At 47.5% G+C, this 271,581-nt stretch overlaps 7 protein-coding genes, 3 long non-coding RNA genes, 1 other non-coding gene and 1 pseudogene across 44 annotated transcripts; 3 read left to right on the top strand and 9 right to left on the bottom strand.

Annotated features, from left to right (window-relative positions):
• Positions 1 to 32,898: 32,898 nt before the first annotated feature.
• Positions 32,899 to 38,936, bottom strand: LOC139081932 (uncharacterized). Its single transcript, XR_011537443.1, has 3 exons — positions 38,862 to 38,936; positions 34,009 to 34,788; positions 32,899 to 33,093 (listed from the first exon to the last, which is right to left on the bottom strand). It is a non-coding gene; the product is annotated as an uncharacterized lncRNA (long non-coding RNA).
• LOC103564335 (polyadenylate-binding protein 4) lies at positions 34,103 to 34,991 on the top strand. Its single transcript, XM_008539998.2, has 3 exons — positions 34,103 to 34,226; positions 34,341 to 34,471; positions 34,704 to 34,991. The coding sequence occupies exons 1-3, from the start codon at positions 34,184 to 34,186 to the stop codon at positions 34,860 to 34,862; spliced, it is 333 nt and encodes a 110-aa protein (XP_008538220.1). The 5' UTR covers positions 34,103 to 34,183; the 3' UTR covers positions 34,863 to 34,991.
• Positions 38,897 to 54,460, top strand: PPIE (peptidylprolyl isomerase E). 2 transcript variants are annotated; one of them, XM_070610208.1, is made up of 10 exons: positions 38,897 to 39,008; positions 40,289 to 40,387; positions 41,499 to 41,542; positions 42,011 to 42,037; positions 43,481 to 43,562; positions 44,064 to 44,164; positions 46,710 to 46,833; positions 51,727 to 51,912; positions 53,223 to 53,365; positions 53,557 to 54,460. In XM_070610208.1, exons 1-10 carry the CDS (start codon positions 38,978 to 38,980, stop codon positions 53,623 to 53,625), a joined length of 906 nt encoding a protein of 301 aa, XP_070466309.1. In that variant the 5' UTR covers positions 38,897 to 38,977; the 3' UTR covers positions 53,626 to 54,460. The 2 variants fall into 2 exon arrangements, with proteins under 2 accessions (XP_070466309.1, XP_070466310.1); XM_070610209.1 differs by having other exon boundaries at positions 38,947 to 39,358.
• Positions 54,461 to 56,519: 2,059 nt separating this feature from the next.
• Positions 56,520 to 89,687, bottom strand: BMP8B (bone morphogenetic protein 8b). 4 transcript variants are annotated; one of them, XR_011537434.1, is made up of 8 exons: positions 88,972 to 89,686; positions 74,634 to 74,823; positions 74,066 to 74,214; positions 65,865 to 66,059; positions 64,932 to 65,011; positions 64,279 to 64,389; positions 63,498 to 63,624; positions 56,733 to 60,169 (listed from the first exon to the last, which is right to left on the bottom strand). XR_011537434.1 is itself a non-coding variant. In XM_070610174.1 (7 exons), the coding sequence occupies exons 1-7, from the start codon at positions 89,303 to 89,305 to the stop codon at positions 60,020 to 60,022; spliced, it is 1,209 nt and encodes a 402-aa protein (XP_070466275.1). In that variant the 5' UTR covers positions 89,306 to 89,676; the 3' UTR covers positions 56,520 to 60,019. The 4 variants fall into 4 exon arrangements, 3 of the variants coding, with proteins under 3 accessions (XP_070466275.1, XP_070466276.1, XP_070466277.1); XM_070610174.1 differs by lacking the exon at positions 63,498 to 63,624 and having other exon boundaries at positions 56,520 to 60,169; positions 88,972 to 89,676; XM_070610175.1 differs by lacking the exons at positions 63,498 to 63,624; positions 64,279 to 64,389 and having other exon boundaries at positions 56,520 to 60,169.
• OXCT2 (3-oxoacid CoA-transferase 2) lies at positions 70,175 to 72,021 on the bottom strand. Its single transcript, XM_070610110.1, has one exon. It carries the CDS (start codon positions 71,909 to 71,911, stop codon positions 70,358 to 70,360), a length of 1,554 nt encoding a protein of 517 aa, XP_070466211.1. The 5' UTR covers positions 71,912 to 72,021; the 3' UTR covers positions 70,175 to 70,357.
• Positions 89,688 to 93,569: 3,882 nt separating the features above from the next.
• LOC139079366 (uncharacterized) lies at positions 93,570 to 110,834 on the bottom strand. 3 transcript variants are annotated; one of them, XR_011532952.1, is made up of 5 exons: positions 110,817 to 110,834; positions 106,556 to 106,656; positions 99,157 to 99,364; positions 95,828 to 95,957; positions 93,570 to 95,040 (listed from the first exon to the last, which is right to left on the bottom strand). It is a non-coding gene; the product is annotated as an uncharacterized lncRNA (long non-coding RNA). The 3 variants fall into 3 exon arrangements; XR_011532951.1 differs by lacking the exon at positions 110,817 to 110,834 and adding an exon at positions 109,658 to 109,914 and having other exon boundaries at positions 106,556 to 106,674; XR_011532950.1 differs by lacking the exon at positions 110,817 to 110,834 and having other exon boundaries at positions 106,556 to 107,992.
• Positions 110,835 to 118,831: 7,997 nt separating this feature from the next.
• Positions 118,832 to 118,978, bottom strand: LOC139082099 (U2 spliceosomal RNA; annotated as a pseudogene).
• A 136-nt stretch (positions 118,979 to 119,114) lies between these two features.
• TRIT1 (tRNA isopentenyltransferase 1) lies at positions 119,115 to 198,769 on the bottom strand. Of its 22 annotated transcripts, none has more exons than XM_070610155.1 (12): positions 198,540 to 198,739; positions 172,841 to 172,981; positions 168,665 to 168,763; positions 167,800 to 167,945; positions 165,432 to 165,574; positions 163,526 to 163,637; positions 163,035 to 163,147; positions 162,706 to 162,783; positions 159,750 to 159,874; positions 159,328 to 159,445; positions 146,580 to 146,690; positions 142,892 to 143,626 (listed from the first exon to the last, which is right to left on the bottom strand). In XM_070610155.1, the coding sequence occupies exons 1-12, from the start codon at positions 198,711 to 198,713 to the stop codon at positions 143,619 to 143,621; spliced, it is 1,368 nt and encodes a 455-aa protein (XP_070466256.1). In that variant the 5' UTR covers positions 198,714 to 198,739; the 3' UTR covers positions 142,892 to 143,618. The 22 variants fall into 22 exon arrangements, with proteins under 22 accessions (XP_070466255.1, XP_070466266.1, XP_070466253.1 ...); XM_070610157.1 differs by having other exon boundaries at positions 159,765 to 159,874; XM_070610143.1 differs by lacking the exons at positions 142,892 to 143,626; positions 146,580 to 146,690 and adding exons at positions 156,042 to 156,891; positions 158,753 to 158,818.
• A 5,833-nt stretch (positions 198,770 to 204,602) lies between these two features.
• On the bottom strand, positions 204,603 to 204,737 carry LOC139082137 (small nucleolar RNA SNORA70). The gene has a single exon (XR_011537865.1). It is a non-coding gene; the product is annotated as a small nucleolar RNA SNORA70 (small nucleolar RNA).
• Positions 204,738 to 208,233: 3,496 nt separating this feature from the next.
• Positions 208,234 to 214,854, bottom strand: MYCL (MYCL proto-oncogene, bHLH transcription factor). The gene is made up of 3 exons (XM_070593949.1): positions 214,601 to 214,854; positions 213,740 to 214,244; positions 208,234 to 210,757 (listed from the first exon to the last, which is right to left on the bottom strand). The coding sequence occupies exons 1-3, from the start codon at positions 214,832 to 214,834 to the stop codon at positions 210,159 to 210,161; spliced, it is 1,338 nt and encodes a 445-aa protein (XP_070450050.1). The 5' UTR covers positions 214,835 to 214,854; the 3' UTR covers positions 208,234 to 210,158.
• Positions 214,855 to 244,490: 29,636 nt separating this feature from the next.
• On the top strand, positions 244,491 to 256,823 carry MFSD2A (MFSD2 lysolipid transporter A, lysophospholipid). Of its 7 annotated transcripts, none has more exons than XM_070593886.1 (14): positions 244,491 to 244,905; positions 246,378 to 246,509; positions 247,957 to 248,081; positions 251,897 to 252,020; positions 252,154 to 252,232; positions 252,587 to 252,744; positions 253,205 to 253,295; positions 253,414 to 253,535; positions 253,746 to 253,829; positions 254,407 to 254,490; positions 254,584 to 254,696; positions 255,125 to 255,268; positions 255,358 to 255,534; positions 256,361 to 256,823. In XM_070593886.1, exons 1-14 carry the CDS (start codon positions 244,813 to 244,815, stop codon positions 256,422 to 256,424), a joined length of 1,590 nt encoding a protein of 529 aa, XP_070449987.1. In that variant the 5' UTR covers positions 244,491 to 244,812; the 3' UTR covers positions 256,425 to 256,823. The 7 variants fall into 7 exon arrangements, with proteins under 7 accessions (XP_070449987.1, XP_008522380.2, XP_008522379.2 ...); XM_008524158.2 differs by having other exon boundaries at positions 244,612 to 244,899; XM_008524157.2 differs by having other exon boundaries at positions 244,616 to 244,905; positions 246,381 to 246,509.
• LOC139079364 (uncharacterized) lies at positions 245,560 to 248,168 on the bottom strand. Its single transcript, XR_011532949.1, has 2 exons — positions 247,896 to 248,168; positions 245,560 to 246,908 (listed from the first exon to the last, which is right to left on the bottom strand). It is a non-coding gene; the product is annotated as an uncharacterized lncRNA (long non-coding RNA).
• Positions 256,824 to 271,581: the final 14,758 nt, after the last annotated feature.

Raw genomic sequence — 271,581 nt, 5'->3', positions numbered from 1 at the left:
GCTTCTCTTCCCCAGTGCAGCCAGTCAGCATCCTGGCTGGTTCTCATTGGCCTGGTTTGGGACCCCTGCTAAGCTCGGAATCAGTCGCTGAAGACAGGGGGACACAGTGCTCTGACTGGCTAAGGCTGAGTCACTTGCCTACCCCCAGAACTGGAAGGTAAGGTCAACTCCTGCCAAAGCCTGTGTGCCAGAGGAGGGAAGATGGGTATTCCTACCATGGACAACAGAATTCCGAAATTATAAAAACACATACAAGCTATACTATCAGGGTGCTGACAGGAAACAGATGGCACTCAAAGAGATAACTGACTATAAATCAATGAGGGAGCTATTTACATAGATAGAGGCAGGGTTGAAAGAAATCAACAAGGTATTGCCAAGCATCCTGGGGCTAGCAATCTGCGGAGAGCCATTACTACTGCAGGCCTCAGGGGCAAGGCTGGGAGCAGAGCTGCTGTTGCAGGAGACAGTCTTTTCCAGTGGGAGCCGCGGCCTTTGGTAGAGGAACACGGCCACAGCTCAACACGCGGCCTGGTAGAGTGAGACTGAGGGTGGATAGAATAAATACCTTGACCTCCCTTGTTCTATTCGCATGTGCCATTCTTCTACTTGTGACTCCCATTCGCCAAACACAACTGGAAGCCAGAGGGCAAAGAAGCCCAGTTGATGCAATTCACAAGTCAGCCTCCTGGGGTGGCACAGAGAGGGCAGAGAGTGGAGGCAAGCAGAAAACAAACCTAATGGGGAAAAATAGATATGTAGATATAGATGTAGCTATAGACATAGATATATAGATACACACACACATATATATATATAAAATATCTGTCTACACATGTTATCTGTCCAAGTGCACAGACTTTCAAGTTAGAAAGTCCTTGGACAAATTACTTAACCTCTCTGCAATTCAGTTTCCTAGACTGTAAACAGGGATAATAAGAAGAACTACTTGTGTGAGGATTGAACAAGGATAAAGGGCTTAGCAGATGCGTGGCACAAGTAAGCACTATGTTCACGTAAACGTATAAATGACGGTTAAGGTGCTATGTTAGTTGGGGCAAAGGCTAAGCATCTGTAACAACTAGACCCAAACAATGACTCAGATGCAACAGAAGTTCATTTCTTGTTTGTGTACAGTCTGGAGTCGGAGGCGGGTTGATGGGCAGCTCTCCTTCTCAGAGGGGTTTGGGACTGAGGCTCGTTCTACCTTGTGGGTCTTCTCCCTTGGGTCTCCAGCCAGAAAAAAAGGAGAGAGTGGAGGAAGCATACTGGCTTCCGATGGTTTTGCTCTGGAAATGGCTCACATCACTTCCTCTCACATTCCAGGGAAAACAAAAACCATTCTAGTAGTCCAAACAGGGAGTTTAATATGAGAGATTGGATACAAAGTGTTAGAAGGGCTGGAGGAACAAAATGCAGACACTGAGGCTCCGATTTCTAATTGTGGGAGCAACTACCACCCCTAGGCTGGAGAGGCAAGAGGGAAAATGATGCTACCCAGAGCCTGTGTTCATTGCATTGCTAAGTCCGTAGGAGCAGCTGCTGCCGCCACCACTAGAACCACCACCACTGCTGCTCTGCAGGAAGCCAGGAGCTCACACTCTTGCCGATGCTGCAGTCTGGAAGTCTGAAGTCCCTTGCTGTTGTTGTTGTCACCGCCAGAGCTAGAGTTCATGAACATCACGCTGCTGAGGCTCCTGGAGTGCCTGCTGCCGCCACCACCTCTGGAAGAGGACAGCTTGAGCTGGAACCCAGGAGCCTGCACCCACCCGTTGTTTTTACTGCTGTGGCAGCTGCTGCTCCTACCACTGCTGGTGACTGCCTTCCAAACTCCCACCAGTGCCAATCATTAGCAAAAGCTAATGGGAAGCCAGTTGATAAAGGAATGTGAGAAATGCAGCTTATAGGCTTCCAGCCCCTTGCTGTACACAGCAGAGGATGAGAATGGAGCTCACCGCAAGCAGGTAAGCGAGTGGGACTGTCAATTCACAGTACTGATGTGTACTCTGCGGTGTTTGCTGAGAGATGCCCAAGTCCAGAACTAGCCCAGGGATCTCTCTACCCCTAGATTTCTATAAAGAGCAGTGAGACTGGAGGGATACTGTGATTGTACAGGGAGGCGGACCATCCTCTCGCCTCATTCCTTGTGGGTGTATTCACATGGTTCCTATCCTCAAAGATCTGGGAGAGGCACTGCAAAGAATTAGCTCATGAAGTTGTGGGGTATTCTCAGGAAGAGGATTCTGACTCTTATTTCCGTATCTCAGCTGACCCATAAAGTGTGTTGTCTGCCTCAATGCTGCAGTGGGGCAGGACAATGTGGGGAAAAGCGTTGGGGAGAAAAGAAGTGGTGGCGATGCCAATTGGAGAGAAGGTAAGGATCATGCCCTTGAGTAGTTAATTCCTAAGAGTTATAGAAGATGGATCCTGTCATCCAATGCTGACCAACAGAACTTTTTGTGATGATGGGGATGTTTTATGTCCACGCTATCCAACATGGCATCTACTAGTCACTTGTGGCTATTGAGTGCTTGAAATGTGACTAGTGTGAATGAGGAGCTGAATTTAAAATTTTTATTTAATTTTAATTGAAATAATCACATGTAGGTTGTGCTTATTAGATTGGGCAGCAAGGCTGTAAACCCTGAAGTGGGGCATGACGAGAATGGATGAAATTGGCTTGCTGGGGCCACAGCACAGGAATGCAGCATGCTGCCAACTGGGGGTCAGAAGAAAAATGTGATTGTTCCAAGACACCATTCATATCCAAGAGAATGACTTGGGATCAAGTCTGTCACCAGCAGAGCCTGTAGGGACCTCACTCCTGGTTCTGAGTTTACAGACAACGAATTGGATTAGTGGTGGCAAGGCTGAAATTCACTGAGAACAACCACATCAATTGTTAAAATACTGAAACATTTCCATATAGGTTGGTAAATAGCCACTTCCCTGAGTGCCTCCTGCCACCCCAGCCACCCTACCCACACCCCAGGACTCCTCATCCCCAGGACCCCCAGGACTCCTTGCACTTTTGAACCACCAAGTGGAGCCACCACTGCCCCCTATCTCTGGCCTGGCACAGCAGGGGGCTTTCAGGACCCTGCTCCAGGGACTGGCTGGCGACTGTTCCGATGGGTTGGTGCCTGTGCCATTGTGGTTGTTAAATATTTGGAACATCACCCTGGTGTTGGACCCTGAAAGCGCAGCAATGCTATGTGGTCACTCATGCAGGGGAATAGCCATTATGACCCACAGGAAGAGGCCTGCTCCAACTCACCATGGGCAGTCACATGGGAAACCCATTTTTCCTTTCTCCCTCCTCCCTGAAACCCAGGCCAGAGAAGGGGTCACAAAGGAAGAGGGGAGTGTGTAAGAGCTCTCTCCCTGCCCCCAGCCCCTGGAGGCTTAAGTCCGTCCTTCAGGAGGTCGGGGCTGGGAACGAGGTTTGAGTCACATGTGAAACTGAAAATTCAGCTAATTGAATTTCAATAACCAAATGTGATTGAAATGATGGGCTCAGGATGGGGGTCGGGATGGGTGAAGGGGGAAAGGAATAAACTCCCTTGGTCCAGGGGCTGATCTTCTTATCGACCACCTTCTCTTGTCTGCCATTGCCAATCCTTAGCATGGCTCCTCTTTCACCCACCCTGGGATGCTCAGCCACTGAGCCCAGGGCATGCCCCGTCCTTTGGACACACTCACACACACACACACGCACACCTGGCCAGCCCTTAGGATTTCCAGGGGCCTTTGGGAATACAGGAGCAGACTAAGGCATATAGGGGTCAGCCTGGCCTTTAGAGGAGGGGCGCCACCATGGATGCCCCACAGCCTCAGTACTTGTGGGAAATGCCTAGCTCAAGTTGGACCAATCAGATGTTGTCTCCTGGGAATTTGGAATTTTGAGTGGAGAAGCACAGAAATCTCAGCATCGTTAGAGCAGAAGGAGGTCGATGGCAGTGCTCTAGAAAGAAAGTCCTGTGATGTCCTGCTGTGGGGGCCTCTACGCTTGCCCATCTGTGATAATTCTTGGCTATCCAACCTTGTCTTGAACTACCCCATGACCCTTCTTACGTTCATACCCTGCTTTCCCCACTCACCCCCATTCTTTTTTCCCTCAAGTTGGCCAGAGCTGGTTTCTAAGGCTTGCAGCCAAATATCTCAACTAATAAAGGCCATTTAAATCCGAGACAGGAGGTGCAGTGAGAGGCAAGTGCCAGCAGAGGGCGTTGTGGGCTCATTTTGAAGGGGCCTTTGTGTGGCCCCAAAGGTTCTGGAGGCCTTTGAAGGGAAGATGGGCGCAGCAGCCAGGCGTGGGGAGAGGCTCTTCTTTTCAGTATTTTATCCCAGCAAGGGGGGCGAGGGGGCAGCACACAAGATGGTGAGATGGAAAGTCGGGGCCTTTGTTCCAATCATAGCTACATCATTCATTTCTTTCACTGTGTGACCTTGGTCAAGTCACCTAACCTCTCATTTGTAAAACTAGGATAAGACTAGAACCTACCTTACAAGATTGTTGTGAGGACTAAGAGGCGCACAATGCCTCTTAAGTGCTTAGAACATTCTCTGGCACCTACACTGTTAATACATTTTGGCTATTATTATTGCTCTCATTTCAGTAAGCACATGATCGAAGGGCCAGAGATAGAGCCAGAAAATGTGAAGTGACAACAAAAGAGGGCCCCTGGAAAGTGGTCACAGATTTCAGATGTTTCCAGAGAACAGAGATGTTATCAGAGGGCCCTTGATGAGGAAGAGGAGGAGGGGAAGAAGTGGAAGGAAGATTCTGAGAGCAAAGGTTGGTGGAACAATCTGGAAAAGGGAAATGGAGGCACCTTCTCCTTTGAGATGATGGGAAAAGAAATTAGAACAAACACCAGAAAAATTGGGGGCAGATGTGGCAGTCGAGAGACACCCTCCCCTCACACAGGCCTCAAGTCTTTGCAAAAAGGGCGTCTGCTCACTGACGGGATGGATGGGGAGGGCTCAGCTCTCTCCACCCTCATAAACCTGGGCACCCTTTTTCATGTGAGTCTTACGTCTGTCTTATTTTAACTTTCGTCATTCAATTAATATATATTTATTGGATGCCTGCTAAGTACTAGGCTCTGTTCACAAAAAATACTGAGTTCTCAAATGTGAACAAGACTGTATTAATCTGAGTTCTTGAAAGAAAAAGAACCAAAAGGAGCTACATATACATCCATATGAATATGATTTATTATAAGGAATGGCTCATGAAATTACGGAGGCTGAGAAATCCCAGGATCTGCGTCAGCAAGCTGGGGACCAGGAGAGCCAATGGTGTAAGTTGCAGTCCTGGTCCAGCTCGGAGATAGTCAAGCAGAGAGAGCGAATTCTCCCCTAGCTTTTTGCTCTGTTCAGGCCTTAATAGACTGGGTCAGGCCTACCCGCATTGGGGAGGGTAATTTGCTTCTCTGAGTCCACTGATTCAAATGCTAATCTCATCTGGAAACACTCTCACAGATGCACCCAGAAAATGCTCTGGACACCCCATGGCCAGTCAAGTTGATGCGTGAAATTAACCACCATGAAGACCAACATGGTGACTCCTCGTGCAGTTTATGGTCAAACAGGAGCAACAGACACAGAAAGTAAACCAACAACTATGCAATCACACAGTTATTGCAACATGCCGTGAGGGAAAAGAACAGGGTGCTGCGATGAAATAAGGGGGCACTGAATTTGATGCCAGATTGGAGGTGTGTGGGAACGCCTCCAAGAAGACGACGTCTGAAAGATTGGAAGTGGCCAGCCAGGTGAAGGAAGAGGACCAGTGTCTAGGCCAAGGGACTGCATGGGCAGAGATCCCGAGGTGAGAAGAGTGGCTCATCACACGAGCTCAGGAAGACCGTGGCTGGAGGGATGTGAGTTCGCTGAGAGAAGACTGTGGCTAGGAGTTCAGATTTTATCCTAAGTGCCAACAGACTGTTTTGTGGCTGGGGGTGAGTAGCACGAACAGCCTGAATCACATGTCAACGATTACTCAGGCTTCTGAGTGCAGAGTGGGGTGGAGGGGTCTGCTAGTGGAGAGGGGAGAGCCGGAGTGTTTGGGCAGCCAGACGGAGATGGATGAGCAGATACAGTTTCGGGGAGGAGAGTCTGCAGATCTGCTCCTGCTGCTTCTCGCATCTATAACGTGGAAGGTGCCTCAGAGCCTGACCCCCATTCCAGATGTCAGGGGCGCTGGGGTGCTGGGTGGGAAGGTGCCTGTGCATTAGGATGCTGGTGGGGGGAGACCCTGACGGTAGCCAACCGTGGAGAGGGAAGCGCTGAGTTTATCCCCTTCTCCTGGTAGACAGCGGTAACTAGACCGAGTTCTGGGGTCAGTTATGGATCCGAGTTCCAGCTCCTGCTCTTGGGCCTGTGTGTAGGAGGGGAAAGAGCGGGGCTCAGCTCGGGTCTGAATGGAGTCCCAAATCTGCCCTACGCCCCCTGCTGGGACTTCAGTTCCCTGATGCTTGGTGTCCTCCTCTCGGAAGCAGGATTAGTAATGGTCCTGGGCTCATGAATTTGTTGTCAAGATTAAATGAGGTAATGCACGAAAAAACACATAGCTCAGTGTTGGGCTCATGGCAGGGGCTCCACAAATGGAAGCTGCTTCCCAGTGCCTCGAGAGAGCTCTAGTTTCTGCTGAGACGGGAGGGCCATCTGGAGCCTGGCCATGTGGTCTGGGCTGGGTCTGCAGCCTCGCTCTCCGCTTGTTTGCAGACAGAGTCTGGGTGCTTTGGGCGATCCACCCACTGAGGGGGCTGGAGATTATGGCTCAGTTCTGGAAGGCGGAGAGGTAGCCTGGGGCCAGAGAAGGGCGGGGCTCCAAGTGACCTGGAGAACATCACACTGTCTCAAAAGGGGAAACTCTGGGGGACTCCTGGGAATCTGTATTTTGTGTACACTATATTTTGAGAACTACTGACTAGTCCACCTTATTTATCTTAAGTTCAGGGAAACTGGAGGCCAAAGGACGAGAATTAAAAGCAGGGTCGTTGATGAGCTTGGGTGAGGAGAATTGGAGGGGAGAGAAAGGGCCCCCGGCATAAACCAGATGTGCAAAGGGGGAGGACACAGGGCTTGCCTGCATGAGGGAAATGTTTTCCCTGTTTAAAAAGAACAAACAAAACGCTTCTATAATTTGAATTCTGAAAGGAGAATTTGTAGGCGGGGAGAGACCTCCAACTAAAGTCACCCAATTCGGCCCCACCCTCCACCCCCACGGTGGCAGGCACTGTGCTTGACGGGGCCACTAAGCAGGTGGGCCCCCTTAAGATTGGGACAGTTGATGAAATATTGAAATACTAACACAGTGGTTGGCAAATGACAAATAGTAACTGCAATAAATGTAAAATTAATTATTTATAAATATGTTATAATATAAACTCATTAGTGCATTGGATACCATCATGAACATTGATAAATGGGCCTCCTAAAATAGCCATTTCTGAGAAACACTGACAGCACTCTCTGTGACTTCGCCCACATCTCTGCAGACAGCACACGCGGCATTGCTCATTCTTTGTGAAGCACTGTGCTTTAGAGGAATCATCAGTTTATCCTTATCCTCAAATTACTCACTCAGTGCTTCTAAATAGCCTGCCCTTTAGTTTGGTTTTATTACTGGTGCTTTGTAACACTTGTATAAGTAGTAAGTGGGCAGGGTTCTTAGAAGGTCCAGAACTTACAGAAAAATGTTAAAGATGAACACCCAGAATAGAGAGACCGTGGTGTTTGAGAGTTTCTTTTAAATATCAGAAATAGAAGTCTTCTGAATCTAGGGAAGAAAATTTTTAAAAGATATTAATAATTGCTACTGAAGTAAATGTGGGATCAAAAACTACTCAATGTTTATTAAAATTTGAAGGTGCTCAACTTGTGTAGCACTTGTACCATTCGGAATGGCAATTATGTTCCATTAAAGTTCATGGGTGGTGTCAGTCAGGGTTGGAGCAGATAAGCCGAAACACTGTGAACAATATAGAAAAAGGAGTTTATTAAGGGATTAGAATTTATGCAATTGTAGGGGTGCATTCAGTGCATAGTGGGGGCAGCTAATCGCTATTCCTCAATATCTGGGGCCTCCAGTGGGAAAATTTGACAGCTGAGGGCTCAAGTCATCTGGAGACATTGTCACACCCATGTTGGGTGCTTGAGGCCAGTGTTGGTGGGGACCTCCACTGGGGCTGCTGGGGTGTGGACACGTGACTGAGGTCTGGCCAATGGAATGTGAGTGGAATTGATATGTATCTCTTACAGGCCTGGCCCATACAAACCCCCCAGGCATGATCCTTTCCCTCTCCGTCTATCAGCTGGATGGGAAGGACTTCAAGGACCTAGAAGAAGGCAAAACCCAAAGGTGGAAGAAGTCCAGGTCTCTGAATGACTGTGTAGGGCAAAACCCTCACCAACCTGCATTGAACTGTGACACAAATGAGAAATAACATTCTATGAAGTTAAGCCGTTTACATCTTAGAGTTGTTTGTTACAGCAGCTAATGTTAATTAATAACCATCTCTGGTCATTTCTTGAAGTTGCAAGTGACTGGAGATTTTCTCCTGGTGGGATCTGGAGTTGCGAACACCCACAGTGGTTGTTCTCAGCGTCACAACTGGTACACAAGCCTTTTTATAGTCACAATGTCAAGGGGTGGTCGTGTAGCTCCAATTACCTAAAATGTGTTTGATGGAATTTTGATGACCTCATATGCCTTTTTTGACTAATGGTCACAACTCATGAGGTCATTTTATTGACATTTTGTTAGAAAAAAAGAGGAACTCTGGGGCCGGCCCTGTGGCCGAGTGGTTAAGTTTGCGCACTCTGCTTCAGCGGCCCAGGGTTTGGCCAATTCAGATCCTGGGCGCAGACTTCGCACCACTCATCAGGCCACACTGAGGCGGCGTCCCATATAGCTCAACTGGAAAGACCTACAACTAGAAAATGGAACTATGTACTAGGGGGCTATTTTAGCTCAGTGCCAATGTTAGCTCAGTGCCAATCTTTAAAAAAAAGAGGAACTCCATTGTCTTTCCATCACCAAGTTTGCATACCACTCATGTCTGGATCCATCTTTCCTGCCCCTGTGAAAATGGAGAAGTGTTCATCTCCTATTCAAAGGCAGTCCAGGGTACAAAAGTCCTCCACTTTACCAATTTTATATTCTTGTCCCTCTTAATCTCAACAGCTTTTGATGCAGTTGAACAAACTCCTCCTTGAAACCCTTTCTTCATTTGGCTTCTGTGACCTAATGCCTTTCCTGTCACTCACTGGCCTCACCTTGAGCCCTTTTGCAGGCTCTTCAGTTAGATATCTGATAGGTATCTCAAATCAAACAAGTCTAAGTTAGAGTTCTTGATTGACCCCGCCAAGTCTGTGCCTCGCCCGGGCATCAACATATCAATCCTCGGCACCACTACTCACCTGGTGGCTCAGGCTAGTCACCTGGGAATCATTCCTTTCACTTCCCTCTCACACCCCCAAACCCGAATCAATCAACAAATCCTATCAAGTCTAGCTTCAAATGATCTATGTAAGAATCAATCAATTTATCTCCATCTCTACTTTTACCACTCTAGTCCCAACCACCATCATCTTTTGCCTGGATGACTGCAACAGCCTTGGCATTGCTTTGCCTTCCTCCACTCTCATTCCTATATAGTCTATTATCCACATAGAAATCAGAGTGATCTTTTACAAGCAAAAACTGTACTTTCAGTTCCCCAAAGAGACGAAGTTCTCTCCTGCCTCAGGGCCTTTGCACTTGTGGGTGTCTTCTCCTGGACCATCCTTCTGCCTGCTCGTGGAGTGGCTGACTATTTCTTATCCTTCGGGTCCAAACCTAAATGTCACGTCCTTGGAGAGTGCTTATCACCCTGTATGAATTGGATTCCCCCTCTCTGCTATTCTTTATCACAGCACCCTGTTGATTTTTTAATAGGACTTGTAATTATATTTTTGTTTACTTTTTATATTGTTAAATTGTCAATCTACATGAGACTATAATCTCCATAAGGGCAGGTGCTGTGGACTGAATTGTCTCCCCCCAAATTCCTAAATTGAAGCCTAACCCCCAGTGTCATTGTCGTTGGAGATAGGGTCTGTAGGAGGTGATTAAGATTAAATGAAGTCATAGGTGGGGCCCTAATCCTTTGTTAGGTCTGGTGGCCTCAGAAGAGGAAGAGAGAGATCACTTTGTCTCTCTCTTTCTGCCCCCAACCCCACCCCACAAATGTACACACAGAAGAAAGGCCACGTAAGGACACATGAGAAGGCAGCTGTCTGAAAGCCAGGGAGAGAGAGTTCACCAGGAACCAAATTGGCCGGCACCTTGAACTTGGACTCGCAGCCTCCAGAAAATAGATTTCTGCTTAAGCCACCCGGTCTGTGGTGTGTTGTTAGGGCAGCCTGAGCAGACTAATACAGCAGGTTTATAGAATCTGCTTGTTCTCCCTTTTTCATCCCTTGCACTCAGCATGGTGACTGGCACGTAGTAAGCATATAAAAATCGCTTGCTGAAGCAATGAATGGACTCCACACAAGCTCTTCCCTACTTGCATTATGGCTTCAGCTGTCTCTACCGCCCCCAGGCCAATCCTCAGATCCCCTACCTGGGCTGCTCTGAAGGAAGGATGGAGCTAAATCTTAGGCGCATGTCACAGGTATTGGAAGAGCAGTTTCTCCTTTTTCCTGCTCCTGTTGGAGACATTACTAATAGAGAACCACCCCCCCATCCCCCTTGTTAAGACAGCACTACCCAGAGCCAAACCCAATTAATTGAGGTTGGCACACGAGACGAAACCCGTTTGCCTTCCCTGGACTGACTGTAACCAGCTCTGGTGAGAAAATGAGGCCTGTCCGCCTGGCCCTCACTCAGGGCTGGTTAATGGGTAACTGGGTTTGGGGTTTGTTCCTGCTTTCTGTGAATAACTGTGGCCTGAGGCATGATGACCCAGCTCAATGAACCGTGGGGAGGAAGCATGGGTGTTACCCACCCTGCCTCGGGCATGAGGTCAGTGCTTCTGTCGGGAGACCCCATGTAGGGAGGTGCAGGGGGCTGCAGCAGGCTCCCTCGGACACAGCCATGGTAGGGTGTTGGGGAAGAGCACAGGCCAAGTCCTGGGCAGAGCTCGCCAGACGCCCTGTGTGGTCATGAGCAGGGCCGGCTCAAAGCTGCCAAATTTGCATCTCCAGCCCAGGCCCCAGCATCTAGGCTTGGATTTCCAAAGGCCAAATCTCTAAGAGGCTTCAATCTACTTCTCACCATCTGCACTGCAGCCCCTACTATCCCCTTAAAGCCCCTGAGTCCTCACCATGGGTGCATCCCTGCAGTGGCCTCCCCCCTGGGCTGCCGGCCTCCACCCCTGCCCCGCATTCCTTCTCCTCAGGGCAGCCAGAGGGAACACTGAACTCACAAGTCAGATGAGGTCACCCTTTTGCTCAGAATCTTCCAACGACTTCCCAGCCCACGTAAAGGCCAAAGCCGCCCCCATGGCTACAAGGCCCCACACCATCAGCTCCCCCCCTCCAATGCCTCACCTCTGGCCCCGTCTCACAGTACTCACCCCGCCCCCCCCCCCCCATTCTGCTGTCCTGGCCTCTTTGCCCTTCCCTAAAGGCAGCATCATCCTGTCTCAGGGCCTCTACTCTTACTCTTCTCTCTGCCCAAATTCTCAACCCCCAGTCATCCACATGGCTCCTGGAAAACCGGAAGTTTGCTCCCTCACCTCCCCGGGGTTTCCTTGGGTGTCACTTCAGCGAAGCCTTCTCTGACAGCCCCATTTACATTGCAAGCCCTCCTCCACCCCGGCCCCCATCCCCTTCTGCTGGGCTTCAGGTGAGCCTTGTCTCGAAGGTGCAGTTTTCTACTCTTACAGTCCAGTTGTGAAGAGTTTTGTCCTGGACTAGGAGCTCCTTAATAAAAGGACCTTCTCTAACGTGTACGCTGGCCAGTGCTTCAGCTGCTCTCTCCCTGCTGCATTCTCCTTGGTGAGGCTGGGGCTGGGACTCTGAAGCCCACATTTCCGCTTTGCTAGCCAGCTCCATGTCAGGCTCTGTCGGTAGGGCATATTACGGGATGCTTGAAGGGTACCTGGGATTTGTTTCAGCGGATGCAGTAGGACATACAGACATGGAATTGGCTGTCACGCAGTAAGAAGTTTACTCACAGTTCCCTGGAAACAGGAGGCATGGCGCGCCATGCAGGGCCATGTGGGGCGGCACCAGAGTGGGTCAGGAGGCAGAGGAGGGAGGGGAAGATGTGGGCAAGAGTCTTTGCTGTGGTTTTCACTGGAAGGAATGGGCAAGGCAGGGTAAGCAGGCTTAGGATTGGCTAGTTTGAATAATTTCAGTGGGCTCTGGGGTACAGGGTAGGTATAGTTGTCTGGCACCTGGCCCTGAGGTGATTAGGGCAGATGGAGTGTGAGAGCCCAATCCAGGAGGTGGTTGGGTCATATGCTCTGGGTCGATTGGTTTGCATTTGAAAGGCGTTCTAGAACAAGTGGTTTGTTATCTCTAAAGGGGATGACAGCTAGCCCTGGGGCGGGGGGGCGGGGGGGGGGTGGGTTTGGGCAGTCCCTCCAGGTCTGTAAGACCCCAAGATGCCAAAGCATCAAACAACAGAAAATAAAATGGCATGATTAATACACGGGGAGAGAGAGCATGCAAGGATGGGGGTGGAAGAAGAAATTCACCTCTTCTGTTTGTTCCCTGTGAACTTCCTTGGGCCCTCTGATGGCTTACGTCTTCTGTGAGCATCACCCCAGGAGTGCTTCTGCTCCCTGATGACAGCAGCGCCTTCCTGCAGCAGCAGCTGTGTCCAGTTTACAGTTTCCCATCCCTTGCAGAGCCAGCCCCATTGTGCTTTTCTGAGAGATACCAGCCCCAGCCAGCCAGTGAGTGCCCTGTCCCCAAAAGGTCTGGGTCTCAGCCCCGTGGGACCCTCTTCCAGGTTCAGACACACCAGGATCATCCAAGCAGTGACCCACCCTTAGGGGTCTGTGTTTCAGCTCTGCAATGCCCCTCCTCTAAACTTACCTGTTTTGATAATTCACACCTCTTCTCTTAGCTCCTTCAGCTCTGGGGGTGGCAGCTGCTTCCTGCAATTGCTACCTCTGTGATGAGTTGGTGGTTTTTTAATTGCCCTTTTAGTTACTTCATTAACAACTTTATACTTAGTTAGCAGTCATTTATATTCGGTTCCCCTTGTTCAAATAACTGGTAAGGCTCTGTCTCCTGACTGGACTCTGGCTGATCGAGAAATTGGTACCAGGAGGGGAATCTTTTGAAATTGCTTTGGCTGCGTTCTTCGAGTTGAGCTCAGTGCTGATAGACAATGGGATGCTAGCAATCCATGGCATGCAGAGACATCATGATTAATCAAATTGTAACCTGTAGTTGACTGTGATGAAGTGCCTATTGAAAGTGCCATGGGACAAAGTGGCTGTTTCACTTGGTCAGTATGGCAGTAATGAGCACCAGAAGGACTATAGTGTGAGACGGATTCATTTGCATGCAACTAGAATCCTCATAGAAAGAAAACAACAAGCACAAGTGAATATTCAGTTGGGATTATGACTGAATTTGATGAGTAATTAACATATCTTAGAAATGGCTGGTATGAATGTCTCTCAAAGGTGGATACAAAGATTATCGCAACTTTGCATCTTGTCATTTGGGGGAGAAGATTAGGTGTATGAAGGACAGTTGTATAGAAAGAAAGATTGAATTGTTTTTATTGTCTTAAGGAAGTTAAAATATGTGAAGAAGGGTGCCTGGGGATGCTGAAGGGTGCATAGCCAAAGGGGTGGATTGTGCCATTAATTAAACTACTGCCTATTAGCTCCAACCCTCCCTTCTGTACTCTGCATTGTGATGCTGGGGCAGGAACTCTGCAAACCACATTCTGCTTTGCCAAAAGCAGGCTGCCTGTTAGGCTTGGTCAATAGGTGGTACGAGAGGGAGACTGCAAGACTGGAGGAGGAAGAAGGAACTGCTTTCTTCCCTCGGGCTTCCTGAACTTGTGAGCATCACCCAGCAATGCCTCCTTCCCCTGGCCACAGCAGTTCCTTCCTGTGGAGGTTGCTGCATCCAATTTGCAGTTTTCCCAACACTTGCACGCCAACCTTATTGTGCTTCCCTCAGAGACTGCAGCAACAGCTGAGTGGTACCCCTCCTCAGAGATCTGAGTTTCAGCTTAGCAGGGCCCCTCAGCTAAGCTTGAGTTTTAATAATTTAAATACCTTCCCCTTGTTCTCTCAGCCCAAGGACCGGCAGCTGCTTCCTGTAATTGCTGCCTCCAAGATACCTTACTGTTCTTTTCTTGTCTTGTCAGTAACCAGCTAATAACTTTATAGCTAGGTAACAATTTCCTAGATTAAATTCTCTCTGCTCAAATAACTAGTGTGGTTTCTATCTCCTGATCAGACCTTTCCTGGTACACACAGATGTTCAAAGTGTCCTTTGAACAGAGAATGGTGCCTGACATTGTAGACACTCAAAAGAATATTTGTTGACTAATAGCAATAACACTTATTGAGTTCTTACCACCTCAGGCTTTGTTCTACATGCCCTACGTGTATCATCTTGTTTCATCATCAAAACAATCTCACGAGATAGTAACTCTTATCCCCAATAAAAGGAAAATAAATACTGACACATAGTGAGTGTTAAACTGAACGTACCACCCAGTAAGGCAGGGAAACTAGATCCAATGCAGAAGTTAGGCCATGTGGGATCGGGTCTTCAGATGAAATGTTAGCAAACGACTCAGGACGGTTAACAAAGCACGGAAGGCCTGCTTTCAGGTAGGTAATATACAAGGGAGAACAGGCCCCATGAAGACGGCCTCCCAGTCCAGAAACAAGGGTGGGATTCTAAGGGCAAAAGCCACAGTTTCATAAGGAGAAGTGGTTGGCTGGTTTGAACAAGTCTTTAGCTTGTCAGTTCAAGATTGTTTGGTTTGTGATGGAGCCGAGCCCCAATTCCATCTGTGGACTTGTGGAACTTTATTGACTCAATATGTCCATTAGGTCAAATCCAAATAGTACAGTTGAGGCACAGATCACAAATACAAGAAGTTCATCATCAGGCTGGGGTGTTTTTTTTCTTTTCTTTTCTTTGTTTTTAGCTGATTCTGATTAGTTCCCCTGGTTCCAGTACAAGCTCAGAGTCATGCAGTAGGTAAGTCCATCTGCATAATCTCAAGATCAAGACTCAGCAAAAACTGCCTTTATCATCTCATTTTTATCAATGAGGAAACTGAGCCACTGAGCAATTAAGTAACCTTCCTTTGGTCACACAGCTGGTAAGTGATAGAGCCAGACTTTGGTAGGTATGGTCAATCACTTTTCGTAGGGGTGAATTTCCTTCTGCCTGCAGGTGCTCGTATTGGCCAAGCCTTCTTGGTCAAGTAGGTTGACTTTAGAATCATTACATTTAACCACTTTGCTGTAGTGCTTTTATGAGAAAGAAAAAGAGAGAGAGAGAGACTGAGAATATAATGGTGTTAAGAGCATGGACTTTAGTGGTAAATAGATCTAAGTTAAAATCCCAGATCTGCCTTATGCTACTTATAGCTTCTATGAACTAAGCGAGTTAGCTTCTCTAAGGCTCAGTTTCCTCATCTGCAAAGTGGGAAGAATAACACATACCTAAAAGGGTCCTCAGTTTAATCTTTTTTAGGTACTGGTTTTTAAAATAGCATACCAATTTATGATCCGAGACTGCCCCCTAGAGGTAAAATTAAAACACAGACTCCATAACTATGCTAAATACGATCCTTGAAAGCCTTTTTCTTCCCAAACTGTCCAACCAAAAACCTAGTAGTTTCTGCAAATCAGATGCTGCAATAACGACTGGTCCTTAGTGTCTCCAATCTCTCTAAGTTGCAAGATTGGGCTTCCACCAAAGGAACCAGGAAGCCTTGGCCCACTTGGGTAGTGCAAGCCAGAATGGCCCCAAAGAATTGATTCTTACGAAAAATTAAGTTACGCATCACTAACAGTAACAACACACGCACACACGAAGCCCAGATAGCTTTACAAACAAGTGGCCCACGTTTCAAATCAACAAATCTGCTATCTTACATAAAATACTTCCAGTAGCCAAAAAAGAAAAAAAAATAGAAGAAGAAAAGCTGATCAATTCATCTTCGTAGGATAAAATACGCCCACAGTTGTTTTTCTTGAATCATGATTGATTGAGGTAACATTGGTTTATAACACTGTATAAATTTCAGGTGTACATCATTATATTTCGACTTCTGTATGGATGACATTGTGCTCACCACCGGAAGTCTAGTTATCATCCATCACTGTACACATGTGCTCCTTTGTCCCTTTTGCTCCCCCCACCCCCGCCACTCTCCTTCTTCTCTGGTAACCACCAATCTGTTCTCTGTATCTATGTGACTGTTTGCTTATCTTCCACATATGAGTGAAATCATATAGTATTTGTCTTTCTCTGAACAACTTATTTTGATAGTGTAATACCCTCAAGGTCCATCCAAGTGGTCACAAATGGTAAGATTTCACCTTTTTGTGGCTGAGTAGTATTCCGTTGTGTATATATACACCACATCTTCTTTATCCATTTACCTGTTGACAGGCACTTAGGTTGTTTCCAAGTCTCAGCTATTGCGAATAATGCTGAAATGAACATAGGGGTGCATATATCTTTTCAAATTAATGTTTTTATGTTCTTTGGATAAATACCCAGAAGTGGAATAGCTGGATCATATGGTAGTTTTATTTTTAATTTTTTGAGGACTCTCCGTACTGTTTTCCATAGTGGCTCACCAATTTTCATTCCCACCAGTAGTATACAAGGGTTCCCTTTTCTCCACATTCTCTCCAACACTTGCTATTTCTTGGCTTTTTAATAATAGCCACTCTGATGGGTGGTATCTCATAGTAGTTTTGATTTGCATTTCCCTAATAATTAGTGATGTTGAACACCTTTTAATGTGCCTATTGGCTACCTGTATATTTTCTTTGGGAAAATATCTGTTCAGATCCTCTGCCCATTTTTCAGTTAGGTGGTTTGTTTTCTTTGTTGTTGAGTTGTGTGAGTTCTTTATATAGTTTGGATATTAATCTCTTATTGGGTATATAATTTCCAAATATCTTCTCCCAATTGATAGGTTGTCTTTTCGTTTTGTTGGTGGGTTCCTTTGCTGTGCAGAAGCTTTTCAGCTTGATGCAGTCCCATTTGTTTATTTTTTCTTTTATTTCCCCTGCCTGAGGAGACATTCGAAAAGATACTGCTAAGACCAATGTCAGAGTATACTGCCTATGTTTTCTTCTAGGAGTTTTGTGGTTCCAGGTCTTACATTCAAGTCTTTAATCCATTTTGAGTTAATTTTTGTGTATGGTGTAAGATAGTGGTCTACTTTTTTTTCTTTTGCATGTGGTTGTCCAATTTTCCCTACACTGTTTATTGAAGAGACTTTCCCTTCTCCGTTGTATGTTCTTGGCTCCTTTGTCAAAACTTAGCTGTCCATAGATGTGTGGGTTTGTTTCAGGGCTTTTAATTCTGTTTCACAAATCTGGGTGTCTGTTTTTCTGCCAATACCATGCTGTTTTGATTACTGTAGCTTTGTAGTAAACTCTGAATCATGGAGTACGATGCCTCTAGCACAACCTTTTATCTTACACTTTTTTGGGGTTTAGGAGTTTAGAAAGATAAAGCAATGTGTCAGTTGTGTGTAACACCCCCAGCACAGTCTGGACCAGCTTCCCACAATCAAATATGTTAGTATTTCTGCAGCAAAACACACTAAGTGGGATAAATACAAACTGTAAATAGCCTCATATCAGTTTAGATCATGTCTTCTGAAACCAAATAAGTTTGCTGAAAATGTACCTCTCCCTGCCTAAAAAAAAAACCCTAAAAAACCCTTATTGCTAGTTTTCAGAACTTTTTGAATTTTGGAATTGCAGATAAGGATCGTAGACTTGTTAGCTAATGCCAAACCAATCCAGGATGCTAGTATAAGTGAAGAAAATTTAGCCCAAACTCATGAATATATTTGCAAAAGTCCTAAAATAAAATGCTAGCAAATAGAATCCAGCTGTGTACAAAAACATCATATATCATGACCACTGGAATGGAAGGCACAGTACCACAGTTGTGATTATGGGTTCAAGCTGGCAGTTATTCCCGTGGGATACAAATAGATTTAAATCCAGGATACAAAGCAGAAGATATGGCAGATGCTGTATTTTCATCTCTCTGGGAGGCCCAACAGCTACACAAGTACACGGTTTTTTGGTCACTCACCCACAGAACATGTACAGCTACCATGAGAGAGCCAAAGTGTGTGAGGCTCACCTTAATTCATAGAAGCTGCAGCCTCTATTTCCCACCAATATTTCATACCTTTCTTGTTGTGTAAGTGCCTCACCTGTGTGCCCACTGACAACTCCTCCAAACCTATGCACACAACAAAGGAGGCATACATAATACCCCCATTCATCTTAACTCTGCAGTTTCCAAGGAAACAGTATTGTGGAAGATGAAGATCATCAGGCAGGTGTGCGTCACCCAGGGCTGATATTTAGTTTCCCTTTACTCACAGAAGGGTAATTTAATGTTAGGAACTCTATCTCTGTGATTTGCCAATTAACTGGTAAAGGAGAAAATCATGATTCTTTCAAAAATGCAGAAATATCATTTAACAAAACTAAACGTGAGTTCATAATAAAAACGCTTAGCAAATTAGGAATAGAAGGGAAATTTTTCAATCTGTTAAAGGGTGTCTACCCCAAACCTAAACTTCATAATTAAGATGAAAGTTTGAAAACATTTCCATTAAAGCAGGAACAAGGTAAGATTGCTCTCTATCACCACTACTATTCACCATATTTCTGGAGCTCCTAGCCAAAGTAATAAAAGAAATAAATAGGAGGCCTAAGAAATAGAAAGAGACAACATTGTATTTGCAGCTTATATTACTGTCAATTTAGAAAATCCAGAAAAAAAATTATTTAAACTAATAAAGGAGTTTGGCAGGGCTGCTAGATACAAGATCAACATACACAAATCAATAGATTACTATATATAGGAATGAGAAACTAGAAGATATAATAGGCCAAAAGATAGTATTCACAACGTCAATAAAAACTATAAGGTATCTAGGAACATATCTTATAGAAGATTGTTAGACCTTAACAGAGGAAAGTATGAAATGTTTTAAAATAGATACAAAGAATACAAAAGAATAAATGGTGAGATATACCATGTTTATGGATAGGAATGCTCACTATCATAAAGACGTCTCTTCTCTCTCAAAATAAACCTACAAATTCAATTCATTCCAATAAAAACTTATCAATACTTTTTGTGTAACTAGATAAGTAGATTCTAAAATTCGTATGAAAATGTAAACACCCAAGAATATTCAAGATAATTCTGAAAAAAAAACCAAGATACCAGATACAAAGATTTATTATTAAACTATAGAAATTAAATAGGGTAGGATTAATTCAGATCAATCTAAAGGGTAGAGAGCTCAGATATAGACCAAAGATATTGGAGACTTGATTCATGGCAGAAAGGGCACAATCAATCCCATGGGATGAGGGAGTAGGGGGGTTGGACTACACTAATAATAAATAGTGTAGGAACTGTAGGATAGGAACAATTAACTCTCCATTTGGAAAATCTCTATAAATCAACAAGAGAAAAAACAACCCAAGGAGGGAAAAAAGCCTAATGATAAGCAAATTTCAGCATAGGAATGTTTTCCTATGGCCATGCTCAATATCATCAGTATTAAAGTAAATACAAATCGAATCCACAATGAGATACCACTTCACACCAGCTAGGATGGCTATAATAAAAAAGACATATGATTACAAGCGTTGGTGAGGATATGAGAAGTTGGACCCCTCATACATTGCTGGTGGGGATGTCAAATAGTGTAAATTGCTTTGGAAATCAGCAAAAATGTCCATTATTGTCCCATTTTTACAGATGAGGAACCTGAGCCATAGAGCAATGAAATAATCTGTTCTTGGTCACACAGCTGGGAAGTGATAGAGCCAGACTTAGAGGCAGTTCCTCAAAAAAGTTGAACACAGGATTACCACGTGACCCAACAATTCTACTCCTAAGTATATACCGAGAGAATTGAAAACATGTGTCCACACAAATATTTGTGTATGAATGTTCATAAAAGTATCATTCATAATAGCTAATGATGAATAGATAAGTAAAATCTGGTATATTATGCAGCAATAAAAAGAAATAAAGTTCTGATCCATGCTACAACATGGAGGATCCTTGAAAGAACGGTGTTAAGTAAAAGAAGCCAATTATAAAAACCCACATATCATGTGATTCCATTTATACAAAATGTCCCAAATAGGCAAATCTGTAGAGACAGAAAGTAGATTAGTGGTTGCCAGGGGCTGAGGGGAGAGGGTAACAGGGAGTGACTGCCAACAGGCATGGGGCTTCTTTTGGGGGTGATGAAAATATTCTAGAACTAGCAGTGACGATTGCACAACTTTGTGAATATACTAGAAGCCTCTGAATTGTACACTTTAAAATGGTGAATTTTATGGTATGTGAATTATATCCCAGTAAAGAACGTGTTAAGCACTTTTCAAACAAAATGAAACAAAAATGAAAAGCAGAATTGAGAAACTAACTAAAGATGTCTATGGGAAAATCCTGCACAAGCATCTTGTCTGCCACCTCTACCCCAAGCCCCCCACCTCTCTGGATGGCCCCCTTCAGGCTCCTTTTCTTGCTCCCCTACCTCTGCTTGCCCATTAAATGCTGGCATCCCAGGGCTCCATCCTGCACCTTCTCCTCTTTCACTCTGCTTACCCCCACCCAGGTGGGGTGGTCCACTTCCATGATTTCATCTCCATAGACTCTCGAATTTCTGTCTCCATCTCACACTCAGCACACCCAAAGCAGAACCCATACCTTCCTCCTACACACCCACTCCTTTACCATGGTAAATGGCATTGCCAGCCACCTAGTCATCAAAGCAGAAGATGGGAGTTGTCCTAGTGACCTCACAGCCCCTTCTGTCCCACTCCTGGCTCATTCCTCTCCATCTCTGCAGCCATCAGCTTTGTTCAGGCCTCATTGTCTCTTGTCTGCAAACAGACAGGAGGCAGAAACTAGAACTCATACACATCATTGCCCAAGCCCCATCTCACCAGTCCATTCTCTACTCTGCAACCAGGGTGATTTTCTGAAGCACAAATCTAACCATGTTTCCTCCCAGTTTAGAACACAGGCTGTCCTTGACCCATAACAGCCAACAATGATTGAGTATTCACTTTATGCCATTTATAAGCATTTTGTATGAATTATCTCATTTAATGCTCCAACAACCTGATGAGGTAGAAATTATTCTTATTCCCCAGTTATGGATAAGAAAAACAAGGCTCAGAGAGGTTACATAAATTGAGCAAAGTCACCCAACTAGTAAGTTACCAAAGCCAGAATTTGAGCCCAGACATCTGACTTCAGAGTGTCTGTGTTCTTTAACCACTACACCACGCTGTCTACAGATGACATGCCTGGCACAGAATCTAGAGCCCCCAATAGATAACTGTTGAATGATGAATGAATGACATTCAAGGCTCTCCATGACTCCTGCACACATTTCTCTTCTCTGTCTTTGCCTGCAGAACTCATCCAGCTCAATGCTTTTTTTCTCCACACCCTTCAACCCAACTGGGCTAGAGTTGGGTATATGGCCTCTCTGCTTCTCATTGCTGCCCCCAGACTAACCACTATCCTTTTCTCTTCCCTAAAAAGACTCTTTTTTGAATCTCATAGTATCAGATTATATCACCATTGCCTCTCCTTTTTGCAGTTGTCATCAATTCCTGAGTTATTATGACATTTCTTGAATATTTGAGCTCCCAGCTCATTCTACACAACTTCTATCATAATTCTTGGTGACTTCAATATCCCCTTTCAATTTCTAGCCTCTTCTCTTCCATGAATCTTTCCCTCTACATTCCTCAAGCCACTCATTCCTATTCTCCCTTCTATCTTATGAACTCTTTTCTTCTGGTTGTTCAGGCCCCAAACTTCCCAGGCATCCTTGACTCCTCTCTTTCGCTCACATTCTTTTACCTCTACTTTCAACATATATCCAGATCCACTTTTCACCAACTCCACTATTATCCCCCATGGCCCAGATCAACATCTCTCCCCGGGGTTTTTGCAATAGCCTCCGAACTGACTCTCTCCACCAAAGCCAAAGTAATTCTCTTACAGCATAGGTCAAGTCAGGTCACTCCTCCAGACACACCTCCAGTGTCTTCCCATTTTATTCAGAATAAAAACCAAAGTTCTTACAATTACCTACAAAGTTTTACGTGCTCTGATCTCCCAATGGTCTCTGCGACCTCATCTTCTACTGCTCTCCCCTTGGCTTGCTCCACTTCAGCCACACTGGCCTTGCTGTTCCTTGAACATGCCAGGCCACTCCAGTTTAGGGATTTGGCACTGACTGTTCCTTCTGTCAGGAATACTTTTCATGCAGATAATTCCCTTACCTCCTTCTGGTCTTTGTTCAAATATAACCTTCTCAATGAGACCTACCCTGACCACTCCATTTAGAATCTTGACCCATGCCCTGAACTCAGATCCTCCTTGATCTCTATTTTTTATTTATTTTTCCCCCATAGAACTTATCACTTTCTAATGTCCTAGATAATTTACTTATTGTTTTTATTATTTTTAAAATCTATCAGCCCCTTCTAGAACATAAGCCCCACTAGGGTAGAGATCTTTGTCTTGTTATATTCCAAGCACCTATAACAGTTCATATAGTAAGCGTACAGTAGGAACTCAATAAATACGAGTGGAATAAGTCAATAGAATAAGGTGATTTCCAGTAGTAATAAATGCTATGAAGCAAATAACACAGGGTGATATGACTGAGAATAACTAGCACGGGCTTCAGTAGATTGAATGGTCTATATATGGGTGACTTGTAGTGGTGTGCTGGTAAGTATTTGGCAACAGACTTTCTAAAATCAAAAGCCCTGAGTTGTAGCTTTTGCCTATTTCCATAGTGTAAATATTCCCACCGTGGCCGATCTTAAGTTACCACCACACCATCACTGAATAGGGGGGAGGAAAGAGATGAACCCAACCGGCTCTCACAGCTCTAACACACCTCTGCACTTGTATAGAATAGGAGTGTTCATATATGCTTCTTGAAGGAATCACTAGAATGTAAACTCCGTGAGGATAGGGATTTCCTCTGTATCTCCAGCACCTAGGACAGTTCCCGGCAAAGCACAGTTACTTAGCAAATATTTCTTGAGTGAATGAATACACACGTAAGTACAGGAATTTCTTCACTCACTTTTACCCAGAAGGATACCAGGCATATTTGTCACCTGCGATAGATGATGTTTTGCTACCCCTCCCCTCCATATTACAAAATTATTCTTAGTAAAGTCATGAAGTGAAATGAATAGTAATAAAAAGGTCCAGAAAAGAAAAGCAGATAGTAAGAACTTTGTCTATATAATCACGACAATAAAAATAAATAAATATTACAATACAAAAAAGGAAAAAAGCAATTGATTCATACATTTTAATTACATTGACGTATTTTTGGAAAGAAGAAAAACTATACTCACATATTGTTCTGTCACAGTAATCAATATTGTAACCATGATTTTTGAGCCTTCTGCAAATTTGTCAGTGACTTCATGAAAATTGATCTTCTTTGCATATTTATGTTCAGTAGGCAATATAGACAGATTTTTCCATCTAGTGTCACTCATAGTTAATTGAAAAATACTTTATTAATTTCAAATTTGAAAACCCTCTTTTTAAAAAATTTTTCTTTCTTTCTTTCTTTTTAATGATTGGCACCTGAGCTAACATCTGTTGTCAATATTTTTTTTCTTGTTCTTCTTCTTCTTCTTCTTCTCCCCAAATCCTACCAGTACATAGTTGTATATTCTAGTTGTGGGTCCTTCTAGTCGTGCCATGTGGGACGCCGCCTCAGGATGGCGCCTCACGGAGGAGCGGCGCTATGTCCACGCCCAGGATCCGAACGCGCGAAACCCTGGGCCGCCAAGGCAGAGCAGGTGAGCTTAACCACTGGGCCACCAGGCCAGCCTGGGAAAGACTCTTTCATTAAATGAGTTAATGCATGTAAACAGATTAGAACAGTGTTTGATACATAGTAGGCCTTCAAAAGATGTTACTTTTCTTATCACTTCTTTTAATCATTTTATAGCTGGCTTTTTAAAGTTCCCATTGTTATTATAGAAGATAGACATATATATTCCATTTATTATCCAATTGATGAACATTTAGATTGTTTTTAGTGTTTTGCTCCAAATGTGGCTGCAATAAACATCCATATACATGTAAAAAAAAGGGGCGGGGGGTGCCAGCCTGGTGGCGCAGCAGTTCATTCTCACATTCTGCTTCGGCAGCCCAGGTTTGCCAGTTCGGATCCTGGGTGCAGACCTACACACCGCTTGGCAAACCATGCTGTGGTAAGCGTCCCACATATAAAGTAGAGGAAGACAGGCACGGATGTTAGCTCAGGGCCAGCCTTCCTCAGCAAAAAAAAGAGGAGGATTGGCAGCGGATGTTAGCTCAGGGCTAATCTTCCTCAAAAAAAAAAAAAGTAAAAGAAAGGTTCTTTCATATGAAGCAACATATATGCAAATACTTACGAAAAATCATAAGCATAGGATAAATTTGGCAACAATTCAAACAAATCCTATCTCACAATAAATTCTAGAAATTAAAATACTGTCTGTGATGGTTAGTTTTATGTGTCAACTTGAATGAGCTAAGGGATGCCCAGATAGCTAATAAAACATTATTTCTGGATGTGTCTGTGAGGGAGTTTCCAGAAGAGATTAGCATTTGAATCCAGAGATTGAGTAAAGATTGCCATCACCAGTGCAGGCAGGCATCACCCAGGTTTTTGTGGGCCCCATTAGAACAACAAGGTGGAGAAAGGACGAATTTGCTCTTTGCTTGAGCTGGGACATCCTGTCTCTGCCTCCCTTGGACAATGGTGCTCCTGGTTCTTCAGCCTTTGGACTCAGACTGAATTATATACCACCTGCTTTCTTGGTTCTCCAGCTTGCAGACAGCAGATCATGGGACTTTTTGACCTCCATAATTACATGAACCAATTCCTGTAGTTTATATACATATGATAAATGTATGTTATGGGTTCTGTTTCTCTGGAAACATATTTATTCTTTGGAATTTACTCTAGTAGCTTTCAAATGTCTCCATAGTAAAAAAATTTTTTCATTAAAATATATTTACCAGGGGCCAGCCCCATGGCATAGTGGTTAGTTCATGTGCTCCACTTTGGTGGCCCAGGGTTTGGGGTTTCAGATCCCCGGCATGGACCTACACACTGCTCATCAAGCCATGCTGTGGCAGTGTCCCACATTTGAAATAGAGGAAGATTGGCCCAGATGTTAGCTCAGGGCCAATCTTCCTCACCAAAAAAATATATATATTTACCAGAAAATTTGTCAAATATTTCTAATATATTTGGTTTCAGAAAAAGGTTTTTCTTCTGCAAAAATCAGAGAAATTTTCTGAATACTAAACATTAACACTGTTTAATCCATTGGTTTAGATGAGTGTCTAGTTCTTGGTGAAAACAATTTAGTTATTCAAACATTATCTTTTTTATTTCTTCCAGGAGTGTAAGACTGGCATCTTTTCTTATTCCCCCCAGCATTGTTCTTCAAAATTAAATTCTTTTTTCTAGATTTAGAACATGATCCCAAAAAGTTTACTTGTGCTCATTTTCAGTCAATCCTTGCTCCCAACCCTAGACCCAGGTAACCACTGATGTGCTTTCAGTGTCTACAGATTTGCCTTTTATGGAAATTTCATTAAAATGAGTTCATACAGGGGCTGGCCCCGTGGCTGAGTGGTTAACTTCACGCACTCCGCTGCAGGCGGCCCAGTGTTTCGTTGGTTCGAATCCTGGGCGCAGACAAGGCACTGCTCATGGAACCACGCTGAGGCAGTGTCCCACATGCCACAACTAGAAGGAGCCACAACTAAGAATATACAACTATGTACCGGGGGGCTTTGGGGAGAAAAAGGAAAAAAATAAAATCTTAAAAAAAAAAATGAGTTCATACAATATGTGGTCTTTAGTGACTGGCTTCTTTCACTTAGCATTGTGTTCTTGAAGTTCACCCACGTCGTAGCATGTGTCAGTTTTATCCTTTTTTGTTGCTAAATAGCATTCCATTGTACGGCTATACTAGACTCTGTTTATCCATTCCCCAGTTGATGTTCATTGGGTTGATTCCACTTTTTAGCTATTTATGAAAAATGGTGCTATGAACATTTCATGTACAAGTCTTTGTGTGGACATATGTTTTTATTTCTCTTGGATAGATACCTGGGAGGGAAATTGCTGATTCATAGTTAAAGTTTAGATATCAGTTGTTGCCAAACTCTTTTCAAAGTGGTTGCACCATTTTACTTTGCACCATTTTACTTTCCCATCAGCAGTGCTGGAGCACTCCAGTTTCTCCACATCCTCACCAACGTTTATTATCTTTTGGTTTATAGCCATTCCACTGTAAATTGTTTTAATTTACATATCCCAAATGATTAATGATGTCAAGCATCTTTTCTTGTGCTTATTAGCTCTTTGTATCTTCATATCTTCTTTGGTGAAATATCTATTCAAATGTTTTGCCTGTTTTTAAATTGGATAATTTATTTTTTTGTTATCAAGTTTTGGAGTATTTTTTATATTCCGGACATACATCTTTTACCAATTATTGAGAGTGAGGTATTGAAGTGCCCAACCATAATTGTTTATCTATTTCTCCTTTCACTTCTATCAGTTTTTGTTTCATGTATTTTGGGACTTTGTTGTTAGGTGTGTATATGTTTATAGTTGTTACATCTTCCTGATGTGTTGACTCTTTTATCATTATGAAATTTCCCTCTCATCTCCAGTAATTTTTCTTATCTTAAAGCCTATTTCGTCTGATATTAATACAGTCACTTCAGCTCACTTTCTATCTTTTTACTTTCAACCTGCCTGTGTCTTTGAATCTGATTTGTGTCTCTGATAGACAGCATATAATTGAATCTTGCTTTAAAAAAAATCTAATCTGACAATCTGCCTTTTGATTAAATTGTTTAGTCTATTCACATTTAATGTCATTACTGTTATGGCTGGACTTATGCCTACCATTTTGCTATTTATTTTCTGTATTTCTCATGTCTTCTTGTGTTCTTCTGTCCCTGTTTGTGTTCTTTTGTGTTAAAAAATATTTTTTAGTGTACCATTTTAATTTATTGATTTTTTAAACTATATTTTATTGAGTTATTTTCACTCATCCAAACTCGGTGAAAAATTTCACTCATTTCACTCACTCGAACTATATTTATACGAAAAATTTCACTCATTTCACTCACTCAAACTATATTTATACGTAGAGGGGTTTCTCTAGGGATTATAGTATTCAACTTGACTTATCACAAACTTCTTTAGGTTAATACTGCCTTAAATCTTGTTAGATATAGCAACTTTGCTCCAATATAGCTCCATTTCTTACCCCCTCCTTTGTGTTATTACTGTTACCTATATATTACATCAATACATGTTATAAACCCACCAATAGTGTTATAATGGTTGATTTATATAATCATATATATTTTAAAGAAATTAGAAGAAAAGAGAATATATATATTTGTATAGTTCTTTATATTTACCCACAAATATAACTTTCCTGGTGCTCTCCCCTTCTCTCTGTGGATTCAAGTTGTTTCTGATTAGAAGTAAGGCTCATCAGAACTGTACTTTATGAGTTCTGACAACTTGTTTTTCTCTTGCTGTTTTCAAAATTTTCTGTGCTTTGGCTTTCAGCAGTTTGATGATAATGTGTCTATATGTGAATTTGTTTACTCTACTTGGAATTCTTTGGATCTGTAGATGAATGTTTTCCCAGTAAGTTAGGAAGTTTTTGACCATTATATCTTCAAGTATTTTTTCTTTCCTTTTCTCTCTCTTTTTTCTTTCTGGGACTCTTATTACACATATGTTGGTATGATTGATGTCGTACCACAGGTCTGAGGCTCTGTTCCTATTTCTTCCATCTTTTTTATTTCTGTTCTTCAGCTTAGATCATTTCTACTCAGCTATGTTCAAGTTCAGTGATTCTTTCTTCTGCCATCTCAGATCTGCTGTTGAGTCCTTCTAGTGAATTTTTGATTTGTTATTGTAGTTTGACTCTAGAATTTCCACTTGATTCTTTTTTGTAGTTTCTAGTTCTTTATTGAAATTCCTTATTTGTTGATTTATCATCATAATGTTTTCTTCTGATTCTCTAAACATAGTTTCTTTTAATTATTTGAACATATTTATAATAGCTGATTTGATGTCTTTGTTTGCTAAATATAGCAACTGGGCCATTCAGGGACAGTTTTCTATTGACAGCTTTTCTTCCCGTTTCTTTACATGTTTCATATAGTTTGTTGAGAACTGGGCATTTCAAATAATATATTGTGGTAACTCTGGATTCTGATTTTTTTCCCCCTGAGAGTTATTTCTGTTGTGGTTTGTTTTTTGTTTGTTTGTTATTTTATTGTATTTTAGTGACTCGCCTGGGTTAAGTCTGCAGAATCTGTCTCTCTAGCAGTATTCTAGAGTTGTGCGTCTCGGGGTTTTTTTCAATCCTTATTTTTATTTTTTAGCTTGGTTTCCTGGGGGTCTGAATATCTTATGGTAACCAATGATTCGTCAGAGGTTTTGCTCAAAAACCTTGTGCCTATAAGGCTTCCACTCTTTGCCTATGAATCTGTGTGTGGGTTGAGGAGCACATTCAAAGCTCAGGCACTTTTCAAGTCTTCCTCAGGTTTTCCTTTCCAATGGGCCGATCCTGGTACTTCCTCGCGTATTTATAGCCTCCAAGTCAGCTAGAGATGTGTACAGAGCTTGGCTGCTCTCGGTCTCCCTGTACACGTGTGCAGCCTTCCAGCCAGGCAGGGATGTGTAGAGAGATCATCTAGTCCCTCTGCAGCTTTCTCATTTCCAGGACCTCCCTAGTGAATTTCTGATGACTTCTAAGTGGGGCTGCAACCTCAGGCTAGCAGACATATGGGCTTTCCCCGTGCATCTCCTACTGAGCTTGATATCTTTGCCAACAATACACCTTGACATTTGTTTTTTGCCCTCCATTTTAAATCGAGTCAGCCCTTTCCAGCAGCAAAGCTGCTGGTTTTCACAACCAGCCCTGCCCTGGGAGCGATACTGGGCCGTCCGTGTGGGAGGGGGAAGAGGGAGAGATGAGAGCAGCCCCAGGCCAGAACACCACAGAGTCCCACTGTTCTTACCTGAAGTTCAGCGATTTTTCATAAATAAACACTTCTTAATTTGTGTGTCTTTAGTCAACTTCCAGAGGCCTGAAATGGTTGTTTTGACAATTTTGTCCAGTTTTATATTTGTTTTTTGGTGAGAGAGTTTGTGAACTCTTCATTCTACCATCACCAGAAGTCCTGTCCAAGGGACCATATTTTTATTGTGGTGAAATACACACAACATAAAATTTGCCATTCTAGCCATTTGAAAGCATACAGTTCAGTGGCATTTGGTACATTCACAATGTTGTGCAACCATCATCACTGACTAGTTCTAGAACTTTCTCCTCACCCCAAAAAGAAACTCTGTACCCATTAAACAGTCACTCTTCACTCTCCCCTACCTTGAGTCCCAGCAACCACTAAACTGCTTTCTGTCTCTATAGATTTGTCTATTCTGGATATTTTATATAAATGGAATCATACAATACGTGCTCTTTTGTGTCTGACTTCTTTCACTTACTTGCTGTAGCATGTATCACGGCTTCATTTCTCTTTATGGCTGAATAATATTTCATTTTGTATATACATATTATACATCTAATATGCCATAATAATATTCCATTATACATATATATATTATATGCCACACTTTGTTAATCCATTCGTTTGTTGATAAACATTTAAGCATCGTTTGGCTACTATGAATGATGCTGCCATGAACATTTGTGTACGTTGTTGTTTGAACACTTGTTTTCAGTTATTTTGGGTAAACACTTAGGAGCAGAATTTCCGGGTCACAGGGTAATGCTATGTTTAACTTTTTGAGGAAGTGCAAAGCCATTTTCCACAGCTGCTGTGCCATTTTACATTCCTGCCAGCAATGTATGAGGGTTCCAATTTCTCCACATCTTTGCCAACACTTCTTACTTTTTATTTTATTTTTTTATCATAGCCATCCTAGCGGGTGTGAAGTGGTATCTCATTGTGGTTTTAATTTGCATTTCCCTAGTGACTAATGACATTGATCATTTTTGTGTGTGCATTTTTTTCAGCTTTATCGAGATATGGTTGACATATAACATTGTGTAAGTTTAAAGTCTACAGTGTGTTGACTTGATGCGCTTACATAGTGCAAAATGATTACCACCATAATGTTAGCTCACACCTCCCTCAAACTATATGATTACTATTTCTTTTTTCTGGTGAGAACATTTAAGATCTACTCTCTTAGCAACTTTCAAGTATCTAATGCAGTATTATTAACTATAGTCACCATGCTGCACATTGTATCCCCAGAATTTATTCATCTTATAAGGGGAAGTTTGTATCCTTTGACCAATATCTCACGATTTCCCCCACACAGCCCCTGGTAACCACCATTCCATCCTCTGTTTCTATGAGTTTGGTTTTTTAGATTCCACATATAGGTGATGTAATGACATTGATACTGTCGTACACTTGTTGACCATTTGTATATCTTCTTTGGAGAAATATCTATTCAGGTCCTTTGCTGATTTATTAATAGAGTTCTTTGTCTTTTTGTTGTTGAGTTTTAAGAGTTCTTACACGTTCTAAATCCTAGACTCTTATCACGTATATTATTTGCAAATATCTTCTCCCATTTTGTGTGTTATTGTCTCACTCACTTGATAGTGTCCTTTGACGCACAACAGTTTTCAATTTTGATGAAGTCTAACTTACCTACTTTTTCTTTTGTTGCTCACACTTTTGGTGTCTATGAAACCATTGCCAAGTCCGAGGGACAATTTTAAAACTTAGTATTTTACTGTACATTGTTCAAGACTGAGTCCCACTGTTTGCAAATATTTTTGTCTTACTAACCTCATCTAAAACTTCACTCCAGAAAAAAAGATAACTCAGAAAAGAAAAATTACACACAACTATATCCTTTTTAAATTTTGAATCTGCTGTTTAAATGCAGAAATCTGTAGTAACACATGGGTTAGAGACACCAACTGTGCCCAAAGTGAGCTTGATGGAGCTCAAAGCATCCTGAACCGCTAAGAGCTTACTCTCCAAATAAGCACTTGTATCTGACTCCAGGTGCCTTGGGGACCAACTGTATAACTAGATTCCCAAAGTAGCTTTTATATAGAATACAATATTTATTAAGGATAAGTAATAAAAATGTGCTAATTTGAAGCCTATTCAAGAGTAACCACAGTAATTGTTTCACTTTAGACCAGTGGAAGTTTTTTTTTTCAGGAGGAGTATTTTGTGACTGATACCATTCAGAGTTGCCTGAGCATGATGATAATAACAAATGACTGACTTCCTAGCTGTTTTATTATTGTTTGAAAATTCTGTACAGACAATATACCCCTTTATTGTTTGCACCCAGAATGGACAGCTTGTACTGCCCTGCTCTTGATATGTCCCTACTTTTCTCAGAAAAAAATGGTTCTCACAGTGTGCCTCCCAGGCCAGCAGCTTCCACACCACCTGGGAACTTGTTCGAAATGAACATTCTCAGCTCCACGTTGGACCTACTAAACCAGCAAGTCTGGGAGTGCAGGCCAGCAATGCATGCTTTAACAAGCCCTCCAGGTGATTCTGATGCATGCTCAAGTTTGGAACCACCGTCTGAGAATACGGAACCTGCCACACCTAAGACTGGAGTTTAGAGCATTGGTCAGAACAGTGCTGAGATGGTGTGTAAGGCAGGAAGAGAGGTCACCCCCTCTAGGTTCTGGCAGACCTGGCCATCTGCCCCTTCTGCTGCCAGTGAAGAAAAAGGTCCCTGGCTAGCAGAGAGAACGTTTTAGATTCTAATCCTTCAAACAGTCTCCATGGTACTGTAGGGGAGGAAGACTTTTCCTCTACCTAATATGGGTTCGTCTGGCCAGAGAATGAATTAAATTCACATGAGACAGAATAGCAAGAGAAAATTAAACAAAGCTTTATGAGGACCACGGCCCAGGGCCTTTCTTCCCGGAGGAAGAAAGGGCACCAAAGAAGTGGGGCGCACAGAGTGGTTATATACCCCCAAACAGGGTGTTTCACACATGAGTGAAATGTCCCTCCCACAATAGTCACAAGATTGCCCTGTCACAGTGCTTGATGGACACAGCAGGTAGTGGGTCTGCTATCTTGGTGGGCGCGTAGCAGGAGGCAATTCTAATGTCTCAAGCTGGGTGGTCACAGGTGAGTGCAGCAATCAGTTCCTAGCCTAAGGAAAGATGCTTAATCCTTAAAGAAATGCCAACGTTGGGAGGGGGAGGGAAATCAGTTACAGGAGGTTACCAGACAAGCACAATAAACAAATGCAGATTTAAGTCCTTGCCTTCCCCATTGATTAAGAGTTTCTAGAGACAAGGTCATCTCCCCTTCCTGGTACAGAGAGGGAGATATCTTTACAGATGGAGAGTTCCCTTACAATGTAAATATCTCCTAGAAAGGGTAAGTAAATTCTATTTTTCAGTTGCTTTCCTGTCTGCAAAGTAACTAGCCTCAATAATCATCATGCCAAAGAGACATATCTTGGGGTGGCCATTTCCAGGTCCCCACAGTACAAACGCTGAATCGAAGGAGGACTCCTGGGGACTGTGGTTGCCAAGTGATGGGCTTTAATTTGGCTTCTTCTTTTCTTAGGGGTTCCTGTTGCCGTGTGACACTTAGCATCTGAGCCGCCACTCACGCGCATGCTCCTCCCTTGGCTGTTGCCCCACGTAAATGCACCTCCAACGTCGGCAGCCCACGTCCTGTGATTCAGCCTCTGCAGAGGAGGCCCAGGCTCCCAATGTGCTAAGAATAGAATTTTCCATTTCAACATTATTTGAAAGAAGCTTTTCTCTGCTTCATTCATCAAATATTAAAACTCCACTAAATGCCAAGGAATTGTGCAGTGGGCTGGGGTTACAGTGATAAACAGACTGACAACGCTCCCTGCTCTCAAAATGCTCTTTCTCTAGAAGAAGAGGATTTTAAAATGCAGATACAAATTGTGCCAAGTGTGATCATGATGTCCAACTGTTCCCTTCAGAAACCTGGGAGAGAAATGGATGCGTCCCACCCTTCCACTCATTTCACTACCTTACGATCTCCAAAGATGGGATTTCCAAAAGCCACGTGAAAAGATATGAATCCTTCCTAAAACCTTCAGAGAACTGCTTTCAGACTTGAGATCATCACTGACCTCATAGAAGCATCTAGACGTTGACATCTAGAAACATCTGGTGTTTCTGGAACATTTTACGAGAGAGGTAGTATGGTACATAATAATTGTAACTGCTTTGATATGTATGCCCTTTGGCCCAGTCACTTCTGGGAATCCCTCCAAAGGGGATAACGTAGTCTTTAGAAAAAAAGCTGTGCTGCTAAAGATAGTTACGGTAGCTTTGTATATTCAATAAACAAATATGGTACTCAGCTATTATTTGGCTAATGTGAGCAAATTACTTGAGCTCATTGGTTGTCACGGATAAAATGAGGTGATATCATATCACCTGAAATATCTACCTGAAAAAGTTTGTGAGGACTAATTGCGTGTGGGACAGCTGCCTAGCGCTAGAGCTGACACAGAGCAGGTGCGTTCTGTATGGGTTCATTTCACCTTCCTTTTCCAATCCTTTGAACTTTTAAATATATATGAGTCTACATAGTTTTTTATATTGCCACCACTTGCCTCTCAGTGGATCAAGTTTGCTCAGGGACTGTTACCTGTCTTCCCCTCCCTTGGCATTTTGAATGGTGGCATTCAGGTGTTGAATGGTTGGACTGTCCTAATCTCGACCACCGTCAAGTGTCCTTTCCTTGGTGCTGACCCGCTGCTTCTGGTTCCCAGGCACCCCAGCCTGCGGTCCACGTGCAGGGGCAGGAGCCCCTGACCGCCTCCATGCTGGCTGCAGCACCCCCCCAGGAACAGAAGCAGATGCTGGGTGAGTGACCCACGTGCTTTCAGAAGAGGGGGCCAGAGCCTGGTACTGACCTGGACACCAGGTCCACTCTTTACTGGGATTTCACCTGCTTTTTAATGAAATCTCTTCCCACAGGAGAACGTTTGTTCCCGCTCATACAGACCATGCATTCAAACCTGGCTGGAAAGATTACAGGGATGCTGCTGGAGATCGACAACTCTGAGCTGCTGCACATGCTGGAGTCCCCTGAGTCGCTCCGCTCCAAGGTGAGCTGCTTCTCTGACCCTGGGGCTTCGCTCACTCAGCTCGGGAGGACGAGGGGCGGCCTCGCACACCAGGGAGCAGCAGAGAGAAGGGTCTGCTGCCCCATGACCTTCTTGGGCCTCGCCTGTGATTTGAGGGCTGCTGGGGTGTGGTATTTGGGAAAGTGGTCGGCACCAGAGAGGAGTGGGAGGGGCTCTCCTCAGATGTCACTGAGCCCCTGGAGATTTCTCACAGGTGGATGAAGCTGTGGCGGTTCTGCAGGCTCATCACGCCAAGAAGGAAGCTGCCCAGAAGGTGGTGCTGTCGCTGCTGGTACCTCCTAGACAAGGAAAAACCATGTGTTTGGCTGTTCTTGTTTTCTGCAATGGTTTTGACTTGCAAATATCTTCCTAAAAGATTAGGGGCGGTGTACAGAACCATGTTTCTGCCACTTAACCTGGTAACTTGGGCAGGCTGGCACCTGGATTTTTTTCCTGTCATCTAGGTGAGTTAATATGGAGAAGAGAGGAGTACAGGTTGTAAATTATAAGGAGCAAACGACAAGAGCACCTGGTTGGATCTTTCTCAGGAATCACCTTGTTGGTCTGGAATAATGACGGATATAAGGCGTTGTCATAATCACATCCCACAGCCTTATTTCTATGAGCATCTCCCTGGTTTGGCTTGAGGTTGGTGAGGTTAGCTGTGTGTGCAGCTACTGCTTAGCTCTGGGAACACAGCAGGCCACAGGCCTTGGTGTCAAAGGGGGAGAGACAGTCACACCTGACTACAGTCAATTCTGACACTAACTACTGTAGGGGAGGAAGACTTTTCCTCTACCTAATATGGGTTCGTCTGGCCGGAGAACGAACTAAATTCACATGAGACAGAATAGCAAGAGAAAATTAAACAAAGCTTTATGAGGACCATGGCCCGGGGCCTTTCTTCCCAAAGGAAGAAAGGACACCGAAGAAGTGGGGTGCACAGAGTGGTTATATACCCCCAAACCGGGTGTTTCACACATGATTGAAATGTCCCTCCCACAATAGTCAAAAGATTGCCCTGTTGGCACAGCACTTGATGGACACAGCAGGAGGCAAGTCTTGAGCTGGGTGGTCACAGGTGAGTGAAGCAATCAGTTCCTAGCCTAAGGAAAGATGCTTAATCCTTAAAAAAATGCCAACTTTGGGAGGGGGAAGGAAGTCAGTTACAGGAGGTTACCAGAAACAGGAATAAGATTATTATGCAGATTTAAGTCCTTGACTTTGGTATTGATTAAGAGTTTCTAGAGAGAAGGTCATCCCCTTTCTTCTTCCTGGTACAGAGAGGGAGGCACCTTTACAGATAGAGATTTCCTTTACAATGTAAATGTCTCCTAACAAAGGGCAAGCAAGTTCTACCCCTCAGAGCCTCCTTCCCTGTCCCAGTTTATCAAAAGCAATCAGCCTCAAATAATCCTCATGCCAAAGAGACATATCTTGGCGTGGCCAAGACCTGTCCCCCACACTACCCAGAGTTAGCACAGAGCTCACCGATTAAGGGCTCAGTCCCACAAGACTGCCCCCACTCAGACACCAGCCACAAATGGGGTCCCCATGCTACCTGCACTTCTGCTTAGTCAAGTACAAATTTGGAGGTTCCCACAACCCCCCTCCCTCAGGTTCGATAATTTGCTAGAACAACTCCTAGAACTCAGGAAAGAGGTATACTTATGATTACAGTTTATTATAAAAGCTACAACCCAGGAAGAGCCAAATGAAAGAGATGCATAGGGCAAGGTTGGGGAGGGAAGGGAGTGGAGCATCCATGCCCTCTCCAGGGATGCCACCCTCCCAGCACATCGATGTGTTCACCAACCAGAAGCTCCCCAAACAAACCACATTTAGAGCTTTTATGTGAAGTTTCATTACCTAGGTATGATTGATTGAATCATTGAGCATTGCTGACTGAACTCAATTTCCATTCCTTCTCCCCTCCCTGAAGATCAAGGGGTGGGGCTGAAAGTTCCAACCCTCTAGTCGTGTGGTTGGTTCCTCTGGTGACCAGCCCCCATCTTGAAGCTATCTAGGGGCCTGTGACAGTTAATTTTATATGTCTACTTGACTGGGTCACAAGGTGCCCAGATATTTGGCCAAGTGTTACTTCTGGGCGTGTCTGTGAGGGTGTTTCTGGATGAGATCAGCATCTGCATCAGTAGACTGAGTAAAGCAGATGGCCCTCCACAGTGGGGGTGGGCCTCATCCAATCCACTGAGGGCCTGAATAGAAGAAAAGGTGGACGAAGGGAGAATGAGCCCCTTCTCCCGCCTGGCTACTTGAGCTGGGTCATCTCATCTCGTCTCTTCCTGCCCTGCACTGTGATTTACACCATTGGTTTTCCTGGGTCTCCGCTTGCAGGTGACAGATCGTGGGACTCCTCCGCTTCCATAACTGCATGGGCCAATTCCTCATAATAAATCTCTGCCTATAGATATGTATCTTATTGGTTCTGTTTCTCTGCAGAATCCTGACACATACAGGACCTCGCCAAGAGTCACCTCCTTGGTGTAAACTCAGGTACGGTCAAGAGTGGTTCATCATGAATAACAAAAGGCACTCATCACTCAGGAGGGTTTTAGGAGCGCTATGCCAGGTACTAGGGACAAAGACCAAATATATTTTTTATTATACCACACCCACATAAAGGATATATGTCAGATTCTTCTTAAGAGTGACCTTATTGGTCTGGAATAGTGATGTGTACACAAGGAGATCTCATAATCAGATCCCTCAGCCTCATTTCTTTTTTTTTTTTTTTTTTGAGGAAGATTAGCCCTGAGCTAACATCTGCTGCCAATCCCCCTCTTTTTGATGAGGAAGACTGGCCTTGAGATAACATTAGTGCCCATCTTCCTCTGCTATATAGGTGGGACACCTACCACAGCATGGCTTGTCAAGCAGTGCCATATCTGCACCCGGGATCTGAACTGGCGAACCCCAGGCCGCCGAAGCAGAACATGTGAACTTAACCGCTGCACCACTGGGCCGGCCCCCCTCAGCCTCATTTCTATGAGCAGCATCCCCCTTGTTTGGCCTGAGGTTGGTGAGGTGGGCTATGTGTGCAGCCACTGCTTAGCTCTGAGAACACAGTGGGCCATAGGCCTTGGTGTCAAAGTAGGAGAGACAGACACACCTGACTACAGTTACAGTGTGAATGTTCCAGTTGACTTCTAGACCTGGGGGCCATGGCCTCTGTCTACAGGGGCTTGGATGAGTGAAGCTTAACTAGGGCCTCCGATGAGGACTGCTGGGTGCTTCCAGATGGAGAAAGGAGAGAAAGGAGCAGAGGCAGAGGCAAGGAAAAAGGGCACGAGGTAAGGGCCAGAGCTGGTGTGTAGGTTGGGGTTGACTTGACCTAGCCATGACCCCTTGTCAAGGGCTCTAGGAGCCTTGTTATCAACAGCAGTGAATTAAGAAGGGAACTCTAGAGAATTTAAGTTTCTTCTGAAGAAAGATCACCCTGCGAACCAGCTGGAGGGTGGGCTGGAGGGAGAGACCCACCATCAACTATCCCCTAGGCTACTGCATTAGCTTCCTGGTCTCCACGGTTCCACCCAATCCATTCTGGGCATAGTGGTCAGAGAACTATTTTGAAACATAAATGTGACCATGGAACTCCCCATTACAACCTTCAACAGCTTCTCAGAGCCCCCAGATCCTCCACACGGTTTACAGGGCCCTGCATGGTGTGGCCCCTGCCCACCTTTCCTGCCTGATTTCATGCCCTCTCCCCACCCCCCTCTCCCTCCACACTGCCCTTTCAGTTCCTTGAGTGTGCAGAAGCTATCTCCTCTCCCTATAATCCTTTTTCCTGCTTCCTCCTTTCCCTGGCTCCTCCTCCTCCAGGTTTCAGCTTAAATGTGACCTCAGACAACCATTGTTGTCTACCACGTATGTCAATCTGCGATTTATGTATTTGTTGGTTTATTCCAAAAGTCGGCAAACTTTTGTCCTAAAGAGCCAAGTGGTAAGTATTTTAGGCCTTGCGGGCTATAGGTCTCCCGCCGTTGGAGTGTGAAAGCGGCCATACAATACTCAAAAGATTGATCGTGGCTATGTTCCGATAAAACCTTATGTACATTGAAAACCAAATTTCTTATAATTTTAACGTGTCTCGAAATATTATTCTTGTTTTGATTTTTTCTTTCCAACTATTTAAAACTGTAAAATCCATTCGCAGCTCCCGGGTTGCCCAGAAACAGGCAGGTGTGGGTGGCGCGCGGACCCTGGTTTACCGGTAGATTATTATTTGCCGACCTGGGCTGATTCGGCCGAGTATTGTCTCCTGCAGCACTGAGCACCTGGAACATCGAAAGCATCAGGACCACATCACTTTGTTCCCCACGGTGCACCTGACACAGCGCCCGACACTTACCAGGGCCAGAGGCGCGTTTGGCCTGCGCTGGAGTGGGCGGGGTCTGCGAGCGCGGGGCGGGGCCGGGGAAGGGGCGGGCCGAGCTGCGGCTTCCGGCACGGGCGCGCCGAAGTAAGATGGCCACCACCAAGCGCGTGCTGTATGTGGGTGAGCAGTCGCGGGCGCTAGGCAGATTGCCGGCGAACCGGCCCCGAGTGGGTCCGGGTTTGGGGTGGGACACGTCTCCGGACGCAGAGGGCGACGAACAGCTGTCTAGGCCGGATCTCTGGCAGTATTGCCTTGCTTCAGAGTGTTAGCCCGAACATCACGATTTTTCCGGATCTCTTTCAAGTCCGCTAAACTCTAACCGGAACTCTTCACCTCCTGGACTCGGAGCATTGATAGAGGGGTATTATGGGCCTCCAGATCCTCGCGCCCATTCATTTTGCAAACATTCACTGTCGCGATGGCTCAGCCCCGGTCCTTACCCTAAAGGAAGGAGTTCCCAGATTAGCCAGGTAGAAATGAGAATAACCCCAGTAGCACAGTTTGATGAGCGCTTTAGTGGGGATGGACAAAGATGACGTGGGCTTGGGTGCGGGGAGAAATGACCCCTCCATCTAGAGAGGTGAGAGCAAACTTTTCAGGATGCGGTGACGCCGGAGCTGATGAGCCTGAGTTATCCAGGTAGCCAAAGTAGGGGCAAGTGCGAAAGGGAACAGCAAGAGCAAAAGCCCAAAGGTGTGCAAGAGTCTTACTCTTGGGGGCAAGTGTGTCATCTTGCGGGATACCCAGGGAATTGGGGAAGCAAAGGGAAAGAGGCTGAAGAGGTGGGCGGGGCTCCGGTTATGAAGAGCCTTGTATATACTGCGGAGGAGTTTGTACTTTATCCTGAGGACGGTGGGAAACCTTTGAAGGAGTTGAAGCAGGGAAGTGATGGGTTAAAATCTGCGCGTTCCCAGGATCGTTGTAGTTGGCTGTGTGGAGGAGAGGGAGGTCGGTTAAGAAGCTATTGCAGGACCAGCCCGGTGGCGGTGGCGTAGCGGTTAAGTTCCTGAGCTCCGCTTTGGTGTCCCCGGATTCCCAGGCCCGGGATCCTGGGCACGGACCTACACGCCACTCATCAAGCCATGCTGTGGGGGGGCATCCAGTATACAAAATAGACGAATATTTACACAGATGTCAACTCAGGGCCAATCTTCCTCACACACAAAAAAGGAAGAAGCTATTGCAGTAATCCTGGGGCTAGATGAAGGGGTCTGAAAGAAGGGTGAAGAGAGAAGTGTGCTTCATAGTAAGGGTGAGGGAGCAGATGAGAGGGGTGCTTATGTACCCATAAGACTAAATGGAAAGACACTTCCCCTGTGGCTATAGCATGCTAACTGGGCTGCAGGGACTTCTCAAGAGAATGGAGGACAGTGGTTCAGAGGCTCTTGGCTTCTTTTTAGGTGGACTGGCAGAGGAAGTGGACGACAAAGTTCTTCATGCTGCTTTCATACCTTTTGGAGACATCACAGATATTCAGATTCCTCTGGATTATGAAACAGGTGAGTCCTTTTAGTGTCTCCCGTGTTCAGAATTCTCCTACTCGGAAAAGAACTTAAAATTTTTTTAAAGGCATATCACAGAGCATTCTAAATATGGTTGGTATGTAGGAAAGTTTGGGAGGAGGGTGCCTCAGTAGGGCAGCATGACGGTGATCTTGATGCAGAAGGAATGTTCTGAGGCTTGCAGTTGTGAGCTATAACATAACTTTGCAGAGAGTCCTGTATGTTGGGTTTGAGATAACAAAATTTTCGGTAGCCCAGAAGGAAGATAGGTTTTGACCTACATGGACATCTGACTGTTGTTTCAAAGTGCCTGCCGGGTACCCTACCATACCTGCCCCCTTCTTGGCAGCTGTGCTATTAAACAGGGCAGCAGGAAAACCCAGCTCCAACAGTGGGGCCTTGGCCTCTGTGCAGCTGGGTAAGTTTTCCTTCAATTGGTATCACAGTTACAGTTCAGTTTTCTATTTTACCTTTGTTGTCATTTTTAAGATTGGAGCTTTAGGCCCAGCTCCATGATCGATCCTGCATATGTATTGTTAGCAAGGTCTTTAAACTCTCTGGGCCTGGGACCTTTGTAAAAAATGATAAGGTTATATTCGTTCTCTAAGGTTACTTGGGAAATTAAATTAACATTGTTGTGGTTGGCCCTTTGTAGTTAGATCAGCATTTTCCTGAAGATAAAGGCTGAGTGAGCATCCTTATCCAGGTTTTAGGATTCATGCTTTATGCACAGTTGATGCTCAGAGTATATATTTGGAATAAATAATTGATAGGTTAAATGACTTCATTTTTCTAGCTGCCTTGCATGCAAAGGTTAAGGTTTTAATTTGGCTTTGGTAGAAGAATCAAATGCTTGTTTTTAAAGATTAGAAGTATAGCTCATTAGCTGTCTTCACTAAAAAAGTAGCTATGTTCATTAGCTGTATTGCTTGAAATGTCATTTAGACTAAGAAGAATCAAAGAGTGAGATTCCTTCTTCCCACATAGTGATTGGGTGGAATTTCTAGTGTCTGGATAAGGCACGTGACTGACTTCACTTCCATTGTGACCATCTGTTTCTTCCCCTTGCCCCAAAACAATTACTTGTTTTTGTTTCCTCTTTTTTCAGAAAAGCACCGAGGATTTGCTTTTGTTGAATTTGAGTTGGCAGAGGTGAGAAGATTCTCTGTTAGCTATGTTTAGTCTTTGGCTTGTGTCAGTGTTGCCACCGATGACAAAGGGAGCTGTTCTCCATTCGGCTAGGTTTCTCGGCCCCATGCTCATGCTTCCAGAAAGACAAGAAGTGCTGTTTGAAGGAAAGTTCCCTCTCTTAATCAAACTGTAGACCATGGTTGGCATCACAGACCTGCCAGGTCCTGCCCTTCTTGCTCTGCAGAGCTCCTTCAGCCCTGCCCATTGGCATTCTTGCCTGGCAGCGCTGGTGATTAGTTCTCATGCCTCCCACTCGATGGCAGATGGCTGTACCACCAGCTCCTCAGTCAGCCAGGAGGTGCTCTCTGTGAGACACACACAGCCCCTTGGCAGGAAGGATAGAGGTGACTTTGTCTTGTTTTTATTGCTACTGAGTATGTTTTTAGACACCACAAAAAGCTAAACTCCTACCTTGTCTTTTCTTGGCAGGATGCTGCAGCAGCTATCGACAACATGGTACGGCTGGGAATCTTCATTCTTACTAAAGCTTTTTGGTGGTACAGAGGGTCCTTGTTCATATATTGGTTTGCTGAACCTCCAAAGTTACAAGGGTGAACCTACAGAGTTACATGGGGAAGTAAATATTGTCATCCCGTGAAAATATTCACTGTGAATTGATGACTTAGAAGATTAGCCCTTACTCAAACATCCTTCCCCAAATAATATAAATCTGAATCATCCTTATTGGCCAGTCTCTCACTGGCTGCCCCATGTCTAGGATAATAAATTGCAAATACTATGTAAACTGCTTGTACAGTGAATTGCGTATTTTGCCAACGAGGTAGGATTTCACGAAGTGTTAGAGGAATTAACAGCTGAGAAGAGGAATTCGATAAGGATAATGACAGGGTGTGCTACATTGCAAATGATTTGAATCACTTGGAGAGGTCCTTGGGGAAAATGCTGAAGCTCTTGAGTCCTTCTTTGAGATCCTTGTGATTTTCACATCAGATACGAAGTGCAAAGATGTCATACCGTACTGTTGCTAGACTTTTGTTGGAAAAAATACTGCAAATTAATTGGCACCTTCTTTGTTCTACAAATTAGTGTGTAGTTAAACCTGAATTTTAACTATAATAAATTGATTTTCATTATTTTTAGTTTCATCACAACGAAGTCCCAGTCAAATAGTTTTTTTCCTTTACTTTTTACCATGAAATTTTCTTCACTGCTCTCTAAATGGATTCACATTAAGTAACCTTTGGGGCTGGCCGTGTGGCACAGCGGTTAAGTTTGCATGTTCCGCTTCAGCAGCTTGGGGTTCACCAGTCCGGATCCCGGGTGCGGACCTATGCACCGATTATCAAACCATGTTGTGGTAGGTGTCCGCTATATAAAGTGGAGGAAGATGGGCCCGGATGTTAGCTCAGGGCCAGTCTTCCTCAGCACAAAGAGGAGGATTGGCGGCAGATGTTAGCTCAGGGCTAATCTTCCTCAAAAAGAAAAAAACCACATTAAGTGACCTTTCATGGTACCAGTTATCTTTGGATAATAAGATTCTCCTTTATTCCTGTTCTGTTACCCATTCACCAAATATATTCCTCAGCTCTGAGAGAGAGAGCACTTCTCACCATTTCAAAGCTGATCTTGGCTTTGGAAGGTGACCTCAGGGACTTGGAAACTACAGTTATCCTTGTAGTTAGAGCACCCTGAACCTGGAGTTGCTGTTGGTAACACAGGTCTTTGCTGGTGGTGGAAGACGGGAGGTGTGTGAGGGCTCCAGGAAGGAACTTCCCTGTACCCCACTCTGCCCTGTGGCGGTGCAGAGCTCGCTGGTAGGGGCTCAGGGGTTAAGGGAGAACAAATGAGCAAGTCTCAGATGTATCAGAAGCAGGTGGAAAGCTGTCTGACTCTCTTTCAACCTAACAGTTTAAGCAGCTGGATTTTTAATCTTTTCAGAATGAATCTGAGCTCTTTGGACGGACAATTCGTGTCAATTTGGCCAAACCAATGAGGATTAAGGAAGGCTCTTCCAGACCAGGTGAGTGGGGGCAACCACGCATTCCCCATCACATCCTCCACTGTGGCCTTGGTTGCAATTTTATCCGTATTTACTTGGAATGAGTGCCACTCCTGGTGGACAGGAGTAGAGGATGTCCACGTTGGTGAAGGCCATGCGCCTCCTTTGTGGGGGAATAAAGAGTTTGCGTTTCTCAGGGTAATCGTTCCCCTTACGAGACAAACCCTGCCTGATCTCCTCTCTCCCAGTTTTCTTGGCACTCCCTTCCTGGCGTGCTCCCGGGTTAGAACCAGCAAGAGCTCCGCCTTTCCCTTTAGCATACCTTTTCACTTAGCCCTGCTGAGAGCTGGCCTTCAGGGCTGACACTCCCCACGAACTTTCCTTACCCTTGGGAGTTCCCAAAGCGGAATCCTCCAGCCCAGAGGGCCACGTAGTGTGTTCTCCTTTGCTCACCAAAGCAGCTAATTAGCAGTTGGCTGATAGCTTGAGTTTCTTCACGTTTGTTTGATTCTTTCCCTGCAGTTTGGTCAGATGATGACTGGTTGAGGAAGTTTTCTGGGAAGACTCTTGAAGAGAATAAAGAGGAAGAAGGGTCAGAGCCTCCCAAAGTGGAAACCCAGGAGGTGAGGTTGAAGGCTGGGCTGCCAGAGGGGAGGCTGGTGCTTTCCGCAGGAGACTTTTTTTTTTTAAGTTTTTACGGGAATTTGCAAGTGTGCGTACAAAAGCAGAGAGAGTAAAGAATGAACTCTTAGTCCTTTGGTGAAGGCAGTATTAAGTGAACTAGAAAGAGAGGCGTTGGTTCTCTCATCCTCGTGCTCTGCGTCCTGAGCTTCTCTGCTCCCCTCAGGTCCCGCAGGCCTGAGTGAGGAATGTCATGAGTGCTCCCCTTCACCCTCCTGCTCAGTCCCCTCCTTCACCGAGGCGACACAGGCCTCCTGCTCCTGCCCTGACGCAGGGGAGGCAGGATAGGGTCGTGGTACCTTCCTGTCAGTCTGTGCATAGGTTCAGGGTTCTCCCTGCCTAAGAGAGCCTGCCTTGGCGTTTGCTCCTGACTCAGCATACTTCTCTGAGCACAATCCCCTGCCTCCGCTCCCCTCCTTGTGACTGTTGTTCTTCTGGATTTCTTTCTTGGCTCATGGATCTCTCTTCTCGGCCAGAACAGTAGCAGTCGCTCTGATTTTTCACAGCTTCTCCTGTGCTATTGACTTTCCTGGTCTCTGTTCCAAGTCCTGAGCTTTAGATGTTTCTGCTTTAAGTCTCACAGGCAGCTTAAAGTTCCCTAAAATGGATGCCCTCCCTTCTCTAAGCCTGTTCTTCCTGTGTTCTCTAGCTTGTCAATTTGCTGCCATCCATCCACACATTGACCCAAGCCAGAAACTTGGACACAAAGCAGAGCACCATAAATGGCCCTCACAGTGGAGTAACGCTAGGGCATCCTAGACCCCTCTTTAAAATAGAGGTAATCCTTGGGGCTGGCCTGGTGGCACAGGGGTTAAGTGCACACGTTCTGCTTCGGCACCCCGGGGTTCGCTGGTTCGGATCCCGGGTGCAGACATGACCCCGCTTGGCAAACCATGTTGTGGCAGGCGTCCCACATAGAAAGTAGAGGAAGATGGGCACGGATGTTAGCTCAGGGCCAGTCTTCCTCAGCAAAAAGAGGAGGAGTGACAGCAGATGTTAGCTCTGGGCTAATCTTCCTCAAAAAAAAAAAAAAATTAGCGCCAATCCGTTATTATATTCTGCTAACTTTTCCTCTTAAATCTTCCTTGAATCCCACCTCCCCTGGTTATTCCGTCATCCTAGTGGAGCCTCTCATCTCATCTGGATAGTTGCACTAGCTTCCTAACTAGTCTTCTGGCTGCAGTCTTGCTCTCCTCCAGCTTCCACAAAGACCTCTAAAATGATCTTTTTAAAGGATAAGACTAATCGTCTGACCCTCCTGCTGAGAGCTTTGCAGTGGCTCCCCATCCCTGGCCTGCAGGATAGTCTGGGAGGGCCTCTCCGAGCTCTTGACCCTGCCCGCCCGTCCACGCTGCAGGCCACCATACACTCTTGGTGGAGCCAGTCTTTGTGTTTGCCTGTATGTCTTTGTTTGTGTACAGGCTACTCAAGAGCTCATTGCCTTTCCCTTTCTAGGCAGTAAATTCTGTGAGGGTAGGGGCCTTGTATTAGGCTTGTTAATAAAAATGTAGGTTAATGTGATTATGAGCGTGGACTTGGGTGGGGGGCGGGGAGCATTTAGATTTGAATTCCAGCTTCCCCACTTGCCATCTCTGTGACCTTGGGCAAGTTATTGAACTTTACCGCACCTCAGTTTTCCCATCTATAAAATGGGGAAGATAGTGGTACTGATAAGGGTGGTTGTGAGGATTGAATGAGGTAATATACATAAAGCGTTTAGAATCGTACCCGGTACGTGGCAAGTGCTATGTGAGTATTTGCTGCTGCTGCTATGTCACTGGTGTTGTTAGTGGCAAATAATAGTCATAGTATCCTCAGTGCCCAGCATGATACCTCAACACGTGCTTGTTAAACCAAACCATAAACAGGTTAAGAACATTTGACTTTTCTCTTTGGAACAAGTGCGACAGCTGTATTAAATGTCTCTGCTTAGCCTCACGTCTACTTGGGGTATAAACGAGGTCCCAGTCTCCTCCATTGGCTTCTGAGCGCTTAGACCCAGGCCAGAGGGCTGCCCTCCTTGCTTCCATTGTAGCCAGCCTATGGGTATCCAGGGCTACACATAGAAGGAGGGGATGGTGTTACATAAATGGGTCCACTTAACTGGAGTGAGGTGAGTGGGCTTGCACTGGGGTTTGAAGTTGTTGAGAGTTGGGTATTGTGGGCCAGAAAAGTGTTCTGTGAGTGCAGGGCAGGGTGAAGCAAGCTGATGTGTATGAGGGCCAGTGTGACGAGATAACATGTGCCTGTGGGGTGGGGCTCGAGTAGATAGTGCTGATATCTCCTGTCACTAGACATCCAGCTGCGTGCTGTGGCTGTCGCCCCCACCTTCTGTGACCCCATGGAGTCCCAAGGCCTTCCCTGTGAGCACCTTGCTCCAGCTTGCTCGCTGCAGCTGGGTTCTGGGCGTGTGTTCAGAAGAATACTCGCTCCCTGCTTGGGGAGTTGGGGAGTTCTCTCTAACCTGGCGATTTCTTCTGTGCGTAGGGAGAGCCCACTGCAAAAAAGGCCCGGTCAAACCCTCAGGTGTACATGGACATCAAGATTGGGAACAAGCCAGCCGGCCGCATCCAGATGCTCCTGCGTTCAGACGTCGTTCCCATGACAGTAGGTGAGCAGGGCTCCGGTCAGGACGGCCAGGAAGCTGGTGGCTGAGCTGTGAGCCTTCCCAGGGTCCTCGATGCCTCAGTTCTTCTGTCCTTGACATTGTTTCTGACCTGAGTTGATTTGCATCTCGTATCCTGAGACCTAGTAACAGCTGAGTCAACTGGCATCTTCGAAGTTTTATAAGTGCTGGTTTACAATTTTTTAATAATAGTTTTTTGGCTTTTGTTTTTAATACAAGTAAACAAGTATTCATGCTTAAAAAAAAAAGAGGACTGGCCTAGTGGTGTAGTGGTTAAGTTCGCACACCCTGCTTTGGCGGCCTGGGATTCGCGGGTTTGGATCCTGAGTGCAGATCTACACACCGCTCATCAGCCATGCTGTGGCAGTGTCCCACATATAAAATAGAGGAAGATTGGCACAGATGTTAGCTCAGGGGCAGTCTTCCTCAAGCAAAAAGAAGAAGATTGGCAACAATGTTAGCTCAGGACAATCTTCCTCACCAAAAAAAAGAATACCACACATAAATTCCAACTGTATTGAAGTAATAAACTGAAAGCTTAAGTCTTCTTCCTCTCTCTACATTCAGCCTTACTCTCTAGAAGTGACTACTGTTGGGCCAGTCACATGGCATAGTAGTTGGTTTTGCACGCTCCACTTCTGCAGCCCAGGGTTCACCCAATTCGGATCCTAGGTGCAGACCTACCCACCACTCATCAAGCTATGCTGTGGCGGCATCCCACATAGAAGAACTAGAAGGACTTACACCCAGGATATACGACTATGTACTGGGGCTTTGGGGAGGCAAAAAAAAAAACAAGGAAGATTGGCAACAGATGTTAGCTCAGGACCAATCTTCCTCACCAAAGAAAAGCATACTTAAAAAAAAATCTTTAAAAGAAAAAAGAAGTAACTACTGCTAACAGTTTCTTGAGTATTCTTTCCAGGTTTAAATATTGACCTCTATTTATTCTTTTTTTAATCTAAAATTTATTATATAGTTTAAAAAGTCAATTTCAAAAAGCTTGTTTTGAAAAACAGCAGTCCCCTGGTGCTGTGCCCCCGCCCTGCCCCACCACCGACAGCATTTGCTTCTCCTCAGATGCAGCCAATTTCAACTCTTAGTTGATTCTCTTGGTTTTTACCTCCTTGTTGGTAGGTAACAGATTTATGTTGCTACTTCCTGGTTTTTCATTTTAAGCATTATTTATTAGCTTCCCACCTCAGAAGAGAAGGAATTGTTAGCTTTTTAAGTCACCTTTGCTGCCCCTTCATCTTTCTCACGTCGTTTCCATAATTTCGGTTGGGTCCCAGGTCACTTTAACTATATAAGCATTATCCTGTGATAACTTCCTTTCCGCATAGCATTTTGTTTTCCCCGGAATTTGTAATTGTCTTGTTTTCACATTTGCTTAGTCTTCTATGCGTTTATTCCTGATTCTCTCCCAAATCCTCCTGCCAGTGTAAATGTCTCATCATGTTCAAACCCACCAGATGTTCTGTCAGTTTCACTTTCTTGTGGACGTTCCTCCGGGGAGAACCTCTGACCTCCTCCAGCCTGGGCGGGTTGCCCTCCAGGCCCACTGCACAGCCGTTGTCGTGGGATCTCCTATTTTTGCCTCTTATGTTGGAACCTCTGTTGCTTTTTTGGTTTATTCCCTTATTTCAGTAGAGGACGTACTTCTGTAGCTTCTGGAGAAAAGAACTTGGGAGGTAAGTATTTTGAGACTAATGTATGCAACTATCTACCCTCCCACTTGATTGATAGTTTGGGTGTAGAATTCTAGAGAAGTCTAATGTCGTTCTGATCTTTGGTCCTTTGTACAGAATCTCTTTTTTTTTCTGTCTAGAGCTGGGCTGTTCAATACGGTGGCAACTAGCCACATGTGACTATTTAAATTTAAATTAAAATTTAGTTCCTCAGTTACACTATCCAAGTGCTTAAAAGCTGTTAGAGAACGCTGGTCTCCAGGCTGGAGGGTCCTGTGTTCTGAAACTGTGTGCCTTGGGAGTAGATGTCTTTCCATCCATCAAGCTGGATATTTGGGAGGCCCTATTGTATTAGTTTTCTCTTGCTGCTCTAACAAATTACCACAAACTTCGCAGCTTATGAGAACACAAATTCATTATCTTACCGTTCTGTAAGCCAGAGTCCAACACGGGGCTCACCAGGCTAAAATGAAGATTGTGGCCAGGTTGCCACATTCCTTACTGGGAACACTAGGGCATCCGTTTCCAGGGTCAGTCAGGCTGTCGGCAGAATTCAGTTTCCTGCATCTGGAGACTGAGGTACCCATTTCCTTGCTGGCTGTCAGCTGAGGATTGTTGCTTCTAGAGGCTTGTGGCCCCTTTCCTCTATCTTCAAAGCCAGCAATGGTGGATCCAGCCCCTCTCACGTTATGAATCTCTCCTGCCTCCTCTTCTGTCGCTCCTCTCTAACGCTCCCTTTCTGACTTCAGCTGGGAAAGATTCTCTGCTTATAGGCTTGTGATTGTGTTAGGCCACCGGGATATTCCAGGCTGCTTTCCCCATCTCAACGTCCAGAACCTTAATCACATCTGCAGATACCTTCTGCCATGTGCGGCATAACGTGTTCTCAGGCCCCAGGGACTGGGGCAGGGACATCTTTGGAGAGCCATTAGTCTGCGTACCATGCCCATCAGTCAGGACAGTCTTAGCTTTTGGTTTGGGAAAATTTCCTTGAATTATTTCCTTGCTTCTGTCCCTTCTGATTCTCTCTTCTCTCTGGAACTTTTCTAAGTGTTCTTTTTGGTAGTGCTCTGTGCTTGTTTCATGGATGTAATACAATCTCATCTTGGGATATTACTAAAGTTTCTTCTTCTGATACAGTTTATGTTTCAGGTTGCTTTTTCCTGGGATTTTTTGCTTTGTTGGTTTTGGGTCTGTTTGTTTGTTTTGGTCTTTGCTTTTCACATCAGATGTCTTCCTCATATTTAAGAATGGGGCCCGAAAAGTCTGCTTGGAAACTCCCTGGACGTTGGTAGGGGTGCGACTGAGGCTTCCACTGTAGGGTGATTCTCTCTGTCGGATCCCGGATGTGGGTATCCCTGGGTTATGTTCTCTTGGAGAGAGCAGAGTCCCCAGAGAAGACTCAAGTCTCCTGCTGGAGGCCCTGTGTCCAGCTGTTTGCCTTGTTGGTGCAGGGAGACGGTATATAAACTTCCGCTTAGCCTCCATTTGCCATTACGGTACCTCCACCCTCAGCTGTGCGTGGCGCGTCCCAGTGCAGAGACCTCAGCTCGAACCTACCAGAGAGGAGACTTCCAGCTGGGACGGGGGAGGGGAGAGGCTCGGATCTGGGGTTAGCTACTTTCTTAAATAGGCTTTCAACTAGACTTACTGTTTTTAGATCTACTTTTACCCTTGTATCTGAGGTTTTGGTGTATCTGCAACATACATGGAGTTGCTTCTCTGCTTTACCAGCATAAGATTCCGCTTTCTTAGGTCTGCTGTATCAGTTATGACTCATCTATTTGTTTTCTAGCTTTCAAAAATTTTTTGTTGCTGTTGTCTCTTCTCTCTTTCTCTCCTTTTTTTTTTCTTTTGTCATTTTATCCATTTTTAAGTGTACAATTCAATGGCATTAATTGCATTCACAATATTGGACAACCATCACCACTATTTTCAAAATTTTTTCATCACCCCAAACAGAAACTCTACCCATTAAACAATAACCCCCCATTCTCCTCTCCCCCTAGGCCCCTAGTAACCTCTAATCTACTTTCTGTCTCTCTGGATTTGCATATTCTAGACATTTCATACAAATGGAATTATATGATAGTTGTCCTTTTGTGTCTGGCTTGTTTCACTTATCATAATGTTTTCAAGGATCGTCCATGTTGTAGCACGTGTGAATGCTTCATTCATTTTATGGCTGAATAATATTCCATTGTATGGATAGTCCACATTCTGTTTATCCATTCATTTGTTGGTGGACACGAATATTATTTCCACTTGCTATTGTGAATAATGCTGCTATGAACATTCATGTACATGTCTGTGTCTGAATCCTTGTTTTCAGTTCTTTTGGGTATGTACCTGAGAAATGCTGGGTCATGCGGTAATTCTCCGTTTAACTTTTTGAGGAACTGCCCAGCTCTTCTGCAACAGCTGCACCATTTCACATTCCCACCAGAAGTGTATAAGGGTTCCGATTTCTCCATATCCTCACCGACACTAATTGTCTGTTTATTATAGCCATCCTAGTAGATGTGAAGTGGGATCTCGTTGTAGTTTTGATTTTCATTTCCCTAATTACTAATGATGTTGAGCATCTTTTCATGTGCTTATGGGCCATTTGTATATTTTCTTTGGAGAAATGTCTATTCAAGTCTTTTGCCCATTTATTGACTGGGTTTTTTGTGTTTTTGTTTGTTGAGTTGTAGGAATTCATATTCTGGACACTAAACCTTTATCAGATATGTGATTTGCAAATATTTTCTCCCGCTCTGTGGGTTGCCTTTTCACTATGAAACAGTGTCCTTTCATGCACAGAAGTTTTTAATTTTGGTGGTCTCATATACCTGTTTTTTCTTTTGTTACCCATGCCTTTGGTGTTGTATTTAAGAAACCATTGCCAAATCCAAGGTCACAAAGATTTGCCCCTGTGTTTTCTTCTCAGATCTTGTTTGGTTTTTCTTTTAAAAAATCGCTTTTCCACCAGTTTAGCTGTGGCGCAGAGCTGGAATGCATGTATTCACTCCTCCTTCTTCAGCCAGAATCCCCTTTAGTCCTTTCAAGATGTCAGTATCAGAGGTTTAGAATGAAAAGATAAGCATTAAACAAATGGAGTGTTCAGAGTCTAGTTAGAGGGAGGTTTTGTTTGTTTCTTTGTTTGTTTTGTTTTTTAACCTCAGCGTGTTTTCCTTGTGGACCGCAGAGAACTTCCGGTGCCTGTGCACCCACGAGAAGGGCTTTGGCTTCAAGGGCAGCAGCTTCCACCGCATCATCCCCCAGTTCATGTGCCAGGGCGGCGACTTCACGAACCACAACGGCACCGGTGGCAAGTCCATCTACGGGAAGAAGTTTGATGACGAAAACTTCATCCTCAAACACACGGGGCCAGGTGGGACCGGGGGCGGGTGGTGGCGTGTGGGGCCGGGCTGGGGCAGGATGGTGTGCAGGGCAGAGTGACGGCTGCGGCTCTGGCTGAGGGCTCGGGGTCTGGGGGAGACTCGGGGCAGAGGAGAGGCGCTCCGCCTGGCTGGAGGGCATGAGCTCGCATCCGCATATGCTGTCCGTGCCCCCATCGTGTCTACGCTCCCTATTAGCGCAGCTTAGATTCTGGCTGCCACTGTAAGCTCTCTCTTAGTCCCTCTGTCCCACTGCCCCCTCTCTGTCACTTACCCAGTAAAAAGTCTCAGTGGTCTGTCTTCCAGCATCTGGAGAAAAACACACAACTGTACTGGTTGGTCCAGTTGAAAGCTGGCACGGTTCTTCAGGGGCCCCTGGCAGCCTCCCTTGATCTCCCTGCTTGGTGCTCAGTCCCAGGCAGAGATGACGGCTTTGCACCTGCCTGCATTCCTGAAGTGCCCCCTCCCCCTCCGCCTCAGCTGATGCTCAACTTGCTGCATCTACCCACACGTGCCTGCTCTGACTTCCCTCCAAGCACAGGGGATGAGCTGTCTCCCCTGAGGCCAGCGATCACGCTCGTGGCCTGGACCCCATCCTCTCTCCCCTCCTTAGGAGCTTGGCTTACTGCAGTTGTCCCCTCACTGCCTTGTGTAATCTGTTTCCCCTGCTCTGCTAGATGAGCCCATCAGCATAAAAGTATGCAGAATCAGTCTTTAAAAAGAAAGTCATCCTCAGGGCCAGCCTGGTGGCATAGTGGTTAAGTTCGCACGCTCTGCTTCGGCAGCTTGGGGTTCGCAGGTTTGGATCCTGGGCGTGGACCTAGGACCGCTCATCAAGCCACATTATGGAGGCATCCTATATACAAAATAGAGGAAGGCTGGCACAGATGTTAGCTCAGCAACAATCTTTCTCCAGCAAAAAGAGGAAGATTGGCAATAGATGTTAACTTAGGGCCACTCTTCCTCACCAAAAAAATTAATAAATAAAATAAATCATCCTTTGACTCATGTCCCTCTCTGTCTGTCATCTATGCTTCTCATCCCCTTTTTAAGCAACACTTCTTGGAAAAGTTGTGTAGACTCCCGGCCTTTTATTCTCTCTCTCCCCTTCTAGCCCCACCGCTCCACTGAAACCACTTGTCAAAGAGGCCGACAGCCTCCGTCTTGCCAATAGTCAGTTCTCAGCCCTCATCTTATTCCACCTCCTGGCAGCATTTACACCACTGCATCTTCTAGGCAGGTGTCCTCTGAGGGCTGAAGGAGCCAGGGTGGAGGGAGCCAACACGCTCGTTCTCTCCCGCAGGCCTGCTCTCCATGGCCAACTCCGGCCCGAACACCAACGGCTCCCAGTTCTTCCTGACGTGTGACAAGACGGATTGGCTGGATGGCAAGCACGTGGTGTTTGGGGAGGTCACGGAAGGCCTGGACGTCTTGCGGCAGATTGAGGTGGGTGGCCGCCCTGGCCCTTGGTGTGCAGCCCTGCGGAGAGCTGGCGAGGGCACTCTGTGGCCTGGGAGAGGGCCCCCGCTGCTTCTGCTAAGGCTGGGGGCGGGGGGCGGGTGGGTGTCCTCGAGCTGCTCCTTCCTCTCCACCTTCCATCCCCTGATTTCTCTTCTTCTTCTGTTCCGACCGCAAAGGCCCAGGGCAGCAAGGACGGGAAGCCCAAGCAGAAGGTGATCATCGCCGACTGTGGGGAGTACGTGTGATGGGCGCTGTCTCTGTGCTGCCCCTGCGTATCCAGGAGCGTCAGCCCCAGGGAGCCAGCACCTGAGGGTGTCCCGTTTGCAGCAAGCAGGGCTTTGTGCCAGGGCCCTTCCTCGAGCCAGCGTGGGCAGCTCTGCTGCGGGCACGGCCTGGGCTCACTCTGGGCTCTTGCCCAAGCGTGGCTGTGGCCCCACAGCCAACACTGGTGCCGCCCTCCCCACTGTGGACGGCCGTGCATGGCCTTTCTGTGGCCTCTGTGCCAGGGCCTCTCCTGGGCCCTTGAGTGTGGCTCCTGGACGCTCCTTCTGGTGAAATAAATCCTAGTTCTTGTTCTGCTGCCTACAGCGAATTCCTGGGAGCTGTCAGAGATGGCACGGAAGGCCGCGCTGTCCCGCTGAGACAGGTTGGCGAAGGGATGGGGCACAGCGTCTTCCCCACAGCTTTTCTTTCCTCCCTTGGGCAGATTCCCTGAAATGCCAGGGGATCTATCTCTGAGCCAGATACCCTTGTCAGACCATTGTCGAGACAGTGGGATCGAAGATAGTGGGGAAGTTCCCGTCTCGTGCTGCCTCTCCTCCTGACCCCCTGCCGGCCCATCATAGAGGCAGCAAGTGGACTCTCCAGTCCCAGCGGTCACTGGTTTATTTGTTCACTTTCATTCTACACAGTTTTTAAATGATATTTTATAACTCAAAGTGCCTCCTGCGTGCCAGGTACTGTACTTATTCGTCAGGAGACAGGAACTCAGCAAACCCCGTGGGCCTAAGCCAGCCTACAGCCAGCTTGTTTTTGTGAAGAAAGTAAAATAAATAAAATGCAGCCACATCTGTTTCTTTACGTATTGTCTATGGCTCCTCCCTCACTGCAGCGGCAGGGTAGAGTGCTCGCAACAGACACTGTATGGTCCCTGTGTTAGAACTCTCCAGAGAAACAGAACCAATAGGATGTGTGTACATAGAGAGAAATTTACTTTATAGAATTGGCTCTGTGATTGTGGGGGCTGGCAGGGCTGATATCTGCAAAGCAAGCTGGCAGGCTGGAGACCCAGGGAACAGTTGATGTTACAGTTTGGGTCTAAAGGCCATCTGGAAGCAGAATTTCTGCTCCCTCAGGTGACCTTACTCTTTTCTCTCATAAGGCCTTCAACTGATTGTATAAGGCCCACCCTCATTGTGGAGGGTAATCTGCTTTATTCCAGGTTTATTGATTTAAATGTTAATCACATCTGAAAAATACCATCACAGCAACAGCTCGACTGGTATTTGACTAAAAAGTGGATACCGTGGCCTAGCCAAGTTGACACATAAAATTAACCAACACAGTCTCAAAGCCTAACATATTTACTGTCTGAGCCTTTACAGGAAGTTTGCCGACCACTGAATGAGCCAGATGGTGCCCCTGATGCTGAGCTCACAGTCCGGTGCTCCTTTGTGCAGCTGCTGCTTGGAGCTCAAGTTGGGCTGCCTTCTCCCCACTCCCCCTCCCGCCTGGTCAGCTGGGTGGCTGGAAAGAATCCCTCCCTGGCTAAAGGCTCTGAGCAGCGACTGAGCCTGAGGCCACTAGCCACCTCCCTGTGGGTTGGGTTACTCAGACCATTGGGGTCCATGGGCGGGCCTTCTTCGTCTTGAGGAGAGATCTGGACAAGGTAGGAGGCTGGAGAGGCAGGTGACCCCAGGATAGCTCCTGTGAGGGGTGTGGCACTCTGACCCTGCCTTTGGCTCCCATGTGTCAAATGGACTCCCAGGCCTCACTGAGCTCCCTCTGCTGCAGTTGGCCGGGTTTCTGTCTCATGGCAGGCATGTATGATAGAGGTACCCCTGATCCTGATGGAGCTCCTAAAAGAGACCCTCCCTCAAAGATGGGCCCCCACTCTCAGTGCAAGCTGTGCCCATCACAGAGCAGTCGATGGGGCAGGCTTTAGTGAAGTGGGGATGGAAGCAGCGTCTTCAGGGCTTTTACAGGAACCAAGAAAGGGTGTGTATGAAGAGCTTAGCACAGCCACCCTCGCAAGAGAGGACTGACTCCTGTGACGTGACCTGTCACTTTCTGCTCTTCCCTCAGAGCCTAGGGCAGTTGAGATCAGTGAGCAGGTTGGAAAGCTCAGCAGGTTTGGAGTTCACTGGGTGCCAGTGCCCCTCCAGGTGGCCACGGTGTCATCTCACTATATCCACACCAGAACTCTGTGCGGAGGTAAACCAGGGCTCGGGACATAAGAGCAGAGCTGGGATCGGGAGCTTGGCCGTCTCCCTCTAGTCATAATGGAGTCTTAGGAGGTTTACTGGGCTCTAGGGTCAGTCTGTGGCAGGGCAGCCCAGTGCCTTCAGGGGGAGAGACAGTCATGGTCCCCAGGAGTGGTCTGGGCCCTTGTTGGGAGACACGAGGAAACAGGGCCCCACTCTGCTAGGCAGGAGGGGGCCCCAGATCCTGGGGCGCAGCAGCCTGGCCGCCTAGTTCAGCTACACACAGCACAACGCCCACGCCCTGTTGCTCCAGAGGGCTCTGGCCTATGGGAAGTGGACCTCAGGGTGCAGCCTTCCTGGGACTGCCTGGCTCCTGGCCGGTGGCCTCCCTGTCCACGTTCCCGTTGCTCTGTTGCTCCAGCACCACGACTGAGAACACAGGGCTCGGTTTTGCCAATGCAGACCTGCACTTGTCGGGCCCCATTTCAGTGCTGGCCCGAGGAAGAGACGCAGGGTTGTGGCCCCGGATCAGTCCTGTGACAGCTGGAGTTTCCTCTCTAATAGCATATCTGCCTCCAGATGCCCCCGGCACAGTGAATTCGTCAGTTGTGGCAGCCTTGCAGCAACCCTCCAAGGAAGAGACTGTGGAACCTACTTTTTAGTGATGAAAACTGAGTCTCGTAAGATTTCAGGTGATAGAAAACTAGAGAACCATGTTTTCGAAAAATATTTATTAACAGGGAAATTTTCACCATATAACAAAGCAGGAAAAGCATATCTCAAAGCAATTAATAAAGTATGATCCCAATTTTTTAAAATACCTATCTATAATATGTGAACATATATGTTTATATGTATATCCTAAGAAAAAATCCTAGGAATAAATTCATCAAAATATTGATAGTGTGTTTATCAGAGGACTATGGTGATTTGAACTGTATTTTTTTTTTTTTCCAAACTTCCTCCATAACTACATTACTTTTGTGGTAAATGAAAAACACTTTTTCTAAAAAAGTGGGTCAAGTATTTGCAAAAGGCCTTCCCGTAAGTAGTAAAAGCAGAATGGACAGTCCCCCGTTCAAATTGCCAAAAGAGGCACCTGGAGTGCTGAGCGCCGGCAGGCCTCTGGGGTCCCCAAGTCTCCGGGAACACAGGGTAAAGTGTCCCAGCCCTAGCCAGGGCTGGCATAACCAGGCTCTTGCTTAGACCTTTAAAGCAGGTCCTACCCGCAACGGATTGTGGCGTGTAGATTTTTTAGGAAAAAGCACAGCTCTGAACACGTTCTGGGAGGAAGGTTAGTGGACAAGCACAGAAGGGGCTCAAAATTAGCAAATTCATTTGCGATAATACCAAGTACCAGTTGTTAAGCATTTATGTGCCAGATGTCCTAAGTGTGTCCACATCTCATCTTTATGATGGCTCAGAAGGAAAGAACCGGTCTGCTGCTCCGCAGAGGAAGAAGAACCAGAATGCAAATCCACGTGCCTCCAAAAATCTGTACTCTTGCTATGCTGCCTCTCTTCCTATTTCTGAGGGTTTTTTCGAGAACGTGTGAATTCCCTGCCTTAGTTAGAAGATGGTGAACACTGGCATTATGATGACTTGGTCATGAGGCCAGTATTGCACTGCAAATACCAAGTCTGCTGTGCATTTCTCCTTAGCCCCTTTTCCATGCGTCTTCCCTTCCTGTCAGCTGTCATTGATTTTGCATTGCTGTCACCGGGTCTGAGCTGACTACCTGTATTTATCCTTCAAGTCTGGTGCCACCAGATAAACAAGCCATGCCCTGAGCAAGAGAAGGAAACAGTGGTATCTGTGCTGCGCATCTGCCAGCCTGGGCCGCCCACTGCAGCGGCCGTGTGTGGCTCGGCAACCAGATAACTCACGGAACAAAATGCATGGGTTTTGTGACCACTCAGAATTGTTTCACTGCTCAGGGCTCTTTCTATTTGATTTCATTTGGTGACTGTCTGGCGGCAAAAGTTGCTAGAAGTCTGACAGGCAGGTAGGTGATGACTTACTGTTTTTGACTTGTTCTGCATTAAAAAGGACTGCAAGTCCTATTCCTTCCTGCTGTGCACTGCTGGATTGACAGGGAAGGTGTATTCCACATCTACGGAACTTTGGGTAATTTATAGACATTTCTAGTTCACCCCCAACTTTGCTGGGCACTAAAGATACCAGGTGAAGTAAAAAATTAGTTCTCAAAATAATTGGAATTTAAAATTTACAATCACCTAGAAGACGCTCCCTGCTGTTGGGAAGAGAAGATTGTGAGATAAGTACTAGAATGGCCAGTAGGTTCTGGGTTATGTGCCAGTTTGGATTCGTAATGGCCACCTGAGCTCGGCATCCAGGGGGAAGAGGTTGCATCTGGACTCAGTGTGAGAAAGGGTCGGCAGACACAGATTCCCTGGCTGAAGGCCCTTTGGAGATCAAAAAGTCCCAGGCCTTCATGTTACAGATGGGAAATAAGGCCCAGAGGAGGAAGCTACCCACAAGTTAGGTCTCCTAGCATCTAGGCCAGAGCACAGAGCCATACACTGATGGGGACCTTAATGCCTTCCAGACAGGCTGGGCTGCCCTTTGTGCACATGGGCAGGATCTCTTCCTCCGCACTTGCTCCCAGGTCCGGGTGGAGGGGCTGCTGTCCCGCAGCATGGCCCCAGCCTCCACCCCTGCTGCCCGATCTGCTCCCCGGAGCCCCTCCTCAGGGTGTGGAGTGAATTCCAGAGCTGCACATCCTCGGACACTCCAGTTTTTGGCCTCAGCTGGGCTGTGCCTGTGTCTGGGGTGGGCCCAGGATCTGCTTTTAATGACACAGTATTTCAGGGTTCGGGCAGCTGGACTCTGTCTGCGCCAGCAGGTAAATTACAGGCTTAGCGAGTCAGAAATCAAATAAACACTCCAGCTGCTGCGGCTGTTCCAAGGAGAACAGTGGTTTCCGGGAACCTCCCCACCCAGCTCAGCCTAATTACCACCTGTCACTCCCCGGGGACAGCAGCCTTTTCTTTGGCTCACAGGTCCCAAGAAACAGGACAGGGCTCCTGGGCATACAAGGTGACAAAAACTTTGGTCACCAGCCTGTTTGTGACAACTTCTGGACAAGCTCCCACCCTCGCCCCACACCTTGTCACAGGCTGCCCAGTGTCAAAGATGCATTGCTCTGGGTGGAATGGATTGCTCCTTAGCAGGAGATGGCAAACAATTCTCACTTCATATGCCAACTCTAGTCTGTTGGCAGTGGCTGCCTGGAGTTCTGTGCTGATCATTTTGAAATTCTATCCAGATTTGGAAGGAAAAATATCGGGGTTGATTATTGATGTCTGCCATGCAGAAAGGCAAGGGAAATTATGTCATCTGTGCTGGGCATTGTCATCTTGGGCCACACAATGTATCCACCGTACTTGTCTCAGTGAAAAGATAGCTTTTCCACAGAGCTGAACTCCTGATGGTTCCATGCTGACAGATAGATGGGTCATCGAAGGCCCCAAGATCTTTTGTTTCTCCAAAGGCAAAATGTCCATGCGCTGCATGTCTGCCCCAGGCAGAAGAGGCGTATCAAGGCAGAAAGACAGGGGAAGGTAAACTCCATTGGCCTTAGCCCTAACTCTTGTGTTCATTCAGCTCTTTCTTGAGTTGACCCACATGCGTACCCTGTGGTCAGCAGTTTGGTAATTCAGATGCAAATATGGAACACTGAGGGCAACGCCACGCTCTCTAACAGAAATGCCTAGAAATGCCCAGTTTTGCACCTGGGAAGGGCAGGCAACCAGAGGTGGACCAGATCCTGTCTACACACCGGCAAACCCTGGAATGGATAGTGAAGAGCCTGAGGGGCCCATCTTGGGTTCCAGGTGCTCTCGGTTCATCCCACATCTGCCCACAGCCTGGGCCACAGACAGGACTTTTGTGCCAGCCCCAAAGAGCTGGTCACCACATGCCTCTGGAGGGGTGAGGGGGCTGGGGTAGAAGCTTGCTTGATGACTCAGAACACGAGGACTGGAAGCCAGAAGTCTGTGACAACCTCAGACAGGGCAGAGAGGAGGAGGGGCCTGGAGAGGACCCAGCCTGGCAGGAGGGAGGCAGGGACACAGACATGTTGATCTCGGAGGGCCCTCTGTGCCAACCCCGCCTGGGGCTGGCTGGGTTTGAGGGGCTCCCGCCTCTGCAGAGGGGCCTGAGCTGGGGGAGGCGCCGAGTGGACGGGGTGCCCTCAGTGGCAGCCGCAGGCGCGGACCACCATGTTGCGGTGCTTGCGCAGGATGACATTGTTGCTGCTGTCGTAGTAGAGCACGGAGGTGGCGCTCAGCTTGGTGGGCGCGCAGCACGCCTTGGGGACAGCGTCTGGCTTCATCAGGTGCACCTGGCCAGGGAGGGGGCAGCAGGCAGAGGCGTGAGAACTGTGGGCTTCTCCCAGGGCCCCCCAGCCCCGGCCCCCAGCTCCTGCCTGCCCGGGCTCCCCAGCCGCTCGCCCCTGCCCGCTCCATTCTCCAACTGCAGCCAGGACGGGTGCTACCAGGCAGCTGTGGCCGCCCCTGCCCTCCTTGACCCCTTCCCTGCCCTGCTGCCCTCAGGGCACAGCCTGGGCACCTGCCCACTCCCTGCCACACCCACTCCCTCAGACGTGACCCCAGCACACGGCGTGCCTGGTGCCCAGTCCTGCGCCTGACGCCCCTGCAGCATCCCCCTCTAAGGACCCCACCCCCCCGCCCGCTCCTGTTCTCTCTGAGCTTCTGTAACGTCCCTGACCGTGTCCTGTCCGCGTTAGCTGCTCATGGTCTGTCTGCCCCCAAGACTGTGAGCCAGTGAAGGTGAGGGAACAGCTGGATGAGCCGAGAAGTCCAAGTTCACCCTGGGGCGGTCGGCACGATTATTTCCCAAAGCTCACTTCGGCCCTCACAACAACTCCTTAGACAAGCATCATTCCGGGCAGACGGAGACTGAGGGCACAGAGGCCCCGTGACTGCCTGGAGTCGCGGCTCTGACGGTGCAGCAGGATGTGGCCCCGGGGCAGCTCCCACCACCCTCCTCCAGCAGCTTCAGCACCAGAGACCAGCCTGAGGGAGGGGGCTGTTTTGGCTCCAGGAAAATATTTATCCTGAGACTCGGCAGGACAGGCTGCAGGTGGTACTGGACACCCTGTCGGGGCCCCACTCAGAAGGGCCCTGAAGGCAGTGGGCAGCCGTCAGGGGAGGAGAAAAAGAAGCCACCCGTCCAGGGGTGTTGTGGCCGCTGGGCCGGCCCTGGACCTCCTGGCCCCACGGAAGCTGCTGAGCAGGACCTGGACGAAGATGTCTGGTGGAACCTGCCTGGCAGCCGGGCCCCCAGTGCCCAGTGCAGAGCCTTGTCCCGGAAGCTCCAGCTCCGAGCCAGCCTGCTGGGAGGACCGTGCACCGGACACTGGGCTGGACTGGGGCCAGAGCCTCTCTGAGGCCCGTGGGGGAAAACAAGGCCTCTGTGGGGATGTCAAGCCAGACTGGAACATGCTCCCCAACTTCCCACCGTCCGCATGCGGTGGCTGCGCTTGGCACTCGTAGACCCACGTGAAAGAAAGTAGGCGACACTGCCCATCTGGACCAGCCATGGGGCCCTGAGTGTCTGGAAACCGAGGACTGAAAGGGCCCGAGTTGGGACTCTGGAGAGAGGTCAGCACCACAGGGGTGCTGCCATCCTTCGCCTCCACCCTAGACCAGAGCTTTATTAGATAGACAGAAAGAGAAACGGCCTTTTATTCCGCGTGGCACCAAATAGACTGATTCGCCTTAGACGACATGGGAGACCAAAGCAGAGGTTCTGGTCCTTATTGGGTCGGGTACAAATAGTGCATTGTGCGCCTCAGGTTTCTCCTCTGCCAAACGGGCACAACTGTACTTGTCTCATTTCCAGCACAAAGGTATCTTGGACATGTGCTTTCTGCCAGCCCTACCAGGGCTGGGAGCACAGGAACGTCCCAGACAAGGTCCCATCTCTCAGCCTCAGTGGGGAGGGGAGGGGAACCGGGAAACATTCCAACAGACAACCAGGACCCACGGGAGCGGCACAGCAATCACAGCAGGCGCTCAGCGCTCCGGGAGCATGAGCCGTGACCACCCCTGGCTGAGAAGGACACAGAGGTGAGGCGGGCAGGGCAGGGAGGAGGCCCTCCTGGCGGAGGGAGCGGCCACTGCAAAGGGGGGAGGTGGGAACACACGGTGGTCCTGGCACGGAGCCAGCATGTGCAGGGAGATAAGGGCCCTGGGCCGTGTGCGGGGACATTGGTGAGGCAGGCATGGCAGCTAAAGAGGGGCCCTGCGTCCCAGCCAAGGGCTCGGATTCCTCCTGGGGACAATGGGACACGACAGGAAGCTTCTCGGCTGAGAAGGAGGTGGTCAGATTTGTGCTGTAGTGAGACTCCCCGGCTGCTGCGTGTAGAGCGACGCCGAGGCTGAGCCTGGAGGGACAAGTGTCCTCCTGGCCCCAGCCTCCCCAAGGACCCCTCCCACATCACTGCCCCGCCTCCCACGGCTCCTCGTCCTTCCCAGGCCTCTCCGCGGGGAGGCCCGTCCTCCCCGCCTCCTCCCGCTGTCTCCCAGAGCCTCATCTGCTCTGAGGACTCAAACGCTGGCCCCGTGCGACATCTCTCACATTCAGACCTTCAGCTGGGCCCTCCTCTGTACCCCAGACTCGTGGACCCAACTACCCACCCAAATTCACCATGTGGGGTATTAGGGCCTCAGACACACGGGGTCGGAAGCAGAACTTCTGGTTTCCCCCAATCCCTCCTCCGACCCCACAGCAGCTCTGCCCTCGCCAAGCCGCCGTCCTCCCCTTGTCCTCAGAAGGGCCCTCAGCCAGCACGTCGCTGAGCCCTCGCTGGAGGCCCTGCACCCCCTGCCGCCTCCACCCACTGCCCAGAGTGGGCCCGCCTCCACCATCCAGCTGCCGCAGCCCACGCCCACCACCCACCAAGACACCCTGGGCCTCTTGTAGGTGACCGCAGCAGCCTCCTCACCTGGCCCCCGGCCTCCTCCACCCTCCACCCCACAGTCCATCTCCCACAGCAGGCAGAGAGAAACTTCTAGAGTGAGTCAGATCATGACACTGCTTCGCTAAAACCCTGCAACGGCCTCTTGGTTCACTTGGGATTAAATCCCCCCACCTGTCACCTTATGAGGGACCCCAAGGCCACGTGAACGGCCCCTGCCCACCCCAACGTCACTTCCCTCCACCCTCACCCCCGCTTTGCTCCAGCCAGTCCCCGCCTCCCTGCCGGCCCTGAGCCCACCCAGCTTGCTCCTGTCCGGGGCCTTTGCACTTGCTCCTTCTGCCGGGAACATTCTTGCTCCGTGCAGAGGCTCAGCCCCCCTCCGATGAACAGCCATCTTCCTTCCTCACAGACCCAGCCTCTTGGCTGCCCCTCTGCTCGAGTGTCCGCAGACAGCCTCCCCGAGCGGTCAGCCACTGTCCTGTCTGCGCCCAGCACAGCGGGAGTGCTCACTCTGGTGACCGACAGCTGGGACACGGAGGGTGGGGGCTGGGGCGGAGCGGGGCAGAGCCGGGAGGGGCCACGCAGGAGGAGCCCTGCACGAAGGCAGGGAGGCCGGGGCGCCCGCCATCACACCAGCTCCTCGGCTGAGGTGGCACCCGGGCACCCAGTAGACCCCACTCGTCCTCGGGGGTCCAAGCCGCCGTCGCAATTCAGTTACTCTCACCCTAAGGCGTCACCTTGACACAATCTCCTCCCAGAGAAACATCAGCGTCGGGGCACAGGGGACTGGAGTCCAGGTCAAGGTTCTAGAGAAAAGGCTCAAGCCCAGGATCAGCAAACACGAGCGAACACTGAGCAACGAGCAGCAGCAAGGACACTTCTCAGGGAATGACTGTTGGCATTTAGACCCCCGGACACCGGGCATCAGAGCCACACAGTCTGGGGGACACAGAGCTGAGAAGGACCGTTTACGGACACGGAAGGGAAGGGGGAGCCACAGCCCAGATGTGCCTGGGGCACCCCCGACCCCAACATGCCACGAAGAGGGCGGGCGGCACACACGCATGTCATCACCCCACGGCACGTGTATCCAGGAGGGGAACACGCCAGGCACGCGGGTGTGTGTGTGTTCCGAGCTCACAGGGCTCCATGGGCAATGCACGTCTGTCACGGATGTGCTGTGCATGTGATAACAGGCACACCTGTCAGTGCGGGCGCCCCTCACACGAAAGCGACAGTCCCGCATGTGCATGTGTGCTGCATGGATGTGCGTGTGCGCACTGGCCAGTGTAAGCGGGGTGCAGGCAGGTCCCGGTGTGGGGAGTCTGCGCACAGAGGCCACAGGGACCGGCCTCTGCACAGGGCGGTGACCACATGGGTGCAGGACAGACTCCATGCAGAGGACACCCCCTGGCTCAAGCGGCACCCACCCAACTCCCGGCTTCAGAGGCCCCTCTGCTCTGGGGACCCCGCCCGGGCGTCGGGGGTCCGGACGCAGGACTGACCAGGGACTGCAGAATGGCGTGGTTGGTGGCGTTCATGCAGGAGTCCAGCGGGAAGGAGCACTCCCCCTCACAGTAATAGGCCGAGTAACCTTGGGGGGCGATGACCCAGTCCTGGGGGGAGAATGGGAGGAGGTGAGTCCCTCCACGGGCCCTCCGAGCCCCTACGTCCAGCGCCTGTCACGGGACACTCAGGGCTGCCCTGCCCCTCCCCTGGCCTCAGGGCCCGTCACCCACCCTCAGCCCTCAGCTGCTCGGCAGTCTCCCCAGAGGCCCGGCGTCCCCCCGGGGACCCCAGCAGACAGGGCTGGAGCCCGCTGTGCCCCTCCCCGCACCACCAGCGTCCTGCGGGGCCAGCAGAGGCCCCCCAGCACGGCCCACCGAGCCTGGCTTCCCTGTCACAGTTCCTACAATCGCAGCTGAGCGTTCAGATAGTCTCCTTTCTCACAGTTTTACAAAAAAAGCACTTTTCACTATAAAAGCAACACATTCTCCCCTTAGAAAACTTAGAAAAGAAAGAAAAAAGCAATAGCTAAGAAAGTTGAAATCCCCCATAATTCCACCTCCTCCTGGAGAAACACTTTGGCTCTGGGGGGGATGGGGGAGGGGACGCGGGACGGACTGTCAGTTAAGAAAGAGGAGGAGTCAGAAATTACCAGCCAGCCGAGGTCCTGGAAGCTGACATAGAGCTCGTGCCGACGACAAACCTGCCGGCCGTCGGAGCCGTGGACGTCATCTGCAGGGGACAGACAGCGCGAAGTCTTTTTGGGGGTTCCTGCTCTACGCAGCTACCACAGGGAGCTCCCAGGGTGGGGGACACCCCGATGGGCACATTTGTTGACTAAATGAATGACGGGAAACTAAACCTTTTGGTCCCGTAAAGCCCATCCTTGCAGCTCTGCTGGTGCCATGGCCCAGCTCAAGAACCTTCAGTGGCTCCTGATGGCTCCAGAGTAACCGTACGCTCAGCCCAGCCTCCCCTGACTTTCAGCCTGTGGGCCTCCTGATGCTCCAATAAACAGCCCAGGGGACCCTCGGCCACCTAGGGGCTCGTCCTCCTTTCCTCTGGAGACACCTCCTGACCTCATTCCACCTCTCCTGCCAACCCGTTCCACAGAGTCTCGTGGCTCCCCCTGAGGCCAGCCAAAGGCTGACTCCCCGTGAGGAAAGGAGGGCATGTGGTCGGGTCAGGCCCGTCCCTGATCCTGAGGGGCTCGAACTCCGGGGGAGACCTTCGCATAAGGAACTGTGCATCCTGCAGGGTGCCCGGGGAGAACCGAGGGCACCCGGGGCCGTGCTGCCCAGAGGAAGGGGCGCCCCATTCTGACAGAGACTTCTGGGAAAGGCCAGAGAGCCAGGGGAGGGCAGAGAAGGGACTTCTGGGCAGCAGGAATGGCGAGCGCAGATGCTCAGAGGCCTGAGAGGGCAGTGGCCAGTCCCCAGGCTGTAGGGGCAGAGGAGGACAGTCAGGAGAGGTGGCTGGAGCGTGACCACCAGCTGGAAGCCCACCAAGAGCCTGGAGGGTTCATCACCACCACCTGGCTCGTGGCCCAAAGCCTGCGGGCCTCAGGCCCATCCTGGGCCCTCACCAAAGATCCCCGGGAGCTTGTTTGGGTGCGGCAGCTCGTTGGTTTTCTTCGGGGGCCTCCTCTTCAGCGGCCTCACGGCCCGAGGGGCTCGGACAGGACGGGGGCTCGCCCTGAAAAAAGTGACCATGAAGGGCTGTTTGGAGTGCGGTGCCCGTTGCCCCAGCAGACCGGCCAGGCCAGGATCCACGCTGAGCCCTGAGACAGAGAGAGGAGAGAGGGCGGTCACTCGAGGGTGGTGGCCCTGCACGTGGACACAGCAGGGACCCCTCTGCCGGGGCCTGGGTGGGCCCAGGAGCATGGAGGCTGAGGACTTGAGGGGACGCACTGTGCCTCAGTTTCCTCATCTGAAGTCCAGAGTCCCAAGTCCAGCCCCAGCCCCCTGCAGGCAGGTCTGAAGCAGCTGGGGGCAGGGGCCTCGCGGGCTGCAGGGTCAGTATTAGCCATAATCGTGAACGCTGCCATTTGGGCAGCATGTTACGGGTTCAAAGTTATTTTACACTGACGATCTCACTCATCTTTCCAGTGATCCCGGACCTCATACTTCACTGAGAAACTTCAGAGTCGCTCGTGATGGCCCAGAGCCACCCTGCCAGGGACTCTCAGAACCAGGGTCCCACCTTGGTCTGAGGCTCTGAGGCCCAAGTTCTACCTCCCACCCCGGACTTGCTGGGATTTCGACGTAGGATTTCTAACCTCAGCTGACTGGGGCTGCTGCCAGGACTGGGCGGGCACCTGCCCGCTGAGCACCCCCCAAGAGCCGGGCACTAACTGTGCCCTGAGGCCCACAAACGGGACACCAGGCTCAGGGGCAGGGACGTTGGCCCAAAGTCCCAGAGCCAGGTTCACCCCACGTCGGTCTAATTCCAGAGCCAAGTTCTTACCCAGTTAAGTCCTTAACCACCGGGTTTGTGGTTTAAAAAGGGAAGCAGGAGAGAAGAGGATGAGCAGGGACAGATCGGGGCCTCAGCTTAGGGACAGCGAGGCCTATAAAAGTGGCATTTTACTCCACAGCCGCTTAAAGACTGAGGATGCCATGAAAAACATATAATTAGCCCTCGAAACGGTCACTCGACCAGTCAGCTGTCTTCTTGTAGCTCTGTGTATTTCCACATGACCTCTTGATGTTTTAATTGTAAAGCAATGAAATAATAACTGTAAAGAAACTTCTGAGAAAGAATACCACTCCTTGCCCCTCCCCCACTCCAACACATCATTTTCACTTTTCTGGGTTATTTTCATGTCAGTTTAAGTTTTACACAATTGTCCGCACAGCAATGAAGTTTGTCTTCTCATTTTTTTCCACATAAACATTTTCCTGGTTAAAATAAGTCTCAACTATAAACATTTCAAATGTATAAAATTCCTTTGCGAAGATACGCCATAATATTTAGAGATTAGCTTATCTTTAGACATTCAGGTTATTTCCTGGCTTCCACTGTAAAGACGAGAATGTGAGAGGATCTCCTCACTCTCTCTTCCGGTGGAATTTTCTTACACTGGACCACAGCAGCATGACGGCCAACTCATGTTTACGTTTCTGAAGACTCAGTGCAAGTGTTCCTCTTCCGTGTACATTTCCCCTCAATGTTGCAACACCGATACACACACACGGACACGTCTGTGTACACACACACATGCATGCATTTATATACAGGGTCTACACATGTGCACATACATAAACATCTATACTGTTCCCTCAGCGGGTCTAAGATGATTCTACCTTACACACCACAGGTCAAGGACACCGCCCGCCACACCCTGTCCTGCTCAAAGGTCAGCCCTGAAACAGCTGTGCTTCAGCCCCGTGTCCATGGGCCATAGACTGAACAACTAATCAATCCAGAGATTGATTTGACCTATGACATCACCTGCCACAAACCAATGTGCTCGGCCCATTGGAGCCTCACTCAGGAAGGACATACGGAGACAGGAGGTCTTCAGCCGCAGGAGGTGATGCTGGAAGGAGCCGTGAGAGAAGCCATTCAGGAGAGTCTGGGTCACAGCAAGTCGCAGTCATGAGGAAGCAGCAGGACCACGAGGACGCAGAGACACAGAAAAGCCTGGCGAGCAGAGGGGACGGGCCAGGGAGGCCACGAGGAGGCTGCAATGGGGCAGATGGGAGCGGGGGGCTGAGTGTGGTCCATGTGGCCCTGGAGTGCAGCTCCACAGCCTGGCTGGCACATGGGCATGGCCTTGGGCTCGGGCAGCCCTCCAGGCCTGTGTGTGCCACTGCCTGTCACTAATCCTAGGTCCCCACTTGACAGAAGCAAAAACTAAGGCCCAGAGAGTAGCAACGGTTCAAGGTCCCAGAGCAAGCTGCAACAGAGCCAGGATTCTCCTACCCTCCTATCTTCCCCCAGCAAACCGTGCAGAGGCCTGGCTGGGGGTGTGGGGGCAAGGGACTGACACCTGGTCTTCTTTCAGAGGTCCTATCTGGCTGACCTGGGAAAGGACCCCCTGACCCTCCTTCCAGGGCCCAGAGCTCCCCCTTCCCCACCAGCTTTGCTTTTTGCCCAACCCAACCTCGGGCTGGGCTCCCTGCCTCCAGCTGGCTGCAGGGAAGGCCTGGGCTGTCTGGGTGGTGGGCTCCTGGGCTGGCAGGCATGCTGTCCCCTTTGCAGCTGAGGGAGTACTTGCGGCCAGGCCTTGAGATGGGGGCCACAGGGGTCTCCCTGCTTAGACCCCAATGGAAGATGCTGCTCTTCTGGGCCACGTGGGCCCCATGAGACCTCTAGCCTCGCTCCACTTTGTGTCAGCCTATCAGGGCCCAGGTGTCTTGGCAGCTCACCTGCCCTATCCCGACCCTGGACAGGCGGTCAAGTCCTAATTCACACCCCTCCTCAGCTGTGCCAGGCCAAGACTGCTCCCATCTCTCCTTGAGGCTTCTTCCTGCTCTGGGTGCCGCTTGGCCCTTCCCTGCAGTCCCTGCCCCACCGCAGCCTGCAGTCATGGGCGTGACCCTGAGGCCATGCTGAAGGACAATCAGGACCCAGGTTGAAACCCTTGCAGGGAATCCCAGCTGTGGACAAGGTCTGCTTTGGCCCGAGGTTACTTCCTCATCCCAGGAGAACGGGGAACGCAATCCTTTCCTTTCTTTGTACTCTCTTAACAGCCCTCCAACTTGTCTGCTTCTGGAAACCTCTGCCTGCTCCATGCTGCTGCTGGAAAACTTCTCCTGACACCCAGGGCAGATCAGGCCCCTCCCCAGAAGCCCCAAAGGTGAAGGTGGCCCACTGTCCCCTCGATGACATTCCATCCTACCCCGCACGTGGCCATGGTCCCTGGCCACTCCCCCCACCCCAGGCTGTCCCCTTGGAGCACTGTCTCCCTGTCCAGCTCCCCATTCCAGGATCTGGCCCTTCCTCCGGGCTGAGGCCCCAGGGAGACCTCTCTGAGAGGCCTTCCCTGAGCAGCGAGAACTTCCTGCTCTTCCCAAAGTGCTCCCGTCGGTTGTGTGCATCCCAGAGCTACACTGAGAAAGTGCCAGCTCCTCGTCAGGCTTGGTTTTTAACACTTTACACACACACACACACACACACACTCATTGTTTTCTCTTTAGTCTTTGCGACTATGGGTTCGGGATGAAACACCTCACAGCCCCTCTTGGGTCACAAGGGAGTATCGACAGGAGGCCAGATTGGGCTCCAGCACAGAGAGGAAGGAGCTAAGTGTCTCTTCTGGACGACACAAGAACACCATGATTCAGGATGAGAAAACCCATCCAGGTTCTAGAACTCCTAGCATAAGCCGCAGCCTTTGGCGACCCCCAGACGGACGTTTACTCACAGAGGACACTTCCCACTGGAAGGGCAGCACCAGCAGGCCCCCCATTCAGTCGCTCCTGTTACCAGTCACTGTCCCTCCGAGACCGTTTTTCTTTCCTTCTAGAGACGTCTATTTAGCTACGGGGAGGAGACATGTTGGGGGAGCAGGATGGGAGGTTACAGGGAAACAAAATGTAGCAACAAAATGAACGGCCCCAGAAGGAAAGTCAGAGGGGCCAAAGGAAAACCCTTTCCTTCCAACAGCATTTCTTCCGATCACAGAGGCACACCTGTCCTTGTATACTTGCCACGTTACTAGGAAAACGGCGCCTCAGGTGAACCCCGGGGGTCTTACCCTCCCTCGTCATTCGCTCCCTAAATTTAAGCACTCCTTCACCAGGGAAGGCACCTCAAGGAAACCCTGCCTGTGGCATCATCTCCAGCTGCACAGAATTTAACGCAAAGGCAGCCAGGGAAGGGGGCGTCCAACGTTTAGTCACGTGGCAGAGCTTTCTCAGCCCTCACAGAACAGACTCGATAAACTTCTACATTTTCCTTCTGTTTTTAATTAGAGTCAAATCCTCCTGAGAGAACAAAGTGCGTCTCCAGGGGCAGCAAGTCTGAGATGCCAGGAGAAATCTGGTCAGACCGCTTGTGTGTACACACGTGGTTCCTGACTACCTGTGGACCAACACCCGCGAGCTTCAAACGACGGACCCCCCTCCCGGGTTAGGGTGCCACCTGCTGCATGGGTCTGAGATCGGGGGAGACGGCGAAGGTGCTCCCCGTGCTCTTCCTGATGTCCTCCACCGTCAGGCCTTCCCAGAGCTCGGTCAGCGTCAGCCCTCTCTTCTTGTCCACGTCAAACACGGCCCTCTCCGTGATGATTCGGTCCACGCACCGCTTCCCGGTCAGGGGCATCGTGCATTTCTCCAAGATTTTGGGTTCGTTGACCTTGGTGGAGTGCTCCATGGTGACCACCACCCTGGTCTTGGCACTGGACACCAAATCCATCGCACCCCCCATGCCCTTCACCCTCTTTCCGGGGATCATCCAGTTGGCCAGGTCGCCGTATTTGGACACCTGCATGGCTCCCAGCATGGTGAGGTGGATGTGTCCCCCTCGGATCATGGCAAACGAGTCATCGCTGGAGAAGAAACAGCCCCCGGGGAAAATGGTGACGGTTTGCTTGCCGGCATTGATGAGGTCTGCATCCACCTGGTCTTTCCGTGGGAACGGACCCAAGCCCAGGATGCCGTTCTCGCTGTGAAGGTGGACGGTTATATTCGGGCTGATGTAGTTGCTGGCCAGAAGAGGGATGCCTATGCCCAGATTGGCATACATGCCATCCTCAAATTCGAGAGCCGCCCGCTTGATGATCCGTGTTCTTATATCCTCGGCAGCCTTGGCTTTTCCACTTTCCTCCTTCCGGATTGTTAAACGCTCAATTCTTTTCTCATATTTCTCCCCCTGGATGACGCGATCTACATAAATGTTAGGAACATGGATGTCTTCTGGGGCAAACGACCCCACATCCACAATTTCTTCAACTTCGACCACCGAGGTGTTCGCAGCTTTGCACATGGGCACGTTGAAATTCCTGGCGCTTCGCCTGAAGATGACGTTTCCTGCGCGGTCGGCCTTCCACCCTTTGACCAAAGCGAAATCCGCCGTGATGGCGTGCTCCAGGAGGTAGTGGTGCCCGTGGAACTCCCGCACCTCTCTCGGCTGACTCAGGATGGCGATGTGGCCGTCCTGGAAGTACCTGATGGGGGCGCCGCCTTCCTGCACCAGGGTCCCGTAGGCCGTGGGCGTGTAGAAGGCGGGCACTCCGGCCCCGCCGGCGCGGATGCGCTCGGCCAGGGTGCCCTGGGGCGTCAGCTCCAGCTCCAGCTCGCCCGCCAGGTACTGCTGCTCGCACAGCGCGTTCTCTCCCACGTAAGAGCAGATGATGCGGGTGACCTGCTTGGTCCCCAGCAGCAGGCCCAGCCCGAAGTCGTCCACCCCCACGTTGCTGCTGACCACGGTCAAGTCTCTCACGCGGGTCTTGAGCAGCGCCCGGATCAGGTTCTCCGGAATCCCACAGAGCCCGAAGCCCCCGACCATGATCTTCGCCCCGTCGGCGATGTCTCTCACCGCCTCCACGGGATCCGTGTAGAACCGGGCGCGGGCGCGAGCGCTGCTGGCGAAGCCGCACACCCCGCCCTCGGCCAGCGCGCGCCCCGAGCGGCCGGTGGAGACGCGGCGCCCGAGCGCCGCCGCGAGGAGCCGCAGGGCCGCCATCGTCCGCTCCCGGCTCCGGGCCGCGGGGACAGGCCGGCGACCGCGTGCGCCCCGGGCCGCCGCCGCCGCCGCGTCACAGAGCAGGCAGGGCGCCCGCGGGCTGACGCGCCGGCCCGGCTGGCCCCCCCGCACCCCGGCGCGTCCGTCTCCGAGGGCTCCCGAGGCGCCCCGCCTCCCGGCCGCGGAAGGCGAAGACGGGGCTCCCCGGCCGCGGACGGTCCGGCCCCCGGGACCAGGAGCAGGACGGCGGCGCACGGAGGCCCCGCGGCGGCGACACTCAGGGAAGACGCGGCCGCCGGTCTCCTCCCTTCTCCGTGGCTCCCTCCTTCCCCGGGTGACCGGTCCAGCCCCAGGGCTCTAACCCGCTGGTGTGTCAGTGGTCCCCGCCCCTGCGTCTCCCGCACTCACCTGTCCTGGAAATGACATTTCCACGTGGACGTCCACCAGGGCTCTCAATAATGTCACCGCCAGAGACAACCTTGTTTCCTACCTCAAACCTGCACCTCCTCTATTTTTCCCCAACTCAGGCAAAAAAAAAATCTATTAAAAAAATCCCGTGGCTCAATCCTGGTCATCCAGGATTCCTCGCTCAGCCTTTCTCCATTTCCCTAACAAGGGCGCACAGCTGTTACCTGCGCCCCGTGTGCCTCCGGGCCCTCTGACTTCGCTCCTGTCCCACAGGCTGCTCTCCCCGCTGACGTCAGGGGGCGTTTGGTTTACACACATGATAAAGTCTTTTTGTTCTGTTTGTTTTATAATAGTTGAGATTTATAAAAAAAATGGCAAGATAATACAGAGAGTTCCCATATATGCAGACCCAGCTTCCCCTGGGAAATGTTAACATTTAAATCCCTCTGGCACAGATGCCACAACCAGCAAACCATTACTGGTCTCTTCTTCTCAGTGAAACTCTACGATTTACGAGGATTTCATTTTCCCCAGTGCCCTTTTTCTCTTCCAGGATTCCAGACATTTAGTCATGACAACTCCCTAGGCCTCTCTGGGCTTTCTCAGACCGTCCTTGTTTTCGATGACCCGGACAGTTTTGAGAAGTACTTCCAGGTATCCTGCAGAATATCCTTCAGTTTGGGTTTGTCTGACGTTTTCTCACGGTTAGACTGGGGTTGGGGGATTTTGGGGTGAAGCGCCCTCTTGTCCCAGCGCATCAGGGCTGCGTGGATCTACGTGACTTATTCACGTGACCTGGGTCACCTGGCGCAGGTCGTGCTGCTCAAGTTTCTCCACTGTCAAGGTGCCTCCCCCAGCCGTGGCCGTCCGGGACTTTGGGAAGCAGGTCACCAAGCACCGCCCACACTGAAGGGATGGGAGGGACGCTGCACCTCCTGGCGGGCGGGGGTCTCCGAGGGCTCTTTTATAAAATCCTGACTCAGACCCTGTCGCCCTCCACTGCTGTTAAATAAAATAAGCTGCCCTAGAAACTCCACCCCTGGCTGGGTTTCCCCGAACTCCTCACGCCCCCTGCGCACCTCTCCCAATCTCATGCCGCCTAATCTCTGCCTGGCCCGCTCTGCCCCAGCATGCCGGCCCCCTGCTGTGGCTCAAACACGCCAGTCTTGTGCCTACCATCAGCCCTTCTGTCCCCACTGCCTGGCATGAAGCAGCACCCCCCTCAGGTGCCTGCTAACGAATGACTGTGTGAATCCGCATTCTACACACGCGAGAACTGAGGCTTGGAAAGGTCAGCGACCTGCCAAGGTCACCGAGGTAGAAAGCTGCAGAGCCGGGCTTCAAAGCCAGGCCTCTCTGCCCAGAGCCTGAGGGTGGAAGCACCCGTGCTCTGCCCAGTATGGAGCCCCCGGAGGAGCTCCTGCAGGCCGCTCCGGAGAGGAGTAGAAAGAATCACTCATTTCCTGGGGAGGGAAACATGGACTCGCTCCCTCACCAGCTCCAGGGTTGGCTCTGCCCAAGGAGAGGAGGAAACGCCCGCTGGCAGGGGCCTCCTGCTGTCCCGCACTGTGGGAACCTCACCTCGTTACCCCACGGAGCCCCGCGGTGGGGAGGGCATTGTCACCCTGCGGCCCGCGGAGAAAGGGGCGGCCTCCAGGGCCAGAGGAGGCGGCTCCAGCTGCGTCTGCCGCCAGCGGCCTTGGAGGAGCCCTCAGGAGAAGGTTCGCTGCCCGACCTGAGTCTTACCATCCTCCGTTTCCACATAGAGCCGGAGTCCCAGGTCCTTGTTACGGTTCAACAACCAGCGGTCGCTGGCTGCTGTCACGTCCAACACCAGCCAGCCCTCGTCCCCAGCTCGGAGCGTCTGAAGATCCAAAAAGAACAAGTCAGACTCCCTGTGGACACGAAAGAACAATTAACCGAGGGCCAGCACAGCCGTCTCTGTGTTTCCAGTGCCCGCCTGGGGACCACTAGTGGGGCATCTACCGCCTGGCTCTGGGCTGGGCGCCTGACGTGTCTTATCTCACTGTATCTACTCTTCAAACGTGTTACTGCGCCCGTGTACAGATGGGGAAACGGAGGCTCGGGAGCTCAGTGACCCGTCCAAGGTCCCACAGGCAGGGCGGAGATTTGAAGCCAGGACTGATGCTGGGCCCTTCTCCACGGTGCAGGGGGCCTCGGGCCAAGCATCTTCCCGTCTCTGAGGGTGTGCTCCCCAGGAAGCTCCCCTTCTGTGCTCTGGTTAATGTACCCCCAGGGCTGGGCCGACATGCGGACAGAGGCCTGACCGGGAGGCAGGGCGCGGGGCTGGCACCTGTTGGCCCGCTCCCTGACCACCTCGAACATGCTGACATGGAGGGTCCTGTTGAGCGGGTGGGTGCTGGGCAGCTTGTAAATCCGGAACTCAGCAGCTGTGACCGCCTCCCCCGCTGGGATCTGGGTCAAGTCAAAGCGGAACTCCTTCCAGTGGGGCTCCTGGTGGCCCAGGGTGCGGTCGAGCTCCACTGCAAGACAAAGCCGGGCTGGCAGTCACACGTGGCTCTGTGCTCAGGCTCCAGGGTGGGCAGAGCTGGGTGGGAGCCAGGGGCCTGGGCAGCTTGGGTGGGGCTGGCTCCTGGGCTCTGCCTCCTGGGTGCTGAGCGGGCTCCACGAGCCGTATGGTGAGGGCCCCAGCACAGAGCCTGGCACATGGTGGCTGCCAACAAGGGGTCCATTTCTGGCCCCCAAACCCAGCCTGTCCTGCAAAGTCTCCTGCTGGCTCTGGGACCCACAGATGGGGCAGAGGTCAGGTCCCTCCTCTGGGGAGATGGACATCAGACCTGAGGCAGCAAAGGACCACGGTGGTGGGCAGGGACATAACTGAGCACATTTCAGGGGGACCGGGTCTCCCCGAGTCTGCCGATGTGCATTGGTGGGAATTGGGGGAGGAGGGTGCTTGCCGCTAATGCTGGAGCTGGGGCTTGAGGGGTGACAGTGAATTTGCCACGACGTCAAGGGAGAAGGACCCTGCGGAGGAGGGCACAGCATGAACAAAGGCCCAGAGCTGAGGAGCGGATGGCACCGGCAGGGACACGGACAGCCATGAAACACAGCAAAGGGCGAAAGGAGGCAGGTCCCTTTGTAGAACGAGGTGAAGGAGGAAGGAGGGAGGCATGGAAAGGAATGAGAAGCAGAGAGGAAGGAGTGACAGCTCCTGGAGAGGCCTCGTCAAGCACTGGGGAAGTCGGAGGGTCCCATGACATGATGGGATCTGAGCAGCCTTTCTGGAGGAGGTGACATGTGAACTGGCCTTGAAGGATCGCATATGGAGAAGGTGGTAGGGAGGGCATTCTAGGCAGAGGGCACCTCATACACACAGGTGCGGGGGTGTTGAGGCCACCCACAGATCAGCGGTGCGGGGCACAGGGCGTGAGTCTGGCTGTGGCCTGACTGTGGAGGGCTGGAAATCCAGCCTAGGGGTGTGGGCCTCGCCTGTGGCCTGTGGGGCCAGGGTTCCGGGCCGCAGGGAAGCGGCGTGGTTTGGGGTGGAGGGGAAGATATGCGTGGAGGCGGGGGTGAAGCACAGGCTGGAGGGGCCCGAGGCGGCCCAGTGGGGGTGTCTGAGTCCGGGCAAGAGACCGCGGGTGGGACCGAGTCCCGCATTTCCCCAGCTGCCCGGAAATGCCCAGGACAGTATATTTAGGGCCGTCTCACTTTAGCCTCCTGTCGCTTTCAAACACTAAAAATCTGTGTTTCCGCAAAGCAGGGGCGGGAGCCGCCCAGCGCCTCCCCCAAAACCCAACACTGAGATTTTAATGACATGTCTGTGAGTCTTTTTAAAAATTCTCTCTCTGGCTACTGGGCTCAGTGACCACAAGTCACCAGGCTGGTGGCGGAGGCGGATGTGGGGAGCACTTCCTGTCCTCGCGGTGGGGACCTGGTCCAGGGATGGATGGGCAAACAGCTGCACTGGGCGGGGCCGGTGGACACACATTTGGGCAGGAGACGGGCTTTTCATCCCCAGACCGTGGAGGAGAATGGAACCTCCATCATCTGACAGGGTGCCAGACACGCAGCTCATGCCCACCCTCTAGCCAGGCTGCTCCAGAGGCAGGTGACACAGGTGCCACCTGTCCTCCCACAGACAGAGGATGGAGGGCAGGGTTCTGGACCTCTGCCAAGTGATGCTTGCCATGAATATCCACACACAAGTCCCCTCCTCCTACAGACACACTCACACACACACAGCTTTGGTGACAATTCCTGTAGATTCAAGGACCGCACAGAACACTTCTGTCACGTAGCTGTGTAAGAATCCCTCATCTGCAGGATGACACAGGCCCAGGCTGCTGGCTGTCACAGTGTGTGGCACAGACAGTGAAGGAGGGTTGCTCAGTCACATACTGCACCTGACCCCTCTCAAAGCATCATTAAGGGGATCTGTCCCCAAGGCACAGTGGGCGCGGACGGCTGGGACCTGGGGGCCCACTGGGAGTTCTGTCTGCAGGCCTGATGCTGATTTCTCTTGGATCCGGCGACCGAGGGAACAACCCATGAGTCCGCCAGCTCCGTGCGCGCGTGGTGCTTGCTCTGCGGCCTCCCTCCCTTGCTGACCTGGGGGGCCCAGGTGCTCTGGGTCAAGAGAGCCTGGTTCACCTGAACTCAGCCCAGGTCCAAACTTCCATCCTGTGGGTTTGTGAAATTGACAAACCAGCCCGTAGTTCCAGCTCGGGAAACTGCCCGCCCTGCTGTTCCAGGCACGCGCTGGAAGGTGGTACATTTAGGAAAATAAGACTTTCATCAAAAATTGGTGAAACTTCCTGAAGTGTGGAACTGGGTAAAGAGAGTAACTCCTTTATCTGACAGTCAGTGGGGAGAGGCCACCTGTGGAACTGCAGCTTTTTCAGTGGCTGTTGCTTTGAGTTAGAAGATATATTTTCCAAAAGCTGGTGTTCTGGGGAAGCATTTTCTGGCCCCCCTACCCTCCTTGTTAACTGTGCAGACCATGCCTACTTTAGCCAAAGAGGCAGATTCGGGCAACATGGAGAGCTCTGGCCCGTGGTCAGGACCCTCACTGCAGGCCTGACCCTGCACCAACCAGGCTCGTACTCCTCCTCTTGCCCTCATCTCCTCTGTGAACCGGGCATAAGGATACTGCCCAGTTTTCCTCACGGGGCCGAGAGACGGCTCTGTAAACAATCAGACAATGAATGCGGAGGGGTGGCCATTCAAAAGGAGTTTTGGAGGAGCCTAACTTGTACTCTCCCAACTTTGTGCTAAGATGTGACACTCTCAGGAGGCCATGCCAGAAATTCCAAGGCCATGGGCTAGAGGAAAAGGGGAGATTCTGAATGACCTTTTTCTAAGTAAATGTACTCATTCGCTCATTTATTTATTTGTTAATTTATGAAGTTAAATTTATAAACAAATTTGTCAAGTTCTTATTGTATGTAAGACTCTGTTCAGGGCACTGGGAACATGGTAGTGAACAAGCCAGATTAGCAGGGGTCTCCGCACTCGTGGAGTTTACAGTCCAGTGGGGGAGGGAAAATATAAACAAACAAACAAAATAGGAGATATTTCTACCGTAAGTGAAATATAGAGAGTCATGGGCTCAAGAGTAACGGGGGTGCTTTCCATAGGGTGCTCAGTACGGACTCTGAGACAGAAATAGATAGAGCAGACGTGAGCATTCACACACGTTGCTGGTAGAGTGCTTTGGAGAGGAATTTGGCAATATCCTTTGTCGGTACCCTGGCAAAATTATATATGAATTTACCCTTTGACACAACAATCCCTAAGATGCACTCGCAAAAATATGAAAAGATATGTGCACAAGGCTATTCACTGGGCATGGGGAACAGACAAAGCTGTACCTGGCTCAATAGAGACCTTTAAATGTTTATTTTCCACAAATTATAAAAGCTGCCCCAAATGTCCAAACACTGAACCAGCTTCTGTCTGGGGAAGCAGCAGCAAATGAATACTTTCTGAATCACCTTAATGTGGCTTCCAGAACAATCAACGATCATGATTCACCAACGTGTGCTAATGGGACCCTCCGCCTTCTCCTCCAGCCCCTGATAAAACCTCCTCGGGATCCCACGTTTTCGGGAAGGGCCTGCTGTGGGCAGGAGCTGGCCTCCCCCGCCACGGCCGCAGTCCACATTCTGCCTTTCCACGTCTGAGGCCCTGTGCCTGCCACTCACAGGCCAGGTCTCCAGATGCCACACCCTGTGTCCACCAGACTGACACCAGCAAAGGCTTCGGCTATTTTTGTGCTCTGGACAAAATTTAGAGTCACCCAGATGACCTAAATCGGTCTTGTTTCAGACCAAAACGTAAGACTTCAAAAGACACCCTCTTCCTCTAGCCCACAATGGCTAAGAAAACAGAATCTTCTGACCTGTCCATCAATCCTTCTTGCCCTCAAACCCGTCCACAGCCCCACAGGGCCCCTGGGAGGAGCCTGAGCTCCGCTCTGCGTCCCAGGCCCCCTGAGCCGGGCCAGCCCATCCGACGGCCTCCTGGGCCTCCTGGCTGCCCACGCCCTCCCCGGAGTCCCTCTCGCCTGGGTTGACCCCATCCCGCCACGTCTACAGGCTACTTTCCTCTGGGTCCAGCTGTAAAGCCCCCTCGTCCTCTTCTGCCCCAACACAGATCAGCCCGCTAGGCTCGCCCTTCCCCATCCCAGGGATCCCCGTCCCTGGCTCGTCTGCCCCTCTGGACGGCCAGCAATTTGAGGGCAGGGACCGAACAACGGGGGGTGGAAATGGGGGGCGCTCAGCAGTCGGCTCCTCCAGCCCCTTGTGTTCTGAGGCCCGGAGGGGATGTCCCCCTCTGTCCTTCCCGAGGGCTCCTGGTCCCCAGGACAGCGGCTCAGTGTCCAGCCTCCTCAGCCCCTTGGGAGTGGCTCCCACATCACAGCACGCCTCCAGCAGAAGCCACCCATGTTCTCACTCTGCTGTGGGACGTGTCTCCTTTCACGGCCCGGCCCCCGAGGGGAGAGCAGGCTCCCCGGGGCCCCAGGGGCAGACGGGCAGCAACAAGGCCGAGGGCCCCACTTCCGACCTAAAGCAAGACCTGGGCCCCCGGCCTCTGCAGGCGCACGGGGTCCGCAGAGCCGATCGCTATCAAACCTGCACCCTGAGGGCCTCCTCCCACCCAGAAATCTCAGCGCTGCCGAGAGGAGGCCAGGCCTCACGTCGGAGGCATTTTTAGTCAGTTCTCATTACTGACTTTTCTCAAGAGCTGTTTCCATAAACGGCTCTGCACTCATAATTACCGGTGCAGGCCTCAGACGTGCCTGACCCCAAATGAGAAGGGAACAGCCACACGCTCCACCACATCAAGCCCGCCGAGGCCAGAAATAGATCCAAGGAGATGTGAGCAAGAGGGATGCGATTCCCCCAGTTCAAACCGGGGAAAGAACCGACTGTGGGAGTTTTCCAGGAAGATGTGGTCACGGTGACACATCCCCTCTCTCCCCTGGGGAATGGGATCCTGTGAGGAGGTGGGCTGGGTGTTCCTCCCCACCCTGTGCCTCCCGCCTGGAGGAGCCCCACCAGCGGGCAGGAGGTGGGCCCATTCTTTGGTCAGAGCTGGAAAGGCCTCCAGGGCAACCTCATAAGTGGGGAAACTGAGGCCCAGAAGGGGCAGAGACTTGCCAGGGGTCACATGTCAGGTTGGGGTCCTTTGTGTGGGCTTTCAGACATGGAGCCCATATACAATGAGTGGCCCTAGAGTTCCCCCAGGTGGCAATATTGGTGGGGGGGGTCACCTGCTAACAAGGTTCTTCTGTCAACAGGTGCCCCGAGAATGCCTGCTGAAGACACCTTCCTCCAGGCAGGGCCCTGCGGGGACTCAGGGTCCCAGGAGAGGGCCCAGGGAGATGCTGCACCCATTGTCGGCTTCCGTAAAGACAGGGAGGGCTGGCCCGGCTTCTGCCCCACCTGACCGGGCCCAGACTCTTTCACCCAGCTCTCAGCACTCCCTGCCTCCTGCTGCATTCCTCCGTCCTATGACTTTGCCAGTCTACCCTGAGCATCTGCCACGCTGGGGCTGGGGTGCACGGTGGGTGGCAGTGCCATGAGGGTCAGATTTGGTGCCATTCTCAGGTTGCTCATGGTCTCCTGGGAAGCAGGAGAAAGGAGCCAGGCACGCCCCTGAATCTACAGGCGGAAAGCCACCAGCATCCTAAGAGAAACACACACGACGAAGGCGAGGGCTCTGATCATGGAGGGTGCCGTGGGAAGGAGGGGTCAGAGAACATTTTTCTAGAAAATGTATTTGAGAGTAGTGGAGGGAGAATTGTACGCAGAGGGGAGAGTATGAGGCAAAGACATAGAGGTGGAAAATAATGTGTCAGCTCCCATTTTTTAAGCACTAAACCACGTCAGGCACCATGCTGGACACGTTACACATCTTTCTCTTAATGCTTACCTAACTGTGTGACAGTCAAACTGTTGGCTGAGGCTCCAGTCTCTGAGAACTTGATGGGATGAACAGATCCACTTCTAAGCTCACTCACATGGCCGTTGTTGACAGAAGGCTTCAGTTCCTCACCACGTGGGCCTCTTCAGAGAGCTGTTCCTGACATGACTTCCCTCAGAATGAGTAATCTGGTGGGGGGGGGGGGTGCCAAGAGGGAAGCTGCAGTCTTTTATAACCTAATCTTGGAAGTGACATATCATCACTATTGGTCACACAAACCAGCAGTGGCACAGGGTGGGAGGGGTCTACACAAGCAGGAGGCAGGGATCATTGAGAGCCAGACTGGAGTCTGGTGACCACATCAACCCTGTAAAAGATACGTTATTCACCCCAATTTATAGATGAGAAAACTGAAGATCAGAGAAGTTCACTCATTTGCCCAGGGCTACAGTGAGAAGGACCCAAGGTGTGATTAGGTCTAGGTGCAGTCGTCTCCAAAGTCTGCATTCTTTCCCCTCATGGAGAGAGACCTTGTCTCTCTTCTGTTGCAGCACTTTACAGAGATTATTAGGTCATTTAATACTCATAGCCATCCCGTGAGGCAGGAACTACTAGCTCTCCCCTTTTATGGATGAGGAAGCTGAGGCACAGGCCATTAAATAACTCACACAAAAATCAAATAAATAGTATCTTAGGTCAGGCTTCCCGGGGAACAGACTCCGAGTCAGCACGTTTACTGGAGAGTGTGTTTCTTTGTAGGGAATGCAGGGAGCAGGACTGGACACAGCTGAGCAGTGACGCAACCACAACAAAGGCCTCAGCCCATTCCATCTGTACAGAGAGCTCAGGGTTGGTGGCCCTTCCGAGTTGTCCCTCCTTGAGGCAAGAGGGCTGGACATTTATACTCCCACAAACCAGTCACTGAATGTGGGGTGCCTAACCATGGGGTGCCTAACTGTGGGCAAGAAGCTCCTGTGGGCCTAGCTGATGGATGCCTGGAGAAGAACTCAACTCTCAAGAGCCCGCCCAGGCAGCTGCGGCAATGAGTGACTCAATCCTGAAAGGCAGGTCGGGGGGGGGGTGGCACCACAGAATCCACTATAAACAGTAAGTGGTGGAATGGGGATCTGAACCCACGCGGCCTGATCCTGGAACTGTGCTCTTTAACACTCAGCAATAGGTCCCTAAGTAAATGACGGGCTGGGGGGGGAGGTGTAGATAAGCACAGCAGGTCCTTCCTCAGCATACTGACTGCCATTTATTGAGCAGTGCCAAGCATTTGCTAAGTTTTTAAATGCCGTAAGCTATCTAACCATCGTACTATGATATAGGTATTATTATTCCAATTTTAAAGGTAAAGAAACTGAGATGCAGAGACTTTAAGTAACCTGTTCAACATCTCACAGCTCTCGAGGGGCAGACCCAGGATTGAAACTCGGTGTGCGCTACTCCGGAGTAATTAACCACCGTGCTCCGCCACCTCGAGGGCCCACCCTCCTCACTGCTCTGATCCAGTTTGCGCATCTGCTCCTATGCATCTGGGTACCCAGGAACTGAGTCAGTCACTTATACTCTTTGAGACTCAACTTCCTTCCCTGAGATCTGGAGGCAATAGTAGTCATTTACCCAGAAGGATGAGAAAACACTGAGGAGACAGGGATTGGGGGAGAAAGAGTCAGCCATCAGGATCCACAGGGCACACTGTCCTGGTGGCCAGATAGAGTTTTAGAGAAAAGGGACCCACCTTCAACTCTTGAAAGAGAAACCACCTTTGGAAACCATCAACAAAATGAAAAGCAACCTACAGAATGGGAGAAAATATTTGCAAACCACATACAGTCATGCACTGCCTAACGATATTTCAGTCAACGATGGACCGCATAGTCAACAATGGTCCCATAAAATTAGTACCGTAAGCTTAGGTGTGTCATAGGCTACACCACCTAGGTTATGTGAGTACACTCTGTGATGTTCACACAACGACAAAACTGCCTGATGAAGCATTTCTCAGAAACTATCCTCATTGTTAAATGATACATGACTGTATCTGATAAGGGGTTGATATTCAAAATATATAAATAACCCATATGACTCAATGGCAAAAAACCAAATAACCTGATTTTAAAATGGGCAGAGGAACTAAATAGACATTTTTCCAAAGAAGACATACAAATGGCCAAAAGGTACACGACGAGGTGCTCAACATCACTAATCATGAGGACAATGGAAACCAAAACCACAATGAGCTATCATGTCACACCTCTTAGAAGGGCAATCACCAACAAGACAAGAGAATAAGTGTTGGTGAGGATGTGGAGAAAAGCGCACTATCGGGGAGAATGTAAACTGGTGCAGCTACTATGGAAAACGCTATGGAGGCTCCTCAAAAAATTAAAAATAGAACTGGCATGTGATCTAAGCAGCCCACTTCTGGGGATGTCCCCAAAGGAAAGGGAAACAGGATCTCAAAGAGATAGCTGCACCCCATGTTCACGGCAGCATTATCACAATAACCAAGATATGGAAACAACCTAAGTTCCATCTATGAATGAATGGATAAAGAAGAGGTGGTATATATATATATATATATATATATATATATACACAAAGGAATATTATTAAGCCATGAGAAAGAAGGAAATTGTCCCATTTGCGACAACGTGGATGGCCTTGAGGGTACTATGCTAAGTGAAATAAGACAAATACTGCATGGTATCTTAAATGTGGAATCTAAAAAAAAAAGTCAAAGTCAAAAAAATAGAGAGTAGAGGGGCCGGCCTGGTGGCATAGCGGTTAAGTTCACACGTTCCATTTCAGCGGCCTGGGGTTCACTGGTTCGGATCCTGGGTACAGATATGGCACCGCTCATCAAGCCATGCTGTGGCAGGCATCCCACATATAAAGTAGAGGAAGATGGGCGCGGATGTTACCTCAGGGCCAGTCTTCCTCAGCAAAAAAGAGGAGGATTGGTGGCAGATGTTAGCTCAGGGCTAGACTTCAAAAAAAAAAATAGAGCAGAAAAGTGGTTGCTAGGGGCTACAGGTGGAGGAAATAGGGAGAGGTTGGTAGGTGCAAACTTTCAGTTATAAAATGAACAAGGTCTGAAGATCTACTGTAAAACATGGTGACTACAGTTGACAACACCATATTGTATAACTGAAATTTGCTAAGACAGTAGAACTTAAATGTTCTTACCAAAAAATAAACAAATGAATAAGCGAGGTGATGGATGTGTTAATTAACGCAATGAGAGGGGAATCCTTTCACAATGCATACATATATCAAATCACTACAATGTATACTTTGAATATCTTACAAGTTTATATGTCAATTATACTTCAATAAAGCTGAATTAATGAATTAATTTTTAAAAAGAGAAATATCTTTGGGCATTTGGTCACTCTAATAGTTCTTAAGATAGAGAAAGGATTTACTGTTAAATGAAAGACAAAGTAGCAAAACAGCGGGCATTTCTGTCCCACCTTGTGAAAAGTATTAATAAAGTATTAGTATCTGTATCGACAAAATATCAGGGCTGGTTGGGGGGCTATGTTATATGTTTCTGAACATACGGTCTGAATTTTCTGTAACAAAATTCTATAATAAATCTACATGGTATTAATTTGCTACAATTAACATGCGTTCGTTCTATAAATCCCAAAATAAAGATGTTTTTCGTTTTTTGTTTTGTTTTGATTTTTGAGGAAGATTAGCCCTGAGCTAACATCTGCTGCCAATCCTCCTCTTTTCGCTGAGGAAGACTGGTCCTGAGCTAACATCTGTGCCCATCTTCCTCTACTTGATATGTGGGACGCCTACCACAGCATGGCTTGACAGGCGGTGCCATGTCTGCACCTGGGATCCGAACCGGTGAACCCCAGGCTGCTGAAACGGAACGTGCACACTTAACTGCTGCGCCACCAGGCCGGCCCCTAGAAACACAGATATTGTGTAAGTGAGATTCTCAGTTTACAACATACATTCAACACAGTCCAATTCAGCAGCACTTACTGCACCTAATGATGGGCCAGGCCCCAGGCTGGGTGGAGAAACAGCTTCTGTATAGCAGAAGAGCAGAAGATGTGCAGGCAGGGAGACGACCTGCTATGTGGCCTTGGGAAAATCACCTAACTTCTCTGAGCCTCACTCTCCTCTTTTTAAAACAAAGACGTGACAGTAACTGTGACATGCAAATGAAGGAACATGAAGGTTCTGGGCAGTGGTCGTCACTGGGTACCATCTCACACAATCCCTGAACAGCCCCATAGCGTGGGCGCCGTGAGCATCTCCATTTTACAGAGGAGGAAACTGAGGCTCCAAGATGGACTGGCAAGTCCAGGTCACACTGAGAGCACATGGTGGAGCAAAGATGCAAACCCTGCCGTCGGAGTCCAGGTCAGAAGTCCCCACCCCAGTCCTGCCTGCCCTCTGGTGTCCAGATGGGGGTGTCACTGTCCAGACCACCTGACACTCATCTTCGTGGCTTATGTATCTGTCACTTGTCTCTCCCACTAGAAGGTCAGCCCCATGCGGGCAGGGACTTTGTTTCACTCACTGTCATATCCCAGGAACGAGAACTATGCCCGGCACCGAGCAGGTACCTCATGATCCTTGAGTGACTCGGTGAAAAAAGGGAAGAATTCCCTAGTAAAGATCCAAAGAAAGTGGCCCGGGGCTCGTGGAGGTAAAGCATCACCCCTTCAAGGTCACAGAGTCGAGCAGGCCCCGGGCAAGTCCCTCGTTCCCACTCAGCCCTGCCTCTCCCAAACCCAACACCCCTGTCCCCGGCCGCCGGAGACCACGGGAATAGCTCAGTCTGGTGCAGGGAAGGGTCGGGACAAAAGTGAAGGTGGCTCCATCTGTTCCTGGCTAGCCTTCTGCCCACAGTGCTGCCTGTGCCTCAGTTTCTCAGTCTGGAACGTGGGCACCTGCCGCTGGGCTGACACGAGGTGACAGGATTCAGGAGGAACACGTGGAGCTGGTCCTTCATGTCCTCCTCCCTCAGGGGCCGGGGCCGGCCTGAGGCGCCCCAGGTGCACCAGTCACACGTACACTCGGGTCGAGGGGACCAGGCGGGGTTGTGAGGAAGTGCCTCCCACACAGAGCCACAGGGCCAGGGCTGGAGGCCGCTTGTCCTCTGACACCATCACCGTAGGCTGGACGAGAATCAGAGGCCCTGAGCAGGGAAGGGACACGACTTGGGACGTACAGGAATCAGTGGTGGGCCCAGGCGGTACAAGAACCTGCGTGTGGCCTCCCAGCTCAGGACTCTCCTCTCCCTGAGCACAGGCGACACCAGGAACAGGCTCCGTCTGCTACTCGTGGGTCTCGGCCCCCATTCCAGCGTCCTGGCCAAGGGGAACCAAGAGTCCACAAGGCTGAGATTGACAGACAGGCCAGGCAGGGCCACCGGCGGCCCTGGCCACAGCCGTGACCTCCCAGCACAGGCACTGCCAGTCAGGAGCCGGGCAACTAAAGCATCTGCTCGGACACAGATGTCTGACCACGGGCGGGAGGCCTGCGAGAGGCCCACGGCCTCTGGGTCCTACTGGCTGCCACTGACGGTCGGCAGCCCGGCAGGCACCAGCTCTGGCTTCCCAGGAGCCAGATGTGGCTGCCAGGAGAGCTGGAGCTGGAGGCAACGGGTGTGGGAGCCTGGGCGTGGGCGCTGGTGCCACAGCGACTCTGCTATTAGACTCCATGGAGGCTCAGGGGCCGCTGACCCACAGAGGCCTGGGGCCCGGGCCTCCAAACCAGGTCAGAATCCTGGCAGGTGTCTAACCCCCACATCAGCCCAGGTAATTACCAGTTAAAACCAGTGTAACCGACAGAGCTCTGCGAGGGCAATGAGGCCATCAGAATGAAGCAGGCCCTCTGACAGCCGGCTGGGCCGCCCGCAGCCCGGGCTTCCACGAACAGAGATCTGCTCGTGACTCTCACAGCGTCACAGGCCTCAGCTCTTAATGAAACGCGCAGAGATGGCGCGGGAAGAAGCTGGGGTTTGGCATCCACAGCCTGGATGATGCCAGGGAGGTGCTCTGTGGCCCTGGGGTGAACATTTAACCTCTCTGAGCCCATGAAATGAGCCTGGTGAAACTGCTTCACCCGTCGTTGCATGGATGAAATGGGGAATTATAAAGCTATGGACCTTCAAATGCTAACGTTTAGTCTAAAATAGGTAGACACACCTTTGGTTGACTTTTAAAATTTCTTCCTGGGTTTCTCGTATGTATGAGATACATGGGGACATTCCTGTCACATCCACACCTAGGCTGGGCGGCAGCTGGGAGGGACGGGGTCAGCAGTGACCAGGGCCCAGTTCACCCTACGAGAGGGGTTGATTTCTGCTCCTCCCCCTCTATCAACCAAACGCACAACAACCCCGAGGATGCATCGATCACTAGGATCCCCATTTTACAAGGAGGGACCTGAGGCTCAGAGAGGGGGAGGGACTTGCCTAAGATCACACAGCAGAGGCAGGAAAGGGACCAGGTCCACCTGAGCAAAGGGCACTGCTTGATTCCAGCAGCAGCTCCCACCGAGGCTGTGCACGCCCTGACCCAGGAGACGCTGAGGGAAGCAGGACACGGGCTGGGCGGTGACTCACTCTAATGGATGGCTCCCCTGGGGACATTCCCGGGGTGACTGCATCTACAGCTCTTCTTGGTCCTGAGCCCAGGTCAGCTTGTCCCGAGGACAGAGCTCCAGCCTCAGGTCCACATATGGTCTTCTCTGTCCCGAGTCCCCACCCTGCCTCTAGCCAGGAAGGTGGCATCCAGAACCCACCGGCCCAATTGCTGTGCCGGGCACTGGGCTCTCAGCAGAGGTTGACAGTGGCCTCCTGCTGCTCATTCCCCCAGCTCAGCCCACCACCAGCTCTGGAGTGGGGGACAGAGGCCTCCATGGCTGTCCCCTCTTCCCGCAATAGTGTACGAAGCAAAAGGCTGAGATCCCACAGAACCCGGTGCTGCTTGGTCCCTAGGTTCCTCCACCCGAACCCCTCTGAAATCTCTCTCTGCTCCGAGAGCCACCCACTGACAGCAGAAACGTCGCCACCTTGAGCACTGGATGGCGGGCCAAACAGTCTGAGCCTGTTCTGGCCACAGAAAGGCTATGCTATCCTGGGCATGTCACTGCCTCTCTGAGCCTCACTGTCCTCATCTGAGAGAGGGGCAAATATCATGGCTGGTAACAGGGTTCTTGGGAGGATTAAGGGCGATGCTGTAGGTGAAGGGGGCTGGTGGCCTTGCAAGGGTCCTCTCCCTCCTCTCGGGCCCACAGCTCTTCCCACCGCAGGCTGAGCTGTAGTCCTTGGGTCCCCAGGTCCAGGCTGGTGTCTGCCCCAGCCCAGCCTCCCTGCCCCTCCCTAGCCACAGGGAGCAGGCAAAGCAGATAGGGGACAAACATTCATGACAGTAGATTAAAGAGAGTTTGGTGATAGAAAAGGTTTCTTTGAGAACTTTAAGGGCAAATGGCTCCTTAATTTGGCGTAAAATTTCTGCAGAGGAAAAGCTGGGCTTTGCCTGGGAGAATGAAGAGGGTCCAGGCTGCCCAGTGGGTCATTCCACAGGCCAAGCCATGTCCCAAGCACGGGCCCAGGGTGACAGATCACAGAGCCTGCCCCACTGAGCTCAGAGTCACCTCCTTGCCCACTGGCTCCCTGACAGCCACACCCCCACCCACGGCTCTGGGGCCCTGGCCCGGGGAGGAGGCTGCTGTGGACCCAGGACACCGGTTCTCATCTCAGCTCTGGTCACTCTGATGATGTGACCAGGCTCTTCCACACTGAACTTTGCCCCTGTCTTCAGCGCTGCCCTTATCACAGGGGCAGCATCACAGCCTCTGTTTACTCATCTGTCTGCCCAGCACCAGCCCGTCCTCCTGGACTGCCCAGGGCCACCCGACACGACATGGTTCCTACGCTTGGGTGTGTTGGGAGGCGGGTGGAGGTTCACGGCCCTGACTCACATTCCCGCGTCTGCCCCTGCCCTTCCCGCAGCGCCCCAACCTCCACACCCCTTAGCCTGCCCCGCCCTGACCCTGCGGGGCCCTGTCCACGACACGGTCACGCCCGGCTCACGGCCCGGGCGCGCCCTGCCCAGGTCATCCACACTCCCCTGCAGCCCGCGTCCCTCCCCCGGGGCCCGATGGGCGCAGACACAGCCCGCCGTCCCGCACGCGCGCTAGGCGGAGGTCGGGCGTCACCGCCGGGCCCCGCCGCCCCCCGGGCCCGCGCTCACCCATGTTCACGAAGCTCATGACCAGGTCGGCGTGGCCCAGGCGCCGCTCGGGGGGCCCGCCGTCCTCGGCGTCGTCGCCGGCCATGGCGTGGTAGAGGTCCAGCATGAAGAGCGGCGCGGACGCGGGCGGCCGGGCGGCGGCGGGCGGCGTGCGGGGCCGGGGCCGCCCGGGCAGCCCGAGCACCTCCAGGATCTCGCGCTGCAGGTCGCGGCGCTCGCGCGGGCCCAGGCGGCGCGGCGGGCAGCCGGGCGGGGGGCGCGGGCCGGGGCCGCCGCCGCCCAGCGCGCACAGCGCCAGGCCCAGGAGCCAGAGCGGGCTGGGGCGCGCGGCCATGGCGGGCCGGACGGCGGCAATCACCGGGCGCGCATCCGCCCCGCGGCCGCCCGGCCGGGCCCCGACGGCGAGCGCCGCCCTAGAGCGCCCCCCGCGCCGCACCTGGCGCGCTCCAGCCGAGGGGACCCGGGACTGTCGGCGAGTCCGGCGTCGCCGAGGCCGGCTCAGCGCAGGGGCGGCGGGCGAGCTGCCGTCGGGCTCGCGGAGCGCGGACGCCCCAGCACCTCCCGGGCGGCCCCGCCGTCTGGGCCGCCGCCCCTGTGCTCCAGCGCGGCCGCCGGGTGCCGCCCCCTCCGGGCCGACCAATGGGGCGCAGGGGCGGGGCCAAGGCCGCGGAACCCACGCCCCGGGAAGGGGCTCTGGGGTGCGGTTGGTGTGGCAGGAGGTGGCTACCTCGAGATGCGACCCGCTAGTGGGCGATGCGCCCGTCGGGCGAGGGGTCCGCAGCCCGGCCGTCAGGGGCCTCAGGGTCGTCCTGGGCTCCGCTCCCTGCCGCTGGCCGCGACGTCCTGCAGGCTGGGGGCCTCGGCCTAGGGACCCCAGGGCAGCAGCGCTGTCCGGGGAAATCAGGAACCTGGCTCCCGCGGGGCGGGTCCGGGCGCCCTCGCCTGGGCGGGGATCCCGAGTTTCGGCCCGGCCAGCGGGGGGACCCGACAGCCCAGCCTTGGTGCGCAGACTGTCGCCCCAGAACCCGAAACGCCTCAGCCGGGTCTATAGGTAGAGGGGCCCCGCGGGTGCTGGCCATGTCCCGAGAGTGGGGCGCGTTCCTCTGCCAGCAGCAGCCGGGCCCGCGTTCCCCGCCACCGCAGCTCCTCGCGGCCTCTCGGCGCCTTCCCCGCTGTCCCCTTGAGCCGTTGTTGGGGGCTTCTCCTTTCCGGACACCTGCTCGGTCGCTGCTCCCGGCGCGCCCACCCACCTGGCTCCCGCGTGCTCCCGGGCTGCGCCCACGCGGGCCGCCCCAGCTGTTCCTGCGGCTGCGCGGTCCCCGCCAGCTCTCGCTGTGCGCCCCGGGGAACCCGGTGCCGATTCAGCCCGGCGCGGAAGACGCGCACCCGCCTCCGGCCGTCCCAGGAGCTCTGGGGCCCTCGCCAGCGTCCAGGAAGCGCCTTTGAGCGTCTAAGTTGTCACAGCCCTCAGCGGCCTACAGAGAGACGGCTCCTCAGGGAAACTCCTCGGTGGACCAGCCCTTCCGCACAGCCTGCACTTCCCGAGGCGCGCTCTCACTGCGTCTATTCGCTTACGGTTAAGGCGCTGCGCTGGGAGGCGGTGACACCTAGACCGAGCTGGGAAGACTAGAAGGAATTGGCCTGGGAGGACAGGGAAGGTCAGTGGGAGGAAAGTGTTCCAGGTAGAGGAAACAGCTTGTGTCAAGGCCCTGAGATTCGAGGGAGCATAACAACGGCAGGTAACAAATAACGCTTACGGTGTGCCAGGCACGTTCTGCATCAAAACCCATTTAGAGTGCTTAGAATTGTGCTTGCCACATAGTGGCAAGGCTTTCATGCACATACATTGTATAGAGTGGATGCCATTTAAATCCCCTCTGTTAACAGATGAGGAGACTGAGGCACACAGAGGCTTACCGGAGGTCACACAACAGTGGAGCTGGGGTGGGGCAGGTGGCCACGTGCAGGTGAGCTGTTCAGTGGAACCTGGAGAGCCTGGAGTGGGGAGAAGGGCAGGACAAAAGGGGAGGGTGAGGCTGAGGCTGGAGGGGCTGGCAAGGGACAGACCACAAGGGGCCTTGCAGGGAGGCTGGATGAGGGCTCTGGACTCCAGGCAGTTATGGGCCCCTAGGTAGATTCAAGGCTAAACTTCAAAATGAATGTATGATGTCCAATAAAATTCGCACTTTTCCTTGATGACTTCAATTCTAAAAAATACCAAAATTCAAATCTAAACAATCATTTGCTGCTGCCTTAAGCCCATGCCTAGTCTGTCTTACCCAAAAGGTTAATTTCCACACCGCTGGTAAGGCCCAATAAGGATGCTGAACTTTATCATAAGGATAATGCAGCTTAGCCTTGAATGTGCCCAGGGCGAGACCAGAGCCTGGATGCAGAGGGGACCATGGACTGGAGAGAGACTCGACTCAGGGCCACAGTTGGACACAGTCGCAGTAACGAGAGGGCAGAGAGGGAGACAGTGGCCATGGGTGGAGGGCAGAGGAGAAGGCTGTTATGAGGCTGAATCCACAGGGCTTGGTGACTGCATGTGGAGGCAGGGAGCAGAGTCAAGGGGGTGTCCTTGACTGTTAGGCTTGGTCTGGGTCTCTGAATCTCCTGCGCCCTTCACTGTCCTTCTCTGTGCCGCTGGGCATTCCTCTGCACTCCCCTTTGAGTCCACACTATCATTTGGGGCCTCAGATCTAGCCTGTAATTCTCAGGGTGTGCGTCGTGCAACACCGGGCTCCCAGCTAGACTGCAAGCAGCCCAGTGCTGGGCTGATTCTTGTAACAGCAGAAATCATTTCACTCAGTTTAGGGCAAGTGGAGATAGCTGTGTTCTTTAAACAATGGGCCTCACATTCCCATAAACCTAAACATTGGGTTTTAGCCATTCCAAAGGGCGTCACCCCACGATTCGATTCAGCAACAACCCCTGGGCTGCTCTGTGCTGTGGCCTGAGTCAGAGATGAAGCCAGCCAGCTCCCTGCCCCGAGCGGCCCCCACTCTAACAGGGGTGACAGTCAGGTGAACCTGAGTCATTCCCGAAGGCAGAGTGAAGGCTGTTCTTTGACAGAGGGGCGGGCAAAGTGCCTGGAAGGGAAGAGGGAGCAGAGGCGGCGATGTGTGCGTAGAATCCTAGAACTCCACAGCTGCAAGGGAACTGAGGTGGGGAAGCTTTCTTGCAGAAAGTGGTGTCAAACAAGGGCTTTCCCCAGCCACCTGGCAACACTGTGACCTTGGGCAAGTCACTTAACCTCTCTCAGGCGCGGTTTCTCATCTGTAAATGGGGCTCACAATTGTAGGACAGTGATGGGGATTAAAGGAGCAAGCATCTAGAGCACTTAGCATGGTGACTGGCATACACTAAGCTCTCATTAATGCTAGCGATTTGTCCTTCAAGGCCTCAGGAACTCGCATTCATGCTCTATCCCAGCAGACACTAAATCTGCATTGCTTGTTCAGCACTTGTATCACAGAACTGTAATTTTATTTTAACCCTTTTCCTGCCATCCCTTTATTTCCCACATGGTTTTGCATACAGGTGTTTGTTGAATGCAAATATACTGTCTGCAGATTCCACCACTAGCTGAGCTTTGTTGCAAAGACTGAAGGAAAATTTGAATGACTTGTAAGAAAAACAAGTGACCATGGTCCAGACTCTGAAAAGATGGCTGTCAAGCTGTTTTCAGCATGCTTCTGCAGCCAGGAGAATTTCTAAAGGGAGAAGCAATTTGGGCAAAAACCACTATACTACACAAAATTCTGGCATCTTAAAGTTCCTCAGTTCCACGGAGAATAAACACTTCCTTCAGGATCTATCAGCCTGCACATTTCTTTTAATCTGGATATTTGGCCTCAAACAGCTTTGGCAAACATGTGTCCGTCTTACCAACCTCCCATATCACAAGAGTATTGCCTCTGATCAAGAATACAGGCGGCTGAGCTTGAACCCTCTTCCCTCTCAAGTTCTCTAGTTATTTCCCAGTCTAATGCCTGTTGTTGGAATTAGTTGATTTTTGGCTGTTCTAATTATTATAAAGCCAACTAAGGAGCTGGGGCAAACAAAACTGCCAGACTTCAATCAGGAGCTCAAGGATGAGATTTGAGGTCCACTTTGCCATTTATTCGTTCTGTGATCCAAGCAAATCACTTTCTCCTCCTTTTTCCCATTCCAGTTTCTCCATCTGTAGAATAAAGGAGCTAGATTTGATGACCAGATTTTGCTTCTACCTCTGAAATTCTATTCTGTCATTTAACCAGAAATTTCAGTGCACTGTGGGAAATTGGCCCCATTCTCTCAAACCCCAGGATCTCTGTGATTTTCTAATCTTTTTACATATTGGTATTTGCTTAATCACATAAGTGGGGCAGATACCCTACAGATTTATGTTAACGATAGCCTGATTATTTCTTTGTTCCCTTGTTAAATAAAATTAATGAGGATAAAACAAACAAGAAAAAAATCTATTAATGAGCTCCATAATTTATCCATCAAGATATTCTCGTTTGAATAATGCATCAAAAGAATCATACCCCAGAGTAACATGTTATATATAAGGTAAATGGTTGAGAATAAAAATCAGGAAATACAAAATGTTTGTTACTGCAAGCAATTTTAATACAAAAGTGTGTCTTGTTTTTAAACAGTTCATTGGTAGAGCTTTAGTTTCTGCCTCAATTAAAACCAATTGAGATAATCACACAGCAACATGGTCGGAGCTGAAGAGGAAGAGCAGCTAAAAAACAGGAGCCCCAGACAGCCCCTCTTCATGGTCACTTGGTCAGTTAATTTTATTACGCACAAAAAAAGACGGAAGCAAACGGGACTTGTTAACAAGTGTGCTGGTGAACTCCTTTAAAGGATGAGTAAGTGTTTATGTCCACATTTTCAGAATAGGCTCGTGGAATCGCTCAGTTTGTGGGAAGTTGATCGACCATTTAAATAAATAGCAAAGAATGCAGATAAACAAATCTATAACTCACAATGCCACCAAGGAGTCTCCCTCTGCCAAGGGCCTGGGTCCTGGTGAGCACAGGAGTTATTGGCTGGGCTGGATAGGAAGTTATAAACCAGGACTCTTAAAACTCCAATGTTCTGACGTTTTCTGAACAGTTACATTTACCCCTGAATTCTAGCAGCTATTTGTCCTTTAAACACCCAGTACTGAAACAGTATTCAAAGATAGTATTGCAATAAACTCCTTTTGCTGTATCATGTGCAAACGTTACCTAGATGAGGTTCCCTCCCCTCAGCTAAAACCACACAACATTAAAAACAATGGACAAAGCAACTAGAACAGCCCTCCCCTCAGTTCTTGCTAATTGAGGTGTCTGTGATTTACAAAAAAGAGTTCCTTAAACACTGCAGGATTCTTATTTTTTGTTTAATATAATTTCTCTTGCTGAGACAGCAAGTCAAGTTTATAAAGAAGATGCATTTAGGAATAATCCTAAAAGATAAAGCAGGTTTACAACCCTGCACCGCGCAGAAACCCTATTTAGAGGCTTGTCTTTTCTTTCTTCTTTTTGTTTTTTAAATACACATTTGCATCTTGACCTTTTCACTTGTTTTTCTCAAATATTTCATTTCTGGGCCCCATCCATTACAGGGTTACCAGGAGGCAAATTTTATCTACATAAATATTCACATGAAAATAGTAACTTACAAAAAGAAAAAAAATAAGGCAGCTTCATAACACAATTATTCTTTTACACTTTTAACAATATAACTTCTCCCGTTCAGAATAAATATACACCCAACGTATGGAGCAGGATTCAAGGTGGACAGAGGCTTGGGGTGCTTGTACAGTGTTATCGCTTGGGACCCGGAGTCCTGGGGGAGGCAGTGGTGGTCTTCTTAGACATGGTTGGGATTTTGGAAGCTTTGTTAGCCCTCTCCTGGAGTTGCCCTGGCCCCCTGCGGCGCTGCTTTCTGAAGTGTCTGAACAAGCAGACTGTGTCTCTAAAAGGTCAAAGTCAGAGGCGTCGCTTCCTCGTCGGCTGCTGGCTCGACTCCCAGCCCGACTCCCGGCCCGACTCCCAGGGCGACTGGCTGACTTTTTAGGGTCTGGAATTCAAGAATAAAGCAGCAGACTTAATAGAGACAGCATGGATGGGGAGGGAGAACAAGTGACTAGAGGCCAGGGTTCTAATCCTAATACCACCTGATATGCTGTGTGACGTTGGGCAAATCAGAGCCTTTCTGAACCCTGGTCGTCCCATCTACCCAGAAGTTGCTGAAACCTTTTATGGCTTTGTGATTCTGCTTGAGAAGCTTGGCTCTGAGGATCAGAAACTAGCTTTTATCCACAGCACGTTACCTCATATGCCCCCACAGCAGAGCCGTGCGAGGCTGTTCGATCACCTTGGCACAAATGAGAGCCTGCCAGCTGGGGTAATGTGTGAGCAGACTGAGAATGGGGGCGAAGTGATAGGAAACAGGGAGCCAGGAAATGAAGCCAAATCCCTAGGTCCCCACAAGGAACATCAACAGGTGAACAGATGCCATCCTCCTCTGACTTTCTCGGCTCACCAGCAGCAATAATAAATATGGGGCGTTGGAAAAATTACTAGCAAAGGGCCAGTTCCCAACACTGGGCTTCTGAGGAAGGTCCTGCTTCAGAAGGCCCTTTCTGAAGCACCTGCTCTCAGGAGGCAAGATTAGAGCTGGCTGTAGTGACAGAGAAAAGTAAAGCAGGTCTGTCATTCTGGGCACCACACCTAAGGCTACTCTCCTGACATGTCCCTGGGAGGGGGCCGTGAACCGTTGCTAAGAGGCTGCTGCTTCCAAATTCCTAGCCTGGTCACCCGTCCTCACCCTGTCCCAGCGCACAGGCACGAGGGCAGACACTCACCTGCTCGATTTGTTTTGGCGCCTGTGGAGGCGGGGGAGGAGCTGTTGCTAGTATCACCAGCAAGCGATGTCCGACTAGAATGAAAAGTTGGTGTCGGTCGCTTCAACTTGCTGCCTGTTGATGGAATAACCTTAAAAGGATAAAAAGGTCATATTTACTTGGTGAAATCTTGGATGGAAGTTCAATTTTAAAATTTGATTTTAAAATTTAAAGTTCAATTTTGAGCCTCCTTATGTCTAATTGATCGAAAAGCAAATTAAAAGTCCAGGAAAGCAAAGATTTAATTTGAAAGTGTCCTAGGTCATGTATTTGGATGATTTCCAAAATAAAGGTTTCATGTTCATTTAAAATTTCAAAATATCTTCCAATACCTTCTATCTTAATGACAAATTTCCACTAGAATGGGAAAAAACTCCTCAAATAGTAAGATTATAATAGTTTAACAAACAGAAATATGATGAATGAGTAAAGGAAAAAAATTTCAAATAACCCCAAGTATCCAAGTTTTGAGGCTAGACGTTTGAAATATGAGTTCTAGCCACAAATATTTAATATGGAAATACAAATGTTACTCCAACCTCTATTACTAGGTAGGTGCAGTAACTTCAGTAGAAGTTAAGATCTCCACTCTACTTCCTCATTGGCAAATGCAGATACAATTACTCGACTTGTGGATCAAATAAATGGTTAGTAGAAGTACACAAGAGTGGGACTGTGGGATCAGGAATGAGGCTCTGAATGGGGAGCCAAAAGACCCTGGCTGGGGTCGGGGCTCTGTGACTTATCTAAATTAACACCTGTGTCATTATTTCTCCCTGAGGAAAGCAGGGACAGACCCTGCCTCTCCAACTTCATTTCTACCGCACTCCCTCTCTTTCATCCATCCAGCCAGGCTGGCCTCCTTGCTGCCCCGCCGTCAGCCCCGGGAGGCTCCCTGTTTGTTGTCTGTCCTCCTGCATTCAAGGGTAAACTCCATAAAAGCAGGGCTTTGTTTTGTTCACTGTCACATCCTCAGCACCTAAAGCAGTGTCTGGTACAGAAAAGGGGCTCAATAAAAACTTGTTGAATGAATAAATCATGAGCAGGAAGCACTTCCTAGACTGGAAAAGAGCTGGGTGGATGTGATTATCACTGCTACTGGTAGGAGCCACATCTCCTATTTGAGTGGTTTTTTGAAGATAGTGGTACACTTAATTTGGAGAAAGAATATTTTAGATCTGTTTTAGACATCACTCATGCCACAGCAGGTGCTTCTAATTTTTCTGTGAAATCAACTGTGTAAATTGTTTTCCAGGACCTTTAAGATGTTTATACAGATAGAAGAATAAAGCAACCGATTTCATTGTGTTTCTTGTGCTTCTTTAACTTATAAAGAAAAAGCAAAAGCGACAGGAAGTGATTAACATTCAAGCACAAACCCTCCTGGCCCACACAGGAGGAAGAGCACCAGTTTCAGACGCTGTTGTGAGCACTGCTGCTGGGGAGCCCACAGCCCCAGGGACCCTGGGCTGGAGTCCACGTCAGGACACGGCCTGTAGAACACCAACAGGTAAGGAAAGATGAAACCTCAAAATGAAATGAAACGAAAGGTAAAACCCTAAGACAAAACAAAGGCTGATCTAGCAGAATCCTATGAGAATTTGCACTTCATAATTAAAACATTGAAAATTTTAGAACTTTTGAGACTTTCATGAAACTGGAGCCATCAAGGAAGAGGAAATCAAGACAAGCAGGTTGAGTCTTGGGGTCTTAGTGGCAGTAGGTCCCCAGATCACGTTCAAATCAGACAGATTCCTGAACTGGTTTTAGTGTGGAGCGGGACGAACCCCAAAGCAGCAGCCCATTCACAGGCATTGGCTTCTTGTCCCCGCTGCTTCCTCTGGCTGAGGCTTTACAGGATTGAAGACAACGCTCTCTTTTGAGGCATAAGAATCCAATGGCTCCCAGAAGGAGCTGGAATGCAAATTGTACTGCTACTGACAAGCCGCTAAGCCCATGTTTTGTTTCTGAAACACTGCTCTTCCAAAAGTGCTTGGGCATTATAATGACTGCACTTGAACATGCTTAATTGCTAGCATGTGTATTCAAATCAAGGCTGTACACACCCAAGTGCCTAGGCCAAGAGATTCAGAAGCTAAAATCTGAGCCTCAGAGCAGTGTTCACTGATTCTGTGCTTGGCTGGAATAAATAGCACCCACACCTCAGACCAGTGTGGAGATACCAACCGCCGCTGGGATGTGGCTCAGGGCGGGGAGCACCAACCACTCTTCTGTACAGCAAAGAGGGACTGTTGAACATGCACCATAGTCGAATTTCAAGTGTTCGTAACTCGTCTGCGTATCTGACATTTGGAGACTCCAAGAGGCCTGATTATAAGCAATATCAATAAACAAATCACCAAGAATAACCATTGTTTATCATCCTGAACAAATATCATTCTAAAGACTGTTAGAAAGTTGTTAAAGAATCCAGTTTAGGCATCTCTTATTTATCTCCAATTTTGGTGAATCCGAGTTAGAAACTCCTGAAAAACACTTGACTAGATGAATCAGCTGTGAGAGCAAGCACCACAAAGACGGATAAGAGCATGGATTCGTGTCAGGAAGAATAGCTGGTCAAGTTCTTGGCATTAGCGAGGGCCTCGCCTTGATTGTGTCCTTAGTCAGCAAAGCCATACTCTACCTCAGGGCTGAGCAGCTGGAGGTCAGGTCATGGTTGTCCCTGACAGGGGCGCCAGCTTTACTGTTTACCAACCAGGGTTTGTCATAACAGCGAGAGAACTGAAGTGGAGTCTGTGAAACGGAAATCCAAAGGGAAGGACGGGAACAATTGAAAATGGAACAGAAAGGGAGCAAATTTGGAACAAAAAAATAAATAGAAGACACTAAATTTTAAAGAAACAGAAAACAAAATAAAATGCATATCAGTCCAACGGGATGAAAGGGACCAGGCTGAAAGGCAACAGCATTCTTTGTACATCACCCATCATAACAGCAAATTTCTCTGTTAGCTCCAGCTGCACAGATAGTGCCCGGATTTTCAAAATTAGTAACTCTGAATGGGCTCACACTCAAACTGGGAACATGTGGAAAGAAGCGTTTCTGACTTAATGACCTGAGTTCACATTTTAACAAATGTCCTCTGTAGTCATCTGAAAGGTTCTGTATCTGTGTACCACTAGGGCCTGGTCAGCCTCGCCTAGGTAGAGCTTGGTCTGTATGTCTTCACATTGCTCTCCTCACTGGAGTCTTTCAGAGGCTACACTGAACAATGATTATCTGCAAAGATGGGAACAGGGAAGAAGGGCATAATGGAGATCAGTACGTACCTTGGTGCCACTGGCTGGGGTGGCTGGAGAAGATGGCATGGACGTACAGCTGTGGTTACTCTGACTAGCACTAGAGCTGGAGCGAGTAGGGGAGGCTGCCAGAGATGGTTTCAACCTCAACACCGTGATCGGAAAGGGGTCATCCCCTGGGATGCCCCTTCAGGTAGGATGAATTTCTCTCTAAGTTCGATGTTAGTTCTACCTCGTGCTAAAAAGGGAATAACCACACATATATACAATGTCAGTTAATCTTAAAAAATATTACCTTTGATGGTCATACAGCTGCTTGACCCCATGATAACAGTTATATAAGTTATAGGTTTAGTACCATATATCGAATTATTTTTAAAATAGAGATAAATTCATGATCTATCAGCCTTGTCAAGATTCTTACCTATTGCAAACACATTTAATAAGCCCCTAGGTTTGCTAGAATAAAGAAATGTTTGTATACAAAGTACCATCCCGCTCTATCGTCATGATCTTGCCTTGCCACTGTCCCCTGGGGTAAGCACACTGTAGCTGGTCAAACAAAAGCAGATGCAGCAATTCAAAAACCTCTGAGGTTAAATAAAAACCCTTCTTTTTCTCTCTCATAGTACATGTGTACTGTTGCTCAACTTTTGCAGGATACGTGGTAATGAAATAGTAAAGAAGACGATCCCTGAAATTGACATTGTCTAGACTCTTCTATGTAAAATTAGTCAATAACAATCCTAAAGAAAGGGGTCCAGGAACTCAGTATGTAAAAAGATCAGGATAGAATCACTAAGAAGTAAACATGTGGGAGGAGAGAGAGAAAGATCAAGATCATGCACAAAACTTGCCAGTGAGAAACTGTTAAGTCAAAAACTGGAAGCGATGAGAAGCTGAAGGGAAGATGGCAAGTGGGAAAGGAATGGTAAGGGGGAAAGAATCTGGAAATAGCACTGAAGGCCAACAGTGCTGTCCCATGGCCTTCTGGAACTGTCAGACCAGAACTTAAAATTTGGATTCGGTCAGAAGATACCAAGTACAGCCAAAACAAATGTTAAATGTGAAAGATACTACTAAATAATTCCTCTGGAATATGTTCTTAAGAACTTTTTCTCACTGAAAGGTGTTATCCTGCAACAACCTTCTACCACCTCATTCATCCTAAACTGTTCACTTTTTAGAATGTACTAGATAAATCTAGACAAATGGGACTGCTGGCGAAGCCTGGGAGAAGGGAACCATTATAAACAAAATATTTGTCGTTCTTTTCTATTTTAGATTTTTTATTTTAGCCAGAAACTACAAGTGTAGAGGATTTCAGGTAATTGTGCTACTCTCTGTTCTGCTTAACCCCACACATCCTCAAGGAATTTGAGGAATCTTGGTAGAAACAGATTTTAAATCAGGTTGTTATGAGTGTCCAAGCAGTGTGGTTCCAAATTCCTAATCAAATCCAAATTCTTCTCAATTTATTATGTTGACACAACAAAGTATCAGGTTAAAGGACTAACTTGGATATCAAAGGCTCTGACTCACAGTGGTCAGACTGCCCCAACCAGGTCTTCCTGCTCTGGGCCTGTTTCTTCAGGCTCACTAGAGGTGACCAGACTGACAGATCTCTCAGAGTCCTCCTTGTCCAGATGGTCTACGATTTAATGCTCCCTGGAATGCTAAGCTGTTTCCTTCCTCCTCGGGCCCCAGAGAACTTGCCCCTTAAGGGTCATTCCTTGGCCTCTACTTATCCGTTTTCTGGACTTAAGCACTTCCCTCGTGTCTACTAAATGATTCTTAGAGAGTTTCCTTCAGCACTAACTTGGGTATTTCAGTAAGACTTCGCATCATAAAAAACTATGGAATCAGAACTTAGCTATCTTGTGTTTGTTAAAGTACCCAGCACAATGGTGGACATACAGTAAGTACCAAGATAACACTGATCAGTGAAAAATCATTACTCAGCTGAGGATTCAGACACCAGAATTGTTTAAAGAACTTTAGATGTGTGGTTTAAACCTAGTAAACATTAATAGTTTACTTCTGAGCCAACTCTCCCAAAAAAAACAACAAAGTGACAGAAGAGAAAGACTCAGAAATGGATCTCAGATGAGGGCAATGACATTTTAAATGTAATAATATAATAACATCATGTTCCCCATGCACCGTGCCATTTACAAACTGTGATTACAGGCAGTACTGCACTTCACCATCATCAGCAACCAGCCAGCATCCCTATGTCCCTAAGGAACTGAAGCACTCAGAGGCTGAGGTCCAGGAAAGCCATGGCAGGGCTACGACTACAACCAATGTCTTCTACACGAGCTGTTCGCTTCCAGCACCCCAGCTCCTGGCATCATCACCTACAGTAGCTGTCTCCACTTTCTCCTCATCCCACTCAGGCTTCTGTCCCCATCACACCACTGAAAGTACTCTGGCAAAGGTCACTGATAACTTCTGCCTCAGAGGAGAATCCTTTTAAAATGTAGAAAGGCTGAAATATACAGAAAAGTACAAAGAGAATAAAAGTTGCTTAATCTTATAACCTAGGGGACATCACTATTAAAATGTTGGTGTGGCTTTATTCCTTTGCACAACTGTATATATATGTGTGTGTGTGTGTGTGTGTGTGTGTGTGTGTGTGTGTGTGTGTGTATACACATACATATATTTTTTTAATACAAAAACATCAGGAACATTCCTCGATGTTCTATATGTCTTGCATAATTTCAACTAGTTGCAAAGTATCATTTTATCATATGGATGTCTATTTAACCAACTCTGTGTTTTTGTTTTTTGCTTTTTCTCCCCAAATCCCCCCAGTACATAGTTGCATATTTTAGTTGTGGGTCCTTCTAGTTGTGGCATGTGGGACACCGCCTCAGCATGGCCTGATGAGCAATGCCATGTCGGCGCCCAGGATCCAAACCTGTGAAACCCTGGGCTGCCAAAGTAGAGCGTGCAAACTTAACTACTTGGCCAGGGGGCCGGCCCCCTGTGTTGTATTTTTAATTTGCTTACACTTTTTTTTTTTTTTAAAGATTTTATTTTTTCCTTTTCTCCCCAAAGCCCCCCAGTACATAGCTGTACATTCTTCGTTGTGGATCCCTCTAGTTGTGGCATGCGGGACACCGCCTCAGCGTGGTCTGACGAGCAGTGCCATGTCCGCGCCCAGGACTCGAACCAACGAAACACTGGGCCGCCTACAGCGGAGCGCGCGAACTCAACCATTCGGCCACAGGGCCAGCCCCTGCTTACACTTTTTTAAACATAGTATACAATGCTGTGTGACAAACAGCTTGGAAGAAGCCTTTGTGCTCATCCATAATGACTTCCTTAGGATAAATTTCTACAAGTCAATTTGCTGGGGACAAAGGATACACACTTAAGGTTTTTAATACTCGTCAACTGATCTCCAAAATTTTATAGCAACATACACTCTCTAAAATAATGTATGAGTATATTCAATTTACTTCACTCTGCCCCATGCTCGCTGTATTACTCAGAGAGAGAACATGTGCAGATCTGACAATCTGACAGGTACAAACCCCTCTCTGCTTTTGTAATTTGCCTATGGGGGATTACTAACTGCTCTTCTTGAAACCTCCCCCCACCGCTTCCTCCAACAACTCCTTCTTGCCCACTTCTTAACACTGACGGGCCCCTCGGTTCCGTCCACAGTCCTGTTCTCCCCTTAGATTTCTGACCTGGTGATGAGCTCATCCACCTGAGACCTCAGTGCCACCATAGGGTCATGCCTGACTTTCAAATATATCCCCAGAGCAGACCCTCCTCCTGGACGTCAGAATCTTATATCCAATGACTGATTAGACATGACTAAAAAAACCTGGTTGGTGATGTAGGTCCCTCCCTCCCGATGGCAGTTCAGTCTATTCATCTACCTTCTAACGCTTCTGGAGTCAGCCAAGCCTTCCAGACCCTCCTACACTTAATGTGGCTCATGCAGCATCTCCACCCTGGACGGCTCTAACAGGCTTCCAACAAGTCTCCTTGTTTCTCATCTCAGTCCCCATCCCTCCCTCACTCTCCATTCCCCAGAAGGAATTTCTTAATAAAAAGCTGACGTCTCCAAATAGCTCAAAATTCTTTGATGGTCCTTCATTGCTTAGAGCAGAATTTCCCAAACTGACTGAGGTTTTTGAGGCGTTTCCCTACAAAAAGGAGTTCAGTAAACACTGCATACCCCGCCTTGCCCCAGGAAAGCCCTAATGCAAGCAGTAGTTTGTAAGCTCTGGGAAGTCCTGCAGTAAAGAAACCACTTAGCTTTAACTCGGTGTCTTCCAAATGCATTTGACCATGGTTTTTTGGGGAGTTTTTTAACGACTGCATCTTGTGGACCAGACCCTGAAGGTAGCCATCTCAAGTTCAGTTTTTCAACCACTAACGAGGCCATCATTTTCTAAGGGACTTATATTGGCCACTGATGTTGGCTGGAACAGCCCTGTTGGTCAAAATTCAGTTCTAAGTATTGTTTAATGGGTGCAGAGTTTCAGGGTTACAAGACGAAAAGAGTTCTATGGACAGGTGATCGTGGTATAATAGCGTAAATGTACTTAATGCCACGGAATTGAACACTTAAAAATGGTTAAGATGGTAAATTTTATGTTACATGTATTTTATCAAAATAACAGAAAAAAAATCAGTTCTAAGCCAAATTGTGTCCTTTAAATCTTCATAAATGAAGTTTTCTACATCTTCACCTATTTGGGAGAACTAATTTATCTAATGCTCAAAAACACAGTACCCTAAGGTAAAGGCATACCTATTCTTTAGGCTGAGGTGTTTTTTTAGTCTCCATCCAAAACATCATGATTTCCTTGGCCATGGATGAATTCAGAAACTGAAATCTCCAATTTTGGCAGCACCAGGAACCTACCTAGTTGAGTATTTTCACCTTTTACATTTGGCTAAAGCAACATGCATAAACATCTGTGTAAAAGGAGATAAATGATACTGCATATCGGTATTGTAACATTATTACAAATTTTGTACTATCCTCAGTATAACATTTTCTGTGGTCCAGAGAGCCAAGGAAATGCTACACAAATGAATACAAAATTTACACCAAGTGGTGCTTCTAGAAGCCACATTAATCCTCACAGAACCCTAGACAGCTTCAAACTATGCTCTTTGGAAGTCACTTATTACATCATGCTAGCCCCAGCACAGTTTTTCATTTGATTAGAAGTAGCTCGCCCTATCCATCAGTGGTAGAGCTATGGTATCTACGACGGCTGGGGAGTTCTCAACTCTGCAGTCAGTGGACCTGAGGTGACTGCTGAACTCTAGGAGCGCACTCCTGGAGAGGCAAGGAGGAAAGCCTTACCTTGTTTGCTCCAAGGGATGCTGAAAAGGGCTACTATGTTCCATAGAAAATAGCTACTAGATGGCTCTCCCAAATTTTCTTGGGGTTCCAATTTTTAGCTATTAAGATAGGACAAAGCAAGCAATGTTTTCCTTGGCCAGCAGCATAATGTTATTGTAAATAGAGCACATTTAGCAGGCAGCAAACAGGCAACCAACGATTCCCAAACATCACATGCAGCATCTCTGTTTTTATTTGTTTAGTGCTATGACATGACAGGAAAAACAAAACCTTATTAATAGATTTGGGAAGGAATAATGTTTTACTGAGTTATGGTTGAAATGATATATATATTGCTCCTCATTTAAAATAATGACAGAGGACTTTCATATCAAGGAAGTTGGTTTGCAATATAATTAAACTCTAAAACTCATTAAACTTTTTCAAGATTTTTATCAGAATAGATGTTTTCAAAATTAACTACTTTTTAAAAAAGGAACTCCTAACGAAAATGATTACTCTGGTTTATTGGAGTAAATGCAGGATGAGTTAAAATAAGAGGAACTATTTACAGGCATATCTGAATTCTTGTGAGAATTGCACCCTTTATCTCTAAATGCTTCAGAATATGACTATACGTCATTTCCAAAGAAGTTACATAACTACACTGTAAACATTTCTGCTAGGTTTATAAATAAGCCTTAATAGTTTAATTATACAGGCTGGACCAGTAATAGACACACAAAAAGGGGTATGGTGGTGGGGGGTATGTAGCCTCACAGACACACAGCAGCTTGGTCAGGAGCACACCACTCTAGAGCCTGTCTGTCTTGGATTTGAATCTTGTCTCTGACATTTATTAGTTGTCTGTTTTCAGGGAAGTTATTTAACATTTCTATGCTTCAATTTCCCATTCTATAAAAAGGAGATAATAGCATCTACAGTTACAGAGCTGTAAATGTGTTATTATTTGTAAAGTGCTTATAATAGTGTGTGGTGGATAAAGCTATATAAGTATTTGTTAAATAAACAGAAACTCAGAACAAATTCCATGGGTACTATCTCAACAGGAGCATTTTATGCTCTGTCAACTTATCACAGTTAGAAAAGCTATGGTTTGGCTATTTGAAAGCATTCATAAAGGCAGCAGATACCAGAGAGCCAAGAGGCGCTATAGTTGAAGCAAAGCCATTCTCAACGGGCTGGGGTGTGGGTAGGAGGGACAAAGCTTAAAAGCCAACCTATGGGAGACTGACTGGAAATCGAAGAGCTGGGGATGGGGCTTATTTTACTCCCAGGATGGTGAACTAGAATAAAAAATATATAAACACAAAGAAACAGAGACAGAGCAGGAAACGCAAAAACTGGTCAAGAAACATAAACTGGCAGACAGTGGGGGAGCCTCCTGTATACCCACATGCAGCTTGGCTCACAGGAAAAAGGAAAGGATGCAGTTGAAGAGGAGTTAGCAACTGGAATTTGATCATTTCTCCCCTTCTGCAGCTCTCACACGCCTCTAGCTGCAGATGCCATCACTCATTAAATCACCGTTTTCTCTGGCCTTCGGCTGGCATGCCAGCCTTTTCATGTTTAGCAGACAGATACCCTGAGGTCTTGCTTAGGTGATCATCTGTCTTAGAAGTGTCTAGGCTCACTGCCCCAGGCTCCTTATCCCTCCTCCTGGTCAAGGGAGCTCCCCAGTCCTTCCCTACATGGGAGGGGCCCAATACTCCCCAAGGTTCAGGCCCAGGAAGTATAGGCAGAGGGATCAGGAGCACTAACAGGGAAACTGAAGGGCTTCATCAGACTCCTTTCTAGGCTAGTGTTAATTTAATACCTCAAACTAAAGGTTCCCTGACACCAACAAATTCCCAGTTCTTGTTACTGTGTCTCTCAAAACCCATCTCCCCTGCCAGCATCAACCTCTCCTGCTTTCTCCCTGGTCTTCTCTGGCACCCACAAGTTCTAATCTGTGCTAGTGGGACAAAATCTGGGCAGCCCAACAACAAAATAAACAGACCCCACTACCGCCACTTTGTAGAAGCATGAAAGATCAGCGGTGAGGGCGTACCTAACACATAATTCACGCTCAGGATGGTTCCTTACCTCGGCAGGGGTCATTTTTCACTAAAAATTCATCCAGGGCCATCCATCCTCCACCAACACGGACCATGACTGTGCTGCGCAGGATGCGGACCAGCCGCAGCCTGCTGGGAGTCCCCGAACTGCAGGACCAAGGGAAACTGATGAGTGAGCATGCCTTGCAGCAGGGCTAGACTTTCTTTCCAAAGCAGACTGTATTCAGACAGAATGACAATTTGATAGTTTGGAGAGAATTTTAACTATTTTGCATTTTTCACAAAAGAATTTTAAATATGGGAAAGCCAAAATATCAAACTAAAGACCAGTGTCTTGATATACTTTCTACTGGGATAAAGTTAACTTCTGATGGTCATGCCTCGACACCAAAGGGGCAAGATGGAGGATAGATACAACATTAGCTCATTTTGATTCTTTTAAAGGTTCTGCCTAAATTAAATCCCAATAATAAAATTCTTTGTCATGCTAGTTTATTTTCATAAAAGAAAAGGTAGCTATAAGGTGGATGTCAGCTTCCGAATACAGTGTGCTCAAAAGTTAAATGGGGAACAGCAAATAATATTTCAAGCCTCAAGGAAACCCTTGCAAAGCATCATTATTATTATAAGCTTAGAAGGAAATTTGATTTTCCACAATAGGTTTTCAGAAATAGACACATTCTCTAATTGTGATGTCACCAGCAGAAAAGTTTCTTCAGCTGAATAAATGATTAGCTGGTATTTATTCTAAAGGTTAGCTGAAGAAACTGAAATTTTAATCTACCATGCTGATTATAAATACTATTCAACAATCATTTCGGGATGTTAAAACAAGTATGACTTTTTGATATTTATATTTTCCTGTCTAACATTCCTACTTCCCAGCCCTGTCAACCTTTGGAGTTTCCCATTACATAAATTACCCTCTTCCCAAAATAAAGAGGCAACAAAAGAGAATCATGCTGAGATCCTAAAACAAAAACCAAACAGTTGGTTGGAGAGAGAGAATTCCTGAAATTATTTAATTCAAGGAGAGTATTCCTGGGAGAGAGGACAGACTTTTATCTTGAAACAAGGTACAAAAATTGAAAATGCCAAAAAGGGTGTTTGAGAAGGACACGTAACCAACCTCCTTCACAATGAATGTACTTCTGGTAATTCTCTGTATTACTTTGCACTGATCAAGTGCACTGTTTATACAGGCAAGATGATGGAAAAAAATATCACCCCTCTCCCAAGCCCCTCACTTTGAAAATAAAAATAGCCCTACATCTTTCATCTCATACAGTTTTTAAGTTTTCATACAAAGTGACTACAGCAACAGCATGGTAAAGCGGGGACCCACAGAGATGTCAGGGAATAAACGACCTGTCCTGGGAAAGAAGCTGCCCCTTCCGGCTCTGTGGGCGTCTCCCTCAGAAGCTGGCCCAATAAGTGAAAACGGGGAGGCACTTTGGGAGGAATCGAGGATTCCACCACATCCACGAGCAGCAACGGCCTGAGTCACTATTTGGGGTCTTCTCTGGACAGCTGAGGAGAGAAAGGAAATAGGGCCTAAAGGCCCTCCAGAGTGAATCGGGAAGGACCCAAGATGTACTTTATCCTTACATTACTAGGGCCTGTAATTTACTTGTCAGCCTTTAGAATTACTCCACTTATTTCATGCTTTTTTCCCTTTAATTCCTTACTAAAGATCCCTCTGAAAGATTCTAACTTATTTTTGCTGAGGTATGGGGGAAAAAAAGGGTTTGACCCAAACCAGAGGCCAAAGTGGTTGGGGAAGTTGAGGCCAGAGTGACGAGCAGCGGAAGTGGTTATGGCAGCTCTAAAAATGGGGACCCGCACAAGCCTGGCAGAGCTGGGTCATCAGTGAGTAAAACACCTCAGAACAGAGTTTTAGGGGCAATGGTAACTTCTGTTTCCTTCTCTTAAATGGAGAATCCCTTACAGTGACAAAGGTTCTTGCAGTGGCTATGACATTAGCTCTGTGTGACTGTTGGCATATGATCCTTTAGGCCTCAGGTGCCTCGTATATAAAATGAGCTTCATAATTCTGTTCCCAACATTGGAACTAACTCATCTGACCCTCTGCTGGTCAATGGACCAGTAGAGGAAGACGTCAGTGGCATTTTGAAGGGGCCCTGGTAACCGCATGCAGTCATTAGCAAACAGGCACATCCTTTATATACTACTTGGCATTCTTAAGCAACGATTTATTTAAAGCAAGTTTTACTGTTCTTGTCTTTAGTTTCTTTCTATCTTCTGTTCTTCCCGCTGGTGCAGAAGGTTATTGTAGTTAGTGATTAATTGCAGTGCCTAGAACTTAACATTGATTGAGGGCTTCAAATCAACTCTTAGTGTTTCTGATTTCATATCACAAGACAGATTTCACCCATGCAATTTCCTTCCATCTGAAAACACCAAGACCAGAGCCCTCAAAAAGATCTAAAAGGTTAAGACTTACCAAGTGCAGTCAAAAACATTCAATCTTTTTTTGCAAATCTAATTCGATCCCATTAGATTTTGCTGGCTGGCCATAATTGGCAAACTTCAGGCTATAGCCAATGATGATTTTCACAGTACACTTCTCAGGTACCTTATAATTATAAAATACAATATAAGTGCAGGTAACTATAAATATTAATAAAGTATTTAAACAGACTGAGTACTTAAATACCCCAAGACTTTTCGACTTAGTGTACCTGATAAAATTTGTGTTCACTATCAAAAGACTTTGGTATAAATCAGAACTGTGCTGTCTGGTATTCTGACTCCCAACATAGAAGCACAAGGTCAGGCTCTTTGTAGAAGTGGGATGGATTGATAGCATGGTGTCAATCTTCCCTGAACCTTATTACTTCTAACTCAGTCCAGCATAATATCATTGTCTTCAGACAATCTAATTTTGAATGGAAAATTTCATCTCCTTTAGAAAACATGTACTTATATCCTTTTGCTACTAAGACAGCTTTGCAATACTAGCCCTGTTCAGTTTCTCCACTTGGTAAGACAACCAGGTGTGACCCAGGCATGCTTCAGATTACGTCCTCTCCCCACAGCAAAGAACAGGCAGCGTTAGCTACACAGACCATTCCCATGGAGAAGAAGAATGTTGCAAGGCACACTGTACCTGATTGCCGAGGAAGAACTACAGACAGTGAGAGTAAAGGATGGAGGAAATGGAAGAAAAAAAAAGAACATTTTGTCAAATTAACACTAAGGAATGAAAATCATGTGATAACGTTACCAGTCTTCAAGGAGAGTGACACTCACTGACCGTGTTCTTACTAAGCTCCTGGCACAGGATGTGGCTTGACAGATTAAGAAGACCTAACTTTTCCACTCAATGTTGTTCTTGTTAACTCATTTCTCTCATACGTAATTAAAAAGACGAAACAAAACTCAACAAGCAAGCATAAGATCGCTTGGAGCTTCATTAACTAAATGCCCTGGGTTGGCTACAAGGCAGTCATCCAACACCCCCCAGCTATGAGCAGCACAATGTGGTTTTGGTGTACTTGAAGACATTTTTGATATACTAACGGAACCCAGATTTTCCCGTTCCTAATTTGGGGCGTATAACTGTGCAATCTGACATGGCCATCTAAATCCTCTTTGCCAATCCTAGATTTTCCCTTAGGATTTAGAGGATCCTGACAAGCTGCTAGATATATTTTAGGAAGTCTGTTTTCAGATTCCTTCTATGCCTCGACCTTGGTCTCAAAAGAAGCTACAACACAGCAGAGCTCCCTGTCAGTTATGTCCACACTCAGCACAGCTTTCCAGGGAAGACTTCACAGAGCCTGGCGTCTCCCCAGTACACCTTAGGCCCTATTTGTAGTCCAGCAGGCACAGTGTCCCTTGGGGCCTTGACGCAGTTCCTCCAGCCCTCTTTGAGCCTGGGAGCCACTCAGGCTCACGAGGATCAGCTCTTTGGGGTGAATGGCCAGTTATCAGATAATGGTGTATTCAGTTCCCCGAAGACTTTGGTCAGCAGTAAACAGAGGGCTCTAAAATGTCTCCTATACTGGAACTCAAGTATAAGTTATTATTAGCTAGATATGGCACTATTTCTCCGATGGGACTATGTAGGGCACTAAGCTTACCCAAGAGGACACCTGACATTTGGACTCTATAGAGATTAGGGCCAGAGAGCGACCACATCTCAAGACCCACTAGCTCTGGTCCTCTAAGCATCTCTAGTGGGAAGGTGGGATCATTGAGTCTGCTGTGTGTCAGGTTGTTTTCACTTGAAAGGGCCACATAGGAGGACCACCACCACAAAGGACTGGTTTTCTCTTCCTTACCGGTATTTATTCTCTCCAATCTGCTCCACCTGAAACCTTTTTGCACATTTGCACTGAGCCACTTGTCTTGTGACCTATTGGTTGTGAATAACAAAAAAAGCAAAGTGTGAAGGTTAAAGCAAGACTACCTCTTCAGAGAAACAAAGATTTTTACATATAAACAGGGAAGCTATTCATTATGTATTTTTTTGGCATTTCAGGCTTTTGACACATGTATCTATTTTCTATTCCGAATTAATACATGTTGTTCTTCTAACTGGGATATTCGAGACATTGAGAGAGAGTATGAAAGAAATTCCCAAGTAACTATAAAATACATTCTTCCACCCTGCTTCCAAATTCCTTTGAGAAATTTGCTAATATGCATGCATCAAAATCAGTTGACTAATTAAGCAAATTAATGAACTGATTTGAATTTCAACCTAGGAGGCCAAGCACTTACTGCACCTAATGATGGGCCAGGCCCCAGGCTGGGTGGAGAAACAGCTTCTGTATAGCAGAAGAGCAGAAGATGTGCAGGCAGGGAGACGACCTGCTATGTGGCCTTGGGAAAATCACCTAACTTCTCTGAGCCTCACTCTCCTCTTTTTAAAACAAAGACGTGACAGTAACTGTGACATGCAAATGAAGGAACATGAAGGTTCTGGGCAGTGGTCGTCACTGGGTACCATCTCACACAATCCCTGAACAGCCCCATAGCGTGGGCGCCGTGAGCATCTCCATTTTACAGAGGAGGAAACTGAGGCTCCAAGATGGACTGGCAAGTCCAGGTCACACTGAGAGCACATGGTGGAGCAAAGATGCAAACCCTGCCGTCGGAGTCCAGGTCAGAAGTCCCCACCCCAGTCCTGCCTGCCCTCTGGTGTCCAGATGGGGGTGTCACTGTCCAGACCACCTGACACTCATCTTCGTGGCTTACGTATCTGTCACTTGTCTCTCCCACTAGAAGGTCAGCCCCATGCGGGCAGGGACTTTGTTTCACTCACTGTCATATCCCAGGAACGAGAACTATGCCCGGCACCGAGCAGGTACCTCATGATCCTTGAGTGACTCGGTGAAAAAAGGGAAGAATTCCCTAGTAAAGATCCAAAGAAAGTGGCCCGGGGCTCGTGGAGGTACAGCATCACCCCTTCAAGGTCACAGAGTCGAGCAGGCCCCGGGCAAGTCCCTCGTTCCCACTCAGCCCTGCCTCTCCCAAACCCAACACCCCTGTCCCCGGCCGCCGGAGACCACGGGAATAGCTCAGTCTGGTGCAGGGAAGGGTCGGGACAAAAGTGAAGGTGGCTCCATCTGTTCCTGGCTAGCCTTCTGCCCACAGTGCTGCCTGTGCCTCAGTTTCTCAGTCTGGAACGTGGGCACCTGCCGCTGGGCTGACACGAGGTGACAGGATTCAGGAGGAACACGTGGAGCTGGTCCTTCATGTCCTCCTCCCTCAGGGGCCGGGGCCGGCCTGAGGTGCCCCAGGTGCACCAGTCACACGTACACTCGGGTCGAGGGGACCAGGCGGGGTTGTGAGGAAGTGCCTCCCACACAGAGCCACAGGGCCAGGGCTGGAGGCCGCTTGTCCTCTGACACCATCACCGTAGGCTGGACGAGAATCAGAGGCCCTGAGCAGGGAAGGGACACGACTTGGGACGTACAGGAATCAGTGGTGGGCCCAGGCGGTACAAGAACCTGCGTGTGGCCTCCCAGCTCAGGACTCTCCTCTCCCTGAGCACAGGCGACACCAGGAACAGGCTCCGTCTGCTACTCATGGGTCTCGGCCCCCATTCCAGCGTCCTGGCCAAGGGGAACCAAGAGTCCACAAGGCTGAGATTGACAGACAGGCCAGGCAGGGCCACCGGCGGCCCTGGCCACAGCCGTGACCTCCCAGCACAGGCACTGCCAGTCAGGAGCCGGGCAACTAAAGCATCTGCTCGGACACAGATGTCTGACCACGGGCGGGAGGCCTGCGAGAGGCCCACGGCCTCTGGGTCCTACTGGCTGCCACTGACGGTCGGCAGCCCGGCAGGCACCAGCTCTGGCTTCCCAGGAGCCAGATGTGGCTGCCAGGAGAGCTGGAGCTGGAGGCAACGGGTGTGGGAGCCTGGGCGTGGGCGCTGGTGCCACAGCGACTCTGCTATTAGACTCCATGGAGGCTCAGGGGCCGCTGACCCACAGAGGCCTGGGGCCCGGGCCTCCAAACCAGGTCAGAATCCTGGCAGGTGTCTAACCCCCACATCAGCCCAGGTAATTACCAGTTAAAACCAGTGTAACCGACAGAGCTCTGCGAGGGCAATGAGGCCATCAGAATGAAGCAGGCCCTCTGACAGCCGGCTGGGCCGCCCGCAGCCCGGGCTTCCACGAACAGAGATCTGCTCGTGACTCTCACAGCGTCACAGGCCTCAGCTCTTAATGAAACGCGCAGAGATGGCGCGGGAAGAAGCTGGGGTTTGGCATCCACAGCCTGGATGATGCCAGGGAGGTGCTCTGTGGCCCTGGGGTGAACATTTAACCTCTCTGAGCCCATGAAATGAGCCTGGTGAAACTGCTTCACCCGTCGTTGCATGGATGAAATGGGGAATTATAAAGCTATGGACCTTCAAATGCTAACGTTTAGTCTAAAATAGGTAGACACACCTTTGGTTGACTTTTAAAATTTCTTCCTGGGTTTCTCGTATGTATGAGATACATGGGGACATTCCTGTCACATCCACACCTAGGCTGGGCGGCAGCTGGGAGGGACGGGGTCAGCAGTGACCAGGGCCCAGTTCACCCTACGAGAGGGGTTGATTTCTGCTCCTCCCCCTCTATCAACCAAACGCACAACAACCCCGAGGATGCATCGATCACTAGGATCCCCATTTTACAAGGAGGGACCTGAGGCTCAGAGAGGGGGAGGGACTTGCCTAAGATCACACAGCAGAGGCAGGAAAGGGACCAGGTCCACCTGAGCAAAGGGCACTGCTTGATTCCAGCAGCAGCTCCCACCGAGGCTGTGCACGCCCTGACCCAGGAGACGCTGAGGGAAGCAGGACACGGGCTGGGCGGTGACTCACTCTAATGGATGGCTCCCCTGGGGACATTCCCGGGGTGACTGCATCTACAGCTCTTCTTGGTCCTGAGCCCAGGTCAGCTTGTCCCGAGGACAGAGCTCCAGCCTCAGGTCCACATATGGTCTTCTCTGTCCCGAGTCCCCACCCTGCCTCTAGCCAGGAAGGTGGCATCCAGAACCCACCGGCCCAATTGCTGTGCCGGGCACTGGGCTCTCAGCAGAGGTTGACAGTGGCCTCCTGCTGCTCATTCCCCCAGCTCAGCCCACCACCAGCTCTGGAGTGGGGGACAGAGGCCTCCATGGCTGTCCCCTCTTCCCGCAATAGTGCACGAAGCAAAAGGCTGAGATCCCACAGAACCCGGTGCTGCTTGGTCCCTAGGTTCCTCCACCCGAACCCCTCTGAAATCTCTCTCTGCTCCGAGAGCCACCCACTGACAGCAGAAACGTCGCCACCTTGAGCACTGGATGGCGGGCCAAACAGTCTGAGCCTGTTCTGGCCACAGAAAGGCTATGCTATCCTGGGCATGTCACTGCCTCTCTGAGCCTCACTGTCCTCATCTGAGAGAGGGGCAAATATCATGGCTGGTAACAGGGTTCTTGGGAGGATTAAGGGCGATGCTGTAGGTGAAGGGGGCTGGTGGCCTTGCAAGGGTCCTCTCCCTCCTCTCGGGCCCACAGCTCTTCCCACCGCAGGCTGAGCTGTAGTCCTTGGGTCCCCAGGTCCAGGCTGGTGTCTGCCCCAGCCCAGCCCCTGCCCCTCCCTAGCCACAGGGAGCAGGCAAAGCAGATAGGAGACAAACATTCATGACAGTAGATTAAAGAGAGTTTGGTGATAGAAAAGGTTTCTTTGAGAACTTTAAGGGCAAATGGCTCCTTAATTTGGCGTAAAATTTCTGCAGAGGAAAAGCTGGGCTTTGCCTGGGAGAATGAAGAGGGTCCAGGCTGCCCAGTGGGTCATTCCACAGGCCAAGCCATGTCCCAAGCACGGGCCCAGGGTGACAGATCACAGAGCCTGCCCCACTGAGCTCAGAGTCACCTCCTTGCCCACTGGCTCCCTGACAGCCACACCCCCACCCACGGCTCTGGGGCCCTGGCCCGGGGAGGAGGCTGCTGTGGACCCAGGACACCGGTTCTCATCTCAGCTCTGGTCACTCTGATGATGTGACCAGGCTCTTCCACACTGAACTTTGCCCCTGTCTTCAGCGCTGCCCTTATCACAGGGGCAGCATCACAGCCTCTGTTTACTCATCTGTCTGCCCAGCACCAGCCCGTCCTCCTGGACTGCCCAGGGCCACCCGACACGACATGGTTCCTACGCTTGGGTGTGTTGGGAGGCGGGTGGAGGTTCACGGCCCTGACTCACATTCCCGCGTCTGCCCCTGCCCTTCCCGCAGCGCCCCAACCTCCACACCCCTTAGCCTGCCCCGCCCTGATCCTGCGGGGCCCTGTCCACGACACGGTCACGCCCGGCTCACGGCCCGGGCGCGCCCTGCCCAGGTCATCCACACTCCCCTGCAGCCCGCGTCCCTCCCCCGGGGCCCGATGGGCGCAGACACAGCCCGCCGTCCCGCACGCGCGCTAGGCGGAGGTCGGGCGTCACCGCCGGGCCCCGCCGCCCCCCGGGCCCGCGCTCACCCATGTTCACGAAGCTCATGACCAGGTCGGCGTGGCCCAGGCGCCGCTCGGGGGGCCCGCCGTCCTCGGCGTCGTCGCCGGCCATGGCGTGGTAGAGGTCCAGCATGAAGAGCGGCGCGGACGCGGGCGGCCGGGCGGCGGCGGGCGGCGTGCGGGGCCGGGGCCGCCCGGGCAGCCCGAGCACCTCCAGGATCTCGCGCTGCAGGTCGCGGCGCTCGCGCGGGCCCAGGCGGCGCGGCGGGCAGCCGGGCGGGGGGCGCGGGCCGGGGCCGCCGCCGCCCAGCGCGCACAGCGCCAGGCCCAGGAGCCAGAGCGGGCTGGGGCGCGCGGCCATGGCGGGCCGGACGGCGGCAATCACCGGGCGCGCATCCGCCCCGCGGCCGCCCGGCCGGGCCCCGACGGCGAGCGCCGCCCTAGAGCGCCCCCCGCGCCGCACCTGGCGCGCTCCAGCCGAGGGGACCCGGGACTGTCGGCGAGTCCGGCGTCGCCGAGGCCGGCTCAGCGCAGGGGCGGCGGGCGAGCTGCCGTCGGGCTCGCGGAGCGCGGACGCCCCAGCACCTCCCGGGCGGCCCCGCCGTCTGGGCCGCCGCCCCTGTGCTCCAGCGCGGCCGCCGGGTGCCGCCCCCTCCGGGCCGACCAATGGGGCGCAGGGGCGGGGCCAAGGCCGCGGAACCCACGCCCCGGGAAGGGGCTCTGGGGTGCGGTTGGTGTGGCAGGAGGTGGCTACCTCGAGATGCGACCCGCTAGTGGGCGATGCGCCCGTCGGGCGAGGGGTCCGCAGCCCGGCCGTCAGGGGCCTCAGGGTCGTCCTGGGCTCCGCTCCCTGCCGCTGGCCGCGACGTCCTGCAGGCTGGGGGCCTCGGCCTAGGGACCCCAGGGCAGCAGCGCTGTCCGGGGAAATCAGGAACCTGGCTCCCGCGGGGCGGGTCCGGGCGCCCTCGCCTGGGCGGGGATCCCGAGTTTCGGCCCGGCCAGCGGGGGGACCCGACAGCCCAGCCTTGGTGCGCAGACTGTCGCCCCAGAACCCGAAACGCCTCAGCCGGGTCTATAGGTAGAGGGGCCCCGCGGGTGCTGGCCATGTCCCGAGAGTGGGGCGCGTTCCTCTGCCAGCAGCAGCCGGGCCCGCGTTCCCCGCCACCGCAGCTCCTCGCGGCCTCTCGGCGCCTTCCCCGCTGTCCCCTTGAGCCGTTGTTGGGGGCTTCTCCTTTCCGGACACCTGCTCGGTCGCTGCTCCTGGCGCGCCCACCCACCTGGCTCCCGCGTGCTCCCGGGCTGCGCCCACGCGGGCCGCCCCAGCTGTTCCTGCGGCTGCGCGGTCCCCGCCAGCTCTCGCTGTGCGCCCCGGGGAACCCGGTGCCGATTCAGCCCGGCGCGGAAGACGCGCACCCGCCTCCGGCCGTCCCAGGAGCTCTGGGGCCCTCGCCAGCGTCCAGGAAGCGCCTTTGAGCGTCTAAGTTGTCACAGCCCTCAGCGGCCTACAGAGAGACGGCTCCTCAGGGAAACTCCTCGGTGGACCAGCCCTTCCGCACAGCCTGCACTTCCCGAGGCGCGCTCTCACTGCGTCTATTCGCTTACGGTTAAGGCGCTGCGCTGGGAGGCGGTGACACTTAGACCGAGCTGGGAAGACTAGAAGGAATTGGCCTGGGAGGACAGGGAAGGTCAGTGGGAGGAAAGTGTTCCAGGTAGAGGAAACAGCTTGTGTCAAGGCCCTGAGATTCGAGGGAGCATAACAACGGCAGGTAACAAATAACGCTTACGGTGTGCCAGGCACGTTCTGCATCAAAACCCATTTAGAGTGCTTAGAATTGTGCTTGCCACATAGTGGCAAGGCTTTCATGCACATACATTGTATAGAGTGGATGCCATTTAAATCCCCTCTGTTAACAGATGAGGAGACTGAGGCACACAGAGGCTTACCGGAGGTCACACAACAGTGGAGCTGGGGTGGGGCAGGTGGCCACGTGCAGGTGAGCTGTTCAGTGGAACCTGGAGAGCCTGGAGTGGGGAGAAGGGCAGGACAAAAGGGGAGGGTGAGGCTGAGGCTGGAGGGGCTGGCAAGGGACAGACCACAAGGGGCCTTGCAGGGAGGCTGGATGAGGGCTCTGGACTCCAGGCAGTTATGGGCCCCTAGGTAGATTCAAGGCTAAACTTCAAAATGAATGTATGATGTCCAATAAAATTCGCACTTTTCCTTGATGACTTCAATTCTAAAAAATACCAAAATTCAAATCTAAACAATCATTTGCTGCTGCCTTAAGCCCATGCCTAGTCTGTCTTACCCAAAAGGTTAATTTCCACACCGCTGGTAAGGCCCAATAAGGATGCTGAACTTTATCATAAGGATAATGCAGCTTAGCCTTGAATGTGCCCAGGGCGAGACCAGAGCCTGGATGCAGAGGGGACCATGGACTGGAGAGAGACTCGACTCAGGGCCACAGTTGGACACAGTCGCAGTAACGAGAGGGCAGACAGGGAGACAGTGGCCATGGGTGGAGGGCAGAGGAGAAGGCTGTTATGAGGCTGAATCCACAGGGCTTGGTGACTGCATGTGGAGGCAGGGAGCAGAGTCAAGGGGGTGTCCTTGACTGTTAGGCTTGGTCTGGGTCTCTGAATCTCCTGCGCCCTTCACTGTCCTTCTCTGTGCCGCTGGGCATTCCTCTGCACTCCCCTTTGAGTCCACACTATCATTTGGGGCCTCAGATCTAGCCTGTAATTCTCAGGGTGTGCGTCGTGCAACACCGGGCTCCCAGCTAGACTGCAAGCAGCCCAGTGCTGGGCTGATTCTTGTAACAGCAGAAATCATTTCACTCAGTTTAGGGCAAGTGGAGATAGCTGTGTTCTTTAAACAATGGGCCTCACATTCCCATAAACCTAAACATTGGGTTTTAGCCATTCCAAAGGGCGTCACCCCACGATTCGATTCAGCAACAACCCCTGGGCTGCTCTGTGCTGTGGCCTGAGTCAGAGATGAAGCCAGCCAGCTCCCTGCCCCGAGCGGCCCCCACTCTAACAGGGGTGACAGTCAGGTGAACCTGAGTCATTCCCGAAGGCAGAGTGAAGGCTGTTCTTTGACAGAGGGGCGGGCAAAGTGCCTGGAAGGGAAGAGGGAGCAGAGGCGGCGATGTGTGCGTAGAATCCTAGAACTCCACAGCTGCAAGGGAACTGAGGTGGGGAAGCTTTCTTGCAGAAAGTGGTGTCAAACAAGGGCTTTCCCCAGCCACCTGGCAACACTGTGACCTTGGGCAAGTCACTTAACCTCTCTCAGGCGCGGTTTCTCATCTGTAAATGGGGCTCACAATTGTAGGACAGTGATGGGGATTAAAGGAGCAAGCATCTAGAGCACTTAGCATGGTGACTGGCATACACTAAGCTCTCATTAATGCTAGCGATTGTTTATTGTTATTACTATCAAAATAATATTATTATACTATTCAAAGCTCTACACTTGATCTCAGCCAAAAGGCCGAGAAGCGATTATTCAAAGCTCTAAAAAATACTTTTTCCTAATTACAAAAGTAACTTGCATATTGTAGAAAGTTTGAAAATATATAAAAGTAAAAAAAGAACATAAACCACCCAAACTCATGTTCCAGAGACAACCACTGGTAATATTTGGTGTATCTTTTTATTAATACATGTGTATATTTTTAATACAAAAAACAGAATCACGCTTGCTTTCCTGACATCATAATATATTGCAATATTTCACCATGCCATTTATTATTTCCAAAAAGGTATTTATTTTTTTTACTGGCTTCATGGTATTTTTTCATCATATGGCTATCATAACTTATTTAAGCAACCCTGTGTTATTGAAAAACATGTTTATTTTATTTTATTATTTTTTTTAATTTTATTTTTTCCTTTTTCTCCCCAAAGCCCCCCGGTACATAGTTGTATCTTCTTTGTTGTGGGTCCTTCTAGTTGTGGCACGTGGGATGCTGCCTCAGCGTGGTTTGATGAGCGGTGCCATGTCCGCGCCCAGGATTCGAACCAACGAAACACTGGGCCGCCTGCAGCGGAGCGCGCGAACTTAACCACTTGGCCACGGGGCCAGCCCCAGTTTATTTTTTAATATTATGAAAAGAAGTTTGGTAAACACTGTATGCTACATTCCTCCCCCCCGCCACTCCGCCCCAGGAGAGTCCTAATGCAATTGGCATTAAGCTCTGGGAAGTCCTGCAGTAAAGAAACCTGCTTAGCTTTAACTCAATGTCTTCCAAATGCATTTGACCATGATTTTTTGGGGGGGGAGGGTTTGAAGACCACATCTCGGGGACCAGGATGTGATGGAGTCCCCAGAACTCAGTGGTCTGACATTCATCACCTGGTCTCTGGTGCTGACCCCTCCTCACAGTCTTATCTAGCCACTAACAGTGTACACATTGCTCTAGTCACATGGGACTACCTGTGCTCCCCTCACTTGTTCTGCTGTTGACATTTCTGTTCATCTACAAGTGGATTCCTTTACCAAGAAGGTCCAAATCCCCTTGGCCTGTCTGGTCAAGTATTACCTCTCTTTAAGACGCAGTTGAAGCAACCCCCTGCCCCCATTCCTGAGACCCTCTCCACCCTCACGGGTAGATGGATCTCTCCTTCCCAACTCACTCACATCCTCAAACTGAAGGGCATTTGCTTGCTCACACGTTCACTCCTTCTACTCCCTCTCTCCACTGGGGACTTCTCAAGGCAGAGACTGTCATGCCAATTTACCTTCGGATCCCAGTGTCAGGCTCATGTTTAGGGTTTCAATAAATATTTGCTGAATTTACTAGTCTCTGAGAAAGGAGTAGCTTCTGACCTTCGTGAATCCTTCCATTGAGAAGTGTTCATCATTGCATGGGAGCAAAGAACAGAAGATGAAGCTGTGTTGGAGCGTGGGGGTCCGTGGCCAGCAGACTCACTCTTTGGTTATGTAACTGGTTCTCTTGCACACCGGCCGCAAATGCAAATCCACGAATTTTCATTCCTGAAACCACAAGGTTAAATTCACCATCACCAAGACCTACTCCCGTATAGAATATGAAAGAGAAATAGCAATTTAAAAGAGCAGAGACAACAGTTTTCCATAAGAAAGACACTGCAGGAATGGATATCATCCAGTGTTATCACCAACACATTTAACCTTTGCATTTTGCGATCTGAGGACCTGTTTAATCCTATCATAGAATCCTGTCCAGAGCTCCTATGTCATGACCATGTCAGTCCCAGAGGACGCCATGGGGTGGGTACACTATCATGACTCATTAAATGACTGCTGAGGGGCCTCAAGGCTGTCTGCATCAAGGATGCTGGGAAAATCCAGCTCATCCTGTTCCCAAGGTGTGCTTACAAGGCAAGAAGAAACAAATAAACATAACGAGACCATCCTGTCTTTGTGGGGAATCTCCAGCCAATGAGTCAGGTCACCTCCTATTAATGGACTAAATGCCCCATTAAAAGACTGAGACTGTCAGATGAGTGAAGGGAGAAAAAAAAAGCAAGAACTAATGACAAGCTGTCTATAAGAGGGGCACCGCAAACATAAAAACACAGGTTCAAAGTAAATGGATGAAAAAAGACAAATCATGCAAATGAAGGAGTAAGAAGGCTGGAGTGGCTATATTAATATCAGGTAAACTAGTCTTTAAGATAAAGAATATTAGCAGAGAGAGTGATAAAAGTGTTGTTTCATCAGAACCCATCCTACTGAAACAGGAGGACCTCACGCAACTCAACATAACAGGTTCAGGCTACACGAAATAGTGATGTATGTCGTTCAAAAGTGCTCACATTTATTTTGGGAGTCAGTGGGAATGGGTATCTTTGAAGGTTTCCACCTGAAATGAAATCCATTTTGTGACCCAAATGAGAGAGACCAATGGATGAACGGACTGGGGATAGAAGTAGGGACGGGGGTGGGGGAAGGGAAACCTCTCAAAGGGAAGTTTACAAACTGCCAAATCTGAATCAAACCAACTTTGGCAAATTCTTTGTGACTGATGCAGAATCCTGGCAACAGTTTGTTTAAACACAGAGCAAGGAGCCGCCTCTCTGACGAGCAGAGAAACAGGCTCTTTCTTTCAGACTTCCTTTCTCCCCTAGAAGGTCAGCATGAGCAGAAGGCACACACAGGTGGACGACCCAAGGCTTCGTGCTCCATGCAGCCCAGATCTCACCCCTTGCCTTATGGGCATCCATGAGGCTCAGGACCAGGTCGAGGTCCCTGTACACTGGCTGGTTCTCAGCCAGCTGTGGCTCCACCCTGTACAGCCAGTCGACCAAGGCCTGCAAAGCGTCCATGAACTGGCCTGAAAACAGCAGGGCCTCCTCTGACTTGTGCTGCCTGAGAAAAGCACACAAATCTCACCATTTTTAGTTGTAATGGTTAGAAATACAGTTTAAAATTATCAAGATGACACCAAAAACACAGGCAACAAAAGAAAATATAGATCAATTGGACTTTAATACCTCATCAAAATTTAAAACTTCTGTGCATCAAAGGATGCTACCAACAGAATAAAAAGGCAACCCATAGAATGGGAGAAAATATTTGCAAATCATATATTTGATAATATCCAGAATGTATGAAGAAATCCTACTACTCAACAGCAATAAAACAACCAACCAGTTTAGAAATAGGCAAAGTAGAGCCGGCTCCATGGCTGAGTGGTTGAATTCGCACGCTCTGCTTCGGCGGCCCACGGTTTTGCCAGTCGGGATCCTGGGCATGGACATGGCACAGCTCATCAAGCCACGCTGAGGTGGCGTCCCACACAGCACAACCACAAGGACCTACAACTAGAATATACAACTACGTACTCGGGGGCTTTGGGGAGAAGAAGAAGAAGAAAAAGAAAAGAAGATTGGCAACAGATGTTAGCTCAGGTGCCAATCATTAAAAAAAAAAAAGAAATGGGCAAAAGACTGAAATAGATGTTTCTCCAAAGAAGATGTATAGAGGCCAAAAAGCACATGAAAAGATGCTCAACATTACTATCATTATGGAAATGCAAATCAAAACCACAATGAGACACAACTTTACATCCATTAGGATGGCTATTCTCAAAAAACCCAAAAAATAACAAGTGTTGGTGAGAATGTGGAGTAATTGGAACCCTTGTGCATTGCCAGTGGGAATGGAAAATGGTGCAGCCTGTGTGGAAAACAGTATGGTGGTTCTTCAAAAAGTTAAACGTAGAATTACCATATGATCCAGCAGTTCCATTACTGGGTATACATCCAAAGGAATTGAAAGCAGGGATTGAAATAGATATTTGTGCACCAGTGTTCATGGCAGCATTATTCATAACAGCCAAAAGGTGGAAACCATCCAAATATCCATCAACAAATGAATGGATAAACAAAATGTGGGATATACGTGCAATGGAAAAAAGGAAGGGAATTCTGACACATGCTACAACATGGATGAACCTTGAAGACGTTACGCTAAGTTAAAGAAGCCAGTCACAAAAGGACAAGTATTGTATGACTCCAGATACCTGGAGCAGTAAAGTTCAGAGACAGAAAGGAGAATGGTGGCTGCCAGGGGCTGAGGAGAGGGAGGAAGGGGGAGTTGTTTTTCGATGGGTAGAGTTTCAGTTTGGGAAGATGAAAAAGCTCTGGAGATGGATGGTGGAGATGGCTGCACAACAATGTGAAGGTGCTTAATGCCACTGACTGTACACCTAAAAATAGTTAAAAGGGTAATTTTTATATTATATATATTTTACCACAATAAAAAAGAGTGACCAAGGTTAACGTCTAGACATGATTACTCAAACCACACTCTAGAATGGGATTAAGCAGAGTGCTGGGGACAGGTATAGAGTACCTCTGACATCTTAAAGTCCAATGACTACGCACACGGACACACCCTGATGACCAGAAGTCTGCACTCGTTACTTCATACACTCTTGCAGGAGAGGGCGGTAGTTGAGGGCAAGATAATCATTAAGGGCAGAGGCTCTAGAGTTGGATAGACAGGAGTTCCCATCAAAGGTCCCCACCAGCCATGTGACACTTAACCTCTCCCAACCTCCAACTTCTTGTGTAAGATGGGGTCATAATTGTATCGCCGTGGAGAGCTGTTCTAATGGCATGGCAGCTGTCCCTCATTCACCTCAGACCCAGGGCCTGGAGTCCCAGGATCCCCAGATCCACTGCTCACTGGCTGTGGGACTCTCTGAGCCTCACTTCCCCTTCTGGAGAACAGGCAAAAATGACATCTGCCTCCCTTAGTTGCCAGGCAACTTGCTATTAATAATGAAAAACAGCAACAACAACAATAAGAACAATGACACAGCCCCCACTTCTTGAGAACTTCCTCTGTGTTAAGTGCTCTGTGTGGATCCTCACAACAGTCCTAGGAGGGAGGCGCTCTCCCCATTTCACAAAGAACTTGGTAGACTTGGTGGAGATGAGCCTTGCTCAGGAAATGGCAGCTGTATCCTTCCTGTGCGCAGGGCAGCGTGGGCTGTGTGGAGCCAGGGTGTCTGTGGAGTTCACAGCTAAGGTCAGAGCCCTGGCCACAGTCCAGAAGCCATGCCCACCGTCTCCCCCAGGGGTGGAAGGTCACCTGACTCTAGGGCGGGGGTCAAAGCTGCTGGGAAGTTGGAGTGTTGGGCTCTGGCTCCCCTTCTGCTCCTGATCGGCTCTACCACCTGGGTCGGTCACTATCCCTTCCCAGCCTCAGTTTATCCTATTGTAAAGTGCAAAATAGGGGTCAGATCCTTTGATCACCAAGATCTCTCACCACAAAGAATGGCTAAGAGAAAGTTCAGGAAAACATGGAGCCAGCGCCTGAATTCCTGGCTTCTCTCTGCCCCCTGGTGGACACCAACAGCCTAGCACCCAGGGGAAAAGCCTGAATGCAGTCACTCCCAGGGACTTGCTCTGTGATCTCTGCCAAGATTTGCATTCCTCTGGGCCCCAATTTTCATCTGTTAAACGTGGATAATAATATTACTCACTTCTTTGGGCTGTTAGTGAGGATGCAAAGAGATAATACATGAGAAGTGCTTGGACAGAGGCAAAAACAGCTCAGCCAGTCAACAGAAGTCGGATCCTACAATTGAGATAGCAAGTCCTGTCATCGGTGAAGAATGTACTGACTGCAGACTTATGACATGTTTGTTATTGGAAACCAAAGTTGTTCACTTAAGCTGTGCATGGATTCACGGTCCCTGTGGTAATTAACCCACCTCTGGATAAATAAACTCACCAGCCTTATACGTTTTATTAAGGTTTTTCAAAACACCAAGTTTAAAATACTTTTCCTACTTTTGTTTGTTCTCTTTCCTTGGTTTCTGACTTTCTCTCTATTGTTTCCTTCCTTTATGTTTTTAGAAGTTTTTTTTTTAAAGATTTTATTTTTTCCTTTTTCTCCCCAAAGCTCCCCAGTGCATAGTTGTATATTCTTCGTTGTGGGTCCTTCTAGTTGTGGCATGTGGGACGCTGCCTCAGCGTGGTTTGATGAGCAGTGCCATGTCTGCGCCTAGGATTTGAACCAACGAAACACTGGGCAGCCTGCAGCAGAGCACGCGAACATAACCACTCCGCCACGGGGCCAGCCCCAGGAGTTTGTTTTATTGCTCTTTTTCAAATATTTGCCTTGTTTATCTATTTTTAACACTTTATTAAGGTATAATTTACACATCATAAAATTCACCTGTTTTAGTGTACAATTAAATGATTTTTAGTATGGTTACAGAGTTGTGTAATCATCACCACAATATAATTTCAGAACATTTCCATCACTCTCAACAGAAACCCCCAGCCCTAGGCAACCACTATTCTACTTTCTTTCTTTATAGATTTGCCTTTTCTGGACATTTCACCAAAAAAGCATCATATAATATATGGCATTTTGTGTCTGGCTTCTTCCACTTAACATGTTTTTGAGGTTCATCTGTATTGTAGCGTGTAGCAGTACTTCATTCCTTTTGATTGCTGAATAATATTCCCTTATATGGACATACCACCTTTGGTTTATCTATTCACCAGTTGATGGACATTTGTAGCATCTCCATTTGGGGCTATTTTGAACAGTTGTTGCTATGAATGTTTGTTTACAAGTGTTTGCATGGATGTATGCTTTTGTTTCTCTTGGGGGCTTATTTTAATACATGTATTGTTGCTTAACAAATGTATTTTAAAATATAAATGTGCCCCTAAGTGCTGCTTTAGCTGTGCCCCACAAACTTTGACATGTAATATTGTCATTAATATTCAGAGCTTAGTATTTCTCAAATTTCTTTATGATTTCTTTTTCCACCAAAAGTTATTTATCAATATGATAGCTTCCAAACATATAAGCCTATTATAATCTGTAATTTTACTGAATCATGGTAGGGGAACGTAGACTGTTTGGTATTAATTCTTGAGAATTTGTTGAGGTTCCCTTTATGACCTTCAAATGGATGCTCTGTTTTTGTCAATGCTCCATTTGCGTTCCTTGGGAACTGCTTGAACTGAACGGTTTCTCTAAAAGATTCTAACCTAAACACAGGTGAAATCTTCTTCTTCCACACGCTCTCCACGCCAGTCCTGCCAAGATCCCACGAAAAGTTTCCACCTGCAAAGAAAGTCATAGGACCGTGGTCTACAGCTCCGCCTTCCTGGCTTCTTGTTCCTATTCTCCTCGTCACAGTGACCGCCTTCTGCACTTCACGGTACCCCTGATGTCCGTGACAACCCTCTGCATCTGGGATCGCTATAGGCCCGCAGACTCATGTCTTCCCAGCTTCCGTGCTGGCTCCACCAGTCCAGCTCCTCCTCTTCTTGGGCCTCCTCAAGACTTCCAACCCACTCCAATTCCTCCCTATCCATCAACTCTTTTCTGCCTTCATTTTGCTCCTTAACCAGCTTAAATTTCATGTTCCATCATTTCAGTTACTTCCTTGCAAACATCCTGAACTCCTTTACCCTCCCTTACCCCTCAGCACTTACCTATCAAAACTCCAAACTCTAGATGAACCCAACTATCCATCTCCTTTTTGCCTACACCCAGGCTGGTAAGCATTGTGAAGGACATTAACTACTGGCATGTAAGTGACACTGTAAATTCACAGTCGCCAACCTCAGTGCTGCGAACACTTCTACTATGTTTTCTTGTTTAGATACGCTGTTCTCAGACTTCTATCTTCCCTTCTACCCGTCTCAGTCTCAGCAGATGATGTAATGTTCTACTTGACAGAGAAAATAGAAGCTGTCACACAGCTGCCTCGTCCTCCCTTCCTTCCCTCCTTCCAAGGACACTCCTTCTGTGCTCAGAATTCCATCCCTCCTGGCTTCTCAGGAACTTTGTTCTGTTCATGGAGGGAAATGAGACAGCATGGAGGGAGAAGAAGTAGAAGATAGCTGCAGAGATGTTGGTTTTAAAATGCAAATCTGGGCATGATAATTCCCAACAAGTAACCCTTCAACATCTTCCCATTGCTCTGAAGATTTTTTAAAAAAGCTCGACATGGTCCTCATTGATATATAGTTAAGAAAAAAAGAGGTGCAAGCAACCTTTACACGTATTGATATGCCAACTTCACTCATGCTAACAAAAGCACAAATTTAAACTATGCTGAGCAAAAACTTTTCACCTATCAAAAGAGCAAAACATCGAGCCAGCCCTGATGGTCCAGTGGTTAAAGTTCGGTGGATCCTGGGTGGATTAAACAATCCAATAGTTTTCCTTTCAGATTTAATACTGAACTGGTGTTTTGTTTTCTCATCTAGATCCGTCTTTACCCTTCTCCACTCTGCTCTGTGTTCCTGGAAGCCAACCTCGGCAGACTGCAGAAACTGGACTTCCTCACCCTTTGGCTTCTGATGGAGTTTGACCAAGGGAAGGCACTGGCAAAAGACTGGAGGATGGGAGTAGAAAGAGGGCAGGGTATTCATTCCCCCCAGATCACTCCCTGTCTGGCTGTGGCTGCATTCCTCTAGAGCCACAATTTCATCCAGGTGTCATCACTTCTGTAGGATTCTGGTAAACTCTCTTCCTCTTGCTCCTTCAGGCTTAGGAGTCATAACAGTTTCCTGCTTTTGCCAGTCCTGAGGATAGTTGCTTCACCATTCCTTGTTGATTTCCCTGACTTTGAATATCAATGACCTTTTTTTTGCCAATTTTTGAACTTTATATAAATGGAATCATGCAGTATACATTCTTTTGTGTCTGACTTCTTTCACTCAACAATTTTTGTGAGATTTACCCATGCTGTTGCATAAAATAGTAGTTTGCTCATTTTCATTGCTGCATACTATTTCAACTATTTATCCATTCTACTGTCAATAGATATTTGACAGTTTTTTCCAGGGTGCCTATATATCTATTAGATATATACGTAAGAATGAAATTTTGGGTTACATAATACACATAATTTCAACTTTAGTAAACATCAAATTCATTTCTAGAGTGGTTGTACCCATTTAGAGTTCCACGAGCAGTGTATAAGTTACCATTGTCTGTGGGATCTGTAGTGATGTCTTTCTTTCTTTCTTTCTTTTTTAAGGAAGACTGGCCCTGAGCTAACATCCATGCCCATCTTCCTCCACTTTATATCTGGGACACCTACCACAGCATGGCTTGCCAAAGGGTGCCATGTCCTCACCGGGGTCTGAACCAGTGAACCCCAGGCCACCAAAGTGGAACATGCCCACTTAACCACTGCACCACCGGGCCGGCCCCTATTTTCATTTTTGATATTCCTTTTTCGGTGCCCTTCCTCTTATTTTCTCCTTGATGAGACTTGACAGGGGTTTGTCACTTTTATTAGCGTTTTTTTTTTTAAAGAACCAGCTTTTGGTTTTTTTGATATTTTTTATATTTGCTTTTATTTCATTGTTTTCTGCTCTTTATACTTTCCTTTGTCTTTTGAGGGCTTCATTTGTGACTCTTTTACTACCTTCTTGAGATGGATGCTTAGCTTATTGATTTTCAGCCTTCCTTCTTTTCTAACATGTAGATTTAAATGTATAAATTTCTATAAGCATGTCTTTAGCTGCATCTCCCAAGTATTGAAATTTAGCATTTTTGTTTTCATGCAGGTAAAATATTTTCTAATTTCCATTGTGAGTTTTTTTTTTTTTGGACCTGCAGGCTATTTAGAAGAACATTTATTAATATTCAAACATATGGGATTTTAAGTATAATTCTTAGTTAATTTTAGCTTAATTGCCCCATGATCAGAGAACATATTTTGTATTATTTTAATTCTTCAAAATTTATTGAAACTAGCTTTCTGGTCCATATATAGTCCCATTTTGTAAATATTCCATGTGCACGTGAAAAGAAGGTGTACTATGCAGTCACTGGGCGTGATGCTCTTTAAGAGTCAATTAGGTCAAACTTATTAGTTGTGTAGTTCACATCTTCTATATCCTTATATTTTGTCTGCTTTATTCAATCCATCAGTGGTAAGTATGTTAAAATTTCCCACGGCAATTTAAAATTTGTCTATTTCTCATTCGAGTTCTGTCGATTTTTGCTATAAACATTTTGAGGTTATGTGGTCAGAAAATATAAATTTAGAATTATCTTTCTGGTGAATTGAACTTTTATTATAAATTGTCCCTCTTTACCACTACTAATTTTTTTTTGCCTTGCATTCTTTTTTGTTTTTCCAAAGATCGGCACCTGGGCTAACAACAGTTGCCAATCTTTTTTTTTTTTCCTGCTTTATCTCCCCCAAACCCCCCCTGTACACAGTTGTATATATCTTAGTTGCACGTCCTTCTAGTTGTGGGATGTGGGACGCCGCCTCAACGTGGCCTGACGAGTGGTGCCATGTCCGTGCCCAGGATCCGAACCCTGGGCCACCGCAGCGGAGTGCGTGAACTTAACCACTCGGCCACGGAGCCGGCCCTGCCTTGCATTCTTTTTCTGATATTAATTAGCTGTAATAGCTTTCTTTGGTTGGTATTTGGATGATATATCTTTTTTCATCCTTTCATTGTCTTTTGTTTTTAAGATTGGCCCTGAGCTAACATCTGTTACCCATCTTCTTCTTTTTTTTTTTCTCCCCAAAACCCCAGTACATAGTTGTATGTCCTTCTAGCTCTTCTATGTGGGATGCTGCCACAGCATGGCTTGATGAGCGGTGCTAGATCTGCGCCCAGGATCCAAACTGGTGAACCCTGGGCCACTGAAGCAGAGTGCACAAACTTAACCACTATACCACTAGGCCAGCCCCCATTTTCTTATTTATTTAATTAATTAATTTATTTTTAATTTTTATTTGAGGAAGACTGGCCCTGAGCTAACATCTGTGCCCATCTTCCTCTATTTTATATGTGGGATGCCTGCCACGGCATGGCTTGGTAGGCAGTGTATGGGTCCGTGCTGGGGATCCAAACCTGCAAACCCCAAGCCGCTGAAGCGGAGCGCACGACCTTAACCTCTACACCACCAGCGGGACCCTCCATTTTCTTTTTTATAAACCTGTTAGTCTGAAATAATTTCAAACTTGTAAGAAAATTGCGGACACAGTACCAAGACCACCCATATACCCTTCACCCAGATTACCCATTTGCCTTATTCTCAATCTCTCTCTCTCTCTCTCTCTCTCATATGTACACATGGAAGATCAAGGATGTAGAAAGGACTATATATATGTATACATATTTAAGATTTTGTCTTCGGTTTTCAGCTGTTTTACTCTGATGTGTATGAGGTACGTTACAAAAGTGTTTGGAGTTTGTTATGGACTGAACTGTGTCCCCTTCCTCATTCATATGTTGAAGCTCTAACCCCTAAGGTGACTGTATTTGAAGACAGGGCCTTTAAGGAGGTGATTAAGGTTAAATGAGGTCGCAAGGCTGGGGCTCTAGACCAATATGTTTGATGTCCTTGTAAGAAGAGAGAGACACCAGGGATGTACACACACAGAGAAAAGGCCATGTGAGCAAGAAGACAGCTGTCTGCGAGCCAAGGCGAGAGGCCTCAGGAGAAACCAAACCAACCTACACCTTGAACTTGGACTTCCAGTCTCCAGAACTGTGAGAAAATGAATTTCTGTTGGTTTAGCCACTGAGTCTGTGGTGTTTTGTTATGCAAGCTGTAGCAAGCTAATACAGAGTTCATAGGGCTTCTTGAAGGTGGCTTGATGTTTGTGTCTTGATGGTTTTTATCGGTTTTGGAACATTCTTGGCCAGTCTCTCTAAAACATTGCTTCTGTACTGGCCCTGCACTTCCCTCTGGGAATACAAACACGTGTGGGGTACATCTCACAGAAGCCATATCTCTGTTGGGAAAGGCAGTCTGCCGTGGGCCCTCAGCATCTCTGCTGCCCTTGCTGACTGTGCCAAACTTCAAGGTTTATTGTCCCCTGACACTGAGCAGTTACTGTCACTAGTCATATAGATCAGGGTACTCAGAGGGTGACTGTCGTGTGACTCCCTGAGGGAGGGGGACTGGCTTATTTACTGCTCGCTACAAAAGGTGCTGGACCCTTGGCCCTGAGTTCCTCAGCTATGGTGCAACCCACTGCCTGTGTAGCCTCCAAATAGGCCCACTACATCACCCCAAGGGACTTGGAGGCATATGTTTGTATGTGGGGGAGAGTGGGCCATGGAGTGTCTTTCCTTTAGGGATGGAGGTTGCTTTCTGGATTACCTGTCATCTTCTCTAATCATTGACAATTACACTGCCCCTTGGGTCACATTTCCCTTCTTGGGTCCCCAGGTAAAAACAGTAGTCCTACCTGGAATGCATACACTGACTCCCGTTCCACATAGCAGGATGAGTCATGTACTGTGCCATCAGAGACCATGCTCCAGAGACAATGATCAGAAACCTACCCTTTACTTAGCTACCACAGCCAAAGAGAGGCCACAAGTCCCAGATCAACAGGTCAGTCTAAACTCTCTTGCGTGGTTGTAACGGCTAAGAGTGCGGCTTCATACTGCAGCCTGGATGAACAGAAACGAGAACGCATGGTTATCAACACCTCCTGTTATGTTTGGAATAATACCATAGTTCAAGCACAACAGTCCATCTACACCTAGGAAAGGAAGCTTAAAGGTTGTCTGAAACAATACCTACTAGCCCCCTCTGGGACTTACTCACTTGGCTGGGTCAGGGCTCCTGGGGAGCATGAATGAGGTCACTACTGCAGCTTGGCCTCAACTGCTGATTGGGATTCTGTTCATAACAGCCATAATCAAGTGATGTACGAGACAAATTGAATGGATGTATTATGAGCCCCAGTCAGTGCATCTAATCTGGGTTTCTGACAGCATGGCATATTCATGTGAAAATCTGAATTCATTTCAAAACGTGTAGGGTAGAGGAGTGGATTTTGGGGGAAAGGCAGGTCACCAGGGGCCCCGAGAGCCCCTGTATAGCCTTGCTGAGCTAAACCAAACGACCTGACTCTGAGCAGCCTCTGTAGCTTATCATGAAGGTGATGAGGCAGGCCAAGGAAACCACAGGTGCTATGTGCACCTGTTCACTCTCCAGAGGACAGGACTGGTTGGCTCCTTGCTACCACAGGTGCCGGGCCCTTGGCTCTGGCTCCCTCAGCTGTAGCTGCGGCTCAACCCGTTACACGCACAGCCTCCATGACCCTTCCTTGGGACTCGGAGGCAAGGGAGTGGGCACCACTGTGCTCATGCTCCCGCTGTTGGCTGTGCTGTGAGTAATGACCTGTCTTGCTCTGAGCTATCGAGACTTGTCTGCTTTCAGCATCTACGGAGCTGTGGCAGGTTTATTACCTGCCGTCCCGTACGAGGTTGGAGTTCTTCCCTGACGCTCTTTACTCTCTGTTTTGTATTTTCCATCCCTTTGTCTCCCTGCTTCATTCTGGGTATGTTTTCTGACAGATCTTCTGGTTCACTAATTCTCATCCACTGAGTTTTTATTTTTAGTTATTATATCTTTCATCTCTATACTCTCTGTATTCATTTCTCAGTGTTGCAGGAACAGATTACCACAAACTGGATGGTTTAAAACGACAGAAACGTATTTGCTCACCATTCTGGAGGCTGGAAGTTCAAGATCGAGGTGTCGGCAGGGTTGGCTCCTTCTGGAGCCTGCTGAGGAGAGTGTGTTCCATGCCTCTCTCCTGGCTTCTGGTTGCTGCCAGCAGTCCTTGGGGTTCCTTAGCTTATAGACGCATCACTCCAGTCTCTGCCTCCATCAACACACGGCATTCTCTCCCTGTGTGTGTTCACGTCATCTTTTTATAAGGACACCAGTCATACTGGATGAGGGGCCCACCCTACTCCAATATGACCTTACACTGATCTATCTCCAAACAAGCAGACATTTTGAGGTACTGGGGGTTAGGACCTCAACTTACCTTTTCAGAGGACACAACTCAAACCATCATACTTTCTTTTGGGTTTGTTTTTTTTTTATAGTTTCCAGTTCTCTGCTGAAATTCAAGCTTGCCATTTATATCTTTGAATGTAGGAAGTGTGTAAAGGTCTGTGTCTTCAACTCCAATATCTGAAGCCTCTGCGGGTCTGTTTTTCTTCTCTATTGATTTTGCTTTCTACTGGTTTTGTTCACATTCACTCTTCCTGTGCTTTGTGTGTGTGTGTGTATGTGTGCATGCATACACACATACACATACTGGGCATTGTATTTGCAGAATTGCTCGTAGAAACAACTTCAGGCCGAGATTAGTGTTGTCTTCCTCCAGAGGGTAAGTTTAGAGAAGACATACTTTTGCGTCTGCCTGGCACCTGGAGGGACTTGCAGTCTGGGATCACCGTAAGACAATTTCAGGGATTGTGATGGTACGGGGCTGAGGCATGTTCTTTGTGAGATCCCATCTACTTCCCATTCATCCTCACATACTCCTAGAGTTTAGCCTTGTAGAGTCCTAACACAAAGTGAGGGGGTTCACCAAGGGACCTTCGTTGATGCTCCTTGACTCTAAATGCTGTCCCATCTGCCCTGCAAAGTTGTAGAAATACGACTCAGCCTCTCGGGGGAAAACAGCCTCAGACACAAGGCCCATCACCCTGAGCCTCCAAACTCCCAAGAGTCTTGGCTCAGCCAGTAATTCTTCACTAACTTGTTAGCAGCACTGCCTGTATGTTAGTTCTCTATTGCTGAATAACAAATTACTACTATACTTAGCAGCCAAAAATAATAAATATTTACTATATTACACAGTTTCTGAGAGTCAGGGTCCAGAAGTGGCTTGGATGAGGGGTTCTGGCTCAGGGTTTCTCATGAGGTTGCAGTAAAGCTGTCAACTGGGGCTGTAGTCGTCTGAAAGCTTGACCGGGGCTGGACAACCCACGTCCAAGATGGCGCACTCACACCTGGCAAGATAGCGCTGGTTGCTGACAGGTCTCAGTTTGATCATTTGGTAGACCTCGCCATAGGGATGTTTGAGTGTCCTCATGACACGGGAGTTGGCTTCTCCCAGAGTGAGTAATCCAGGAGAGAGAGCAAGGAGAAAACCACAATCTCTTTAATGATCCCACCACTCACTGTCACTCTGTGTTCTTTCCTTCATGAACAAGTCATGAAGTCCAATCCACACTCAAGGGAGGGGAATTGGGCGCTATCTCTTGAAAAGAGGGGTCTGTCTCAATGAATAAATGGACACATTTTAAACCCATCACAGCTGTTAAGTAGAATGATTTTTAAATAATTTTGTCCAGTTTTTCTAGTTGTTCTCAGGAATAGGATTCATCAGAATTACCCAGTCCATCATAACCTGAAGTACAAGCCTATAAATTTATTTTTTTGTTCCAGAAATACAAATTATTTGTCTTATTTCGTACTGATTCTCACATACAAATAAATATTCTCGGCTCTTCAGATTTTGGCACAGTAATAAAAGATATTCCAGGCTGTGATTGATTATTATTATTTTTTCTTTCTTCTTCCTCTCAGGAAAGGAAGATTCATATTTAATATACTTAAAAGAAATATCCAAAATTTCTTGTCTCTTCATTTTTGTTTGTTTTTAATGTTTTACTCTAAATCTTGAATTTGTAAGTATCAAAGCACTACATTCATCCTATTTAATTAGAATTGAAATAAACCAATAAAAGCTCAGTGAAAACTAAAATATTTATAAGAAGTAGCAACTAGATAATTAGAGGATAATGACAAACTGGTGTTTGCGCCGGCCTGGTGACGAAGCAGTTAAGTTTGCACGTTCTGCTTCAGAGGCCCGGGGTTTGCAGGTTCTGATGCCAGGCGTGGACCTACACACTGCTCATCAAGCCATGCTGTGGTGGTGTCCCACATACAAAATAGAGGAAGATCGGCACAGATGTCAGCTCAGGGACAATCTTCCTCAAGCAAAAAGAGGAAGATTGGCAATAGGCAGGGCCAATCTTCCTCACCAAAAACAAACAAACAAAAAAGATAAACTGGTGATTCTTCTAAAATACAGAGTGCTCTGTAAAAAATGCTCAGTACAGTCATACAGTCACACTGCTCATCTAGCAAAGGCTGAAGTCCCAGCTAGTCCTAATGTTTATAACAGTCCTGTATGGCAGGAAGCCCACTGAACAAGTCCTGACATCCTACAACCATAGTCTGAACTAAAGAGTTTACAAAAGAAATCATATTATTAAGTTTATCAACTGTTACAGTTGTAGTTGTACTATGTACCAAGCACTATGAAAGTATTTCACTATTTTAACAACTGCTTCAGCCATGTCTTTGACGCTCTTACCTAATCATCAGCCCTGTGTAGGTGAGGTTATTCAGTGAAGTATTGTTTGTGACAGCAAAAGTCTGGAAACAACCCAAGTGTCCATTAATAAGGAAGGAATTGGGGCCGGCCCCATGGCCAAGTGGTTAAGTTCGTGGGCTCCACTTCGGCGGCCTGGGGTTTCACTGGTTTGGATTCTGGGCATGGACCTAGCACCGCTCATCAGGCCATGCTGAGGCAGTGTCCCACATAGCAGAGCCAGAAGGACCCACAACTAGAAAACATAACTATGTACTGGGGGGGCTTTTGGGAGAAGAAGAAGAAAAAAATATTTGCAACAGATGTTAGCTCCGGTGCCAAACTAAAAAAAAATAAATAAGAAAGGAATTGACTAAATAAACTATGGTAAATCCCCCCAGTGGAATACTAGATAGCTGAAAAAAAGAAGCAGAAAGCTTTCTGTGGACTAATAATTATGCTATAAAATACATTGTTAAGTGAAAAAGGTAAGATGCAGAGCATAGTATGTCCTCCTTTGAGTAAGAAAGGAGTGTGAATGAACGCATATTCACATTTGGTTGCATTTATTCACAGGAAAAGGATACATAAGAAACTAATAAAATGAATTACTTATAAGAGATGGATGAGGTAGACGCAGGAATGCAGACAGACGTAGCAGGGAGACTTCTTAAAATATACCATTCTATATACTGTTCCTTGGATGTTGTGAACATATTACTTAGCCAAAACATTAAACAGAAGAAAAATGTGTTGAAGCGATGAATGCCCCATATAACCCTAAGGAACTTATTTTCCCTAATCCGAACCTCAATGTCCTTGAGTGGCCTGAAGGACCACTGAGGACCTCCCCCTCACTGGCTCCCCTACTTTCTGTACAATCTCTACGACTCTGGTCCACTGCTCCGGCCCCAGCCCTCGCAGAGGGTCGGGAGGGGTCTGCCTCATTTCAGGTGCTTCTCTCCTCTTAAATCAGGATCAGGACTGTGTCAGCACTCCAGCCCCAGGGCTGTTCCCTGGGGCCACTGAGCCAGAGGGCCTGTTCTCCACCTGGTCCTGCAGCAGGACAGGGAGTGCAAGATCTCAGGAAGGGGCCAGCCAAGCTCTGTACTCTACCCAGAGGCCACGTCTGCGCTCACTGCTCAGAGTGTGCCCCTCCTGGGTTTGGGGCTGTGGTGGGGCCTCAGAGCTCTCATCACATCCCATGCCCACCCCCCCAAAGGGCCCATGTGACTCTCTACTGCACCGAGGACACAACCCTCCTTCCCAGTTGTAGGCACCTGGCTTCTGTCTAGTGGCTACTGTGGGCCAAGTACCTCAGCATATTACCTCTTTTTATCCCCACAACAGTCCAATTTGGCAGATAAGGAAACTGAGACCTAGAGAGGGTTTGGGGCTGCAGCAGAGGCGGGGAAGGGGGAAGCAAAGATGGCTGAAGTCACTTTTCAGTGAACTCACTGGGAGGCAGGACCACAGGGGCTGAGTGAGGGATGCAGAGAGCTGGGTGTGAATACAGGGAGCAGAAAGGTGCAGGGTGACCGAGGCTGCAGAGGTGGGCAGGGTCACTGAGGGCCAGGCTGAGGGGCTTGGAGAGCTGTCCGAGATGTGGCATTTGAAGATCTGGCCTTATAGCATGAGCACACTAGGTCACTGAGGGGAGGTGCAGGAGGGCGGGAGAGGTGGGCAGGAGGTGGTGAAGCTGTTGGAGGAATCCAAGAAAGAGAGATGGTGCGGCTGGGTCTAGCGGGTGGAGGGGGTGCGAGAGAAGCGAGGATCAGCGAGCCCTGGTGACTGATGGGACGAGGCGATGGAGGAGAAGGAGGAGTGATGACATGGTGATTAACATGCATTGGGCACATTGTATATGTACAGCTCAGTAGCAAGTGTTTCATACTCACCATTATGCTTGATCTTCACAACACCCTGATGATGTTGGTACTATTTTTATCCCCATTTGACAGATAGGGACTGGGGCTCCGAGGGGTGGGATCCTCGGAGGAGATCACATAGCTAGTCCTCAAGTCCCTGGGAGTGACTGTATTCAGGCTTTTCCCCTGGGTGCTAGGCTACTGGTGTCCACCAGGGGGCAGAGAGAAGCCAGGAATTCAGGCGCTGGCTCCATGTTTTCCTGAACTTTCTCTTAGCCATTCTTTGTGGTGAGAGATCTTGGTGATCAAGGGATCTGACCCCTATTTTGCACTTTACAATAGGATAAACTGAGGCTGGGAAGGGATAGTGACCGACCCAGGTGGTAGAGCCGATCAGGAGCAGAAGGGGAGCCAGAGCCCAACACTCCAACTTCCCAGCAGCTTTGACCCCCGCCCTAGAGTCAGGTGACCTTCCACCCCTGGGGGAGACGGTGGGCATGGCTTCTGGACTGTGGCCAGGGCTCTGACCTTAGCTGTGAACTCCACAGACACCCTGGCTCCACACAGCCCACGCTGCCCTGCGCATAGGAAGGATACAGCTGCCATTTCCTGAGCAAGGCTCATCTCCACCAAGTCTACCAAGTTCTTTGTGAAATGGGGGGAGTGCCTCCCTCCTAGGACTGTTGTGAGGATCCACGCAGAGCACTTAACACAGAGGAAGTTCTCAAGAAGTGGGGGCTGTGTCATTGTTCTTATTGTTGTTGCTGTTTTTCATTATTAATAGCAAGTTGCCCGGCAACTAAGGGAGGCAGATGTCATTTTTGCCTGTTCTCCAGAAGGGGAAGTGAGGCTCAGAGTCCCACAGCCAGTGAGCAGTGGATCTGGGGATCCTGGGACTCCAGGCCCTGGTGCCCACACTTGCCTCTGGAGGGCCTCTTTCTTTAGACAATTCTTTTACTCATTCATCTGAGCAAGTATTTGCGCAGGATACACTCTGATCTGGCCCCGTAGTGGACAGAGGGTGCCACGCCCTGGGCCCTGAGGCAAATGACAGGGAGTGGAACCAGCAGATACTGAGGTGGGCCAAGCCCAGAGCCTACGGGCTCCCTGGGTCTGAGCAGTGAGCACAAGGGGCAGAGAGCCAGGCCTGTGGGGGCAGGCTCAGTGCCACCTCTGCCTGACCAGGGCTTGCTTATCTTCCACATAGAATCTCACGTTAGAAGTCAGAGCATCTCCCAGATAGCATTCTGCCGTCTAATAGCCTCAGGGCTACCCACAGGACTGGGAGCTCCCTCAGCCAGGGGCTCCAGGGCCAGAGGGTTCTGCCTGGGAAGAAGGCTCCTGCCAATGGTGTGGGGGGGCTGCTTCTAGGACATCCCTCCTGAGTTCTTGCCATGCTGTCTAAAGTTGGTTCAGGCCAGTGGAGAGGGGCCATCCCTGGAATGACCTCCTTTGTCCAGCCAGGGGACTATCCAGGTCAGAGGGGCCAGGGTTTGGCGTGGGAATCAGGGCTGAAGGTCATGGTTTGGGGATTATCCTAACAGGTGTTGCCCTTGCAAAAGACAGCGCACGTTGGGTCTGCACAAGCTCACACAGATGAGAAGCCAGTGGGGCGTAAAGTCCAGTCCCACACTCTGGTCCACTTGGCACCGCTGGGGGCCCTGGAGGAGGGCTGTGTCCACCTGGAGGAAACAGCTTCTTTTTCTGAATCATCATAGGCACTCCATGGGATGGCAGTGGGCCTGATGGCAGCAGTCACTAAAGCACATCGTTAGGGGAAGGCTTGATGCTGGCCTGGGCCTGGGAGTTGGGCCTGGGGCTCCCGGGCCAGTCCCCGTTTGAACGAAAGAGTTGCAGTGAGGTGGTCTCTTTTCCAGGTCTATGCCCCTGAGGTCTTGCTCACGAGGAGGGAAGAAAGGAGAAGGAGCTAGTCATAGGCTGGCCACCCCCTCAGGAGGCTGGGCCTCTTCTCAGAGGAGCTTCTGGTGCTTTGCTCAAGATACGTCCAACAAGAACCACACCACCACTCCCGGGGGCGCAGAGTCTTCTCCACTTTTTATTCTCCCAGCCCCCTAGTCCAGATTTACGCCACCCAAATATCTGCTGGTGATGATGGCCAAATTCCTCTGCAGGGTCACTGGTTATTCACCAGAGACACATCTGTCCAGTCTACACCTCTGACAAGCCGTTGCTACGAGACGGACCTCCCGGCTGGGGCGATTCCAAGCCCTAGAACCGTGAAGCCACCTGCCCCGGACACCACAGGGGAGAGCTGCAGTAACAGGAAGTTCCAGCAGCCCAGCAGAGGCCCTAGGTGGAAGTAAGCCTGGAACCCACGCGGCAGGCGGTGTGATGAGGGCCTCCCTTGGGGACGCCCACCCAGGGCAGGGAGGAAGGTGTTCCAGGCTGGGCAGCGAGGCCTCTCTGCAGCCTCCTGAGGCCGTGTAAGGACCCGGCCTGGCCTGGCTCGGAGGTCAGATTCCTCAGCTGAGGAGCTGCAGGCACTAGGAGAGGCAGCCAGTCGTGGCGGGAGGACTCCTTTGTTCCAGGTATTTTCTCAACGGTGGGGCTGGGCTGCCTGCCAGGTGCCAGGGCGCGGCTCTCGCCTCCCGCCGCACAAGCTGCTTTGCCGCCAAGCCCTGTCCCTGGCTCAGCAGCTCCTTGCCGCGCTTCCTCTGCTGGGCCCGGCAAAGTGAGAGGCCCGAGCTGTGGGGCAGACAGAGTGGGCCGGGCGCCCAGCCCACCCGGCCTCATGTCAGCACTAGGGACTCACTCAGGGTTCCTCGTGGTGTTTGGCGTTTAGAACTACATTCTTCCAGGAGAATGGGTTAAAAAATATAAAAATACAAACTTTTGCTCAACAAAATATGATAAAACTGCGAGTTTGGACATAGGTTCTGTCTAGATTTGAATCCCAGCTCTACCACTTACCAGCTGTCTGACTATGGCAAGTTACTTAACCTCTGTGTGCCTAAGTTTCTTCATCTGAAAACTAGGGACGATAGTTGTACCTACCTCATAGGAATGTTAGGAGGATTGAACAAGTTATTACACATAAAGCTCTGAGAACAAAGTGTGGGACACTGTACAAGCTGTGGGAGTATCTGCTGCGATCATGATGTTGACATTAATGGGGATAATGTTAGTCAAGACTCTTGGTTGCACAGAATAGAAACCACTCAGGCCAGCTTAAGCAAAAGAGAGGAATTTAATCCAAGTCTTCAGAAGTGTCACATGGAACCCAAGGGTAGGGGGCAACCAGGCCTCAGCAGGAATGAGAACCAGGATTTCAAAAGCCATTGAGCTTTTCAGCAGGAAGCTTCTCTTCCTCTCTGAGCTCACCATTCTCCACTTTCCTGAACACATGGTCGAACATGGCTCTCAGTCCTCAGCTCAGGTGACCAGCAGAAAGGGACTGGCATCTCTGAATCCTAACAGCAAAATCATGGGAGGGAGACCCAGTGTCCCGTTTGGGTCATGAGCCGAGAGCCCAGCAACTACGGCTGAGGAGCCTGCCAGGAATCCCGGCCTGTGGGCAGTCTAGTGCCCAGAGACAACAGCATGGGCTGAGCAGACATGCCCAAGAGCATCTGTCTACTCCAGGGGTGCTCTGGAGGGGGTCAAGAGACTTGTGCACCAGTCCTGGTGTTGCCTCAGGGAACCCCTTACGTCTCTGAACCCTTCTCCTCTTCTGTTCACTCAGCTCTTTCCTTTATCACAGCATTAGATAATATGTACTATAATTATTTCTCTGTCTTCCTCACTAGATTGCGATTTTCATTCATTCTTTGACATAATAAATATCTACCAAGCACCAGCCATGTGTTAGGGATACAGAGATGGTCCAACTCAATGCTTGCTGCCCTCCGGGAGGCTCAGTCTGGCTTTGCATGTAGTCGTGTGAAACAGGTCAGCCTCAATGCCCAGTTCTGCCTAAGTTCAGGGGCTGGGGACTTTCTTTCCCACACCATTGATACTCAGTGTCAAGATCCTACCTTTTGTTTTATGAGGTTTATAAGGTTCCTGAACTGTTACGAAAAGAGGGTATCCACAAGAAATGGCTCAGATGGGGCATGGTGTGGGTGGGCATCTCTGCTGTTGGGTTATTCGAGGGCAATAGCAGGCAGCTGGCAAGAGGACATCCCCAGCAAGTGAAGAGCAGAATAGTGACTGTGGCTCCTCAGCACAGGAGATGGCAGTGGACCCAGGGGGCCAGGGACGGTTACCGATGTTGGCTTGGCTGTCATAACACGAGCTGGCCCTGCCGCTGGGCAGGCTCCTGATGCGGACTCTGCTCCTCTCCACGTCTCTGATTCCATCTCAGACCACTCTGAGCTCCTGCAAGATCAAGTCCTGTCCCTGTTCTCCACCTGAGTGACCCCTAACCAGCCTTCCCATGAGCAGGACGGGCCAGGCACCCTGCTAGGCTCTTTCTAGCCCACTATGAAGGCATAAGCTTTACACCCTGCTTCCTTTAGAAACATTCCTGTGGGTTCTCAGAATCCCTTCTCTCCATAAAGCCCACCACTTGGCTTTCACTATCAAGTCCATGTGGGTGTCCACAATGAAGCCTAGTTTGGAAGTTGAAAAACTAAACACAGGCTTTTTTCCCCCCTTTCTCTTTGCATTTGTACTATAAAAATATTAATTCTTGAAGGCAATGTGAATGACTTGGGGGAGGGTCACATACAAGGAAGTGTGGAAAAGCAAAGCACAAATATTAGTATTTCAAGATGTTTTCCTCCTACACAGATCACCAAATTACTGGGAAGGCAACAAAATAGGTCTCTAGTTTGGGTGTGCAGTGTTCCCAGAGCTCTGGCATGGGGTGAGAGGAGACAGCAGAAAGGCCTGTGCAGAGGAGGTGATATTGAGCTGAGCCTTGAAAGGATGAGTAAGAATTTCCAGGGAAATAAGGGTGTGGGGAGAGCATTCCAGACAGCATCAATGGGACCGAACGAACATCGAATGACGGAAGAAAGGCTAATTGTGTGCCAAGCACTGTTTTAGGAAGTACTTTTAAGATACTAACTTAATCATCACAATAACCTCAGAGAGCCAGATTTTTAAAAAGATGGAACTGAGGCACACAGTGGTTAAGTTATTGGCTCCACAATTCACATATGGCAAGTGCTAGAGCTGGGATTCAAACCTAAGTTTGGCCCAGAAGCTCTATAGCCCACACTGTTCTGTCTTGAGGAACTGAAAGTAGCTTTGTAATGGGTGGCGGGAAACTTGGCTGAAGGAGTGAGCAGAAAGACCACACACCTTGTACTCCATCAGGAGCTCCGACTTTATCCTGATGGCAAAGGGGAGTCAATAAAAACTTTTAACCAAGAGAGAGGCACACAAGGTGTAATTAGAAGGATAAGGGGGGGCTGGCCGGATGGTGTAGTGGTTAAGCTCCTGAAGGGCTGCCCTGTCCCACTGGTCCATCTGAAGATGAAGTGTAGTATATAAGCCAGTTTAACTCAAGGTATACCTGGGGACAACCAAGGTGTTTCTGACAGTGGCAGAAATCACTCCGTGGAGTTTCCCATGCGTCACAGTGAACATTCAAACACTGAACACAAAGTGCATGGGGTAAAAGTCATATATCACTTAAACAAAAACAAAGCCTGCTCGGCCTGTAGAACAGGTGGGAGCTACGGCTTGATGGCAGATGAGATCATTCAGGGCCTGTGGCCTAAGAGAGCAGGCAAATCAACTTCTCTAGGGTGGGCAAAGGAAGGGACAGAGGAACCCTGACATGCCCGTCTTACATGCCACGGCTGACATACAGTGAGAATTCAAAGGATGCTTGGTCCTTGGATAATTGGTACTTTATCTTCTGTTGAATATAAAAAAGCAAACAAAGAGAATGTGGAAAAATATGTGTACCAAAAGAAAAAAAAAACCACACACCAGATACACGTTTATTATCCAAATAACTGAATTAAGTGTGTAAGTGTGAACCCGGAGTCTACTCAGAAAGGGCTGACACTGTAAACAATATGAAGTTATCTCAGAAAAATGATGGTCTCACCAGTGAATAAAATAAATGCAAGTTAATTACCTTAAGCTAACATTGTATGCCCATAAAACGCGAAAAAACAAAAATAGGTGACAAAGCCCTAAGTTGATGAGGCTGTGGGAAATAAGGGCACCACCACAGATGAGAGTATGTGGCCACACAGGACAGGAGCTAATAATGTGCACGCCCTGGCACACGGGTCCTTGGGTTGCACCTGAAAGAAATCCACTTAAGCAAACATGGTGCTTTTAATAAGGAAACAGCGGCATCCAGGAACGCAAGGCAGCACCTTAGCCCTCGGGAGGCTCAGAAACCAGGAGCCTCTCTCCTGGTCTGGGTTTCCCTCACATATCTGCTTCTTTTCTCCTGCTTTGCAGCTCCTCCTGCCACGTACTCATTCATACAACCAATATTTATTTTGTGCATATGCCCAAACATCACAGTTCCGTGTTCCAGTGTACCCAGGAAAGACGGTGTTGCAATTTGAAATTCTTGGGAGCAGTCTGACTGGCCTGGCCTCGGGTCTGCTCTAATCAGCTAGGACCCAGGGGGATGGGGTATTTCTTACCTCTGAGGGGGTTGGAATCTCTGATCTATTTTTCCAGAAAGGAGCCTTCATCTCTCTGTAAATTAGTGAACGTGATTAGATAAGCTGGGGAGGGGATGCCCCAAGGCAGAGAGACAGCCAGCATTAACCATTAACCCACCCAAAACTTCTGAGCTCCAGCCCCTGCTTCCGGCCAGAACATTACACTTTTTCCTGCTTCCACAGTGCACATCCCTTTCTGCCTTACAGCCCATTCTCCACCTAGCAGCCACACTTATCTTTTATCATGCAAATCAGAGTACACTCTTCCCCTGCTAAAAACAAACAGACAGAAAACCAAACAAATAAAACCCTCTTTAACTCCTTCCACTGGCAATTAGAATAAAATTCAAAATCCTCACCGTAGCCTATCAGGCCCTACCTGGTCTAGCCCCTGGTTACTTCTCCAACTTTATCCTTTACAATCTCCCCGACATTCACTCTGCTGGTAGCCACACTGGCCTGGCTAGTCCTCAAATCTGCCAAGCGCATTCCCGCCTCTGTGCAAAGGGCCTTTGCACTTGCTGTTCCCTCTGCCCCATATTTTTGCACAGTGGACTCTACATCATTCAGGACTCAGGTGACGTCACCTCCTCAGAGGGTCTTCCCTGCTGTCCCATCTAAAACAGTAACGCCCACCTCAAAACACACACAACTCTAGTTACTCTCTGCCTTGTTTTTCCATTTTTCCTTCCTAGGACTTAATACTTGTTAAAGCTCTCTCATTTACTAGTTTATTTTCTTTCTCTCCATATTAGAGCATAAGCTCCATGTGAGCAGGGACCTAGTCTGTCTCACTCTCCGATATCTTCCCAGCAGCAGCACTGTGCCTGGCACTTAGGCGACACCAAAAAGCACTCTAAGAGAAGCCTGAACGCTTTGGTTTCAATGTAACAGCACGAGGCGGAGCAGCACGGAACTTCAGAGCCTTAGCGCTGGAGCAGGAGCGCCTGGGGCCACCAGCTTCCTCACTTCCTACCTGTGCAAACTTGCACAAGGCGCTGAACTGACCTGTGTTGCAGTCTCCCTGTATGCAAAATGGGGAGGATAACAGTACAAATCCCATGGTGTGGTTTGAGGATTAAATGAGTTCACACACGTAAAGGGTTTACAAAGTGCTTGCCACAGAGTAAGCACTCAACGTGTTTTCAGTCATTATTCATTATTAATCACTAGTCCAGTCATTCTTGAATTCTTAAAATTCACCTTTCATTGTTCTTTCCATCCGTATCTCCTCTTTTATCTTATTTTCATGTCTTCATCAGTTTCCTCTGTGTTCTGGGACCATCTGAAATTTGTTTTCTTTACCAAGTCGATCTACTGTGTTCAACTTGGCATTCAGGGCTTCCATGTGGTTTTTAATTTAATAGCCACATTTTTAAGCTCCTCTATATTTCCTTATCTCAGATTATTTCATTTGCAGAATTGCTGATGCTGAATTAATTATGTACCATCTTTTTGAAGGCTACTGAAACATCAATCAGGAATTGACTACATTTCCTTCTCTTCCTTGCAACAGGTATTTTTCTGAGGCAGGCAGCTCCTCTAAATCTTTGGAGAAATGGTAAACCACCCTCTTTGCAACTGCAGAATATTCCTTACTTATCCTGATGGAGGGACCTCTACCCCAAGGGTGACCAACCATCCTGGCTTGCCCGGACTGAGGAGTTTCCCAGGATATGGGACTCAGAGCTAACACCAGGAAGTCCCACACAAAGCAGAGTTGGTCACTCTACCTCCAGCTGCAGACAACGTCAAGGAGGAGCTCTGTCATACTGGCACAGACGTTCCTCCATACCTTTCACAAAAGGAGGAAACCATTTTCTGGTACTTACAACTATTAGCCCCTTCCAAGTAGCACTTAAACACATTCAAGTCTCTCAGAAATAAAGGAAAGCAGCTTCCTTCCACTCCAGGCCTCCCTCTGGCGACCACGCTCTTTCCTTTCATAATTTAAAAAGCTGACCACACGCACTATGGCCACTCTCTCCTCAAACCACTGAGATATGGCTTCCATTTTCTAACCACTGACTGAAACCTCTCTTACCAAGGTTACCACTGACGTGCTCATCACTAAAATCCACTGAAGGCTTCTCATTCCTTGGCGGCCATGGCCTCTACGTGCTTGCCTGCTGATGACGCCCGTCTCAAACCTCTTTCCATACAACCTCCGTGACCGTGATCGCAGCCTCCTGGGTTCTCCCCTCTCCCTCCTCAGTTTCCAATGCAAGTTTCTCTTCCATAATTGTTGACCTTCCTCAAGTTCTGTTCTAGGCCTTTTCTCTTCTCACTACACCTCCTGCTTGAGTGACCTCATCTTCCACAGCTTGAAATATCATCCGTGCTGAGAACTTAGAAATCCCTATCTCCAGCCCAGAATTCTCTCTGGGCTCAACGTGAATATCCAGTTCCTTTCTGTACTTTCCATTAGGGTTCTCCATAGACACTTTAATCTCACCAAGTCCCAAACTAAACTCATCCTCTGCCCTCAGCCCACAATCCTGCTCTTCTTCCAGTGTTCTCCATCTTGGCCAAAGGAACCACCATCAATCAACTGCTCGAGTGAGAAACCTGAGCCTTATTCTTGGCCCCTTCTTTCCCCTCACCACCAGTATTTAACCAAGCATCAAGTCCTGTAAGTCCATCAAGACCTGCTGCACACTTTAACCACGCCCCTGCCTCTAGACTGTCTCCAGCCAATTCAGTCTCCGCATTGCACCAATGAGATCTCTCCAGGAAACACATCCCATGTTGTTTTCTCAGGGTTAATGGTTTACAGGGCTCTCTATGACCTGGTTCCTGCAGACCTCCCCAGCCTTTCTCCTTCCACTCCCCTACCTGGCTCACCCTATTACTCTTCCTGGTGTTTCCTTAGAAGCCAGTTACTCAGAAAGCCTTCCTAGACTCCTCTGAACTGAGTCAGGTACCACCCTGCACATTCCCCAAATATCTCTACTACAGCATCTCTATCATAACATAAATATATTCACCTTTCATATGCTTCTCCATTATATATATCTCTATTATCCATTGAAACAGTATGAAAGACGTGAGCTCTTTGAAGACAGGCAGTGTCTTGTTCACTGATATATCTCTAGCACCTAGAATGGTGAACAGTAAGCATTCATTAAATCTGTTAAATAAATTAACAAACAGCTGCTCCTGATTATAAAGCTTGTATCTGTTCATTAGATTAGGCTCCCAAAGTCCTCTACTTGCCTTCATGTTAGTCCAGTCCAAGTTATCATGCACCTGAAGAAAAGGACAACTACTTTGTTGGAGTGCTCATCCCAAAATGCTAGAAGCAGCATGGTACCGTAGAAAGAACACAATTCCTAAGCCAGGAGACCAGAGTTTCAGTTACGGCTCTGCTACGCTTTATGCTACTGTGGTGACCCACTTAACCCCTCTGGGCCTCAATTTCTCCATCTGAGAAATAAAATGGCAATCTAGATCAGTGATTTTCAAGGTGTGTTCCGCAGGGGAGCAGACTGAATCAGAGGGTTCAGAGGCCTCTGTGACCCGCCCAGACCCCAAGCCACTCTGCTTCGATCCATGTTATATATTGGAGTTCAGATAAGGTTTCATTAGAGGAAGAAAACAAAAGGATACACAGCTAAAATAAGTTTGAAAACAAGTGAACCAGATGATCACTGACTTCTCTGCATCCTTTACATGCTGACATTTAAAACAATTGAAAGCTACAAGTGTCACTATCAAAACGGTAGTTTCTCAAAACCATGTGAAGATTCTGACTGTGAAAGTCTGAAGAGGGTGGGCTGGCACTTCCATGTGCCATCAAGAACCCACTGGTTTGGGGCCGGCCCAGTGACGCAGCGGTTAAGTGCACACATTCTGCTTCGGCGGCCCAGGGTTCAGACCCCAGGTGCGGATGTGCCACTGCTTGGCAAGCCATGCTGTGGTAGGCGTCCCACATATAAAGTAGAGGAAGAGGGGCATGGATGTTAGCTCAGGGCCAGTCTTCCTCAGCAAAAAGAGGAGGATTGGCAGCAGTTAGCTCAGGGTTAATCTTCCTCAAAAAAAAAGAACCCACTGGTTTTCCTGTAACTCTACCTCATTATGCAGATCTATAAGGACACACAAACATTTCTAGAAAGATCTCTATCCCTCAATCCCCTTGATATTAATAAGGAAGCTCAGGCCAAAGACATAGGCCTAAATGACTTTCAAGTCTTGCTTTCAGGCGGCTCATCACCCCATATCTGGTGGCTCAAAGGCTGATCCCAGCCTCACACCTGAGAATGCACTGTCCTACCGGCTGTGCGTAGATAGGGCCTTCCTTTTGCAGGGGAAGTACTCAGTAGTTAGCATGTGCCACCAAAGGCTGTAGTCAGAGGACCCGGGCTTCTCTCCTGATCTGCCACTTACTGGCCCTGTGGCACTGCTGTGGACACCTATTGTCTCATTTTTAGCATCAATACCATGCCCAGCCTCTTTCTGAAAACTGGTTTTCCCCCAGCCCCCTTCTAGTCATATGGTTCTATAGGGAGTTGCCATGTTCTTAGGTGACTGGCTCTCCTGATTAATTCAGGGGAAACAACAGAATTCAGCTCTACTTGGAGTCCTTTCTTGGGATTTTATTTATTTATTTTTTTTTGAGGAACATTAGCCCTGAGCTACATCTGCTGCCAATCCTCCTCCTTTTGCTGACGAAGACTGGCCCTGAGCTAACATCCGTGCCCATTTTCCTCGACTTTATATGTGGGAGACCTGCCACAGCATGGCGTGCCAAGTGGTGCTATGTCCGCACCCGAGATCCGAACCAGTGAACCCGGGGCCGCCAAAGTGGAACATGTGAACTCAACTGCTGCGCCACCGGGCCGGCCCCACTTTCTTGGGATTTTTAAACTTGGGGCTCAGGTCCACTTCTTCACAGCGTGGAAAAGCTATAGGATGAGAGGTGTGGAAGCTTCCAATGATCATTTGAAGAAAACTGGTTTGCATGAAGGAAAAAAGTGAAGTCAGTATGCAGAGAAGAGAAAGGAGAGGCAGAGGCAGTGCTGGCAGTGCCTGAGTCACTGTGGCAGTTGTTTCTGATGCCCAGCTGCATGACTTGCCCTTCAGGAGGGGCTTGGTTGTTCAACTTGTTCCATGAGCCAGTAAATCTTTCTCTATACCTAAATTAATTCAAATTGGCTCTTAGCCCCTTACAACTAAACTGACACCAACCCTACATTAAGTCACTTAAATAGTATGAGTCTGTTTCCTCATTTGCAGAAACTACTTCAAGATTTTTGGCAAAGACCAACGAGATATGTAACTTTGTTAAAACTGTGCTACGCTACAAATGTGTAATGAATGACTATGATAGATGTCTGATGATGAAGACAATGGCAAGTACTACCCAGGTGGAGTTTAGACTTAGTGTAAGATCACCCCTGCTGCTAGAAAAAGAAGTGTGTTGCTGACTAGAAGGCAGTAACTCCATAGTGGATACCCACTGCTGGTCTGTCCAGTTGCCCTCCCCTCCTGCCAACCCACACACCCTACTTCCGGGAATCACTCCACCTCCACTCAATCCTTTGGTTTCCATGGGAACTGCCCAATTCTTTCAAGACTCCATCCCTAGCCTGGTTGATGGACCCCATGGTAAGCATCAGACCCAAGCTGGGGTAACGAATCCCTTTCCTGGGACTTTTTTATTTGTGGCAAAATACACATAAAATTTACAATCTTAACCATTTTTAAGTGCACAGTTCAGCAGTGTTAAGCATTTCACGTTGTTGTGCAACCAATCTCCAGAACTTTTTCGTCTTGCAAAATTGAAACCCTATACCCATTCAACAAGTCCCCAGTTCCTGGCAACCTCCATTCTACTTTCTGTCCCTATGAATTGGACTATTTTAGATACCGTGTGTAAGTGTAATCACAGTATTTGTTCTTTTTTGACTGGCCTATTTCATTTAGTGTAATATCCTCAAGGTCCATCCATGTTGCAGCATGGGTCAGAACTTCCTTCCTCCTTAAGGCTAGAATAATATTCCACTGTATGTATATACCACATTTTGTGTATCCATTCATCTATCGATGGACACTTAGGGGTTATTTCTACCTTTTGGCTACTGTGAATAATGCTGCTATGAAAGTGGACATACAAAAATCTCTTCGAGACCCTGCTTTCAGTTCTTTTGGACGTAAACCTGGAAGTGTAATTATTGGATCATATGGCAATTCTGTTTTTAATTTTTTGAGGAACCACCTCAAAAAAAAAAAAAAGCCTGGGGCTTTGCTGCTTTTCTGTCCTTGAATTTGATGAGAGACCTCAGTAACCCTATCTTACACTCATCTTTCTGCTTAAGTTAGTGTTTGGCTTGTTTCATTTGTAAACAGCCAGTCTTAACATAAACAACTTAGCGGAAAAGTTAGTTCTTCCGGAATCTTTTTTGCTTTTTCTTGTGCTGATTCCTTCTTATAAGTAGATGGGATATAAATGATCTGTAGATTTAAAAAGCCCTAAAGGAATGCCCTTGGGGAAATGCAGCCTAACGGTTACGGCATGGGTTTGGAATCAGCCCAATCTGGCTTCAAATTCTACCTCAACAAATGTTTACTGAGTGCCTTTCGAGCACAGGCACCCATAGGTGCCAGGGATAAAGCAGTTACAACGGACAAAAACCCCTGCCCTCACAGAGCCTTCTTTCTAGTATTCAGCAAATATTTGCAGGTGTACTCTCTGCCAGCCACAATTAAGAAGCTTTCTGAATATGCATGCCTGTTTATAAAATGCAGATAAAACGCCTTGCCCATTTGTTTGAAGGAATCACACAAGGTAACCATGTGCCTGACACACAGCACGCACTCAGCAAAGATGAGCGACGGTTCAGAGATGTGCCTGGCAGGATCAGCCTCAGGACCTATTGGGTGTCCATTGTGTGTCCCACATTGTCTTAAAAATACAACTCACATCTTGGCAGAATTTACTCTCCAACGGGAGCAAGAGACAGCTACAGAAGTGTTCTGTAGAAGAGTAATAAGGAGGTAGAAGAATACGGTGAAGAAGAACACAGATTTTGGAGCCACCTACCTAGTTTCAGATCCCAGTTTGCCCTCAGGAAAATCACTTAACTCTTCTACTCGGTTTCCTCAATCGAAAAATAGAGCTAATAACAACACTGACGACACTACCTCATAGGGCTGTTGTAAGGACGAAATGAGTCATTACATGTGAAGTACTTAGAACGTGCCTGGCAGTCATACTATAAAAGTACGCGCTAATACTATTATAAACTGCTGAGAGAACACACAGGAAGGAGACACTAAGCCTCCCTAAAGGAGGCAAGGAAGCTTTATCTAAGGAGAGGACAGCAGACCGGACCTTAAAGGACATGTAGGAGCTCACCAGGTGAAGAGTAGGGGAAAGGGCATTTCAGGTGAAGAAAACAGTTCAAGCAAATGAGCTAACCCATGAAGAAATCATATGCATTAAAAAAATAACAATAATAACAACTAACAGCTGAAGCCTGGCTGGGTGGCAGATAAAGCTTGAGGCACCGTTTCTGGCCATCAGCACCCAACTGGTCAGCACCCAACTGGTGGACCACCCAACTAGTCAGTTTTAGGCCACAGTTCGCCCTGATAACTTTTGGGAACTGTCACTATACCATAAACCAACACTTTAGTAGCATTAACAATTTTTACCCAATGAAACAAATAAATCCAATTTATACCTACCATTTACTGGGCACTACCGTGCGAAACACTATGCTGTTTCAAAAGGACCTTGTTGACTCCTTATGATGTCCCCTGGCATGGAGGTAACAAGCCCATTTCATATATGAGGAAGTTCAGGCTGCCTGAGTAATTTTCCCAGCGTCACACAGATAGTCATTAGATAGGCAGGTGTTCCACTGCAAGTACAAATAGCAGTTTCCTTTCTTTTTTTTTCCACAGAAAGTCCAGAAGCAGGTAGTTACAGCCCTTAGTCCGGCTATTTCACAATGCCACCACAATACCTTCTATCCTTCCTCCCCACCATCTTTGGAGTGTTAGCCATTGGCCTTAAGCCTCATTCAGTCTCACATTCCCTATAATGTTTTTTTATTCTAGTCTTAAATCCCACCAGCCAAGATTTTGTCAAGCTTTACTTTTTGAAATTTTTCATAGGTCAACTCATACAACTCACTGATTTCACAGATGGGGAAACAGAAAGATTCGCCCCTAGCAAGCTACCAGGGCTAATTAGTTAAACCAGCCTGGAACTCGGTGCTCTTTCCATCATGCTAATTTAGTGGAAACTGCAAACTGCCCACCAAAATCTGTTCTCCTATTCTTTCTTGGCACATGGCTTGACTCTATTTCTCAGTCTCCTCTGCAGGTAGGTGTGGCCATATGACTAAGTTCTTGCCAATGAAAGTGAGCAGCAGTATGCGTGCCCCTACAGGGTCTAGGCCTTAAGGCATCAGATGTGCCTCCTCCCTGCTCTTTTTTTCCTTCTGACTTGCTGGAACCATTGATGACCCAGCTTCAACCATGCAGGTGATGACCCCCAGAGGATGGAGAAGCCACACGATATAAGGAAGCTGTGTCCCTGAATGACCGCTCAGAGCAGAGCTGCCCCACTGACCTGGACCGCTCACTTCAGAAATGTTAACTCCCCTTGGAGCTGCTACATGAGAAAGAAACTTCTTTGTTCTTTAAGCCAGTGTATTGCTGAGTCTCTTTGTTACAGCAGCTTAGCCCTTTACCCTAACTAATACAACCAGGCAGCTTCCTTTGTACATATTCAGAACAGCTTTACAAATGACCAGTGAGCCATCTTTTTAGAAAATAGTCCTAACCGCCCAAGTAGGTGATAATCAAACACTGAAATTCCTTCCTGTGGCTACTATCCCAAGATTTCTTCATCCTGGTTAAAGGCTATTTAACAATTGAAACAGAGCATTTATGTAGAGACCCACTTAGCTTTTATGCTCTCCTGCAATTAATTCAACATATATTTGACTTTCTAGTTGCTGGGGATATACAGACAGTCTACTGCATTCATTAAAGCTTGCCTTCTAGTGGTTTTTTCCTTTTCTTTTTTTAATGTTGTGCTGTATGTTTTGTTTTAAGCAGAAAAATCCTCTTTGCAGAATGTGGAACCGAGGCTAAGAATGCGAATAATTACTGAGAGTTACAAAGGATCACACCATGCACCTAGACTATAAATGAAGTGCTCTCTTGCTTAGCCCTAAAAATCAAGCAAAATATTTTAAAGACTAAAGCTCCAGCTCTCTTTTCAGAGTCAACGTATTTCCCAAACAACGCTGTCTGAACTGCAAGAAGTGTCTAAAGCCTAGTCAAGATTTTTACTTTATATGTTAATTCTCTCTAAGTCTGAGGAAAAAACGTTTTTACTGACAGAGGTGGATGGACCTGACTGCTTTCTGAGTGTTGGAATTCCTTACCAAAGCCATTTAGATGACACTGCTATCAACTGCAGACTCGGCACCTGGACTGAAGGGCTCCGCTTGTCTGGGGAGGAGCTGAAGCCAGATGGGACAAAATGGCATTCCTCACCCTGACTCCAGGCTGAACAAATAGTCCAAAGCTGGTCGCTACGCTCCCTTCCCTGCTCTCAAATGAGATTTGGTATGAGATCTAGTAGTTGAGTGAGAGAGGGAACCTGTCACAATTTGCTGTGACTGTGGACCATGCATGTTTTGAGCCCCAGTTTTCCCATCTGTATAAGAAGGTGCTAAGAACCCTCTCATCTCCACATTTATGACAATCACTAGGAAGAACTCCTTTCCTTCCCTATGCTCAACAGCAAAGTCATCCAATGGGAGCAGGGAGAGAAGGGGAAATCTGCTCAGGGCAGTGCCTCCGACCAGGCACCAAGCAGAAGCCTACTGAGTGTTCTGCCTTCCCCAATCTCTGCTGCTGGCACAGGAATTCCACCTTGCTGAATTTACAGTTTCTAAGAATAGGGGCAAGGGACACAATGACAGCACCTCACACTTGCTAGGTGCTTCATAAATTTTAGGCACTTTGGTTTTTTCTTTCAAGAAATTCCTGATTTCTAACTGCCACAGAGAGAGAGCGATGAGCTCAACAAGAAGTTGCTGCTCTAGGTACTTCAGTTGCAAGGATTAAAGGCTTTCTGAGGTAGGATTGTTAAAACAAGTTTCTTTCTGCTTGCACACTGAAACTTTTTTAAGCTAAAACATATTTAGCAACTCGAGTGAAGAGCCCTTCAGAGAGACCAAGATTCCTCCATAGAAACAGTCAGCTTAGCACGGGACTCAACAGCTTGAGCTCTGAACTCTGCTGGGTTCACCTCAATTCCAGCTCTGCTGGTTACTAGCTGGACTCCTCTGCTGAGCCTGTTTCCCCAGTGGTTAACAGGAAAAGAAACAGACCTCCCTTCCAGGGCTGGGGGAGAAGATAACGTATATAAAAGGCTTGGTCCTGCTTGACTCATGGTAAGTATTCATCCCCACTTCCAGTGAGAACATGTGGCTTCCTTACCCCTTAGCTCCTGAAGTAGTTAATAAAACTGATGGGGAAAATTCTACTATGTTAAATGTAAACAACAATATGGGGTGGATATAATAATAATTTCTTCTCTGACCAGAGAAAAATTTATTCTTGATTCAAATCAGTGAAAGGTTCAATAAAGCTCAAAGGGCCCAGGACATCCTACAGCCTGGAGGAGGAGGGGGAAGAGAAGCCACTGAAGTCTTGTTGAAAATCCCCGCTTTCCAGGTCATGTGGTGCCACATATGCAGTCCCGGCACCAGACATAGCATCGTGCCGTGCCATGCCACGTGCCTCAGCACATGCCTCCCCTCAGCACACGCACACACTCCCACACACCAAGGTAGGGCAGCTCCTCAGATTACTTGCCCTTACAGCAAGTGTCCTTTCTTTGCAGCCCTTATCACAGCTGTAATTCTCTAATTATTTGATCAATGGGGACTTTTTTGATCTCTACTGTACCACTGGAGTCTGGCACAGGCCCTGGCACACCGTAAAGTCTAAAATATCTGCTGGCTGAATGAATGGGCTGGCTACAGCTTGAGAATTCCTCAGAGGCTGGTTTTGGCCTAAAGTCTGGCATCTGAATGAAGGTCAGTACACAAAGGTGAGTGAACTCTGCTTATGGCCTGGGGTCAACTGGGGGACCCCAGGGTGGGTGGTTAAAGCCAAAAATATAACAGAGATGGCAGGAGAAATCCATGCATATCCAGGTATTGCCAACTTGTGCTATATGCTATCTTTTGAGAAAGGAGAAAAATAAGGATATATATTTGTATTCGTTCATTTTTGCTTTAAAAAACTCTTGAGGGGGCCAGCCCCATGGCATAGTGGTTAAGTTTGGTGCACTCCACTTCAGCGGCCCAGGTTCATGGGCTCAGATTCTGGGAGTGGACCTACACCACTCGTCAGCCATGCTGTGGCAGTGACCCATATATAAAGTGGAGGAAGATTGGTACAGATGTTAGCTCAGGGCTAATCTTCCTCAGCCAAAAATAAAAAATAAAAATAAATAAATAAAAAACTCTTGAGAGATACGTAAGAAATCAAATAAGTGATTATCTATGGGGGAGGGTAAAGGGGACAGAGGTGGGAGCAGGATTTCTCAATAAATGTCTTTTTATGTCATTTTGATTTTTGAACTAAATTGGGAAATCTAGTGAAAAAATAAAACTTTCAAAAATTGTTGGAAGGAAAAAAAGGTAGGTGAGCTATGGAATTCAGCACTGTTTAAAAAGGTTAATCAAGTTCGGTAGTTCTTTTACCTGACCCTCTCCTTGTATGCACAGCTAACAATACATTTGCCAAGAATTGCTTTTTAAGGTCCAGCAGAAAGGCTCCTTCTTCCATGATCCCTTCCCTTCTGCTCTAAACTGAAGTCCTACACAGCTCTGTTGGCCTTACCTCTTACCTAGATCGGCTGTTTGTGTATATACACACAATATTTACCAGTTTCCTGAAAGCAAAAACCCCATCTCATTCGATCTCTGTACTCCCTCTAGCCTAGCCCAGGGCCTCTCATACAGTAGATGCTGAACAAACAAAATATTACTTGAGTGGGGAGTTAATGCTTAATGGTTACAGAGTTTCTGTTTGGGGTAATGAAAAAGTTTTGGAAACAGCAGTGATGGTTGCACAACATGGTAAATGTAATGCATGCTGCTGAACTGTAAACTTAAAAAGGCTTAATTTTATGTGAAATACATACATACATCTACTTAACACTGCTGGCAGCTCAGGTCACTTCAGAAAGAGAGCTGCAACTAGAAATAACAAATCTCCAGTAAAAGGCCCTCTCCAGATGTCTTCCAGGAGTATAGTAAGTGCTCAATAAACATCCGCTAATTAAAGGAATGGACAGCATGATCCTATGAAGAATGTCAAATCTGAGAAAAAGCTATCATGTTGATGACAGAGTATATTGTGTATAAAACAGACGTGGACATATCTATCTATTTAAGGACTAAAGAGGCTCTTGCAAACTTTTTCTTTATTTAACATTCAGTAAAAATATAGACTCCTAACTCAATAGAAAGACAGCAGTGACAGTAATCATCACATAGGAGGAGCTCAACAAATTCCAAAGTCATTAGTTTCAAGTTCCATGTCACAACCACCTTGGTCTGATTCTGTCCTTCCCTACAGAATTCCAAGAGCTGGTGTGGTTCACTTAATCATCTCATTGGGGCCAGTCCTTTCCTGACTTTCACTCAAATCCAGAACTTCTGATTTGTGGCTCACAATACTTCAGTCATCTATAAAACTGTCTGGAAATTAGATATTTTTAGCCCGAGTCAGGGACATAAAACCTCTTTTTTAAGGGATATAGTGAATCCTGGTATTCATCACCAAAAAGATCCTCAAGTGTAAAAAGTACAATCTGTGCCTCTTTCAAAATAGAACGCTTAAGCTTAAAAAAGTTAAAAAAAAATCTCTTCCCAAACTCATTACCAGACACACCAGCCACACCAGGAGCTGACAAGACCTGCTGCTTCCATCACAGAGAACATGAGACTCTAACACCACACCACGAAATGGAAGAAAATGGTGGGAGCTTTCTGCGTGGTGCTCCTCAGTCCAGACTGGGACACAGACGACCCTCCCTCCTGAACTGGATCCCCACCACCTTTGCAAAGGCCACTGGACATGTCTCTTAAACACTGGATTTCAGCTCTTCATCATTCTGCCCTGGGGATCCCTTCTCCTTAAGCTCTTTGTCACGGTCTGGGGAAATACTCTGACTTTCTATGGTGGCGACAGCATCTGAGTCCAATTTTCTTCTTTTCTTCAGTTGGTGCAAGTGGGATTTGGATTTTCTATGTGCTAAGACAAAACCAAAACAAAACAAAACTCATTAGGATTTTCTAGAATTAATCCTAGAAGCATCAAAAATTACCTATACAATCCTCTTTAACAATAACAGGATCAATACATGTGCCGTTATAGCTGCTTAGCATTTTTAAGGGAAGATAAGTTATATGGCCAGCTAGCTAGCAAACTGGCACGAGCTACCATGTATCGAGTGCACCCTGCTAGGTTCTTTACATCACTAATCCTCACAACAATCTTGCAGGACACTATTATTCAGCTCATTTTACACAGGAGGAAACTGAAGTTCACAGAGAGTTTACGTTTTGTTCAAGATCACCCAGCAGGTAAGCTCTTCCTCTGGTTTACTTGTAGTTCAAAAAGAGACTCGATTTTCCAGTATGGAGCGTCCTGATACAGATAACATTTCAACTCAAATGGCCAAAAAGTTATAAGTCCAAATCCTTGTCTGTATCACAGGACAGATGCCCTGTCCTGCCTCAGGCCTATAGCATCCAGAGCTGTCCTTCCCACTTCTTCCCTGCTTGCACAGGCTGCCCCTCCTGGTCTAACATCCTTATGCCTGGGTCAGAAAAGCCATGTGAACAACCAACCCACAAGGCTCACATTCTCCAGGCACACCATGCATGAGAGACAACAAGAAGCATTTTTCGGGGACAACCCCTTTTTAGAGTCCACAGAAACAGTAAAGATGAAAAGCTACTGTTCCTGATATCAACTTCTGATCTCTCACCTCAAACATAGTTCCCACTCTCTGATTAACTCATATAAGCTCTTTTTTACTATCCTATTCTTTTTCAAGGAAATCTTATTTGGGACCTCATAAAGGGATAGATAACTAGATTGGATTCTCTTGTATACATATTAAAAACACCATTTTTAAGAGTTTAGAAGCAAAAATAAGTAAGGAACAGGTTAGAGGTCAAAGAAAAGTTTATTTGGAGGGAAAAAGTCAGCTTTGTTCTCCAACATGAGCCTAAGGCAAAAATGGGCTTCTGGATTGGCTCTCCACGGCAGCAGGAGACGGGAGCAAGGACTTGACAGATGGCACCATAGAAGGGCTTACACAAGCTAAGCTCACAAAGGCTCACAAATGTTGCTTCTCTGAGGCTATCCCTGAAGGACATTCGACAAATCGAACCACTAAGTTTCCTTAGAAGAGACAATCAGACACTCTTTCTCTTTCCCTTTCATCATTATAAATCAACGACAATCGAGGCTTCTTCTGCTGCTTGGGCAATCACAGCCATCCCCAGTCTCTGACAATGGAGTTCATTTTGCCAGAGTTACCAGTTAATAGAACTAATCATTCTATTGGTTGGTATGGGGGGAAAAATCTACTTCTATGAGAATTCTCTGTAAAGCAGTACTCTGAGCAGAAGGATTCCAGCCGCTGTGTAAACTACAAGCCCTACTGTGCCTGAAAGGAGTGGGCCTTAAACAAGTTTCTAAATACAGGGAAATTCAAGGCTTGGAGGCTAACGGCCTTTGAGCATTGACTGTATCTCTAGAGAAATCCGACAGGGGAGCGCAGCATGACTCTGTGGCAGAGGCCGTTCCAGGCTCTGAAGCAGGGAGACAGACTGGCCACTTAGGGCAGGGTGACTCTGGGTTGGCTGGGTAGCACCTCGTAAGCAAGATATCACCCAACTTCTTGAGACATGGCGCACAGTCTTGCTTTCACAGTCTTCCTTAACACTTCTTTCTCATCACAGTTTTAGCAATTACCACCATTTCAATGTACTACCTTAAAAATTATTGAAGAGATACCACTTTTTTTTCTTTTTTTGAGGAAGACTAGCCCTGAGCTAACATCCGTGCCTATCTTCTTCTACTTTATATGCGGGATGCCTACCACTGCATGGTGTGCCAAGCGGTGCCATGTCCACACCCAAGACGCGAACTGGTGAACCCGGGGCCGCTGAAATGGAACGTGCACACTTAACAGCTGCACCACCGGGCTGGTCCGAGATACCACTTTTGAATAATGTACTCAGGACGAGTAACTGCACTTCCTGCTCCGTGTCGGCTGTTTCTGCTTCTTTGGTCTCTTGCGTGAGTTGCCTGGCTTCCCTTAAAATCCTACCTCAACCCCACTGAGATCTAAACCTGAAAGGCCAAGAAACTCTCATAAGGTAGGATCATGAAAGTCACAGGAGCTCTGGAAAGTTAACTGCAGACCTCTCAGTACAAAATATCTGCTCTAGCCAATGCTAGAGGGCATATGATCTTCCTTTGAAATTCAGAATACAGCGATAACTCTCCAATTTGGGAAGGCCTCCATGAAATCTGACCAGTCTCTTAGAGGAATCTGGCCATCCCTTTACAAAGAAGCAGACTCTGGCACTGAACCTACCAAAGACCTTAAATTTCATGAAGTCAATGTGACCCACCCTTACAGATTATTCCATGCTTTTCCCCAGACTCTACCTGCCCATTCGCGGTCCCCAATGATGATTCGATCACAGAGGTCACACATGTGATAACTTCTCTTGTTCTCAGTTTCATTACATGGCATCTTTACTGGAGCAGCTGCAGGCTGGTGGCCCTAAAAGAACAAGGAGGGGATGGGGGAGAAGCATTTGATTCTAAGAGATTTGAATATCATTCTCTGATATTAAAGGGAGTGGGATTTTCCCAAGATTTCTTTTTCTCATCCCAGAGAGCAGGTGGGCTGTGAACAGATTTTACCGACAACCTTTCTGAATGAGAAAGTAGAAACGCAGCCTCCAGGGATCTAAAAGCAGCCAACCCTTCTGCTTTATTCCATGGAAAAGAGGGCTTGGTTCCCTGGGTAGTAACAAAGGTGTCAGCTAAGGAAAGCTCTCTGAAAACCAGACAATAGACAGTACCATGATTAACATCACCTGGATGAAACTTCGCACGATTTCAAGAGCAGGTTCAAGAACAGACTCCTCCCACTTTGAGACATCAGATACTTCTAAGCCATATACTGGGGGAACACTGGGACCGGGTCCTAATAAAGACAAAGAAAAGTTGTGAGAGGTCAGCCCCCAAGACCTAATCTACCGTGCTCCCAGGACTCCAAAATTCTCATGGGAAACATATGGGACCAAACGAATAAACATTCTGACCACGCCGTTCATTTCAACCAGAAACATGAACCAAACCACTAGATACAATCCAAGAAAGACCTAGAAGGTTGATTGGTCTGTGCGAATAAGTCTAGGTATATAATCCGGAGCCTCAGGTGTAGGATCTTCCAGATCAGTCAGGAAAACAATACAGAGTAATAGTTCTAGCGACCACTGTGTGGGTTACAATATCAAGACAGCACATCATAGGAGGAAATAAACTGACAGCATGAAGTAAGTGAGTAAGTGCCTGTTCTAAGTTCCATATCATCTTACAGTGATGTCACTGTGGCAAGAGAGTTCACAGCTTTCTTTAGGAGCAGATAGTAGTCTCAGGATTGTATAGATTCCTTCAGCAGTTTGACATTCATGAAACTCAGTGATACCATATCGATAATCATGGGCTGCTAACAGCATAGTATTAGCCAATGAGTCGCTGAATCTGAGAATTAGAAAGAAGCCTTGGAATTGAACTAGTTGAGGCCCTTCTTTTAGGAAAGAGATCTAGAGGAGCATTCAAGAAATACCTTCTGGCAAACACTTCTGAATGGAGATGAGACTGGTGGTATCCAAGAGTACAGCTACAGGCATTTCTTCCATCTGAGCCAAGCATGTTTAGTCTCTGCTGGTAGCTTCCCTAGCTTGCAGATTAAACTGCCTTCCACAGCTAAGTCAAGTCAGTTGCCTGAAGGCAAAGAGCATCACCCCATGGACAAAACAGCAAAGTCCTTGGGATGCCAACGGCCGGCAGGTGCTGGCCTTTTGATTGTGCCAACCACAAATAAGATTCTTCATAAACTGGACTGAGCTGCACCTGCCACCACACAGAAAGGTGAGACTAGGAGGGTGCAGGCAGCATCCACAGCACACCTGGCCTTGGCTAAGCTCTGCACCTGTTTCCAGGCCACTCTATATTTTCCTTTCCCCTCTAAGTCCTTTGTTGGGCTTCTGTGCCCTGTCTAAGCACCTTTCAACAAGTTCTCGGCTCCCAGCTGCTATTTCTGGCTTAGGTCCAAGGCCAAGCTGGGGTGGGGAAGTCTCTCTGGCTTCTTGCCAGAACCAGATCCCAGCAGACCAGCCCTAGCCAATCACACATGGCTCCTGATTTACAGGGCAGCTGCGCCTTTCACTCTAGCACCAGGACTGTGCTGGCATACACATGAATAAGGAACAGACATATGATGCACTGTGCCATCAACCCCTCCTGACTGAGACGGGGTAGTTACTGTGGCTTTACCACCAGAGGAAGTTCCAAATCATTACAAAAAATGTCTTTTGTTACAGACTAATTGTTAGCCCTGGGGAAAAAAGAAGCTACATTAGAAATTTGTAGTAGTAAACTTCCATTTCAGCTAATGCAAAGACTTCTTCTATCTAACAGGACAGGCAGAGAAAGCAGGATAAGGAGAAGAAAACGTAAAGAGCCTTTTGGTGCCAGAACTACAGTGAAGCACTCTGGCAGAGCGAGAACTAGGAGAGAGAACTCCAGCATCCAGTGGTCAACAACAGCCATCAAGGTGTTTTGTTTAGAGACACTGAGGAGCGGGGTGGAGGCCCCAGCTGTCCTTAACTGTAACTGAAAGTGGACATCTAACGGCGAAAGGAAAAGGGGATATTCAGAAGCATATTTAAAAAGTGCCCACAAGACAAAATCGCGTTTCACTTATGCTTAATCCCTTTAAATTAATCTCCTTTTAGCTCATAATCACACAAGTCTTACCAAAGGCCCAAAACTTATGCTGTCTAGCTAAACTTACAACTAAAGGAAACGAGAAGATAGATAAAGGTATAAAGCAAAGCATGGACTTTGGAGCCAGGTTTGCACTCAATACTCTACTGCTTATTAGCTAGGGGATTCTGCCAAGTTATTTAACTTCCTGAAGCCTCCATTTCCTTATCTGCAAAAGAACAAAAAAATTAAAAAAAATAACATCTACCTCAAAGGCTCGATAATATACATACAGCACGAAATTTAGTGCCAAGGACGTAGTACAGGGTCAAATGAATGAGAATTTCCTTCCTTTTTCCTTAAAAGTATTGTTCAATTAAGGTTAAAACTGAAGCAGTCTGGGGCCAGCCCAGTGGCATAGTGGTTAAGTTCGAGTGCTCTACTTCAGCCACCAGGGGTTCACAGGTTTGGATCCCAGGCATGGACCTAGCACTGCTCGTCAAGCCACACTGTGGCAGTATCCCACGTGAAACAGAGGAAGATTGACACAGATGTTAGCTCAGGGCCAATCTTCCCAAAAAAAAAGCAGTCTGAAGCACCACGTATCTGAACATGAAAGTATACTGGGAGAAGTGGTGAAGGTTTGATCTTTTCATACTGCTCATCTGGCCCAAGAACCAGTTTAATTAGGAAAGCATGCCTACAGAAATCTGATTTTTCTTCAGGTAAAAATTTGAAGCTAAAATCAACCCTGAGCATCAACTTTACTAAGATGATGTTGCTATTTTGCTCTTACCTGTTTGCAACCAGTACTCATGTGTTCAAGGCATAGGGCAGACTCCTTACTAGAAAGATTTAATTTGTTTTCTGAGACATCAGAAGAAAATATCCCAGGACAATCATTTATGCAATAGACCTCCCTCCAGGTCAGGTCCCAAATCTCAGAACAAGCCCAGAAACTAAAGTTCATTTTCTGGGTGAGCTGAGGACTTGTATCTTCTATTGAAAAAAGACCCGGGGGAAAAGGAAAAACATGAGACTTACTGCTCAAAAAACGGTTTTTAACCCATCGGTTTTGCTTCCGGGCATATCTCTTAGTCACTTGTTTCAGAGCCTCAATACCTGAAAGATAAGGTAGATACAAGAACCTCTAATGAAATAGTTCTCACCCTGCCAAAAGGCAGGCCCACCCAGCCCAGTGGAAGAGAAAAGTTGCCACAGCAGCACACTGGTGGACACTTCGTAGACAAAAATCTCAATTCTGAGCTGAAGGCCATTTGGGATTCTTCTAACATCATCTCTTTCTCAGACCATACCAGGATACTCTGTCACCCCAGAATGTCCAAGGCTAGGTTAAATGGAGGAATTCACACCTTTCTTTAGGAGCTGGTTACTAGTCTCTGGTGTGCATTTTCCCTCAGTGATCAGGTACTCGTGAAATTCCTTGAAGCCAATTGACTGGAAGATACCACGTTGATAGTCCTGGCTGGGAACAGGAGAGCATCAGCAGATGAGCCATTGCATCTGAGAGCTAGAAGGGGCCTTGCAGATGATCTAGCCAAGCCATTTCATCTCACAGATGAGGAAATTGAGATCCTGAACAGTTACTGCCCCTCTGAAATCCTTCCTCCACCACCCCTCACCAGCTCCCAGCTTACTTCTCTTGAAAATTAACTCCTGGGAATGTCTAACAATTAGAAAATTGCAACTGTAACAAGTACACCAAATCTCCTTCCAAGAAGCCTTGTGAATGCCAAGGACAAAGGCTAATGAACAAGTAGATCCAAAGCCAGTATTATGTTTAGGGTCTTTTGACCATAAGCAAGGTATAGAGAGTAGGTCAAAGTAACAGGCAAATCCTCACCTATTTTCTGCAACTTTCTTCTGATTATAGCGTCTGTGAAAATCTCTTAGTTCATCCAAAAGCCCAGCGGCAAGCATGTCATCCACCCTCTTATCCAAGCGCTCATCTAGAACTTGAATCAAATTAGCCCATCAACCAGCAAGCCTGCCATAGGTGTATACTACACATTTACAGAATGAATGGACAGGCTGCCACAAAGAAGAATTTGTTCAAATGGAAGAAAGAGTTGAGAGTCCAAGATTACATAACAATTCATGTTATATTTAGTCATACTTAAGACTCTGCAACTCCAATAAAAAGTCAGAATGAAACATATGTCTTATTATTATATAAAGAGGAAGCATACAATTACAGCTATTAGGAAGAACAAACACTTTATTCTTGTATGGAACGGATAGCCAGTGTTTATTTTAGAGGCAGCTGAGAACCCCCTGTTTTATCCATCTTACTATTTCCATTAGATTTGTTACTCTAACTTTGTGTTATTTCACATTTAAGGACTCTCAGATGACACCTTGGATAGGAACGAGGAATTTCAATCCAAAGTCATCCAAGGTATATCGTGAACTACTGAACCAGACAAATGAGCAAAGAGTAAGAGGTCATAATCATTCGATGCAGTAGTCAAACACAACTTTATTATGAATCAGAGACCATTATTTTATGATGAACTGTACTACATGTTTTTATTTACAGAAATTTCATTAAAAGATTACCTTCTTCTAGAAAGTTCTAACTGAGATTAATTGAACAAGTTTTCAACATCTCAATCATGTTCTTCTACATCTCTGCCATCACTATTTCTCGGCCTGCAATAGTAACCTTTTTTTCTATCTTCCTAAAAAGATTCCATTTATTATTATTATTACTATTATTATTATTATATAATTATTAGTATTATTCCATCCACCATGTGTCAGGCACATTCTGCACACTTTGTATGTATTATGAATTCACCTAATCCTCAATGAAGCTATGAGATATGTACTATTATTATTATTCTCTCCATTTTACAGAAGAGAAAATTAGGGCAGAGAAAGGTAAATTAACTTGCCTTAAAACTCACATAGCTGGAAGATGGTGGAGAGGAATTTGAATCCAGACAGTGTGGTTCAGAGACCATGCTCTTAATCACTACACCCTAGTGCCTGGTCTCATAATCATCTCCTTACCTTTCCAGACCTGGCTAATAGGTTACCTTTACAAATTGGTCCGACTCCCCCCAGAGAATGTTCATCATCCCTTCTCTGGGGCCCCACAGCACTTTCTAGCCCGATATTTATCACAACACAGTATCCATCTCATTACTTGTTGACTCACTAGACTGGGAGCTCCTTAAGAGCAGGCACCGCCTCTTAGACGTCTCTGAAATCCAAGTACTATGCAGAATACTTGACACTTCAATGAATGCTTACTGACTGTCTGTTAGATAAAGGAGTTACTACACTCACAGGGCATTATTATACTTTAGCAAAAGAAAGCACCATCAAGCTAGCTAGCTAACCAACATACCCACTTCTCAGGCCTACTGCTTCTAGAATAATCAGTGATCCAGCTACCAGCCAACCCAGAGAGTCAGACTTCCTTCCAGAGGGGCCTTCCTTCTCTTTCTCCTTTGGATCTTCCCTGGATGTCAGGCTCTTTCCCATGCCATCCACCCCATCTTATCCCACCCTTGGTATCTTATCCTAGTGCCAAGGCTACACTTCCTCCATCTCCAGACAGATACCTAGGGGAAAGGCACCATGCCTAAGTCAACAAAGAATGGCAATGATAATAAAATTAATAGCTAACATTTGTTTAGTGCTCGCTCTGAGCCATTCATGGCTCTAAGCATTTTATATATAGTAATGTATTACTCTAAGCTCTATCTCAGATGGAGTCTAGGACATCAAAGGGCTTTTACCTGTCTGGTCAGTATGAAGCCAGAGGATGCAAGGGTTAGGGAACTTCAGAGGCCCTCCAAGGGGACCACCACCTTCTTCTGCTTGTTGACGATGAAGAAATTCACTATGAGAGATTCCTGTTTCTTCAAATACTTGCAAGCTCCTAAGTCATTTGAAATGGGAGGGTGGGCACTCATAAAAACCATTAGGAAATATTAATTCTCAAGTGAAACAAGGAAAAAGCCTATCTATTATACAACATCTCGTTCTCATTTTCACTGCATAAGCCCCTGAAGATATGAAGATCAAGGGTTACTACAATCCTATAGCTGCTCAGAAAAGAGTCTTAAAGAAACTTTGGGTAAAGTAGGAAATAATACCATTCTTTTAAACATATATAAATTTTTCTGAAATCAGTCAAATAGGTTCAGAAACAACAGGTTTCTTCTACACAAACAGAATGGGACTCGCTCACATTTAGGTAAGCAGTAAAAGAGCTTGTTTGGGACACTGCTACAAGCCAACAAGTCGAGTCTCGCTGCAATGCCTTTCCCACAGTACAAAAGTATGTTGTATATCCAGCTCGACAACTTTCTTTTTAAATATGTCTAAAATTAATGAAGAATGCTTCTGACTAATTCAGTACTCTACTAGCACAAAGATCACTGAAGAAAGAACTCCCATCCTTATTCTTGAGCCACCATCCACTCTGTCCATATCTACTATGGTATGCAGCACTAGGTAATTTAACTCTCAAATCTATACTCCACTACTCTGTGTGATTGCAACTTATCAGCTTGAAAATGATCTTTCCCTTCCTGACCCAATTTACTTCCTGAAACCTTAACACAAGAGTAGAAACCCCTTGTCTTCCTGTATCACTGGTCACTCAAAGAGGACCTACGAGGAAAAAATGTAGTAACCAATCTCTCATTCATCTGGAAGTTAGTTAGCATACAGCGTCAAACTGAAAGAAAGATGAAAAAAGTTCTCCTGTCGTCTCTAAAAGAGACTCTAGAGCTCTTGCTTAGAACCTACTGACTCTTACTAAGATACAACTCTCAATTCATTACTAGCTTAGAAGGCGAAATGAGGAGAGGTGATAAGGACGAATTGATTGAGGCCAGCCCCATGGTCGAGTGGTTAAAGTTCTGCGCACTCTGCTTCAGCAGCCTGGGTTCACGGGTTTGGATCCTGGGCATGGACCTACACCACTCATCAAGCCATGCTGTGGCAGCATACCACATACAAAGTGGAAAAAGACTGGCATAGATGTTAGCTCAGGGCAAATCTTCCTCAGAAAAAAATAAAAGAAGGAAAGAACTGATTAATAACAGGAGAGGACAATAAAGACCAAGCTCCAGAACCATATCATAAAACAATATAAAAATGAATGTTCATAACGTTCTTGAATTTTCCAAAACTTTTTTGAAAGAGTTCCATTAAAATAAAATGTTTGAATACTTCAAAGTATAAACTTCATTTATCTATAATATACATTATCATCAGGGTAATACTGCCTTCAAGGGGGCAAAAAAATTTAGATATTACAATGATGTGTGGCCATCCAAAGGGCAACCATACTCCCAAAAATCTTTCATGGAGGGTGAGGAGAGAGGGAGGCACAATTAGGGAAAAAAATTCTAAAAAGGCTCAGGGGGAACAATAATTAAAAAAAGGATTAAGAAACACTGATATAGAACATTCATTTGAGTAGAATACTTCACAACCCCTATCAATACCAACTGTTACTATAAGACTTCATCTGTGTAACCATCCATATGTTAGGTCCTTCATTAGATCCTCTACTCTGCCAGATATGGTCTCACTCCCAAGACTTGCAGAAAAATAAACCTAACACATGAGGCTGCAATTTCAAAACAACCTAAGAAAACATGACCCTATGAGTTCATTCATCACCTCTCTCCTCCCTTAAAGCAAGTCTCCCTGTGCAAAGGTGAGCTGATCTATGAGACAGTTTATAAAATCTACCTCCCACTGGGAAAGCTGCTGGGGCAGAACTTGGCATTGCACAATCAATTATGAAACCCAAATCACAGTGTAAACTGCCTGCATGTCAGAAAAAATGTATATGAAAACTGTTATACAAGCAAAGATCAAATAGAAAATGAAGAAAGATTACACAGGCCCTAGGGAAAGAGTATATTGTATTATGCATTTGTAAATCTAACAACAAAGCAGGGTGCAACTATTTATTGAGGGAGTTGGACTGAGGCAATAACTCAGGGCCTCCCAACCTGCTGAGCTAGAACACATCAATTGCCACTAACTACTATTACCAAACTTCTCAGCACCCAGGCACACTGAAGAACCGACAGCCCCCTTAGTCTAAAGGAACTTGGGCTCAGCGAGCCCAGGCTTTCTTACCTGGCCACTTTGCGCTTGTCATGTGGGTGTAGCTTGGCAGCCCTTTCCGGGTCCACCTGGCTTAGGCGTTTGTGGAGTACATGGCCATCCTCCTTTTCAAGCTCTACTTTCCGGTCAATCACCTTCTCAGTGTCCATCTCCTGGGGCTATTAAATGAAGGTTTACAAGTAAATTTAACAATTCAACAAACATTGAGACATTGTATGTGCCAGGCATTTTGCTAAGTGTTAGGAATAAAGAGTAGAAATGAATCAGAAGGTCTTGCCATAGAGTAAAAGACAGACCATAAAAAAAATTCCAATACACCATGGTACTGCTCTAAGGCCAAAGCAAACACAGAGGAAGGAATACTGCTCAGTGAAGTGCTCAGGTACCCTGCCTCCTTGTCAGTAGCACAAATAGGTACCAAGGCTAACACATCTGTATTAACATATCCAAGAGTCTAGTCTTCTCAGCAAGAGAGACTGAGAGTGGACCAGAAGTGCCAGCACATTACAGTTTGCAAAGGCCCACCCTATGCAATAGCACCTCTGTAAGAAAAGTCACAGTTGGACTTCTCCCTGACATATAGATCGTTATAGCCAGGAAATGCTGAATCAGACTAATGTACAGTTAACTTACATGGAGATGCTAATTAACCCACAGAGAAGCATTTTTCCCACACACAGCCCCTGCCCTGAGGCCAGCCTGGAGGAGCACACTTCACATACGGAGGCGGCATTTGCTTCAGATTATTAAGTAGGAAAATTACAGTTGTTGAGTATAAGAAATAGGCAAGAGTCAACCTTCCTCCCACTAAAATTAGCTGGCAAGAAAGAGGAACCCATTTCCTCAGTTCAGTGAGTTACAAGTGAACTAAACATACCTTAGCATTGACAAGAACTTTCCAGAGCAGAGCTTCAATGTAGTAATTGGTTCCTCCCACGACAATAGGAATTTTGTCTCGGGCAAATATATCTTCAATGTGAATATTAAGAAAGACATCACAATATTTAATATCAGAAGAGAATCCTGATTCACTTGGGAAGGAGGGTATTGGCAAGAAACCACATTCATTTGGTTGCTAGAGAGCAGAGGAGAAAGGGTAGAAACCAAGATGTTTCCTTTGAGTCTTCAGAATCATTTCCTATCAGTTCTGAAGACACTTGCATAAACCATAGAGACAAATGCATGATAGTAACTCCTTCCAGTTCTGGAACTTTCTAGGCCTTGCTGCTAAAATTCAAAGCTTGCCTGGTATTCCAAGTCAGTTTAATGAGCATAAGCCCAAGGACTCACAACCAAATGTCAGCTGCTCAGGAAGCCACCACCAAGGTGATGTCCGTTGTGGAACTTTGCCTTCTAAGTCCAATTACAAGCTGGCTTCTTAAAGCCATGGTTCTTAGACTCAGTCAGCCTTCACTATTACGCAGTAGTAGTGTACATTTCAGCCACTTGAGACTCCACCAGATAAACTGAGAAGCATGGGTTCTGAAGACAAACAGATTTCAACTACCAGCTCCAACTCTTGGGCAAGTTATTCAGCCTGCCTGAGCTTCAGTTTTCTCACCTGTAAAAGCCTCATGAGTTCTTATGAGCATGAAACGTGACAATGCAAGTAAATCCCCTACCACAATGCCTGAAATATTTTTTTCACTTGAGTAAGCACTCAATTTACTTTAGCCCTTATTGTTTTTATACCCCTGCTACTTTAAATTCTTCTCTTCAGAATCTCTGTTGAACAGATAATTATCTACTTTAAGAAAGGCTTTGCTTCTGAGAATAACCGATAAAAAGAGACTTTCAACCCAGATAAAAAGACTCATTTACACACTTCTTCTTCCCCTTGCCAGCCAGTCTGTGGGCACAGGGATAGACGACCTCTTTCCTCTCAGAAGCCCACTAACCCTTAAGAGGCTGGAGTAGGGTGGAGAGAAAGATGTTACCAATCAAGGATCATGAAGAAGAAACACTGCTTGTCTATTTCTTTTTTAAAAAGGAAACAAATTCTATACTCCCCCAACTACAGGGAGTGTACAACTACACAGTAATTCCAATAAAACTTTAAATATATAATATGATTAACAAAGGGAAAGGGAGCAAGGGAAAAAAAGGTGAAGAGAAAAATGGTGCAATAGCAGAAGAGGAGAGAGTAGACAAGAGGGAGGGAGACGGGATAGGAGACGTTTGGTGGGAAAAGGTCTAACTTGTTTGCCCAACCATGAAACAACTGTGATCCTGGCCAAAACCCTCCTCCCCTTTGGGCCTCAGTATCTAGTACCTTCGCCTGTCAAATCAAGAGGATCGACTGGATCCTTAAGGTACTTTCAACTCTGACATTCTGATTTTAGGTTCTCAGCTAAAGTCCCAAATCTGCAACTCTCTACAGGACCTGATTAAGTCATGCCCTGCCGTTGCTGCCCTGTGAGAAGTTTAATTAGCCCTCCATTTTCTGTCAGCTCTTTCTGAACAGCCCAACTGTCTTAGAGCAACAACATACATTTGGTGATATGTTTTAATTCACAGAGGGTTTTCATACACATTATCTCATCACATACAACTGCCTTGTAAGGCAGGTAGGGCAAGAATTATCTGCATTTTAATCTCTGACCATTTGATAGTCAAAAAAAAAATCTCATTATTTTGATTTGCATGGCCCTGATTACTAGCAAGGGTAAAGCTTTTTCCACGTTTATCACCATTACATTTCTTCCTCTCTGAATTACTATTCGTGCCCTTTAAGCATTTTTCATATTGATTCATAAGAGTTCTTCATATACTAGGTATATTAACCATGTGCCTTTCCTCTGTTCCAAATATTATCTCCCTGGTTTGTAGTCTGTGTTTTAATTTTGTTTATAGTAGGCTGTTTTCCTTATTGTTTTTAATTATAAAACATTCAATACATAGAAAAGAACATATGTAATTTCTATAAATTATGAAGCCTAACAATAAAACTAACACTCATGAACCCAATGCAAAAAAGGGACTATTAACAATTCATTTGAAGCTTTCTGTGTATTCATTTCCACTCCAATTCCCTACTTCCCCTCTCTGAGGGAACCACTATCCTGAATTGTTTTGAGGTTTTTTGTTTGTTTTTCATCATTCTCTTCCTATTCTTTACGTTATTACTGATATGTATGTACTCCTAAACAACATATTGGTTAGTTCTACTTGCTTTTCAATCTTTATAATAAATGGTACGAACATGTATGTAATCCTTCTATATCTCCCACATTTTACAGTGTTTCTAGATTACTCCACATTGATGCACGTAGCTACAATTTATTCAGTTTCGCTGCTGAAAAAGTACTTAATTTACACAAACAAAACAAATTTTATACATTCTTCTGTAAGTAGGAATTCAGGTGTTTAATGCGTTTTTGCTGTTAAGAGCAATGCTATCATGAATGAGATCCACCACGTATAGCTCCTGGTACACTTGTGGTGAGGTTTCTCTAGGGTAGAAACCTAGAAGGTCTGGTTGATACACATTGTCGCTAGTATAAATTCTTAATTCTTACCTATTCAAATCTAGCTATTTTCCTTAAAAAAGAAATTGTTATGGAGATGGATGGTGGCGATGGCTGTACAACAATGTGAATGGATTTAATACCACTGAATTATACATTTAAAAATGTTAAGACAGTAAATTTTATATTATGTGTATTTTAACACGAAAAAAAGAAAAAAACTGAAAAATAATTTTAAAAATTTTTAAAAGACTGTATCTACAAAGCCCTTCCCTAAAGGGCTACTCTAAAATCACATAACTACTCAATTACATATTATTCCATTTGCTTTAAAGTTTCATTAAAAATACATCTATTTAGAGCCAACCTTGATGGCCCAGTGGTTAAAGCTCGGCGCTGCTCACCACTTCGGCGACCCGGGGTTCACTTCCCAGTCGAGGAGCCACAGCACTCGTCTGTCAGTTGCCATGCTGTGGTGGCAGCTCACATAGAAGAACTAGAACGACCTACAACTAGAATATACAACTATGCACTAGGGCTTTGGGGAGGTAAAAAAAAAAAAAATGAGCAAGAATGGCAACAGATGTTAGCTTAGGGTGACTCTTTCCCTGCAAAAAAACAACAAAAAAGGAAGACTAAAAATACATATATTTAACTGTGAAATCCACCTGGAATTCATGTCATATATAATGAAGACATGATTTTATTTTTTCCCAAAACAATCACTATCCCAGGAATAATTATTAACCGCTGCATTATTTCTCCATTAACACCTTGATCATAAGCTAAATATATACTCATTTGAATCTGTATCTGAGTTTTCCATTCTGTCCCACAAATTTGTCTAGTATTATATAAGTTCCATGCTATTATAATTATTATGAATTTTCAATATGTTTTAACATCTGACAATCCAGATATTTAGGGCAATCTGATTAAAATACAAGGGCAGTCCCCCCTATACTGTTCTTTTTTCAAAACCTTGTTGGTGTTACCCAGAACTAATTTTTTCCAGTCCTCCACCCAACAATCCCTTTGAAATTCTAACTGTAACTCCATTACATTTAAAATTAATTTTTTGTCCCCATTTAAAGAGTGTAAAAATGAAGTGCGAGCGTGGGGGAGGGGGTGGGCGGGGGGGGGGGCGGGCAGCGTTAAAAGCTTTACCTAATAAAATTCACATGGTCAAAACAGGCAGTTCTAGGACTAGAACATAGATTTTCTGGTTCCTAAATCAGTGTTCTCTCCATTAAAACAGCGCTTTTCAAATTTCAATGTGCACACGAATCACCTGGGACTCTTGCTTAAAAGCAGATTCTGATTCAGTAGGTCTGGAGTGAGGCCCAAATTCACGAAGTCTAAGAAGCCCCCAAGGGACGCTGATGGTGCAGTCTGAGGACAAGACTCTGAGCAGCAAGGACACTGTTATCTTCCAAACCATGTAGTTCTGATGGGGATGCTACTTATTGGTAGTTAGGTCTTGGGGGCCCCTGCTTAGAAGAAACGGTCACTAGAAAGAAAACGTCTTTCTTGGCTTGGGCTGCCTTGCACCCACCAAGCCTAGCTGCTGTCTTTTCTAAGGATATCAGAGCAGTTGCCTTGTTCCTGAAGTCCACCACTGTGTAATTTGTCACAAGAGGATCCACAAAGCTGATCATGTGGTGCTGGCACATTCTCTGCTCCCGGGCAGAAACTTTGTTGGTGATAATGTCTAGGCCTTCATAAACCTAGGGGAAAGAAAATTATCATGAGAAAGTCATCTGCCTCCATAAAATGCAACACTTGGAAGGTGGAAATGGTGGTCTGTCCCTCACTCCTGCCAAACACTTGACTGACCCAAAGTACCGGGGTAGATGTGCTCTAACCAGAGCACAGCCAGAGACACAAAACTCAAGACCAAGGAAGCAGAAGAAAACAGAGCACTGGCTTTCTTATCAAATAGTGCCTATCAGCTGAGACTTAAAGATCAAAAGTGCACATAAACCAGTGCCTAAGTGAGAACTAATTCTACAAGATTAACTGGTAGTTCTTTAGGCCTGAACCTGAAGCATTTAAAAATGGGCAGGTTGCTTTATTTATTCTACTTATCACAAGTCTCCAGAAAGGTAACGTTTTGCATTGCTCACAGTTCTACTTCATTTTTTATTTATTTATTTTTTTGAGGAAGATTAGCCCTGAGCTAACATCTGCTGCCAATCCTCCTCTTTTTGCTGAGGAAGACTGGCCATGAACTAACATCTGTGCCCACCTTCCTCTACTTTCTATGCGGGACACCCGCCACAGCATGGCTTGAGGAGCGGTGCGTAGGTCTGCGCCTCGGATCTGAACCAGCAAATCCCTGGCCGCTGAAGTGGAGCACTCGAACTTAACCGCTGCACCACTGGGCCAGCCCCTCATAGTTCTACTTCAAATGATTAGATACTTCTTGGATTTAAATGGCTCTGAAAGGTTTTTAGAATTTGTATAGGATTGGCTCCATTTGTGGAGAAGTGGCCTATCTACAAAGACATATATATAAAACATACACACAAACACTTTGAAGTCAGAACCCCTAATACTGCTGTACTCTAGTGGAAACATTGTGATCTATTCAAATTACTGCTTCAGGGGGTCAGCACGTACAGTCTAAACACTCAAAGGCAATATCCTGTCTGTAAGCTCGTGACATGCCAAATTCAACTAAAAAGTTCAAGTGTACTTTTTCTAAATGCAAGGTCTCAGATAAAGAACAGATCTGAAAATACTAGTTTGAAAATAGGGATGAATGCTTTGAGATTAAATGTTCCCTCTGTAATCACTGATTCTACAGGGAGCACTGAATGAACAAATAATAAGTTCCATAGAGCCCACAAAGATGTTAAAAGCATTTTTTATCTCACATTTCCCTTTACTTACATGGGTGTCAAATAAGTACAGTACAGCATAATGGTTAGGAGGAAGGACCCTGGCGCCAGGCTGCCTCAGATCAATTCCTAGCTCTGCCACTTACTAGTTATTCGTACTTGGAGTCGTCAGTTACTAACTTCTCTGTGCCTCAATCTCTCATCAGTAAAACGAGGATAATACTATCATCTATCTCATAGGGTTGCTTTCCGGATTAAATGAGTTAACACATGTAAAGCACTTCACTTTTGCCTGGCACACTGTAAACGCTATATAAGAGTCATTATATTACTACCCATATTATGACCACTGCCACTACTACTATCACAACAACACGAGGAGAATGGGAAATAATTTTAGTGTCACTATTCATCACTCTGAACCCTCTGTTAGCTGCTGAGGTTATTTACCAAACAAGGATATAAGCTATCTTCAAGCAAAAGAAAACTGTTAATTAGTAAAATAATGCACAGAAAAAATATCAACAAAGCTATAGCGAAAGACCTAGCTCAGGCTTTAACTCATTGAATCTGTGCTTGACAATAGAATTATATTCTTACACCTGAATATTGACAGAATCTTAAACCACAGGGTGTCCCTTTCTCGGTATCTTGAACAAGACTTCCTTCTGATGTTATCAAGTGCCACAGGGTATACTGTATACGGGAGTCTTCTGTGCACATTAAGACAACTAAAGGGGGAAAAGGAGTTAATAATTGTGTGTTCCTCTCCCTCCTTTCCCACAGCCTTTCGTTGGCTCTGTTGTAACTGAGAATTCCAGATGACCCAATGTGAAAGAACTTACAAAGTAACAACTTGATTTTGCCAGTAGAGGATTTCTGTACTCCGTAAGTGGATTCTCATCTTAACACTGAGGTCAGTATTAAGGAAATTCATAGTTGCAAATCTATTACTCCACACCTCAAAAAAAGTCAAAATGTTAACATCTCTACCAGCACATTCTATCAGATACGTAGACAAATTGTAGATAAATTTTCATCCTGTGTCCTCCTTTAGGTATATCTTCAAGAGTCCCTTAAAATGGCAAGTTTAAACAAACAAATAAATCAAACGGAAGGTAACCCCAGAACTACGCTCACCTTATTTACTAAAGGAAGTGGCCTATTGTACTGTTTATGGTACATAAAAATGTCAACAAATATCAGAAAGAAAAAATATTAATGGTTTAAAGAAAGCAGAGTTCGGGGCCAGCCCAGTGGCACAGCGGTTAAGTTTGCACATTCCGCTTCTCGGTGGCCTGGGGTTTGCCGGTTCAGACCCCAGGAGCGGACATGGCACCGCTTGCCAAAAGCCATGCTGTGGTAGGCGTCCCACATATAAAGTAGAGGAAAATAGGCACGGATGTTAGCTCAGGGCCAGTCTTCCTTAGCAAAAAGAGGAGGATTGGCAGTAGTTAGCTCAGGGCTAATCTTCCTCAAAAAAAAAAAAAAAAGCAGAGTTCTTGCTCAAAGAGTCAACAAACTAAAAACTGTAACTCATATAAAAGTACTACATCTTGGGGCCGGCCCAGTAACATAGCAGTTAAGTTTGTGCATTCCAGTTCAGCAGCCCAGGGTTCGCCAGTTCGGATTCCAGGCACAGGCCTACACACCACTCCTCAAGGCCTGCTGTGACAGCATCCCACATATAAAGCAGAGGAAGATGGGCACAGATGTTAGCTCAGAGCCAATCTTCCTCAGCAAAAAGAGGAGGATTGGCAGTGGATATTAGCTCAGGGCTAATCTTCCAAAAATAAAAAGAGAATTACTATATGAGCCAACAATTCCAGTTCTGGTTATATACCCAAAAGAACTGAAAGCAGGGAGTTGAACAGATATTTATACACCCATGTTTATAGCAGCATTATTCACAACGGCCAAAAGGTGGAAGAAGCCCAAGTGTCCATCATGGATGAATGGATAAACAAAATGTGGTATGTACATACAATATTATTATTCAGCCTTTAAAAGGAGGGAAATTCTGACACATGCTATAACACACATGAACCTTGAAGACATGTTAAGTGAAATAAGTCAGTCTCAAAAGGACAAATACTATATAATTCCACTTATATGACATATCTAGAGTAGTCTAACTCAGGGAGAAAAGTAGAATGGTAGTTGCCAGGGGTTGGGGCAGAGAGGAATGGGGAGTCAGTATATAACGGGTACAGAATCTCAGTTTGGGGGCCGGCCCCGTGGCCGAGTGTTCACACGCTCCACTGTGGCGACCCAGGATTTCGCTGGTTCGGGTCCTAGGCGCAGACATGGCACGGCTCATCAGGCCACGTTGAGTCAGCATCCCACATGCCACAACTAGAAGGACGTGCAACTAAGATATACAACTATGTACCAGGGGGGATTTGGGAAGATAAAGCATAAAAAGAAAAAAAAAAGACTGGCCACAGTTGTAGCTTAGGTGCCAATCTTTAAAGAAAAAAAAAAAGAATTTCAGTTTGAGAAGATGAAAAAAAGTTCTGGAGATGGAGGGTGATGATGGTTGTAGAACAATGTGAATGTGCTTAATGCCACTGAAATGGTAAAACAGTAAATTTTACGATATGTATACCTTATCAAAATAATTTTTTTAAAAAAGACTTGAATGATAGATTTTAGGTACAATGAGAAACTAGTGAATACTAGCAATGACATAAAATTTTCAAAAATCTGTTGAATTTTTCACTTCTTTAGAATATATACTCAGAAGTAGAATTGCTAGATCCATATGGTAACTTTCAAAATTATTGAGAGGGTTGGTAATGTTCTATTTCTTGAACTGAGTTGTGGTTACACAGGTATTTTCACTTTCTGATAATTTACTGAACTGCACAGTTACAAATTATGATTTTATGGTATACATTATTTATCAATTAAAATCATACTACATGACCAAAAAGCAAAAACACAGAGACATTTTACATATCAGCAGTAAAAATATCTAAACAAACTAAAAACCAATCAATTTTACAAATGTCACATTTGGTCCATAAAGATATTCATATTGTTAAGTGCCACAATTGGGCTTATAATTTTATTACCTGCCTAGAAAACATGGTTCTACCAGAATAGGTTAGGTTTGTAGCTGATTGCCTTACATTTCACCTATTTTCCAGCTTCAATTATAGTTTCAGTGTGACTCTATCTATAGAACAGTCAGCCCTGGGTGCTACAAAGAGCTAAAAGGATCTGTGTTATCTTTTAAAGGCAGCTTGTGACTCTGTTCCATTTCCCATTCTCCCAGAGGACACCTGTGATCTGTGTACATAAATATGACTGGATAAGATGCTTCTCTCTGCACAAATCAGATTCTGGCAATACTAAGGAAACTCTGGCCTCTCTATGAGGCCTGATAACTGAAAACTTTGAAAAATGGCAGGTTTAACCTACTTAGCCAATTATCAACATAAGTGACCTATCTCAGCAAACATTTATTGACAGTCTACTATGTGCCAGGTACTCTCCAAGATGTGAGGCATGCAAAGAAGATTAAGAAAGGGTCCCTGTCCTCAAGGAGTTCAGGGTAGCAAGAGACAGAGATACAAATAACTGTACCATAAGGAAGTAAGTGATATTAAAAGTTTGTAAGAAAGATATTAAAGTTTGACTTTACAATCTTTTTTTTCTTTAAAGATTGGCACCTGAGCTAACACCTGTTGCCAATTTTTTTTGTTTTTTTCCTCTTCTTCTTCTTCTCCCCAATGCCCTCCAGTACAGAGTTGTATATTCCAGTTGTAGGTCCTTCTAGTTGTGCTATGTGGGACACTGCCTCAGCATGGCTTGATGAGTGGTACTCCGCGCCCAGGATCTGAACCAGCAAAACCCTGGGCCGCCGAAGAAGAGCATGTGAACTTAACCACTTGGCCATGGGGCTGGCCCCGACAATCTTCTTTAAATATCATAACCACCAAACATTTAATGTTCTATGTATTTAACTGAGAACTATAGGGAAAAATGCCTCCTTGTCTTATTGCCTCCTTGTCTCTATTGAGGGTTTATTTCCAGACTGAAAAATTTTGGGGAAAAGGCCACAAGGCTAAAATAACCTGAACTCTCCAAACCAGCAGAGCTGAAGTGCCCAGAGGGGCCAAGGAAGGTGAGGGAAATCAACAACAGAGGCCCAGAGGAAAAGTAGCAGAACCTCGAGCTATGGCTGTCAACCTGAAGTGAACGTGTCTACCAGGGGACATTTGGCAATGTTGGGAAACATTTTTGGCTGTCACAACTGCGGGGGTGGGGGTGCTACTGGCATCTAGTGCGCAGAGGCCAGGGATGCTGCTAATCATCCTATGATGCAGGACAACTCCGCACCCACAACAAAGAATTACCTGCTCCAAAAATGTCGACAGTCCCAAAGTTGAGAAACCCTGATCCAAAGAAATTTCACCTCGGAGAAATTCCCCAAAATCTTTAAGTGTACAGCCAAAGATCCCACTCAACTAAGGCTCCAACCCTTTGAGGTTGTCATGCTATAGGGTGGTCCTAATGTGTGTGCTAATCAGCAGTATCCTGGACACTGGGCAGATCAGGGAGCTCTGTCTGAGTGCTGGCTGGATGCCCCAGCACAGCTGTCTACAAGCAAGAGGGAAAGCTGCCCCCCTAATTTGATTCCTCCCCGCATTTGACTTCATTTTCTTCTCAATTCAAATTAGATCTGAAGCCCTTCAATCACTTTCTTACCTCTGTGGATTACGGCTGCCTTGAAAATCACAATCTTGGATTATGGATCAATACAACTATCTACCTTCTCTGCTGGCTGCCCCCTACTGCCCCAGGAATATCTTACTCTGAGCCACACTAATGAATCCTGACTGCGAAATACAACTTTTCTACTAAGGTCTCAAAACATGCAACGGAAAAATCAACAATCTGATACTACTGAGCTCTCTCTCCCTCATAAATCATTCTCTTTTGGGGCTTCAATGGCACCAATCTCTCCAGCTTTTCTTCCTATCGCATTGGCCCTTCCTCAGTTTCCTTTACTGAGGCCAGCCACTGATCTATTAGCAATGTTCACTGGTTTGGATCCTGGGCGTGGACATGGCACTGCTTGTCACACCATGCTGAGGTAGCATCCCACATGCCACAACCAGAAGGACCCACAGGTAAAATATACAACTACGTACTGGGGGGATATGGGGAGAAAAAGCAGGAAAAAAAAAAAAGAAGATTGGCAACAGTTGTTAGCTCCAGTGCCAATCTTTAAAAAATAAAATAAATAAATAAATAAATACCTAGTGTACATTTCCATCATCAATGAGAGGCGTATAATATAGTAAAGTGATTAACAGTGAGGACCCTGGAGCCAGATTGCCTGGACTTAAGTCCTGGCTCCACCACTTAGTAGCTAGGTAACTTAGGGCAAGTTATTTAACTTCTCTGTGCCTCAGATTTCTTATTTATAAGGTGAGGATAATCTTAAATCTACCTTCAAAGGGTTATTGTGAGAATTAAATAACTAATAGATGCAAAGCATAGGGAATAGGGCCTGCCCTATAGGAAGCAGTCAATAAATCTTAGCTAGCTATCATCATCACCCCCCAAACAGGCACCTGTAACCTAAGTATGTCCAGAACTGAACTCCTTATCTTCCCAGCCATATTTGAGTGAACCACTTAAGAGAACCAAACCAAAAATCTTGAAATAATCCTAGTATCTCTGTCTGTCTCTCTCTCCCCACATTTCCAATCTGTGTCAACTTCTATCCATGCTAGTTACTAAAATTCTCTCAAAGTTCACCACCAGCACATTTCCCTCTGCCATTACATCAACTGAAGGCTTCATGATTTCTTAACTAGACTATTCTATCAGCTTCCTCACTGATCTTCCTAAGTTCCTTGTTGATCTTCCTAACTTTAGGGTATAACCCTCCAATTTATGTCCACACTGAATCAGTGATCTTTCTAAAATGAAAATCTGACCTCATCTAGCCCCAAACTCTTTAGCATCACCTCCTAATGAAAGCCTGCCTTGAGATCACTCTCCAATCCTCCCCACTCTCTTGTCCTCTGTGCTCCCACAGTACTCTGCATTTACCTCTATCATAGAACTTAGTGTACATGACTTTAAAATATTTCTATTTTCCTCCCTAGTCTACAGGTTCTGCAGAAGAAGTTGTGTATTGCATCTCTAGCTCCAGTACCTAGCACAGTGCCTAATACATGGAATATACTCAATGAATACTCTGTTCCTGAGGTGCAGAGTGCTAGATCTTACGCTAAGAAAATGTTGTCCTAGGGCCGGCACAGTGGTTAAGTTCACACGTTCTGCTTCAGCCGCCCAGGGTTCGCTGGTTCAGATCCCGGGTACAGACCTACGCACTGTTTGTCAAGCCAGGCTGCGGCAGGCATCCCACATATAAAGGAGAGGAAGATGGGCACGGATGTTAGCTTAGGGCCAGTCTTCCTCAGGAAAAAAAGAAGAGGACTGGCAGCAGATGGTAGCTCAGGGCTAATCTTCGCCCCGCTCCCCCCCCCCCGAAAAAAAAGAATATGTTGTCCTCATTTCACCAATGAGGAAACAGAAACTTAGACACTAGTCACACAGCTAGTTAGTGGCAGAGGGCAAACTTTGAATCCATGTCTTCTGACTTCACAGAGTTCTTTTCCTACTATGTTGCTAATCTCTGTTCAGTACAAATCAGCTTTGTGACTTTGAGAAGTCAGCTTTCTCTCCTGGAACCTCAAGTTCCTCACATCTAACATCCCATCTAATTCTAATAGTCCAAGCTTCAGAAAAAGAGTTTTGGCATAGGAAGGTGAAAGGAAAAATTACTTTTTTAAAGGACGTTGGCACTCACCAGAAAGTTGATTTTCCTTTTTGATTAAAGGAATTAGAATTTGAATTTGATTATTCAACTGAAGAGATGTCGAAGAGTAGGGAAGAGGTCAGTCTCCTGCCTAACTTTTCTTTCTTAATAAAAGGTGATTTTTTTTTTTTTTTTATAAATTGACACTTTACTAGGTTAGAAAGAATGAATTAGCTGCAGGAACATCATGGCAGGCAACTACTCCTTTTAGCTTTGTTGGCAGAAAGTCAACAGCAGACATGCTGAATAAATCAGACAGATTAAGATGCTCAGAAAGCAGGAGAACCTGCACCTGACCTGTTCAGTCAGTCTGGTGAGGGGTGGTTTGGAATTCAAAGTGCAGATCATGGCTTTTACTCTTCCTATGGCTATCTCTCTTTAAAGGAAAAGGGACTAGAATCATAATATAAGGCCATGCTTCTCAAACTGAGAAGTGCATATGTAACATGTATATGATGCGTTCTCCTGGAGCATCAATCTTACCAACTGGTAAAAAGAATCTGAAACATTTTTACATCTAAATAAATACAGAGGGCCACCTCTGGTTGCCTAGTCGTTAGATTCGGCAACTTTGGTAGCCTGGGTTCAGTAGTTCCCAGGCACAGACCTACACCACTTGTCTGTCAGTGGCCATGCTGTGGTGGCAGCTCACATACAAAAAGAGGAAGATTGGCAGTGGATGTTAGCTCAGGGCAAATCTTCCTCAGCAAAAAAATAAACACAGACAGACAGACTAGGGCAGAGAATGCAAAATTGGTGAATACTTCTAAGTTAAGACATGAGAAACTTTGCAATGCAGAGCCTTTGCAGTGGCTGCTGAGAAGTCCACCTGCAAATCCTAACGAAGTATGGATATAAGGAAATTCAGAGATCACCCATCCAGTTCAATCACCTGAAATGTCATACTTGAGAATACTGAGGCTCAGAGAGCCTCATATAATTGGCTAGTAGTAGAGACAGAACTAAAGCCTAGATGCTCTGCTTATAAACCAAGCTATTTCTGCTGCCTCTTACCAGTAGAATTTTTATGCCCATTTGACTCTGGTCTGTTTGCTTGCTTGAAGTAATAAATTTCTATTAGGGTGAAATTAAATTCCAGAAGCTGAGAAGACAGCTACCATACACTGAACCCCTTCAAAGTTCTCAAGAGGAAGTGTGATAGAAAGCTAGAAATAGACACACAGACAATGTCATGTGGCTGTAATGCCGAGACAGAAACAAAAGGGCTCATTTGAGAAAACAAAATTAATTTAAAAAGCTCCATTCTGTGGCCATCTTTACAGCCTCAAGATCAGCTCCCTTTTGATGGTTTCAGTGAGACATTTCTTAGGATACCTATGACAGAATACAGTAGCTGAGGCACTCCATCATTTGGAGGTGTAAGTTTCAGCTGGGGAGAGGCAGGAGAGCATAATGAAGGCAGAATGCCTGGGTTCAAATTCTGGCCTACTGTCCAGCTGTAGCTTTCATTTGGCAGGTTAAGCATCTAATTTTTCTTTGCCTCAAGTTTCCTTATCTGTAAAATGGGAATAATAATAGCACCTACACTCCTCACTGGGTTATTCTGAAGATTAGAGTTAATATATGTAAAATGTTTAGAGTAGTGCCACGCAGATGGCAAGCACTCTTATAAGTGCTTGATATTATCTATATTTAATTGGTGGTGGTTAAACAAGATTTTCCTTGGCTCTTCAAGGTGAGCTTCCTGGCTAGGGTTTGAAGGAAGAGAACCACAAAATACCAGAGCTGAAAGGAGCTTTAGAACTGTGACAGACAGACACTATGGTCCAGAAAGCCTAAAATATTTACTATCTGGACCTTAACAGAGAAAGTCTGCCACTCCCTGATCTAATCCCAACAGTTTCCCCCCCAGTACAGTATCCAAAGAGGAAACTAAAGCCCAGAAAGGGGCACTAACTTGTCCAAGGTTATACGTACAGTGAGTTATTGGCAAAGCTGGTTCTCAAACCCAGTTTTCCAGTAAATAAAACTGCCTAACAGGCTGAACAGGCTAAATGAAGACCTTACAGTAAAGATGGGCTATAAATTAGGAAAGAATACTGGCATCTGAAGAAATTAGGCAAAGTGTCCTATTCTAACCAACAGATATTTGCTGAATACTATAAGCCTAAGGATTAGTATTTCTTAATGTTCTCCAGGTGATTCCAATGTACAGCTGGGGTGAGAACCACTGTTATTAGTATTGTGCTAGGCAGCAAGATGTAAACCAAAAAAAAACGAGAGCAAGGAAAGTGACTGAATAGCTAACCAAACGTATCCAGACTTAAGAAAGCCTGGACAAGGCAAGATCCCATATTTCATCTGCAATTACCTACACATCTGTGTAGGGGACTCCAAGAGAAGAGCTACAGGTACAGCGAAGGCAAGGAGGCCCTGGGTATATCTTTATCTATGTTAGAGAATAAAAGACTTTTTTTTTAAAGATTGGCACCTGAGCTAACATTTGTTGCCAATCTTTTTTTTTCTTCTTCTTCTCCCCAAGACACCCCAGTACATAGTTGTATATTCCAGTTGTAGGTCCTTCTGGTTGTGCTATGTGGAGTGCTGTCTCAGCATGGCCTGACGAGCAGTGCCATGTCTGTGCCCAGGATCCAAACCGGTGAAACCTTGGGCCACCGAAGTGGAGCGCTTGAGCTTAACCACTGTGCCACGGGGCCGCCCCCTAAGATATTTTTTATTCACATCTGTAAATTCCAACATTTTAATGGATTATAAACTTCAGACATGAATTCTTTTTAAAAGAATGTTAAAAGTAACTTTATGTTAAAAGTAATTGTACTCCTTAAAAGTGTACAATATACAAATTTAAAACCTTAATACGGCAAAAAAACACACAAAAAACCGTCAAAGTCAAAAGACAAACGACTAACTGAAAAAATATTTCCAGGGGCCAATCCCGTGGCCGAGTGGTTGAGTTCACATGCTCTCCTTCGGTAAGCCCAGGGTTTTGCTGGTTCTGATCCTGGGCACAGACATGGCACTGCTCATCAGGCCAGGTGCCAATCTTTAGGGAACAAAAAAAAAAATTCCAACACATGAGACTGTACAGGGAGTTAAAACTCGCAACACACAAAGAGCTCCTACAAATCAATAAACACAAAAATCAAAACCATTATAGAGAAGTGGGCATAACAGGTACGAACAGGAAATTCAAGAAAGAAAAACACAGGGGCTGGCCCCGTGGCCGAGTGGTTAAGTTCCCAAGCTCCGCTGCAGGCGGCCCAGTGTTTTGTTGGTTCGAATCCTGGGCGTGGACATAGCACTGCTCATCAAATCATGCTGAGGCAGCGTCCCACATGCCACAACTAGAAGGACCCACAACGAAGAATATATAACTATGCACCGGGGGGCTTTGGGGAGAAAAATGAAAAAAATAAAATCTTTAAAAAAAAAAAAGAAAAGAAAAACACAAATGGCCAATGCGTCCTTGAAAAGACAATTAACCTAAGAAATGAAATTAAAATGAAATCTATTTCTTGCTTATCAGATTGACAACAAGAAAAACATAACTAATACACAGAACTGCAAGGGTGAGGGAAACAGACATACCACTGGTACAAACTTTCTTGAAAGCAGTCTGGCAATATGTACCAAAATGTAATGTGTGCAACTCAACAACGAAAACACAACCAACCCAACTTAAAAATGAGCAAAGGACCTGAATAGACATGTCTCCAAAGAAGATATACAAATGGCCAACAAACACATGAAAAGCTGCCAAACAACATCAGTCATTAGGGAATGGAAATCAAAACCACAATGATATACCACTTTCACACTCACTAAGATGGCTACAATAAAAAGTGGAAAATAACAAGTGTTGGAGAAGATGTGGAGAAATTGGTACCCACAGACATTGCTGGTGGGAATGTAAAATGGTACAGCCGCTGTGTAAAACAGATTGGTAATTCCATAAAAGTTAAACATAGAATTACCATACGACCCAGAATTCCACTCCAAGGTATATACTCAAAATAATTGAAAACAGGTACTCGAACAAATATATGTACACACATGCTCACAGCACTATTCACAACAGCCTAAAGGTACTAATGTTCATCAGTAAATGGACACTTAGTGATCCATAATACAATGGAATATTGAAACATAAAAACACATGCTACAACTAATCTAAGTGAAAGAAGCCAGACATAAAGGTCACATATCGTATGATCCCATTTATATGAAATATCCAGAATAAGTAAAATCTACAGAGAGAGAAGGCAGACTGGTGCTTGCCAGGGGCTAGGAGGAAGGGGAAAGGGAGAATAACTGGGTGTGTGTATTGTTTTGTTTTTGGTGAGGAAGATTGGCCCTGAGCTAACATCCGTTGCCAATCTTCCTCTTTTTGCTTAAGGAAGATCATTACTAAGCTAACTTCTGTGCCAATCTTCCTCTATTTTCTATGTGGGATGCTGCCACAGCAAGGCTTGATGATCTGTGCTAGGTCTGTGCCTGGGATCTGAACCTGTGAACCGTGGGCTGCCAAAGCAGAGCATGTGAACTTAACCACTAGGCAACCGGGCCAGCCCTGAGAATAACTGATTAAAGAAACGAAGAGTAACTGGGTACAGGGTTTTCTCTGGGGGTGATGGAAATGTTTTGGAACTAGACGGAGGTAGTGGTAATACAACACTGTGAGTGTACTAAATGCCCCTGAACTGTTCACTCTAAAATGGTTAATGTTATATGAATTTCACCTCAATAAGAAAAATAATAAGCATATCCTCTAATAAAGCTCTTAGAAAATTGGAAGAAAAAGAAAAAAGTAATATGTGCATCCTCTTATCCAGTAATCCCATTGTAGGGATTTACCCTGAAGAGAGAGCCACACAAGTGCAAAGAGATGTATGTGCAAAGATCTTCATCTCAACATCATTTATTATAGCCAAAAACTTAACCCTCTAAATGTCCTTCAGTAGAACCCTGGGTAAGTAAATTATGATACACCTATAAAATGGAATACTACACAGAGATTAAAAACAATAATGTACAAAGTTGGAGAGTTTACACTATACAATTTCAAGCCTTATTATAAAGCTACAGTAATCAAGACGATGTGATATTGGCAAAAGAACAGACACAAGAATCAATGGAACAGAATGGAGACCCGAGAAACAGACCCACACACATCGAGTCAACTGGTTTTTGACAAAGGTGCAAAGGCAATTAAATGGAGAAAGGAGAGCCTTTCAAAAACAGTGCCAGGGGGATGGCCCCGTGGCCAAGTGGTTAAGTTTGCGCGCTCCGCTGCAGGTGGCCCAGTGTTTCGCTGGTTTGACTCTTGGGCGCGGACATGGCACTGTTCATCAAACCACGCTGAGGCAGCGTCCCACATGCCACAACTAGAAGGACCCACAACGAAGAATATACAACTATGTACCGGGGGGCTTTGGGGAGAAAAAGGATAAAATAAAATCTTTAAAAAAAAAAATTTAATAAATAAAAATTTAAAAAAAAAAAAACCAGTGCCGGTGCACCTGGACATCCAAATATATCTCACATCTTATACAAAAATTCACTCAAAACAGATCACAGACCTAAATGCAAAATGCAAAGCTATAAAACTTTTAAAAAAACTGGAGAAAATCTGCATGACTTTGGGTTTGGCAAGAGATAAATTGGATTTTACGAAAATTTAAAACTTTTGTTCTCTAAACGACACTGTAAAGAGAATGGAAAAATAAGCCACAGAGTAGGAGAAAATATTTGTGAATAATATATCTGATAGAGGATTTATACCCAGAATATATAAAGAACTCTTAAAATTCAACAATAAGACAAACATCTCCCCTCAAAAGATCTGATAGGCATTTCACCAAAGATACACAGATGGCAAATAAGCATATGAAAAGGTGCTCAATATCATTGGTCTTTAGGGAAATGTAAATTAACCACCATGAGATACCAGTACACCCCTATTAGAATTGCTAAAAAATTTTTCAAAAAGAGAATATAGGGGCCGGCCTGTGGCTAAGTAGTTGAGTTCGTGTGCTCTGCTTCAGTGGCCCAGGGTTTTGCCAGTTCGGATCCTAGAAATGGACATGGCACCGCTTGTCAGGCCATGCTGAGGTGGCATTCCACATAGCACAACCAGAGGCACTCACAACTAGAATATACAACTATGTACTGGGGGGCTTTGGGGAGAAGAATTAAGAAAAAAAGGGGCCAGCCCAGTGGCACAGCTTAAGTGCACAGCTTAAGTGGCGCAGTTAAGTACGCAGGTTCTGCTTCTCGGTGGCCCGGGGTTTGCTGGTTTGGATCCCGGGTGCAGACATGGCACCGCTTGGCACGCCATGCTGTGATAGGCGTCCCACATATAAAGTGGAGGAAGATGGGCATGGATGTTAGCTCAGGGCCAGGCTTCCTCAGCAAAAAAAAAGAGGAGGACTGGCAGTAGTTAGCTCAGGGCTAATCCTCCTCAAAAAAAAAAAAAAAAAAAAAAAAGATTGGCAACAGTTGTTAGCTCAGGTGCCAATCTTAAAAAAAAAAAAAAAAAAAAGACAATATACACCAAATGCTGGAGAGAATACAGAGGAACAGAAATTTTCATTCACAGCTGGTAGGATTGCAAAAATGGTACAGCCATTCTGGAAAACAGTTTTGTAGTTTCCTACAAAGTTAAATCAATCCTATAAAGTTAAACCACACTGTACATGAATGTTTGTAATAGCTTTCTTTATAATTGCTAAAAACTGGAAACCCAGATGTCCTTTCACAGGTGAATGGATATACTATGGTACATCCACATGACGGAATAGAGTTATGGACTCATGCCACAACATGGAAGAATTTTAAATATATTTTGCTAAGTGAAAAAAGTCAAACACCAAAGGCTGCCTGTTGTTCGGCTCCATGTATATCACATTATGGAAAAGGCAAAACTATAGGGATGGAAAATAGATTAGTGGTTGCCAAAAGTTGGGGCAGGTAGAGGAGTTGACTACAAAGAGGTGACACAAGGCTATTTTTAGAGTGATGGAACTGTTCAGTACAGTACTGTGATGGTAGATTTCTGACTCTGCATTTGTCAAAACCCAAAGAACTATACACAACAAAGAATGCACTTCACTGTACCCAAATTTTAAAAAGAAATGTCTGGGGCCGTCCTGTGGCCGAGTGGTTAAGTTCGCACACTCTGCTTTGGCAGTCCAGGGTTTCACCAGTTCTGATCCTGGGCACGGACCTAACACTGCTCATCAGGCCATGCTGAGGCAGCGTCCCACATAGCAGAGCCAGAAGGACCTACAACTAGAATATACAACGATGTACTGGGGGGTTTAGGGGAGAAGATAAAAAAATAAAAGAAAGAATGAATTTAAAAAATGATGTCTGGGGAACCCAGGATAGAATGCAGACTGCAACAAATGAATGTAACTGTATTACAAATGTATGACATAACCTCACTGAAGGGGGGAGGGGGAAAAAAGGAGCTGACCTAAGTAACTTTGTAAAACAATGTTTTAACTGGATACTACAGGCTAAAATGAACAACAAGAACTGTATACAAACATTATACTCTAGCTAGTAAATTGGTTTCTCACAGAAGTAACTACTGAAACTACTTTACACTTTACACAAATAATTATCTACACTGTAGACAACAAGAGCCAGATTTCTTACTCAGAGAAAGAAATCACAAACAAGCAAGGGGGAAGGACTAGAATGAACCCTGTGGTACCAGAGTAGAGCCAGAGTTAGCAGTATAAACTCATGTTTATTTTAAAATATCTAGGCAGATACAGAAGTAAATCTAGACATTTGTGTATACATGGATTAGTATAGATACATGTTTCCCGGCTCTTTCCACTTAAGGGACTAGAAGCAATGACATCCCAGAAGCAACAAACACCCCTAAGCACCCAGATCTGATGGTTTCTAAATACCATTCACCAATAAAAAGAACAAGCGCTCCTTGGAAAATCGGCTGTCTCCAGGGCTGAGGGAAGACATTGTAAGCTGGGAGCATCTTCTAGTACCAGAAAGGAAGCAAATGCTAAACAAACAAACAAACAAACATGGAGGCATGCCATAGGACACAAAGAACATGAAAGAGCACCCAATAACCAAAGTTGGAATAATTTGAGCAACAAAATAAATAACTTAGTACTAGATTATAACCCAAGGAATGAAATAAATATCCAAACTGATGTAAGTAAATGATGTAAATAAATAGGGGAGAAAGGATAAATCTTCTTGGCAAAAGAATTTCAATTAATAAGAGCAGAAGGAATGAAGGAAATTATGACAGTAATTGCAGCAGGAAAGATCTACTGATAAACACTAGAATTAGTGGGTGAAACTTTAAGGAGAAACAGGATATCTGCATTACCTCAAAGTATCTCCCCTAAAGTATTTATTAATTACTGTGGTGCTTTTAACATATGCCCACAAATTCTTTGCTATTCCTCCCTCCAGGAGATGGAGCTTAAATCCCCTTCCCTTCAAAGTGGGCTACGCTTAGCAACTCTTTTCTAACAAATAGAGTACAGAAAGGAAAAAATTTTGACTTTACAGTAGAGGAATCTGGCAGACACAACCTAAACCAAATGATCAAGGTTAACATCACCAGAAATAACTCATGTTGATATTATGATATCATGCTGATATACTCTGACATGATGCAATGAGAAGGGTACTTCACCTCTGTGGTATGCTTTCCCAAAATCCCTAACGCCAGTCTAATCCTGAGAAACCATCAGACAAACCCAAATTAAGAGACATTCTACAAAATAGCTGACCAGTACCCTTCAAAAGTATCAAAGTCATGAAAGACGAAGACAGACTGAGAAACTGTCACAGATTGGAGGAGACTAAGGAGACATGATGACTAAATGCAATATAGTCTCCTAGATTGGATCCTGAAACCGAAGGGAGACAAAACTAGAAAAACTGGTGAAATTCAAATAAAGTCTACAGTTCAGTTAACATATTACACCTATGTCAATTTATTAGTGCTGATAAATGTACCATGATGATGTAAGATGTTAATTTTAGGAGAAGCTGGGTGAAAGGAACTCTCTCTATGCAGTATCTTTGAAACTCTTGGGTAAATCTACAATTACTTCAAAATTCAAAACAACAACAATAACGTAGAACAGTTTCTCAACCTCAGTACAACATATTGATTATTTTGAACCAGATAATTCTTTGTTGTGAGGGGCTGTTTTATGCATAGTAGGATGATCAGCAGCATTCCTGGTCTCTACCCACTAGATGCCAGGAACCCACTTCCCCAGTTGTTACAACCAAAAATGTCTCCAGAGATTGCCAAATGTCCCCTGGGGGTAAAAATTACCCCAGATTGAGACCACTGATGTAGAGTTATATCCAGTACCACATAAAGATATCCATAACACATTGTTAAGAGGAAAAAAAGGAGGATACAGAATAGCATGAAATGTATGAGTCAATTTATGTAAAAATATATACAGTCATGCTTCGCTTAACGACGGGGACACGTTCTGAGAAATACATCGTTAGGCAATTCTGTCATCGTGCGGACATCATGGAGTGTACTCACACAAACCTAGATTTTTTAGCCTACTACACAGTTAGGCTATACGGTACTAATCTTATGGGACCACCATCCTATATGCAGTCCATCCTTGACCAAAATGTCGTGATGTGGTGCATGATTGTAAACATGGATGAACCTTGAGGACATTATGCTAAGTGAAGTAAGCGAGTCACAAACAACAAATACTGTACGATTCCACTTATAGGAGGTACTTAAGAGTGGTCAAAATCATAGGTATAGAAAGTAGAATGGTGGTTGCCAAGGGCTGGGAGGACCGAGAAATGAGGAGTTACTGTTTAATGAATACAGCTTCAGTTTTACGAGATGAAAAGAGTTACAAGATGAAAAAATGGTGAAGGTGGTTACACAACATTACGAACATATTTAACACCACTGAACTATACATTTCTGAACTATACACTTAAAAATGCTTAGGATGGTAAATTTTATGTTATGTGTATTTTTACAATTTAAAAAAATTGGGAAAAAACACATATACACATGTGGATAAATACACAGACAAATATCTGGAAGCATGTGTACCAAAATGTTAAAATGTCATCTCTGGTTGCTAAGTCTATGGTGATATTTCCTTTGTACTTTTCTATGTTATCTGGACTTTTTTCAAAAAGCATGTCTCCCTTTTTCAAAACACAAAAGGCTTTGTTCTCCATCATTTTTTCTCACAATGCTTCCAATTCAATAACCAAAATCCTATTCTGTCTCCAAAATGTCAAAGTGGTTACCTCTTTTCCCCTGCCAGAGGCCAACTCAGAACCCTCTCACCGAGGCTAATGTAACAGAATCCTAGGCTGTTTACCCCTCTCTCACTCACTCTCCACCAGCCATCAGAGTTACCTCATGAAACAGATTTACTGTCACTTCCCTCGTTAAAACCCAAACCCTCATGGCATGCACTTCCAGGGCCTCCACCGTTTGGTCCCAGGGTCTGTATTTTCAGTTTCACCTCCTACTACCGTCCCTCAGGCATCCTCTATGCCAGATAGTTGCTAGTCCTTCCTGGAAAACATGCATGCACTTTTACTATTCCTTTACTTTGCTCATGCTCTTCTTTCGTCAGGAATACTCTTCTTCCTTCTCTGCCTGATAAAATGTATACAATGGTACAGAGGAAAAGAATGGGATGGAGACGAAGGGATAAACAAATAGGTAGAGAAAAAAACATCAAATAAAATAGAGATAAGGGTTCAAGAAAGTAATTTTTGGTAGGGGTGAAATAACAATAGTGCCTACCTCATAAGGTTGTGGTGAGGATATTAAATGAGATAATATATGTCAAACTTTTAGAACAGTGCCTGGCATATATATTATTGTTATTGTTATTATTTTCAGTATTACTATTTATTATTATTATTCATGGTACAATGGTAAGAGCGTGAACTCTGGCTGCCACAAACAATGAAGCAGGAGCAATGATGAGGCTCCAGCTCAGAATAAAGGCCCCAAAAGAGCAAAGAGGCAAACAGGATCCTGGTCTCATTCAAATTTATCTAAAGAATTCAACAAACTACACAAGAAACCAAAATCAATTTGGTTAAGCCATCCTCGAGTACATAGAGAGCACACAGGTGAATTCTTATACATCCCAAAAATCTTTTATCCCTCAAATATACACTCCTTTTTGAAGTGGAGCTGTTTCAATATCCTGCTCCAGGCACAAAGCATCAGGGCAGCACCTCGTCCTCACAAATCTGAATCTGCAAATCACACCTGTGCTTTCCTATGGTTTCCCATTTGGTCAGCAGTGACTTCTCTTTCCTTCTGTAACACAGGAGGTGACTCCAAAGTTCTTCCCATAGCTACAAAAAAAGTGAATGTGTGTGTTTAACCCACCCAAGCTTAATACTGTAGTCAAAGGGAAACTAAATTCACTCACAATGGAGGTGACCCAAGGGACCTAGAAATTCATATATATATTTCTTAGATGACTCCAAAATTTGGAGATTTCCTTCTTAGCCTCCTGTCAGGCTCAATCCTTTTAAAAGATTGCCACTGCCAGTTGTGGCAAATAGCCTCTGCATAGCCCCCATCTGCCCTGGTTAACAGTTTTTGTGACTTTTATTTCATGTCCTAGTAAGCCACTGTGATCCACGAGCCCATCTCTTCCTTCATGCCCCTCCCCTGTGCATCCCACATCTCCTCTGGGCACTATCAGACAGACAGTCCTTTGGTTAAAAAAAAAAAAAAGGCTCCTAAATTATGTCCCAAAGCAGACAAAAAGAATGCAGAATTCCACATCTATTAAATGACACATAGGCTGCTTACTAGTCAGACTGCCAAAAATCATTTGCTTCTCCTCTTGTAGGTTTAGACAAACACAAAGGGAACTGTGCTCCTATGTATGACTACTGCTTCTCCACAGGCCTTGAAGACTAAGGCATCAGAGATACTTCCTCTCTATAAACCCAAATAGAACACTTTGTTTATTTTCTCTTGGCATATAGTTGGTAGTCTGTATTTCCAAGCAGTCATTGTACATCTTTTGGCAAGTGCCTTCAAGTTTCTCAGTACAATGTTTCATCCAGGCACTGAAGGCGATGCATTGTACCTTGAATACACATGCCAAGAAGACTCGGACTGAAAAGATGACCTTCAGTATCATCTTCCTGTGATATATCAGACACCACACGTGGGTTAGAAGGCCCAGATCCAGTTCCCAGGTGTGCAAGTGTCTTGCAGCATGATCTCTAGTCTGCTCTTTAATCTTTCTGTACCTCAGTTTTTCCATCCTGGAAAACAGGGATTGTATTACCTGTCCCTCCTTGAATTCAGACTCGTACTGGCTGACTGAGAATATTTATGTCTCTAAAATTTGTGCAACTGGGGTTTGGGAAACTCAGAAAATTAAGTTCAAACGTTGTTTCTCACTTTTGGCAGAGCTGCCATGCAGAAATCCACGGCAGCGCCCAGGAGGAGTCCCTCTGCAAGCAGTCCCTCAGAGGGGAGTTCTGACTTCCCACCAACAAGCCGCAGAAGAATGCGGAGCAAGACACCAGGCAAGACCTTCAGAAGCTACATGGCTACAGAAGCAAGTCATTATCTATCAGGCTCCATGACAATATTATCATTCCGGACATACTGCCCTTAACACTCTGTTGTGGTTTTACCTCAAAGAAGCTACCTCAATACTTATAGCACTTACCTATTCAATGTTTACAAAAACAAGCACTTGCCCTTGATGTGAACTGCCCAGGTAGGGGTTGCCTTGGGATGATCCTGCAGTTAAGGTAGGACAAGGGATGACAAAAGAAGTATGAGGTACAAGACAATTTAAGATTTAAGGCAGTTTTACAATTTTTTTTTCTTTAGGAAGATTAGCCCTGAGCTAACTGCTGCCAATCCTCCTCTTTTTCCTGAGGAAGACTGGCACTGAGCTAACATCTGTGCCCATCTTCCTCTACTTTGTATGTGGGATGCCTACCACAACATGGCGTACCAAGCAGTGCCATGTCCGCACCTGGGATCCGAACTGGCGAACCCCGGGCCGCCGAGAAGCCCAACGTGCACATTTAACTGCTGCACCACGAGGCTGGCCCCTTACAATCCTTTTTGAGTTACTAGTACACTTCTGAAATACAAAATTCTGGAAAGCATTCCAAAAGGGATCACTAAAATGCAAATATTGGTCTTTAAAAAGATCAACCCCAAAACCTGAAAAAACATTCTAATTATCACACTTTCCATTTGGTCACCCTTTGGTCCATGGCTGTTACAACAGGGAAGTTTACTGCTCTGTCTAGGCTCTCCACAAGGCCAAGCTTCCCCTTTGTTCCAATACACATTCTCTGCCTTTGGGATCATTAAATTATTGACATTAAATTATATCTCTCAGCAGCAGCAAGATGTATCCCCCTAAGCAGTGCATCATGTGGCCACCACTCAGCTCAACACTCCACTAGACAGACATCACCATGAATTCACACTAAGATTCACAACAGGAATCCTAAAATACACTTCATGTTCTGATCAAAACATAGCACACTCCTGTGAAGGATGAGTGGCATACAAGTCAAGAAACACTCTCAAATGACTGAATCCCACAGCTCCTGCCTCGTCTGAAAGGGATGATGGCTTTGTGTAGTGGATAAGGCACCGGGCATGGAAAGTAGAGACCTATGGCCAACTCCAGTTCTGCTACTTACTCTAAGACTTTGAGCCTATTTCCTTAACTGTGAAATGATAACACCCTCCTTACAAGGCTGTTGTGAGAATAAAAAAGCATATGTATGCATTTTATAAATACTGCTATACACATTTAAGTTATTATTATTCTGCCTGTGGATTTATTCGAGATTGAAAATGTTCTTTCAACGAGCTGGTGATCCCAACATTAAGAACGTCATTTTTTTCACACGCTTACCAAAAAAAATTTTTTTCTTCTTCTCCCCAAAGCCCCCCAGTACATAGTTGTATATTCTAGTTGTAGGTCCTTCTAGTTCTTCTATGTGGGACACCGCTTCAGCATGGCCTGATGAGCGGTGCTAGGTCGGCGCCCAGGATCCGAACCAGCAAAACCCTGGGGCGCTGAAGTGGAGCGCGTGAACTCAACCACTCAACCATGGGGCCGGCCCGCCCCAAAATTTTCTGAGTCAACCTCAAGTCACTGAAAAGCATCAGCTCCTTCCACTGGCTAAAAAACAAGCAGAGTAGCACTATCCTAACAGCAGCATGGTGAGCAAAGGTTAGAAAGGAAGAATTGTGCATACCCACAGTGAATGGGGCAGAGACACTTTATTTCAGTATTTAGACTGAAAAGTAAAACCAAAGGTCAAAGTTTTCGAATGGGGACCAAGAGGAAATGTTACAAATACTCCAAGTATAATCAAAATTAAATACAACCTATAGCCAGTTCAGAAAGCTCAATAATCCTGAAACTGTTTTTCATATGTTAATTAATCCTCACAGCATCCCAGGGATGAAAGAAATTTAATTCTTTGTATTCTAGTTACTTATAACCACAGAAAGAATCTAAATGGATCAAGAGGTGCCATTTTAATAAGGCAGGTCAACAAATATTCCATCAAATATTAGGGCTCTACCATATCATCAGCACTATATAAGGCGCAAAGTGTCCTACCGACATGGCCTATCTTACAGCCAGCAAGACCGCTAGCAACCGCAACCTTATGGTACAGAGCTATGAGCAAAGAAACATTTCTGAGAAACGGATAATGGCAATTACAGAGCTACACCCAATCCTCACTGCCAGAACCCACTAACTTATTTTAAAAAGATGTAGGGGCCAGCCTCGTGGCACAGCAGTTAAGTTCGCACGTTCTGCTTCGGCGGCCTGGGGTTCACCGGTTCAGATCCTGGGTGCAGACATGGCACCGCTTGGAAAACCATGCTGTGGCAGGCATCCCACATATAAAGTAGAGGAAGATGGGCACAGATGTTAGCTCAGGGCCAGCCTTCCTCAGCAAAAAGAGGAGGATTGGCAGCAGATGTTAGCTCAGGGCTAATCTTCCTCAAAAAAAAAAAAAAAAGATGTAAAATTAAGATGATTTACTGAGAACACTTTCCTGACAAGGACTATGTTGGTATGTGGGGAAGAGGGGGCATCAGGGAGCAATGGTGTGTTATTCTAAATAGGATGGTCAGAGAAGGCCTCAAAAAGGTGACATCTGAGCCAAGACCTAAAGAAGAGGGGAAGTGAGCCACACGGTAATGTAGGGGAAGAGGCTCCACCAGGCAGAGGGAACAAGTACAAAAGCCCTACAGCGGGATCATACCTGCTGCGTTGTCCACACATCCACTAGGCTTTCCCCTGGCGTGTCCTGTTACCCCCCCCCACTGTGCCCTGCTAGGTCTTCCTGACTCCCAGGCTCACCATACTCTCACAGGCACACAAACCCGAATCCTGAATCACACTGGGTGCATTATTCTCGTCTTTCTCCAATCAGTGACCAACTCATACTGTAACAAGACGCTACCTTCAAAATGCTACATGGTTCTCTTCCCCTCCATTCCTAATAACACATCAGCCCAGAATTACAGAAATTATAAAACATTAAGACTGGAATGGACCGTAGATATCATCAGTGTAATTCCATCTTACTAAGGCCAAATTACTCAAGTCTCTGAGGTGCCAGGCCAAAGAGCAATCATTACATCATACTTGGCTGTTTTTTTGTATGCCCCTCCCACCCCCAAATCCAATTCATCATGCCTACTGCTCACAAATGCTTCTTACACACTGCCTTCGCCATGTTACTCACCCCCCATTCCACAATACCTACGACATCTACTGAACAGTCTCCTTTCACAGTCCTACACGCACACTATGCCCATTCACCTTCTAAAGCTTCATCCATGTTCCTTCCTTTGATATAATACCTTTTCTTCTTTCTTCTCTGACCATCCTATTTAGAATAACACACCATTGCTCCCTGATGCCCCCTCTTCCCCACATACCAACATAGTCCTTGTCAGGAAAGTGTTCTCAGTAAATTCTTTTCACAGAATTTTCCAGGACTATACCAGCCTTCACTGATTTCTCCCTTCTCACAAATCCTATGGTTTATCATAAAATCTAACACCCGTAGTCTCTCTCCTCTCCACTTCGTCCACCTTGCAAAGCATCATTAATATCTCAGTCCCAACACTTACTAACTCTGCCTTGTTTCCTCTTTAGCAGGACTAAAACTCCTTGAGGACAGGGATTATGGTTTTGTCCCTTCAAAAGGGCCTTCCAGAAATAGCACCTACCATATTTTTAGCACTTACTATGTGCCATATGTTGTATTAAGTGCTTTACATACTTTATCTCATTCAATCATCACAATAATGTCGCGTTATTGACATTATTCTTCCTATTTTACAGAAGAAAAAACAATGGCACAAAGAGGTTAGGCTGAAGTCACATATCAGAAAAGACAGGGCCGGGATGTGAGCTAAAGGATCTCTCTCGAAGCTGGCACAAAGTAGACTGCAAACAAATATTTGTTGAATTATCCTAAACATTTCACATGTGTTGACAATCCTATCACCCCAACTGAACTAAGGGTAGAAACCATGCCTGGAGGCTTATGGGGGTGCAGTGGGGACAAGGACTGCCCCCTCTTGCTGAGTACCCATCAGGTACCAGGTTCAGCACAAGGCACTTCACGTCAAGCATCTCACCCACTCTGTGAAAACTCGTAACTGTAAATACTCGTCAAAAAATAGCACCTCTAATTCCTCCATCAGAGATTGACCCCAAATGTCACCCACTCTCAATCCAAGCACAAATGCTTCCAGGTGCGACATGTACTACACTCTTCCGGGCCTCCCTCTGACTCAAGGAAGAGGACAAAGACTCCTCGACTCCCATCAGCCAGTAGGTTAAAAATCTCAGCTTCAACAAGCATTTACCAAGTGCCTTCTTCAGGACAGGTCACCCTGCTCTTCACTCTTAACACTCATGATCTCAATCATTAAGCACCACAGGTAGGTGGCATTTTCTCCACTTTACAGATATATAAAACGACATCCAAAAAACGACATTGTTAAGGTCACGTGGCCGATGGCAGATTCGGAACCAGAATCTAGGTCTCCTGACTATCCACCCTGTTCCATGCCCTCAGCAGACACTGATAGCTGGTAACTGATTTATCCTGGTGTCGCGGGGTCACTCTAAAGAGTAAAAGCTCTAGAATAATTTTCACTTAAAAGGTATTTATTGGACGCCTATATGTCAACCTTACAGATTCAAATACCATCTCTTCCACTTGTGCGCTATGTGACACGGAGAAAGTCATTTCACCTCCCCAGGCGAATTCCCTCATCCGTAAATGGAGATAATAACAGTACCTAACAAACAGTAATGTGCTGAGAAGTAAATGAGATGATAAAGTGAAACACCTGGCACTATGTCTGGCATTTGGTGGGCGCCTAGTAATTATAGACTCCTTTCACCCCCCACCCCCCCGCCCACCCCCCCGCCCCACAAGCCTCGGGGTTCACCCACTACCACCCTGCGACAGAGTATCCGCTCGGCCAGCCGCCCGCACGCGGTCTGGGGCTTCACAGGCCGGGGACGAGCTGCACTGCCATACCTGCATGGAGTCGGCGCTGACGATCTCGCCACCGAGGCGCTGGCCTAGCTGCAACGCCAGGGTAGATTTGCCAGTGCCTGTGGCCCCGAGAATCACTACAAGAGGCAGTGTCCCTTGCAGGCCTCGGAGCCCAGGGCCCACAGACACTGCTCGTGCAGCCGCCGCCGCCGCCATGTTGGGAGCATCTGCGCTTGCGCAGGAGCAGCTGTCTCCATAGCAACCGTCAGTGCGCCTGCGCGGATCTCGGACTCGGTAGGAAGAGGCGAGGAGGAGGCGGTGGAAGTAAGTCCCCATGCTTGAAAGCCTCCCAATATGACTGCAGTGAACTTGCTGGTGTCAGAACCTCAACCACCCCCTCTCTTAAGTGGGAGATGGCAGTCCTACCTAAAATAGATCTGTTCCTATTATTCTTCCTTTCACGGCACCCATTTCTTTTTCTTCATAGCACTAATTACAGTATAAAATTATATATTGCCATCTTGTCTATTGTCTGACTTTCATTCCCGGCTGTCAGTTCCATAAAGACAAGGGACAAATTCTGCCTAGGTCATTGCTGTATCTCTAGTGCCTGGCACAGTACCTGGTACCGAACAGACACTCAAACGTTGTTAAATGAAGAGGAGAATGTCTTGCCTGTCGTCCTCGAGCCAGAGAGCTCAGAGGTGTGGCGTTCTCCTGGATCAGATTTGCACAGTTCTCAGGCAGGGGTGGCTGCTCTAATGTTTTCATTCCACAATTCAAACTCAGACACATTGAGGAGGCAGGACGAATTTCCCATCTCTATGGCCGAAGGTTGCAAGGGATGGGATGAGAACAGACAAAAACAAGCAAGTAAACACCCCACAAAATACAAAGAGGAAAAACGAGGAAGGCGGAGAGGATAAAATAGTAGCAACCCTCAGAGCAAAGTAGAGGTGGGGAAAATTAGGACAAGAGAGAATCAAAATTCAGGAGACTTACAACCATTAAGGACAAGCTCTGAGAACCAGCATGGTGGCCCAGTGGTTAAGTTCCACCCACACGCTTTGGCTGCCTAGGTTCAGTTCCCAGGGCACAGACCTACACCACTCACCTGTCAGTGACCATGCTGTGGTGGTAGTCACGTACAAAAAGAGGAAGATTGGCAGCAGGTGTTATCTCAGGGCAAATCTTCCTCAGCAAAAAAAAAGAATAGGCTTTAGAATCAGATGGACCTGGATCCAAATCCCAGCCTGGCCACTTATCAGCTGCGTGACCTTACACAATTAGCCTCAGTTTTCTTTTTCTTTTTTGAGGAAGATTAGCCCTGAGCTAACGTCTGCTGCCAATCCTCCTCTTTTCGCTGAGGAAGACTGAGCCTGAACCCACATCCGTGCCCATCTTCCTCTACTTTATATGTGGGACGCCTACCACAGCATGGCTTGCCAAGCAGCACCATGTGCGCACACAGGATCCGAACCGGCAAACCCGGGTCCGCCAAAGCGCAACGTGCACATTTACCCGCTGCACCACCAGGCCGGCCCCTAGCCTCAGTTTTCTTATCATTAACTACCTCTCAGGATTGCCATAAGGAGAAAATGAAGTAATGTCTGAAACGTGCCTGCTACAATGCCCTGGCACATAACAACCACCATTTGTGGAACACTTTGTATTATTATAACAGTAACACCCCATCTGCCTCTCTAAAGAGGTAAGCGCAGCAGCCTAAGGGCAGAGAAATTTTCAGCAATGTGTAAACGTGCCCAATACCTATTCTACTAACCCTTTGTTAGCCGATTTAAGAGTTCTAGTTGCTTTCTCCCTGACATTGCTTGGCTCTGCCTAGCTCTCAGGTCCTATCACTAGGATCCCTTGGGCCAGAGGAATCACCCCTGGAAGTTTAGAGCATATGATAGGCCTGCCTGGAATAATTGCCAATACATTTCTCAGTCACTTAGATCGTTGTTGGCATAATGGCCACTCTTGCAGACCCAGCTTAAACCTTGTAGCCATATGTATTGTTTGGAGAACACCACACCCCAGGGTCCCCTGTACCTCCTTTTCTCAATCCAGCCTGCTTTGATCAAAAGCCTTGTTCTCTCCAATTTGTGGTACCCGCCTGGGGCTGGTTTTAAAATCAAGATGTGTGGCCACATATTGGCAGACACTCTCGCATGATGGTTGTTAACTGTAGAGCCTTTGCCTGGAGACTTTCAGAGGGTACAGTTTCCATGACAACCACCAGAAAGATGGCAGGCCAGAGAAGTGATGCAAATAAAGCAAAAGGAAGGCCAATTTCATGATGACAATCTGACCATGACAGAGTGTGCTCACTCACAGATGGGAAAGCACTGTCCAAGTCATGACCAGGTGACTGTTACTTGAGAGAGAAAAAAAGAGGGGGGTGGAATTTACCACTGAGAGACCAGAAGAGGGAGAGGCTGGTTACCAAGGCAACTGGGGAGAAAGGAATGAAAAAATAGGACTTCACCACAGCAGCAGAAAATTGCTTCTAGCCAAGCAACACAGGACTGTTGCTATAGAAACAAAGAGAACAGGGATCCTGTAGACCATAGGGAGAATTATCACTGAAATGCTGAGCAGGAAAGACTCCTAAATCAGAATGGAGCCCATGGTCCAAAGCAAATAAGGAGAAGGGAGAAAAACATGGTACCATTACCATTCATTGTCATTCTACCAGTCCCTCCAAAAAAGAATGGGAACATTTTTTTTAAATATCTCCAGGCTATTGTATTTGTACCTCTGTTTGTCTCCTTAAGGATCTTCTGAACTCTAAATCATACTAACAATAGTTCCTAAAGGATGATCTGTAACTTGAAATCCTAATTGGAGAGATTAAGTTCAAGGGAAAATGGGGAAATTGAAGTCTATGATCAAGAGTTAATAAGCATTTCTAAAAAACAACATAAAACCCTCTAATAGGAAGCTTTGCAGGGTAATAAGGAGACAAGGTGCAAAAGGGAGTCAGGAAGTCTATTTGTAGTCATGCCCAGGTATTAGCCCTGACGCCCACTCCACCTTCTGCAAGGCCAGATAGGAAGTAGCTCAATGCCTTCTGAAAAACAGCTCAGGAGGAGAGGGAGTGTCTTACTTAAAGTGTATGTGTATGTCTAGAGATGCAGGATACAGAAGCCCATCTCCAACATACTTCACTGCTTACAGATTATTTTGGGTAAAGAAAATTCTAGTTCAAAAGGCAAAGATGCCAGAATAGGTTCAGTCTGGAAGAGCATATTTAAAACGCAAGAATGAGGTACTAGGGATACTCAAATAACTTGGAGGGTAATAACTCTTGCCTGCCCTTCTGAAAGTCCACAGTCAGCCACCTAATTGTTACCCCCAGTGTATGTGTGCTGTACCCTAGGGGCAGATGTAGAGTCAGGCTGGCCAACCTCTGCACCTACATCACCTTCTCAAGGAAATTGAAAGCAGTACATGGGGTAGGTTGGGCATGGGAACATGGCAGAAAAGGAGAAAGGAAGAAGTGCAGAAAGGTAGAGGGGAAATCTGGGTGATGACCCATTAGTGTTTATTATAGTATTTCCTGTCCTCTGCATACTTTAAATAATTTATTTAAAAAATTTATAGAAAAAGAAACATAGGAAGAAGGCTAAAGGTGAGGCCATTAGTGTGGAGGGGTCATTCAAAGTGGAGCATCCAGGAAGTCTGAATATTCAAGATGGAATTCTAGAGGATGCTGTGACATTCAGGACAGAAGGAGGAACATGCCTGGGAGAGCTGAGGCACGTTTCCCAGGTAAGAGAAGAAAGTTGGATGAAGATAAACACTACCTTTTTGGTACAACCCAAGGCACCTTTGCAGCCTGACCCCCATATTAATTAGGTACCCAAATAAAAAATATTTCCTGCGTGAGTATTTCATGGTGAACCCGGTGCCTGTATTAGCTTTCTAGGGCTGCCGTAACAAATTACTACAAACTAGGTGGCTTTAAATAACAGAAATTTATTCTCTCACAATTCTGGAGGCCAGAAACCCCAACTCAAGGTGTCAGCAAGGCCATGCTCCCATGCTTCCTTCTGGAGAAGCATTCTCCCTTGCCTCTTCTAGCTTCTGGTTATTGCTGGCAATCCCTGACATTCCTTGGTTTGCGGCAGCATAACTCCAATCCTGCCTCTGTCTTCACATGTCCATCTTCTGTATGTGTCTGTCTCTGTCCTTAGGACACTAGTCATTGGATTAGGGCCCACCTCAATCCAGTGTAACCTCATCTTGATTTGATTACATCTGCAAAGACTCTATTTCCAAATAATGTCACACTCACAGGTTCTGGACGGACGTGAATTTGGTGGGGGACAATATACAACTCAGTACAGTGCCGATGAGTGATTACAGCACCTTCCATTGATCTGATGAACTGCCGTTTCCATTGGCGATTGGCCAGTTCAAATCTGGGAACATCAGAATTGCTCAAAACAAAGGAGGGGAAGAAGAACGTAGAACTCACCATGTTATAGGCTTTACGTTACACTTAGAGTTGAGTTGTAGGGTTTGCTCCAGAGCACACTAGAATGTTCTCGAAGGGAGCTCACTTTCATCCTTCTCAGCTCTCTAAGAGAACCTGCACACCTACATGGGACCCTTGAAGGCTGCAAAATCAAAGTGGGGGAGATGCAAAAGGGGAAAAGATGCAGAGCCATCAGGGGTCCTTTCCAGTTCTAAACTCATGGCTCTTTCAAGCCCTCTCCTCTACTGCTCTGGCCCCCTCTCTTTCTCATGGCTTGGCACTTGGGGCCTTCATCATCATGAGTCTCAAACCTGTATCTTCATTTCAAAGCCCTTTCTAAAGCTTCAGTGTCACGTTTCCAGCTTCCTGTTGGGTGCTCTATTTTGGACGACCCCATCACCTCAGTTTCATTGTGTCCCAAACCACAATCAGTTTCCAGCCCTGGCTTCCCTATTTCAAAGAATCACAGAGGATGTTTGCTGTTGAAAGGATACCCTTAGAGACCTTGTGTAACTCCTCTTGTTTTGTAAAAATGAGGCCGCCCAGCCAGCAAATCAGACCAGATTCCTCTCTTTTCCCCAGATTCCACACAACCTTCCCAATCCCTCTTCCCCAAAGCTATTCCCTTAGCCTGGAACACCTATTTCTTCTTCACTTAGCCAAAGCACTGGTACTTCCAGTTCCAGTTCAAGTCACAATATCTCCAACAAGAACTTTCTTGATGACTCCAAAGAAAGGGTTCTCTTCCCCTTCTGAGGCTTGTAGTCTTTGTCAGAGACACATATTGCCTTATTTTGTGATCCTGTATGCACGCTAGGGAACCATAGCGTCATATATCATTGTTCTCACTATGTGGCAGGCACTTCCTTTCATTACTATCTAAGCAGTTTACACATAATAACTTGTTTAATCTTCACAACAGTCCTATGAGGTAGGTATTAATATTATATCCATTTTCTTTTCTTTTTTTTTAAAGATTTTATTTTTTCCTTTTTCTCCCCAAAGCCCCCCAGTACATAGTTGTATATTCTTGGTTGTGGGTCCTTCTAGTTGTGGCACGTGGGACGCTGCCTCAGCGTGGTTGGATGAGCAGTGCCATGTCCGCACCCAGGATTCGAACCAACGAAACACTGGGCCGCTTGCAGCCGAGCGCGCGAACTTAACCACTCGGCCACGGGGCCAGCCCCCCTTTTTTTTTTTTTTGACAGTAAGTAGGATTTATTGATGGGCATGAGTAAGAAGAGGGCAGTGCTGAGGCTCTCATGAGTGCAGGGCTCGCCATTTGTCCAGGGGGCCATGATTAGGGATGTATTTAACTCCACAGCCATCTGGGATGAGCCGCTTTTCAGCCACCCTGTCTTCAAATTCATCTGCATTAAACTTAGTAAAGGCCCACTTCTTCAAGATGTGGATCTTGTGGTGGCCAGGGAACTTGAACTTGGCCCTGCATAGGGCTTCAATCACATGCTCCTTGTTCTGCAGCTTGGTGCGGATGGACATGATGACTTGGCCAACGTGGACCCTAGCCACTGTGCCTTGAGGCTTTCCAAAGGCACCCCGCGTACTGGTTTGGAGCCTAGGTTGGGGATAGCATCCGACATGAAATGTCCACTGGAAAGGGCTGTCTCCAAGGTCCCTTAGGGAAACCCATACAAGCAACAGGCTGCATACACTGCCAGGGAGGCTGCTGTTTGCAGCCACTGCACACCAGACCCCCATGGGGAAAAGGACACGGTCAGCTTAATTGGCTGCAGATATATCTATTTTCGAGAAGGAAACTTCTAGACTCAGGGAGGTTGAGTGATTTGCCCAACATCACACAGAGAATAACCTCAAGTTCCTCTTCTTAACCACTATACTATGCCATCTACCACCTTCTGAGAATATTTTTGTATCTCTGCAGGACCTGGCTCCAACCCTTTATTCTAATGTTTTTCTAAGTGTCACCTCAGGATTCACCTTCCTCCTTGCTTGTCAGCAATGTAGTTTCCTAGCCCTGGACTACTGCGTCAGGGTCTTGGGGGTGGGTAGATTTGAAGACACATTCAGGTTTGAGAATCACTGCCTGAACAAAATAGTCATTCAAGTGTTTAATGACTGAATGGGGTCACCTGACTCCAGCTGTTTGAAGGCACCACAGCGCCCAGTAAGGACAAATGGAGGGCCCATAGGTGCAAAGCAACACAGACTCAGAGCTCCTGCCTGCCATGGGTCATGGGATGCTGTGGACCAGTTGGAGGCTCAGGTCTTTGCTCTCCTTTCCTCCTCTGCCTATCTCAGTCTCCCAAAACCCTGGCTACTCCTCGCCTGATGATTGACTGCCTCGTGAGGCATCAATTTGTGCACTCCAGATTACTTTAAGCACTCCTTCTGGGAAGATTTCTTATTTTACCAATCCCTTCTACCACCTTTTGAATAAGACTAACCTGTATTCTAGGTGTGGCTTGTTAAATGGTTTAAATAATCATTTACTGAGCACTTACATGCTGCTCACAATAACCCAGTGAAGCAGGTGCTATTATTTATACCTGTTTTGCAGATGAGGAAACTGGGGCCGGGAGGTTAATAATTTGCCCAAAGTTATACAGCTGGAAAAGGCAGAGCCAGATTTGAAACTGAGATCTACTTGGTGTGGGAGACCAATTAGCCACACTGCTCCTCTCAAGTTTACAGGTGATCCAGCACTTCGTGGGCTCCTACTGGACCCCTGGCACTGAGTCTAATTGTTTAACAACTCACCTGATTAGAGACTTTAAGAACATATTTACATTTCCTTGCCAGAGGAATAGTAACATTAATACAGTCGATCCCTTTGGCAGCAGTTCTAAATAAAGACATTAACAAGAGCTGCCCACTGGGCTTAAAGTAGAAATGCCCACACCCCCCACACCCCAACGGAACTTGAGCCGACACATTTTGACACCTCCCCTTTACTCCTCCCCAGGCACCCAGTCATCAATCATCTCCCAACTAGTTATCTTATATCCTTAGAAAGGAACCTCTCTCTCTCTCTCCTATCACCTTCCAGATCAGCAAAGGCATCCCCATGCCCCCCTTCTCCTTCTAAAGTAAGTATTCTGGAATCTCCTGACCCCGGGGGCACTTTAGACAAATTCAGCACATCTAAAATAGTTCAACCTGTCTCAGTCCCCCAAAATAGGTGCCCATAGGGGCAGGAGTTAGGTACATGCTTTAGCCTTTTATTGTCTAACAGAGAAGATGACCTTTCTTTTCTACACCAAATGTGGCTTCTCAGCTGCCCCTTATTGTCTATGCCCCCATCCCCAAGTTGGGCACATACTCCCTTAGGTGTACCATGCACAAGTAAGCCTAATTTCTCCAAAGTCCAGGAATAAACTCTTGGCTATTTTCAGACAAAGATAGAGGTAGGAGTCAGTAGAAATAAGCTAGGAAGGAGCTTAAAATGCTTCACATTCCACAAACACCCTCTCTTCCCCCTCAGGAGATGGCTTTATTCCCACTCCTTTCTCAGAGCAGTGTCGGACTCAAAGGAGCTGAAGCTTGGAGCCAGGCAGCTGGTACTAGCCGTGTGGGTTTAGACAAGTGACTTAAATGTCTCTGAGCTTCAGTTTGCTCATCTGTGGAACGGGGCTGACACTACCCTGTTCTCCAGGTTATTGTGAGAATGAAGATATGTAACACAACTAGCATTCGTGCCTGCACCTAGGGGTCCATACTATTTTATCGAGGGCCTGTGAATTCTTTCAAGGAGAGAAGTCCTACAAATTAGTCTCTTGACAAGTGGCTTCAAAAAAGAAGGAAGAATACTGTATACTGGGGACAGAATGACTGGAACTAAAAGACGGAAATGGAGTTTTAAGAAAAGAATCTCAGTAATCCAAGTCTGTTTTTATCAGCTACTTATGAACTGGGCTTGGTGAGATAGGAGCAGTGGGGGCCGAGTGGAAAGTTTACCTGACAGGAGACTGGGTTTGGAATACTGATTTTATTATGCAACCTTGAGCAAGAAACTTCTCTGGGCTCCAGTACCATATGGCAGATTTTGCTTACTTACCAGGTTGTGATGAGGGTCACTTTATAAATATGAGGAATTTATAGTCGCCTTTGGACTCATCTCAAGCTCCATAGCAGTGCAGGCAGGCAACACTGACCCAGGTCTCAGCTCTAAGGCAGGATTAGCTGAGGCCAAGTGGCCTTCTCCCACCACGATGCTCCTGGCCTTTCTGAACAGCAACCATTTTCCTTTCACAGTCCCAGAAAGGGCCTCTTTGGGGCAAGACTAACCCACCCAGCCCACAAATGCAGGAGAGTAGCTGGTCATGGAACATTCGCTCCTCTTCCTCCCAGTAAGTGGTAGGGGCAGTGGCTCCAAGGAGAGATGGTTCCAGCAAGCAGTTAGGTGATGGAGTTCCATGTTGTCCTCCTCCACATACCCCATGCTAACAAAACCAGCTGATCATTACTATAAAGTGGATAAGACCTCTGGCAAAGCTGGTTTCAAATCCCAACTTATTTACTTACTAGCCATGTGACTTCGGGCAGTTTTGTTTCCCTCTTAGAACCTCAGTTTCCTCTTCTGCAGCCCCAGCCCATGTTTGGTGTGGCGTTATATGCAGCAGTGAGCAAAGTACTTAGACATAGGCAGTGCTCCATCAGGAACAGCTATCATTAAATTCTCCCCTTTTGCATCTACGGCAAGTTTATGAGAACTATGGGAGAGAAAAGGAAACTTGATTTTCTCCGCTTAATTGAGGAAGAAAAAAAATCACATTACATCACAAATTCTCTGAGGATTTTTAAAAAGACATCCTGCAAAGAGTCATCATACCTCTACAGTAAGCACAGTATCACCCTGGAGAATATAAGGCTTTATAGTTTAGAAAGCAGTTTAAAGTCTATTACTTCATTTAATACCTGCCAAACCCCTGTGAAGTAGCATTTATCCCCATTTTACAGATAAGGACACCAGGGCTCAGAAAGGTAAAGCGAAAAGGCACAGAATAAGTAAGTGGTGGAACCGGGATTTCCAGCTTCTAAAGTACAAATTCAGCACTCTTTGCAATTCACAAGAGAATTTTGTGTTCACCAAGTACTGAGCCTACATTGTTCAGACATGTCTGAAATGGCATTCCAGGAACCCAAAGTGGAATGACCAGGTTAGCAACATGGTTAGAGAAATGCAACCCTCTGGATCACTTGCGGCTACTCCGAAATAGTTTTCCTTGGTTCAAGGGGGTTCGGTTGGCATAAGCTGCCCCCACTCTGACATATTTGAGAAATCTTTTATTAGAAGATGTCCCAGAAGGCAACATTTTAAAATCAGGCAATCGATAATCACAATGAAATACAAAATTTCAGGTAAACTTGCCTTTCAAAATAAATCAGACTCTTGCAACAGGAGACTTGCCCAAGAGTTTTTTTCTCGTACAAAAACAACACCACTTTGCAAAAGGCATACAAAAATACAGTATTAAAAAGAAAAAAGACTGCTCCCAGCATAATACCCAACAGCAGCTTATAAAACACAAGCTATTCAGGTGAGACACCAGTAACCGTCATCCACCTTATTTTCCAAAGACAGTTCCAGAAGTCATTTGGCTCCTGAAAACCATGCTGCAGAAGGTAGAACAACTTTTCCCAAACTTCACTGGAGTTCTCTGAGGCCAGGAAGCAACCTCAGAAACAGACTATCGTGCATAATAGGTTTGGAAGTAGCAGCTGGCTTTCCAGAGCCACGAATACTGCTCAACCATCCTCCCCTCCCCGCCTTTCAAACCCACAGCCAGCAGGCACCTGCTGCCCTGGACAGAGTTCTGAAGGGGCCAGTTCTTCTTCCAGGCCAGGCTTAGGTTGCCCTGAGGTTGCTCACATGACACCTGTTGGGTTGGGTGCCTTTCCAAGACTGGAGGCTGCACCTGGAATCCACTTGGAGGTGCTGAGTCCAGCTGGGGCAAAATCCAACATGGTCTGCTGAGCAGAGCTACCGAAAGCTTGTCTAAAACCCACCAGAAAGCTAGTCCACCTTCCGGAGCACTAGGTGAGTCCCAGCAGCTCTCTCAGTAAGAACTTCAGTAAGGCCCAGATTCTGGAAAGGGATCTGACTCATGTCAGGCTGGCAGGGGGCCCAAAGGTGGCTGCAGAGCCAGCAAGCTCCTTGGAGTTGCATGAGGACAGGTTTGCACAGTTCTGGTAGAACTTCAACCTTATCAGTCAGGGACTGAGATGAGGTGGGAAAGAGGAAGTGGTACAGGTCTCCCTCCCCAGGTGCCTGACATCAGCCTTGAGAAAAGATTCCGGGATGGAAAACACCTGGCAGGGGACAAGTTCACAGCCAGGACTCCGAGGCTTCCTCAGGCTGCAGGCTAGGACCCATTTCCATGTGTTTTGGGGAAATATTTCTGACCTGTGGGAAAGAGGTGCTGTAGGGCCCATTGTATAACAAAGGCAGAAGGGAACAAAAAAGCCCCTTGTGAGGACAGAATGGTCTCTCCTTTAGAGGAAAGGGCCCAGAGGGCTTTGAGACAAAATCGAGAGGCCAAGCTCTTTAAATGTTCTCAAGGTCGCAGCATTGTGAGTGGGAGGAGGGGTGTCATCTAACATCATAAGATATATATTAAAGGTTTCCAACTCAGCTACTGTAAAGTGTCTGACAGTGAGGTAATGGTCCATGTTGATCGAGTCTGTGAGCTTGTCTTCACCCGAGACAGCTCATGTGTCTCCTGGAAAAAGGAGCCTCAGGGAGAGCGTCCAGGCCCAGATGTCCTAGCATCACCCCAGAGACACCAGCGGGAGCATCCTTTCCCAGCCTAGAGCTCATCCAGAGTGTGAGATTTCATGCAGGCTGGAGCCCCCCGACAATGTTCACCACCTGTTGCATAGCATCTGTCAGGCTTTTCTTCGGAGCTAGTGAGCTAGGCAGACCCCAAGGCTCCTCAGTCAGCTGACTGCCTGGGAAGCAAAGGCGCCAGAGAAGACACAGTGCTCCCATGAGCCAGGGAAGAGGGAGAGCCGGGTTTCAAGGTTTCCAAGAATGCAAGCCTTTATTGTGTGTGCACCGGCTGCAATGCATTCTGGGATCTACTGTCCAGACTGTCCCACCGTAACCAAAATGTGCAAATTACTAAAGGGGAGAGGGAAGGTTAAAAAATAAACTCGAGTCTTTATAAGACAGAGCAGTCAGGCTTTTTGGTCAGTTAGTAGCCACTGAGGTATGCAATTCTTTTCTGCAGTTGCTGCTGACGGCACCGGAGCTGCCTTTTCTCTGTAGCCATCCTCTTCTCCGCTCCCACCAGGGCTTGCAAGTATTCCAAGGCCTTACTCAAGATCACTACTTTGGGGGCCTTGGAGCAGCTGGCCAGGGTGGGTACCTGGTCCCTCAGGGCCAAGAACCTCGAACGGAGGTCATTCCGCCTTTTGCGCTCCAGGAAGTTGTGGTTCTTCCTCTTGGTCACATCCTCGGTGTCAGAACTGACAGGTTTGGGGTGGCAGGACTGGGGAGCCTCGCTTTCTACAGGTGGGGGGCTCACAATCTCTTCATCTGCCTCATCTTCCTTTTCCTCTGGAGCATCTCTCTCCAGAGCCTCTTCTTGGGGACCGCTCTCTGAAGCCCCTCCTTGGGAGCAGCTTTCTGGAGGAAAACGGGCAGCATAGTTGTGCTGTTGCTGATGGATGGAGATGTGGAAGTGTTTCATGCAGGGGTCCAAAGGGTCTGCTCGTACCGTGATAGTGACTGGCTTCCGTACGCCCAGGGACTGTCTCTTGTCCACTGTTACAACGTCTATTTCTTCACCCTCTGTCCAAGAGAGATCAAGAGAAGAAACATACTCCATGAGAAACACACAGACCATATGCTGGGTCTTGGGAAAGGAGGTGACATCTTCCCAATTCAGATATAAACAAACTGAAGGGAGGAGAAAGACAGCTGATTCATTTGTAATGGGGTAAGGACAGTGTGAAGGAGAGGAAGGGAAATAAGCAAGAAGGACAATATTCTCCAATTTCCTTTCGCACAGCAAGGCTTAGATAAGAACAAAAGGCAGACCCAAGCCAACAGCCCCCAGTCTGCACACTCTCCCCTCCCCCACGGAGAGGATGGAGAGAAAGAGCTATCGGCCTGGGACAAAGTTTAGCTATAAAGATCTTCCCCAGTCGGGCTCTTTCATGCCCAATCAGAATTGTAAATGAGGGGTCTGTGGGCAGAGCTGCCCTTTGTTCGTGCCCAGCACAGCCTGCACTTGGGGAATTGTTACTTTTCACAAGTTATAAATCCTATTATTCCCTCACCTCTCTATTCTGCCATCCCTTTCAGCAGAAGATTCAGGGAAGGGAGGGCTACAACCCATCCCTCCTCACCCACAGAGGAAGACGGAATGGGTTTCCCTTAGGAGCATTTTGCTCCTGGGTTCAATGGGTTTCTAAAGTCATCCATCATTTATAGTTCACCTGCCCCACCCCCTTCCCCAGACCAGAAGAGGGTTGGATTTGTAAATTGCAGGTTGGCAAAAGCTGCAGGAACTTCACAAAGGTACAAGCGATCCTTTCCAAGCTACCTGTGCAGAGGCAGGAACTGAGCAGCAGGAAAATGTCCCGAGACGAGGGCCGAAACACCAGGGACCTGGAGACACCTGGACATGCCCCCATCATTACCTGACTCAAAGGTCTCTTAGGTTGCCCCAACCAGGAGAGGAGCAATCAGGGGAAAACCTTCCTGCTCCACATGTTTTGCAGAGCCCACACAGAAGGCCACCTTAATGCATTTCAGCGTGACAACAGAAGAGCTCAGTTCTCAGCCTCCTTTGCATATCAGGATGCTTGAGCCCCTTTGTCAGGAAGGCTTCCATTGTGTGGACAATCGCATTATTTCTCCATTAATAAAACCTGACCATTCAGCCCTCCTGGCCCCAAGGCCTGTGATTGGCTGGCTAAGCTTTGTTTGGAATGCTGTTTTACCCAGCCCCTAGCCCCTATTGGCTGAGCTTTGCCATCAGTCACTCTCCCCACCCCTCCTCATTGTTTGCAATCTGTTGCATTTTGTTCTGGGCCATGTGGCCTGTGAGTGAACCAGGAGCTTGCTAACAGGTTCAGGTTAAAGGGCAGGTCAGAAAATGATTTAGGAGGCTTCCCCACATCCCAAAGCTTTAATATTTCAGTGTTAAACCTCATGACTGGGGAAGGGTTTGCTTAAGGAAGAAATAATGTAAGGCACCATTCTCCTTTTAAGAGAGTTGTGTCTAACTCTACCCAGACAAGAAAATGTCCTCAGCTGGACAACCAAGTCCAACCCTCTCATGTGCAAAGTGAGAAACTGAGACCCAGATCAGCCAAGTCCACAATCACCTTTGTAACATTCTGGATCTTAAACTAAGATCTCCAGACTTTCAAAACAATGCTCTTTCCACTCTACCATTCCAACGGCCTTTGTAGAGATACCTCTTTATTGGTTTCTTGAGCTCAAAAATTCCCATTCTAGCCATTAAGCAAACACAAGCTCTTGGTGGGGAAAGCAAGCAGGTTAAAAATGACTTTAACACAGTGGACCAAAAATAGTGACTTTTAATTTTTTCTTGTTATCCTTATTTTTCCCCTCAAGTGTACGATAACTTCCATACCCCATTCTCCAGTTCCCTTGAAATGGTCATGTAAAAGTTATTCCTGAAAGCTACAGTGAGTTTCCTCTGTCCTGATCCACCTGATGCTAGCTTCAATCTGCATCCCACAAAAGCACCCTCTCCAGTATTTCTCAGGGGTACGTACGGAGGTCCAAGAAGAGGTTAGGCTAAGAACAACACAGTCTGGTGGCACAGGATGTTGAAGTCTGCCCTCAGTGAGGTTTATACTTGCATTCAAGGATCTTGGAGGGGAGCCTGGAGTTCCATATTTATGACTCCAGAACCTAGTCCAGAGCTTGGCACAAAGAAGGCACTAGTGAACATTTGTTGAATACAAGGAAGCAGCTGAAGCCCTCAGATGAAGTGGCAGGGAGCTAGAGGGACACCTTTCCACCTCAGGCCAAAGGTAAGCTACCTTGAAGACCCTCTCAACATCAGTGAAGAAGTGCCTGGGTGGGATGGAGGATTGGGCAAAAGAGGCTGGCTAGATGACAGGAAGCTGGAGTTCATTTCTAGTGATTTCCCATTTCTAAGCCTCAGTTTTTCCATCTGTTACTGGGGAGTTTTTCCATCGGTTAATGGAGAGCATTCATTTCTCGACTACGTGTCTCATGGGTGATGGTGTGGCTCCAGACCTAAAGGGGTGGGAGGTGCAAGGGGAGAGCATTATTGGCATTTTAAAATAAAGCAGTCAGGAGACTAGGTTTTTAAAAGGATGAAGGCTTTGGTGCTGCACAAAAGGCTGCTTGGCTTCTTCTCTCCCTGGTGAAGTGTGGGTTTCCCAGGGAAGGAGGGAGCAACAAAAAACTTCAAGCCTGGAGTGACCCTTCAGGGACCTCTTCCAGCCTCCGGAGGACAGAAATCCCCTCCAGTCCAATCCCAGTATTGTCCTCCCTAAGCGCCGGGCCTCACCCTGTCTCCCTTCTCCTCTGGGGCTCCAATCATCATCAAAGGGACGCTGGCTCCCACGCCACTTCTTCAAACTGTTTACTAACACACCCACGTGCCAGACAGACACCGCTGGGGGCTACACCGGCAGCTTCAGCTGGAGAAAGGGGGAGGTGGCCAAAGGGCTTGCGAAGACCCATTGCCTGACCTCAGACAGCGGCAGAGCTTTGGACACCCATGGTGTGCCCCCTTCTTGGATGGCCCGGAGCGGTCCTTACCCGAGTCACTTGGGCTCTCGGACCCCGAACAGGCCTGGGTCTTGGGCTCGCCCAGCACACAGGGGGCAGCGGGCGCCGGGTTGCCGGTTTCGAGGCTGGGAGCGCAGTCCGGGGCGGCGGGCGTCTTGGGCGGGTTCCCCCGGGGCGCGCCAGCGGCGAGCCGGTCGCTCACCGCTCTCTCCAGCCGTTCCCGGGCGGAGAAGCCGCTCCACATGCAGTCACGGCGGATGATGGAGGCGTAATTCCTGCCCCAAGCTTTCGAGTGACCCCGGGATTCTACCTCGTCCCCAGCGCCCCCTCCGGGCCACGGCTCCGGGGAACCAATTCCAGGGACCAGGTCCCCGGCGCCGGGAACCAAGCCCCAGGGCGGCGACGTGGGGGGCGACGGCACCAGCTCGAATTTCTTCCAGATGTCCTCGCTGGGCGCCGTGGAGCGGTAGAAATCCTCCCCGCAGTCATAGTCGTAGAAATAGTGCTGGTACGAGTCGAAGTCCATGTCTGCTCCCTGCGGGAGCGAAGGGGGACATGCTGACTGAGGTGCAGGCCCAGGGAGGGGGGCGCCCCCGGGTCCCCCAGCACAGCCGGCTGCCAGGCTCTCGTCCCTCCCCAACCTCTCGGCTTGGAGCCCGCGCCCTGCCCTCGCGTCCCGAGAAGCCAGATCCTGGGTCAGCGTGCCCAGGGAAGCGGCTCACAGCGCGCAAACTGGGCTGCGGGGAGCGAGTTCAAAGCAAACTTTGCCAGCGCCGCCTGGAGCGCAGCTCCCAGGGCCCGGCCGGCCGAGCGGGGGCGCGCTGTGCCCAGAAGGCAGCCTGCAGCCCACCCCCGGACCCGCACCCGGCCCCTGGCCGCCCACAGCCTCACCTCGCTCCGGCCGCCCGCCACCTGGAGCGGACCGGCTCCCGGCCAGCTCGGGGCAGCCCGGTAGCCCGCACACACGCACATGCGCGCCACCGAGCGCGCGGCCCGCACCCAAGAGCGCGCCCTCCCACACGCGCGCTCCCTCCCTTGCTCGCGCACGGCGACCCGGACGCTCCCGGGATCGGCGCGGGAGCGCGAGATGCAGGCGCATTGTTTCCCGACTGCCTTATATCTCATCGCGCGCCCAGGGCTCCGGGATCGGGGGCGGGCCCTATGGGACAAGCCCCACCCCCGCCCCGCCCCCTCCCGGCCGCCGACAGGTGGGGGTGGTGGAGTCTCTGCCCCTCGCCTCCTGGCTGCTCTCTCCGGCTCTATTTTATTCCCTGTGCCCCCCAAAACGAATTGCACCCCGGGGAGCGCAGGGCAGGCGGCAAGCTGATGCAGCCTGGCAGTCGCCTGGTAGGGGCGTGACTCTAGCGAGTTCCGGGCCATCCCCAACAGGCCGAACTGACTCCGCGCTCTTTGCCCACTCTGAGCTGAGAAATAGGGCTACTCCCCGCCTTGTCCCGCGAGCCTACTTCCCCGGGCTCGCCCGGCTCAGTTCAGGTGCGTCGGGCCCGCGGGGCATCCGCACCTCCACCGCGCCACCTGGTGGCCCTCAGCCCTGAACTGGGGCCGGTCCCCGCCGTGCGCTTCCTCACCCGTTGACCCGTTTCTTGAGCTCGGCGTTCCAAACCTGGACCGCAGCGAAGCGAGGTGGTGAAGATTCCAGACTTTGGAGCCTGAAACTTAACCTTTCTGAGCCTCCGTTTCATCTACAAAACTAAGGGATGGTAATATCTCGCAGGATTATTGTGAGGATTTAAGAAGATAGTGTGCCAGGACGAGAGGCAAGAAGAACAGACTTAGCCCCTGGTGTGGATCATAAGGAGGAGAATTTTTCCCCAGGTCCAGGCCAGGGCTGGCCTCCCTCATACCACACACAAAACATTGTACTAGGAGAGGAAAGAGAATGAGGATTTGGAATCTGGCAACTTTCTCTGCTCTGCCAGCTGTGCTCTGCTACTTGCTAGCTGTGGGGCCAGGTCATCTGAAGCCTCTGTTTGCTTATCTGTAAAATGGGAACATTGCTTGCAGCTGCAACTCTGGCCAAGAGGATGAACATAGAAGCCCTTTGTGTCATCTTCTATGCAGACTACCTTTGGTGGAAGAGGAAAAGGTACACTAGACGGTCATTCTATTTAGACCAGGGACAGTAACTTGGATAGCAGCCAATACATCTAGAATGCTCTACTTGGCATTCAAGGTCTGGTCCCTGTCTGCAATCAGCAGCCTGACTGCCTGCTGTCTGTCTCTTTCTCTCGCACCCTGTGGTCTAAGAACACCAGAATACTCACTGTTGGCATCCCAAGGAGTGGGCAGAGACAAGTGCAAGCAGTTCAGTGTGCTTGGAGCGTGGGATGGAAGGTGTGAGTTGATATATGGGTTTAGAGGGGAAGATAACATCCTCAGTTTTGGATCTATTGGGTCTAAGGTGCATGCGGGACATCTCTGAAAGCAGCAACTAGCTCTTGCTAGCTTTGTAAGCTCAGTACCTAGAACAGCTTCTGGCAGATATTTGTGAACTTAATGAGTGACTCAGCCAACCAGACTTCATTGAGGAAGTCTGTGTGCCCTGCTCTGTGCTGAATGGAAGGCACAGATCAGGAAGGTTTCAGGTTTGCTCGCAGCCCAGAAGAGGGATTGGAACTGCCTTTTGGTGACTTGTTCTCTGGTGCACAGATGTCTGAGATAGTTGCTGTACCAGTCAATGTTCTAGGTTACAAATGAAAGAAACTAACACTAGATAAATTCAAGCAGAAAATCACTTTATTGGAAGGACTTGGGGTATACAATCCATGGGAGGCTGGGAATCTATGCTTGGAAAGTGGGTCTTCCTTCTCTGTATAGATGAGAGCCCTTACTCAGCAGCCCCTCCCATTGTTTACTGTAGTAGGTGATATCTGGGGCCAACCAGGAGGTGACCCCACCTGAAGAACTAGGATAGAGTAAATGAAGTTGTCTTCTGAGAGGCTGTTCCTTCACTTTCCACACTTTGTTTAATGTCTATCTTCCTCACCAGACTGCAAGCCTAATGAGGCTACAAATGTTAATCTTGTCGACCACTGTAACCTCAGAGCTTAGAACAGAGCCTGGCGTGACACATCATGGGTGCTTCATACATGTGTTGCTTGACACAAGCCTCTAATGCTTTAAAGTAGAGATAGGCCAATCAACCTAGTGGAGACAGAATAACTGGCAGGCCCAGTCTAGACGATAATCTGAATAAAGTATTAATGCAGGAGAGTTGTTGATACAATCACCAGAGTGTCCATCCTAGTACTGTCTGGGGACAAAGATGCTGGTCCAGGAACAAGGGAGACGGAAGCGTCATTTTTTGAAACCACCCAATTTACCACGCCCCCCCCCCACCCCCCACTTGTGCTCTGGATCACCAAGCAACCCACTGAAACCACTCTGTTCCCTGTGTAGATCCGCCCACAGGGAGAGAATGCACGCATCAGCCAACAAGAAGATTCAGTCTGCTCTGAAGCGCTGCTTCCCCTTATAAATTAATGAATTGCATCTGATTTGAAACATCAGTCTCATGAGCCTGGTTAACGTGTGTCTGTTCCATAGAGATGCTGCCGCTTTTAGGACTAACAGCTCTGGTTTCTGAGGTGATGTCTGGACCCAGGATGGTGATGAATTTACCAAGGTAACAAATGCTACCCTAGGGACATTCAATTTTTCTGCAATGTTTTATTTCCTTTGTTTCTTTTAAAACATTTTTAATCAAAATAATACAGGTACATAGTTTTTAAAAATCAATTCAGTGTATGATAAGGTTAAAAAAAAAGGCAGTCTTCTGCCCTGCCCTCCCCACCCCCCATTTCCCACTCCCCAAAGGCAACGAGTCTTTCAGCTGTCTTTTGTCTCTAATATTTACTTCCGTATTTTGACCCATATAATCTATTTTTTCCTGATTTTTAAATTATGACATTCTACAATAAAAGAAGAAGACGTAGCTCTTATATTTCCCTTCCCACCCCCACATGCTTGGTCTTCCCTATTCTCCCAATAGAATTAAAGTTCAGTTTTTAAATAAATATTCAATATTTACAATATTTTGACTATCTAACTATGGAGTAATCTGACTACCTTTCCTTTCTTATACAATTTTTTCAGAGTTAAATTATTTCATTTTTTTTTCTTTGGCTTACATTTCTACGTACGTATTATGACTTTAACCCTATACATTCCCACCAGAGCTACAAAGATCATTTCGTATGGACAAACACATCAGGTAATCAATCCATCCGTTCCATTTTTTCTTGGAAACATCCCTTCTTGGAGCCCTTTGTCTTTCTGTTCCAATTTGAACATATTGATCTCTGGCCCACTTCACAGTGGTCACTCTGCGCCTTTCCTTCACCATCATCCTGGAATTTCCCTTTAGTTCTGTTGACTCCCCTGTTTTATGGAGCTCTTCGCTGCTGCTTTCTTGATTTACTCCCTCACCCTCACGTTGGTGGAGCACATTCTCCAGCAGCTGCCTGAGAAAGGGCGCTTGTGGAGTAAAATTTTTGAGACCTTGCATTTCTGAAATTGTCTTGATTATACTCTCACTATTGGTTGATTGTTCAGCTGGGTATAGAATACTGAATGAGAAATAAATCTCCCTCAGAAATTTAAAGGTATTGCTCTCCTCTTTCTTAGTAACCAGGTTGCTTTGGAGAAGATTGATATCGTTTGATCTACAAACCTTTTTACGTGACCTGTTTCTCTCTCTGGAAGCTTTTAGGATGTGCTCTTCGTCTCTGGCATTCTGAATTTTTGCAATGCTGTGTCTTGGTGTGGGTCTGTAGTTTAATCAAGAATTTGAGTGGCCCTTGTCTCTGGTCCCTGGGAGGTAGCCTATAATCCTTGGAATTTCCCAGTGATAGGACTCTCTTTGCTATTCATGGCGGTGCCTGATAGTTTATGCTAATGAGGTTAGTCATCGTGGGCCCCTAGATAGTTTAGGATGACTCAGGAAAGGGGTCGGCCAAGCAAAAAAGGACTGACTTTGTGACTAGAGGGTTGGGGCTTTGTACAATGTGGTATCAGCCTGACCTGTGGGAAGGCAGAGGGGGCTGGAGATTGAGTTCAGTCACGTGGACAATGATTCAGTGAGTCGTGCCTATGTAATGAAATCCCAATAAAAACTGGATCCTGCAGTTCAAGTGAATTTTCCTGGTTCACAATATTCTATGTGGGTTATACATCCTTGTGCTGGGAGGGTGATGCGATCTGACTCCACAGGAAGGGGACACTGGAAGCTTCACATTTAGGACCCGCCAAGGCCTTGCTTTGTGTGCCTCTTCTTTTCACTGGTCCTGATTTGTTTCCTTTTTGCTATAATAAATCTGTAACTGTAAGTATAGCGTTTTCCTGAGGTCTAAGAGTTGTTGTAGTGAATTATCAAACCTGAAGGGGTAGTGGGCACTCCCTGAATTTGTAGACAATTGGTCAGAAGCGTGGGTGACCTGGGAACCCCTGAGCTTGCAGCCGCTGAAGTGAGGACAGTCTCGTACTGCGCCCTTAGCCTGCAAGCTTGCCCGACTCTGGACAGTTAGTGTCAGAACTGCATTGCAGGATCTACTTGCATTCTTTGCCCTAAGCCTTTTAATCTGGGAACCTATTCACTCTGTAATTATATTTTTGAAAAAGTTCTCACCTCCATTTTTTTCTTCTCTCTTTCTGAAACTCCTGCTGGCCTTTTCTTACCTTTTCTTTCATTTCTGCCTCTGCGTGTTTTGTTTGACTTTCTGAGAGAGCCCCTCAATTTCCACTCCTTTTATTGATTTAAATGTTTATTTCTTTTTGTTCTGCTTTTTCTCCCCAAATCCCCCCAGTACATAGTTGTATATTTTTTCAGTTGTGGGTCCTTCTAGTTGTGGCATGTGGGATGCCGCCTCAGCATGGCCTTGTGAGCGGTGCCATGTCCATGCCCAGGATCCGAACCGGAGAAACCCTGGACCACTGAAGAGGAGTGAGCAAACTTAACCACTTGGCCATGGGGCTGGCCCCTAAATGTCTTTTTTTTTACTATCATATTTTTAATTTTTTTTTTTTTCTGGGAGAGACTCACCCTAAGCTAACATCTATTGCCAATCTTCCTCTCTCTTTTTTTTCCCTCCCTAAAACCCCAGTACATAGTGGTACATTCTAGTTGTAGGTCCTTCTAGTTCTTCTGTGTGAGCCACTGCCACAGCATGGCTACTGACAGATGAGTGGTGTGGTTCTGCCTGGGAACCAAACCCAGGCCACTGAAGCAGAGCATGCTGAACTCTAACCACTAGGCCATCAGGGCTGGCTCCATATTTTTTAGTTTTTAAGAGCTCTTTTTTGGTTGTTCCTTAAATGTTCCCTTTTTGTAGCTTCCTATTCTTTTCCCATGGACACAATTTTTTCCCTCCGAGGCTGTTAATAATAGTTTTTATTTGAACTATAAGGTTTCTTCTCCTTGTTTTTCCTATTTCCTCTCTTGTTTGCTTTGCTTTGTTTTTTTTTTTTTTTTTTTTTTTTGGTAGAGGTTTTCATCAAATGTCTGGTGATCCTTACTGTCAGTTTTTACTGATATTAAAGAGTGAGGTGGGGCCGGCCTGGTGGTGCAGCAGTTAAATTTGCACGTTCCGCTTCTTGGCAGCCCGAGGTTTGCCAGTTTGGATCCCCAGTGCGGACATGGCACCACTTGGCATGCCATGCTGTGGCAGGTGTCCCACATATAAAGTAGAGGAAGATGGGCACGGATGTTAGCTCAGGGCCAGTCTTCCTCAGCAAAAAGAGGAGGATTGGCAGCAGATGTTAGCTGAGGGCTAATCTTCCTCACAAAAAAAAAAAGTGAGGTATTAAAAGTTGATTGAAAGCTCTATGTGTGTGGGGTGGGGAGGGATCTGAGCTTCACTAAGAGTTATTAGGCAGGTACCCAGCAGCTTTACCTGGGGCTCCTCAACTGTCAGCTCCTGTGGGTCGTTTAATTTTCACATAGAGAAGTCCCCTAATCTTCTTCCAGGGGCAAGCTTATAAGCCTGCTTGCCAGTGTTATGAGAACCAAGAGGGGACGGGGGTGAGAGGGTCTTACGGTTCAGCAAATCCCCCCTGATTACAGTAGAGTCTGTCACTCCTCTTCTCAGCTGTGCCTGGTGTTCCCAAATCCAGAGCCTCTTCATTCGATCCCCTGCCAAACCAAAGAGGGTGGCCACCTGGCTGCAGAGGTTGGGGGAGGAGATTTAGGAGGCCAACTGCTTATGCTTTCTTCATCCAAGCCTCCTCTTTTCAGCCCCATCCTACACCCTGCCTTCAGAGGTATCCAATGCCTCCAATTCCTGAGCTGTTCTTGGGTTCTGATGCACTAACAGACATTATTGACTTTTTTTTTTTTGAGGAATATTAGCCCTGAGCTAACTACTGCCAATCCTCCTCTTTTTGCTGAGGAAGACTGGCTCTGAGCTAACATCCATGCCCATCTTCCTCTACTTTATATGTGGGACTCCTACCACAGCATGGTGTGCCAAGTGACGCCATGTCCACACCCGGGATCTGAACCAGCGAACCTCTAAGCGGAACATGCACACTTAACCACTGCGCCACCGGGCCAGCCCCCGACATTATTGACTCTTAATGACACTTCTCTCTCCTTCTCCCCGCTCCCAGCACAGGTAGTTTCATTTCAGGTTTCTCTGGCCTTCGGTTAAGTCAGCTAGCCCTTATCCATCTGCTTTCCAGCTTCATAAGGTTTTTGACATCTCTCAATTGCTGTTGTCTTCCCTCCTCTTTCTTTCTTTAAATAGAGGTAAAATTCCTATAACATAAAATTCATCATTTTAACCATTTAAACTGTGCAATTGAGTGGTTTCTGATCTATTTACAAGGTTGTGAAACCATCGCCACTAATTCCAGAACATTTTCATCACCCCCAAAAGAGACCCCATATCCAGTAAGCAGTCACTCCTTCCCTCCTACACCCTGGCGACTAATAATCTGTTTTCTGTCTCTATGGATTTCCTTATTCTGGACATTTCATATAAATGGGATTATACCATATGTGGCTTTTTGCATCTGGCTTCTTTCGCTTAGTGTTTTCACGGTTCAGCCCTGTTGCAGCACATATCAGTACTTCATTCCTTTTTATGGCTGAATAATATTTCGTTGTACTGCAGATATACCACATTTCAAAAAGCATTTTATTGCAGTCATAATGGCTTATAACATTGTGTAAATTTCAGTTGTACATTATTGGTTGATTCTTTTTTTTTTTTTTTTTGAGGGAGATTAGCCCTGAGCTAACTGCTGCCAACCCTCCTCTTTTTGCTGAGGAAGACTGGCCCTGAGCTAACATCCGTGCCCATCTTCCTCTGCTTTCTACGTGGGACGCCTACCACAGGATGGCTTTTGCCAAGCGGTGCCGTGTCCACCCCCAGGATCCGAACTGGCAAACCCTGGGCCGCCAAGAAGCAGAACGTGTGAACTTAACCGCTGCGCCACTGGGCCGGCCCCTCAGTTGTACATCATTATATACCAGTTTCTATATAGACTGTACCCTATTCACTACCACATTTTGTTCTTTCACCAGTTGATGGATATTTGGGTTATTTCCACTTTTTGGTTATTACGAATAATGTTACTATCTATATTCATGTACAAGTTTTTGTTTGAATATGTGTCTTCAATTTTCTTGGGTATATACCTAATAGTGGAATTGCCATGTCAAATGGCAACTCTATGTTTAACTTTTTGAGGAACTACCAAGCTGTTTTCCACAGTGGCTGTACCATTTTACATTCCCACCAGTAACGTATAAGCTTTCTGATTTTTTCACACCTTTCCCACTACTTGTTTTTTTCAGTTTTTAATAATAATAATAATTATTATTATCAATAATATAATTGTATAATAACATAATATATTATATTATTTATTATAATATATAATAATATAATTATATTATTATTATTATTGCAATCTTAGTGGTTGTTAAATGATGTTTCCTTGTGGTTTTGATTTGCATTTCTCCAACTAATAGTATTGAGCATCTTTTCATGTGTTTATTGGTCATTAGTATATCTTCTTTGGAGAATGTCTATTCAAATCCTTTGCCCATTATTTATTTATTTATTTATTTTCAGTGAGGAAGATTGGCCCAGAGCTAACATTTGTAGCCAATCTTCCTCTTTTTGCTTGAAGAAGAGTGGCCCTGAGCTAACATCTGTGCCAGTGTTCCTCTATTTTTGTATGTGGGACACCAACACAGTATGGCTTGATGAGTGGTGTGTAGGTCCATACACGGGATCCAAACCTGGGAACCCCAGGCCGCCAAAGCAGAGTGCGTCAACTTAACCACTACACCATTGGGCCAGCCCCGTCCCATTTTTTAATTGGGTTGTTTGTCTTCTTGTTGTTGAGTTGTAAGAAGTCTTTATATAGTCTGGATACTAGACCTTTATCAGACATATGATTTGAAAACATCTTCTCCCATTCTATGGATTGTCTTTTCACTTTCTTCGTAGTGTCTTTTAATGAACAAAAGTTTTTAATTTTGATGAAATCCAATTAATCTGTTTTCTCTTTTGTTCCTTGTGCTTTTTGGCATCATATCTTAGAATCCATTGCCAAATCCAAGTTCATGTAGATTTACCCCTATGTTTTCTTCCAAGAGTTTTATAGTTTTAGTTCTTACATTTAGGTCTTTAATCCATTTGAGTTCATTTTTGTATACGGTGTAAGGTAGTGGCCCAGCTGCTTCCATTTCTTTCTTGTGTGTGTGTGTGCGTGTGCGCGTGCATGCACGCGCACATGTATGTGTGTGTAACCATCACCCCTAATCCCAGAACATTTCCATGACCCCCCAAAGAAACCCCATATCCATTAAAGTCATTCCTTTCCCTTGTGAGCTTTTACTTTTTTCCTAATCCATTTACTGTCATTTTAATGAAATTTCAGGAGTGAGCTGAGATAAACACATGTGATCAATCCTCATATTTGGCCAAAAATCTGCTCTTCCTCTCAAACTACAACAAACCTCACTTTCGTTAGGCAGATTCCTGAGCCAGGTGGTCTGAGAGGGCTTTCTGGAAGAAGGAAATTTGATCTGAGCCTTAAAGATGTCTGGGATGCCATGGAGGTTAAGGAGATGGAGGTAGGAGAGGATGAGAAGGGAGACTTAGGGAGAAGGAAGGGGGAAAGAAGAGAGAGGAAGGACTCTGGTGCCAGCACCGGAAGAATTTAATCAGATTAAAATCTCATTTCTTATCTCACGTGTGTGGCTCTGTTACCTCTGCTTGAGTTTCACTGAAAAACAGTCCTTTCCTTAGCACCCTAAGGAATGTGGCCTTGCCTTGAGTGCAGTGAGGAAGGGATTCTGGAGACTTTGCACCTCACTCTGCAGCCAACTTGGGGAAGGGGCCAGGCCTAGAGAGACAGGGGCAGCTTTCAAGAACGAAGAGAAGTATGCTGAACAAAAACTTCCCTGTTTGCAAGCAGTGTCGCAGTGAGCCAGCTTGTCCTGATTGTCAGTTTTCTCATCTGTAAAGTGGTTATCCCTCTCTAGCAGCATTAGTGGAGAATTAAACAAGATACTGTTTGCAAAGCATTTAGCACAGTACCTGGCCCGGAGGAGAATTTCAAAAATGTCAGTTTTCTTCTCTTTCTTTCTTTGGAGATTCAAGGTAAACAGTATGGAGTGGGGGCCTCCATCAAGGCCGTGAATGCCTTGACTAAGGAACTTGGACTGAAGCTGAAAGCAATGGAGAATTATAGGAGGTTTGTGAGGAGAGGAAAGACACAGATATATCTTACTTGGCAAAGATAACTTCTAGAAGAAGAGAGTCCAAGCCTAATGCAGGAAGGGGAGTCCCAGGCCCCAGCTCTGCATCTAATTGACTCATTTTCTCATATGTGTCCAACACATATGAATGGTCCTCATCAGTGTTTCCCCAGTGGGCTGTGAGTTATGTGAAAACTTAATCCCTAACACGAACAAGGTTTCTTGGTTTGCCTTCCTAGAGATGGAGCTGATGGGGGGGGGGCATTCCCCCATATTTGAAGGGCTGATGTAGCCAGCCCAAGCTGCCACATGAAGGGTGAGGTGGGAATTTTGAGCCGCTCTGGAGATTGTGATAACGGCTGAAGCCCAGGGGGCCCTCCAGGCACTACCCCTCAGAGAAGCAGAACACCAAATGCAATTGTGAAACCAGATGGACCTTCCTTAAGAAACTTTTCCCACGAGGGATGACAAACTTCATCCACAGCCTGCTCTGGATGCTGAGCTCTGGGCACAGGTGGAACAAGAGAAGCACCTGGAGTGACTCTTCTGTCCACTAGAGGGAAACCCAGGCTAGAGAGATGGTGAATCCTGTGCATAGGAGCCCTGAGGCCGGAGGAAGCAGAAGTAGCCGCCAGCCCCGGGACCTGAGTGCCCCAGGCTCAGTGCTGTGCTGGGGTTGCTTGTACTAACTCAGTGAGAGCCGGTTGTTGCATTTTCAGGAATCATGGGAGCTGGTTGTTAAACAGTCATTAAAAATTAAGTTATATACATTTACGTTTAAATATTAAAAACAAAGATAGTAAAGACTCCAAACCTATCACTCCCTACTTATTTTTACTATAGTTGACTCTTATCTATTGTATCTGTTATGGTGGAAATACCATATGATGTGCTACCGTCCAACTCCAACTTTGGAAGCTTGATGTTGGCCATAGTGGAATATTAACTCCGTGGAAACCTGCAAATACGACAAATCAGGGTTTCCCCTATCCCATGCCAGTTGTTAAATATTTACCAGGACACCACTGCCTATGCCTTTCCCACATCAGGTCTTGTAGGGAGGAGATGAGCTTTTCCAGAGGTCTTGCCAACACAGACGTACTCAAAGATGTCCCCATGGATGGAGCCCCCAATTTCAGCATGCAGAGGCTGTTGGGGGACACAGTGCGGGGAGCATTGTTGTGTTGTCGCAGGAGCTTGGCCCAGAGGTCCTCCCTCAGTCTCAGGCTTTGCTCAAGCTACTCCTTCCACCTGAAATCTTTGTGCTTCAGTGCTCAGGCATGCCTTTCCGTCTGCCTAGCAATGAAGTGAATTCTTAGTTCATCCAGCTCTAGAAAGTTTTCCCCCATCAAAAGTGGTGCTTCCCTGAGGGCTCGGGAAGCGCCCATCTGGGTGTGTCCCCAGGTCTGGCTCAAGTCCCTAGGCTGAAATATTGGAGCAGCTACACCCAAGCCAGGGGCAGGAACAAGTGCTGGAGTCAGCCAGATCTGGGGTCTGCCACCCCCTAGCTGCATGACCTCAGAAAGGCACTTAATCAACCTGATTTTCGGTCTCCTAACCTGCCAAATAGGGATAAGAATAGTCGTCATGCATGGCTGTTGTGAAGATTAAATGAGGTTATCCAGCAAAGCTCTCAGCGCGGCGTGCCCATCACCCAGGTGTTCCATGTTGTAGAAGCTACTATTGTTATGGTATTCGTGGAGGGGTGGGGTGGGTGCTGAATTTAAATTGGCTCTGAGTGCCTGACCACCCTGACGCTGTGTGTCAAGGGGGTGGGGAGAGGGGGACGGGCAGGGGAAGAACCAGGAGGCAACAAATCCTTGGTGGCACCGCAGGCAGGCGTGCCCCAAGCACACAGCCGGGATGTGGACTCAGGACTGGAAACCAGCCCTCTGGCCAGGACTCAGCCAAACGCTGGGTCCTGGGCAAGGGGCGCCTCCGCGGTACCCCTCCCTCCCCAACTCCAGGGCTGGGGCTTCGGGGCCAGAGGGTGGGCAGCCGGACGTGGCAGGCCCGGGGCTGTGCGCAGGAAGCGGCGGCCGGGCTGTCCCGGAGCCTCAAAGCTGCGGAAGGGAGGGAGCGGCCGGCACCTGCATTGTGCGAGCCAGCGCCCCGCTGAGTCGCCCCGACTTCTGGCGCGCGTTTTTGGCCTCCGCTGCTGGGGCGGGGCCGGTGGCTTTCAGGCAGGTAGTAACTGGGCAGAGAAGACTAGATCTGCGCTTTGATTCGCTTATTCATGCATTCACTCCTTCATCGGTTATTGAGCTGTGGCTGGAGCTGGTGAGCAGAAACAATCCCTGATCCCAAGGACCTTCACAGTTCGTGGTTCCGTGGTCAGATGGCTGTGTTGGAATCCTGGCTCTTCCACTCACTAGCTGTGTAATTTGGGCAAATTACTTAAACTCTCTGGGCCTCAGCAGGCGAAGTGTTGGATTACGTGAATGGAAATCTCTCCACTGCTTCGTGGAGTACTGGATTAAGTGAATTCCGTGTGAAGCACTTAGAACCATGTCTGCAGCCCGTGAGCATTCATTAAATGAAGGATTAAAAAAATAATAATTTTTATGCTTGCAAAAGACCACTTCAAGAGTGGTGTGGAGGATGCACTAGCGGGGCCCAAAATTGCATACTGGAGGCCTGAACAATGGTTTTAAAGATTTTTTAAACTGATTGCCAACATTTTAAAATTGTGAAATTTCATCTAAAACTCGGATTTTGGCTTCTTTTAAAAAGATCAAAGGTCTGGAAACCTTGTGTTTCATATAAGCTGCTGCTGGGTATTATGCTAGAGGCAATTTCTTATTTTTATGGCGTATTTTTGTATGCTTTTTACAAAGGGGTGTTAATTATTGTACCAGAAAAAGACTCTTGGGCAATTCCTCTGTTGCAAGGGTCTGCAAGGCGAGTTTATTTTGAAAGGCAGATATTGTTTTTAACTTGTGATTATTGGTTGCCTAATTTAAAAATGTTGCCTTCTGGGATATCTTCTTCTAATAAAAGATTTCTCAAGCATGTCAGAATGGGAGAGTTCATACCATTCAAGTCCCCTGAACCAAAGAAAAGATCTGTAGGACTTTGAATTTTCACAGCTGGGTTAGAGGCCAGAAGTTAGTGATTGGGTGGAAGATGTACAGACCTTACCAGGAAGTGGAGTGGCAACAGAGAGAGCAGACTGGTGACAGGTATTTAGAAAGGAGAATTGACAGGGCGTGGGGTATGGGGAGAGAGAGGAGACAAGGTGGATTCTCAGGTTTCTGACCCGGGAGAATGGGTGGAAGGTAGACCCATTCACTGATGCGAGGTTCAGAGGAGGAGAATGAGTTTGCTTTTGGCCGTATGGAGTCTGAGAGTCTGGGGCAATGGTGAGGAGAGCAGTGGGATATCAAGGATCGGGTGCTTGGGAGAGAGAGCTGGGCTTAAGATGCCCCATTGTTGAATACTACTCAGCCATAAAAAAAAGACAAAATCGTGCCATTTGCAACAACATGGATGGACCTTGAGGGTATTACATTAAGCGAAATAAGCTGGACAGAGAAAGACAAACACCATATGATTTCACTCATATGTGGAAGATAAACAAACACATGGATAAAGAGAACAGATTAGTGGTTACCAGAGGGGAAGAGGGGGAGGGGGAGGGTAAAAGGGGTAAAGGGGACAAAAACTAGACTATTGGTGGTGAGCGCGATGCAGTCTACACAGAAACTGATATATAAAAATATACACCTGTAATTAAACAATGTTATAAACCAATATGATCTCACTAAAATAATTTTTTTATTGAGTTAGTGATAAATTATAATCTTGTGAAATTTCAGTTGTACATTAATGTTTGTCAGTCGTGTTGTAGGTGCACCACTCTACCCTTTGTGCCCACCCCCGACCCCACCTTTCCCCTGGTATCCACTAAACTGTTCTCTTAGTCCACATTTTTAAATTCCTCATATGAGTGGAGTCATACACAGATTATCCTTCTCTCGCTGGCTTATTTCACTTAACATAATTTCCTCAAGGTCCATCCATATTATTGCAAATGGAATGATTTTGTTCTGTTTTGCAGCTGAGTAGTATTCCATTGTATATATGTACCACATCTTCTTTATCCATTCATCTGTTGATGGGCACTTAGGTTGCTTCCACGTCTTGGCTACTAAAATAATTTTTAGCAAAAGATGCACCATTGGTGAGACGGGAGGCCGCGAGAGTGGGTAAAATCACTCCAGGGTGTGTGGGAAGAGCAGGAGGCCCAGGATGGACCCTGAAGACCCATTCACATAAGGGATTAAGGAAGTCTAAGGGCCTGGAAGGATATTGAAGGAGGAGGAGAGGAGCCTGCAAGACTCTGTGGGGGTCCAGCTGCCTCCCCAGGTGGCCTGAGCCTCCATCTTGCAGGACTGGACCCCTCCCCAAAACCTCATTGCAGAGGTGGACTGAGGAATACGGGGGAGGGAGGGATTCTGACCGGAGCCTGCTGAAGCCTGATTAAGGATGAGGTGGGGCAAGACCCCAGTCAAGTTCAGGACACCTTCGTGCCCTTCAGAAGCTCCTTCCTGCCCCCCAGCTTCATTTAGTGAGCCTCTGGGACATTATCGGGAAGGGGAGCTCAGAGGATGGGCCCAGCTGGGCCCCACTGGCTGGAGAATGGGCAAACAGGGCACCCAGGATGTTCTTCTCAGCTGTGGGGAAGTTGGGAGGTCAAAGGTGCTTGGAGCTGTCACATGGTAGGATACCTGCAGGTCAGGCTAGAAAGCCCCACCCCTTGTGACAAGAAGGTATTACAATTGTCACCAATAGAGGCCAGCAATCTTGCTTGGGAGCCAGAGATCCAGGCTGGCGCAGGGCTAAGCTTTGAAACATGCTTCAACTCTTCCCATGTGCCAGACACCATCATACATGTTTTGTCTGATCTTCATGAAAACTCTGTGGAGGAAGTAAAATTTTCCCCATTTTACAGAAGAGGAAACTGAGGCTCAGAGAGCTTAGATAACATGCCAAGACATGCAGCTTGTGAGAGAGCGGCAGAGTTTGGAGGACAAGGCTGGAACTCAGGCTCTGTCCCTGTGGTTTCTCCTGAGGTGGCCTCACTTCTGCAGTGGCCTCGCGGCCTCCCTGACACATTGGCTCTATCCTGGATGTCCTCTTAGCCTTCATCCTCTCCCTCATACTCAACCAAAAAATGATCACCGAATTCCTACGCCCTCTCCAGATCACGCCTCTGCCCCGTCCCGCAGTCCTGGAGTCACTGCCCCAGTTTGGGCCTCATGGTCTCCTGCCCTGGCCATTGCATCCGCCTCCTTCTGGGCTTCCTTGCCTTCCCGTTCTCCCACCCCCACCTCTAGTCTCTCCTCCACATCAGAGGCCAGAGGGCTTTTCTAAACAAAAGCCTTACCACATCATTATCCTTCTTAACACCTGCCAACGATGTCTGTGCCATTACTCTCTGGATAAAGTCCAAACTCCTGAGCATTTCACCAGGTCCTCTGGGCTCTGGTCCCCAGCCTCAGCAGCTTCGTGTTCGCTGCTCCCCTGGCCTGCTCCAGCCAAATAAGGTGCTAGCTCACCCTCCTCTGAATAGACCCCGGGCTGGACTTTCTCACCTCTGGGCCCTTGCCCCCACTGCCAACTCAGCCTACCATAATCTCCCTCATCCATCTCTGCCAACTGATGTTCTGGCTACCTTTGAAAGCCCAGCTTCATCAAGGGCCCTTTTGCCAGAGCCGAGTGTGCCTTGGATTAAAGTCCCTTGTGTTCCTGTCTCTCTCCCCTACTGAGCTGCGTGGGCTCCTGTGTGGCCGTCCCTCTGTGCCCAGCATAGTACCTGACATACTGGGGGTGGGGGGTTCTGTAAGTGTAGGGTGGGAGGACCTTGGTCTCTATCTCCCATCCCTTCCATCCTGGCTCTGGCTCCGGGTTCAGCCCCTTGCCCTTGCCTGGATTCCCTCCAGTGCCAGCAGCAGCTCTAGTCCAGTCTCTGGCTCAGCACCAACTCTGTGATTCTAGCCCTGACCTGCTTCAAGCTGTAGCTCCAGCCCCTGGCCTAGCACCAGCTTTGGCTCAATATCCAGAACTAATATGGGCTTCATCTATGGCTTTGGGTCCAAACTCACAACCCATCCAACTGTTTCCCATCCTCCCAATCCCCAGCTCCACTTTCCTGGGCTGAAGTTTCCTGGCTCAGTACTCCCCACTTAGAAGGAGGGAGAGAGAATGGGAGAAGACTAAACAGAGTCCCCTGCAGCCTGTCCACTTCTGGGATTACCCGTGCTCTGGAGCCACCTTGCTGCAGGCTCCTAGCCCAATGTCAGGGCCCTGGCCAGTGCTACGGGGATAAGTAGTCCCAGGTTCAAAGCAAGACCCTGCCGTTAACTGGCTGCGAGGTTTTGAGCAGCTCCATGGACCCCAATTCTCTTGTCTATAAAATGAGATAACAGTCGATGTGAGAATGACAGGAGACAATGCTCTGGAGGTCTGGGCATGGTGCCTGGCATAGAGTAGATGTCAATAACTCTGAGGGTCTTTCCTCTTCACCCTTTCCCCAGGTCCAGTGGGCCAGCTCCTGTAGGTGCCCTGCACATTCCACACTGCCCACTGCTTGAGGACTCTCCTGCTGCTATGACAATAGTGGATCTAGCACAGTCTTGCTTCCAGGCTTCTGGCTGGGACTGTTGTCCCTAGGGCATTTTGGGAAGTGGGGACAGAGCCAAGATCATACTGGATCCTTTGCCCAGAACTTCATGTTCCTGACATCAGGGGCAAACATGGGTCCATAGGTTACTGGGGGAAAGGCCTTCTCCCCTCTGACTGCCTTTCTGAGTCTCTGTCCCATCGAAGCTCAGAAGGCAGTGGTTCCTATGGCTAAGGGAACTTGGGGACCCTGTCCCCCAAACACAGGAAGCAACATCAATGGGGATCTGGGTGTGATGTGCATGTGTAGGTATGGATGTGTGTGTGGCATGGTGTGCGGTAAGTAGAGACATGTCAGAATATAACGTGTAGCGTGTATATGTCTGTATGCAATATGTGTGTGTCTATAAATGATGTGGGTAGTTGGAAGGCTGTGCCTGTATGTAGCACATGTGTGGTGTGTGTATGTGACTTTTGTGTGTGAGTAACTGTGTATGTGGAGACAGACATGGACCAGGGTATGCGGTCTAAGCCATGTGTGTTGGTGTGTCTGTATGTGATGTGTGTGTCTTGTATGAGGTAGAACGGGGAGGAGTGTGAGCTGGAGAACTCCGTTAGGCAGTGGAGAGGTGTCAGTGTATTTGAGATTCCCTATTGAACTCTCTGAGGTGACCTGGGCCAAGGTCATTGACCACTTACCGCAAGAAGAGCAATAGGGTCAGAATCAAGGGGGTTGGGTCTATTCTCCAGAGAGCCAACCGCTCTGGGCCCAGCTGACTGCCCTGTGCTGATGTCTGCAAACACCCTGGGGAAATAAACACAACCTTTGGAAGTCCTGATGATGTGTCTAGAGACAATGCAAGAACTAATAGTTCATGTGGGCACTGCCCTGCCTTGGAGGATCAGCCGAGGCTGGTGAGGCCAATGGCCTTGCTGCCACTGACTGGTCCTAGATGATTACCTCAGGCCTGCAGCCCTGCTCCAGAGCTTCCACAGCCTCTCTCCTGAGGGGACTTAGCCCAATTGCAAACTGGCGTCTCTTAGAACTCCAGGCCCGAGACAGAAAGTTGAGGGACTTCTAAGGCCAGCCTACACGCAGGCTGCTGCTCTCTGCGGGAGTGTGATTTTAACCCAGGCTCCTGCTCCAACCCTAGGTGTGCTTCTTCCCTAGGAATGGACCACAACTGCCCCCTCAGAATGACTCCTTTGATACTGTGATCCTGTCTGTGTCTTCCGTCACTCCCCGATATGCGCTCCATGCTGGAGACACCCCAAACCACTCGCATTCCCATGAACACACTCTGCAGCCCGCTGCCTAAAACCCTCTACTCTGCCTGGCTAACTCTGACTCATCCCTCAGAGTCCAGGCTAATCATCAGCTCATCAGAATGCTTCCTGAGGCTGAAACTACTAGTTTTCCTCTCATATCCATCATCTGGCTTGTCCTTTGACATTGAACTCTGATTTTTAGCTGGACAAATGGTTGGCCAGGAGTAAAAACCGTATTTCCCGGAATTCCTGGCAGCTGGATGTGGCTCCGTGACTAAGTGCTGGTAAATGGCCTGTGGGCAGAAGTGCTTTGTGCAATTTTCAGGAACTGTGTTTAAAGAGAGAGTGTGCTCTTTGTCACACCTCCCTCCTTTAGACTGACTGGAATGCAGATGTGACAACTAGAGCTTCAGCAGCCATACTGGACAATGAGACAGAAGCATCGTGTTAAGGATGGCAGAAGGTGGCAGAACGATAAAACAGAAAGCACCAGGGCTCTGATGATCATGGATCCACCATACCAGCTCTGGACTAGTTGTTTCCAGACTTCTAACTGGTCGTAATGACTGGGATATGGGGTTTTCTGTCACCCACAGTCACATCCAAGTCTAATTGACACATTTTCCTTGGATCAGCTGTCTCTTGTGCTCTCAGCTCTCTCTGCCAACACACTCCATTCTAATTGCCTCTCCTATCTGCTCACCAGACTGTGAGCTCACGAGGGCAGAGTCCACGTCATCTACCAAGCCCAGTGTCTAACTAATCAAAAAGTGCTAGTTGTATTAAAAATCCTGTGAAATACAGATTCAGGCATCCAGATTTGGGTGAAGCTGTAGATTGGGGAGTGATTAGTACAAATATGGTCACTAAAGGGGTGGGAGAGGATACGGTAAAGAGAAAAGAGGCTTAAAGGAAGAAGTCCGTAGAGCTCTAACATTTAAGGTCGTGTTGAGGAGGAAAGGCCCTAGAACAAGGCTGGCAAAAGCCACTGAGCTGGCCAGGACCAGGCAGAGGGCTGCGGAACAGGCGAACTCAGAGACCGCTAGTGATCACATGGTTTCCCCAGCAGCTTGCAACAGCCTGGGGTAGTAGCAGAGAAAGAAATCGGTCAGATCTGACCCAGAATGAGGGCAAAGGAAGGTGTTGGCAAGAGAAATGCCAGCCCTGTGGGGTGAAAGACGAAGTAAAAGTAGGCAGGGCTGCTAGGTTGGGGGAGGATGGGGGCGGGAGGATGGGGGGGAGGATGGGAGGTCCTGATGGGGTTGAAAAACAGGTAACATGGATGTGCCGACATGAGAGAGCTGAAGAGAATGTGACATTTTTTTCAAGGTTTAACCAGACCACTCTATGCCTAGGATAAAAACGAAGTCACCAAATAGTGTTTTTCTGGTTCTGCAGGACCCCAGCCTCCTTCAAAGTCCTCCTAGAGAGCTCCGGGAATCCCAGGGGCTTCCCACATATGCCCAGAGAATTTGCTCATGAGGCTCCTTCCCCATTTTGCCCTTCTCCGGCTCGAGAGAAGCCAACTCTTGTGAATGCCATTGCCCAGTGAAGGCACTGCAGCTGGTGAAGCTCAAAGCGGGGGCTGACATGACTGCTGGTGCCCACTTGGGTCTGCCCTGAGGCCACCCCTGCCAAAGTTAAGGGCACTAGTGTTGAGGGAAGCAGTGGTCAAGGGCTCGGGGTTCCAGAGTCCAGGACATCTAGGTTTCCATCCTGGCTGTGGCAGTCACCAGCTCTGTGACCTTGAGCTAATAAAGAATCTACCTCATGGAGTTGTTGTGAAGTTAAGAATATTCACGTAAACCACTTGCAAAGTGCCTGGCACAGGGGGAGTGGCTAACAAATGCTGGCGACTATGATTTTTGTTATTACGATCCTTCTTGCATTCATTAACTCGTTTAACAAACAAGCTCTAGGCATTTCTCCGCATGTGCCCAACGCTTCAGCCAAAATGTTTTTCCTGATATTTCCCAACACTTGGCATGTTCCCTCACCCCGCTGTGGCTTCGCCCATGCTGTTTGCTCTGCTTGCATTGCCCTTCACTCCTCATCTGCCTGGCAAACTTGCCCTTCAACCCTCAGCTAATACCTGGTATTCTTAAGGGACTTGCCTAGACTTCCCAGCCTGGCTCAGATGCCTCCTCTGGGCTTGCACATGACCTGGGTTGTCTCGTTGCATGACGCTGTAGGGGACCTGTCATATAGAACCCCCAGGGTTGTGCAATATGGCAACTTTGCCCATATATCTCCTTTGCTTCCTTCTACCATCATTTTTATCAGACTCTTATGGTAATGATTTATTCACCTGTTGGTCTCTCCCTCTAGACTCTGAACTCCTCAAGGACTCTGCCTGACACAGAGTCAGGGGTCAGTGAGTGCTCACCTGAATGAAGGGATCCTGGCTTGGTCCCTGCATCTTGGGGCTCTCAGTCTGGCTAGGCAGACAGAGTGAACGAACATGCAACATGGAGAACTGAGCAGGACCAGGAGGTTCACAGCCCTGTGTGTTTCAGACTGAGGCTTTTCCAGGACAAAAAGAGCTGTAAGGGAGGATGCACTGGTCAAAGTAGGGGGTGCAGCTGGATGAAAGGAATGAGTACGTACCTGGGAAACCCAGTGGCCCATGCTGCTGCTGCTGCTTCTTTTTTTTTTTTTTTTTTTTAAGATTTTTTATTGTTTTTATTTTTTCCTTCTTCTTCCCAAAGCCCCCCAGTACATAGCTGTATATTTTAGTTGTGGGTCTTTCTAGTTGTGGCATGTGGGATGCCACCTCAGCATGGCCTGACAGGAGGTGCCATGTCTGTGCCCAGGATCCCAACCGACGAAACCCTGGGTTCCAGAAGCAGAGTGTGTAAATTTAACCACTCGGCCATGCTGGCCCCTGCCCATGCTTCTTGATTGCTCTGCTCAAGGATCGGAATAAATTCCAGCCCTCCACATCCCATGATTTTCATCTTGTCTGAAGTGAAGGAAATAATTGTTTCAAAGCTCTCACAAGGATTTTATGTATCCAAGAGGGACCATCATGACTTGATGCTCTTTGCCAGGCCCATTTTTCACGCATGGTAGGCTGGACACAGCCTGAAGCAAGAGGATATATCCAGAGCAACTGACATTGCTCTAAAAAATAATTTATGTTATCCCCACTATGGGCAGGGACCAGATTAGGGGCTCTTAGGAAAATTTCTCTTCCTCAATGTGGATTTAGACTATACAGATTTCCCTTGCTATTTGAAAGTTCGCTTTATGCTACTCTGCTTTTACGAAAGATCTATGTTAGTGTCTGTTCTCGCTAACTGAAAGAAATCCGAAGAAGATTTTTGCTTTTGCAAAAACAACGTTCAGCGTTTCCTTTTATAGCGAGCCCTGAGAGAGGCAGCGCACTCTGAGCAGAGAGCGGCGCCGCCAAGCCCCTTCCCCGGGAACTACACTCAGCATCTCAGCATCAAGCCCCATGGCTTCGAACTGTGTCTCTGAGCATCTGTGCTTTATCTCGATTTATTTTGGCAGATTATTTTTTGGGTCTGGGAACGCTCGGAAGTTTTTCCTGTATAAATTAATGGCAATTGCTTCTTCGCTTTACACCATTTCGGCTCACGAAAGGTTTCATAAGAACGCTGTCCTTTCGAATAGCGGGGGAAACCTGTATTGTTGCTGAGAATAAACACTTGTTTTTTGTAGGTGTGTGTGCGTGTGTGTATTTGATCTGCATTTAACCACCCCTGTGTCATCCCCACTCGCCCCAAAAGGCCAAGTCTGAGCAGTGAGGAAGCATAGCTTCTCCCTTCTCATTGGTGGGAAAACTTTAAAGGGATAGGACATTGAGAGTCAAAATTGCTAAGCCCACCCTGGGCTGTTTGGCTGAAGGCCATTAGCTGCACCCCTCCATCCTCCTGCTGAGATCCTTCCAGAATGAATAATTCAGCCTTTGGGAAGTGTTCTGCTAAGTGTTTCTTATCCTGTTGATCCTGTCCCATGTGGCTTAGGGGGTGAGGTTTCCTGCACAGAGCATGATGGAGATTTTGCCTGGGGAACCGAACTGGTCTCCTTCTGTGGGTGTGAGGGAAAGAAGATCTGAGACAGGAGAATAAAGTTAGGAACTGAGTGTACTCATGAGGGGACATCCTGTTAACAGGTTTTAGTTGTTTTTCCCTTGGGCGGTCACGTGACATGAACAATTTAAAATGATTTTTTCTAGTTGTATTTCCCTACAGGAATTCCTGCCCTTTCAGTGAAGTCTATGTGTGCATATGGGCCAAGTGTTCCTGGTGTCGGAGGGGGCGAGGCAGGAGGTGGAGCAAATAAAGGAAGTATAGCCGCTCCCGGGGGGAATCTTCTGCGAAGGTCTATGTCGAGGGAGCAGCAGCGTGGAGTGAGCGTGTCCAGCAGTGGGGCTGGGGAGGAATCCTGCTGGGTAGAAGGCTCCAGAGCAGATGCAGGAGGAAGGAGACTTTCCTTGAAGGGGAATAAAATGTGGGGCAGTCCGTTGTAAGGGAGAAGGCAGGCAAGGTAAAGATCAGGGCTTGAGCAAAGGCATAGGTGAACCCTGGCTGGGAATTACCTCTTCTGGGGACCGAGAGCTTCAAGCCCAACTCTCAGCTGTAACAGAAGGTGGGGTAAAGTCTCGGGGAATGAGCCGGGGGTTGGGAGGGAGCCCCTCTGTCTCAGTCCCAGGCCCCGGTTACTGCCTGCCTCCCGTGCCTTCCCACAGGGAACCAGGCTGTGGGCTGTGCCTGTACTCCCTCACTGCTCTCTGCTCTGTGGGAGGCCCTTGATAACAAGCAGGATGGAACCTGGCCACCTGAGGACACCTCCACATGCCGCCTACCCTACCCTTCACCTCTCGTTTCTTCCTGGTGGTCAGGGAAGTCCCCGGGCTGCTCAAGGAAGTTTCCTACCACCCTCGCTTTGGCCCTCTCTACTAGGAGGAGGGAGCAAAGGTGAAAGTCTCCAGGAAGAGGAGTCGGGTGGAGGGGAGAAGCTCAAGAATTTACCCGTATCCCTTCTGTGCTTCCTCCCACTCGACATACGCCCAGAGTTTAGAGGACAGAGACCACAGCTTACTGCCTAAGGTCTAGAACTCAGCCCAGAGCCTAGAACCCAGAACCCAAAGAAGCCCAGCCCTGGTCCAAAGTCCAGCTTGGAATCCAGAACCCAGGCCACAGGGTGCAGAGCACAGCTCAGTCCAGGCCCAAAGTCCAGTCAGGGCCAAACATCAGAGCTCAGAACTTAGAGTTGAGCCCCGGGCCTAGAGCCCAGCTCACAGCCCAGAACCCGGAATTCATACCAAAGCTAAGTACAAAATCCAGAGCCCAGAGTCCATCTCAGAAACTGCCCCAAAGCCTATAAGCCAGCACAGATCCATCTTAGCTCCAGAACTTAGAGTCCAGCCTAATAGGGTGGCCTAGAACCCCACACCCAGCTCAGAGCCTAGCAGTTCCTTGATGCTCCTCCTAGAGGCAGCCCCAAGGCGGGGAGGTCAAGGCTACAAGCTGAGGAGGAGGAGAAATTCCAGATCTCAACCCTACTCCTGGCCAGAGGCGACAAGGAGCTGATGTTTTTGGGGGGGGGGGGGGCGGGGGGGGAATGTTCTGTGGTCCTCCTAGCCCTCATCTGGAGGGTCCATCTTTGGGACTCAGATACTGGGCAAAACATGGCCTGATGCTTTCTCTGCAAGGGCTGTCCCTCAGAATCCCAATGGGATGGGAAGCAGAGTCCCACTGCTTCTTTGACTTGCTATGTGACCTTGAGCAAGTCCCTTCCTTTCTCTGGTCTCACTTCTCCCAGAAAGGAAATCAGGAAGTGCTTGATTTAGACCCGCAGACCCAGAAACATAGAGGAAGAGGCTATTACAGATAGCCCCTTCGTTCATCCAGTCTCTCACTCATCAAACATTTATTGAACACATATAATAGGGAGATTTTAAACAGGGGGGCGAAATGGTCAAATTTTTTTTTTTTTTTAATTTGTCTGTTGTTGGAGATTGGAGCAGAGGGGCGAGTTAGGGCATTGCTGCCACAGTTCAGGAACAATGAGATGAGGGTCTGAGGGTGGCAAATGGCAGTGTCATCTTTATACAGTACAGATGTGGTCATTTTACTCGTCTGCTCAGACTCCGTTTAACGGCTCCCCACTGTCTTCAGGATGAGGAGGAAGCAAGGCCTCCTTCCATCTCAGCCTCAGGGCTTACCAATTTCCCAACCAGCAAATGTCGAAATCAGCCCAAGCTGCTCATTGTTTCTGCACCTGCCATCCTCCCTCACACTTCCATGTCTGTCGTGTTCCCTTTGTCTGGCATGCCTTTCCCTGTCTCAGGAACTCTCCAGGGTTCAGGGCTATCATCACCTCCTCTGTGAAGCCCTCCCACACTTCCACCCTTCAAACATAAGCAGGTGTTCTCAAATCCGTGCACTCAGACAGATCACCATTAGGCCTTTGCCACATCATTTTATAACTTAATCTGCTTATCTTTGTCTCCATGGTTAGATGAGACCTCCTCAAAGGACGAGATCATCCATGCCTGATTCATCTGTGTTGCTGGGGGGGCCAAGGATAGGTTCAACGAATGCGCTGACAAGGCCCCTTTTATACCTCCTCCAAATATCCTTTTTTTTTTAAGGCCCTCGTGTTTTAAGTTTTTATTCCCAGAATAGAAATTTGTTTTTCTATTGTCTAGTAATCAAAGACATCCTGCCAATCAGAGGGACAAAGGAAAGAAATTAACATTTGTTGCGAGCCAACTACAAGGTTTGTTTGTACACATGCGTTCTCTCACCCAATCCTCAGGATAACACCACGAGGTATTATTGCAGAGCAGATGAACGAGGCTGAGCGGAACCTGCCCACGTTACAGAGCTAGCTGAAGACAGAACTAGATTCAAACTCTTGAAGGGCTATGCCAGTACTCTCTTGCCTCTAATCAGCATGAAATCACAGGGTTACCACGAGTCTGAAGGCAGCTACCAAAAGCCGGAGGTCTCAGGTTCACCATAGTGGAAGCAGAAGCAGCCATTACGTGGTGCTGCATTGTCCAACACGCTTTTTGTGCTCATGGATAAAAGGAGGCCCAGAAGGGGAGGGGACTTCAGGGCGTCCCAAGGCAGGTTCCACTTCTGCCACGCTGGAAAAGGGCAGAATTAAACACACATTGTCTATCATATCAGTAGAAAGAGTGGACGTAGGAAGTAGAATCTGAGAGAGGTGAGGAAGGTGACCCCGTGGAGTGGAGGACCTATGGTGAGTTAGAGCTTAAGCAGAGAGAAGAGAACGTAAGCACCTTTGGAGGGGTAGAAAGACAGACTTTATTAATTATATCAAGGCAAAACCTCAGTTATTGCTGGGCTCAGAGGGATTAAACAGAGAGGTAAAGAAAACCAATTTCAAATAAATAAGAAAATAACTAAAGAATAAATAACCGAGAGAGAGTAAGCAAGTTGCTTACTCTAAAAGATTCTCCAGCTCTGAGAGGGTCAAGGCCAGCAGAACAAGCGAAGGCCTCCATTCAGGAACATGGTGTGAGTGTGAGGAGAGCCAGGGCAGAGTCCTGGACAGCCACGAAGGCAGAGGTATTGCTCAGGCATTAGTCCCCTCCCCTTCCTGTGAGGCCAGGCTCTTGCTCTTGTCCAGAGAGTACTTCACCTGATTTGTGGACCCTGAGGCTACTTGGTAGGTTAGTCCAACAACTGGGGCTCCCTCAGAGCTGCACTCTGGCCTCAGATGGCATGACGCTCTGAGCCAAGCTGACCTACCCAGCTTCTTCCACTCTGTCACTCTTACGTCTCCTCAGCAGTCAGAGTCTTCCTGGGGAGTAGGTCTATCTCTCTCTTCTGGGGAGGACCTTGAACTTGGGGAAGTCCAAGATGAGAAGATGCAAGGATATTGGTGGGAGGGGAGGGACCAGGTGTCCCAAGGAATCTCTGGGCACTCTCCATGCTCCTCAGCCCCCTGACGACTGAAGCTTAGAAGCCAGACCCCTCACCAGCCCAGTCCTGAAGCCCAGGATAGGGGGCTTCCTATGGAGTGGTCCCCAGCCTCATGGGATCAGACGGATCAGCCTTCAGGCCTGCCCCCAAATTGCCCAACCAACATCCAAGTGGGCACTGGCAGCCTCAGGTGACTTCAAGGGCCCTCAGCTACTTCCTCCCCAAAGAGCCTCTCTTGGGACCCTCAGGAGTCCTTCTGTCCTACTTTCTGCTCTGCCTCCTCCCCAAAGGCAAACAAAGAGACTCTATGGGGACAGGCTGAGGCATCTTCATCACAGCAGCTGTTCCGGGAAGCCCTTGCTCCAGGGCCTGCCCAGCTCTTACCTCTTCAACCCAGCCATACCCTGGCCTCAGGCCTTAGAGCACCACCACCCCAATACCAATAGCTGTGGAGCTAAGCATGTTTTAAGGCGTGGCTGTGCTCCTTTTCTCCAGAAGTCAAGGTGGGGGGGGGGGGCGGGTCTGCCAGTTAGAGACTAAAGAGATCTTGCCATTGGTTGACAGACTGCAAGCTATCCCACTTGGCAACACTGGCACCTGACAACACCTTCACTTAGCAACAATCTCCTAGCACCAACACCCCAACAGCTCCACCTGGTTATCCTGCCCTGACAGCATCCCACTGTGCTGGAAATACCACCTTGAGTTACCAGACATAAATCTAGCCTTTAGCCATTTACATCCAATTTTCTCCCCTCTGACTTAAGTGGCCTTACTTGGTGTGGTTTTGCCCAGGGTACTAATAGTGATAATCTTGATAATAATAGTAATGAACCTTTTTTAAGTGCTTACTATGTGCCAATCACTATTCTAAGCACCCCCACTTAATCCTCATACCAACCCTATGAGATAGGTACAATTACTATCCCCATTTGACAGGTGGGGAAACTGAGGATCAAAGAGATTCAGTAATACCCAAGGGTAAACTGTAATGGTACAGATGGGCTATGAAGCCAGGTAATCTGTCTCTGGGATCTTTGCACTTAACTCCACTGCTCTGCCTCCTAAGAAGCTGAGGGTACCCAGTGGCCTCCCCCAAAGGCCCTCAAGGCAGTATGCTACAGCGCACAAAGAAGCCCACCGGGTTGGGCATGGTGACTTGTGAGGGCACAGACAGGTGGAGAGCAACAAGGGGAGGTCTTAATTTCATTGTCCTAGGCTGTGAGCCTGGGCTAGACCTAGAAAGGGTCAAGGATGGCCGGGAGGTTGGTCCCACCACGGAGTGGGGTGAGCTGTCCATCTGCTCCTCAAGGAGAAGCCCTTGTCCTCACTGCTGTCCTAGATGCAAAGAATGTTGCTATGAAGGTTGGGCCCAGGTCTCTGCTCCAGGCTCCTGAGGCGAATAGATCTGGTGAGGTTGCCCTCTGCCCACAGTGGACTGGAGCCTCAGCAAAGCCCCTTGGGTCTCAGGCCTGGTGGTGGGGGTGGTGAGCAGGTAGGAAGGGCCAAGAGAGCCAATGGAGACATACGGTCAGGACTGTATGCACCTCGAGGACAACATCTCTAAGTGACAAATCTACAACCAAACTCATCATCAGAAAAAGGGGCTTGACTCTGCCTTTATAAAACTAGTCCCTGCTTTCCCTTTCTGAGCCCCCGGTCCATCATCTATAAAACCGGGGTGATAAAAACTACCCTCCCCATAGTGTTGTGAGGAGTAAGTGAGATGGCGTATATAAAGCCCTTACAGTGCTTCCCTGGCATACAGTGGGTGCCCTGATTCGGTTAATAGTGAATAAGGGTCTCTAGCGGTGTGTTATGGGGCTCTGTCCTGACCAACAGTCTGGATGGTGGAGCTGAAGTGGCAAGGAGCAGCCTGGATCTAAACTTAGAGAGGGAGAGAAAACAGTGGGCAATATTGTTTGGAATCAGCCTTCAGAACAATTTCGACAGGCTGGACTAAGCAAGATGACATTGTCCTTCTGTGAGGTTCAAGACATTTTACACAGCAGAGGATGAGGGAGAGACCTGACTCGACCCCAGCTCCGGTGAAAAGGATCTGAATGATTTAGTTGACCACAACCTGATGGGAACTAATCATGGGAGAGAAAGGCTCTGAAGCCCAGCAGTCTTAGGCTGCATTAACAATGTGTCGTGTCCAGACTGGGGGAAATAATGGGCCTATTGTGCTGGCTTGGTCAGGCCATATCTGGAATCTTGCTACACTGACAGACTGGAATCCGGCCAGGAGAGGGACAAGGCCAGCTTCAGCTCCCAGGCCCTTGTGCTAAGCACTTCCTGTGCATTTTCTTGTTTCATATCCAAAAAACACTATCAGGTAGTCACTATTAATATCCCCACTTTACACACAACGAGGTTAACTGAGTTGCCCATGGTTAACCACACAGCTAGGAAGTGGAGGAGCCTGGAGCTTTTCTGAATGGGCTGCTCTTATGCTTGTACCTGAGAAAGACTGAGCATGCATCATCGGACACATATTTACGAAGTTCCTACTGAGTCAGGCCTCAAGCTAGTCAGTGGGGATGTGGCAGTGACAAAGATATGGTTCCTACTTCCCGGAGCTCCTGTTCTGGTGGGGATCTATATCACTTGGGATACAGTGTGATGCTATAGGAGCAAAGATTTTAGGGCTGGAAGGCATTGTAGTGTCTACCTCAGTTGACTCAAGCCCAGAGAGGGAAGGAGACAGAGCAATGTCACACAGCTCATGACGGAGCCATGGGGCCCATGCCCTTTTCACAGTATTCAACTGTCTCACTTTGGCTCTCTTCTGCTCAGCAGTAGCCAAGAGCTGGGTGCCAAGATGGGATCTGCTAAGGCATATGAGGAAGCTTGGTGTGGCCATCTTGGGGCAGCCACGTCTCATCTCTCCTCCTGGCAATCAGAGACTTTTTTTTTTTAAAGGAACCTGACGCTGAGCAACCACAGGAACAGGGGTGAGTGGCCTTCGAGAATCCCAGCAGCCCCTTCACTGAGCAGAGCGAACTGGTCCCCATCAGCCTCTTGGATGTCTGGGAAGCCTGGGGTGGCATTGGCATAAGGGACCCAGAGTTGGTCGAAATGACTGTTTTCTGGCATTGTGTCTAGCCTCTGTTCTAGACTAATGTCCTCCCATCTTTTTTTTTTTTCCTTTTTCTCCCCAAAGCCCCCCGGTACATAGTTGTATATTCTTCGTTGTGGGTCCTTCTAGTTGTGGCATGTGGGACGCTGCCTCAGCGTGGTTTGATGAGCAGTGCCATGTCCGCACCCAGGATTCGAACTGACGAAACACTGGGCCGCCTGCAGCGGAGCGCATGCACTTAACCACTCGGCCACGGGGCCAGCCCCTCCTCCCATCTTCTTTTAAGTACAGATTACTCAGTACTCTTTTTCAAACCTTTCCTTGATTGCTTCAACGCAGAGAGCCCCTGCAGCTTTGTATCTCCCCGGACTCTTTGTTGGGGAGACACATGTACCCCATTCAGCCTTCCAGAAATTTTTGCTGAGAGGCACAGAGCAGGGATGTTAAGAGGAAAGGCTTTGGAAAGGGACAAAACCTTCCAGGCCTGGCGCTGCCATGTAACAGCTGTGTCACTTCTGTGAGTCTCCCTTCCCTCAGCTGTAAAATGGGGATGATAAAAGTACCACCCTCATCCGGCGGTTGTGAAGGCTGAGTAAGATTATGTTAAGTGTGGAGGAAGCTCTCCATAAAACGCTGCTGCTACTATCATAGTGAACTAGTGGCTGTGGTCCCCTCTCGTCTCCACAACTTCCTTCCTGCCCATACGGGCAGCGACTGGGTGGCCTCATCTTTATCCCCTATGGCTGAGGGCCCCAAAGATGCAGGAAGAGGGAATGGTCCTCTTGGGGGATGAGAAAGGGGCAGTGACAGGAAGAGGGCATGGTTGGCCCTTGGGGGACGAGAGAGGGGCATCGGTACGCAAAGGACGGGCGCTGCATCCTCCAGGGTTGGAGGACAGAGAAACTCGACCTGACTCCAGATTTTAAAGAGGACGGTGGGCTTCGGGGTCCCCACCTTTCCTAGGCCTGGAGGTCGGAAATCGTGGGGTGTAGGCTTGACTCAGGGAGAACTCAGTCTGGGGGACCTCGGGCAGGTCACTTTCAGCCTTGGGCCTCAGTTTCCTCGTGCGTGTCAGGTGGCTCTCGCGGCTTTCTCCCCGGGTTGCGAGGAGCACGCGCAGGCGGATGCCGGTTCCGCGAAACTGGTGAACGTGGCTCAGTGGCACTGAGCGGACAGGCGTGTTGGGCAGGAGGGAGGGCCAGCGGGCGAGGGGATTGGCTGGAGGCGGGGGCAGCCGGGCTCGGGATTGGCCGGATCGGAGAGGGCAGGGCGAACCTTTAAGAGGCGCGAGGGGGCGTGCAGGAGTGTGTTCCTCTCTGGCCTGCCTGCCGGGTTTATTAGTACGCGGTGACCGTGGCGGCGGCGGCGGCAGCAGCTACTGCTACGACGGGATCCCGGACGGAGCGGCGGCCCGCGGAGCAGAGTTGTATCCCGGGGTCCCGATCGCAGGCGGCGTGGCCCACGGGTCATGGCCAAAGGAGAGGGCGCCGAGAGCGGCTCCGCGGCGGGGCTGCTGCCCGCGGGCATTATACAAGCGGGTGAACGTCCGGCCCAGGTGAAGGTGAGGGCCTGGCACCCCGAGTGGAGGGCAAGGGGTAGGGGGCAGGCTGAGATGGGGGCGTCGAGGGATAGGCCTGGTTCTGGGACGGCTTGGACTACCCGGGGACAGGCGGCTCCAGGGAGCGGAGAGGGTCCAGGGGTTCCCTTGGGGGCAGGGGGTGATGGAGAAGGTTTGGAGGCGCCGGCCGCCCCCTTTTGTCCATCCGCACTCGGCACCTCTGCGGCCCCGCCGGCAGCTCCACGTGGTGCCGGGCTCTGCCGAGCCGGGTTCCGTTCTTGTGTGTCGAGCGGCTTAGGTTTGCCGCCCTAGACTAAGCCAGAGAGACGCCAGCAATCTGGGAAAACCCCCTTGGTTCCCCAACTCTCACCTTCTCCCCACCCCCACATGCCTACGCTTGAGCCTCAATTCTACAGTGCGGGCCGCTCAAGTTCATTCATAAGAACAAGGGCTCTGCTCTTAAAGGAGCCGCGTTCCTGAGTCGTTCGTGTGAGTGTGGGTGTCGGCGCTCCAGCGCGCGGTGCTTTGCGCGTCTTGCGGTGCTTCGCGCCTTTTGACCTTTGGCCCTATCCCCAGCTCTCTGGACGTAATGAAGGACCGAATGAAATCAGGCGACCCAAGGGAGAGATCTCAGGCAATAGATATCTGCCAGGGAAGTGACTGCCTTTTCCTTTTAATTTCATTAACTGACCCTTGGAAGGAGCTGGGGTGAGCAATTACGCTGCTACCATGCATGAGTAATCTCTACTCTCCCTGGGCAACCTCAACCTCCCTAATGCCCCACCCAGAGAGAGCCCAGCCCTGCACTTAGAGGACTTCCCTCCCCACTCTAAGGTCCCCTAGGAGCTGAGGGAGGGAGGGCAGGGAGAAGGAGGGTAGGACAGCTCCTGGGTTTGCCTGAAGCTCTGGCCGCCTGCAGAGGCCGGGGACGCCCTGGGACAGATGGAGGGAACAGCTGTCCCTGCAGCCAGCTGGGCTTGGCCCCTACAGCTCTGGAGAGCCCTCAGGTTCAGAGGCAGGTGGGTCCTGGCCTCTGAACCTGAACCAGGGTGGGACTGGAGCTGGGCTTAGGCAGCTCTTGGGAGCAAGAGGATTTTCATGTTGTGGCAGCTGGTGCCAGGGCGGGACAGGTCCCGCAGCTGGAGCATGCTCTCCCTCTAACTTGGAAAGAAGTATGGCTTGAGGCCTTGGGGGGAGTTTTTAGGGATAGCAAGCTGACATTTCCTCAGAATCAGGGTGGAGGGGCAGCCTTCTAGGGGCAACTTCCTCAGTATGTATTCCCCTTTTCCAGATTCCTAAGAACACAGAATGCCTTTCCTTTCTTGTGGGAGATGGGATCTCCCTGGGTAGGAACAGGGCAAGGCAGATTTGTTCCTCCTGGCAGAGTTGGCTGGAGGGATGATCCTGCCTGTGGAACCACCTACGATGGAGGCTAGGATCTTAGGCCTCTTTTCATCCTTTCCTCTTCTTCCCAGAAGGAACCGAAGAAGAAACAACAGTTGTCCGTTTGCAGCAAGCTTTGCTATGCAGTTGGAGGGGCCCCCTACCAGGTGACAGGCTGTGCCCTGGGGTTCTTCCTGCAGATCTACCTGTTGGATGTGGCTCAGGTGAGTAGGCTGAGCCCGCCAGGGCTCTTCTAGCATCCCGAGGTGGGAAAGACTGGAGATTCCCTGGTGGGTTCATTCAGTTCTCTCCGTCTGTGAAAAGGCGCTGGGAATCTCTACTTTTCTGCTTCTCAGAGTCACAGTTTGAAAAGTATCCAGAAGGAGAGTCTATCTGCCCCAGGAATCTTAGCTGGCAAGGTCAGGCAACTCCTGCTTGCCTGGCAAGAGCAACAGAGCCTGGAGGGTAGGCGGTAGTGTGAGGGAGAATGGAGCCCGCTGGTGACGCACTATTCTTGGAAGAAAGTGGCACACCATGTTCCCGGCTGGACAGTAGTCAGCTGGCTTGCCTCAGAGGTTGGTGGATGTTGGCAGGCTTGTGGACGAGGTGCATCCGAACTTCACCTGAGGAGCAGAGGCATGTCAGTGGGCACAGGGGCCCTCAAGTGCTGGCCTAAGTTAGAGTGCCCCAATACACAGGGTCTTTGACTGGGAGGGTTACTTGGGGTGCCTCAGGGTGTCTCGCTGCTTTGAGAGATCTTGGCCAGCAGCCTGGCATCCTGAGAATTCACCTTGTCTGGGTGGGAGAGTGCGAGGCTGAACAGCTCTGGCTCTCAGGGGTCATGCACTGGCCACTTTTCTATGTAGCATCTGATTTTGCAAGCAAGGCCTCTTAGTTGTATCCATTTATAGGTGGAGAACAGAGACCCAGAAAGGATAAATGACTTCATTCAGCTAGTTTTTGAGCAACTCCCATGGGCTGGGCCCTGAACATGGTGCAAATATGAGGAACCTGCAGTCGGTGTAAAACTGTGCTGTCATGGGTGTTTGGGTTGGGCAAGTCAGATAGAGGAGACTGCAGTGAGAGAGACGCTGCTAGCTTCCCAGCTTCCTGCAGCAATAACAATAGTAAGATGGATAGGAAGAGTCCAGAGAAGCTGCCTATTTAGGCCTAGAAGATGTGGGGGGAGAGGGATAGCTTGAGCAGGTAGTGACAGGCCACTTTTTAAAAGTATCTATAGGTTCCTTTTTCCACATCAGAGATAAAGCTTGACCCTGTAAGATGGGGATCATAACTTCCATTATACAGATGGGGAAATTGAGGCCCCCTGTGGTCACCCAGCAAATGCTAAGTCTGATACCAGGTGGTTGGGGGCTCAGGGCTGTGAGAGGGAGGCAAGGAAATGGCTCTGGATTCATTCTAATTGATGGAATGGAGGGGAGGATATAAGGGGACAGAGCTGGGAAAGTTTCTAAGGAGGCACACAGTGCTACTGCTGTCACAGAACTGTTATTGTCGTTATTAACATGACAAGTGAAGTTGCTTAAGGCCTGGGTGGGAGCAGCCCAGGGCCTGGCTGAGGCAGGGAGGGAACCCCTGCTTTTGCCTACCTTTGAAGGTCGAGGTGGGTGGAAGGATGAAGGCTTGTCTTTTGGCTCTTCCCCATTCCAGGTGGACCCTTTCTCTGCCTCCATCATCCTATTTGTGGGCCGGGCTTGGGATGCCATCACAGATCCCCTGGTGGGTTTCTTCATTAGCAAGTCTTCGTGGACCCGCCTGGGCCGCCTCATGCCCTGGTGAGTAGAGGAGGCTCCATCGAAGTGGCAGAAGGCAGGGCTTCCAAAACGTCTACCCTTAAGGGTCCCTCATCTGCTTGTCACAGGCTGGGGGATGAGGAGAAGGAATGATGCTAAAACCTGGATGTCAAAACCCCAGCTGAGGCCTCAGCTGCCCCAAGCGTGGGCACTGGGACACCCTGCCAATTCATTCCCAGACTGCGCATATTTCTAGATGGGGCAGCTTTCCCTAGCCCAGGCCCTTTTGCTCCCTAAGGTCCATTCCCTTCAGTGAAGCTGGAATTCTAGCTTCTCCCACTGAGTGCCTTCCCATCGTGGCAGAGGTAGTCCGCATAGTGGTTGAGAGGTTACACTCTGGAGCCAGCCTGATCCGTTTGAATCTCAGCTTCACCACTGACAGCTGTGCAACCTTGGGCGAGTCACTTAACATCTCTAAGCCTCAAATTTCTTTATCTGCAAAATGGGGATAATAATTAGGCCTGCCTCAGAGGGTTGTGGTAAGGATTAAATGTTTTTTTATATGTAGAGTACTTAGAACTGTGCCTGGCACGCACTGAGTCATATATAATTTGGCACCCCTTCAGAGTGGCTCCTGGTAGGGCAAGGATGGAAGGTGATGCCAAGAGTGGAATAGCAGGGGCCACAACCTCTGGCCCCTTGGATAAGGCAAACTTTTTCTTCAGTACAAAGCGAACACTACCCAGCCTCAGGCTCTGGGGCAAAATGGGAGGAGGTGGTGCCAGATCAGACAGTAAAGGGAGGCACACAGGACAGGCTGACAGGCCGGGGCTCTGGTTCCCTCCAGGACATCCTGCTTGGTGAGGGGGGGACATACCCCTTTCATCTCCAGCCCATCCAGGCTCAAGTGGGCGCCTTCCTGCCCCAGGGGCGCCCATACCTGGTCTCCGGCCTTCAAGGCCTTCAAAGCTCTTCCCACAGCCCCCGCCCCCCCTGCAAGCTTCCTTTCTCACGATGCCCTCCCTCCCATTCGAGTCCCGAATCCCGCATCCCGCCAGCCCCTGGCTAGGGCCCAGATTGGAGCCTTTGATCCTGGCTTCAGTGAGGAAGAGAGGCAAGGCAACCTGCTTTACCTGGGCAGGCTGCTCAGGCTGGTGATCCCAGAGAGCCAGCCCATGAGGTACTCGCCTCCCTGGTAACCAGTGGGAGGCGGGACTCTGCTGCCACATCTCCTCATGAGGCCCAGCCAATGGGAGGCAGCTGCTCTGGCCAGCCCAGGGCGGCAGCAGCCAGGGTTACTCCCAGTTACATTCCTCTGGGAGAGGATGGAGTGTTTGAGTATTTGACGAAGGCTGACGAGGAGCCCTTGTTCTACGGGCATTCGGGAGGGGTGGAGGAGGGCAGGGAGGGAGAGCAGAGGAGGCCCTGTCTGTGGGAGGTAGGATCTGAGGGCCTCTCGCTGAGCAGGTGTGGCAGCTGGCTTGGTGACGTTGGTGAGGGCCCTTCAGGCCGGTTTCTGAATTAGCAGGATGTCTGTGTACGTGTCCTCACCTGTCTGGGTGGTGACTCCTGGTGATGCCTCTTGAGTGGTATGCCCACCCCTATGTCTGAGTGCACGCTGGATCCCTCATGAACTGAGGCTTTGCCATGTAGTGTATGTGACATCCTTCCTGTCCACACCACCATTGGGACCCAGGCCCTGCCTCAGGCCTGGGATCCAGCACCCCTACTCCTTTCAGGGTAGGAAGAGGCTGGGCCCTGTGGGGTTCATGAGCCCTGTGGACCACTTTCCTGCCGGGCCTCAGCCCAGCCCCTGCCCTCAACCAGCATTTAAATGCCCCCTTCGGACCAGGAAGACTTTGACAGACACTTTCCCTGGAGTTCCCAAGGCTGCCCCGTGAGAGGTAGGGCATCGGCAGGCTCACGCCGGAGGCCGAGATGCAGCAGGGCTGGGCCTGAGCTCGGATTCCCAGCCCAGTGCTCTCCGCAGTCCCTGGCTGTGGGCCTGTGCCCTCCGGCTGAGCTTTCCTGTTGTGATCATCACAGCAGACACTTACCGTGCCCCAAGCAGTATCCCACGTTTTAATATCAACTTACTTAAGTCTTATGAAAACTACTTCAACCCTGTGAAATAGAACCAAAGTGCTTTCACTGGCCTGTAAGACTCGACCTGAGCTGGTACCCCATTTCCTCTTCAACTTCATCTAATTCCATCTCCCATGCTTGCTCCACTCCAGCCCCAATGGCCTCCTTGCCCTCCCTCAGAACTGCCAGGCACATCTCCCGCTTGAGGACCTTTGCAATGACTTTCCCTTGCCTGGCATACTCTTGCCTCAGATGTCTGCAAGGCCCACTCCCTCCTGTCATTCAAGTCTTGGCAGAGATGTCACTTTCTCGATGAGGGCTACCCTGTCCACTCGGTTGTGAATTGCACCCCCATACTCCTAATCCCCGTTAGCCCGAGTCAACGTGTGTGCCTGTCCTCCTCTATTTCATATGTGGGATGCTGCCACAGCATGGCTTGATGAGCAGTATTCGGGTCCGTACCCAGGATCCAAACTGGCAGACCCTAGGCCATCAAAACAGAGCACAAACTTAATCACTACACCAGAAGGCCAGCCCCTATAAATTTTTCATTGTTGTAAAATATTCATAACATAAAGTTTACCATTTTAACCATTTTTAAATGTACAATTCAGTGGCCTTAAGTACATTCACATTGTTGTACAACCATCACCACCGTCCATCTCCTGAACTTTTTCCTCTTCCCAAACCGAAACTCTAAACCCATTAAACAATAACTCCCCATCCTCCCTCCCCCCAGCCTCTGGCACCACCCTTCTACATTCTGTCTCTCCATTTAACTACTCTAGGTGCCTCACGTAAGTGGGATCATACGATATTTGTCCTTTTGAGACTGGCTTATTTCACTTAGCATAATGTCTTCAAGGTTCATCTGTGTTGTGGCATGTGTCAGAATTTCATTCCTTCTTAAGGCTGAATAGTATATATAACTTTTTAATTGTGTTTACTTTTTTGTTTGCCAACTAGAATGTGAGTTCCACCAGGGCAGTGACCTGGCTGCTTGTTCACTGGTGCATTCTAAGTAAATAGAACAGCGCTCGGCACTGACTTGGCACTTGAGTATTTCTTGAGTAAATGTTGAGTGGGAGGTCAGTGCTATTACTATTCTTGTTTTGCAGAAGAGAAAATGAGCCTCAGAGAAGTTAAGTAACTTGCCCAAGACTAAGTTATTTATAGTTCTTGGTAGAGTTAGTATTGGATCCCTGAAGCATGGCTCCAAAGACCGTTTAACCACTGCTCTCTGCTGCCTTTCTATACTCATGCCACGAAGTTAGTCCATCCTGAGGTCTAACCACTTGTGATAGTGTGGGACTCACAAGTGAGGGGCAGACAGTTGCCCCCGGTATAGTTATTTCACTAGGCCCCCCCAGAAGGAAACCCTTCGCCTGGAGTTGGCCTCCCCTACCCCTGTGTGTGCACACATGTGAGAACACCAGTATTGGGGGTCGCTCCTTCTCCCTGCCTCCCTGCCCCACCACCTGCCGTCTTGGCCTCCATTCTCAGCCACCCCATCCCATGGGAAGCCCCTGCCTCTGGAGCCCTCTCCCTTGGGGAGACGTAGGTGAGACTCAGGATCTGACCTCATGCTCAGGATCTCAGTCCGGGGGCCCTGTCTTGGCTATCAGCCTCTTCCCAGAGACCCTGGGGTGGGTGGATTCGGGGGAAGAATTTCCTTCTTGGCAGGCACCTTCTGGGGCTACAGAGCAATCCAGGCTGGGCCCAGCTCCTGGGGTTTTGGCATCCAGCCCCCACTGAGAGCTCGCCTTCCTCAGGATCATCTTCTCCACGCCCCTGGCCGTCGTTGCCTACTTCCTCATCTGGTTCGTGCCTGACTTCCCACAGGGCCAGAGCCTGTGGTACCTGCTTTTCTATTGCCTCTTTGAGACACTGGTCACAGTGAGTGTGGGCACCTCCCCTGGGTGTCTGGGGGCAGGGGTGAGGGCAGTCCCTGGGGCCTCCAGGGTTGGTGGCCGAAGCCACATCTGTCTGTCCATTGTCTGACTGGCCGAGGGCCTCTCTTCCATGCCAGTGTTTCCACGTTCCCTACTCAGCTCTCACCATGTTCATCAGCACAGAGCAGAGTGAGCGGGATTCTGCCACTGCATATCGTAAGTCTCTCCCCAGCCCACTGATTCTACCCACCAGGGACCCTGGGCCGACTGTTCCCTGACCCTCCTGGCACATTTCTTCCCTTGCTGGAAGCAAGTGTGAGACCATCTTAAAAATGACTCAATCCCCTTATTGCTCTGGTGAGACCACAGGGGTACGGGGACTAGCCAGAGGTCACACAGAGCAAGGCCATGAATTTAGGCCAAGGTGCCATCCGCTCGACCACCTTATACCCACCCTGAGCTTCTGCCATCACCTGGGGCTAAGAGCTGGGCTTCTCTCCACTGTACCTTCTTCCCCTGGGGCCCACAAGTCACGAGGCTCCTCCAAAGGACCTCCCTTTCACTGCTCAGGGATGACTGTGGAGGTGCTGGGCACAGTGCTGGGAACAGCGATCCAGGGGCAAATCGTGGGCCAAGCGGATACACCTTGTCTCCAGGACCGCAACATTTCTGCAGTGGCCTTGGAAGGTGCCAATCGCACACACAGCACCACCTCACTCAGAGAAACGGTGAGGCCCCTGGCAGGGCGGAGATTTGGGGAGATAAGGGACAATGGGGTGGTTTGCAGTCATCCTCAAAATAGTCGTAATAGCTAGTGTTCATTACATGTCCAGTATTTGATATACAAGCTGTTAATGTGCCCACTTTGCAGATAAGGAAACTGAAGCATCGAGCAGCTAAACAATTTTCCCAGGGTCACAGAGCCCATGAGTTACAGAAACTGGATTTGGGGAGATTTGAACTGTGGTCTCTCCAACTCCATGGCCTGGCTTCTTAACATTTTGTTCCTCTGGACTTTGCCCAGCCTTAGGAAGCAGCAGCCAGCCCAGGATGACTTTCCCATTTCGCAGATGGAGACAGTGAGGCCCCCGGAGAATGGACTGGTCCGAGGTCATTGAGTGGAGCTACTGGGAGTTGGGAAGAGATCAGACTGACTGTCTCTCTATGTCACCTTTACCCCCTTTCTAGCAAAATGCATACCTGCTGGCAGCAGGGGTCATTGCCACCATCTATATCATCTGTGCTGTCATCCTGATCCTGGGCGTGCGGGAGCAGAGAGGTGAGGGGCCCTGGGGAGGGGTGCAGGCCCCACCACAGGGTGGCTTTGTCCCTCTGCCTGGGCCTCAGGCTTTGGGAGGGGCCTCCACTCCTTCCTCACTGTCCCTTCTGGCCCTCAGAACCCTATGAGACTCAGCAGGCTGAGCCGATGTCCTTCTTTCGGGGCCTCCGGCTGGTCATGAGCCACGGCCCGTACGTCAAGCTTATTGCCGGCTTCCTCTTCACCTCCCTGGCTTTCATGGTGAGTGGGGGAAGCCTGACATGCTCAGCCTGGCAGGTGGCGGGAGGGAGGCCAAGGACTCAGGTTGTGACAAAGCCTGAGGGATAGGTGGGTGGTGGGGGGGGTGTTAAGCAGAGGTCCCTGGAGCACAGGGAATGTCTTGGGGAGGCTTAGCCCCAACATCACCTCTTTCCTTGCGTTTCCTTTTCCCTCCCTTGCCCCATCCCCCAGCTGGTGGAAGGGAACTTCGCCTTGTTTTGCACCTACACCCTGGGCTTCCGCAATGAATTCCAGAATCTGCTCCTGGCCATCATGGTGCGTGCGGGGCCCTGAGGGTGGGTAGGCAGCCTGGGCTGAAGTGGCATAGGCTGCGAGAAGGTTCTTTGGGTAGTCAGAGGATGTTTCCCAGGTTGGCCCAAGGTCATGAAAGGATGAGGGAGGCTTCTCAGAATATTTGGTTGGACCTGACCTACAACTGCTTAGGTAGGACTGTGAAAGAAAGAGTTTGGGTCCATCTTTCAAACCGTTATGTTGTGCACCTTAAACTAATACAATGTTATATGTCAATTGTACCTCAATAAAACTGGGAAAAAAGAAAAGAACAAGTTGGGGGTTGGATGTTCAAGTAGAGAGCATAGCAAAAGCAGAGGTGTGGAGGCCAGGAACTTGGGGACTTTGTGCTCGGCTGTGCTCAGAGAGGCAGGGTACGAAACTGGCCCCAGCTCTTGGCTCCCCGGAGGGCGGTGAGAGTGCCTGTCAGCATCCTCACTGCCCAGAAGATGTCATCTGGCTGCTCTCAGGCAGGGCTGGGAACACCTTTGGGGTCCTGAGAAGGGCAGGAGGGGTTCTGTGGCTCTGACCCCCTTCCCTCACCCACTTTGTCCATCCTCAGCTCTCGGCCACATTCACCATCCCCATCTGGCAATGGTTCCTAACCCGGTTTGGCAAAAAGACGGCTGTATACGTTGGGATCTCTGTGAGTGGCCAAAGGGTAGGGCCTGGGCTGGTTGGGGTTGCCGGTGGGAGCCTCTCAGCTGACTCGTCTTCCTGCACCCATCCCCTCCCATAGTCAGCAGTGCCATTTCTCACCTTGGTGGCCCTCATGGAGCGTAACCTGATCATCACATACGTGGTAGCTGTGGCAGCTGGCATCAGTGTAGCAGCTGCCTTCTTACTACCCTGGCAAGTATATATAGGCCCACCTGGGTGTGTTCCCCAGCCCCCCACTCCCCCAGTTCTGAAGCTCTTTGGGGAGAATTCTGTGGAGGCTTCTCTTCCTATAGGCCATTCTGTGGGTCCAGGTTGGGGGTGGGGCGAGTCTCCCCTGGACAGTTATATAGGTTGTGAACTGTGCAAGAACACCTAATCAGGGTAGGAAATGGGGCTAAAATCTGGTCTGCATTCTACTTGCCACGCTGAGCACCTAGAGAGGGGCTACTTCATCTTGGAGGAAGGGGCCTTTTTTTCTTTTCACAAAAAGTTGCCATCTCCTCACTGAGCTTGTGCCTGTGGGGCTGCAGAGCGGCTGCAGACAGAGGCCCCATACAGGCTAGTGGGGGTCTGGGGTTGCCAGGTGGGTGGCTCCTCATGGCTGCCACCACTCTATACAGGTCCATGCTGCCCGACGTCATTGACGACTTCCACTTGAAGCAGCCCCACTCCCGTGGAACCGAGCCCATCTTCTTCTCCTTCTATGTCTTCTTCACCAAGTTCGCCTCCGGAGTCTCACTGGGCATCTCCACCCTCAGTCTTGAGTGAGTGGGCTGGGGGTCTGGGCCAGTGCTGGGTACGGCGGGCCCCAGGCGCCCCATCCTCATACTCCCCTGCCCACTGGGTCCCACAGCTTTGCCGGCTACCAAACCCGTGGCTGCACCCAGCCGAGGCGCGTCAAGTTTACGCTGAAGATGCTGGTGACCATGACTCCCATAGTCCTCATCCTGCTGGGCCTGCTGCTCTTCAAACTGTACCCCATTGACGAGGAGAAGCGGCGACAGAACAAGAAAGCCCTGCAGGCTCTGCGGTGAGAGCCGGGAGGGCTGGAGAGGTGGAAGAGGGGGCATAATCTGGTCTGTGCCCTCAATTTGGGGCTCCTGTGGCCAAGTCCGGACTTGCCTCCCGTACATCTGTGCTTGCCGGCTCCTGCTTGGCCCCTTCCCATGGCTGATTCACAATCATGGCAGCTGACAGTTCTTGAACACGTAGCTGCATGCCAGGGGCAGGGCTGAGTGGTTTTACATTTATTCATTCAACAAATACTTATTGGAAGCCTACTATGTGCCAGGCATTGCTCTAGTGGATGAAACAAACAAACATCCTGCCTTCAGGGAGTGTGCATGCCTGATCTCCTGTAGTCCTTCAAGGAGCCCAGGTGTCAGAGATGCTACAATTCCCACTCTGCAGATCAAGAAACTGAGGCTTAAGCAGAAGGAAGTGACTGGCCCAGCTGATAAGGGGTAGAGGTGGGCTTTGAGCCCCGGGAGGGCGTTCTGACTCCAGAGCCTGCATTCTTCACAGCTCCCCTGGTGGGCAGGACCTCAGGTGTGGCCTGAGCCCTGCCTTTCAGGAGACAAGCGGGCAGGGTGGAGAGAGTCATGCCAGCCCATCAGCCAGCTCAGGCCAGAGCATCGTCCTGGGGCTTTTGGTGGCCCGTGAGGAGCAAGAGCAGTGAACAGACCAACTGGCAGTTTCCAGGTTGCAAGTGGGATTGAGCAAACTATGGCCTGTGGTTTAGACTTGCCTCAGAGCTGGCTAATATTGCAGGGCCAAGATCCCATGAGCAATGAAGCGGGTCGGGGCAAGGGAGGGGAAGGGTGCTTCCTTCAACCCGTCTCCTCTGGCTGTTGCAGGGAAGAGGCCAGCAGCTCGGGCTGCTCTGACACAGACTCTACAGAGCTGGCCAGCATCCTCTAGGGCCTGTGGTGTTGCCCGAAGCCTCCATGCACAGGGCCTGGATCACCAGGCCACAGGAATCCAGGCCTGCTGGCCCACTCACTGAACATCTGGTCTCCAGATGCCAGGAAGGGAGCCAAAGACTCGAGAATAAGCGGCCCAGGACACCTCCTGTGCCCACTGTGGGGCGAGCCATCCGTATAGCCGCCCGCCTCCCCTCTGCTCACCCACGGGGCCGAGCCCTGGGGCTGCTACTGTGAATATGCCAAGGACTGATCGGGCCTAGCCCGGAACACTAATGTAGAAACGTTTTATACAGAGACTAATTAATAACTTAATGACCGTGTACATAGCAATGTGTGTATGTATATGTCTGTGAGCTATTAATGTTATTAATTTTCATAAAAGCTGGAAAACAGAGCTGCCTGTTTCTGTCTTTGTCCTCGGCCACTCGCTGAACCCTTCTATGCCCTGATGCGGATAGTGAGAGGGAGCACTGAGTTGCAGGTGCCCTGGGCGGGGAGAGTGCGTCTTGAGGTGTGATAACAGCATCACCTAACTTATGAAACACCTCTCTGTACCAGGCATGGGGTGCAGGCGTCGTGGTCACTTTGCTGGTGTTCTCACTTAATCTTTGAAAACATTTGGCTAAGTTCCGACGGTCTCCGTTTTAAAGATGAGGAAGCTGAGCTCTAGTGTAGAGAGGGCCTTGGCTCACGTCTGGAATTCCATCCTGGCTCTGTGAGACTCCAGCACCTTCCCCACAACCCTCCGTTCCCCTGTGTCTGAGAATGACTGACTGACTGGCAGACAGTTGGTTGCTCCGCCCGGGCCCGCGCGCTGTTTCCCGCTCTGTGCATGCCTGAGCGCATGGCGCTGGCTGTGCCGGTGCAGTCTCCGTGTGACTGAGGCCCTGTGGGGTCCTAGAGACCTGCTTCTGCACAACTGTTAATGACAGTGTTGGAGGGTGAGAACAGCCCTGGCTGGGTGTGTGTGTCTGTTGAGGAGGGGGTCTCACCATTGGTGTGTTGGTGAAAAACCACCTCTGGTGGGGAGAAGGGTGGCGGGAAAGGCCTAGTTTATAGCATCGGCCTATTTCCACAGTGTAAATACTCCCACTGTAGCCAATTTCAAGTTACCAACGGTTATACTGTCTTACAACATTCCTGAAAAGAAAATTTTTTTTTTAATCCTGAGGAAGATTCACCCTTCCTCCATAACATGGCCACTGACAGACAAGTGGTGTAGGTCTGTGCCCAGGAACCAAAACTGGGCTGCTAAATGGAGTGCCCTGAACTGAGCCGCTAGGCCACCAGGATTGGCCCCTTTTTTTTTTTTTTCTGAGAAAGATTCACCAGGAGCTAACATCTGTTGCCAATCTTTCTCTTTTTGTATGTGAGCTGCTGCCACAGCATGGCCACTGACAGACGACAGGGGTGGTTCCATACCCGGGAGTTGAACTCGGGCTGCTGAAGCAGAGCATGCTAAACTTAACCACTAGGCCACCAGGGCTGGCCCCGGGAAAACTTAACAGTCTACTCTTGCAAGCCTGTAGGAGCTTGCCCCAGCACGTCACTGGATTTCCCATGCTTAGGCCAAGCTCCAAAAATCAGAAAAGCAAAGCTGGCAGGGTCAGGGGCTACTAGTTCAACCTATTTATTTTATAAATGAGGCCCAGAGAAGAAAAGTGCTTATGCTATTTAGGCTTGGTTTTCACTTTGGGTATGAGGCTCCATTTTTGCTGATAAAGCTCTGCCAAGCCACTTTTATAAATTCACAGCATTGCTAACAGGTACAGTTAGACACACTTAATATCAATTCAATTAGCCTTCATATCGTCCCTCTGAGGTAGGTACTTTCTTATCCCCATTTTACAGATAAGGAAACTGAGGCACTGAAAGGTTAAGTAGCTTGTCCAAGGTCATCAGACAGTGAGAGGAGGAGCTGACATTGGAATCCAGGCTGTCCAGCTATAAGTCCTGGGCTCTTAGCCACTCCTTTAGGCTGTTATGGGAACCAATAGTTTTGCCACTGCCAAACCAGGTCCCACTGCCTTTGGAGCTGCCATCTCAGGGACAGAGGCTGCCCAGGCAGGGCAGGAGCCCTGGGCTCTGGTCTGGCCCCCGTAGCTGGAGCGCGTGGGGACTATGACATAAAGTTTGCTCACACTTCCCCTCTCCCTCCGCTCCAATCATTAACTACCAAATCCTGTCTTTAAACCAGGAAAATTAATTTCCTAAACCACTCAAGCTTGCTTCTTTCTCATCCCTACAATTACTTATCAGGACTTATCTTCTCTCACTTGGATGATTATACCAGCATCCTCACTGGCCTCTGTCTTTGATTTGATCTCCTTGCATTTCTTCTGCAAACTCTTCAAGATAAGCAAGTAGCTCTCTTGTTTAGAAACCCTTCGGGGAGTCCCCATTGCCTTCAGGAGGAAGTCCGAGACCCCTGCGGACCGCCCTAGGTCTAGATGCAGCCCTTTGTGCAGGCACCTGCCCAGCCCTGGAATACACCTCCGGCCCCTGGTTCATCTGGCAGACATTGGTCCAATGTGTCTTGGCTCCAGCCTGCCTCTCTAAAGCCATTCCTGCCCCCTACCCCATGCTTCCTTCATCGTGGTCGCCCACACTGAGCCCAAGGCCAGGCATGGTGGGGTAGGGTGGGACATGTGAAGCTGAATAAACGTGAGCTATGATGAAAGGGTTTTGTGAGCCGTATCCAAATCCCACTGACCCTCTATGATGCTTCTCTCTTGGCCTCAGTTTCCCCAAACTGTACAATGGGGATTTGGAATTGAAAACGCTGGCCTCTCTCCAGTTTCATGCTCACAGAAAATTGATCTCCTCCTCAAATCCTCCTTCTGACATCTTGGGGGATGATTTGGGGGTGGCATAGGTGGGGGGAATGGGAAAGCAATCTGGGATCCCAGAAACCCCTTGGGTCGTTAGCTACTACTTGTCCTTTCTGGACAGCTCGTACCTCCCAATTCTTTGGGAGAAGTGCCATCTTGAATTCCTCTGCACTTAGATCCAGCATTACAGCAAAAAACCCTGCCTCTCCCTTGAGTCTCCTGCTGCCCTCAGCCATGCCAGTCACACGCCCCCAACCCCTGCCCTTGCTAAGGACCAGGTATGGTTTTGGCTCCACCTGCTGGAAGAAAGGGGCAACGCCTGTCCTTCAACATTGCAAAGAAGCAATTCTAGATCCATTGTTGACTGGCTCTATGATCTTGGCTATCCATTCACAGAACAAACATGTATAATGGGCCTACTATGTGTTATGCACCGGCTAGGATATGAGGATAGAGTGGTGAACAAAATAGAGCTTATATTCTTGGCGGGACCACTGACAAATAAATGGACATATAAATAAGATAATTTCAGATTTAATAAGCACCATGAGAGAAAAAAGCAGGGTGATGAAATAGAGGGAGCTGGTATGGAGGCTATAAGTGACTGCTCAGAAAAGAACATTCTGAGAAAGTGTCATTTGACTTGAATCAAAAGGCGGAGAAGTAGCAGACATTCAGAGCTTGGGGGAAAGCATTGCAGGGAGAGGAGACAGCTAGTGCAAAGACCCCGGGGTAGGAAAGAGCTCGGTGTATGAGAAGTACTGGAAGGGAACAGTGCAACCAGAGTATAGTGGCCAAGAGGGCAGGTGGCGTGAGGGGAGTCTGGGGAGGTATACAGGAACTGGACCATCCAGGGCCTTGCAGCCCACAGAGAAAGTTTGGATTTTATTTTGAGAACAGCCAAAAAGCCACTGAAGAGATTTAAACAGAAAAGTGATTTATGTTAAAAAAAAAAAATGAAGGCAGAGGCAGATGGAGCAGGGCTTTGTGGACCATGTTGAGCATGTTGGTCTTCAGCCTAAGAGCAGAGATAAGCCATTGATGAGCTTTAAGGAGGGGAGTCATGTGGTAAACCAAAAGTTTAGAAAGACCATATCATCTGCTTTGTGGGGAAAAGATTGAAGGAAGTGAAAGTGGAAGCAGGATGACTAACACAGAGGCTGCCCTTGTTATGTTCTGAGGCCATGAAAAGTACCAGACTGCGGTGGTGGCAGAGGAAACAGAAAGAAGAAGACAGATTTGGCAGCTGGTTGGCCTGGATTATTGAGAGCGAGGGAGAGAGAGAGAAATACGAAATGGATGCCTAGATTTCTACCTTGGGAAACAGAGTGGTACTTCAACTCAATAACACAGGGAGCACCAGAGGAGGAGCAAGCTTAGAGGACAGAACAATTCATTGTCACTTGTTTGTATCACTTTTACGTAAAAAAAAAAAAGAAGAAATCACACTTAGAAATTCCACTGAGTTGGGAACAGGAACACAAACTTTCACCACTATTACTATGTAACCTTTTATTAGCCAATGCAATTAGACAAGAAAAAGAAATAAAAATTGAAAAGGAGTAGGTAAAATTATCTTTATTTGTCAATATGTTTATATTCCAAGAGAACCCAAGTGAATCAATTGAAAAACTACTATAAGCAAGAAAATTCAGTAGGAAATGGGGTAGAAAAGTAATATACAAAAATAAACACCCTTTATATGTATAAACTGCAATCAGTTAAAGCTGAATTATTCAATATGATATCCACCACCATATGTGGCTATTCGAATTTAAATTTAAAATAATTAAAATTAAATAAAACTTAAAGTTCAGTTTCTCAATCATACTCATTACATTTTAAGTTCTTAACAGCCACAAGTGATCAGCAGCAACTGTGTTAGATAAAAGTTTCAAGTAAAGTCTGGGCCTTCCACCAGGGCCCAGATCCCAGAGCTAGTAGTAGTTAAAGAACACGTCCATCATTGCAGAAAGTTCTATTGTCCAGTGCTGAGTTAGAAGATATAGTGAGAGAGAAGACCACATTTATGAGAGCAACAAAATACCTAGGAATAGGGAAAAAACAGTCCTTTGCCAAACCACACGACTTAATTTTTGGTCACAGGCCCCCTGTCTGGACCTCTCTGTATTTCAAGTCACAACCAGAGTATCATCTTTTTGGGAGTCTTCTCTGACTCTCTTCCAGGTTGAGTCAGAGGTTTCCTCTAGGCTCTCCCCCCACCCAGTACAGCACACAGATGATCCTCATTACTGGCAGATTCCGTATTTGCCAATCTGCCTACTTGCTAAAAATTATTTGTAACCCCAAGAAGGAAGGCAGGAGAGAGAAGGGAGAAGAAAAAAGCAGCAATGACAGAGGAAGTAGAGAGCAACGGAAGGGTCATGACCGGGTGTTCTGGACTAGATCCGGAGCCTCCCCCGCTTCTCCTCCAGGGAAGCTTGGTGGGGCAGGGAGGGGCTCACATCTCCAGGGCAATTAAGGAAGTCCCTGAGTGCTGTGGCCTAAAGCCCTTTCCGGGGTGAGGCCCAGGCCAGAGTGAGCTCTGATTGCTCACTATCTGGAAAATTGCCTTCCGTCTGGCAGAGATCCTGTTGAAATTGGCCTGGGGTGAGTGGACTGGATTTTCACCCCAAGGTGATCCAAAATGGCCTAGATAGCTGGGGAGGAGTCTGGGATGTCCTGGGGTGACCTAGGGTCAGAGAATCAGAAGAGGCAGGACTGTCTGCCCTTCTAATGGTTCATAAGAGATGGGGAATCAGCCTCTCTGTCTCCCACTATTGTCACAACAGTCACTCCTCCCAGCACCTTCCCCTTCAGGACTTCTATGTGGCCTCAAAGGGATATCTGTACCTGGGAAGGCAGGGGAACCACCCTAGCCCCAAGGTTCAGAGAGGGCAAGGGAGTCACACAAGGTCACACGGCCAGCCAGAGGCAGAAGCAGGATGCAATCTAGGTCTCACTCCCAAGCTCAGAGTTATTTTTGTTTTCCCATCAAATTGTCAGTTTCTTCAGGACCAAGACTCTTGTCCTGTGTCCTTTCAACCCCCTTCACTTCCACCAGGGCCCAGACTCCAGAGCTAGTTTCTCAGCAGTCTACACCTGCCAGCAATGGCTTGGTCATCTCTGTTAACACCGAGGGGCAAAGCGGTATGTGGGAGGACCGCCCTGCTATTTCTTTTTTTCCCCTACTTTTCCCTTTTCATTTTTTAAAAATTGAGATAACATTGGTTTATAACATTATATAAATTTCAGATGTACATCATTATATTTTGACTTGTGTATAGACAACATCGTGTTCACCACCAAAAGTCTGGTTGCCATCTGTCACCATACAAGTGTGCCTGTCTCCCCCTCCCTCCATGACCCTACCCCTCTGGTAACCGCCAGTCTATTCTTTGCATCTATGTCTGTGTTTGTTGTTGTTTTTGTCTTCCACATATGAGTAAAATCCTATGGTATTTGTTTTTCTCTGTCTGACTTATTTCACTTAGCGTAATACCCTCAGGGTCCATTCGCGTCATTGCAAATGGTAAGATTTAATCTTTTTATGGCTGAGGAGTAATCCATTGTATATATATGCCACATCTTCTTTATCTGTTCATCTGTCCATGAGCACTTAGGTTGTTTCCAAGTCTTGCCTATTGTAAATAATGCTGCAACGAACATAAGGGTGCATATATCTCTTCAAATTAGTATTTCTGTGTTCCTTGAATAAATATCCAGAAGTGGAATAGCTGGATCACACAGTAGTTCTATTTTTAATTTTCTGAGGAATCTCCACCCTCTTTTCCATACTGGCTGCAACAGTTTGCATTCCCACCAGCAGTGTATGGGGGTTCCCTTTTCTCCACATCTTCTCCAACACTTGTTATTTCTTGTCTTTTTAGTAATGACCATTCTGATGGTCATGAGGTGATATCTCATTGTGGTTTTGCTTTGCACTTCCCTGATAATTAGTGACATTGAATATCTTTTTACGTGCCTGTTGGCCATCTGTATATCTTCTTTGGAAAGACGTCTATTCAGATCCTCTGCCCATTTTTTTGAGTTGTGTTGTTGTTGTTGTTGAGTTGTGTGTGTTCTTTGTATATTTTGGATATTAACTCCTTATCAGATATATGCTTTGCAAATATCTTCTCCCAATTTGTGGGTTGTCTTTTCATTTTGTTGATGGTTTCCTTTGCTGCTCCCTGCTGTTTCTTTTTTTTTTTTAACTTGTTTTTTGTTGTTGTTGTTGTTTGTTTGTTTGTTTGTTTGTTTTGAGGAAGATTAGCCCTGAGCTAACTACTGCCAATCCCCCTCTTTTTGCTGAGGAAGATTGGCCCTGAGCTAACATCCGTGCCCATCTTCCTCTACTTTATATGTGGGACGCCTATCACAGCATCGCATGCCAAGCTGTGCCATGTCCGCACCAGGGATCCGGGCCAGCGAACCCCGGGCAGCCCAGAAGCAGAACGTGCGCACTTAACCGCTGCGCCACCGGGCCGGCCCCTCCCTGCTGTTTCTTAAATGGATCCAGTGGCAAAGGCCACAAGGGAAGAGACCTAGGTTGTCTAATCCAACCCCTACCTGATGCTTGGATGCCCTTTACAACATCCTTGCCTTGTGGCTGGCCGGCAGCCTTCTGCTCAGACATGCCCGCCATTGGCAGATAGCTTGCTATGGTTCGAGCTAGCCTAGTTAATCTCTGGAGAAAGGTGTGAAAATGGTCCTCCTCATCTTGAACGGAAACTATATCCTTGTGACTTGCCCCCACAGATCTTGGATCCACTGTTTGTTGTCTGTACAAAACCCTCCCTCCCTCTGTCATCTCAGACCCATGGGGAGTTGAAGATAGACCCACATCCCCAGAAGTGGATTCAGGGCTTGGTTTTATTCTTCTAGTTATACTTGTTTTAATTTCCTGTAAGAACACAAACTCCTTATTTTAAAAAAAAATTTTTTTTGAGGAAGATTAGCCCTGAGCTAACATCTGCTGCCAGTCCTCCTATTTTTGCTGAGGAAGACTGGCCCTGAGCTAACATCCGTGCCCACCTTCCTCCACTTTACACGTGGGACGCCTGCCACGGCATGGCGTGATGAGCGGTGCCATGTCCGCACCTGGGATCAGAACCGGCCATCACCTGGCCACCAAAGCAGAACGTGCGCACTTAACCACTGCGCCACTGGGCCAACCCCCTAAAAGTTTTTATTAAGGTATAATTTCATATAAGAAAATGTACAAATCCTAACTGTGTATCAATTTTCCCATATGTGTACACGTATAACCTCCACCCAGTTTAAGACATAGAACATTTCCATCTCTCTGGAAGGTTCCTTGTGCCCCATTCAGTCAACAACCAACCCACCAGAGGTAACTGCTATTCTGATTTCTGTCACCGTGGATTAATGTTGCTCATTCTTGAACTTCTTATGAATGGAATCATATAATATGTATTCTTTCGTGTCTGGCTTCTTTCTCTCAGCACAATATTTTTTGAGATACATCTGTATTATTCTGTGTATTAATATTTTCTACATTTTGACTATTACTGGTAATATTTCATTTTTTGAATACTTCAGAAATTATTTTATTCTTCTGTTGGTGAATATTTGGATTCTGTCCAATTTTGGGCTATCATGAATAAAGCTGCTATGAACATTCTTGCAAAAGTCTTCTGAGGGATGTATAAACTAATCTTTCTTGCGTGTATGTCTGGATGCGGAATTGTTGGATCATAGTGTGGGTATGTGTTTGGCTTTATAAGAAACTTTCAAATAATAACATATGAGAGTTCCAGTCATTCCACATCCTCAGCAATCTTTAATAATGACAGTTCTTTTAAAATGCCATTCTGCTGACTATATTAAGTATCTTGTGGTTTTAGTTTGCACTTTTTATTTTTTATTTTATTTATTTTTTTTAAGCTATACATTTTTTTTTAAAGATTTTATTTTTTTCCTTTTTCTCCCCAAAGCCCCCCGGTACATAGTTGTATATTCTTCGTGTGGGTCCTTCTAGTTGTGGCATGTGGGACGCTGCCTCAGCATGGTTTGATGAGCAGTGCTATGTCCACGCCCAGGATTCGAACCAACGAAACACTGGGCCGCCTGCAGTGGAGAGCGCAAACTTAACCACTCAACCTCGGGGCCGGCCCCTGCATTTTTTAATGAGATATTATTTAAAGCACTCTTTCATCAGTTTGTTGGCCATCTGAATGTCCTTTTTTGTGAAATGCTTGCTTAAGTCTTTTGCTCAGTTTTGAATTGAATGTTTGTCTTTTTCTTATTGATTTGTGGGAGTTCTTTATATATTCTGGATATGATTTCTTTATCAGTTTATCTTGCCTATTTGCTTTCTTAATGATATCCTTTGATAATCAGAGTTTTTCATTTAAATTAAGTCCAATTTATCAATTTTTATGGTTTAATGCATTTTGTGATCTGATTAACAAATCTTTACCTGCTCGAATATCAAAAAAATTCTGCTTGTTTTTACTTAGAAGTTTGTTGAAGTTTTTATGTTTTGGTCTATGATCCATCTCAAATTATTTTTTATGTATAGTTTGACTTAAGGGTGAGGGTTCATTTTTCTCCACACGTCTAATTGTCTCAACATCATTTATTAAAAGGTCATCCTTCCCCTACTTAATTACAGTGACTCTTTTGCTGTAAATCAAGAGAGTATAAATGTGTGGCTCAATTTCTGAACTCCTTATTCTATTCCAGGGCTTTATTTGTCTAACATTGATTCAAAAGTTCCCTGTATCAATTATTATAGCTTTATAGTAAATCTTAAAATCTGGTGATGTAAGTCCTCCAACTTTTTTCATCAAGAGTTCTTGGGGGGCCAGCCCGGTGGTGCAGCGGTTAAGTTCACACCTTCTGCTTCTCGGAGGCCCAGGGTTCCCCGGTTGGGATCCCAGGTGCGGACATGGCACCGCTTGACATGCCATGCTATGGTAGGCATCCCACATATAAAGTGGAGGAAGATGGGCATGGATGTTAGCTCAGGGCCAGTCTTCCTTAGCGAAAAGAGGAGGATTGGCAGTAGTTAGCTCAGGGCTAATCTTCCTTCAAAAAAAAAAAAGAGTTCTTGGATATTCTGGGTCCTTTGATTATCATATAAATCTTGGAACCAGCTTATCAATTTACATACACACGCACGCATATACACAGAGCTTGCTGGAATTTTTATTGGGTTGCATTGAGCCCACAGACCAAATTGGAAAAAGTTGATATCTTAACAGTACTGAGTCTTCCAATTCATGAACATGGAATATCTACTGAGGTCACCTTTAATTTCTCTCAGAAATGTTTTGTAGTTTTTAGTATCGCGGTTTTACACACCTTTCAATAGATTTATTCTTAGGTATTTAAGATTTTTCATCCGGTTATAAATGGTATTGTTTTGTAAGTTTCGTTTTCCAATTGTTTCTTGCTAGTATACAGAAATACGTTTGTTTCATATATTGACCTTGTATCCAGTAGTCTTGTTAAATTCACTTACTAATTCTAGGAAACTTCTACATATTTAATTTAAAAAACATTTTCATTCATCTTAAAGTTCAAGCTAGTATTTTGATTATTTTTAAGCATCCCGTTCTTGGACCATCTCTGCTTATCTTTCTGGCTTACTCTCTTTGGTATCCTGAATCCAATAACTTCTCATTTTCCTCTGGACATCCAGCCCAACGACCCTTCCACATTTTTACTGCCCTTCACCTTGCCTACTTACCTACCTTAGGGTCCATGTTCTCATAGTTATTGTTACTTTCTTGCCCCCTTTCCTCTCGATAGATCTTGCCTGGATACACTCCTATTTAAGTCCAAATCTCAGGCTTGAACACGACTGAAAAAAAGACACAATGATATTGACCAGTTTCACTATAAATGGGCCCGTAATGCTACTCATTTCCCTGGTGTGTTTGTTGTCCTACTCTTAACCAACTATTTCACACCCTCTGTCTCCCCAGACCTCTAAAGCTTCCCCTCCATCTTTACTCTCAACTAATGATTTTGCTTCTTATTTCACTATAAAAGCAATTAGAAGAGAACCTCTACATTCTCCTACCACCACATCAACCTACGCACCAGCATCTGCGCCCTCAAGCTCTGCCTTCCTTCTTTCAACAGAGTGAACTGTCCTTGTTCCTATCTAAAGCCAAGCTTTCCACTCTTGAACTGGATCCCATCTCCGCTCCCCTATTTAAGCACATTCCTTCTACAATTATTTTCTCTGTCTCATGTATCTTCTACTTTTCCCTCTCTGCTGATTCGTTTCCGGCAGCTTACAAACACACCATGATATCTCCTATCTTAAAAACAAAATCAGATGAAATCCCTCCTCTGCCAGCGCACTTTTTTCTAGCTATCACCTCATTTCTTTAATCCACTTTATGGCAAAATGTCTTGGAAAATTGATTCTATCCTCTCTCTACTTTCTTTACTCCCATTCTCTCTTGAACCCACTCCAATCCTCTTACCCTAGCCCCAGGGAGTGCTGTAAAAGGCAGCAGAGAAAAGGGACAGTATCTAGAGAGAGGGATGATTGGATTCTAATCCAGTCCGGCTTTGTCCCCACCATTACACCAAAACTGCTCTTGTCAAGATCACCAGTGACCTCCAAGTTGTCAAATCCAGTGGTCAGTTCTCAGATGCCCTCTTACTTGCCCCATCTGCAGCCCAGGTGATCACTTCCTCCCTGAAACTCACTTGACCTCACAGGGCCACTGTTCTCTCTTTGTTCTCTTCTTCCCTGCCCCGGGCTTTTCCTCCCATCTTCCCAACCTCTACCTGGAGTGCCCAGGACCCAGTGTTAGACCTCTTCTCTTGTCTATGCTGCCTGCCTTGGTTGATCATTCTCAACCCTGTCAGATCCAAAGCCCCCTTTTAATTTAACTGATTTTCTAAATGTTTCATCATAAAGAATTTCAAACATATAAACAAAAGTAGAGAGAATAGTACAATGTATTCTCATATAGCTATTACCTAGATTCAAAATTTAACAATATTTCTCCCTATTTGCTTTATCTATCCCTTGTTTTCCTTTTCTTTGCAGAAGTATTTGAAAGCAAATCCCAGACACCATGTCATTTCACTCCTACCTACTTCAGTATGCATTTCTTAAAGACGCGGTTCATTTTCTTGCATAACCACAATGCCACAACCACAGCTAACAAGATTTAAAATCGTTCTTTGGTATCATTTAATATCCACTCCATAATTACATTTTCCCTAATGTCTAAGATTGTCTTGTTACAGTGGACTTGTTCAATTTGGATCCAACAAGGTCTGCACATTACATTTGGTTGTCGAGCCCTTTCAGTCTTTTTAATCTCTAACGGTCCTCCCCCTCCCTTTATTTTTCATAGCATTGATTTAATGCAGAAACCAGCTCAATTGTCTGGTAGAATGTTCCACATTCTGGACTTACTCCCTTTTTAGGACAAATCTTTCGTAATTTGCCCTTTACTGTCTTGAAATGAAATTCAGAAATAATGTAACTACTGTATTAGTGAGGGCCTGGCAGGAAACAGATGGCACACTGAAGCTGAGTCCAATTCAGGGCAGTTTAATGAAGGGATTATTGACAAAGACGTGGGCAAAGTTAAGGGAACCAACAAGGAATAAGGAAACACTGGAGGGAGTGTCTGCCATCCCTAGGCTTGAAGGACCAAGATGAGTGAGTGGTATCTCTGTTTTGGCTGAACCCAACAGGAAGCCACTGAGCAAGGGAGCTGGTTGATGCCATTCACAAAAATCAGCTTCCTGGGGCAGAGAGCGGGGTGCAGAAGAGCAGAGAGTGGATTGGGTCTGGAGGGACAAAAGGAGAATACCCCCCACACCCATCTACACACATAATTTCAAATAATGACTTAAATTCCCTATAATATAAGAAGCAATAAGAGGAAACTAATGCATAAAAATATGATATATTCGAACATGTAACAATTATGTACAACTTCACCAGAAGGCCTAATGTAATCATCAGATGCTTGCAGCCATTCCTAGAACCACTATGCCTGCCAAAGCAGCGTGCGCACACTGCTCCAGGAGAACCAGACTGGCACCTCAAATACAGAGAGCAGGCATGGTGTTGATTTTCGGAACAAGACAAAGCACCCTCTTCCAGCAATAACATGGAATTGGTGTTCCTGGGAAACTCAGTGTATATTAAAACCATACAGAAAATACTCTGTGTTGATGTGAAGAATAGATTTAGGCTCTAGGTTGAGATAAATAATTAACATTTTTCATCGAGTGAATGTCTGATAGGACATTTGAAAATCATGTGCAATGTGGGACAATTCTGTTGTGCAGGATTGTCCTGTGCACTGCAGGATGACGAAGAGCTCTGGCCCCACCCACTAAAGCTTTATAGTGCTCCTCGCTAGTCATCATGATACACCCCCTCAAATGCTCTGGCAATTTTCCAAAATTTTCTCTACTGGGAGGATCATCCTGGCAGAGAGTCATTAATCTGGGTGAAGTCCCCTGGACTCATGGATTTAAATACACTGATGCCTTCCAAATTAGTCATTCAGCCTCATCCTCTCTCCTGAATACACACCTTAGGTTCCATTTCTACTTGACGTCTCTATTTACGTCACTAACTGGCACCCCAAAATTTACAAGTCAAAACCAAAACTTTGAATCTACTTCCCAACACCGTCACCCCCGCCCTTCTCCTCTCCCAGATTTGTTTTAGTTCAGTAAGAGTCAATTTAATTCTTCTAGTTGTTCAGGTCAAAAATATTAGAATCCTTCCTGCCAGCTGTTTTCTCAGCCGCCACATCTGACCCATCAGCCACTTCAGTTGGCTCTACCTGCAAAATACATTCCAGTCTGATGACTTTTTACCATCATTGCTATCACCATCACCACCACCTTGGCTCAAGCTATGATTACCTCCTTAAACTGTTACAACAGCCTCCAGAAGGGTCTCCCTGCTTGCATCCTGGTCCCTGCTTTCTATCTGCAACACGGCAGCCGGTGTGATCATTTTTAAAATGTGAGTTAGATCAGCTCATGCCTCTGCTCAAAACTGTGGGAGGATTCCTCATTTGACTTAGAGTCAGAACTAAAGTCTCACCATAGCTGCCAAGCCCCAGGCCAGCCGGTCTTCTTAGCTCTCTGAGCTTGTTTTTATTACCCTAAATATCTCTCAGATCTGTCCACTTCCCTAGATCCTCACTGCCGCCACCCGAATCCAGACCATCAGCGTCTCCGAGCTGGGTCAGTACGCATAGCCTCCTCACGGTCTCCTTGTCCTCCCTCTTGCCTGCTTAAATCCATTCTCCACACTGCAGCCATAGGGATTTTTCTCAAACACAGATCTGACCATGAGACTCCTTTACTTAAAACTTGTCATCAGGGGCCGGCTCCGTGGCCGAGTGGTTAAGTTCACACGCTCCGCTGCGGCGGCCCAGGGTTCCCATCCTGGGCGTGGACGTGGCACCGCTCGTCAGGCCACGTTGAGAAGGTGTCCCACATCCCACAACTAGAAGGACCTGCAACTAAGATATACAACTGTGTACGGGGGTGGGGGGTGGGGGGGTGGGGGTGGAGATAAAGAAGAAAAAAAAAAGATTGGCGACAGTTGTTAGCCCAGGTGCCAATCTTTAAAAAAAATAAAATAAAATAAAATAAAATCCCCGTCCCTGAGACTTCATTTGGATGCTTAGACACAAAGGCCACTCAAAGAAGGTAAGTATTCTCCCTCTTTGAGGGCAGGATGCTATGAAAACACGAAGCTAAAGACAGCAAGAGATTGAATAATTCAAAAAAACAAAAAACAAAAAAAAAACCTTGTCATCAATTCCCCATTGTCTAGAAGATAGACATAGAGATGGAGATAGGGATAAAGTCCAAACACCCACCTCTACCCATCCACTCTGTTTTCCTTTCTCTTCTTGGATAAACCTGATTGTGTTCCAGTCTTAGGCCAACCCTTCCACTCGTGCAGTGCAATCTATCTCCTCTCTCCTAGTCAAAGTCATTGTTTCTGAAATTACCCTGTTCTTTTCTGCGACATCAGTTTTCCTCACACTATCGGACTATTCTCATTAGCACAAAACATGCTGTCATATCTCCCACATTGAAAAAAGAAAACCTTCAGGGCCGGCCCCGTGGCTGAGTGGTTGAGTTTGTGCGCTCCGCTTCTGCGGCCGAGGGTTTCCCCAGTTTGGATCCTGGGTGTGGACCTAGCACCACTCATCAAGCCATGCTGAAGTGGTGTCCCACAAGCTACAAGCAGAAGGACCTACAACTAAAATATACAACTATGTACCGGGGGGCTTTGGGGAGAAGGAAAAATAAAAATGAAATAAAATCTTT

Source organism: Equus przewalskii, chromosome 2 (assembly GCF_037783145.1).
Source record: "Equus przewalskii isolate Varuska chromosome 2, EquPr2, whole genome shotgun sequence".
Taxonomy (NCBI): domain Eukaryota; kingdom Metazoa; phylum Chordata; class Mammalia; order Perissodactyla; family Equidae; genus Equus; species Equus przewalskii.
Note: the sequence above shows the minus strand (reverse complement) of the source record. Positions and strands in the feature narration are given on the sequence as shown.

Excerpts from the sequence above, each read along its gene's own strand:
- OXCT2 (XM_070610110.1), bottom strand. The coding sequence starts at position 71,911 with ATGGCGGCCCTGCGGCTCCTCGCGGCGGCGCTCGGGCGCCGCGTCTCC.
- MFSD2A (XM_070593886.1), top strand. The coding sequence starts at position 244,813 with ATGGCCAAAGGAGAGGGCGCCGAGAGCGGCTCCGCGGCGGGGCTGCTG. Across the intron at positions 248,082-251,896 it reads CTGGGCCGCCTCATGCCCTG|GATCATCTTCTCCACGCCCC; the intron begins GTGAGTAGAGGA and ends CGCCTTCCTCAG. Across the intron at positions 252,021-252,153 it reads TCTTTGAGACACTGGTCACA|TGTTTCCACGTTCCCTACTC; the intron begins GTGAGTGTGGGC and ends CTTCCATGCCAG.
- BMP8B (XM_070610174.1), bottom strand. The coding sequence starts at position 89,305 with ATGGCCGCGCGCCCCAGCCCGCTCTGGCTCCTGGGCCTGGCGCTGTGC. Across the intron at positions 74,824-88,971 it reads CATGAGCTTCGTGAACATGG|TGGAGCTCGACCGCACCCTG; the intron begins GTGAGCGCGGGC and ends TTTGTCTTGCAG. Across the intron at positions 65,012-65,864 it reads CAAGCTCCCGGGGATCTTTG|ATGACGTCCACGGCTCCGAC; the intron begins GTGAGGGCCCAG and ends TGTCCCCTGCAG.
- PPIE (XM_070610208.1), top strand. The coding sequence starts at position 38,978 with ATGGCCACCACCAAGCGCGTGCTGTATGTGG. Across the intron at positions 41,543-42,010 it reads TTGAATTTGAGTTGGCAGAG|GATGCTGCAGCAGCTATCGA; the intron begins GTGAGAAGATTC and ends TTTTCTTGGCAG. Across the intron at positions 42,038-43,480 it reads CAGCAGCTATCGACAACATG|AATGAATCTGAGCTCTTTGG; the intron begins GTACGGCTGGGA and ends TAATCTTTTCAG.
- LOC103564335 (XM_008539998.2), top strand. The coding sequence starts at position 34,184 with ATGCTGGCTGCAGCACCCCCCCAGGAACAGAAGCAGATGCTGG. Across the intron at positions 34,227-34,340 it reads GGAACAGAAGCAGATGCTGG|GAGAACGTTTGTTCCCGCTC; the intron begins GTGAGTGACCCA and ends CTCTTCCCACAG. Across the intron at positions 34,472-34,703 it reads CTGAGTCGCTCCGCTCCAAG|GTGGATGAAGCTGTGGCGGT; the intron begins GTGAGCTGCTTC and ends GATTTCTCACAG.
- TRIT1 (XM_070610143.1), bottom strand. The coding sequence starts at position 198,713 with ATGGCGGCGGCGGCGGCTGCACGAGCAGTGTCTGTGGGCCCTGGGCTC. Across the intron at positions 165,575-167,799 it reads GACAAGCGCAAAGTGGCCAG|GAGCTTGCAAGTATTTGAAG; the intron begins GTAAGAAAGCCT and ends CAAATGACTTAG. Across the intron at positions 159,446-159,749 it reads TCCAGGTGATGTTAATCATG|GGCCACCAGCCTGCAGCTGC; the intron begins GTACTGTCTATT and ends TTGTTCTTTTAG.
- MYCL (XM_070593949.1), bottom strand. The coding sequence starts at position 214,834 with ATGAGATATAAGGCAGTCGGGAAACAATGCGCCTGCATCTCGCGCTCC. Across the intron at positions 214,245-214,600 it reads TGGCGGGCGGCCGGAGCGAG|GGAGCAGACATGGACTTCGA; the intron begins GTGAGGCTGTGG and ends TCGCTCCCGCAG. Across the intron at positions 210,758-213,739 it reads CGAGAGCCCAAGTGACTCGG|AGGGTGAAGAAATAGACGTT; the intron begins GTAAGGACCGCT and ends TCTCTTGGACAG.